At 50.9% G+C, this 281,934-nt stretch overlaps 3 protein-coding genes across 3 annotated transcripts; 2 read left to right on the top strand and 1 right to left on the bottom strand.

The window, feature by feature from the left end:
* Positions 1 to 69,731: 69,731 nt before the first annotated feature.
* On the top strand, positions 69,732 to 101,206 carry TMCC3 (transmembrane and coiled-coil domain family 3). The gene is made up of 4 exons (XM_054386399.1): positions 69,732 to 69,809; positions 91,023 to 91,921; positions 93,464 to 93,599; positions 95,500 to 101,206. The coding sequence occupies exons 1-4, from the start codon at positions 69,732 to 69,734 to the stop codon at positions 95,800 to 95,802; spliced, it is 1,416 nt and encodes a 471-aa protein (XP_054242374.1). The 3' UTR covers positions 95,803 to 101,206.
* A 9,490-nt stretch (positions 101,207 to 110,696) lies between these two features.
* On the top strand, positions 110,697 to 132,249 carry CEP83 (centrosomal protein 83). The gene is made up of 15 exons (XM_054386656.1): positions 110,697 to 110,845; positions 111,748 to 111,898; positions 113,624 to 113,716; positions 114,690 to 114,821; positions 116,417 to 116,668; positions 118,427 to 118,558; positions 122,984 to 123,098; positions 124,246 to 124,390; positions 124,520 to 124,669; positions 125,568 to 125,643; positions 126,751 to 126,908; positions 127,941 to 128,070; positions 128,882 to 128,985; positions 130,681 to 130,846; positions 132,043 to 132,249. Exons 1-15 carry the CDS (start codon positions 110,697 to 110,699, stop codon positions 132,226 to 132,228), a joined length of 2,139 nt encoding a protein of 712 aa, XP_054242631.1. The 3' UTR covers positions 132,229 to 132,249.
* Positions 132,250 to 136,495: 4,246 nt separating this feature from the next.
* On the bottom strand, positions 136,496 to 215,060 carry PLXNC1 (plexin C1). Its single transcript, XM_054386732.1, has 31 exons — positions 214,110 to 215,060; positions 202,443 to 202,565; positions 200,948 to 201,082; positions 198,666 to 198,766; positions 192,065 to 192,179; positions 190,722 to 190,866; positions 183,825 to 183,894; positions 181,006 to 181,081; positions 180,820 to 180,873; positions 176,212 to 176,351; positions 174,275 to 174,454; positions 172,606 to 172,693; positions 171,492 to 171,698; positions 171,146 to 171,337; positions 169,252 to 169,351; positions 168,445 to 168,546; positions 167,315 to 167,418; positions 163,679 to 163,720; positions 163,073 to 163,197; positions 161,885 to 162,083; positions 159,245 to 159,391; positions 149,231 to 149,408; positions 148,849 to 148,952; positions 145,937 to 145,991; positions 144,897 to 144,928; positions 144,703 to 144,810; positions 142,089 to 142,252; positions 140,989 to 141,136; positions 138,814 to 138,954; positions 138,648 to 138,722; positions 136,496 to 136,600 (listed from the first exon to the last, which is right to left on the bottom strand). The coding sequence occupies exons 1-31, from the start codon at positions 215,058 to 215,060 to the stop codon at positions 136,496 to 136,498; spliced, it is 4,506 nt and encodes a 1,501-aa protein (XP_054242707.1).
* Between the last annotated feature and the right edge of the window lie 66,874 nt (positions 215,061 to 281,934).

The raw sequence follows: 281,934 nt of genomic DNA on the forward strand, positions 1-281,934 counted from the left end.
TCTGTAGGGGACCTATTCTCACCTCCAGCATTGCTTGGAATTCCTCTTGGTTTGTTCCCCCAAAGCCGTGCCACAGTGGGTCAGGAAATGCACAAATGTCTTCTCTGCATTTGAGTGAAGCCTTTAAGAGCAGTGAGCTGCTTTCCTCTGCCTGTGCTGAGCTGTTCCACTTTCGCTGGGGAGCCTCATGCTGCTCAGAGCACTGCCACAACAGCTGCTGAGATCCAGGGGCAAACTCCTTCCCTGCAGCTTGGCTTCTCCCCAGCAGTTGGTCTGCCTTGACAGGGCTGATTGTAGCAGGCAGGGACAGGCAAACAGCTTTGGTGTCTGTAGTCACCTCTGAGAGGGAAGCAGGAGAAATTCTCTTGCAGGTAATAGTTTTGCTCCTCTTGACCCAGTCAGCAAGCTCATGTGCTCTTCTTTGGGATTGTATCCCTGCACCTTTCCAGCTTCTCTGCAGATTCCTGCATGTTTTTGGCCACCTTTCCTCCTGTTCAAGGCAACTCCTCTGCTGTGCTGCCTCATTTCAGAGGCCAGCTCTGCAGGTCTTTGTCCTGCCTCCTGTCCAGCTCCCCTCATCCACAGCCAAGGTGTTCTGTGCCACACCTGGTGTCAGACTCTGCCCTCTCTTCTCATGCTGGTAGCATTCTGCCTCTCCCCTTCCCTCTCCAGCCCTGCAAGGTTGCTCTTCTGAGTGTTAACCCTGTGCCCATCACTGGTGGATTGCATCAATCCCATCTTCAATCTAATTAAAGTTGGTCTCTCAGTTAGGATGCCTGGGGGGAGAAAATAATAGGGAAGGTACTAATAAATGTGAAGGAACTGAGCAAGAGCCTGCCCAGGATTTGCTGCCTGGCAAAGCATTTGTGCTCTGTAATCAAGCCACCAGGTCCCCTCTCGCTCTTCTTGTCGACAGGCTGAGCAGATGGAAGCCTCCAGCTCTCCATGACAGCACTTTTCCCTTTCTGCCCTCTCTGGTTTTCCATCAGCTCTCTCAGGAAGAGGGCTCCCAGCCATGCCACTCCTGTGGACACAGTGCAAACATCATCTTCCTCCTCCTGCTTATTCATAGCCCTCATGCCTGCAGCACCGAGGCAAGGACACACAAATCATTTCTGTGTGAAACGGGGAGTTGGGTTTAGCTCACTGAGGGTGCCCAGGTCCCTCCTGTGAAGCTTGGCTGTTGTTTGGCACTTTGCAGCAATCCCAGGTTCCTCCAGTTCACAGGGTCACAGATTGCATCTGAGATATGCAAACAATTATCTGGTTTGCTAGGAGAGGAGAAAAATCTTCCTGACTAAAGAAAGAAGCTCATCTTCTCTGTGCCATCTCCAGGGCATTCACAGAGCCACAGGTTGCAGCAGGGTGGAAGAGACCCTCCAAGGTCCTCTTGCCCAACTCCCTGCAGGCAGCAGGGACATCTCCAGCTGGAGCAGGCTGTCCAGGGACACATCCAGGCTGACCTCGAATGTCTGCAGGTATGGAGCCTCAACCACATCCCTGGGCAGCCGGTTCCAGGATTTCACCACTCTCATTGTGCAGAACTTGCAAATTCCAAGTGCTGCTCAGCCTGTGCTCCCAACCTGCCTTACCCTGCTGTTCCCACCTCTCCCAAGCCCTGCTGGGTGCAGCTCCAGCTCCTCTCTCAGGCACATCCCTCGAGTTTAAGAGCTGAATTATCTGATAGCAAACACTGAGAGGGAGGATAGGATGGGACACAGACTTGAGAGGTAGGGGCAAGAGCCAGATCACAAATCTGTGGCTGGGACCTGCTGAGTGAGGCAGTTCTTAACCCCCAGCAGCTGTTTGTCTGCCGAGGCACACTGCTGCCTTTTCATCAGGTTTTACAGGGTGCAGAATGAACCTGGGTGTGGTACAGCCCCCAGTTTACCTGTGCAAACCTGGCCCCTGGGATGATGATGATGATGAAATGAGGTTTCTTTGGCAAGGCTCAGAAAAATCACCACAGCTGGCACCTGGCAGTGCTGTGCCCCCTTGCTGTGCCTCCCAGGATGTGCTTTCCACACTCTGGTGCCTGCTGGGGTGCTTTTGTCTTAGGCAAGGCACTGCACCATTTGCTATGCTAGCACAGCAGAAGTGTTCTGCCAGCCTCCTGCAATTTCCCCACTGCCTTCAAAATCAAGGTCAGTGAACAAGAAGGAGGATCCTTAGCCAACTCTTCTACCACTCCTGAGGTGCTTGGCATCTAGCTGTGCCAGGTTAACAACTTCCATCCCACACATTCCCAGTTCCTGGCAATCCAAGCACTAGTTGTCTCTAATTGATAGGCATTGTAGGACTCCTGCTCTTTGTCTGCAGATACAAAACTTTTCATCTGTTCTGAATTGTCAGCACTTCCACCACCCAGCTCTGAACCCTCTGCTCTCCTGAGAGGTCTGGCTGTTCAGGTAGCCTGTATCGACCTCAGCCTGACAGCTGGCATGGAGACCTCCTCAGCAGGAGCTGCCTGGCCTCTGGAGGAGGTGGTGAGCAGATAATTGTTGGCACCCCTCTGCTTTCCTCTCAGGGGAGCCTGAGAACTGGGGAATCTGCAGGAGGGCTGGTGACAGCTGTGGGGGAGAGGCCAGGCAGCAGTTTGTTCCCCACCCATCTCTGCTAGCTGCTCATCGTTTAGCTGATGATAACCCAGCTGCCCACAAGCTAATGCAGCTTCTCAGTGATTTATGCCTCACTCTGCTCCCTCTGAGGAATGATTTTTCTCTGGGTAGGGATAGTCAGGGCAGGGCTTGGAAAGGAAAGGTAGAAACTCCTCTACTTCTAGTCTCCTGCTGTCCTGTATTATCTACACTGACATGGACTCAAGAGCTGTGCTCTGTGCTGGGACTGAGCTCCGTGGCCATCAGGGATGCTTGCCATCACCCTCAGCAGCAGTTTAAAACCACACAGCTCAATGGGAAACTAGTAATGAACTGAAAGAAACAAAACAGATCACCCTGAGGAACCTCATCAGAGTCTGCTTGCTGTGAAGCAGAGGTCAGATTGCCTCTAAAGAGAGGAGAGTTTACACCTCTGAGCTTTAAAGGGAGGTTGCCTGGCTGAAAGCCTTCCCAAGCCCGAGGGATTCCAGTGTTGTGTTGGCATCCCAGATGTCACCCTGGGATTTAATATTTTCTTTGGCTCTAATGGAGGGCAGACAAACTGTTTGGGCTGACCCTGTGAGCTGTGTGCTAAAGATCACTTCCCAAGCCTGTCAGAGGATGCCTGGCAGCTTCATTTGCACTTGGCAGCTGAGGGGCTGGACAGCAGTCCAAATGGCTCTGAAAAAGGCAAACTTTCTTTGCCAGATTTTTGCTTTTCACTCTTCCTACCCCTATAATTTCAAACAGTCTTTCATCTGCTCTGTAGGAAGCCACTTAGCTCCAGTCCTTGGGGGGGATGGGGTGCTGAATGGAGGGGATGCTCATACTCCCAATTCTCAATAAATTCACCTCATCTGTCCTGTCAGGAGCCTCCCTCTAGGCAAGACAGAGGAAAACAAGGTGCCACCAGCTGAGCTAGGAACTGAGCAGAGACCTCATGGTTCTTACCCCTTCCTGAAAGAAGGCTGCAGTGAGGTGGTGGTTGGGCTCTGCTCCCTAGCATCAGGTGATGGAACAAGAGGAACTGGCCTGAAGTTGTGCCAGGGGAGGGTTAGGTTGGAGAAGAGGAAAAATGTCTTTGCTACAAGAGTGGTCAGGGACTGGCACAGGCTGCCCAGGGAGGTGGTGGAGTCCCCAGCCCTGGAGGTGTTCCAGAACCCTGTGGCCATGGCACTTGGGGCCATGGTTTGGTGGCCATGGTGGTGCTGGGTTGCTGGTTGGACTGGATGAGCTCAGAGGGTTTTTCCAACCCAAACAACTCCCTGATTCCAGTCTGTGTGTGAATCCAAAAGCAACCCAAAGCCGAGCAATAATTTGACTTGATGTGGCCCTGAGAAGCCTGCTCCAGCTGGAGGTGTCCCTGGTGCCTGCACGGGGTTGGACAAGATGCCCTTGGAGGGTCCCTTCCAACCCAATGCAATCTGTGACTCTGTGATGCCATCAGGGTCATCATTTTGACCTCATGACTCGGGGCTGATGTTGCAGCAGTGACACAGAATGAATGTGTGATTGCTGCTCCTTGCCTGGTCTCTCCTGGGGAAAGTTAGCTTAGTATCAGCTCTCTTGACCTCCACCTGAGTTCTGTTTCTAAGATCTATCTGTCTGTCTAGGTAGCTATGGATCTGTCTGTCTGTCTCTGTCTATCTGTCTGTCTGCCTACCTACCTACCTGTCCATATCTGTTGCTCAAAATCCCACCCCCATGGCCAGTTGTTAAGCTGCCAACTTTCCACTCCTGTTGTTTCTCCTGCCAGGACTGCAGGTCTCTCTGATGCTTGCTCAGCAAACCCAATGTCTTTCATCTTGCATTGGATCAGGTGAAAATATCCCCATGCAAACCTTCCCACTGCCCATGGAAACAGAAGAGAAAAGGCAGTTCCAAAACCTCTGCTGGCCTGGAGCAGTTGGTAGGTGGCTGCTAGGAAGTTTGCTACCTCAGCTGCCTCAAAGAGGCAAGAGGGTGAGCAAGCAATGACGTGTTTCCAAGGGACCCATCTGGCAGGAGGTGAAGCAGCTTTAATGGGCAGCATGTTTACAGAGCACACTTCCTACCCAGCCTAGCCACTGGTGGCACTCAGGACACAGATGTCACAGGTTGTCTGTGAAGCAGGAGGAGCCAGAGGGCTGCATCTGCAAGGGGAGCTGGAGGATAATTTCTGCTGATGGATGGCTGCTGCTCAGGCCTCCCTCATTAGCTGAGGCAGCCTGCCTGGCACTGCTGGGACTGCTCTGCTCTCCCTGCTGCTGGCCATTTGCTCTCAGTTCAAAGGTGAATGAACACAAACATCTGTTTTCAGATGTCTGATGTGCTCTATGATGACTAAAGAATGCAGGAGGCATCTGTTGGGGAGATGTCAGAAGTCCTTTTGTGCAGAAGCTGGGAAGAGGATAAGAGAATATTTCATTTTGGTCCTTAGTCCAGAAAGGTTCAAATTTACTGTAAGAATGAGGTACACCTGGACCAGAATGTAAAGCCAGGGTGACCAGAGAAGGGCAGCACAGCTGGGGAAGGATCTGGAGAACAGGGCTGGGGAGGAGCAGCTGAGGGAGCTGGGGGTGTTCAGCCTGGAGAAGAGGAGGCTGAGGGAGACCTCATTGCTCTCTACAGCTCCCTGAGAGGAGGCTGCAGTGAGCTGGGGGTTGGGCTCTGCTCCCTAGTCTCAGGTGAAGCAGTTCTATGATGCTAACTCCTGAGTTGCTGCAATTTAGCTGTCACAGTCAGGATCATTAAGGAGCATTTCATGTTCTTGCTTTTCAGACAGCTACAGCTACTCCCTTTGCTCTGCTGCTCCTACTGCTCTGCCTAATTTCACACACTTACAGTCAAACCTTGCTGTGATTTCTGTACACGTTAGCACCGAAGGCAATCCAAAGTTCACAGCACCAAGACATTATGCTGACAGTGTTGGCTGTGGCAGATGAAAAGCTTTTCATGTTGGGAGTGAATTTAGGATCTTGCTAGACCCTGGAACATCTCAAGTCATTATGACATTGCCATATTTTTAACTGGAAACTTAATAGATTGAGCTTTCCTCTGCCTGCAGAGAATGAATCATAGAATCATAGAATTGTTTGGGTTGGAAGAGGCCTCTGAGCTCATCCACTTCAACCAGCAACCCAACACCACCATGGCCACTAAACCATGGCCCCAACACCTCCAGGATTGGGGACTCCACCACCTCCCTGGGCAGCCTGTGCCAATCCCTGACCGCTCTTGCAGCAAAGAAATTGTTCCTCCTCTCCAACCTAACCCTCCCCTGGCACAACTTCAGGCCAGTTCCTCTCTTTCTATCACCTGATGCTAGGGAGCAGAGCCCAACCCCCAGCTCACTGCAGCCTCCTCTCAGGGAGCAATGAGCTCTCCCCTCAGCCTCCTCTTCTCCACACTAAAGAACTGAAACAATTCTATGACTCCAAACCTGTATCACTAACAACTCTGCACCTAGAACCTGCAGTCTCACTCCAAGTAGCACTACATCTGACAGCACCCTGACTTGCATGAGAGACACCAAGGTGTGACCATGACTTGGTCTATCGCAGCTTTCCTGCTGTGAATCTCACTCCTCAGTCAGGTCCAGCTGATTTCCAAGAGCAATACTTCTGTCAGCCCTGAGTGTGGCTGCTCTGAAATTCAGTCATCTATGTCACTGTGGCTTCCTGTGCTGCTCAGCACTTCAGGGGTGGGTGTCAGGAGGACAGGAGCAGGCTGTGTTCAGTGGTGCCCACTGACAGGACCATGGGCACAAACTGGAGCATCAGAGTGCCACCAAAACATGAGGAGGAACTTCTTTAATTGAAGGCTGCTGGAGCCCTGGAGCAGGTTGCCCAGAAAGGTTGTGGAGTCTCCTTCCCTGGAGACTTTCCAGACCCAGGTGGATGTGTTCTGTGTGCCCTGCCCTGGGTGATGCTGCTCTGGCAGGGGGCTTGGACTGGCAGACCTGCCCTCCCATGCTCTGTGATCTGCTGTAGGAACCATAAGGCACAGAACATTCCTCTACATGCAGAGAACAACCAGGATGCTGTTCCTGTTTGGGTTGGCATTTGTGCACAGTGAGACTTTATTTTTGCCCTGGGACAGATGAGGAGGGAGCCACCTTCCTTTCTGCCTCTGAGCTTTGAACTGACATCTCCTGTGGGAGAGAGACGGCTTGTGACATGGGTGCAGAACCCAAGAGTGGTGAGGCTCTGCTGTCTTTCATTCCGATGCCTAGGCACGAGTGCAGATTGACAGCTCAGTCACTCATTAATGAAGGCTTCAATGGATTCCCATTCAGAAAACTGTTAGTCAAATGCTAAAACATTTTTAAAGGAGATTATTAATATTAGTAAAGTTTGATTAATGTTTTCCCCTCATATGACAGTGCAGAAAAATCTCTATTGAGAAAGAGAATTAGTCTGAAAAACTACCCCCAAACTGCTGATCTTCTGCTTTTTTTTTTTTTTTTGTTTTTTTTTTTTTTTTTTTTTTTTGTTTTTTTTTAATTCTGGGAGCTGGGGATGTGCAGCCTGGAGAGGAGAAGGCTCCAGGGGGACCTCAGAGCTGCCTGCCAGGACCTAAAGGGATCCTGCAGGAAGGCTGCAGAGGAACTTTTGCTGAAGGTGCCTAGAGACAGGCCAAGGGGGAATGGTTTGAAGCTGAGGCAGAGCAGGGTTAGAGTGGAGCTGAGGAAGAAGTTCTTGAATAGGAGGGTGGTGAGAGTCTGACACAGGCTGCCCAGGGAGGCTGTGGCTGCCTCCTGCCTGGGGGTGTTGAAGGCCAGGCTGGATGAGGCCCTGAGCAGCTGAGTCTAGCTAGGAGGTGTCCCTGTATCATCTGATGCTAGGGAGTGGAGCCCAACCCCCACCTCACTGCAGCCTCCTTTCAGGAAGGTGCAGAGGGCAATGAGGTCTCCCCTCAGCCTCCTCTTCCCCACACTGAACACCTCCCAGGTCCCTCAGGTGCTGTTACAACTCTTCCCCTTCCCAGTTCCTCGAGGGGCTCTTTACAGCTTTCTCTCCCAAAGCAAGAGGTGGTTAGATCTGAGCAGCTTCTCAGCTATTTCTTTTCTTGGTTCCAGTGCCAAAGGGGTTAGAGCCAGCAGTTTGCCTTCTTGTCTGCTCCTGTTCTCCAAGAAGGTGGCAGCCTCCCATCCCTGAACCACTCGCAGGGTGTTTGGGGCACGGAATGAGTCACATTTCCCCACTGTCTGGCTGTGCAAATGATTGCTCTGCGTCTTGTGGGGACTGGCTGGGGCGAAGAGCAGCCCCGATCTCGTTCTTTTGAAAGAAGAACTCCACCTCTTCCTTCTCTTTCTCCAGCCGGCTGGGTGGAGAGAGCTTCTGTTCCCATAGCAACGTTTCGCAGGAAGGAGGCTGGCTGGAGGCATCTCAAGCAGGCTGCGTTTAAAGGGCAGGTTGTGCTCTCCAGCGGGGCTTTCATTTTGGCATCTGACAGACTTCTTCACTAAACACCAGAGAAACAAACAGAAAACATCTTCACATCCCCAGATGTGTGAAACCAGAGCCTGCTGACACTGGGCATGCAGCAGAGCTTTGCTTGAGCATTGCTCTGTGGAACAAGCACAGGGAAGAAGCCTGAGCAGGCTGCCTGTTGTCTGACCACACTGCAGCTGTTAGCAAAACCCCAGTCCAAAGATCAGGTGGCACTTTTTGGTAAGAGTTCTACTCCTGCCTTCAGCAGACACCACCACACTGAGCAAGGTGTTCAGGGGGAACTGGCAAATGGTCTGAGGGAGAATGAAACCCACACAGGAGGTGTGGGCCAGCAAGAGAGTTGGATTTTTGCAGAAGTGGCAGAGAGGATGAAGGAGGGAAAAGTCTTTCCCAATACAAGGAGCTGCTGAAAGAAGATGACACTAGAGAAAAAAGGGAGGCCAAAAGCAACTTAGGTTCTGGGTTTTGCACTTCACACCATACAGGTTGATGATGGAAGCCCTGCAAGTGAGGAAAGGCTGAGAGAGCTGAGTTCGTTCAGCCTGGAGAAGAGGGAGAGCTTATCACCATGGAGGATGGAGACTCCCTTTGTACAAGGAGTCCCATGCAGAAGACAAGAGGTGATGGGGACAAGATACTGCTGGGGAGATTCCCATTGGACTCCAGAAGAAAATATTCCCCATGAGCACAGTCAGACACTGGAATCATCTCCCAAGGGCAGTGGTGGAGTCCCCTCCATTAGGCAGTTTGAAGGTTCAGCTTGACAGGGTGCTGGGCCAGCTCCTTTCAGCTACACCATCACCCAGAAAGGTTGGAGCAGATGATCCTTGGGGTCCCTTCTCACCTGGCACTCTGTGAGTCGATGATCCTGCAGCAGCAGAGGTAATTTTGTGGCTGAAGAAGAGAGAATTAAACTTCTTTGACAGAAGGACAAGGCAAGGAAGGTTTTTCACTTCAGGAGTTGTGGTTCATCTGTGAAATGCTGGGAAAGGAAGAGAGAGCAGAAGAAATTGGCAGTAATCTTGAAGGGAGATGACACAAACTGGCCCTTCCTCTTTGGCTGCCATCTGTTTGTGCTTCACCCTCTCACTCAGCACAAATCCTGTTCAGCAGCCTGGAAGATTCCACATAATTTATCCAGGATTTGACTCTGGGAGGGACACAGCTCGGTGGCACAGCACACACGTCAGAAGCACAGGAAAAAATGATGGCAGGTCCAGGAAAAAATGATGGCAAATCACCCAGGAAGACAGAACTGCAAGCACAACGTGCCCATAAAGCCAACATTCCAGCATTTAGGAATTACACATCATGTTAATATACACTGCAATGGCAAATGCAGTCACATTTTCCACATTTGCCTTTGGGCAGGGACAGGCAAAGTGATGACATTAAGAATGAAAAACCCTTGGTGTTGTGGGCAAGGGCCTCTGTGGGAACATGCTGAGAAAGAGCTGGGGAGTAGCCCCACTCAGCTGGGAGCCCAGGAGGAGCAGGCAGGAAATTGTCACCTCAAGATTTCTGGAGGGAAGGAAGTACAGGCAGGAAGGTTTCAGAAGTCCTGTGGAAGGAAGACATCTCACACCAAAAAAATATGAGTGAAGGACAGAGGAAACAGCAAGCAGGCATGGCCATGCTGAAAGCTTAATCCTGCCTACTTGTCCAAGCTTCACCTGAGCTGACCAGCATGGGCTGGAGCTCCCAGTCTGCATTCTTGCTTGGGAGTAAAGCTCTTTGAAGGCCAGCAGACTGAGATGGCTCTGTCAGAACAAGCTGGAAGGGCTGCATGTGATAGGGTGAGAGGGAATGGGTTTAAACTTGAGGAGGGTAGAATTAGACTGGAGGTTAGGAGGAAATCCTTGCCAGTGAGGGTAGGGAGACACTGGCAAAGGTTGCCCAGGGAGGCTGTGGATGTCTCCTCCCTGGAGGTGTTCAAGGCCAGGCTGGATGAGACCTTGAGCAACCTGGGCTGGTGGGAGGTGTCCCTGCCCATGGGCTGGACCTGGATGAGCTTTGAGGTCCCTTCCAACACAACCCATTCTGTGATTCTATGAACACTTGTCAGTCATCATTTTTATTAGAGGGGGTTTGCAGGAAGAAGCAAATCTGTGTACAGAGAAACTGATGGAGGGTCTGTTCCTGGAGATCAATCCCACCAAGCCATGCATTGCTTCATGGCCAGACTTCCTCTGGAGATGCCTGAAATTCCTAAAGCATGGTAAGTGGAAAAGTGGAAGCATGATAGGAAAAAAGGGACACACCAGGTGGGGTGAGAGTGAGTGTACATGGGCAGAGGTTATGGCACCAGAAGGGCAGGAGAAAGGGTGGTGCCAAGAGCCAGGGGCTGGCAAAGATCACAAAACCCCCCAGTAGTGATGGGATGGAAGAGTGGCAGCAGGAGCAATCTTGTCTCAAGACAAGTCAGCAAAGTTAACTGTTGCTGTTTGGCCAGGTGGGCCTGGAATTTTATCCAAGACCCCTGGCCACCACATTTCTTGCTAGGTCTGGATCCCAACTTCCCAGCCTCCTTCAGACGTTTGCATTTCCCAAGCAGCATGTTGTATACTGGGCAGCAGTGGCTGCAGCAGGGAGTGTTCTTGGGAACACCACTGGCTTCTCTGGGTGGCCATCTGCAGTGGCCATGGAAACATCACAGCATAGCTGTAGCACAGAAACTTTGGCAAAAGAAGGGTTCTTCATTTTCAGGGGAAAGGGGAGAGGCAAACTGGAGCGAGTGAACCAAAGTGTGGCTGAAGCCTGCATGATCAGACCTGAGAGGGGAGAACTGGCTAACAACCAGCAGCACGAGACACAGGGTGCCAGCAGGAGCCCAGCAAATCTGAGCCTAGTAACTGCCACCAGCAATGTGACAACCACTGATGAACCACAACCAACATCAGGCAAGCTGCTCCTGCAGGCTGCACTTGAGGGACCCCTCTGCATCTGAGCACCTTGTTGCTGAGCAGTGATTGCAGCAGCAGCACCTCAAATGTGATGGCCAAGTCCTGGGCTGTGGCTTCCTGGTCTCCATGGCAGAAGGTTATGAGCCTGCCAGCTAATATTCAGTTGGTTCAGCTCCTGTCACACTAATGCCAAGTGTAATTGTGCTGACAGTTAGCTCTGCTCTGCCCTGGTGAGGCCTCATCTGGAGCATTGTGTCCAGTCCTGGGCTCCACAGTGTAAGAGAGACAGAGAACTGATGGAGAGGGTCCAGCAGAGGCTAGAAGGAGGGTTAAAGGAACAGAAAAACTCTCTTACAAAAGGCTGGGAGCCCTGGGGTTGTTTAGCCTGAAGAAGAGAAGGCTGAGAGGGAAACGGATCAATGTTTACAAACACCTGAAGGGGGTTTGCCAAGAAGAAGGGGCCAAGCTCTCTTCACTGGTGCCCAGCAACAGGATGAGGGGCAAGAGACAGAAATCAGAACACAGAAAGTTCTGCCTCAACATGAAGAGAAAGTTCTTTGGTGTGAGGGTGCTGGAGCCCTGGAGCAGGCTGCCCAGAGAGGTTGTGGAGTCTCCTTCTCTGGAGACTTTCCAGCCCCACCTGGATGTGTTCCTGTGTGACCTGCCCTGGGTGCTCCTGCTCTGGCAGAGGGTTGGACTCCATCTCCAGGGGTGCCTTCCAACCCCTAGTGCTCTGTGATTCTGTGTGATTCTAACTTCTTTGTCTGCTTTTGACTTTCTAACTGGCTCGCTGGATACAAATTTAATGGTTGCTGTACACTCACAGGGCTTGAGCTTCATGAAAAGTGACTTGAGAACATGCCAGGAGAGAAGGAAAGCTTGAAATAAAGGATTGCCCTGAGCTAAGCCAGGAAATGTGGTCCTCTCCTCAACCTGCTCTGTGGCGCAGGTTTGGCTGCTGGGCACATGGGAGGGGTGTGTGGATGTGCCACACCAAGCAGTACTTCATCTCCAGCCCCTGGACAGCAGGAGCCCTGAGCGCTGGCGTTTAGCACCAACACAGACAGTGAATTATAATTAGCACTAAATACCTTTCAGAGCTGGGTTCCATTTTAGCTTGAGAACAGCTTGTAGGGGGAAAAGTAAATTGCTCCTGGAGCAGGTGTAATTTGCTGTGGGTGAGACGCACTTCATTTTCACGCAGAATCCCAGAGAATTGAAAGGGGTTGGAAGGGGCCTCTGGAGATCACCGAGTCCAACGCCCCTGCTAAAGCAGCACCACCTGGAAACCGGAGCGCGATGACCGCCTACCGAGGGTTTAAACGCCGCAGCAGCGCGGTCCAAACCGCTTTCCACGGCGTCTCCCTCCTTCCCTCCCTGCCAGCAGCTGTGCCGCCCTTCAGCCGGGGCGCTGCGGCGGGGAGGCAGCCCCACACCCCGCTTCGCCTGGGGGGTCACCGGCCGGAGCCAGGCGCCCGGCCGAGGCCACCCCTTCAGAGCCGGTGCAGGCGAGGGCGGGGAGGGGGCTGCGTGCGGGGGCGGGGGCTGGGCCCGGCCCCCCTGGCGTCCGCGCTGCCTCGTGGCGGGCGGCAGCCGTCGCCTCGCCGCTCAGTGTGGGCAGGCGAGCGGCGCGCGCGGAGGGCGGCCGCGCCCGCGGGCTCTGGGCACTGAGCCGCCGTGCCGTGCTGTGCCGTGCCCTGCCCTGCCGTGCACCCCGGGCGGCCGCCACAGCCGTGCCGCCCCCCTGCATGGCCGCGCCGTGAGAGGCGGGGAGCCCCCGGCGCTGTCTGCCCAGCATGCTGCGGAAGGTAAGGACCCCGAGGGGCCAGGAGCGCGGGGCCGCCGCCGAGACCCGGGTGCCGCGACCGGGAGCCCAGGCGAGAGGAGCGGTTGGCGGCGTGTCCACCGGGGCTCCGCCAGAGGGCGCCCCGGCAGGGGGAGGGGGTCCCCGAGGCAGGGTGGCATCGCCGGGCAGGGCGGTGAGAGGTCGGCAGGGGCAGAGCGGCGGCGCCTTGCGATCGGGCGGGCTCCGGGCGCTGTCCATGGTGCGGCCGTGGAGGCGACTGAGAGCGGGGCGAGCCCGGGCAAAGGCAAACTTTGCCGTCCGCGGCCGGCGGCTCCCCTAGAGTGCCGGTTCGCATCTGGAGCCGCCATGGATGCCTTTCGGTCCGGGCAGCGCGGGGAGAGGAGGCACCGGGGTGCAGGGCTGTTCCCGCAGGCCGCCGCCAACCCGGCCGCGGAGTGAGAGCCGAGCGGCCGGAGCCGCCCAGGGCTGCCACCGCGAGCTGCGCAGCGGCCGTGGAGAGGGAGTAGCGGTCCGGGTCTCGTCTTCTCTGTCCGCCGCTCCATCGTGCCCAGCACGGCGGCAGGCGGTCCCTTGGCTGTTAAACCTCGGGCAGGGAGAGGCTCGGGCGGATGGAGCAGCTCCTGGGTGCCTGTTCTGCGTGAAGGCGAGACCCTGCCGAGCGGGGAAGGCACAGCCGAGAGCTTCAGGAGCATCCCCGAAGGTGTGAGGTGCGGGCAGCGTGGCCGCTCGGCAGCACAGACCCACGTCAGACATTCAGCCAAGAGCTGCTCAAGTCCGTGCGGAATCCTTTCCCGCACATGGGAGGGTGTGCACGCAGACCTTTCGGCTCCTACCCCAGTTCTCAGCACTCCTTCCAAAAGGCAAGTTTTCCTTCTGGGTGGACCTGGTCTGCTTCCCATCGTTGGTAGAAACAGGTTGTAACAGGAAAGTGCCAGCCTAGAAGGAGTGTTGTGAGAAGAAGGAATCACCAACTTCTCAGGCTTCCTGTCCCAAAGGTGTTCCTGTCTTGCTCTCATTCTGTGTTCCTTTCCCAAATTTTACTGTTACACCACCACTAGCCTAAGTGGCCAGCAGCTCAGGTAACTCAAGCAGCAGGATCTCCCCTGAAGTTTGTGACCAGAGGCATGGGAGATCTCCAGCCTCGCTGTGTGGTGAGTGAGGTAGCTGGAGCCTTCAGAGCTTCTGAGACACCCACCTGGGCTCCACCAGCGGCACCTGGTTCAGCACAGCCTGAGCAATGCAGAACAAACAAGGTGCTTTAGGATTTCCCTTTGTTCTGGAGAGGAGCCCTCCACACTTAGCCAGGCTCCTAAAGCCTGCTGTCACTAATCTCTTCTCACAGATACTCCCAGAGCAGTATTTTATGCTGTTAGTGGTAATTATTGTATAGTTATGACACAGTTTGGACAGCCTGGGTAAGAGAAAGCTGATTAATTCTACCCTGGCATTGTGAATGATGTGGAACAAATGCCTCATGTGAATTTCCCCTTCATCCACCACCTGTCATACTCCTTTGCTGACAAGGAGGGGGAGTGCAGAGATGGTCAGGATTTGAAATCAAGGGTTTGTTAAAGGTCAGGATGACCTTGGGGACTGTGCACACGAGGTTTTCAAGCTTTGTTTCTTTTTCATACTGAGTTCTGGACTGCTCAAGTGCTGAACTGGGACTTGAGGGTTGGTTGGTCTCCCCTCAGCCTCCTCCATGCTAATCAATCCCAGTTCCCTCAGCTGCCCTTCTCCAGCCCTGCTCTGGACCTGCTCCAGCCCCTCAGTGTCTTTCCTATAGTGAAAGGCAGGGACACCTTGGCAGGTGCAGGGCAGTTGCTGTGCCTTGCTTTCAATTTTATTGACAGATGTTTGAGCAGAAGGAAAGTTTCACTTTTAACCAGCTTGTCAGCATCTGTTCTTTGCAGCTTGCTGGACAGCACTGGGTGTCCTGGGACAGTCTGGGGCTAAAGGGAATATGTGGCACCATAGCCCTGCTGGGGGGGGAAAGTGGTCTTTTTGTTATTTTTTGGTTGCTCTGAGATTGTCTTCAAGGAGTATACAGCACTGTGAGACAAAGACTACATTCCAGCATTCACCTAATAGTGAGATTTTCCTTATTCAGCTCTTTCAGAGGCTCTACTATTTTGGCTGCCCTCAGGGAGTATAAAATGTGTTAGCAGTTTAATCTCTGACAACAGATAACTTACTTAGAGCTTTAGATGGAGCTCAGCTAGCTTGCAGGTGATTTAACTGGGTGAGACACAGACCACGCTGCCAGGAGGGAGCACTGCAGAAATCCTTACCCCAAACACAGCAGGGGAAGGTTTTGAATTGGGTCTCTGGCCTTGGAGAGAAACAGCAGCACTTGGACATTGGGGAAGGTTTTGAATTGGGTCTCTGGCCTTGGAGAGAAACAGCAGCACTTGGACATTGGGGAAGGTTTTGAATTGGGTCTCTGGCCTTGGAGAGAAACAGCAGCACTTGGACATTCCTGCTGCAGCTTGGGCAGGCTGTGAATGGGGTGGGTTCAAGGGGAGGTTAGTGGATTTTTAGTGAATTTAAGTGTCTGGAAGCATTTAAGTGCCTAAAAGATTATGTGAGGATTTCAGTGGGACATCAGCATCAGTTTTGAAGGACTAAAAGTCCTTGGGAAGGGTCTTTTGACAAGGGCTTGGAGTGATAGGGTGAGGGGCAATTGATTGAACAGGGAAGATTCAGACTGGAGATGAGGAAGAAATTTTTTGCAGTGAGGGTGGTGAGACACTGGCACAGGTTGCCCAGGGAGGTTGCCCACTGGCACAGGTTGCCCTTGTTGGAGGTGTTCAAGGCCAGGCTGGATGAGGCCTTGAGCAACCTGGGCTGGTGGGAGGTGTCCCTGCCCATGGCAGGGGGGTGGAACTGGATGAGCTTTGAGGTCCCTTCCAACCCAAACCATGTGTGACTATTTTTTTCCTGTCAGCCCTTACAAATTAGTGGAAGAATGGATTTCTTCAATCTGCTGCTTCACCATGGAGCAGAGGTAGGTTTAGAAGCTGACCTGGATGGTTTGTGTTTGGTGTCCATGGCCACCTGCTTCCTCTGAGAGAAAACATCAAGTCCTGCTGGGGTGAGGATGCAGCCCCTGTGCCTGCCCAGCTCAGCAGGCAGCAGCTCCAAACAGCTCAGCTGAGACTGAGCTAACCTGGAGAGCTGGGCAGAGGGGAACTTCATGAAGCTCAGCAAGGACAAGTGTAGGGCCCTGCAGCTGGGGAGGAACTTCCCTGTGTACCAGGACAAGTTAGGGGCTGACCTGCTGGAAAGCAGCTCTGTGGAGAAGGACCTGGGAGTGCTGGTGGACAAGTCACCATGAGCCAGCAATGTGCCCTTGTGGCCAAGAAAGCCAACAGTGTTCTGGGGTACCTTGAGAAAAGTGTGGCCAGCAGGTTGAGGGAGGTTCTCCTTCCCCTCTGCTCTGCCCTGGTGAGGCCTCATCTGGAGTATTGTGTCCAGTTCTGGGCTCCCCAGGTCAAGTGGGACAGGGAACTACTGGAGAGAGTCCAACAGAGGCCCATGGAGATGATTCGGGGACTGGAGCGTCTCTTTTACCAGGAGAAGCTGAGACACCTGGAGCTCTTTAGCCTGGAAAAGAGCAGACTGAGAGGATCCTGTAAATGCATAAAAATATCTGAAGAGTGGAGGTCATGAGGCTGGGGCTGAGCTCTTTTCTGTGGTCACCAGTGACAGGACAAGGGACAGTGGGTACAAACTCGAATGCAGGAGGTTTCACTTTGTCACTTTGAGGGTGCTGGAGCCCTGGGCCTGGCTTCCCAGAGAGGTGTGGAGTCTCCTCTGGAGATTTTCAAAAGCCTCCTGGACATGGTCCTGTGCAACCTGATCTAGGTGAACCTGCTGGGGGGCTGGACTCAATGATCTCCAGAGGTCCCTTCCAGCAATGGTTAGACATTTCTGATCTGTGCACCACTTCCTGAGGCCCCAGTGATGGCTTGCAACCAGCACCAAGCATTCAATGCACCTCCTCTATGCTGCCTGAGGAGGAAATTCCATCTTCAGAGGCTAAGTGGCACCAACCTGTGGCTCTTGGGATGATGTTGCCTCCCTTGAAACAGGGCTTGTGGCTGAGTGCCTGGAGCTTTGGGTTTGGCTGAACAGGTTTGCTGTTTTCATGAGGCTTTTGGCCTCAGGAGGGATTTTTTTTCTTTTTAGTGTAGTTTGTTCTATTTTTTTTTTCTTCCACCCTCTGGCTTGGGCATGTTCTTAGCAAAGAAACTTTTTCTCTTTTTGAAGAGTAAGTAAGGCTTCAAAAAACCCTTTGACAGCCTTCAGTTGCAGGGTGCAGAGTGGCTGGGGCTCACCTTTTGTGCCCTGCTACAACATATGTGCACACCCTGACAGATCTCCTGTGGCTTCAGGGCCTGTGAAATGAGGGCAGTGGATCTTTGGGCACTGGTTTGCTGCTCCTGAGCAATTGCTCTTGAGCTGTGCTGTTGAATATAGCAGAGTCTGACCTCAACCACCTGAAACAAAAGGAGTTGCTTTCTTTTCCCATATGATTTTTTGTCAAAGAAGAAAATAAGGTTTTAATAAAAAAAAAAAACCACAACCACACACAACAAAACACCAGAGAAAATATTTTTTCTGCTGAAAATATTGATTTTTTTTTTTCCCCTGAAAAACTAACCTCTAAGTGGGGAAAAAAAAATAGATGATAATGGCTTAAAGCTCTTTGTTCTCAATGGGAAATCAAAATCCTTTCCAGAAGAGGAAAATATCTATTTTTCTCCCCACAGCTATGCAGTGCTGATTCTTGCTACTTTGATTCAGATATTCTGCTCTCTCTTTTTTGGGGTAAATGAGTTAATATTTAGATATGTTTGTTCTTTATTGCTCACCTAGGACATTTGCTAGCACATAGTTATTCATATCACTAACTGAATCTGTAGCCCTCCCAGTAGCTCTCCATCCTTTGCAGCCACACTGTAACTTTTCTATGCCATGTTATTTTTTTTTCCCCTGCTTGTTTCTGGGCAGGTGAAATAAATAATCCTTTGAAATGCACTTCCCTTGTCTTGCTTTTGGCAAGGATAGATTTTCAGGTGACACAATTCATTAAAACTCCATTAAAGTGTTTCCAAAGGGACGTCCCCCCTAGTGACAAGCCTTTAGGAGTGGCCTACTTGAGTGAATGAGTGCAAAGAGGTGTCTGGAAGATTGGCTTGCTCAGAAAGAAGCAAGGGCTTCAGCCTTTTGCTTGGGTTTGATAGATAAATGAAGCCTGAAGAGAGACTTTGCATTGCTTTGTAGTGCTCAGGCTCAGTCTGAGTCTTTGAGAGTTAGGTTGCAGGGCTCTTCTCCTCTTCCCTCCCCTGCTCCCCCTCCCCTGCTCCCCCTCCCCTCCTCCCTCCCCTCCCCCCTCCCCTCCCCTGCTCCCCCTTCCCTTCCCTTTGTTTGGGTTTGGTTTGTTTGTTTGTTTTTTTTATCCAAGAGTATTCTTTAACTCATCCCTACAACAGGTGACTTCTTTCAGCTACTGTTTTCAGATCCCAGAAAGCAGAAGAGCAGCTTTGGAGTGAAGAATGTGCATCTGCCTCTGGAATTCACACCTGTTGGGATCAAGCCCAGAGGCTGACATCCTGATAGCCTAATCCTAATTCCTAGCAGTGGCAGTGGGTAGCCAAAGACTTTCGTGCTTCTCCCCTCTGCTGCCAGACTCCACAGAAGCTGGAGTAATCCAAGGCAAATCTGAAGCTACTTCTGATCCCTGTGTCTATTCCAGAGGTAGGGCACTGGTGGAGGATGAAGACTTTGCCAGTGACTGGCAGAGGATGGCAATGCCATGTACCCCGCGGGATGGTTAGACGAATGTGCTCTGGGCACCGTGCCCAGAGTAGGATGGAGGGGGAAGGGCTGGGGAGGGATGAATCAGCTCTGATGTTTTGCCAGATCCTGCCTCCTAGTTCAATATTGTCTTGTTTTCCTTGCCTGGATTTATTCCTGACAGGTGGTGACAGAATGTTTTTATTAAAGAGAGGCAGATAGCTTGTGAGCAGTGCAGCAGTGCCGGGCAGACTGCTGTGGCACAGCACTGCTTACCCTCACCACAGCACAGAGTCACTTACTGGGGTTTGCCAGTTTGTTCAGAGGTCTGAAATTCCTCATTGCTAATGCCCCTTTTACTCTGGGCCCCATCATCCAGCAGCACAAAGATGACAGCACACAAGGCTCTTGTTGCAGATTGCATCGGCTTGGGAGGGACCCTCAAAGGTCTTCTTCTCCAACCCCCTGCAGGCAGCAGGGACTCCTCCAACCAGAGCAGGCTGCCCAGGGACACATCAAGTCTGATCTTGGATGTCTCCAGGGATGGAGCCTCCACCACATCCCTGGGCAGGCTGTTCCAGTGTCTCACCACCTTCATGGTGCAGGACTTCCTCCTGATGTCCAACCTAACTCTGCCCTGCTCCAGTTTCAAACCATTGCCCCGGTCCTATCCCCACAGCCCCTTCTGACCAGCCCCCCAGAGCTGGTGAAGGGTCTTGAACACAAATCTTCTGAGGAGCAGCTGAGGAACCCGGAGTTGTTTGGCCTGGAGAAGAGGAGGCTGAGGGGAGACCTCATTTCCCTCTACAGCTCCATGAAAGGAAGTTGGAGGGAGGTGGAGGGTGGCTTCTTCTCCCAGGTAACAAGTGACAGAAGGAGAGGAAATGGCCTCAAGTTGTACCAGGAGAGCTTTAAGATTGGATATTAGGAAGCTTTTCTTCATCCAAAGGGTCATTGGGCACTGTCCCAGGGAAGTGGTGGAATCACCATCCCTGGAAGTGTTTAAAAGATGTTTGGATGAGGAGCTTAGGGATGAGGTTCAAGAGTTGTGTACAGGGAGAGGTTAGGTACAGGAGAGGGCAAGAGAGAAAATGCTCTCCTGTCAGGTTTGCCATAGAAGCTGAGGGCAAGCCCAGCAGCTTTAAATGACTCTTGGCCACACAGCTGGGACTGGTCTGAGTCACTGCCTTGTCAGAGGGCACAGGGTGCAGTGCCTGCTAGAGGTGACAGCAGGGTGGGCACAGGGAGCAGTGCCTGTTAGAGGTGACACCAGGGTGGGCACAGGGAGCAGTGCCTCCTGGAGCACCCACCAGTGTGGGCACAGGGAGCAGTGCCTGCTAGAGGAGACACCAGGGTGGGCACAGGGAGCAGTGCCTCCTGGGCAAAGCCCTGCTCCTCAAGTGGTGCTTGGGAAGCCAGCACAGCTGGGGAGCAGCTGACAGACTCTGCAGGGAAGAGCTCTCCGGTTTTGAGATCTGTAGCTAAGCTTTCTGAGGCTTTTCATGCTGCTAGGGCTTGGGGGTAGAGCTTGTTGTGCAATTTCAGACTTTTCCTTCCCCATGCCTCCGTTTGAAAAGGAGGGGGGAGGGGAGGGAAGGGGACAGCACCTCCAGGCTATGCACTCCAGGGGTGCTCCGGTGCCTGGGCAGCAGATGGGAAGAGGGAGAGGAGAGCTGCCCAGGGCTGAGGACACCTGACTGGGCTGTGGCCATGAAACTCCAGCTAAGGAAGGAGCCATCGCTGGGGCTTCAGGGGCTCTGCTGCTGGTTCTGCTGGGCTGGAGCATCCTTGGCTGGGCTCTGTAGGTTCCAGGCTTTGTCAGCTGCTGCCTATTGTTATCCTTTCGTAGCCAAAGCCTTTTCAGCATGGTTCCACCTCCTCCCTTCTGTATTTGTTCTCTGTTCCTAGCAGCTCCTTGGCAACCTGCTGCACGAGATACAATCACTTAAAGAGTGCCTCTGACCTCTTCTGTGCTGCAGACTACTTCTGCTTCCCAGGGCTTTACCCTGCCAAGAGCTAAACTCAGACTAGGCACCCTTGGCTGAGCCTGCCTCCCTGCAGGGGGATCTGTGCTTATGAGCAGCACACGTGGAAGGAAAGCAACCACTGCAGGCTAGAAATCAGTAGGAGAGATGAAAATTTTCAAGTGAAGTCTGTAAAGGAATTCTAGCTGTACAAAACCACTTTTTTTTTGTGGGGGTGGGGAGGGGGATGAGAATCTTTCTTTCATGAATGAGAAGCTAAGGTAAAATGAGAGCCTCCTCAGTGTTATTGATCTTAACCCCCTGTGTGGAGTTTCTTTTGCAGCAGTATTCCTTTCACAGCACTGATGGTTTCTGCTCAGTGGTCACCCAACTGCATGCAAGATTCATTCTGCATATAGGTTGCATAAATCTGGAGATGCCTTGGGAGTAGTATCTTGTAAGGTGAAGAACTAGGACACAGGTGATGATGTTTCCAATCAAATTAAGTTTCTGCACACTGAAATATCCATGGAACAACCCTTGAGAGGCATTTCAAATGGCATAAACCTCACCAGCTGTATCCCTGCTGATGCTAATGCCCATGGCAGTCTGTGTGCTCTGAGCTGCACAGCCTGACCCTGTGACATGGTCACAGAAAGGCTGCTTGGGTTCCTTTGCTCTCAGGATCATCACACTTTTTTTCTGAGCCTGGGACTGCTCCATCATAACCTCTTTATTTTCTGCAGGCACTTCTCTTTCTGATCTGCCTGAAAAGGAGGCACTCCCACAAACTCAGCCTCCCACCTGTGATCCTCCTGGGATCCATCCCCCAGTGCCATGACATAGAATCACAGAACTGTCAGGGTTGGAAGGGACCTCAAGGACCATCCAGTTCCAACCCCCCTGCCATGGGCAGGGACACCTCACACCAGAGCAGGTTGCTCAGAGCCACATCCAGCCTGGCCTTAAAAACCTCCAGGGATGAGGCTTCCACCACCTCCCTGGGCAACCTGTGCCAGTCTCTCACCACCCTCATGGGGAAGAATTTCTTCCTAACATCCAATCTGAATCTCCTCATTTCTAGTTTTGCTCCTTTCAGCCTTCCCCACCAAGTGCTGCAGCTCTGCCTCACCTTAGCTCTGCTCCCTGTCCCCTGCTGTGCTGTTTGTGTAGCTCTTCCCAGCTCCCTCACAGCTACTCTGCTGTCCCCTTCCCTGACTCTTGGTGCAGCTCTCTCTTCCCTGCAGTCAGTGGGCTGAGGCAGGTGCCAGACATTTTCTTCCCCTTCTCCTTGTTCCCTGGGAGCCCCTCAGTGTGGCCTTGCCCTGTGCCCAGGACTTGTGCCCAGCAGATGTCTCTCAGCTCCCTTGCACTGCTGGGATGCTTTTCAGATGAGGAGATGTGAGAGTGTGGCACAGTTTGCCCAAGGAGCTGCCTTAGTTTCGTGTCTCACCTGTGAACCTGTCCTCCTGAGCATACAGCAGAAGCTGATGGCCCAATTTTCACTAAGGCTATATTTGGAGACTTTCTCTGTTAGCTGATGTGGACCTGCTGCTGCCTGGGACCCAGGCTCCTGTGGTGCTTTGGCAGTTGTGAACCTTCCTACGGATCCACAAAGATGGGCTGCCTGATTTGTGAGCTTCAGTCTGCCCCTGGACTCTGACTGCAAGACTTGTGGGGTCTGTTTCCTACTTTCAGAGCTCTAGGCAGGTACTAGGTGGTGATTAGTGGGCCTGAAGATGAGCCAGCTATGTGCTCAGATAGCCAAGAAGCTACCAGCATCCTGGCATGGATCAGGAGTAATGTGGCCAACAGGAGTAAGGCAGGGATGGTACCCATGTGCTGGGCATTGCTGAGGCTGCACCTTCAGCACTGGGCTCAGTTTTGGGCCCCTGACTGCAAGAAGGATATTGAGGGGCAGGAGCAGGTCCAGAGGTGAGGTCTGGGGAGGAGCAGCTGATTGTTCAGCCTGGAGAAGAGGAGTCTGAAGGGAGATCTCATTGTTCTCCACAGCTCCCTGCAAGGAGGCTGCAGTGAGTTGGGGGCTGGGCTCTGCTCCCTAGTTTCAGGTGCTAGGAGAGGAAATGGCCTGGAATTGTGCCAGGGGAGGATTAGGCTGGAAATAAGGAAAAATTTCTTTGCTGCAAGAGTAGTCAGGGATTAGCCCAGGCTGCCCAGGGAGGTGGTGGATCCCCATCCCTGGAGGTGTTCAAGAAACCTGTGGCCATGGCACTTGGGGCCATGGTTTGGTGTCCATGGTGGTGTTGGGTTGCTGGTAGGACTGGATGGTCTCAGAGGGCTTTTCCAACCCAAACAGTTCTGTGATTCTCTGCTGGCTCTGTACTGTTGTGTACTTCAGTGCCTGAGGTAGACCCATGGGAGTTACTTCATGCTGAGCTCTGTGCAGTCTGTTCCCAGTGTGTAAAAAAGGAGTCTGTGAACTCCCAGGCTGGGCTCTCCCTGCACTGCTCCAGCAGCCTGAGGATGGGTATCTGTGTGCCACATTCCTGTAGTACTCATTGGAACTAATTGAGCTGTGTGTGGTTTGCCTTCTGGACTCCCACTCCTACTAGGAGCAATGCTGAGCAGTACTGGTGTGAGTTAGAGAGGAGCTGAGCAGCCTGAGCAACACATCCAGCAGTGCCATTCTGCATGCCTGGGCAGGCTGTAGACACCCAGCCTCCTCCCAGAGCTGCTGCCCTGCCCCTCCAGGCTCTGGGTTTGCAGCAATTTCAGATTTGCAGCTGAGTTTCCCTTTGTAAGTAGCATCATAACCCTGTCCAGGCAGCAGCATGGCAGCTGCACACCTGGCACTCAGGACCTGCCCTGGTGGCTCTGTTCAGCCAGGTACAGAACCTGGTTTGCATGATGTGTAAAGCTCAATGCCACGAGGGACAGAGGAGTGGTTTGGTGCCCAAGCTGTCAGCAGCTGGCAGGGATACTCAACATGAGAAGCAGTGAGAATTGCGTCCTCATCTGGGAGAACTCAAGGGTTGGGGAATTGGAGAGCTCCTGTGCTGCATTCAAGGAGCAGTGCTTCAAGGAGCAGGGATCCAGGTCAGGAGCTGCTCTCAGTACCTGTCTCAAACAGCTCTGTAAGAGCTAAATAGGTCTAAGTGCTTCTCACTGCCACTGGTAGACTTCAGTTCCCTGTTGTTTGGGACAGAAAAGGAGAATTTGCTGACCTGCTTCTGAAAGAGAGGCCCTGAGCCCTCTTGCACAGTGTGTTTGCTGACTCAGAAATCAAAGTAGTGAGCTTAATTCTCTCCAAAAGTTGTATTTTGAAGAGAAATCCTCTTCTTTTTGTTAAGGTTTGGAGCTCAGAATGGTTGGGAATATTTGCCTTGCTGATTTAGAGTAAGTCTGGTTTCATTTGAATTAATTACTGCTCCTATGGTGATATTTGATAGAGAGACAGTCTTGGATGCTCAGAAGAGGAGGGAAAAAAAAAAGATTAAAACTCATCATCTGAGTCTTACTGATGGAATCTTATTAACTCTGCATGCTAATTCTTCTACCCTTCTGCTCCCACCATTTCTGCCTTTGGGGTTTTAAATGCATGGAGGGGTTTTCAGCCAGCTCCAGCAGAAGCAAGCTCCACATGACATTAGCAGAGTGGTGGGGACCAACTTCACAGCTGTCCCTGCGCTCTGAAGAGCTCTGTGTTTAAATTCTTGATAGGACTTAGCATTAGGTGGAAATGCCAGGCAGGATACAGTGAATGAGGCCATCCTCATCTGGCTGTAGCTGGGCTCTTGTGTTGGCTCCCAGCTGCTGTACCTGACTGCATTCTGCCAGGCTGGGCAGGGCTCTGTCTTCTGCTCCCCTGGGCAGAAGGAGCAGATGAACCCAAGCAGGCAGCTGCAAGAGTGGCTGCATGTTGGTGGCTGGTAAGGGTGGCAGAGCCCTGGAGCAGGCTGCCCAGAGAGGTGGTGGAGTCTCCTTCTCTGCAGACTTTCTAACCCCCCTGGATGTGTTCCTGTGTGACCTGCCCTGAGTGCTCCTGCTCTGGCAGGGGGGTTGGACTGGGTGATCTCCCTTCCAACCCCTCCCATTCTGTGGTTACAGAGTCATAGAATCCTAGAATCAGTCAGGGTTGGAACGGACCACAAGGATCCTCTAGTTCCAACCCCCCTGCCATGGGCAGGGACACCTCACGCTAGATCAGGCTGGCCAGAGCCTCATCCAGCCTGGCCTTAAACACCTCCAGGGATGGGGCCCCAACCACCTCCCTGGACAACCCATTCCAGGCTCTCACCACTCTCATGGGGAAGAACTTCTTCCTCACATCCAGTCTGAATTTCCCCACTTCCAGCTTTATTCCATTCCCCCCAGTCCTATCACTCCCTGATATCCTAAAAAGTCCCTCCCCAGCTTTCTTGGAGCCCCCTTCAGATACTGGAAGGCTGCAAGAAGGTCGCCTCAGAGCCTTCTCCTCTCCAGACTGAACAGCCCCAACTCTTTCAGTCTGTCCTCATAGGAGAGGTGCTCCAGCCCTCTGCTAATCCTGGTGGCCTTCTCTGGACATGCTCCAACATGTCCATATCCCTCTTGTAACAGAGGCTCCAGAACTGGATGCAGCACTCCAGGTGGGGTCTCACCAGAGGGGGAGAATCACCTCCCTTGACCTGCTGGCCACACTTCTCCTGATGCAGCCCAGGCTCTGGTTGGCTTTCTGGGCTGGAAGTGCACATTGACAACTCATGTTGAGCTTCTCATCCACCAGCACCCCCAAGTCCCTCTCCTGAGGGCTGCTCTCCAGCCAGTCCCTGCTCAGCCTGGATTTGTGCTTGGGATTGCCTTGACCCAGATGCAGGACCTTGCCCTTGGTCTTGTTGAACCTCATGAGGCTGGCTTGTGCCCACCTCTACAGCCTGTCAAGATCCCTTGCTCTGTCTAGCAAGTGCCAGGGACAAGGTTTGGCAGTAATGTTTCCAAGCAGTGCCACCTTATGGTGTGCTCCAGAACAGGAGTGCCTGGCCTGGCACTCATGCACAGCATCACAGAGTGCCTTAGCTTGCAAGGGACCCCAGAGCTCATCACCTCTCAGCTAGACTCAGCTGCTCAAGGCCTCATCCAGCCTGGCCTTGAACACCTCCAGGGATGAGGCTTCCACCACCTCCCTGGGCAACCTCTGCCAGTCTCTCACCACTCTCTTGGGGAAGAATTTCTTCCTAACATCCTCCCCAGCTTTCTTGTAGCCCCCTGCAGATACTGGAAGGCCACAAGAAGGTCTCCTGGGAGCCTTCTCCTCTCCAGACTGCACAACCCCAACTCTCTCAGTCTGTCCCCATAGCAGAGCAGCTCCAGCCCTCTGCTCCTCCTCGTGGCCCTTCTCTGGACACCTTCCAGCACATCCTTAAAGACCCTACAGCAATAGGAGAGGATCTGTTTACATGAAGCTAAGACTGAATGTAGTCAGCTGGGTTTCACTCTGGTGAGGCAGAATTCCAGGTCTGAAGGCAGCCTGTAGTAACTCTCCCAGCATCACCCATTGCAGGTTCCTGCCCTACTGAACTGCAGACGTCTTGTGCGAGGGTTGTTGCTTGGTGCTGGTTCTGAAACAGTTTCTCCCAGGCTGGGGATCTAATTGCACTTTAAGATCATAAGGATAAATAATTCTTCACACCTGCTCCTGCAGTTCAAAGAAGCTGCTTCACAGGTGCTGTTTGATCTGCTTTCAAGGTCTGCCACAACACAAGCAGAGTTATTTCTGCTGTGCCTCTGCCAGTGGGTTTGTTTCCAGCTACTGTTTCATCATTTGAACAAAATAATAACAAAACCTTGAGGTCCTGCATTCCTTCCTGAGAAGCTGTTCAAAGGCTAGAAAGTTATCAATTAAATCAGCACTTAGTAACAGATGGCTCAGGGTAGGTATGGCTGTGATGTGCCTCAGCAGTAAACAGCTCAGGGGATACAGAAACTGCCAGACAGTTTTCTTTTCCCCTGCACTCCAGGATGGCAGTGCCAGCTTGGGATCTGAGCCTCTGGAGTTTGTTTGAGTCACAGATGGGCAGCACTTTTCCTTCCAGCCTATTCCTGTCTGTAGCTAGCAAGGTTTCTGCAGGATCTGGCAAGAGGAGGAGCCTGCTGAAGGGAGCTCTGGGGCTGTGGTGGCATCAGCAAGTCCCAGACAGAGCTGGCTGGGGCCAGGGGACAGGCTCTGGTTGTGAGGGCAAAAGGGCAGAGAATAAAAGTTTTAGGCTGAATAAAGTCATAATGGACTGGTCTGAAACTAGGATAACAAGAATGGAAGGGCCTCAAGGCTGAAGGATTGGGATGAGCTCGAAGGTTAAAACAGTCATAGAGTTGTGGTGTGCAACACAGGTGTGCGCAACCCTGGCCTGTGTTTCCCTTGAAGTTTGTGTCTTCAGGATGCTGACTGCCATGAGGTTTTGGTCTTCAGTTCTAATTAAGAAGAAAGAATGGAATGAACAGCACTGTCATCCCTCACAGGCACAGACAATGGAGTAAGGTAGCTTTTGGTTGCAAGAGTTAGGGCTGCTCAGCCTGGACATGAGAGGGCTCCAAGGAGACTCAGAGCAGCCTTCAAGTACCTGAGGGGATCCAGGAGAGCTGGGGAAGGACTCATGACAAGGGCAGGGAGTGACAGAATAAGGGGCAATGGCTTTTAGCTGGGAGAGGGGAGACTGAGACTGGAGATGGGGAAGAAATTCTTTAGCGTGAGGGTGGGGAGAGACTGGAAGGCTGCTCTAAGGTCTCCCTGGAGCCTTCTCTTCTCCAGGCTGCACAGACACAACTCCCTCAGCCTGTCCTTGCAGGAGAGCTGCTCCAGCCCTCTGATCATTGTTGTGATCTCCTCTGGATCCTCTGCAACAGATCCAGGTCCTTCTTGTGCTGGGGGCTCCAGAGCTGGAGGCAGTACTCCAGGTGGGCTCTCAGCAGAGCAGAGGGGCAGGATCCCTCCCTCGCCCTGCTGGCCGCGCATCTTTTGGTGCAGTCCTGCAGGGCTCCCGGGCTCTGCTGCTCCACAGGCAGCACCCTGGTCACTCTTAACCTGCAGCAGCAGACACTGAAGGCTTGCCTGGGTGGTGTGATTGAAGCTGGAGGAGTGAAAGCCTCTGGCTGTCGTCTCCCTTAGCTGCAAGAAGGTGGCAGCGTACTTCAGGACATCACTGCAGCTGAGGCCGGCCGCCCCTGAGCTGCCTTCTCCCTGGGACCCCTCGGGGTGTACCCAGACCCTGCATCTGCTCTGCTGCAGGGGCAGCCCTAGGCATGCACCAGTCATGAGAGATGTTGTGGTGAGGCTGCACATCCAGTACTGCCTTCACTTTGGGGCCACTCACTACAAGAAGGTCGTTGAGGGGCTGGAGTAAAGCAACAGAGCTGGGGAAGGGTCTGGAGAAGAGGGCTGGGGAGGAGCAGCTGAGGGAGCTGGGGGTGTGCAGTGTGGAGAAGAGAAGGCTGAGGGAGACCTCATTGCTCTCTACAGCTCCCTGAGAGGAGGTTACAATGAGGTGGGGGTTGGGCTCTGCTCCCTAGCATCAGGTGACAGAAGGAGAGGCAATGGCCTGAACTGTGCCAGGGGAGATTTAGGTTGGAGATGAGGAAAAATTTCTTTGCTCCAAGAGTGATCAGAGATTGGCACAGGCTGCCCAGGGAGGTGGTGGAGTCCCCATCCCTGTGGCCATGGCACCTGGGGCCATGGTTTGGTGTCCATGGTGGTGCTGGGTTAGTGGTTGGACTGGATGAGCTCAGGGGGCTTTTCCAACCCAAACACTTCTGTGTTTCTTATGTGAGGTAGTTTTGCCTTCAAACTTCTTCTCAGGGTGGGCACAGCCACTTTCCACTGCAGTGAGATGGTTGTGGTGCTTTCCAGAGTGGTTTTGTGCTTGGACTGAATCTGCTGTTCTCTGGCAGTCTAAACAAGAATGTGTTCCTTCAGCTTTATCTGCTTCAGAGGGTGGTTTGTTCCCCAGGACAGCACGTGGGCAGACACAAGCTTCCTTCAAGCCCTTCTGGAATGAAGCACGCTCAGAGCAGTGACTCAGTCACACAGCTTTTGTGGATATTTGTAGAGCTCTTTCCCCTTAACAAGTGGTCAGAGGCTTCAGAGGATTACAGAATTGGATGCAGGCTTGGATTCGGGGCAGGTTCATCACAAGATTATGAGCAGCTGCTGCTGCTGCTTGCAGAGCTTGCCATGGAACTTTAGGATTGGGTCATAAAGGGGAAAATTTCCTCTGTAGAGCTGCCTGAAGGAGACAGCTCTGGCTGGGAGAAGGGTGAGGCTGGAGCAGGTAGGGTGGGTGGTGGCTACTTGAATTGTTTAGCAGTTCACTCTGAAGGAGTGCAGAGCAGAGCTCTGAAGGTGTCTGTCCTGGGTTACCACAGCCTGCTCTGCCCAGCTCCTCCCCACACACAGGTGGGAGGGAAAGCAACACAAAACCCCCTCTGGGGTGAGAGAAAGAGTTGAGTATCCGCTGCAGATCCACCTCGACCCCTGGCAGTGTCCTCACTCCCCTGGGAAGAGGGCAAAAATGCTGACTGATTTGTGCCAAGAGGTTTTGGTGAGTAATGATGCACTCTGCAGTGTTTCTCTTCAAGTCTGACTTCAGGTTTTTGTTTCTCCTCAATTCTGACTTTCAGGTTTTTGTTTCTCCTCAATTCTGACTTTCAGGTTTGTTTTTTTTTCCTCTTCAATTCTGATTTCAGGATTTTCAGACTAGGGGTTAAAAAAATTGGCTGTGGTAGTTGCTAGGAATATGGAATCCTTGGCTGGAATGAGTACCTGTGGTCTGGTGGGGAAGAGGGAGAAATCAATCACTAACAAGTCCCAGGACATGTATTTGGTAACTGCAGATCTGGTTGGGGAGGATGAGAAATGCATCACTCTGTGACAAGCTCTGGGCCATGCATTTGGTTGTTGGAGAGAATGTGTTTCACTTCTCTGAACTCCTTGCATGACACCAGAGGATACAGATCTGGCTTCAGGGTTTGAAGTGTTTGCTCTGTGAAAATCTTCTGGGTCCAATCTCTTTGAGATATTTATGACCAAAGGAGAATTAAACCTTAGCAGAAGGTTTCTGGAGCATGACCACACTGGGAAGCAGATGCAGAGGCTTGGCTGTGCACATCTGCACACTCTGCAGTCCTGGTGTCCTACAGGGAGGGGAACCCCCCAGTGACTGGCTTGCAATTGGGCAACTCACTCAAGTTACTGAAAATAATGAGGGCAGTGTCTGTGGCTTCTGGAGGAGCCATGAAGATGGCCCTGTGGTTTCTCTTGAGAAGCCTAACTCCTTCCAAGGTCAGCTGTGTAAAGTGATTCTCTCCTTTCCTTGCTCTCCTGGGACTATGGACTGAAGAACCTGCTTGAGCTGGAGCTGCAACTGCTCCACACTCTGGCAATGGTTCAGAAAGGATTTGCCAAGTAGCCCTTTGGGTGGCATCTCAGCTTGAGTCTGTTGGCATCTCAGCTGCTTTAGACATCATTTAGACAGATGGAGAGAGTTGGGGTTGTTCAGTCTGGAGAGGAGAAGGCTCTGAGGGAGACGACCTTGTGGCCTTCCAGTATCTGCAGGGGGCTATGAGGAATCTGGGGAGGGACTTGTTAGGGTGTTAGGGAGAGATAGGACTGGGGGGGGATGGAGCAAAACTAGAAATTAGTAGATTCAGATTGGATGTTAGGAAGAAGTTCTTCCCTATGAGAGACACAGGCACAGGTTGCCCAGGGAGGTGGTGGAAGCCTCAGCCCTGGAGGTTTTCAAGGCCAGGCTGGAGGTGGCTGTGAGCAACCTGATCTGGTGTGAGGTGTCCCTGCCCATGGCAGAGGGGTTGGAACTGAATGGTCCTTGAGGTCCCCCAGTGCCCTGACAATTCTATGATCCTATCATGTACAGCTGTGAAAGGGGTTGGGGGTGGCACACTTTGCTCCCAGGGTGTGGAGGGGTTGCTAGCACACAGCTGTCTTTTCAAGGCTGTTTGAGTGCTTTTTTCAGAGGGAGAATGGAATCCTCTGGGGCAGTTTCTCCTCCTGGGAATGTCTAGGGCTGGCATTATGCTTCTCTCCTTTTCCACTTGTGTGTGGGGGTGTGGGATTAATGACATCTGGGGAAGGAATCGCAGTTTTCAAAGGTTTTCTTTTAGCAGTTTTTAATAACAGTTTTCAGCTTTTTTTTTTTTTTTTTTCTTTTTCTGGCCTGCTGTGGTGGGGGTTGGGTCTCTCCTCCCTAGGAGAGGAAATGGCCTGAGACTGTGCCAGGGGAGGGTTAGGTTGGAGATGAGAAAAAATTCCTTTGCTGTAGGAGTGGCCAGGGATTGGCACAGGCTGCCCAGGGAGGTGGTGGAGTCCCCAGCCCTGGGGGTGTTCCAGAAACCTGTGGCCATGGCACTTGGGGACAGGGTTCAGTGGCCGTGGTGGTGTTGGGTTGAAGGTTGCCCTGGATGATCTCAAAGGTCTCTTCCAACCCAAACAATTCTGTGATCCTAAGATAAACTGTCCTGGAAAGCAAGCAAGCAAGGCTGGGAGCACTGTTTTGAGCTCAGTTCGTAGCAGGTCCTGTGTAGCAGACAAGAATGTGACTGGGCTAATCCTGCTGGAGTCATCTCAAACATGCAGCTGATGAGGACACCTGTGGCTAGAGTCCCAGCTTCATGCCTGTAACAGTGTGAGAGCTGAGATCCCCCCACTGGCAGTGACCAGGCTGGCTCAGTCTGGAAGCAAATGCAAGCTGTATTTACAGCAAATCTACAGTCTCTGATGCAATGCACTGAATCTGTACAAACAGACACTACTCACAACATTCACAAATAGGTACAGTCAACAGAAAAGCACAACCAAGCCCCCTTGGCTGCCCCCAAGAGGCCTCCCCCCAGCCAGAAGGAATCCCCCCAGACCTCCTGGCAGAAGGCAGAGAGGCTGTTGGCTTGTCAAGGTCAGTGTGTTGTCTTCAGCCAGAAAGGAAGAAACAGCAGCCAGGCAGAAGCCCAGCAAGCAAGCTGAGACTGCCCAACTCCCCAACCTTGTTTTGAGTAAAGATTCTTAAACATTTCTACCTCTCCACTGGAAGTGTTTAGAACAATCACTATTTTGCTTTCTCACACCCAGTAGTGACTTATTTACATTCTTTCACTTTCTCTGCTTGAACCTTGTGAAGAAAAGTTAAAAAGAGAGTCTTAAAACCATCACAATGCTCCAAGTGAAGAGAAGCCAAGAAATGTGACATTCTGTTCTCCCCTGCTGTATACAGACCTCAGCTTCAATTGACATAAAGCACAGGCTGTGGAGTGCTGTGCTGCTGCCTCTGCTTAGCATCCTCTGTGTTTGCTTCTGCATGGCAGCACTGGGAGGGATTTGCTCCTTCTGAGGCATGCTGAAGGAGGCAATACAAGAGTTTATTATTAACAGGTTTAACAACAAACAAGTTAGATATGAGTTTGACTTCTCCCCATGAAAACCATCCTCTTGCAAGTGGAAAACAACTCCATTGTTTAGTTAATGCTCCATTTGTTAGCCACAGCTTTGTTAGCTGTGTGAAAACTAAAGAAAGAGAACTTATGATCATCTCCAGCTTTGAAAGTAGGCAGCATTAAACCATGGACAGTAAATGAAGAGTCCTCTCCCTGAAATACTTCATTTGCAGTGTTAATGTGCACAGCTGAGGGGATTGGTCCTGTGATGGGTGATTGATTTGGTGCTTCTGGTGCAGACAGGGCTCTGATCCTAATGACTTTCAAACAAGGGAAGCAATGAGTTGTGCTCCTCTGCAGGAGCCAGAGGAACTTGCCTGCATCTATCCAATGCTGCCTTCAGCTGAGAGCACTGATGGGAGGTAGCAGCACAGCATCTCCTTCCGGGGGGCTGTGTGCCCCCAGCAGCTTGTCACTGCCTCTCTCTTCAGACCTGTGGGCTTTGTCCTTTCATTTTGCTCTTTGGTAGTCTCCTGAGCTGTCCTTCCCAAACCTGGGTCACCTCTGCAGGTGCTGAATGGTCTCTGATTAATTGCTGACTGGTGGAGAGTTGCAGAATGGCTCTCACAGATGGAGACTGGAGCTGAGGAAGAAGTTCTTGAGTAGGAGGGTGGTGAGACTCTGGCACAGGGAGGCTGTGGCTGCCTCCTGCCTGGGGGTGTTGAAGGCTAGGCTGGATGAGGCCTTGAGCAGCTGAGTCTAGCTGAGAGGTGTCCCTGCCTGTGGTGGGGAGGTTGGAGAGACGAGCTCTGAGGTCCCTTCCAACCTATGACCTTTAAGGTCCCTTCCAACTGAAGCCATTCTAGGATTCTATAAGAAAATGTCCCAAAGGGAGGGAGACTATTTGATTACAGCTCCTGCAGATGCCAGAGGAGTGGGCATGGCTTGATTAGGGACATGGCTCAATTGTTGGGGAGGAGAGATGGAGAGAAAAGGGACACAAAACTTTGTGGTCTTCCCCTCTCTCCCATGTGCTGTGGAGCAAATACTCAGCTTGTATCCACAACAGCTTCACCTGGTTGTGCATTATGGACCACTGGAAGTAAAGTTGGTTTGATTTTGTTTGGGTCCCTTTTAAAATGTTGCTTCAACCCCTACTTTGTCTGTAGAAGGCTCCTGCAAATAGAAAACCAGCAATGAATTAGTTTTGTGTAGGTGACCAGAGGTTTCCTGCTGAGAGCCACATACTCAATGTGCTGCTTTTTGAGGGAAGTTGAAAGCCTTTCCCTTGGTCCCCAGGCAAGTGCAGGAGAGCTGGGTTGTGTCTGTGAGGACCGGCGCTGGGGATGCAGTAATGAGCACAGCCCCTGCTGCAGGCTGAGGAGGCTCTGCTGGTCTGAAGCAAACAAAGCAGGGCTTGTGAGCCAGCAGATATCTTGTGTGACATCTCTTCATGCAGCAGTGGCTGTGACCTCTGGGCTACCTCTGCTTATGTAAGGGACAGCAGAGCAGGAGGAGGGGGGCTGCAGCCTGGGCAGGGCAGCCTGGGCAGGCACAGGGAGCTGGGCTGGCAGCAGTGGCTGGCCTTTGGGGAGTGAGGAGCTGCAGAGCTGGGGGGCTGGGTCTGGAGCTTTGCCTTGCCATGTCCCTGCCCTCGGGTGGGAGCTCAGCCAGCCCTGCTGTGAGCTGAGGCAGGAGGGCAGCTGCAGTTACTTTCATTTGGAGGGCTTCAAGCCTCTTTCTTACAATAGGATCTGCCTGTGGTGGTCTGTCAGTGACTGTTCTGCACTACAGCAGAGCAGCAGCTAGGGAAACTTTTAGCTCTTCTTGACTTTCCTCAAGATTTTCAGCTGAAGATTTCTTCCACATCTTAACTCTACTCAATCTAACTTCCTTTGACTGCCACCTTCATCATTTTTCACATGAACAGCTTGCACAGCTTCAGTTTGTTAGTTCTAGGGGAGAGATGAATTGGGTATGTTGGAGAGGACCTCTGCTTGCCTTGATTTCCACTTCTTGCTCTAGGAAAACCTGAGACCCATAAAGCAGAAAGCAAAAACTTTAGAAGTGTGCAATCTAACCTCTTCTGGTTGTTTACTTAAAACAAAGTCTTCAATCTTAGGGACTCTGAGTATTTTAAAATGCTGATGCCCTGCTTTGCTCAGCCTTACTCTGCAGCCTTTTATTGCCTGGAGTCACTGAAACCAGCCTCAGTGTGGGGCTCCAAACTCCTATATTAATACCACTGATGAACTTCTGGCAGGCTGAGATGGCAATGAGAGTACAAAAATCATTTTTCATTTGGTGTCCCTGCTTTGCTTGATTGTTTGGATGCCATTAGGCCACTTACTGATAGCAAAGCACAAGCAGTGTGAGCAGTGCAGCTCAGAGAATTGTTAGGGTTGGAAGGGACCTCAAGGCTCATCCAGTCCCAACCCCCCTGCCATGGGCAGGGACATCTCACACCAGATCAGGTTGCTCAGAGCCACCTCCAGCCTGACCTTAAAAACCTCCAGGGCTGAGGCTTCTACCACCTCCCTGGGTAACCAATGCCAGTGTCCCCACCCTCACAGTAGGAAGCTTCTTGCTGATATCCAGTCTGAATCTCCCCTGGTTTCCTGTGTCCCCTCCTGGAGGTGTCAGCCCTGCAGTGATCACTTCTAAGCCATTCCATCATGAACCACAGGGCAGCAGCTCTGGTTTTGCTGCTGGGCTTCTCTGTGGGCCTTGCTGCTTTAATTTCTTGTGGCACAGACGATATTGAAGAGCTTGGGAATATTTTTTGCTGCTCCAATGAGTCCCTCTTGCTCTGCCAGAGCAGTGGCACTGTTCCCTCTGAGGCTTTTCAGTTCAGTTTTGGTTCTCCATCATGGCCACAGAAGGGTGACTGTTCAGATGTGTTAATGGAAGTGGGTGCACAAATGCTGCTGAGATGGCTCAGTGTCTGCTGTGGCTGTAACCTGACTCCCCTCCAACAAGCCAGCATGGGGTTGTTTTTTTCCAACTACAAGATATGAAACCAAATGAAAAGAGAGGAAGTGGTGCTATATGGTGTTCACATTCCACAAATCACATTTCCTACTCCACTAGCTCTGAGTCCCCTCCTGTGCCTGGGAGATGATTTCTCCAGGCAGTTCTGGATGGGATGTGCAGGCAGGATATGGCCCAAGTCCTGTCACCAGCTGAGGCAAGGTCACAGCCTCTTCCAGCACTGCATCTGGCACACACTTAAAACGCCCATGGTGTTCCTTTTCTTCCTATCATTTCAGCAATATCACCACTGCTAGGAGGAAGGCTTAGGAAGGTGGTTGGTGGCAGGGTATGAGCACAAATCCAGAAGCAATGAAATTGCTTTCTCTTGAGTCATTCCTGCTCATCAGCTCAGCCTGAGGAGCTGCTCTTGTGCTGGGAGCAGCCTGCCAGGAGTGGTGGCAACCAGAGGGCAGTGACTGCTGTAATTCATGCCAGGATCCACCTGAACCCTGAGGATGGGGGAGCTGAAAGGCAGCTGCACCTTCTTGCAGGTTTTCCACCTTCTGTCAGTGGTAGGCAGAGCTCATGGTGAGTGACTGTGCTTGGACACCATCAGTGAGACTTCTCAAACCACCCTGAAAGAGGACATAGAAAATAAACCAATCATGCTGAGATTCAACAGAGATGAGTTAGAATCAAGGAGATCCAAATTTTTTTTTTTTAGGCCTAAACCTATCTGATTTCAAAAATCAACTGAAGTAAACCAAACTTAAAAGATGTTTGCATGAGTAGCTCAGGGACATGGCCTAACAGCTGTGTACAGGGAGATCACAGAATCAGGGAATGGGTTGGGTTGGAAGTGATCTCCAAACCTCATCCAGCCCAACTCCCCTGCACTCAGCAGGGACATCCTCCACCAGATCAGGTTGCCCAGAGTCTTGTCCAGCCTCACCTTGAATATCTGCAGGCATGGAGCCTCAACCACCTCCCTGGGCAACCTGTTGCAGTGTTCCAGCAGCCTCCTGGTGCAGAACTTGGGTTATGGTAGGACTTGATAATCTTAAAGTCTTTTCCAACCAGGAATTCTATGACAGTGTGTAAGTAACTTCTACTGCTGAGAATCACCAGGCTGAATTCATGCCAATGAGCTCACAGAGGTGCAGCACATTGCTCAAAACCCCAATGGCTCTGACTCTGATCAAAAGGTGCAAACATCCTACCTGGTAACCAAAGATGTCTTTAACTGAAGGCTGGCTGGCACTGGCACCTGGTTTTGTTTTCAAGGTCTGCTTTGGGCTCCATGGTGGGACAAAAATTTTCCATGAGCAGAATTCAGCTGTGCTGCTGCACATTCATGTAGTGGAAAAAAAGGCCTCTGAAATATAAAAAGAAAGGAGCAGTAGACAGATTTCAAATGATAGAGGCGTAAAATTAGCATTTATTCATTATTTATCTAGCCTCCACCATTTCTGCCTGGCTGCAATTGTACTCTTTCCTTTTTTTTTATTATTTTTGCAGAGTTCCAGCAGAGTTGGGTTCTGTAGAAGTGGTGTTTGGGGGCACAGAGCAGAACTGCTGACAGTGAGTGTTGGGAAACTGAGACCAAAGAAACCCCACAGACAAAACCCCCAACCTTTCTTCATTCTTTTTGTGATTCCTGAGCAGCCTTCAGCTGCACTGAGAGCCCTCCCCTCATTTTCTCTAGGAGACCTAGAGAACTCTGGCATTGTTGTTCCCCCCCTGGCAGGGGATGTGTGCATCTGCTGATGCCACTCCAGACACAGGGTCCTTGGGCACTGCTGTGGGATTCACCATCCCTGAATGTGTCCAGCCTTGGTGCTGAGAGGAGGTGGTGTGGTAGCGGCCCTGGCAGAGTTAGATAAAGGTTGGACTCAATGACCTTGGAGGCGTTTTCCAACCATGGTGGTGCTGTGTGTGAGAGCTGCAGGCAGTGTTGGAAGCTCGCATTCCTGTGGCAGTAGTTTTGCAGTCCATCAGGAGTCTGAGCAGAGATGCTGTTGCTGCACATCTGGCTTGGGCTGAATTCTCTGGCTAGAGTTTGGGGGAGAGGGGAAGGGATTCATCCATTCTGAGGGCAAGATTAAAGAAAATAGAATCATGGAACTGTAGAGGTTGGAAGTGACCTTTGAGCTCACCAAGTCCAGCCCCTCACCCAGAGCTCACAGTCTCCCCACTGCTGCTGAGCCACTGCCACTAACCCACATCCACCTGGCTTTTAAACACCTCCAGCCATGGGGACTCTACCACCTCCCTGGGCAGCCTCTGCCAATCCCTGACCACTCTTGCAGCCAAGAAATTTTTCCTCCTCTCCAACCTAGACTTCCCCTGGCACAATTCCTCTCCTTGTATCACCTGATCCTATGGAGGTATCACCAACCCCCAGCTCACTGCAGCCTCCTCTCAGGGAGCTGAAGAGGGCACTGAGCTCTCCCCTCAGCTTCCTCTTCCCCAGGCTGAACACCCCCAGCTCCCTCAGGTGCTCCTCCCCAGCCCTGTGTGGAAGGCCCTTCCCCAGCTCACAAACACCAAAGCTTCCCAGCTCTAACACATGAGAGCTCAGGCAGCCAGACCTTCCACCAGCTCCTCTGAGAATTTTTTGTCTCTTTAGAAAATTTGTGTAGAAGAGCTGAGTGGTCCAGCTGGGAAGCAGATTAATTAGAGAGGCACTCTGAGAGGATTATGTGCTGCAAAAGTGCAAAGTTCTGGGGAGAATCAAACCCAGAAGAGTGGCTATTAGGGCACTGCTGTTTCTGTGTCTCATTCCCCCTGTCAGGCTGTGCTCTGGAATTTTCTGATGCATTTAAGATAACTCTGGACAAGTTTGAGCCCTCGGTGAGGCTGCTGGTCCCACAGCAGGGCCCTCGGTGGAGTTCAGAATGAGTAACATTGTATAAGACAAGAAACACCCAGCTGGGCTGGGATGTGGAGACCAAGGGCCCTGCTGCCACTCAGGTCAGTCCTTTTCAGAGAATCACAGAATGGTGCTCTTGGAGGGGACCTCTGGAGATCACCCAGTCCAACATCACCCAGGGCAGGGCACACAGAACACATCCAGAGGGGTTTGGCAAGTCTGCAGAGAAGGAGATTCCACAACCTCTTTGGGCTCTACCACCCTCACAGCAGAGAAGTTTCTCCTCGTGTTGAGGTGGAACCTCCTGGGTTCCAGTTTGTGTTTGTTGCCCCTGATCCTGTCCCAGGGCCATGTAACCACTGTGTCACCACTGCCCTTTTCTGCATACCCTTCAGTGCCAGGCAGAAGTGCTGCTGCTGTGTCTGACCAAGTTCCCTGCAAGGAGGGCAAGCAGAAGTCCAGGGCATGTTTTGCAGTGCTGGGAAGCAAGGCAGAGCATGGCAGGGTCCTGCTCACCTATGCCTGTGGCTTTCCAACACAGGCTTTACCCTGCTGCTTGTGAGTGTGGGAGTGAGAGACAAGGGCAGGCTGCAAGCTCTGTGTGCTAAGCTGTGCTGCTTCCCGGGCCAGCCACGGTGTGCCTGCTCCCCTGCAGGGCTGGGGCTGCTCCAGCTGCAGCACAGACCCTTGTGGCTGGCTGGGATGTGCTTCTTCCCGGGACAGCCACGGTGTGCCTGCTCCCCTGCAGGGCTGGGGCTGCTCCAGCTGCAGCACAGACCCTTGTGGCTGGCTGGGATGTGCTTCTTCCCGGGACAGCCACTGTGTGCCTGCTCCCCTGCAGGGCTGGGGCTGCTCCAGCTGCTGTGCCCTGCCTTGTGCCTTAGTTTACCAGCACTGTAGAAGCTCTTCCTCGTCTCAGGGCATGATTCCTCACTTGCTGCTTACCCAGCCTTTGATTTCCCTCCTCCCCTGAGAGGGCTGATGATTCTCTTGTGTTCCAGGAGCACCTCCTTGCCAAAGAGTCCTAGCAAGCTTTTCCATTCTCTCCCATCTTGGACTGCCCTTGCTCTACTCCAGCCTCCCTTTTCACTTCCAGTCCTCCCTTGCAGGTTTCCTGCCTGCACAGGGCCCTCTCAGCTCTCTTCCCTTTGTCTCCTGTGCAAGGAGTGCTAAAGGGCACTTGTACCCTTCCTCTGCCTTCTCCCTACACCACAAATCAGTGGATGGTGATGTGCCAGGGGTCACACTGACCTGTGCTTGCTGAAGCTCCAGTGGTGGTGAATGGGTGGCTCTGGGAGGCTGATGCCAGTCGTGGCAGGTGAAGCTGGGGAGGAAGGTGCACCCTTCATTAGCAATGGTGCCTCTGTTGTAGGCTGCCTACTCCTGCAAGTGGAGGTCTGGTGCTGTGCAGCCCTTGCTGAACCCTGAAGATGACTTGGTAGGACTTTGGCAGCAGTGTCCATATCAAGAGCTGTTCAAAACAAGGAGGTGCTGCAGCTTTAGCAGTGCTTGAAGAGGTCCTGCTTGCATCTCAATGCATTTGCAAGATGCCATTCCACAGTGGGGCTTTGTCTTGCTGAGTACATCTTGTCCTGGCTTGCTTCAGATCCCTGCTCTCAGTCTGCAGTTGTTGGCCTGTAATTAGCAGCAGTGTTACACTGCCCTGGCTGCACTGCTCTCAGCTGTGGCTATTTTGGGATGTGACATTGCTCAGGTTCTTGTGTCTAGCTTCTTTCTCTCAGCATGAGTCAGCAGGCCATGGAGGGTAAGCGAGTGCTCCTTGTAGAGCAGTGCAGCCTTGTGAAGGCTGCAGTCAGCTACTCTTTACACAGATGCAGCTTCAGGTGGAGACTGTGCTCCAGTCCCAGGCTGTGGGACTGACTGTGGTCAGTGTCCTCTTGCGGTGGTGGAAATATGAGCACTTGCCTTGCTCATGGGCCAGGTAGCTGAATGGGTTTCACAGACTCCCAGCACTGCTGAGGTTGGAAAAGACCTTTGTGATCACCCAGCCCAGCTGCTCACCTAGAGCTCCCAGTCCTACCATCCATCAACACTCCCAGGTCCTCCTCTGCCAAGCAGCTCCCCAGCCACTCTCCTCTGATCTATTCCCAGATGATCTGAGGTACAGCCAGCTCAGCATGCACACAGATCCTGCAGGTACCATTCACTACAGCTGCACCTGAGAACTGTTTGTCAAGCAGCTCAAAAGTGTGGGTGCTCTGCTGAGAAGGAGCCAGGCTTGCCTTGAGGGAGGCTGAGACCAGGACTACTGGCTGCCAGAGAGTCACAGGTTGCGTTGGCTTGGAAGGGACCCTCAAAAGTCATCTTGCCCAACCCCCTGCAGACAGCAGGGACAGCTCCAACCAGAGCAGGCTGCCCAAGGACACATCCAGGCTGATCTTGAATGTCTGCAGGGATGGGGTCTCAACCCCCTCCCTGGGCAACCTGTTCCAGTGTCTCCCCACCCTCACTGTGCAGAACTCCCTCCTGATGTCCAACCTAACTCTGCCCTGCTCCAGTTCCAAACCATTGCCCCTGGTCCTAACCCCCACAGCCCCTTCTGAACAGTCCCTCCCCAGCCTTTCCTGTAGCTCCCCTTCAGATACTGAGATGCTTCTCTCTATTTTGTGAAGGCTGGGGTCAAAACTAGCTGTGGGGTTCAGGCACAGCAGGTGTCCTAATGTCTGAGTTCTCTCAACTTGCATCTTCCCTACCAATAGTAAAATGTTAGCCTGCTGATGGCCCTGGGTTCCTTGAGTGCCAGCTGGTATTAGTCAGAGGTGCTGCAGCTTCTGTGGCTAAGTGGCAGCTTCATGTGGTTATGGAGATGTTCTTTGAGTGCCCTTAGGTTTCATTCCCAGATGAAGAGAACTTGCTCTCTGTTACACCTCTAAACCAAGACTGAAACACTCAGCATGGGGAAGGGAAAAAGCCATGCAGCTACTGAAGGCACAGTCCTTGATTCTGCAGGAGAAACCTGCAAGACTTTCCTATCCCAAAGAGCAGGCTGGTCTAGGTAGGCTCAGGCTGAGAGAGGTAATGAAAGCTAAATTAGAAACAGGGCAGTTTCCATCTGTGATCTTAGACTCCTAGAAAATGCTTCCATTAGAAAGGAAGGCATCAGAGCACAGAGCTGGAAAAACAGAAGACAGGAGGCTACCTACCTGCAGCAGGGAGAGAGGCACAGAGTTGTTTGGGTGGGAAAAGGCCTCCAAGTTCATCCAGTCCAACCAGCAACCCAACACCACCATGGCCACAGGGTTCCGGAACCCCTCCAGGGATGGGGACTCCACCACCTCCCTGGGCAGCCTGTGCCAATCCCTGACCACTCTTACACAAAAGACGTTTTTCCTCCTCTCCAACCTAACCCTCCCCTGGCACAATTCCAGGTCATTACCTCTCCTTCTTTCACCTGATCCTAGGGAGCAGAGCCCAATCTCACCTCAGTGCAGCCTCCTCTCAGGGAGCTGCAGAGAGCACTGAGGTCTCCCTCAGCCTCCCCACACTAACCACCCCCAGAACACTCAGGACACTCTGAGCACCTCCAGCTACAGCCACCACAGCCTCATTCTCTGGCTGTGAGCCTAAGCCTTCTCCATAGGTCAGTGCAAGAAATTCCCAGCAGTGATGAAAGTGTCTTGTGGACACTGAAGCAGAAGCAGGAAAGGTTCTTGTGGCTGTTCAGCAGAAGGAAGGACTGCTTCATGTCACCCAGGGACTGCAGCTAGCAGAGCAGAAATCTTTCTCAGGCCATTTTACTGAGCACTCTGCCCTCCACAGAAAAGCAGAAGAGAAACCCTTGTGAAATACTTTGCTTACCAACTAAATGGAAATGAAGGAGCTTCTTAAAAAGTGATTTGTTTCCAGTTCTGGAAATAACCTCCTCTTCTCTTCTAGGGAAATAAATGAACCTTTATTGACCTCCTTAGGAAGTGGTGTGGAAGGTCATCAGCTGTTTCTAGCAGGGCACTGCTAAAGGCATAGGTCTGAAATGTGTAAGCCTGACTGAGCTTTCTCAGGGATGAATATGACCCAGCTTGCCCCCTGCACAGCCTGCTGCTTGTGTGAGCTGAATTCTGCAGCCTCCTGGGGGTCACCTACCCAGCCAGCTCTCAGGGCTACCTCATCCCAGACTTGACTTACAGCTGCTTAGGGCCTTCACTTAGTGCCTTTCTTCCTCCTCACCTCCTTGCATGTGTGCGTTTGGGAGGGCAGGAGGACTCCATGGGCATGTTGAGTGCATCTCCTCCTGCCTGTCATCCCCCAGCTTTCTGTTGCTGCCCCATGGCCTGTGCTGCAGCTCCTGGCCTCCTGGGCTTCTGTCTGAGGAGGCTGCCACACACTTCTTAGAATGGAGAGTTGTTTGGGTTGGAAAAGCCTTCTAGGATCATCCAGTGCAACCTTCAGCCCAGCACCACCAAGGCCATCAAACCCTGGCCCCAAGTGCCATGGCCACAGGTTTCTGGAACACCTCCAGGGCTGGGGACTCCACCACCTCCCTGGGCAGCCTGTGCCAGTGCCTGACCTCAGCCTCTTTCTTCCTACTCCCTTCTATGCTCAAAGCTGCTTATGGCAGACACTCCTCCTGCCCCATTCCTGTGTGGTTCTGCCTTGAGAAGTCCACTTTGGTGCCCTGTGTTGGCTTGGGAGTTTTGGCTTTCTTGGCTGTTGCAAACCCGGAGGCAGGGGTGGAGTGTGGGGAGAGTGAGGCTCTCACAGAGGATTCCCCTTGGGGTGCTCCAGGCTGGGATGCTGGGCATTGCCAATCAGTCTGCCTTTGTTCTGGGACAAAACACAGCTTGGAGACTGCTGTGGTGCTGGGAGACACCTCCAGCTGCTTCTCAGCTCCTTGCTAGGAGCCCATTTGTCCAGCTGCCAGGTTGTGATAGCCTTGGACTGCTGCTTGCCTTGACTCACTGCTGCCTTTCCATTATCCATATGCTGGTTCCAGTGCATGGAGCTGCCTTTCATGTGGCCCCTCCTGAGGGGTTATTGATGTTCCTGTGAAGCATGAGAAATGGATGAGGCTCTTTCAAGCACCCTCTCCTCTGATCTGTGAAGAGATCCTGAGGAGGAAACTGGGAAATTGCTTCCCTTGCCTTGCAGTGGTTTGTGCTTTGTGCTCAGGAGTTCTCTCTAGATCTGCTTTTGTTTCTCTTTTGATTTCTTCATTTGGGCTAGGTGCTCTCCAGAGGTCCCCCCCAAGCCCTGCCATTCTTTGGTTATGAGGTGTGTCCTGCATGCCTTCTCCCTGCTGCTTGTGGCTAATATGCAGCTGAGCAGGTTTCAGTGTCATGTCAAGACTGGAAAGAGAGGAGAGTGAGCTGGCTGGGGCTCAGGGCAGATGGAAAGGGCTTGGCTGGAACACCCTGGCTGTGCCTGGAACACCCTGGCTGTGCCTGGAACACCCTGGCTGTGCCTGGAACACCCTGGCTGTGCCTGGAACACCCTGGCTGTGCCTGGAACACCCTGGCTGTGCCTGACCTCTTTACTCCAAGGCAGTGCTTGGCCACTGAAGGCCTGTTGGGCTCCCAGCTATGGCCAAGAGCAGGACTTTCTGTACAGAAAGGGAAAGAAGATTAACCTCAGCTCAGTGTGGCAGAAGTGGAACCATCCACTGAACCTGGGGTCTGCAGGATGTTGGCTTTGAATATTTATTCCTTCTTAAATACATGAAGTGGAGGCACTGGCACAGGCTTCCCAGGGAGGCTGTGGCTGCCTCCTCCCTGGAGGCGTTCAAGGCCAGGCTGGATGAGGCCTTGAGCAGCCTGGGCTGGTGGGAGGTGTCCCTGCCCATGGGAGGGGGCTGGAGCTGGATGGTCTTTAAGGTCCCTTCCAACCTAACCCATTCCATGATCAAAGATGCATCTCTCTGCCCTCAGAACATGCACGAAGCTCCTGGAGAGAGTCCAGCAGAGGGCCATGAGGAGGATGAGGGGCCTGGAGCATCTCTCTTATGAGGAGAGGCTGGGACACCTGGGGCTCTTTAGCCTGGAGAGAAGCCTGAGAGAGGATCCTATAAATGCTCATAAACATCTAGAAGGTGGAGGTCATGAGGATGGGGCTGGGGGGTTGAAACTGGATGATCTTCCAGGTCCCTTCCAGCCTAACCATTTCTATGAACCTCTGAGAATGCACTAACTTGTAGGCAGCATTTCCTGGCCAGCATGGTCTCCCCTTGCTGCAGTGGTGACTCCCTGGGAGCCAGGTGTGAGCCAGGCATGAGCCAGGTGTGAGCCAGGCATGAGCCAGGTGCTCACAGGAGGCTGGTGGCATTGCACAGCAGCCAGGACAACTCAGCAGCACTTGAAGGAGCTTGATCTCATCCAGAGCACTCAACAGATAGGCTGTGAGCTCCATTTCTCCAGCTCTCAGGTCTCTTTACACAGATGTCAAGGGGTGACAGCAATGTGTTGAGAGATGCTGACACAGGAGGCAGCTCTGCAGGAGGGGAGCCTGGCCACATCCTAGAGGCTGTGCACTTAAACCGGTCCAGCTGGGGGAAAAGGAAAGCCCAATGCACTGGAATCAGGGATTTTGGTGCATTCTTGTCCACAGAATTGCATCAACAGCCCTGTGGCTTGAGTGCCAGAGGAGTCAGTCAGCAACAAAGGTGCAGAGTCCTCACTCGCATCCCCAGTGCTCAGGACAGGGCAGCACCCCAAGGCTTGCTCTGAAAGCTGCTGCAGTCCCCTCCTGCTGCACTTGCTCAGCCATGCTTGAAGTTTCTGCTGCTGCCAGCCATCTCCCCAGGCTCCTCACACTGAGCTCTCACTCACAGAAGCATGTCTGGCCAAAGCTGTTCTCTGCAGAGATTCAGTATTCAAGGTTCAGCAGCCTTTGACCTTCCTCTGGTTTGGGAGGCAAGGAGCAGGAATTCAACTGTCTGTCAACAAAGACCTGTCAGGGACTCTTTGGTTAGCTGGTCAAAAGGCTGCTCCCTGGCTCTTTAGCTCCTTCAGGATTTTTTTTTTTTTTTGAGGTTTCTTTGAATTTGGGACTTTCTAGATTTTGTTTTAATTCTTTTAGGAGACCTCACCTACAACCCTGCCTCCAGTTCTGATGTCCACAGAAGGAGAAGGGCACAGAGATGTTGGAGAGAGTCCAGAGGAGGCCCCAGAGATGATCCAAGGGCTGGAGCAGCTCTGCTGTGAGCACAGGCTGAGGGAGCTGGGGGTGTGCAGCCTGGAGAGGAGAAGGCTCCAGGGGCACCTCAGAGCTGCCTGCCAGGACCTGAAGGGATCCTACAGGAAGGCTGCAGAGGAACTTTTGCTGAGGGTGTCTAGAGCCAGGCCAAGGGGGAATGGTTTGAAGCTGAGGCAGAGCAGGGTTAGAGTGGAGCTGAGGAAGAAGTTCTTGAGTAGGAGGGTGGTGAGACTCTGGCACAGGCTGCCCAGGGAGGCTGTGGCTGCCTCCTGCCTGGGGGTGTTGAAGGTCAGGCTGGATGAGGCCCTGAGCAGCTGAGTCTAGCTGAGAGGTGTCCCTGCCTGTGGTGGGAGGTTGGAGCAGATGATCTTTAAAGTCCCTTCCTACCCAACCCATTCTGTGACTCTCTGCTTCCCCAGGCAGGTGCAGCCTGTGGGTCAGTCCCTGCAGAAGTATTTTACACTAGAACTGTAGCTTATGATGTCTTAAAGAACTGCTTTGGTTGTGTCTTTTCTTTCATATATATGCAGCAAAAGTTGTTTTCTGGTGTCTCTGTTGGAGCTACCAAACCAACCATTCCTGTTTCAACAGCCTTAAAGGAGGCAGTTTGAATCAGGACTGAAGAGCAGCAAACCCAAACCAAGTGCTGCTACTACATTTCAAGCACCTGGTTAGATCTGGCCTCTTTTAATTAGAAGCTTAACCCTGAGTTGTTTGATTGCCACAATTAACTTGCCCTGTTCCTAATGAGTTTTCTGAATCCCTTTCTGTGCAAGTTGGTAGTTCTCAGCTGCTGGAGGGGAGGGAGTGCTGGGGAGCTGTGTGAGCAGTTGCAATGATTGCAACTGGGGCTAATTGCTTCCCAGGGCTTGGCCTTTCTAGTGCCTGGGTTGTCACCAGCTTCAGTGGTTTGCTTTTCACAGCACCAGAGTAAGAAAATGTGAAAGCAATGGAAAGGGTTTGCTGTGGAAGAGCATCAGCTGCTGCTTGTTCTCAGGGGTGCCAAGGCCATGGCATCTTTGGGCTGCTGCAGGGGGAGCCCAGCTCCTGGCTTGGCTGAACCTCATGACCGGAGTCAGTTGTTTCTGCCAAGCCACTCAGGACTGTTGTTAATTTGGAGCCACAGCAAAGCCTGGGGGCAGGATGCACAAGTTCTTAGTTTAGGGGTGTTACTGCCCCTCTGCCAACTCCTGTGCCTAGCAGCCCTGAGTCAGAGCTCCCCAAGCCATGAGATGAAGACCAGGGACTTCTGCTGTGTGCCAGCTGGATTCTGAGCCATCAGGTGACAGTGCTGACAGGTTTGTAGCTGTGCTTTGTAATCACAGATTTTCACTCCCAGGAAATACGAAAGCTGAGAATACCTCTGCCTCTCCAACCCCCCTGCCAGAGCAGAATCACCCAGGGCAGCTCACACAGGAACACAGGCAGTTCAGGAGGGACAGGGAGCTGCTGGAGAGAGCCCAAGGGAGGGCTACAAGGATGCTGAAGGGTCTGGAGCACTGCCTGGGGAGGAGAGGCTGAGAGCCCTGGGGGTGGTTAGTCTGGAGAGGAGAAGGCTGAGAGGGATCTGATCAATGTCTATCAATGTCTGAGGGCTGGGGGTCAAGAGGGAGGGGACAGGCTCTACTCAGCTGCACCCTGTGATAGGCCAAGAGGCAATGGATATAAACTCCCACACAGGAGGTTCCACCTCAGCATGAGGAGGAACTTCTGCACTGTGAGGGTCACAGAGCACTGGAGCTGCCCAGAGAGGTTGTGGAGTCTCCTTCTCTGCAGACTGTCAAGCCCCATCTGGATGTGTTCCTGTGTGACCTGTGCTGGATTCTATGGCCCTGCTCTGGCAGGGAGGTTGGACTTTGAGGATCTCCTGAGGTCCCTTCTAACCTCTATCATCCTGTGAGGCTGGGATCCTGAGTGTAGCCAGCAGGTAGGAAAGGGATGGCACAGGTTGGCTGCTTGGGCAGTAGGTGACTGATTGGAGGTAGCACAAAGCCACAGAGAGCCTTTCTCCAGGGCAGGCAGCAGCTTTGTCAGCTCAGGTGTACCCCACACGGGCACAGGCTTCTTCTCTGCTCACAGGCAGGGCTTTGTGTCTCCTTGTTGCCTTTGGCTGCTGCCAGGTTCCCTGTTCATCTGCTCAGAAGTGTCAGAGCAGGCTGTGGGGAGCAGCACAGAGCTGGGGGTCATTGTCTGTAATCCCCTGGGATATTCCTGACAGAAGTGATTTCCCTGGTGAGGCAGTTTCATGCCTTGCAGATTGCTTAAGGCACCTCATCTGCTAAAGGACCATTTCAGACGAGATTTCCCCCAGAGCTTTTGCAGTACTCAGGTTGGCACATAGTCACTGTGCTCCAGTGGGAGTGTCACTGGCCTTCAGAATCTGTAGATCCTCTGGGTCTGCTTCTCACCTTCATTTCTTGGAGCACTCGGTTTCTCAGAGCAACACAAAGTCATAGATTCACAGAAGTGGTTCAGCTGGAAGGGACCTGTAAGGGCATTAAGATCATGGCAGCTGGGGTAGGGTTGGACTTGATGATCTTAAAGATCTTTGCCAGCTATGATGATTCTGTGACTGAGTCCAACCAGCAACCCAACACCTCCATGGCCACCAAACCCTGGCCCCAAGTGCCATGGCCACAGGTTTCTGGAACACCTCCAGGGCTGGGGACTCCACCACCTCCCTGGGAAGCCTCTGCCAGTCCCTGACCACTCGTGCAGCAAAGACATTTTTCCTCCTCTCCAACCTAAGCCTCCCCTGGCACAACTTCAGGCCATGTGATGGATGATACTTCTGCAGCCTGGGAGAATCCACTTAATTGGTTCAGCCAAAGTTCACTCTTTGAGGGCTCAGAGTGGAAACACTTGATCAGCAGAGAACCACAGAGCTGCTGAGGCTGGGAGAGACTCATCTGGAGCTCACAGTCCCATGGCTACTGCTGAAACAGCACCACTGGCAGGGTGGTGACAGAACCATGTCCCTCAGCACCACATCCACAGGTCTTTGAAATACCTCTGGGGATGATGACTCCGCCACCCTTGGAAGTAGTTGTTGGCAGATTTCCATTTCCTCCTTACATGTCCTTTGTTGTTTCAGCTGCAAGTCCAGTCCTTGCTAGCTCCATTCCTGCTCTGGATGCTGCGTTCTCATTTACACCCTTCCAGGTGTTTGTGACTGAATTTGCCTTCTAAGCAAGGAAGCAGAGGCTTGACCTAGAGCCCTTTGAAATCAGCCTTTCTGTTTACTCTTGTTAGGCTCTACACTGAGTTACCAGCACACTGCGAAGCAGCACAAACCTTTCCCCAACTTTCCCTGCCCAAAGCCTGGCACAGAGCAGGTGTTAGACTTCCTTTCATCCTTCTGCCAGTTTTGGTTTTTCCCAGCTCCTCCTGCCTTGTATGTGTGTCAGGGGATGGATGTTGTAGAGCAAACAAGGTTTGGTTTCATTTCTCCATGACAAATTGCCAGTAAAAAAAACAAAAAAGGCAAACAAAACCCCCACCAAAACCCCCCACCAAACCACAGCCATAACTGGTGCTTGAAGAAGCCAATTGCACTTAGTCATTCTACAATGCTCCAGTTGCTGAGCCTTGTTTCAGAGCTGGGGGCATGCCTGAGCCCCCTGCTCTGATCTCATGTTTGCAGTGGCTGTTTGCAGTGAGGGCAGCTGGCAATGGGCACCTGTTCTGCCAGGGCCAGCAGGGAGCTGCCACTGAGAGCTGCCCTGCAGAGAAGGACTTGGTGGTGCTGGCTGAGGAGGCACTAGGCATGGACCCTGTCCTGGGCTGCAGCAAAAGATGTGTGGCCAGCAGGGGATTCTGCTCTGCTCTCCTCAGACCCCACCTGGAGCACCTCATCCAACTCTGGAGCCTCCAGCACAAGAAGGACCTGGGGCTGCTGGAGAGGGTCCAGAGGAAGCCTCCAAGATGATCCAAGGGCTGGAGCAGCTCTGCTGTGGGGACAGGCTGGGAGAGTTGGGGCTGTTCAGCCTGCAGAAGAGAAGGCTCCAGGCAGACCTCAGAGCAGCCTCCCAGTACCTGAAGGGCTCCAGGAGGGCTGGGGAGGGACTGTTTAGAAGGGCCTGTGGTGACAGGACAGGGGCAGGGGCTCTAGACTACAGCAAGGCAGATTTAGAGTCAATATTAGGAAGAAGTTCTTGGAATGGTCTGCCCAGGGCAGTGGTGGAGTCACCATCCCTGGGGGTGTTCAGGAGCTGTGTGGACCTGGCACTTAGGATCACAGTTTGGTGTTGACCCTTCAGGGGTGGCTTGAGGGTTGGACTGGGTAAGCTCTGAGGGATCTTCTGACCAGGTCTATTCTGTGATTCTGTGACTGTGAGAGTGGCACTTGGGGCCATGGTTTGGTGGCCATGGTGGTGTTGGTTGCTGGTTGGACTGGATGAGCTCAGAGGGATTTTCCAACCCAAACAATTCTGTGATTCTATAAAAGAACTTCAGTGCCCACAGCTGAAGCTGTGTCAATCCTCTCAGCCCTCCCTGCCCAGCCTGGACTGCTGTTGAGGAGGAAGAGTGACAGGACTGGGGGAGTGGAGCAAAACTAGAAGTGGGGAGAGTCAGATTGGATGTTAGGAAGAAGTTCTTCCCTATGGGAGACACTGGCACAGGTTGCCCAGGGAGGTGGTGGAAGCCTCATCCCTGGAGGTTTTTAAGGCCAGGCTGGAGGTGGCTCTGAGCAACCTGATCTGGTGTGAGGTGTCCCTGCCCATGGCAGGGGGGTTGGAACTGGATGGTCCTTGAGGTCCCTTCCAACCCTGACAGTTCTGTGATTCTGTAAGTGGAAAAGGACCCTGCTGGATGTGCCAGGTGCACATGATCATTTGCCACCTCAGGCAGTGGCTGTATTGTGTCTCCCTGATGAATCCAGGGAGACCTGTCTCAACACCCTACTGCCTCTCCTGATGCCAGTCTGCACAGTGCCATGCACTTGCCAGGCTGCTGGACCAAAACCTTGATGACCTCTTCCCTCCTGGCATTAAACCCAGGTTGATCTTGCAGCTGAGTTGTGAAGGAATCTGCCAGCAGCTTAGCAATTAATGAGCATAATGAGCTGCTGGTGAACAAACAATGGGGATTTCAGCATCCAGGTCCTGTCTGTGCTTACCACCCAGACACAGAGAGCCACTTCATTAGCTGTGTTTTGTGTTCCTGTGCCTGAGGGCTACAGCAGCTGCCCCACCAGAAGCTGAGCTGGTTCTGTAAGGATGGAGAGGGACGACTGAAGTGGGCAGACTGCTGGGGCAGAAAATCCTTCTAAGCTTTCCTAAGCCCCTCTCTATCTCCTAATGAGTCAGAGCTTTAATTCTCAGTGAATTAAACAGATCAGCTCAGGGAGAGTTTTGAGCTTGAGCATTTAAGAATCCAGCCCTCACATTCTGAAGTTGTTTCATCCTGGAGAAGAGAAGGCTCCAGGGAGACCCCAGAGTTTCATTTCAGTATCTGCAGGGGAGCTACAGGCAGGCTGGGGAGGGGCTGCTCAGAAGGGGCTGTGGAGATAGGGGGAGAGGCAATGGCTTGGAACTGGAGCAGGGAAGGTTCAGGCTGGACATCAGGAGGAAGTTCTGCACCATGAGAGTAGTGAGACACTGGAACAGGCTGCCCAGGGAGGTGGTGGAGGCTCCATGCCTGCAGACACTCAAGCCAGGCTTAATGTGTCCCTGGGCAGCCTGCTCTAGCTGGAGGTGTCCCTGCTGCCTGCAGGGGGGTTGCACAAGAGGACCTTTGGGGGTCCCTTCCAAGCTGATGTAATCTGAATGTTGATGGTAGGACTAAAGCTCCTAAATCTCTGTGACTCTGCAGTGTTGAAACTAAACCACTCAAATTCCATTTAAAAATTAATACAACTCAGACACCATCTGTAAAAAAAAAAAAAAAGTTCTCAATCACCCAAAGCTCTGAGTGATTGGAGTGGTTCTGGTTGTGTCCTTAGGAAGGGTTTATGGTGCAAGTTGATTGTGTTGCAGTCTGGGCACACACATGGAAGTGAAACTGTGCTGTGTTGTAGCAGCACTTCTGCTTTCGTGTCGACACAAACCACCTTGGTGAGATTTTATCTGCAGGGAAGATGTGAAGCATCCCTCTTAGGATGAAGGTTGGACTCACTGGTCTTAGAGGTCTCTTCCAAACGAAACTGTTCTCTAACTCTGTGCTTTTGTTGCAGTGCCAGGGAGGATGGCTGAAAGCTTAGCTGAAGTCACAGACAAAACTCCCTTAGTTCAGTGAGATCCAGGGTTTCCTACTGTGTTGTGAACACAAACTTCCCTCACTTGAGGGCAGTGGATGCCACCCAGAAAGATCTTGACAGGATAGAGAAGTGGGCAAGTGCCAGCTGCATGAGGTTCAGGAAATGCAAGGTCCTGCAGCTGGGTCAGGACAACCCCAGACACCAATCCAGACTGGGTGCAGGGTGGGTTGAGAGCAGCCCTGAAGAAAGAGCCTTGGGGGTGTTGGGTACTGAGCAACAGGAGCCAGCAGTGCCCTCCTGCAGCCCTCCTGCAGCTGTGTGCTGGTCTGCAGCCAGAGCAGTGTGGGCAGAGGGCAGGAGAGGGGATTCTGCCCCTGGGATCTGCTCTGCTCAGACCTCACCTGCCATCCTGCCTCCAGTTCTGGTGTCCCCAGCAGGAGAAGGACTCAGAGCTGCTGGAGAGAGTCCAGAGAAGGCCACAAAGATGATCCAAGGGCTGGAGCAGCTCTGCTGTGAGCACAGGCTGAGGGAGCTGGGGGTGTGCAGCCTGGAGAGGAGAAGGCTCCAGGGGGACCTCAGAGCTGCCTGCCAGGACCTGAAGGGATCCTGCAGGAAGGCTGCAGAGAGACTTTTGCTGAGGGTGTCTAGAGCCAGGCCAAGGGGGAATGCTTTGAAGCTGAGGCAGAGCAGGGTTAGAGTGGAGCTGAGGAAGAAGTTCTTGAGTAGGAGGGTGGTGAGAGTCTGGCACAGGCTGCCCAGGGAGGCTGTGGCTGCCTCCTGCCTGGGGGTGTTGAAGGCCAGGCTGGATGAAGCCCTGAGCAGCTGAGTCTAGCTGAGAGGTGTCCCTGCCTGTGGTGGGAGGTTGGAGGAGATGAGCTCTGAGGTCCCTTCCAGCCTGAGCCATTCAGTGGTTCTAGCAGCTCTTAGCTCTTTGGACCAAATCTTGTTCTTTCCCTTAGAATAAAACACCAGAACCTGCAAAGTGTGAGAGCAAAGAGTCACTGCACTGGCACACAGCTCTGAGCACCCCTGGAGACATCAGTGCTTGAGCAGTGAGGTTTGCTTTGCTTTTCCTCAGCATGTGAAGCTGAACCTGTTGTGTCTCCTGTGTGCTCATATCAAAGCCAGAACTTGGCTTTGTCACATCCCTGTGTGGGAGTCCTGTGGAGCTCCCAGGCACTGGGATACGAGTCCCAGCTTCATCCTGCGCTCCAAGAGGGCACATCAAAAGGTCTTTTTCATTTGGTTTTGAAGCACAGAGCTTCTCCTGACTCTCCCCAGAGCTACCAAGCCAGTGGCATTGTCAGTGTGGCTGTCAACTCCCAGCACTGCTCTCCTCATCCCTCACTCCTGCTGCCTGGATGCCAGCTGCCCCTCCTCTGGCACACAGTGCCTTTCCTGCTCAGGGCCTTCATGCCAGGGCAGGAAGATCTACTCTCATTGCCCAGCAGAAAAGGAACTAGGGGTGGTGGCTGACAGCAGCTGGAGGTGAGCCAGCAGTGTGCCCAGGTGGCCAGGAGGGCCACCAGCAGCCTGGCCTGGATCAGCAGTGGGGTGGGCAGCAGGAGCAGGGCAGGGATGGTGCCCCTGGGCTGGGCACTGCTCAGGCTGCACCTTCAGTGCTGGGTTCAGTTCTGGGCCCCTCATTGTAAGAAGGACATTGAGGGCTGGGGCAGGTCTAGGGAAGAGCAACCAAACTGGTGAGGGGGTCTAGGGAAGCAGTCTGTGAGGAGCAGCTGAGGGAACTGGGATGGTCTGGTCTGAGGGCAGACCTCATTGCTCTGTACAGCTCCCTGAGAGGAGGCTGCAGTGAGCTGGGGGCTGGGCTCTGCTCCCTCGTGCCAGGTGATAGAAAGAGAGGAACTGGCCTGAAATTGTGCCAAGGGAGGGTTAGGTTGGAGAGGAGGAACAATTTCTTCATTGCAAGAGTGGTCAGGGACTGGCACAGGCTGCCCAGGGAGGTGGTGGAGTCCCCATCCCTGGAGGGGTTCCAGAACCCTGTGGCCATGGCACCTGGGGACAGGGTTCAGTGGCCGTGGTGGTGTTGAGTTGCTGGCTGGACTGGATGGCCTGGGAGGACTTTTCCGACTCAAACAATGCTGTGATTCTCTGACTAACTGAACAGAGCAATCTGAGCTCTATTTTAGGCCCATTCTTAGTGGTGGCATTTTTATTGAACTGCCCTCATGTGACAGACCCTGAGAGCTCTGCTTGCCACCAGAGGAACTCCTTGCCCAGACTGTGATTTTCTGGGGGATGCATTCTAAGATGATGTTACCTGCCCCTGGGGTTGGAACTGGATGATCTTTAAGGTCCCTTCCAACTCAAACCATTCAATGGCTCTGTGGTAACTGCAAGTTCCAAACAGCTCTGTGAAACCCAGATGAGAGAGGGCAAAGCTGCTGAGGCTCTGGGAGCAGCAGCTGAGGTGCTCACTCCGTGACCTACTTTGCTGCTCTGATTTATTGCTGTTTGTCAACCTTGCAGCCAGAAGTCAAAATTGCATTTCTGTTGATGTTGTCACTCAGATAATTGTAAAAGAAAGTCCTTGGTGGTGGTTTCAGCCCTGCCTCTGCTTTCTCTCTCTGTGATTCACTGCACCTGACTGGACTTGTTGCCCTAGGAGGTCAGCTTGTTGTTCCCCTTCACATCTTTTATGCCTCTTTTTTTTTTCCTTTCTTTTTTTTTTTTTTTTCGGTTCTTTTTGCTCTGCAGCTTCAAATAGTCCAGACCTTTGGGAAAACTTTCATAGTGTTGGAATTCAGCAGGCAAATATAAAAAAGATAAAATAAAAAACAGCTAAGACACACACCACCCCCACTCCCCCCCCCCCCCCAGCAGGAGAAGGACTCAGAGCTGCTGGAGAGAGTCCAGAGGAGGCCCCAAAGATGATCCAAGGGCTGGAACAGCTCTGCTGTGAGCACAGGCTGAGGGAGCTGGGGGTGTGCAGCCTGGAGAGGAGAAGACTCCAGGGGGACCTCAGAGCTGCCTGCCAGGACCTGAAGGGATCCTGCAGGAAGGCTGCAGAGGAACTTTTGCTGAGGGTGTCTGAGACAGGCCAAGGGGGAATGGTTTGAAGCTGAGGCAGGGCAGGGTTAGAGTGGAGCTGAGGAAGAAGTTCTTGAGTAGGAGGGTGGTGAGAGTCTGGCACAGGCTGCCCAGGGAGGCTGTGGCTGCCTCCTGCCTGGGGGTGTTGAAGGCCAGGCTGGATGAGGCCCTGAGCAGCTGAGTCTAGCTGAGAGGTGTCCCTGGGCATGGTGGGAGGTTGGAGGAGATGAGCTCTGAGGTCCCTTCCATCCTGAGCCATTCTATGACTCTAAGCTTGCAACTGGTGCATTCAGCTCTTGGCTTGATCACAGAGGTTACTCACTGATGATGAACCTGGGGCCACCCAACCCATGGTAACTCTGTTGGGCAATCCAGATTAATGGTTTACAGAGCAGCAGTCATCTTCTGAAAATTCATTGCACCTCCTCAGCTTTACAGCCTGGGCAGGTCCTGCACATCAGATACAAGGTTCACAGGGAGAACAAAATAGCTTTCAGAGTTGCAGACCAGACTGTGGCTGTGCTGCCTTAGCATCACAGAGTGGGCTGGGCTGGGAGGGGCCTTAAAGATCATCCAGTGCCAACCCCTCTGCCATGGCAATTCAGGAAAGATGTTGAGATGCTGTAAGGTGTCCAGAGAAGGGCAACAAGGCTGGGGAGGGGTCTGGAGCACAGCCCTGTGAGGAGAGGCTGAGGGAGCTGGGGGTGTTTAGCCTGGAGAATGGAGGCTCAGGCCAGACCTCATTGCTCTCTACAGCTCCCTGAAGGGAGGTTGTGTGGGGGTTGGTCTCTTCTCCCAGGCAATCAGCCACAGAACAAGAGGACACAGTCTCAAGCTGTGCAGGGGAAGTTTAGGCTTGAGCTTAGAAAGAAGTTCTTCCCAGAAAGAGAGCTTGCCCATGGGAATGTGCTGCCCAGGGAGCTGTGGGGTCCCTGGAGGTGTTTAAGAAGAGCCTGGATGAGGCTCTTAGTGCCATGGTCTGGCTGATTAGATAGGGTTGGGTGATTGGTTGGACTTGGTGACCTTGGAGGCCTCTTCCAAGCTGGCTGCTGCTGTGATCCTGTGACACCTCCCACCAGCCCAGGTTGCTCAAGGCCTCCAAGCCACCTGAGCTGTTCCCTGCCCTGCCCCTGCCCTGGCCAGTATGAGGCTGATGCAGCCCCTGCATGCCCTCCAGAGGCTGAGGGCTTTGCAGGTCAGAGGGAAGCCAGGCTTGACACTGCTCAGAGTGCCATGCTGTGTGTGGCAGGTGGTGCTGCCATGTCTCACTGCCTCCTTTCAGCAGCTGCCATCTTCCCTGGGGACCTTCAAGCAGTGATGATGGTGTCCTGAGACCCACCCTGCTTGTTGCTTTACAGGATGCAAGCACATGGCCACTGCTGCTGTCTCCCCTGTCTCCTCCCTTGCACCTCCCCAGGCTGCTGCTTCCTCCCAAGTGCTGTTCCAGGTGCTGTCCCTTTCTCCTCCCTGTACACCCAGGAGATGGCACAAAGCATGGTTTAGTCCTTGGGCTGAGAAGCATCTTTACAGCAGCAGACAAGGGAAGCCCAAATCAATAAGAATGGTTTCCTGGCTCACACTTTCATTAATGTCTTCAGCTTTAAAGGGATCTGAGGTTTTTGTGAGGCAAATGACCCACTGCAGGCTGTTCAAGCTGCATGCAAATCTAAAGGTGTGGTGCACCTTCTGCTCCTGGGGAGGTGAAAGGCTGATGTTGATTTCATTTCCTGTGAAACTGGAGCAGGGCAGGGTTAGGTTGGACATCAGGAGGAAGTTCTGCACCATGAGGGTGGTGAGACACTGGAACAGGCTGCCCAGGAGTGTGGTTGAGGCTCCATCCCTGGAGCCATTCAAGATCAGCCTGGATGTGTCCCTGGGCAGCCTGCTCTAGCTGGAGCTGTCCCTGCTGCCTGCAGGGGGTTGGACAAGATGCCCTTGGAGGGTCCCTTCCAACCTGCTGCCATCTGTGAAGCTGTGAATGCCCTGGAGATGGCACAGAGCAGATGAGCATCTTTCTGCTGGGTCACTTGTTCTAGTCAGAGAGATTTTTTTTCTCCCTTTTCTAGCAAAGCAGGTAACTGTTTGCCTCTCCCAGATGCTTTCTCTCCACAGATGTTCTAATGCCATGCTTGCATCAGTCTTGGTCCTTCAGGCTGCCCTGGTAGTTTTCATCTTCCCTCATCAGTACTTCAGCAGCTGGGATGGTGACACTCAGACAGAATTGCCAACCTCAGCTTCACCAGGAGATTCACTCTGAGGCTTCCTGATGCTTTTTGCTTGGATCAAGCTGGTTATTATTTTCCCAAGGCCTGGCTGCCTCAGACTGTTGCTGAAGTTCTGTTAGCAAATGAGAGCAGAGTTAATTTCCAAGGCTCAAGAGCTGGTTTTGGGGTGCCCATGCTTCCACACATCTCCTGTGAGGTTTGATGGCTGAACAGTTATTTGTCATTGTCTTCCCTCCAGAGCTTTGATAAGCATAATTAAGCTCTGCAAAGGTCTGCATTCTATTGATGTTATAAGCCCTTGGATCCCTAGGGATGCACCCAATGTGCTGTGACACAATGAAACCCTTGGCAGCTAATAATGTGACTTCATGACCAGCTTTAGTCCTGGCTTTTGACTTCTACTAGGTTCTGCCTTCTGCTCTCAAGCACAATTCCCTGCCCACTGCTCCAGGTCAGCAGCAGGGCTGAGGAGCCAGGCAGAGGAGGGAGCTGATGGAACTCATGGCTGTCTCTTTTCACAGCCCCAGAACTGATCTGGTTTTGACAGAGGTGGTTTCCACCTGGATCACCTCTCTGAGCAGCTCGCTGCGGTTGCATCCAAAGTACAACCCAGCCTCAAGGACACCAAACCAAACACAGGCATGGCACTGAGTCTGGAGATGAGGAAGGAATCCTGTAGAGTGAGGGTGGGGAGACACTGGCACAGGTTGCCCAGGGAGGCTGTGGCTGCCTCCTCTCTGGAGGTGTTCAAGGCCAGGCTGGACGAGGTCTTGAGCAGCCTGGGCTGGTGGGAGGTGTCCCTGACCATGGCAGGGGGCTGGAACTGGATGAGCCTTGAGATCCCTTCCAACCCAACCCATTCTATGATCAAAGATGCACCTCTCTGCCCTCAGAACAGGCACAAAGCTCCTGGAGAGAGTCCAGCAGAGGGCCATGAGGAGGATGAGGGAACTGGAGGATGAGGAGAGGCTGGGACACCTGGGGCTCTTTAGCCTGGAGAGAAGCCTGAGAGAGGATCCTATAAATGCACACAAACACCTAGAAGGTGGAGGTCATGAGGATGGGGCTGGGCTCTTTCCAGTGGTGGCCAGTGACAGGATGTGGAGCAATGGGCACAAAACACAGGAGGTTTCACTTGAACTTAAGGAGAAACTTCTTTACTGTGATGGTGGCAGGGCCCTGGAGCAGGCTGCCCAGAGAGGTTGTGGAGTCTCCCTCTCTGGAGGCTTTCAGAAGCTGCCTGGATGTGTTCCTGTGTGACCTGATGTAGGTGAAGCTGTGTTAGCAGTGGGGTTGGACCAGATGAGGTCCTCCTTCCAAGTCCTACCACTCTCTGATTCCATGAAACCATGCATGGCAGCCCTGGCTTCTCCACACCAGCTTCCAAACACTCACTGGGTTGGTGGCAGCTCCAGTCCAAAGTCCAAGCCCTCCCCTGCCCACAGTACTGCCTGTGGGCAGCCTGCAGTGGCCACCTCCAGCTTGCTATCAGTAAATCCTCGTTGCTTTTATGGTCAGTGATACCTTCCCATGCCCTTGGGTTCAGGGCAGCTGGTGCCAGCCAGGGGCTGTGCTTTCAGGAGGCCCCACCTGCAGCTGGCATCACTCTTAATCTGTACAGCAGGGCACAGAGAGCAGCTGCTGGGAGTTACTCTCTGTGCTGCCACAGCAGAGCTCCAGGTAGGTAACCAGAGTGACTTTGCTCACCAAGCCAAGGCTGGGCTCTGCCTTGCAGCTTCAGCAAATCCCTAAACCCTGCCTAGAGCTTCAGCAGAGCAAAACCTGGGGCTTGAAAGGGGGGGTTGGAGAAGATGACTCTGGAGGGTGTCTTCCAGCCTGGTGCATTCTGTGCTCATGAGAAGAGAACTGCTGGGACATGGTAGGTGTGATAAATGCAGCTTCATTTGCTTCCAGCTGAGCTGCTCTGGCAGCTTAATCTTGGGGGGAATTTTCAACCCACCACATGAGGTGGCTTGCATGAAAACCTGTGGCAGATATGGAAAATAAGAGAAATGGAGGGGGGAGGAGCATGGAGGGAAAAAAGCAATGAAAGCTTTTGCTGAAAGAAATGCAAGGCTTGGGTGAGTGCCAGGGAGGAATCTGCTTTGCTGTTCCTTAGCTGCATCAGAGCTGTGTGTTTGAGGGGCTGAAGTTGGTGAGCACCAGAGGCAGCTGTTAGGCTGGCACTGTCCCTTCCCAGTGGTCCCACTTGCTGCTGAAGGCTTTGATGTGTGCCCAGGAGTTCTGCTCAGCTCTGTCACTGTGGTGTAGCTTCTGTATTAATCAAGAGCAGTCATTGTTTCTGCTGTGTGCCATGTGGCTTGGAGAGCATTGCTGTTCCTGATGGAGATTCTGTATTGCTCCAAGGAGTTCTACTGAGGCTCCTAGTTACAAATGCTTCCAAACCTACATCTAATAATTACTGCTCATTAGCAGGATAGGAAAGCTGGAACACTCAATGTCTCCCCTCACAATGCCTGAAATAAAATAGTTTCTGAGGGCTGTGTGTCTGTGTGAGAGACACAGACAAGCAATTAGGTTTAAGGGAACATTGTAAATCAACAATTTTTTTGGTAAGCCTGTAAATTAGTTTATTTTCCCTCTGTTTTGATATGTAAACATGTGCCTGGGACATTCTTGTTGTGATAATGCCAGGCCGTTAAACTGGGCTGGAAAAATCTGACAGCTGTGAAATTGTTGGCCTGAGGTGGTTACAAATGGAAGAGGGGAGCTGCTTTGTATCTCCAGCAGAGGCAAGTTCTTACCAGCCTTCCAGAACTACAGGAGCTTTAGGCTGGAGGAGGGACAGCTTCACCTCCCCTTCATCATCTGATGGTTGGACTTAGATGTTAGAGGTCTTTGCTTAGACCTTAGAGGTCTTTTCTTAGAGGTCTTTTCATAGCTCTAGAGATCTTTTCCAGCCACAGAATCAGAGCTTCACAGAATGGCTCAGGCTGGAAGGGACCTCAGAGCTCATCTGCTCCAACCTCCCCACCATGCCCAGGGACACCTCTCAGCTAGACTCAGCTGCTCAGGGTCTCATCCAGCCTGGTCCTGAGCACCCCCAGCTCCCTCAGCCTGTGCTCACAGCAGAGGCTTTCAGTCTCTTCAGCCACAGCTTTCCAGCTGCTGCAGGTTGTCTCCTGCAGTGCTCTCAGGCATCAGTGGACACTGAGCTGCTCTACACTTCTGCTGCCTTGGGACTGCTTTCCGTGGAAATGCTTCATCAGCACAGCTGTGCTGGTGCTTGAGCAAGGAAAGCTCAGTTCCAACCATGCTGGGGAGCAAAGGGATTGATTTGGTTCCAGAAGATGATATTCCTGTGGAGCAGGATAGGAACTTTCACTGGCAGCAGAGCTGGAGTGGGAATCTTGCTGCACCTTACCTCTTGTCTCCATGGCCAGCAAGGCACAGTCACTGAATCTGAAATCCTCTCCAGATCTCAGTCCAGGAGTCACAATCATTGAGTCCTGATGCAGGAACGTGTGCAGAGAGATGCTGGGGGTTGATGTTCATGGAATCATAGACCAGAGAGATCATCCAGTCCAACCAGCAACCCAACACCACCATGGACACTGAACCCTGGCCCCAAGTGCCATGGCCACAGGGTTCTGGAACACCTCCAGGGATGGGGACTCCACCACCTCCCTGGGCAGCCTGTGCCAATCCCTGACCACTCTTGCAGCAAAGAAATTTTTCCTCCTCTCCAACCTAACCCTCCCTTGGCACAATTTCAGGCCAGTTCCTCTCCTTCTATCACCTGAGACTAGGGAGCAGAGCCCAGCCCCCACCTGGCTCCAACCTCTTTTCAGGGAGCTGTCAGGAGCAATGAGGTCTGCCCTCAGCCTCCTTCTCCAGGCTGAACAATCCCAGTTCCCTCAACTGCTCCTCACCAGACCCTTCCCCAGCTCTGTTGCCCTTCTCTGGACCTGCTCCAGCCCTCAATGTCCTTCTGGGAGTGAGGAGCCCAGAACTGAACCCAGCACTGAAGGTGCAGCCTCAGCAGTGCCTATCCAGGGGCACCATCCCTGCCCTGCTCCTGCTGCCCACCCCACTGCTGATCCAGGCCAGGCTGCTGGTGGCCTTCTTGCCCACCTGGGCACTGCTGGTTCATGTTCAGCTGCTGCCAACCAGCATCTCCAGATCCTTTTCTGCCAGGCAACTTTCCAACCTCTCTGCCCCATGCCTGTAGCATTGCCTGGGGTTGGTGTGACTCAGTTGCAGCATCCTGCGCTTGGCCTTGTTGAACCTCACACAGCTGACCTCAGCCCATGGATGTTGTTAAGAATGAGGTTAGGAAATCCTGCCCTTATCTCTGGGACATGAGTAAGGAGTGAATTTGCTGTGGAATATTCAGGAATAGGTGAAAAAGGCAGCTGGCAAAACTTTCAGCAACGGACCTGTATTTCTTCCATGGAAAATGGAAGAAATTAAAAATGAAAGTCAAGTGAAGAATTCCTGTTAGCAGTGCAGCCAAGATGCAAATACAGCAAAGGCTTCATTCACTGAACAGTCTCCTGTAGAATTCAGATGATAATAACCCAGAAGTAGCTGCTGGGTAGATTTCTGTGTTTAGGTGAGTCAAGGGAGGTGCTGCTGGACACAGATTTGCTAAGCAGGATGCAAAGGGCCCTGCCATGCTGGAGGGGGTTTGTTTCTTTCTTTCTTTGTCATTTGTTGCCTTGAAAATATTTGTTGTGAGAATCAGGCACTTGGAACCTTTCTGCCAGTGGAACATCCTGTGGCACTGGAGCTTTCCTGCTTAGCTGCTGGTAGTCTTTCAAGTCCCTGTCCCCCAAATCAGAGCTGAGTGTTTAGCTCTGGCAGATTGACAAGTAAACTGGAAGGAGCTTTCTGTTCTTGTTCTGCTCATCTGAGAAGTTTTTTTTAACCCTATTTATCTGGTAATGCTCAGCTAAGCCACCAGATAACCAACTAACACACCTGCACTTTGCCCTGCTGCTCCAGGAAAGCTTTCACATTGCTTTGAAGCAGCTGGAGCAGATCCACAGCTATGCAGATCAGTTGGAGGTGGTCAGCTTTGAGGCTGCTGAGGAAACCTGAGCTTCACCTCCCTGTGACTTGCAGCTCTGTAGAAGCCCCAAGGGCTGCAGCAGGAAGAGCTGTGGGCTTGCTTCTATCTATCACCTGCCTTCTTGTGCTCTCTCATAACCCATCTGTGTTTTCTGCTTGGCTGGTAAAGAAATCCTAACCCTGCACTGGACATTGCCTCTTGAGATGGAAATAATGGATGGCACATACTTAGCCTGGCATAGCTTAGCCAGAGCCACAGCCATCCCCTGCACCCCACAGACAAGAACTGACAGCTCCCAGTGCAGTCTGCAACCTCTCTGTGCAACCATCAGCCCCAGGCCGAGCTGGGATACCTGTGAAGCTCCAGCCCTGAAGCAGGAGGCTGCAAGCTGAGGTGTATTGACTTACAGAGCTTTCAGGAGCTCAGCTGTCAGCTCCCTGGCTGCACACTGCTCCAGAGGGGGGCTCTGTGCCCTTGCCTGAGCCCTGAGCAGAGGTGACACATCCTCAGAGCAATTCTTGCCCTCGTGGGCTGTGTCTAGTCTGAGGTTTGGGTTTGTGTGCTTTCATTTGGGATGAAAGATCCCCCTGATGTAACCCCCAGGCTATGCATAACAGGAGATGCAGGCTGGCTGCAGTCTGCAGGGTTTGAATGCGAGCCCACAGCTGTGTTTTGGAATGGGTAGAGGTTGGTGCACCAAGAGGCTGCAGCTGTTGGTCCTGCATGCCTCAGAGCAATGGGGAAGAGGCTGCTCTGGACAGGCAGGCTGCACACACTGCTTCCCAGAAGGGCCCCCAGGCACACACTGTGAGGCAGAAGGAACTTCATGAGCTAATGAGCAGCAGCCATCCACACTGCCCCAGGGACTGTTCTGTGCTTGCCTTTGCCACACAGCTCAGCTGTCATAGCCACAGGTGGGCTCCAGGTAAGTTCTGCAGCAAAACGCTGCTACCATCCTCTAGGGACTGCTTGCATTGTTGCTGTCCCTCAGCAGCAGCAGTGAAGAATTAGGTAGCAGGAAATCTCCTCAGCTGTACAGGAAAGGGCTTCAGATTGCCTCTCATCATACAGCAAGGGACACAGGGCAGAGCAGGTGACAGGAAGATGAAGGAGAACTTCTGTTACCCTTAACTGGAATTTTTTTCTTCCTTCCCTATCCTTCAGCCCATAGCAATGCATCTCAGTAGCACATGATGGCAGTTCAGGCTGGGAGAGTTGGAGATGCTCAGTTTGGAGAAGAGAAGGCTCCAGGGAGACCTTAGAGCTGCATTTCAGTATCTGAAGGGGCTCCAGGAGAGCTGGGGAGGGACTTTGGACAAGGGCTGGGAGTGACAGGATGAGGGACAATGGCTTTGAGCTGGGAGAGGGGAGATTGAGACTGGAGACTGTACAGGGAGGGTGGGGAGAGACTGCACAGGTTGCCCAGGGAGGCTGTGGATGTCCCCTCCCTTAGATGCTCAGGGCCAGGCTGGATGAGGCAACCTGGGCTGGTGGGAAGTGTCCCTGCCCATGGCAGGGGGTTTGAACTGAATATGTTCTTTAAGGTCCTTTCTGACCCACACCATGATTCTATGACAGTCCCAGTTTGGGAGTTCCTCCCTATGTTGAGCATGGGTTCTCCCAGAGTGCCCATGGCTGCTGGATCCTGAAAGAGGATAAAACACTTCTTAATGAGGAGAGGGGAGGGGAGGAAGGAGAGGGGAAGGGAGGAAGGAGAGGGGAAGGGAGGAAGGAGAGGGGAAGGGAGGAAGGAGAGGGGAAGGGAGGAAGGAGAGGGGAAGGGAGGAAGGAGAGGGGAAGGGAGGGAGGAGAGAAGAAGGGGGGAGGACAGAAGGAGGGAGGAGAGGAGAAGGGAGGGAGGAGAGGGGAGGAGAAGGGAGGGAGGAGAGGGGAGGAGAAGGGAGGGAGGAGAGGGGAGGAGAAGGGGGGGAGGAGAGGGGAGGAGAAGGGGGGGAGGAGAGGGGAGGAGAAGGGGGGGAGGAGAAGGGAGGAGAAGGGAGGAGAAGGGAGGGAGGAGAGGGGAGGAGAAGGGAGGGAGGAGAGGGAGGGGAGGGAGAGGGGAGGGGAGGGAGGAGAGGGGAGGAGAAGGGAGGGAGGAGAGGGAAGGGAGGGAGGGGAAGGGAGGAGGAGAGGGGAAGGGAGGGAGGGGAGGAGAGGGGAGGGGGGAGGGAGGGGGGGGAGGGAGAGGGGAGGGAGGGGAGGGGAGGGAAGGGAGGGAGGGGAGGGGGGGAGAGGGGGAGGGGGGGGAGGGGGAGGAGGGGAGGGAGGGGGGGGAGGGGGGAGGGGGAGGGAGAGGGAGGGGGGAGGGAGGGGAGGGAGGGGGGAGGGAGGGGGAGGGGAGGGAGGGAGGGGAGGGGGGGAGGAGGGAGGGGAGGGAGGGGGGAGGGGAGGGGAGGGGAGGGGGAGGGAGGGAGGGGGAGGAGAGGGGGAGGGAGGGGAGGGGGGAGGGGGGGAGGAGAGGGGAGGGGGGAGGGAGGGAGGGGGGGAGGGGGAGGAGGGGGAGGGAGGGGGAGGGAGGGGAGGAGGGGGAGGGGGAGGGGGGAGGAGGGAGGGGGGAGGGGGAGGGAGGGGAGGGGAGAGGGGGGAGGGGGGGAGGGGAGGGAGGGGAGGAGAAGGGAGGGAGGAGAGGGGAGGAGAAGGGAGGGAGGAGAGGGGAGGAGAAGGGAGGGAGGAGAAGGGAGGGAGGAGAAGGGGGGGAGGAGAGGGGAGGAGAAGGGGGGGAGGAGAGGGGAGGAGAAGGGGGGGAGGAGAGGGGAGGGAGGAGAGGAGCTGAGCCGATTCCTCAGCCTGTTCTGAATGGACGTCAGAGTTTGGCAGTGCAGTCTGTCAGCCTCAGTGTAATCCCTGGGCAGGTTGTGCTGGGGACAGACCAAGCAGAGTCTCTGCTTCCTTGTGGGTGTGCAAGGCTGCAGCCCTGGCAGATAAGCTGAGGAGTGTGGCAGTGTGCTCACAGATGAAGTGCAGGAGCAGTGTCACTCAGCTCTCTGCTTCTTGCCCTCAGCCCTGGCACTGCCAGTCTGTCACCATGCAGACCTTCTCCCTGCATTGCTCCAGGCTTTTGGCAAACAGATTTGGAGGACAATCCCTTGTAAGGAGCCCCAGCATCCTGTTTAGAGTATAGATGTCACCACTGTGGGAAGGGGACCTTCACCTTCTTCCTAGCTGTACCTTTGCCAGTGCTCCTGACATCATTGTGTTTAATTTCTCCCAGCACACATCAGAGCACAGAGCATCAGAGCACAGCACTTATTGACAGCATCTGTAATGCTGGAGAGCTCAAGGCTCTCTGCAGAAGGCTTGTGCTCTCTGGTCCTGCTCTGGCAGGGGGCTTGGACTTGATGATCTTCAGAGGTCCCTTCCAACCCCTCTCATCCTGTGATCCTGTGCTGCTTTACCAATGCAGCAGTGGAAGTCCAGAGAAGTAAACTGACAAGATCCAGATTCGTGACAGAACTGAGAACAGGGCCAAGGCTCAGGGCAGCTCCTCCCCTTCCCATGCCTTCTGCCCCCACGAGGGCTCCTGTCCTCCTGTCCTGTCCTGTGGTGCTGCCTGGTGTGTGTGCCAGACCCCACACAGGGGGTCACATTGTGTGGGGCTGGGTTGTGCTAAGTGATGCCACTGCTGCTGCTTCTCCCCCCATGGCCTGTGCCTGAGGCAGGTCATGGCTCACAGCTGTGAGGCAGCAGGAAATGGATGGCAAAGGTGCAGCTTTTGCATGGGAATGGGAGGCAGGAGCTGTGTAAAAAGCTCAGGCTCCACCTGAGCTCTGCTTTGGGTTTGCCTCTGCTGTTCTCCAGAGATTTGCTTTTCCTAAAGCAGAGCAATGCAGCCAAATCCAGCTCCCATGTCTGTGCCTCTGACAGCCCAGCCATGGAATGGTTTGGGTTGGAAGGGACCTTACAGATCATCTGGTTCCACCCCTTCTGCCATGGGCAGGGACACGCCTGCTGGCCCAGGTTGCTCAAGGACCCATCCAGCCTGGCTTCAAACACTTCCAGGGTTGGAGCCTCCACAGCTTCTCTGGGCAACCTGTTCCAGCGCCTCACCAGCCTCATGGGGAAGAATTCCTTCCTAAAGTCTCATCTAATCCATCTTCTTCCATGCTGCAGCCAGTCCCCCTTGTCCCATCACTGCATGCCTTTGTCAGGAGTCCCTCTCCAGTCAGTGCTGTCCACCCATCTGCAGTCATCCTAAGCCTGATCAGACCTTCCAGCCCTAATGTGCATTATTTCTCAAAAGGTCACTTGAAAAAGGAAAGCAGAAGAGTGTAAATATCAAGAGTTGAGCACTGCAGGTCGTGCCAGAGTGCTGAAGTGAGGGAAAGCTCTGGAAAAGGGCTTGAAATAATTCTGTGCCTGTCAGGACAGCTGGGCAGCCAGTGAGGGATTTGGAAATGCCTGAACTTTCCAAGTGGCACATGGCTGGCTGGGATGAGACAGCACTCTAGTCATTAATTTAAAACACAGAAATGAATTTTGAAAATACTGTGTGAGAACAAAGGATGAGAAAAGTAATCTCTGGGCTTCCACTTCTCTCTCTCTGGCCATGAGTCCAGCCTCATTTTCCTGCCAGTATCTGGAAGGATTTGCTTCAGTGGGTTGAAAGTTCCAGCTGGGGATAGGTGCAGTGTGTGAAGAGCATTTATGGGAACTCCATGGGCTTTGGAAAACAGCAGAGGGAGAAGTGCCTGGGGAGGCTGGCAGAGGAGCAGTGCCCAGCCCTGAGTGCAGGAGCAGGGGGAGCTGCACAGCCCAGTCCTGAGTGCAGGAGCAGGGGAAGCTGCACAGCCCAGTCCTGAGTGCAGGAGCAGAATGGGTTGGGTTGGAAGGGACCTCAAAGCTCCTCCAGCTCCAACTCCCTGCCATGGGCAGGGCACCTCCCACCAGTCCAGATTGCTCAAGGCCTCATCCAGCCTGGTCCTGAACGACTCCAGGGAGGAGGCATCCACAACCTCCCTGGGCAACCTGTGCCAGAGTCTCCTCATTCTCACTGCCAAGAATTTCTTCCTAATCTCCAGTCTCAGTCTACTCTCCTCAAGCTTCAATCCATTGCCTGTCACTCCCAGCCCTTGTCCAAAGTCCCTCCCCAGCTCTCCTGGAGCCCTTTCAGGTACTGTAAGGCTGCTCTAAGATCTCCCTGGAGCCATCTCTTCTCCAGGCTGAACAGCCCCAACTCTCCCAGCCTGTCCTCATGGTGGAGGTTCTCCAGCCCTCTGCTCATCTTCATGGCCTCCTCTGGACCCTCTCCAACAGTTCCATGTCCTTGTGGTGGGGGCCCCAGGCCTGGACTCAGTGTCCTGGTGGAGTCTCACAGGCTGTTTGGAAGATGTGACTAAAGCAAGACTGAGGTCTGCCAAGATCTGCCTTATTATCCTCTCTCCTTAAAGCTCCCTCAGGCCAGAGTGCTTCCTCTGTACAGGTGCAAGGCTGTGCAATAGCAGTGCTGAGCCCAGCCACAGCTGGTACATCCCTGCCTCTTTCAGCCTAGAGGGTCATCATTTTGTGGCTAGGCTGCTGGTCTTATTTCAATGAAGCTGATGTAATTTAAGTAAAACTCCTAAACTTGTGAATAAACCATATTTATACTAAGCCTTGGATCACTAAAGGGCCAAGCAGGTGAAGACTTTCCTGTGCTCCCTTCCCAGCTGCTTACCCTCTCTAGGCTTTGATCATCTACATCTGGTAAGGCTTGAAAAACCCCTCAGAAGCTTCTCAGGAAATCAGGAGGCTTCATCCTAGGTGCCAGAAGCTGCACAATCCCTTTTGGAAATGTGCAGCTCTGACTTCAGAGGAAACCCCAAACCCACAATATTTGCCTCCCTAATTTCTTACTGACCTTCCCTTCCAGAGCTCCCCCACCCTCTGGCACATTTTCAGTCAGGAATTAACTTTCATGTCTGAGCTGCAGGACTGCAGAAATTCAGTTCCCATCCTAAAGCCTTTTCCTGGGAGACTTTCACCTTCAGCTGTCTCCTTCAGCTGCATCAGAAGTATAGGAAGGATAACAAGGCACTGCCTTGTGCAGCTCTCCTCTGGTACTTTGGTCACTTGGTAGGGGTTGGAAGGGACCTCTGGAAATCAGCCAGTCCAAGCCCCTGCCAGAGCAGGGTCAGCCAGGGCAGGTCACACAGGAATGCATGCAGATGGGTCTTGAAAATCTCCAGAGTAGGAGACTCCACAACCTCTCTGGGCAGCCTGCTCCAGGGCTCCAGCACCCTCACACCAAAGAAGTTTCTTCTCACATTGAGGTAGAACCTCCTGGGTTCCAGCTTGTACCTGTTGGTCCTTGTCCTACCTCTGGACACCCCAAATAGAGCCTGGCCCTTTCCTCTTGGCACCCAGCCCTCAGCTCTTGATAGACATTGCTCACATCCCCTCTCAGCCTTCCCCAGGGCTCTCAGCCTTTCCTCACAGCAGAGCTGTTGCAGTCCCTTCAACAGCCTCCACTGGACTCTCCCCAGCAGGTCTCTGTCTCTCCTGAACTGGGGAGCCCAGAACTGGACTCAGCATGGCAGGGGTGGTCTCAGCAGGGCAGAACAGAGTGGGAGGAGACCCTCCCTAGCCCTGCTGGCTGTGCTTTTCTTGATGCTCCCAGGATGCCACTGGCCCTCCTGGCCCCAAGGGCACATTGCTGTCCCATGGACAACTTGCTGCCCACCAGAACTCCAAGGTCCTTCTCCATGGAGCTGCTTTCCATCAGGATGACTCCTGGTCTGTCCTGGGTTGTTCCTCCCCAGGGGCAGGGCTCTGCACCTGTCCTTGCTGAGCTTCATGAGGTTATGCTTCCCTTGGTAAACCTTCTCACTACTTAACTTGGGACAACTTCATTCAAACTGGTGTCAGAGTTGAAGGAGAAACACCTGCCAAGAAGGTGAGGTCTAGGATTGAATTTTACTTTGGAATTCCAGGCCTTTCAGTTTGTAAAGACAAGGAGGCCCTGTGTCAGATGATTAACCTCTGGTAGTGGTGACACTTCTGGAGTTAAGATTCCAATAGAACATGTGGAAGAGAGACTAAGGCTGGTTGGCTTGGAGCAGAGGAGGCTGAGGAGGGTGTCAGGAAGGTGTGGCCAGACTTCTCTCAGTGGACAAGAGGTAATGAGGAACATAGGAAGCTCCATCTAAACAGCAGGAGGAATTTCTTGACTTTGAGGGTGGCAGAGCCCTGGAGCAGGCTGCCCAGAGAGGTGGTGGAGTCTCTGTCTCTGGAGACTTTCAGATCTATCTGGATGTGTTCCTGTGTGCCCTGCCCTGGGTGATCCTGCTCTGGCAGGGGGCTTGGACTGGGTGATCTCTGGTGGTCCCTTCCAACCCCTACCCTTCTGTGCTTTCCTGTACAACTCAATGAGTGCTTACAGAGCCAGTCCTCTGCTCTGGCAATTCAGCAGCTCAAAATGTGCTCAGTGTTACTGCTTTAAATGCATTCTGAAGGCACATGAAAAATCAGTCAGGAGCTCCACTCCACTCCTAGGAATTTCAGTGCATTGGACACACATGCACCTGGAAATGTGTTGGCCTTGGCTCTTCACAGGTATGGTTTGAAGCTCCCCCCTGCTGCAAACACTTCAGGATTTATCTCCTGTGCACAAATAGCCACTGGCTTGTTTGCTGTGCTCCACTGACTGCTCTGGCAAGGTCAGGCTCTGATTATTTAGTTGGACAGAATTTTTCTAACGTGTTTATTTGGGGGAAGCTTTGATGGTCAAGGGCTTTCCAGCAGCAGCACTCAGCCGTGTCCCAGGGTGCTTTATACTGCTGCAAACAGATTGAGCCTGCCCCCAGCATGACGATGGACTTCTCTACTGTTTCTGGGTTCGTTTTTTTGTTCCCACTTCGGAGGCTGCAGTGAAGGGAGGGTTGGTCTCTTCTCCCTAGCATCAGGTGATAAAAGGAGACGAAATGGCCTGAAAGCATGCCAGGGGCGGGTTCGGTTGGATTGAAAAATTTCTTTGCTCAAGGCTTTGGCACAAGGCTGCCCAGGGAGGTGGTGGAGTCCCCATCCCTGGAGGGTGTTCCAGCAACGCGTGGCCATGGCACTCGGGGACAGGGTTTCGTGGTCGGACTCGATGAGCTCGGATGTCTTTTCCAACCCCAAACAATTACCACGCTTCTGAAAAAAAAAACTTCCTCACAACCCTCCCGTTAGGCAGAGTGCGGAGGGGTTAAACCGGGTGCGGTTAAACCGAGCGGCTGCCGCCGAGCTGCCGGGAGGGAGGGGAACTCCCCTGCGGGCGTTCCCCTCCCTCCCGGCAGCTCGACGGCAGCTCTAAGCCCCCTCAGTAGCTGCTGGGTGGCCGTCGGTGGGGTTCCTACCTGCTGAGGAGGAGGAGGCAGCAGCAGCCGTGGGGCAGCGATGCCAGGCAGCGACACGGCGCTGGCCGTGGACCGAACCTACTCGGACCCGGAGCGGCACCGGCGCCGCAAGACGCGGGTAAGGAGAAGGGTGATAAGGGTATGGGTGCCACCGACCTGCGGCGTGTTCCTCGGCCCTTGTCAGGTTGTCAGGCTCAAAGGAAGTTTGTTTTGCCTGCGCTGCTTTGGTGTTCCTGCTCCGAATACCCTTCGGTATAGGAAAACGGAGCGAAACTGGTTGTTGACATAACAGAAACCGGCGTGGAAGGTAATACCCGCAATAGAAACTAGTTGGAGGTGGGGGGGGGGAGTCATAAAGGAACTTACTCACCAAAGTCAACAGTGCTGATGGGTTGATGAGGTGAGTCTATGTCTCATCCCAGGGAAGCCTTGGGTTTGGTCTTAGTTCTCAGGATCTGCTTAGCAAACTGTGGATCAAGTGTTGGGATCCGGTGTCAGAGGCTGATTCCAGCTCCCAGTCTGGAGTTCCTTACAAGAAGGATGGGGCAGGGATGGAGATGGACAGAAAAGGTGTGTCTGGCTGGGGTTGAAGTAAGAATGCAGCCACGACAAAGGGCTTTATGGGGTAGTTTTCTTACGGTCTGCTGGCAAGTTCATCTTTCTTCATCTTTATTTTGCTGTTTTTAGTTTACATAATACCTGCTTAGCAACATGTAGGCAACGCTCCCCATCCTCCCATACACCGAGTGGCCTCCTGAGGCAGTTTGTTTTCTAATTCATGCACAGACTTCAAGTTCTTACTTGAATGCTCAGCTGAAGCAGGTGTAAAACTGCCTTTTTTCTTCCCATGCACTGCAAAATAATGCAAAAACCAAACAAAAAAACCCCAACAGATTGTTTTGGCCCACCCGGGATAGCAGCAGAAATTCTGTTTGCTGTTGTGTGCTGAGATCCCCTCAAATAAGCTTTACAGCTGGAAGTGCAAAGCTGAGCTGTTTGTGAAGGAAGATTTGGCTTGGGGGTTTTGAGGGGTAAGTGTTCTTGGGTGGTGTTTTTTGAGGGGGTTTTGGTTTGTTTTGTTGTTTTATGGTGTTTGTTGGTTTGATTTCTCTGGTTTCGCCCCCTTGCCCTGCACATCAGCAGTCCTTTCCCTCCCTCCACTCCGTTCCAAGAGTGCTGGGAAGGAGCCTGGTGTGCTTCAGATTGTTGCTGCATAATGAAATGTTTTAAAAATAGGTAACCCTGTGCAGTGTAGCTTTGCTATTGGAGTCTGCAGTGCTCTTCACATGTGCTGGGCATACCCCAGTTACAAATTGCGTGTGTTTGCTGTGGCTTTCTCTTGGAAAGCTGAACTGCTCAGTTGTTCGTGCTGTAGGAATAATATTGTGCTACCTGCCTTGCTGTGGCTGTGGAAGAAAGTTGCATACCTTCAAGGATGATTTCTTTGGGGCATGTTTGAGTTAAACCTGAGATCCCCTGAGCTCAGAGTCCTGAACTCTGTCATCTAGCTGGTCTGCTTAAGAGCACACAGTCTCAGGGCTAACATTAAATGTTATGTGTTGAAAAAGAAAATCCCTTGTGCTTAAGACAATTTCATGAAGTCATTGATTTGGGGCTTCTCTGATTTTTGGGGGGGGTTTCTTTTAATCAGAATTAGCCTCCCTTCCCCTTCCTGTGACCATGAGAACTGGAAATAAAACCGTGTAACAAGTTTGCAGGGCTGTGAGTTAATTGCTTTGCTCCAGGCTTTGGGCTTTACAGGTTGTGTCAGGTATCACAGAACTTGCCAGAGAATGCTAGAGGTGGCAGCAGCAGGTTGTGTGTTCCAGGTGATGGCAAGAGCTTGCATTAAACCCAACTTGTGCTTGTTTGGGACCAATTGGATTTTTTTCCTGGGTAAGTTCAACATTCCTCATGCTGCTTTAACCAGGGGGACGGGAATGGTCAGGCAGTGGAGCAGCTACAGCTGGTGATACCATGTAGGCAGCAGCAAGAAAGCAGCATGGTGAGGTTCTTTTGGAACCTGAATACAAAGCATCAGAGCAGCTGGAGTTAAAACTGCTGTTCCCAAATATTCATGGAGAAACACAGAGCATGAGCACACCAGTACAGAGCTGGTGGGAGAGTGCTCAGAGAACCTGGACCAACTAGGGAGACTTTGCTTGTGTGAAGGAAGGCTTGAAGCTGGCTTTGCCAGCAGGAAAAATCCAGTGAGTAGTAGTAGGGTGAGATCCATTTAATAAAGCCTGAGCTAAAGAGATAGTTGCTAGGTCTCACAGGTTACTGAGTCCAGCTTTCAGGTGGGCAGGTTTGGAAGGACTTCTCCAGCCTTTTCTAGAACCATTAAGGTTAGAAAAGACCTCTAAGATCAAGTCCAGCCTTCAGAGGTTACTGCCTGTGCCTTTCAAGCCCATCTAAATAGTTTTCTTAAGAGAAGGTGAAGGCTCCTGTATGGGCAGGCAAGAAGATGGTTCCAAAGCTGCAGCTGTGTGTAATGTAGGAAGGAACCATCCAAGTGAGTTTGCAGAAGTGCTGGAACAACTCTCTCTGATTATAGCCTTCTGAGTCTGTAAGCAGCAGAGTCTGAAGGGAAAAGGATTTTAAAAGTTCTTGCTGCAGCTAAAGAGCTCTTGCAGGGTAAGGTAACAGCTCTGCTACCTTAGCCTGGGCTCTAACAGCTCTGCAATGAGTCCTGTGTCACTGAGAAATGCTTCAGTGACCAACAGCTGAGCCATTGTAACATGGGGGAGTCACTGCTGCACACAGGGGCCAAGTACCTCGAGGGAGAGGTTGGGTTCCTCCTGCCTTGGCAAGGAGAGTCAAGGTGTACCATGCAGGGCAGCACAGGGGGGTATGATCTGCTCTTGCCTGTGGTCAGTGCCCTGCAGGTTTGCTTTTATTTGGGAGGTACAGATTTACAGTCCCATGGCAACCTTGGTTGGATAAATCATCCATCCCCAGCTGTGATGAGGGTACTCTTCCAGGAGGCTTCCTGCCTCCTCTGGCAGCAGGATCTGGTTCCTGTAGTGTGGATTACTGCAGCTTGCTGAGGTGGAATCCATGTGGACAGCTGAGCTGTGGGAAACGCTGGAGTTCACTTCTGCTAATGCCAGCTTGTTGCTGCAGCTTCACTGAGCTTCACATTCACTACTAGCTGATTCCTGCAACACTGTGGAAAGCTAAGCCAAGCTTTTCAGAGTCAGGACCTAAGTGCTGAAGGACAGGACTGATGAGCAAGGGTTGCAGCTGTAGCTGTCGTGCACTGAGTGCTGCTCTTGCCCGAGTGCAGGTGCAGGGCAGCTAGGGACTGCCACAATGCTTGCTGGAGAGATTTGCCTTTGCAGTGAGCATTGTGGGGGACTGGAGGTGCTCAGCCCCTGGCTATACCACCCTCCTTGGCTGGTAAGTCTATGCAGAAGTCTGTACAACTGCAACAGTGACGATCCTGATGCTCAGCCTAGCTTGGCTGTGCTAATTTATGCCTCGTACTAGAGCACTGGCAGGACTGCATCCTATCAGAAGTTTATGCAGGGCTATGTCCTGCCTGTAACAAGTCCCAGATGCTTTAGAGAGAGAGGCAGGAGCTCCTAATTATGTAATACCTTGCACATTGAAGCCTGTTCAGTGCTTTCTCTTCACTACTGTTCGTTAGGCATTTGAAATGGGAAGAATTCTGCCTTTATTAAAAACCAAACCCACCTTGCCTGGAACAGCTGTGGCTTAGTAACAAATAGAGAATCTCAAGTTCAGACTTTGTGTGTTTTCAGCCTTAGGGAGAGTAATAACAAAATCAGTGTTTGGAGGTGAACTGAGTCTTACATGGTCCCCCTCTGCTCTGCCCTGCTGAGGCCACGTCTGGAATATTGTGCCCAGTCCTGGGCCCTCAGCTCAAGAAGGACCTCAGGGAAGTGCTTGAGAGAGTCCAAGCCAGAGCCACAGGCAGTGGAACAGGCTGCAGGCAGTGGAACATCTCCCTGTGAGCACAGCCTGAGGGAGCTAGGTCTTGGAGCAGAGGAGCCTGAGGGCTGCCCTCATTGCTGGGGATAAAGATGTGCAAGGCTGGAGCCAGGCTCTGCTCAGGGATGTCCAAGGACAGGCCAAGGGGCACTGGGTGCCAGCTGGAGCAGAGGAGGTGCCAGGGGAACAGAAGGGAAAACTTTGTCCCTGTGAGGGTGGCAGAGCCCTGGAGCAGGCTGCCAGAGAGGTTGTGGAGTCTCCTGCTCTGGGACACTCAAAAGCTGCCTGGATGTGTTCTGCCCTGGGTGCTCCTGCTCTGGCAGGGGGCTTGGGCTGGATGATCTGCAGAGGTCCTTTCTAACCCTTCCCATTCTGTGGTGCTGTGATTTTCACACACTAAAAAGCATACATTAAAAAAATACTACAGGAATCCATTTGCTCTCAGAGGTGAAAACCCAGGGGGTGTGAGCTGTGGAATGCCTCTTGTCATTCTCCATGTCTCTCTTGTGATCACTGCTGATCATCTTGTCTGGAAGCCAGGCAGTCTTGTTCACAATCTGTCCTCATATGGAAGCCTTTCTAAGCCTCTAATCACTTTCCTCATCTGTCCTTGAATTCCCTTTATTTCTTAAAACCTTGAGAGGAAATAAAGGGACCAGGAAGGATTCAAAACGTTAAAAATCTCCAAACAGAAAGCTCAAACCAACCAGCCACCAACAAAAAAAACTTCAACCCAACCCCAAACCCCACCCACAGTTTTAGGAGAGAGGGAGATTTAATCTCCTGGTGCTCCTTGAAATGCAAAGATGGCTGCAGAAGAAATGCCTTCTTCTGGGCTTTTGTGGCTTGGAAGCCATCCTCCAGATATTTTGGGCTCAAAGAACAACTTCTGCACACTTTTCTTCCTGCTCCTTGGTGTTTTGACAGCAGATGAGGCAGGGGATTGTTAAGAGCTCCAAGCACAGGCTTTAAATCTAGAGCTGTGTGAGCCCTGTCAGAGTAGGCTGTGCAGGGTATGGGAGGTAAGGGAGGGGAGGGCACCACGGAGCTGTCACTGCCATGGGGAGCCAAGCAGCCAGGGGAGCTGCTTGGAGCTGCAGCGGAGCCTGCTTCATTCACTTACAGCAGTGCTCAGCCCTTAATTGCTTCTTTCATGGTAGAACTTCCTTGGAAAACTGAACTTCATTTTCTCGCCAGTGCCAGGGAGGAATCTTAGGAAGTTGATGGAGTTGGCTTTTATTTTTTTTTTCTGGTATGCATTGAGTTTTGGGGTGAAGTACAACTAAGAGCTGAAGGCAGTGGTAGGTGTAACTTGTTGCTGCTGGATGAAATAAAGAGGGAAGTGGTTGTTGCACATTGCTGTGCTCCCCTGCTCCTGCAAGGTGAACTTCTTTGGTTGATGGCACTTGGGGCCAGGGTTCAGCGTCCATGGTGGTGTTGGGTTGCTGGTTGGACTGGATAATCTCAGAGAGATCTATGGTCTATGATTCCATGAACATCAACCCCCAGCATCTCTCTGCACACGTTCCTGCATCAGGACTCAATGATTGTGACTCCTGGACTGAGATCTGGAGAGGATTTCAGATTCAGTGACTGTGCCTTGCTGGCCATGGAGACAAGAGGTAAGGTGCAGCAAGATTCCCACTCCAGCTCTGCTGCCAGTGAAAGTTCCTATCCTGCTCCACAGGAATATCATCTTCTGGAACCAAATCAATCCCTTTGCTCCCCAGCATGGTTGGAACTGAGCTTTCCTTGCTCAAGCACCAGCACAGCTGTGCTGATGAAGCATTTCCACGGAAAGCAGTCCCAAGGCAGCAGAAGTGTAGAGCAGCTCAGTGTCCACTGATGCCTGAGAGCACTGCAGGAGACAACCTGCAGCAGCTGGAAAGCTGTGGCTGAAGAGACTGAAAGCCTCTGCTGTGAGCACAGGCTGAGGGAGCTGGGGGTGCTCAGGACCAGGCTGGATGAGACCCTGAGCAGCTGAGTCTAGCTGAGAGGTGTCCCTGGGCATGGTGGGGAGGTTGGAGGAGATGAGCTCTGAGGTCCCTTCCAGCCTGAGCCATTCTGTGAACTCTAAGCCATAAAGGTTCTATTTTCACCCAATCCATCTTCTCCCTTCCAACCCAAGCAGAGAGCTTTCACCAGTGAGTAGTGGGAGTTCATCTTCTCAAGGTTTAAGCTGGGGTTTAGGTTTGGAAGTTTTATACTTAGACCTTTCACATTTTTTTGGTCTCCACCCAGAAAATTCATGGCTCTGAAGACTGCACAGTGCCTCCTTTCCTGTACTGTGCTTTTGATTCACCTTTTTGCAGTGGATGGTGTTGCTTGCAGGACTGGCTCCTCTCTTACCACCTTTGCAATGTGAGGTATATTAAACAAAAAAATACATCACTGATGGAAACTTGGCAAGCTTCTGGTTTGCTCCCTTTTGGAAGGAGGTGTAATTGTCCTTCTGTCAGGCTGCCAGGGCTGGTATCAGTAGGGGGCTGCCACCAGCTCTTGATCCCTGGCTTGCTTATTGTCATCATCTCCATAGGTAAGGCTTCAACCAGACAGCAGAGGCTGTGCACAGGCTGAACCTTTGAGGTTTTTGGCTGCATTTGATGTCTGACATTTTCCTGGGTAAGAAGGTTGCCACTGCCCATTGCCCAGCTGGAGTTCTTTTGGCACCATCAGCAGCTCTGCAGCTTTCATCTTCACCCCTGCAGTGAGTGCGGCTTTGGGAGAGACCTGTGTGGGAGATGAGTTCCTCTGTAGTGCTGGGGGAGTGGTAAAACACAATTCTGACTTTTTATTCATGTCTCCAGGCAGAGAAAACACTCTGACTACCATTGGCACCCTTACTGATAGGGCTTGGGAGCATCTTTACCATTGAAGGTTTTCTGCTCTTCCCTTATCCTGCAAGAGGAGGGGAGGGCTCCTATGTGAAGCCCAAAACAAGCCTGCAGCTCTACAGTCCTGACATGTGGGACCTGGTATGCAGCTGGGGTGGCTGCTAGCTGTGCATCTAACCTTTGCCAGGCACCCAGCAAGTGAGGAGCTCTCTGAGGCAGACATTTATATCATCACAGCCAACCTGGGGGTTCATTCAGGGACAAGGGTAGCAGTGGAAGGCTGTCTCTGCTAGCTGGGGTATGAAGAATATCCACAGACTGTGAGCTGGAGAAAGCTGAAAGGAGACTCTTGGTATCTAAAAAGATTCCAGGAAAGCTTAATCATGTTGAGAGTTGGCCCACTGCAGGATTTTCCTGTTTGGGGGTTGCAGCTGGATACAATTCCAGAGGGCAAAACTTCAGGACACTACTTCTACAATTAATTAATTAAATTACTGCTGTATTGAACACAGAAACACATCCAGATGGGTCTTGAAAGCCTCCAGAGAAGGAGACTTGCCCCATGGGCAGTTTGTTTGTTTGTTTAGGGGTTTGGGCATTGAAGCAAGTGTGAACAGTGTGGGATTTTTGGGTTAGAATCAGGCTAAACATTTATTCCAAAGGCCAAGAGTCCTTTGCGCTCCCCACAGATGACTTGAAAACAAAATGCTTCAATGCTTGGTCTTGCTCCAGTTATTGATGCAAGTGAATAATGGGGGTGGGGGTGAGCTCTTGCTGTGTTAAGAATCTTTGTTTTGTTGGAGGTTTTGGCAGGAATAACACAACTCTGTGTCATGGTTGTCCCTGACATTTTTTGCCAGCTTGGCAGAGTATCTCTTCACCTCATCCAGTTTCTAGTCTTTCTTGCTCCTTGTCTGCCATGTCCAGAAAATTGCTTATCTTGGGTCATTTCCCCATCCTTCCATACCTTCAGGAAGAAATCTGGCTATATCTTGTCACCTGGGACCAGTAAAAAAAAAAACAAGCGTTTCATTCTCATGAATGAAAGAAGGTTGACAGCCTGCTCCCCAGAGGAGCTGAAGGAATGTTCTTGGGAGTCTCTTTGAAGGCCAGGTGCTAACTGGCAGCAGACTGATTCAGTAGGTGCCAGGCTCCTGCTGTGCTAAAATGGGTCCAGAAGGCTGACAGTGAGTTTGCCAAACTCTGGAGTTGTTGTCCTGCTCAGCTTTTCTTGAGGGTCTCTGTGGTGGGATTCCTTCTTCACACATGGGTCCATGCAAGGGTCACACTCAGCCTTTTGGTGCACAGCACCATCATAAGCAGGAGCTGCAGGTCCTCCTGAGGGCCTGTGGTCTCCATGGGAATTACTCTCCTCCTGGCCTGTGCAAGTGGATTGGATTTGGTACTTTCTGTACCAGAGGCATGGGAAGGCTGGGGGGGTGAGAGAGAGAATCATAATGAGACCTGAGGGAGGTTGAGGAAAAGGAGGAGTGAAGACAATGGGAAGATCATTGACAGGGAGAGCATCTCCTCTGTCTGCCAGCAGGTATCTGAAGCAATCCTGGGTCCTTGTTTGCACATGTTTGGTTCCCATGAACAAAGTTCACTACAATCAGAGAATTGTTTGGGTTGGAAGAGCCCTCCAAGATCATCCACTCCAACCAGCAACCCAACACCACCATGAACACTGAACCATGGGCACAGGTTTCTCAAACACCTCCAGGGCTGGGTACTCCACCACCTCCCTGGGCAGCCTGTGCCAATTCCTGACCACTCTTGCAGCAAAGAAATTGTTCCTCATCTCTGACCTAACCTTCTCCTGGCACAATTCCATGCCGGTTCCTCTCCTTCTATCTCCTGGTACCAGGTAGCTGCAGGGGTACAGCTCTTGCAGATGGCTTTTCTGATCTCTGTTGATTTGATGCTTCAACTAAATCACACAAAGGTGAGCATCTGAAGCTGGGTGAGGCTGAATCCATTCCAAATAGCTGGGTGATAGTGGATTTTACTTTCTTTTTTTTCGCAAGCATGCATAAAAGATGGGAGTTTCAGCATAAAAATGCAAGTTTCACCATTTTTGATCATTGTAGAGCCAGATGTGTGCACTGAAGACTGAGGAGTCTGTGCCAAAGCAGCTTTAACTCTTGAGTGAGACCAGAAAGTTCTTTGTGTTAGCAGAGAAGCAGAAGGCTTTGCTGGCTCTGCCTCTTGCTCAGAGCAGTTTTAATACTGCTGAATCTTCACTTATGCAGAACTGTAATGTTTCAGGAAAACTTTTATATATATAAATATATCAAGTCAGGGGTTTGCCAGCTTTGCCATTATGCACAGAAACCATTGGGCTCTGGCTGCTCAGGAATCTGGCAGGACAAGATGTTACCTTTCCTTTCCCCTCTTATCTCTGCTTTGGCTCTAGGATTATTTAAAAGCACTCCTCCTGGGAGTACTGCACAGGAATGCGTTCTTTGTGTGGGTAAGCCAGAAATAACCTGGAAAGGTTACTTTATTTAAAATAATAATGAAAAAAAAAGGAAGAAAGGTGAAAAAGTCCAAATGTATGACTTGAGGGGAAAAAAATTGATTTTAAGTTTACGTTATTCCTGCTGCAAGAAAAATAAAGGAATGCTTCTGGAAGTACTGCTGGTGGCAGCAGCCTGTGCTTCTGGTGGTTTGTACTTGGTTAGTGCAGCATTGGGCTGGAATCAGACAGATGCTGACTTCCAGCTGTGGTCTGGTGGCAGGCTTGAGGCTGTAGGCAGAGGAGACCCACTACCAGGGCATTCACAGATGGCACTGGGTTGGAAGGGACCCTCAAAGGGTATCTTGTCCACCCCCCCTGCAGGCAGCAGGGACCCCTCCAACCAGAGCAGGCTGCCCAGGGACACATCAAGGCTGATCTTGAATGTCTCCAGGGATGGGGCCTCAGCCACATGCTTGCAAAAATACACTGCCACACTGCTATTTAGCATGGACTTAGCCTCACCCAGCTTCAGATGCTCACCTTTGTGTGATTCGGTTTAAGCTTCAAATCAACAGAGATCAGTCAAGTCACCTGCAAGGGCTGTACCCCTGCAGCTGCAGAAGGTGCCCAGCTCAACTGCCTGCTCCCTCGGGTCAGGTGATAGGAGGAGAGGAACTGGCCTGAAATTGTGCCAGGGGAGGATTAGGTTGGAGATGAGGAACAATTTCTGTGCTGCAAGAGTGGTCAGGGATTGGCACAGACTGCCCAGGGAGGTGGTGGAGTCTCCTTCTCTGGAGACATTCAAGCCCACCTGGACGTTGTGATCTTGGGCAACCTGATCTAGATGTAGATTCTTTAGCAGGGGCTTGGGCTAGATGAACCTCTAAAGGTCCCTCCCAACCCAGTGGACTCTAATTCACTCTGTGATTCCAGCTACCAGGTAAGGGGCAGGGCATTGCTGTGTATTTTCCTGGCCAACATGTGGAGCCATGTCTTTGTTTCCTGTAGTATTTGTTCTTTGCTAAATTTGGAGGAGCTTTAATTTTAGAAGGGTATTGCCTGGCTGTCTCCAGCAGCTCTGCTGTTACCATGCTGGGAGGCTCAGCTGGAAGTGCTCCGAGACCCTGGTGCTAGAACTGCGTCACTCCTGCAGCGTCTTCCCCTCCTGGGGCAGCCAAGCCTCTTGCTGTCCTTATCTTTGCAACAGCAATGAGATCTAGGAGACAGTCATGTTAACAGCAAAGGTACAAAATGTCCTCCATTCAGCAGCTCATGTCCAAACACAAAACCCCCTCAGCACTCTCACAGCAGCTGTGCTGAATGTGGAATGCTCAGAAGCCTTCCTGAGGCTAAGGGAGTGCTCAGCCTGCTTCTGCCTGAGCAGGCTTTGGGGGCTGGCTTTAGCCCTTTGATAGAGGGGAGAATGACTACAGATGATGCCCAGATAGGATTTGAAATTGTAACTCTGTTGTATATTCTGCATCAGAGAGTCACAGACTGCCAGGGGTTGGAAGGCATCTCCAGAGATTGAGTCCAAGACCCCTGCCGGAGCAGGGCCACCCAGGACAGGTCACACAGGAACATATCCAGGTGGTGTTGGAAGGTCTCCAGGGAAGGAGTCTCCACAACCTCTCTGGACAGCCTGCTCCAGGGCTCCAGCACCCTCACAACAAAGAACTTTCTCCTCATGTTGAGGTGGAACCTGCTGGGTTCCAGCTTGTACCTGTTGGTCCCTGTCCTGTCACTGGGCACCACCAAACAGAGCCTGGCACCTTCACCCTGACACCCACCCCTCAGATATTTATAACATTGCTCAGATGCCCTCTCAGCCTTCTCTTCTCTGGGCTAAACACCCCCAGGGCTTTCCTCATCACAGAGATGTTCCAGTTCTTCATCATCCTCCTAGCCTCTGCTGGACTCTCTCCAGTAGATCCCTGTCCCTCTTGAGAGCCACCTAGGCACCAATAATGAGCCACAGGTGAAGATGACCTGGGTGCGGAAGAGCAAGATCTAACTGCAAGTACAGGGTGTGAACCAAGATGGAATGTTTCATTTGTGGGAATAATGATGTTCTGGAGTTTCTTCTTTCCAGACTGGAGTAGCAGGAAAGACCTCACTCCTTTGGAAAGGAAGCCTGACAAGTTTATGAATGTTAGGAGCCAGGAATTTCCTTTGAAAGTTCTTTGTTTCTGTCCTGGAAATTATTTTGCATGTTTCCTGAGGCTTTTGCATCATTCAGCTTCATTGAAGTGAATCTGTTCTGCCTAGTAAGGGTGACAGGAGGCCAGAGGCTTCAAAGGCAATGAGGGCTTGGAGGACCTCCCCTATGGGGACAGGCTGAGACAGCTGCAGCTGATCAGCATGGAGAGGAGAAGGCTCTGGGGAGACCTTAGAGCAGCCTTCCAGTACCTGAAGGGAGCTACAGGAGAGCTGGGGAGGGACTTGTGACAAGGGCTGGGAGTGCCAGGATGAGGTGCAAAGGATTGAAGCTGGAAGAGGGGAGATTGGTGATTAGGAAGAAATTCTTGGCAGTGAGGGTGAGGAGACCCTGGAACAGGTTGCCCAGGATGTCCCCTCCCTGGAGATGTTCAAGGGCAGGCTGGATGAGGCCTTGAGCAACCTGGGCTGGTGGGAGGTGTTCCTGCCCATGGCAGGGGATTGGAACTGGATGATCTTGAAGGTCCCTTCAACTCAGACCATTCTAGGACTGTGTCAATCTGTTCTTGCCCATTGTGCTCCCTGGCTCAAGCCTGAGGCTGCAGACTGACAGATAAATGCTGTAGGGGCATCCCAATCTGTATCAGAGCTGGGCTGGCTGGACTCTGTGCATGTGTGGGTTCTAGCAGTGACTTGGAGATGCACCTTGGAGAATTGAATACAACTCATCAGAGTGATTGGTGCCTGTCTGTCACTGATCTGTGGCAAGGCACTTGGGCTGTCAGTGTCTTCAGAGCGTTACTGACAGCTGGGTTTGAGCTGCAGAACTGTGGACACCTTACTTAACATGCAGGCTGCCCTCGGGTGTGAGGTTTCCTACTGAGCCGCCTCAGTTTCCTTAGAAGCAGCAGCTCAGTCCGGCGCCGCTCAGCCCTGCCCGGCCCCGCTCCGCTCCGCTCGGCCCCGTGCCGCTCTCTCTGAGCTGCTCAGCAGTTTGCACGCAACCAGCCCTACAAAAGAATTCTCTCACCCCGCCACTCCCTCCAGTTTTTCACCTGTGCTCTCCTTTGTGTTGTGCTGCTGAGGATCAGGGCACCCTTCAGCAGGAGCATGGCGTTCATGTGGGATCAGTTTATCCCCCTGCTGGGTAACTGGTGCCTAGGCAGGTGTGGCACAGAATCACAGAGTGGTAGGGGTTGAGAGGAACCTCTGGAGATTGAGTCCAACCCCCCTGCCAGGGCAGATTCACCTGGAGAAGACTGCACAGAATGATGCCCAAGGGGATTTTGAATGCCTCCAAAGATGGAGGCTCCACCATCTCTGTGGGCACTGCTCCACCACCCTCAACATTAGAAGTTCCTCCTCATGTTTAGATGGAACTTCTTCTGCTCAAGCCTGTGTCTGTTTGCCCCTGTCCTGTGTGCCCTCTGATGGTGTCTGTGCTGGCAGCACGGAGCTGTGCCACACAAGGCAGCTCTCTGCTGTAACCTGAAGGAAGTTTTCATATTCTCAGGGTGGTGGTGAGCTGACAAAAGTGTGTTAATAGTGAAAGCTCAAGCTGTAATCAAGAGCTTGGGGTTCTGAAGTGGTGGAATGTGCTCAGAGAAGTCTCAGCAGTGAGGAGCTTTCCTTGGCTGCATTCCCAACCTCTCCTCAGTGGTGAATTATTTAGGTGTGTAAGGGGGTGTCAGCCTGCTGTGGCTTTAGGGGCTGCTGGGTGGCACTGCCTGTGTTTTGCACTTACTGGAGAGGGGAGGACAGTGCCTGGAGACCAGGTTCTCTCTGCAGACACCACCATGCTTGAAGTTCTTGCTGTCAGCATGGAGTGGTGATGGATGTGTGCTTTGGTAAGCTCTGCTCAGTTTCTGGCTGGTGGGGAACAGTATTCCTGTAGTGGGAGAGAGGCTTGGCTCAGGCCCTGCTGATTAATAATGTACTGCGGGGGGATGTCCAAAATGTGCTTTTACAAGAATAGGATAAGAAGTAGACTCCTTGTGCTCCATGGAAGCTGCTGCTGAGCTAAGGGAAGGAGATTGTGGACACCTTGGCTATCCCCTCCCATCTTGTTTGAGCTGCTTTTGGAGCCTGAGATGTGCAACTTGGTGGAGACCTCCGTGCCTCCTGAGAACTGTCAGGAGAATTCTGCCCTTGCTGGGGGTGTCCTCACTGCCCTGCTGCCTGGTGGGATCTCTCCATAAATCTCACCAGCTGCTGGCCACAGGAAGGCAGAGGAATGCAGCTGGCTTAAGTGTCAGCATGGTGACTGAGGTGGCTCCCTTGCAGCTGGCAGTTTCATAGGGTCAGAATTGTTTGGGTTGGAAAAGATCTCTGAGGCCAGCCATTGACCTAACACCACCATGGCCATTACCCCATGTCCTAGAGAGCCACTTCCTCACCTTTTTTGAACACCTCCAAGCACAGTGACTCCTCTACCTCTCCAATGCCTGACCAAAGATGTCTTCAGCTGAAGAGAGCCCGCAACCCAGCCTGGATCCTTGATGAACAATCTCAACTGCTGAGCAAGGCTGGAGGTCTTCCCTGTCCCCGTGCCTGCTGCTGAATGCACACACAACCAAACTCATGATTCATCCTTGGGCTGCTGCTTTCCCACTGACTCGTGCACTGAAGTCATGATGCCTTTTGTGCCTCAAATGATTGCCCTGCCAGCAGACTCTGACATCAGCTCCCCTCTTAGTGGACTGTTATGAATTCATCACAAAGAAATCCCTGGAGAATGAGGGAATGAAGTCCTTAGGAGAAGAGATTCTTTTTTTTAAAGCCTGAGAAATAACAGGAAAAAGCATGCAGGAAGTGCCTGGCTAAGTGCATCTCCCCTGGAGCAGTGACATTTGTCTGCAGCCTACCTACCTTGGTTCTTTTGTTGGTTGTTTAGGAGCACTGCTCACTTTCAGGCAGCTAAAATTGCTTTTGAACTGTTATTTACCAGCCTTCCCTCGTTTGTTGGTTGAGTGGCAGAAGAGAGAGACAGAAAGAGGCTGGGAATTCTTTTTGTTGTGCAGATCCCACAGAGCTTTTATTTACACCACTAATTGTTGTATTAAAAAAAGGAGAGTAAATGTGTTTTATAGGGCAGTTGCAGTCATCCTCCCCTCATGCAGTATCATAGAATCACAGAATTGTTTGGGTTGGAAAAAGGCCTCTCAAAAATATTTACAGAGAGTTGGAAAAGGGCTGAGCAGAAGTTCAGAATCCATGAAAAGTTGTTCAACCACTAAGCTTGGATCTGAAGCAAAGTCCTTGTATGTGGCATCCTCCAGGAAGGAGCAGACCAGGCCCTGTAGTGTCCACCCTGAGCTCAACCCTTAAAAAGCTTCCAGGCTTTCCTGTTTCTTGTTGAGCTTCCACCTGCCCAGGTGGCTGCCATCATCCTGCCAGGCCATGGGTGAGATCAAGTGGAGCTGTAGGAGCCTGGGTCATGATTTGCAGGTAGCAGAATGCCCAGGTTCAAGGTGTCAGGTGCCTGTGGTATCAGGCAAAGGATGAAATTGCAGCTGAGGTGGCTGCAGGAGCAATGTGGCATCTAACTGTGGGCACAGATCAAGTGTCTGAGCACACTTTGTTTAACTTGCCTTGAGAGGAGTCCCTGAATGTTCCCACAGTGAAAGCAGCTCTGACACTTGATCTGCGGTTAGGAGATCATCAAAACATCTTCAGTTTATGACTACCTGCAGAGCAGGTTCAGGAGGCAGCATTGACTAAAAGGGAAGTAAACCCCAACCCCACTATGGCCCCAAGTGCCATGGCCACAGGTTTCTGAACATCTCCAGGGATGGGGACTCCACCACCTCCCTGGGCAGCCTGTGTCAATCCCTGACCACTATTGCAGCGAAGAAATGTTTCCTCCTTTCCAACCTAACCCTTCCCTGGCACAATTTCAGGTCATCTCTCATCCTAGGGAGAAGACACTGACCCCCATCTCCACTCCAGAAGGCAGTGAGGTCTCCCCTCAGCCTCCTCTTGTCCCCTTAACTTTTGGAATGACTCCCTGATCTTTTCAAGTGAGTGCTGTGCCTTGGCTTTTGTTCTGCCTTTCCACTCTGAAAGGCAGGAGGCCTCCTGTGCTGAATGTTGGGCCACTTCCTGCAGGCTGCCCTGGCCACTGGCAGGCAGAGCTCCCTGCTCAGGTGCAGAGTTCTGGCTGGGTGCAGTGCACAAGACAGCACAGCTCTTGCCTGCTTCCTTTGAGCTCAGCTTTGTTCCTTGCTGCTGTGCTGTTGCTATGATTGACTGTGTTGTTGTTTATAAATCTTTAACACCTAAGCCAGCCCTGTGCTCAAGAATATCCTTGTAGAGGGGCTGAATAGAAACCTGAGAGAGAGGGGAGTTGGGGGGGGAATGAATCTGTTGGGAAAGCTCAAAGCCAGAGGGAGGCTAGGAATGGAATATTGACTGCAGCCTCGTTTCTGATCAAGCCATATTGATGAATGGGCTGCTAACATCTGCACAGCTCTAAAAATAGAAGACTCTAATAGGAGTTTAATAGGTAGGAAATAGCGTGGAAAGAGAATTGGCAGCTAGCAGCCCTGCCTCTGTGCTTTTGAGAAACCCAATCTGTTTAGCTTGGACGTGAGCTGAACACATGGTATTTTCTCTTGCTCACTTCTGTTTTTAAAAGACTCTGAATTAAGATTACAAACTGCCATAAAAAGACCATCAGGCTCAGGGCAGTATTTTATGGTGTAATAAAGTTATATGGGGAAGGGAGGGAGGGAAATCTCTGCCTGAATTTCTGATCTAAATCTGCCAGAGGAGGAGAGGCTGAGAGAGAGCTGGGGTTGTTCAGCCTGGAGTAGAGAAGGCTCAGGTGAGATCTTACTGCCAAGGACCAGCACATAAAGGGTGGCTCCCAGCAGGATAGAGACTCCCTTTGTACAGACAAGGAGTGATAGGGACAAGTTCCTGCTGGGGAGGTTCTGGTGGGTGTGAATTGAGAGCTTTGCTTGTTTTGTCTTCAGAGTCTCAGTTATGGTTAGAGTAGCATCTGGCCATATAAACACCTTAGTAAAGCAAACCTCTCTGCACTTAAACAAATAGAGGAGTTGTGTCCTTACCTGAGAGACACTACCCCAGAACAAAGCAGCCTTGTTAGCATTGCACTCTTCCAGGTAAACAAATAAGCCCTTGGACACTGTTGTGTCCTTGGGAGAGCCAGGACAAAACACCCAAGGAGTCCCGAATGGTGCTGAGATCCAAATTAGGTTGTGACTGAAAATATAAACCATCCTCTGTCCTTCTAGGGAGAGTTCTTAAAAACATAGATTCCTGAAAGGCTTGGGGATGAATGACACAGGTCTGTGACATGGAGCTGTTGGAGAGAGTCCAGAGGAGGCCACAAAGGGCTGGAGCAGCTCTGCTGTGAGCACAGGCTGAGGGAGCTGGGGGTGTGCAGCCTGGAGAGGAGAAGGCTCCAGGGGGACCTCAGAGCTGCCTGCCAGGACCTGAAGGGATCCTGCAGGAAGGCTGCAGAGGAACTTTTGCTGAGGGTGTCTAGAGACAGGCCAAGAGGGAATGGTTTGAAGCTGAGGCAGAGCAGGGTTAGAGTGGAGCTGAGGAAGAAGTTCTTGAGTAGGAGGGTGGTGAGACTCTGGCACAGGCTGCCCAGGGAGGCTGTGGCTGCCTCCTGCCTGGGGGTGTTGAAGACCAGGCTGGGTGAGGGCTGGGCTAGTGGAAGGTGTCCCTGCAGGGGGGTTGGAACTGGCTGATCTTTAAGACCCTTCCAACCCAAGCCATGCTGTGAAGAATGAAGTGAAGCAGACCTTAGCTGTTGGTTAGAGCCCCTAGCAAGAGGTGATCTAAAGGTCCCATGCAGTAGGACAGAGCTGCTGGCGTAAGAGAAACTGTTTGTGAGAGTCTGTCTTTATCAGCCTGGTGTGGACAGAAGAAGGGTGGGGGGGAAGTGGAGCAGCAAACAGGCTCCTTTGAGCTGGTGACTCAGTTGGTGTCCAGGACAAGCTGTGATTGTTGATGTGCCACTGCAGTAAGGGAAGGGACCATGTGCATGGTGAGGCTGCTGTCCTCTTGCCTGCAAGGGGAATGTCTGCAGTGGCTAAACAGACAAAAACCAACCAGCCTGGAGTCTTCTGCCTGTGAGGGCCACTCTGCATCTGGATTGATTTATCTCTGACTGGCAGTACCTCCACAATTCCCTTCTGCTGTAAATTTGTTGTGTTCTTGCTACAAAATAGGCTTTCTGTGAGAGCAACCAACATATCATCTATTAGACTTTGAAAAACCACTCCTGGGCTGCAGGCTTGAGGCTTTGGGTAGGTCACACTGAATGTTTTCCTTAGCATTGTGTTTTGGGGGGGCAAGCAGCACCTATCTGGTGCTTGACTGGGTATGAAGTTAGATGTGGGAGCTGCTGCTGTGCAACTTGAGGGCAAGAAGCTTAGTAATGCTCCCTGGAAGTCTCTTGGAGGCTTCCAGGAGCTGGGATTTCAGGAAGTGCTTGGAACAATCTGAACAGCAATGACATGAAAAGAGTTGACTGTGAAATAGAACTGGTTGGAGGCAGCAGGTGAGCAACAGGCTTGGGAGGGTGATGAGATGGAGGTGGTGGTGGGGGAGAAGCTGGACAGGAGCCAGCAATGGGCACTGGCAGCCCAGAAGGCCAATGGCAGCCTGGGGCCCATTGCCAGAGATGGAGAGAGGGGATCCTGCCCCTCTGCTCTGGGGAGACCTCACCTGCAGTGCTGTGTCCAGCTCTGGGGACTGAAAGTCTTGCATCCCTCTTCCAAAACAAGCCATCCCCATGCTGGTTCCTGGTGGCTGTGTTTGATCTGGAGGGGTTTAGTGGCAGGGGGAAAAGCCCTCAGTGCCTTTCAGAGGGATTGCTCATAAGCACTCCTCGATGGAAGCACCCTGGGGCTCCCAAGTGCTTCTTGTATTACTATGGAAACCTGAAACAGAAGGAACCTTGCACAGAAAAGTGGCATTTAGTTTGATTTAAGAAGTTGGGAGAGAGTGTTTTAATGAGTCCTGTCATTAACTGGGGTTGTTCAGCCTGGAGAAGAGGAGGGTGAGGGGAGACCTTGTTGCTCTCTACAGCTCCCTGAGAGGAGGCTGCAGTGAGGTTGGGGTTGGTCTCTTCTCCCTAGTCTCAGGTGACAGAAGGAGAGGAAATGGCCTGAAATTGTGCCAGGGGAGGGCTAGGTTGGAGAGGAGGAAACATTTCTTTGGTGTAAGAGTAATCATGGATTGGCACAGGGAGGTGGTGGAGTCCCCATCCTTGGAGGTGTTCCAGCACCCTGTGGCCATGGCACTTGGGGCCAGGGTTTGGTGGCCATGGTGGTGTTGGGTTGCTGGTTGGACTGGATGGTCTTGGAGGGCTCTTCCAACCCAGACAATTATGTGATTCCACCAAGGAGCAGTTCACTTTGTGCTTCATGGTTTGCTTCTCCTTGTGAGGCAGCCCAAAGATGTGCACTTCCTGGAGCCTGATGCCTGGGTGCAGCTGGTGACTCTGTCCTGCAAATGCTTTTTCTCTGTGCTTCTTTCAGCCACTTCTTACAAGAGTGTAAAAAAACCTGTGAAAGAAAGAGTTCAGTTTGACACCTAAACATAAGTGGATGAGCTCTCACTTGATGGTGGAGAGCTACTGACACAGTCAGTGGAACTGAGGAAGTGATTCATCTGTGGGTGCTGGAGGGTGAGCTGCCCCAGGGCTGTGTGCTGGCAGTGCTCTGTCACCACAAAGCTAGGCACAGATGCAGGGAAACAACCCAGAAGTGGATTACATCAGTGGCTTTCAAGAGCCTCTGGTGCTTGACCCAGGCTTGCAGCTCATGGCAGGAGCACTCCTGCTCTTTTGGCAAAACACAGCCAGAGGACTGTGTTGGGTGTGACTCCCCCCTTGATGAGCTCTCTAAACCTCCCCCATTCCAAGAAGTGCTTTGGGAGCTCAGATACACTGACTTTGAACTGATCCTGGGCCCACACAGCAGCACAGAGTGCTAGGTGGGAAGGGACCCCAAGGATCATCTGCTCCAACCTTGCCAGGTGATGGTGTAGTTGAAAGGAGCTGGCCCAGCACCCTGCCAAGCTGAACCTTCAAACTGCCCAATGGAGGGGACTCCACCACTGCCCTTGGGAGATGATTCCAGTGTCTGACTGTGCTTATGGGAAACATTTTCTTCTGCAGTCCAATGGGAATCTCCCCAGCAGTACCTTGTCCCCATCACCTCTTGTCTTCTGCATGGGACTCCTGCTAAAATGGGAGTCTCCATGCTCCTGGGAGCCACCCTTGATGTGCTGCTCCATGGTGATAAGGTCTCCTTAAGCCTTCTCTCCCAGGTTGAACCACCTCAGCTCTCTCAGCCTCTGCTTGTGTGACTGCTTTTACTCATTCCAGAAGCAGATTTGCCACATGCTAACTGTTTCCTCAGCTCCAAAGGCAAGGCAGCTTTCTGCAGACCTATCCCCTCAAAGCCATTGTTCTTTTCATCTCTACTGCTGTTGTGACCTTGACGTTCCAGGAAGGCATGGGGTGCATGGTGGTGATAAGACCTTGCTGACCACGAGAGACTGCAGTCAGGGGGAGGACATCAGAGAGAAGGGATCTGCTTTGGGCTCCCATCCAGTTCATTACAATATATTTTTAGGCTATTTTGTACTGAGGAAGTAAACACTTAGTGCTGTGTAAAGGTCAGAGCCAGACCCACCCTTTCTTGGAAACATGCACAGCGTGTCCTGAGTACCACCAGTGCTGGATCTGTCTTTGTGTGTGTATGCAAGCCCCTGATTAATCACAGCAGTCTCCTGTGCCAGAGCTGATTCAGGAATGTCTTGGGTTGATTCAGGAAACTATTGTTTTCTCCTGAGCTCTTTCTCTTTACTGAGTTCATCCAGACCTAGGAAATCCATGTACAGAAATATTTGCAGTATGGGATACAAATTCTTTGCTCATATTCAAGGCATATTTTGCTGCCACAAGAGTATTCAGAGAATGGCTTAGGTTGGAAGAGACCTCAGAGATCATCTGCTCCAATATTAGCACCCTGAAAAGTTGTCTGTAAAAGCTTTTTTTCCTTAGTTATATTTCTAAGACTTGTTAAATTCAAACTAATAAATCCATACAAATGGGAGCTAGTTTTGACACTTGTGATTTTTGTCACTTTTAAATTAGATATTGGCCTGAGTAGAGAACTGCCAGCCACGTGTGTCTGATCTGTGCAAATGCTAACAGGAGAGGTCAGCACAGAATCACAGCATGGCTCAGCTTGGGAGGGGCCTCAGAGCTCATCTCCTCCAACCTCCCAACCATGCCCAGGGACACCTCTCAGCTAGGCTCAGCTGCTCAAGGTCTCATCCAGCCTGGTCTTGAACACCCCCAGGCAGGAGGCAGCCACAGCCTCCCTGGGCAGCCTGTGCCAGAGTCTCATCACCTCCTACTCAAGAACTTCTTCCTCAGCTCCACTCTAACCCTGCTCTGCCTCAGCTTCAAACCATTCCCCCTTGGCCTGTCTCAGACACCCTCAGGAAAAGTTCCTCTGCAGCCTTCCTGCAGGATCCCTTCAGGTCCTGGCAGGCAGCTCTGAGGTCCCCCTGGAGCCTTCTCCTCTCCAAGCTGCACACCCCCAGCTCCCTCAGCCTGTGCTCACAGCAGAGCTGTTCCAGCCCTTGGATCATCTTTGTGGCCTCTTCTGGACTCTCTCCAGCAGCTCTGTGTCCTCTTTCTGCTGGGGACACCAGACCTGGAGGCAGGATTGGAGGCGAGGTCTGACCAGAGCCAAGGGGGAAAAATTGCTTCTTAATATTTCCAAAACCTCCTTTTGTTTTGCTGCTATAAGCTACTTTATATTGTGTGCTGAATAACTACATGTGGGAAAGGAACCTGAGGGTTGGATTTAAAAAAGAAAAATCAATGGAATTTGAATTTTACTTCTCTTTTGTCCCCTCTCAGGTGGAGAGACATGACATGAACACCCTAAGCTTACCGCTCAGCATTCGCCGGGGAGGCTCCGACACCAACCTCAACTTTGATGTACCGGACGGGATCCTGGAGTTCCACAAGGTCAAGCTCAGTGCAGACAGCCTGAAGCAGAAAATCCTCAAGGTGACAGAGCAAATCAAAGTGGAACAAACAGCTCGAGATGGGAACGTGGCTGAGTACCTGAAGCTGGTGAACAGCGCGGACAAGCAGCAGGCAGGGCGCATCAAGCAGGTCTTTGAGAAGAAGAACCAGAAATCTGCACACTCCATCGCCCAGCTCCAGAAGAAACTGGAACAGTACCACAGGAAGCTCAAGGATATCGAACAGAACGGAGCTTCCAGGGCTACCAAGGAGACTTCCAAAGATAACCTTAAGGATATTCAGCATGGAAAGCCTCGGGGCTCTGGGCACGGGCCAGAGAGCGGCAAGTCGGGCGTGCCAGGGGTCTCTCTGACACCACCTGTCTTTGTCTTCAGCAAGTCCAGGGAGTTTGCAAACCTAATCCGAAACAAGTTTGGCAGTGCAGACAACATTGCTCACCTCAAGAGCACCTTGGATGAGTTTCGACCAGAAGCAGGTTCTAGGACCTATGGGGGCAGTGCCACCATTGTTGCCAAACCCAAGTACATCAGCGATGACGAATGCTCCAGTGGGACCTCTGGCTCGGCAGACAGCAATGGCAACACCTCCTTTGGTCCTGCTGGGGCAAGCACTCTGGGCAGCCAAGGAAAACTCTCCATGATTCTGGAGGAGCTGAGGGAAATCAAGGAGACGCAGTCCCAGCTAGCTGACGATATTGAGAGTTTAAAATCCCAGTTTAAAAGAGACTATGGCTTTATTTCCCAGATGTTGCAAGAGGAGAGATATAGGTATTTGGGGATTTCTCCTCTCTTTCTCACACTGGTCTCTTGGAATGCTTTTGGAATGGGTGTGGGAAGTGGAAACATGGATGTGTGCCTCTGTGTGTCATAGTCATAGAATTGTCAGGGTTGGAAGGGGCCAGGGGCCTCAAGGATCATCCAGCTCTAGCCCCCCCTGCCATGGGCAGGGACACCTCACACTAGATCAGAATACTTCAGAAGCAAGGGGGAAAAATTAATTCCAGTCAGTATCCAGTACCAAAAAGCAGAGTGTTCCACTCCTTCCTATCACTGCAAAGGTGTGGGCCAGGAATGGTTCCCATCAAATGCTGTGGTAGCTTTTTGTCTCCTGTGGAAGGCTTGCCAGAAAAATCTTCTCCTCTGACAGGATAAGTGACCACTGTCTGTAGGAGATGCCAGCTGGTTTGTAACTGGGGAAGGTTTCTGCTCTGTTGTGACCTGGCAGTGCTGCTCAGTCTGTGGTGCAGCCACCCTGACTTTCAGCTGCTAAAGCAAACTTGTAGTCCTGAGGGCCCTGCCCACAAACTTCTCAGGCACTTTGCTATCTGCAGTGTCACTTATTCCCCCGCTGGAACACATGGCTGTCAAGTGTCATTTTAAGTGTTGGAGCACCACTTCCTCTTGCATTTGTTCCTTGGCAACTAAGTCCTTTATGCTCCCCTGTGGGAAGTGAGAGATGCTCTGCAGAGGGCTTGCACCCTGCTGTACCTGTGTCCATTGCTTTGTTCAAGTGTTGATCCTCAAAGCTAGCCCTATGCTAATGGGCAAAACCTCCATGTGAGATGCAATATTGCTTACAGCCCTTGCAGTGCAAGGGAAGGCTGCATATCAGGTGGTGCCATGGGGCAGGGGAGCACAGAGCCCCCCAGACTCAGGGCTTGCTTTCAGGAGAAGGCAGAGCAGCCTTTTCCAACAGCTGGCTGCCATTAAGCTCCCAATCCTCCTGCCATTATTTCTACAGCCAGGCAACTGCTGCCTTCACCACTGGCAAGCTAACTGCACCCTTTGCCTGTATTAAATCAAGTCACAACTTGCCAATCCCCCCTCTGGTTTCCTGAAGGTATAGCTGAGCTGGTTTATTGTGCAGAGGCAGGCAGGAGCAGGCTGAATGTGAATGGCAGGACCTTGTACTTGTGTTGGAGAGGAGATCCAGGGAGCAACATGTTTTTCCTTCCACTACAGGCAAGCCAGGCTTAGGAAACCCTAACTGCTGGTCTGAATGAGGAGTGAGGACTGGGGGAACATGAGCTGTATGCCCTTAGGCACCGTTTATAGGTTGCAGAATTTGCCAATGATGTACAAATATTTGCTTTTTAACACCCACTGCCAGCAGGAAACACTCCAAAGAGGCTTTCCACTTGCTGAACAAGTGCTTCTGGAGGGCTTCCAAAGCAGTTAGTGAGCTGTGATGCCAGTCAGAGGGATCCCAACCCATGGCATGCTGAGATCACCTTCCAGCAGTGCCACTGCTTTGTTGTTGAGCATTACCTGGACAGAAGGCACTGAATGTAAACCTTTTTCCCTCCTAAGATACGAGAGATTGGAGGACCAGTTGAATGACCTCACTGACCTTCATCAGCACGAGACAGCAAACCTGAAGCAGGAGCTGGCCAGCATAGAGGAGAAAGTTGCCTACCAGGCCTACGAGCGCTCACGAGACGTTCAGGTACCTCTTCTCCCCTGGGTGCTTTTTCTGATCATGGATTCAGAGAATCCCAGCTTGCAAGATCCCACCTGGAGCTCTGTGTCCAGCTCTGGAGCCTCTATTACAGGAAGGATTTGGAGGTGCTGGAAGGTGTCCAGAGAAGGGCCACGAGGAGGAGCAGAGGGCTGGAGCTGCTCTGCTATGGGGACAGACTGAGAGAGTTGGGGTTGTGCAGTGTGGAGAAGAGAAGGCTTCAAGGAGACCTTCTTGTGGCCTTCCAGGATCTGCAGGGGGCTACAAGAAAGCTGGGGAGGGACTTTTAAGGGTGTCAGGGAGTGATAGGACTGGGGGGAATGGAGCAAAACTAGAAATGGGGAGATTCAGATTGGATGTTAGGAAGAAATTCTTCGCCATGAAGGTGGTGAGACCCTGGCACAGGTTGCCCAGGGAGGTGGTGGAAGCCTCATCCCTGGAGGTTTTTGCAGCCAGGCTGGATGTGGCTCTGAGCAACCTGCTCTGGTGTGAGGTGTCCCTGCCCATGGCAGGGGGGTTGGAACTGGATGAGCCTTGAGGTCCCTTCCAACCCTGACAGTTCTGTGATTCTATCATCATCTAGTGCCAATCTTTCAAGGTAAGAATACAGTTAAATGAGCTGGCCCAGCACCCTGTCAAGCTGCAGCTTCACTGAGCTTCACATCCACTACTAGTTGATTCTTGCAACACTGTGGAAAGCTAAGCCAAGTTTTTCAGAGCCAGGACCCAAGTGCTGAAGGACAGGACTGGTGAGCAAGGGCTGCAGCTGTAGCTGTCGTGCACCGAGTGCTGCTCTTGCCGGAGTGCAGGTGCAGGGCAGCTAGGGACTTGATCTTAGAGGTGTTTTCCAGCCCAAAGAATTCCCTGATTGTATGAACTGCCAGAGATGCAAAGGAGATTGAATTAGCATCAGAGCAGGTTTGTACTGCCCTCATGTTTCTAGAGTCTGTACAAATAACTCTCTGTGGAGCTGTTTCGAGGCACTGGGAGTTGCTATGGCAACAGCTCCCTCAGCACCTTACCTCATGAGTACTGCAGGAGACGTTGTCTGTCATGAACATCAGAGTTAGGACACTTGCTCTCAAGCATGAAAATGTAAAAGCTGTGTTTTGGACAGTGTCAGATGGGGAATGGCTGAGCAGGCAGCAATGCACACATGCAGATACCAACAGCTTCACAGATTGCTTTGGGCTGGAAGGGACCCTCCAAGGGCATCTCACCCAACCCCCTACAGCCAGCAGGGGCATCTCCAGCTAGAGCAGGCTGCTCAGGGACATATCCAGGCTGACTTTGAACATCTCCAGGGATGGAGCCTCAACCACATCTCTGGGCAGCCTGTTCCAGTGTCTCACCACCTTCACTGTGCAGAACTTCCTCCTGAAGTTCAATCTGAATCTGCCCTGCTCCAGTTCCAAACCACTGCCCCTCGTCACCAGCCTTCCTGGAGGTCCCCTTCTGATATTGAAATGCAGCTCTAAGGTCTCTCTGGAGCCCCTCCAGGCTGAATAACCCTAACTCTCTGAGCCTGTTTTCCTAGTAGAGCTTCACCAGCTCTCTGATCATCTCTGTGGCCTCCTCTGGATCCCCTCCAGCAGGTTCATGTCTCCTGTGTTGGGGGTCCCCTCCCAGCACTGCAGGTGAGGTCTGACCAGAGCATAGGGGCAGAATCCCCTCTCTGCACTTCTGGCCAGGCTGCCTTGCATGCAGCCCAGGCTGCATGCATGCATTTGGTTTTGTTTTTTTTTCCAAACCCTGGTAGTTCATTCAGATTCTAGGAACCTGTAACAAATTATTCTCCAGCTCTGCCTGGTGGAGGGCTGTGCAGCTGAAAGAGGAGTCAGTGGTGGAGGGAAGCACAGCTGCCCTAATTCTTGCTTTCTGCCTGCAGGAAGCCTTGGAATCCTGCCAGACCCGGGTTTCCAAGCTGGAGCTCCATCAGCAGGAGCAGCAGGCACAGCAGTCGGAGACAGTGAACGCCAAGGTGCTGCTGGGGAAATGCATCAACGTGGTGCTGGCCTTCATGACTGTCATCCTGGTCTGTGTGTCCACCCTTGCCAGGTTCATTGCTCCCCTGATGAGGAGTCGCTGCCATATCGTCTGCACTTTCTTCGCGGTGACGCTGCTGGCGATCTTCTGTAAGAACTGGGATCACATCGTCTGTGCCCTCGAGAGGATGATCATACCCAGATGAAGCTGCTGGGTTGCCTGATGATTTATTAGGGTTTTCTTTTCCTCCCCCTCCTTCTCCTTTTTTCTTGCCCTCCCTGTTTTGTAAGTGCTGTGTGTGTACCAATCATTCTTTGTCACTTTAAGTGTGCAGACTGGCTGGGGAAGGCCAGAAGGACTCTTGGACGTGGAGGTGTAAATACCCAAAGGTGTGGGCAGCCAGCTGCCTGCCCAGCTTGCTGCTGTCCAAGGGGCTGTCTCTCCTGATCAGCTGCTTGCTTCTGTCAGTCTCCTGCCTTAAAATCCCACTGCACAAACCCACACCACAAAAGATGATGTGATGCTCTGGGAGGGATCCAAGCCACTGCAAGTGTCAGGTGTGCTTTTTGCTAGCCTGCAGTGCAAAGAGTGTGACCAGGAGGGAGTGGGCTATGATGGCTATCAGCCCTGTGAAACTGAGACCAGTTTCTCTCTGAATCCAGCTGGAATGATGTGCCAGATTAGGTAGTCATGGGTTATTAGTTCTTGATTCTAAATTAATGTCTTTCTAAATAAGGGGGTTCTAGGTTTCAGGACCAGCACAACTTGATGCTTCTGCTAGTAACCCTTTGCACAGAGTTTTTTGCTTGTAACTTAAAGCAGGGAGGACTGTTGAGTAGTTCACATTTGGCAAGTACAGTACTGTGGTGTAAGACTTCCAAATCTGAGCTGAATTGCCTGACAAAGGTCTCCAGGCCACTATGTAAAGGAGTCAAGAAGCAAGTAACCAGTGGGTAAGTTGTGATGCAGACCAAAGCACTCACTTGCTTCAAGCCCTGCAACCTGGGACACTCTGCTGAGCCTTTGCCAGCACTGTTGGGGGGCTCTAACTGGATGCAAAAGAGATCTGGTGGGACTCTGGGTACAGTGGAGTTTGTTCTTGAGTCAGATTAAGGACTGTGGAAGAAGCACAAGGGAACAGCTTTGGAGGGGAGCAGGGAGTTAAACTTCTGTAAATAGGCAAACACTGTGCAGCCTCCTTTGAGAGACATTCCTGGAAGTTCTCTGTTAGCTTACAGCCCCACTGCTGGGGGACAGCCTTGGTTTCCTTTCCTTACTGCAAGTTCTTTTGCTTGATCTAAGAACTATTGAAGAAAAATTCCCTGCCACCTGCTTGGCTTTTCAGCCATGATGTAAAACAAGATCTATAATAACAATAATAACTAAAGAACCCCACAAAACAGCACAAAATAAATCCACCCCACCCAGGACTCTTCTCCACTCTGCGTTAAATGACAAGATGAAGAGTGAATACCATTAGCTTTTGTGGCTTCAGGGCCTGAAGGAAGGATGGAATTAACTGCATAAAGAATGCTGCAGCAGCTCAGCATTTAGAAAATTCAGTTCAGATGCTGTGAAATTAATTGAGGATTTTTTTTAATGTGCTACATCTTGGAACAGAGACTTTGAGAGGGGACTGTGCTGGCTTGCAGGCACCAGGAATGCATCAGATGAGGCACACCCATGTCCTAACCTCAGCTTCAGGGGAAGGTGAAGGAGAAAGCAAAAGTCCTGCTGAGTGGGATGTGACTTTATGAAGCCCAAGCTGACCAACTGGTTTATCCCTGGCTGTGTCAGGAAGCAGTTTTTCATAGTTATATCCTTCTTCTCCTCAATATTTTGGGTTTTTTTTCCCCATTTACTGCTGCATTGCTGCTCCCTCCTGCAGAAGGAAAGCGGAGTGGTGTGAAACTTTGCTGTCATCCCTGCTGCAGGTGCTGCTGCTGGGCTCACGGACACCTTCCTTCTCGCTTCTCTCAACCCATTCTGGCACTCTGCATTGCCACAGGCCTTCAGCCCCACCTTCCAAGTGCCTGCCCTTAGCCTTCTCTTACAGCCAGCTCCCATCCTGAGGAGGTGGCTTGCACGATGCAGCTATAAACCAATCTGCACAGGAAAGTTCCTCCCACAGCGTTAGGAAGATCTCAGGAGCTCTTTCCTGGCTTTTTCACACCACAGGAAAGGGTTTGGGTTTATGCCCTTTGGATGTGTCCTGAGATTCTCTTGGTCTTTCCCACTGTTTTCATAGAATTTGTTCCTATCTTCATTTTTTGTCAAAGGCTTATAATGTCTCTTAATATCTGTACTTTCCATGTCCTTAGCCAGTGAGTCTGCTTCCACTCAGAGTCCTTCCTGAAGTCTCTTCCTGAATTCCACCACCCATTTTATCAATCAGCTTTATGACTTTTCCCCTGCCCTGTCATTTCCCTGGGCCACAAGATCATACACCCATTAGGGAAAAACAAGAGCCCTGGCACTGTGGCTCTTCACAGTCTATTCTTTGCCATCTTTATTGTCATCTCCATTCTTCTGTTCCATTTGCACAGCTATCTTCTGGTGGAGGAAGCAGTTTGCTTAGCACTTTGTTAAATGGCTTCAGGAGGGTACAAGGAAACAATACCTCGTGGTGGTCATTTTATGTAAGAAAAATTCCTTTTGCCTCTTGCTTGGCCGTTGATTTAAAGATCTAAACCTCCCAGGAACTAAAATGTAATGCCAGGTAGTCTCAAGGGCATGTAAGAAAAAGGTTAGGAGTTCTTCTTTATCATTAAGGTATGACCTGGGGAGGTGAAGGCTGCTCCTGCTCCAAGAGCATCCTCTTAAATCCTGGAAGATGACCTCAGTGCAAAATGAGAGCAGGACATAAAATCAATGGGCCTGTGAAAGATTGCTGGCTGTCCTGATGAAATCTGACCAGGTCCAAATTGGAAACAGATGGGTCCTGTGCTTCCATATTGGATTTCTAGCTGGCAGAGGATGTGGAGCTGTAAAGGCTGCACAATGTTACTCATGCAAATTAAAATGACCCTAATTGGTAAATGGGCACAGCACTTCTCCAGGTTCTTTTCTCTGCCCTGGATCTAAATCGTTGGAGGATGTGGCACATGAAGAAATTAACAACAGAAAGGAAGATGTAAAGTGCAGAGAGCAGCTTTTGGGTGAAACAGCTGTTGGTGTGCACACAGCAAGGCTGCTGGGCCACAAGCTTAGCCAACTGCAAGGCCACCCAAGGAGGAGGGAGCTTTCCGCTCCTTCTCTCACCCTCATTTCGTCTCTTGTGCTGATGCTGGGGTGTGGTGCAGTCTCCTGCATGCCATCTTAGCTCACTAGGCTGGAGGAAAACCCTAGTGAGAGGTGGATGGAGCTCCACAGCTAGAGGCTGAAGTGGCTGACGGAAGGGTCTCCGAGTGCAGAGCAGAGACAAACCAGGAACTGAGGCTGTTCCTGGCTGCGAGGAGGCTGCCCAAAGGGCAGTGCCAGGGACTCCATGTACAGCATCAGGGCAGAAAGGTTCCTCCTGGAATTTGCCTGCAGGGCACAGATAGAAACAGCAGCAGGCTGTGTTTGCACAGGTGCTGTGCCCACCCCAAGGGCAGGCTGTGGCACAGCCCTCAGGATCAGCCTTGCTTCCTCACTTAGGCTAGGCTTGTAGCAGTGCCCAGCTCTGACCTGCTTGCTGTGGACGTGTGCCTGGGCTGCCCTGCAGCTCTCTGCAGAAGAACTTTGTGCAGCTGCTTTCTCTCAGGATATTGTTGGCTTTTATCTTCTCAGCCAACACCTCAGACTCTCTTGGTGTACTCCTCACACCCGCTCATCAGGAGCCTGTAGAGCACTCCCACTCAACCAGAAGCTGCCAGACAGTCTCCCTTCTGCTTGCTGCTGCCTGGTGCTTAGTGATTTGGCTTCACTTCAAGGGTGGCTCTCCAGCTGAGAAGTCCTTCAGATCAACACCTGCTCTGTAGGCTTGTGGCTGCGTTTTTTTCTGGGGCTTTAGTTAGCTCAGTTTCCCTGATCTCTCCCATTTCAGCATTTGGGTCTAAATTAGGTTTCCTCTAAAACCTCTGTAATGGATTCCTCCTGGCTTCAACTATACCTCCATGGTCATTGAACATCCCATTGGTCACTAGCAGTACTGGATGAGACCAAATTTAAATTCCTTCTCCTTACTGCTTTGATTCTGTGTGTCTGCACAACTTCTCCTTGCACTGCACTCCTTTGGAGTCTCCTTGTTCTGAATTCTTGGAGGGGCACTGTCCAGGATGGCTGCTTTCCAGTTTAATATCCTAATGCTTGTGCCAGGCAGTGCCTCTGGTGCAGGACTATCACCTGTAGGTCTGATTTCTGCACTGTGTGACATTCTGCCTATGACTTTGATTGAACAAATCATGAGGGGGGAATAGAAATTCACTAGGAGGAGGCAACTTGCTGTAGGGAAGATATGTGATCCACTGGCTACAAGTTGAAGCTACATCAATCCAGTGCAAGCATTAGCTTCAGTTTTGCAATTAGGGTTGCAAGCTAATTATTAGCTGCTGAACAACATAAACAGGGAAGTTGAATGCTGCTGTTCAGAGCAATCAGTTCAGGGTTATGCTTGATACCAAGTCAACTGCACAGTCACAGGTAATGCTTTCTAGAGTTAAAATCGATCAACAAGAGGTTGTTTGGAGAAAAGAACCCCCACAAAACAACCCCCAGAAGCCTGTGATCCATGGGGGTGGTATGGAAACCAGGTCTGGAAAGCAAGCTCCTTTCCACTATGAGGTAGATGTTTTGCTTCTGGACTCAGTGGTACAACAGAAGGTAAACAGAGATTAATGTAATTAAACACTGCAGTTTGGACAACAGAATTAAATCCGCCTAGGAACAGCAAGCAGGCAAATTTATTCTCTTAGTTCTTTTTTTTAATCCAGCAAGTACTTATCTGCTTTTTCCATTTACCATCATGCCAGGATGTGGCCTTCAATCAATTCATTAACTACTTCTATTGCTCCCCTTTAAAGTGCAAGAGATGATAAAAGCCTTGTGTTCAGTTCCAGTTTGAATGAATGGTCTCTTCAGGTGCTGAGTAGAAGCCAAGCAGACAGAGCCAGATTTTAATTAATTAATTACCTCCCCTTTAAAGTGCAAGAGATGATAAAAGCCTTGTGTTCAGTTCCAGTTTGAGTGAATGGTCTCCTTGATGCTGAGCAGATTCCAGCAGACAGACCCAGCCAATTTTACATCAGTGAAACACTAAGAAAAGTTGAATTTTTAATTACCAGCATTCTTGCTTTTCCCTGCAAAAGCAACCTGAGCTGCTGCTGTATATAAGGACTCCATGAGGACAAGTCAGAGTCTCCTCCCCTGGGGGTTACTTGCTGTATGTTTAGCCTGTGAAGTTGTGCTGTGGTTGGGAAGTTTTGCACAAAGCCACCTTTTGTTTGGGCCCAGGGCAGATGGCTCTGGCAGTCTCCAGGTGTCCCAGAAGAAGTGTCCAGGTGCAATGTCTCAGTGTGTGGTTCCCTGTGTCTCCCAGCCCTTCTGCTGGGGTGCAGCACTGTGGGAAGATGCAATGACGACGATGTGGTTTTTGTATATTTTGTTGTGTACTCATCACTGTCTCTGAGGTGCCATTGACGTTTTTTTTAATATATATATATAAAAATAAAAATCTTTACATTTCTTTGATGATTAAAGTTGCTGCTTCAGCTTACTGCCTGGTCACTCAAACCCCTAATCATTATTTTTTCTTCAGCAGTGACAAAGTTTTTTTCAACTGCATGGAGCTGTGCTTGGGGATTGCCCTTACCCAGGTGCAGGACCTTCATGAGGTTGACCACATGCCCACCTCTCCAGCCTGGCAAGGCCCCTCTGGGCGGCATCCCATCCCTCCAGCACATCAGCTTGGTGCTGTCAGCAAATAAGGTGTCTAAAATATATCCCTTCCCTAGCTACACTGCCAAGAGCTTGGCCTTGCTTCATTTTAGAGCTAAGTTGTGCTTGTGCTCAGTATCTCTGCAGGAAATGAAATGCCAACGGTATTCAATCTCTACCTCTACTGCTACAAGCAACATTACAACAAACTAAAAGCTGACCTTTCAAAATGGACTAAAATTGAATTTTGATGCAAGCCAGACTTTGATTAAGAAAACCCCAAAACTGTAGTTCTACACAGCTGTTTTACACTGCAAAAGAAAAAATGGTACTCTGAAGCTGCAAGTCTGACCCTTTGTTTTCTCTATCACGTTGGCTCATCATAAATTCTTTTCTTCACTGCCAGCTCCACAGATATTAATGCTGAAGTTGGACAGAAGTCTTCCTCCCTTGGAGAGCTCCCTGAACCATGGCCCTGGATCCTTTTCTTGCTTCTGTTAGTGTCTGTTCACATCAGGATTACCCAGCTCTAACCTATTGAAAACCCAATTCATTTCCACGCTTAACATGAGGTCAAGAATCTACATCACTCAGGCTGAGCTGTGCAGAGGATATAACTAAAAAAAAAAAGGAATCTAAAATTATTTAGGCAGCTAACCTCAACAGCCAGGGGTGGGTGTCCCCTGCCAGCTGATTTGTGATAATGGTGCCATTTTCCTGTAATCATTCCCAAAGTGGAATCTTCTTCCAAGGAGATGACTCAGGATGGTGGAAATTGCCTCACTTTAGTTTTGCCTCCATGTTTTTCACATGGATCACAAAAATGGTTTGCCCCTGAGGCCCTCTGAGTCAGGTAGTTCCAGTGAATCACCTAATGGCATCTTGGAATAAGGGTGGTAATGATGCTCCTCTTCCTCACAGCGACCATCTCGCTCCATGGAGCAGTGCTGAAAACCTGCCCCTGCCTTGGGTTGCTTTAAAAATAGAGCTGCTGTGGTGACTCAGAGGGGCTGGACCTGGCAGTCTTGTAGAGTACAAGCAAAGGGAGATGGAGTTCAAGAGAGGAGATGCAGTACAGAGGCACAAGGAAGAGATGGCTGAAGGAAGGAGGGAGAGAAAGCAGAGCCTGGGGCTTATGGACACAGCTGAGTGAGAAGAGGGTCAGTCAAGAGATGAGCCTAGAGCACAAGAGGGAGAAATAGCTAGAAAATGGAGACTATAAATATTACAAGATGAAAAAAAAAAAAGAAAAATAGGAGAGGACATCAATATGAAAAGAATCCATGCTCTTGAAGGGGAGGGGAAACACATTGGCCTTGCTTCTTTGTTTTCTCTTTGTCTATGTCAATTTGCTCTTCTAATTAAATCATCACTTGGAGGAAGCAAGTTTAATACCTTCACAACGAGTTGGATTATTCCAACAGGGGCAAATCCCCCTTTTTGGAACACTCCCAAAACACAGCAATACAAATTCATGCAGCTACACATCCCAGCAGTTTACAAATAAGTAAAGAGATTTCGTGGCCTCAAGGTGGTTGTTTTGTTTTGTTTTGTTTTGTTTTTGGTTGAGAGTATTAGAGATTATTTATGGCTCTTTAAATGTCATCTTACATTAGTTCTGGGCCCATCAGCATTTCAGAGAGCAGCAAGGTTTGTCTTCACACAAAGCAAGCAAGGCACAAAGAGCTGTGAAATATGTGGAGAAGCCCAGGGAAACACCTCAAGAGGTATGGTCAGAAAATGTCCTGATGAGTCTGAAAGCTCCCTTGCTGCCTCTGTTTGAGCAAGCTGAAAATAGTGGCTAGCTTAGATAAATCCTCAAGCTGCTGTAGCCTAGTGGTGTATCTTTAGAGAGGGTTTTCCTGCTATGCACACATGCTGCTGCTCATACCTGTACTCTAATCCATGCTTAGTTTATGTCACCTTGACCTGAATCCAACCTAGCAGGATAGAGGCCAAGGGAGGAATTTATGTGGGGAGCACAAGCTCTGCTCAGCCTCCCAGTCAGCAGGAAAGGGTGCAGATAGATTCAGCATCTCCTACAACTGCAGCAGAGGTGTCTGCCATCAAGCAGTGCCCTGTTTGTGGTGGAGAGTTAAAAGCAAACCTTGCTGTGTGCAGCTTGCCTGAGGAAAGTTGTGTATTTCTGGCACTGCAGAATCAACTGCTTCCAACCACCAAAGTGCTGTGATAAGAGGGTTCCCTGGGTAAACTCAAGAGGGGATTTTACTGCTGAGCTCAGTAGGGCTAGGATTAAATTCTTAGCAGACCGGACATCAGTAGCCAAAGAGCGTGGGGCAGATTATGAAGCCATTACTCAGGGAAATGTGTGGTGTGGGGCTACTGATCACACAGCTGTGGTGGTCTCTGCTTTTCTGTTCGGCACGGGCGTGCAGAATCTCCTGGTCATGAACACTGATCACAGCAGCAGTTTTAGTTGGAAGAGACCTCTAAGATCATCCAGTCCAACCAGCAACCCAGCACCACCATGGCCACTAAACCATAATCCCAGGTGCCATGGCCACAGGGTTCTGGAACACCTCCAGGGCTGGGGACTCCACCACCTCCCTGGGCAGCCTGTGCCAATCTCTGAGCACTCTCGCAGGGAAGGATTGAGAGGAGCGCTGCAGCGCGTGTTGGGGGGTGGACTTGAACCTAAGTTCTATTTAAATACGAGGAGCAACTTGAATAATTCAAGGATGAGTGAGCCCTGGAGCAGGCTGCCCAGAGAGGTGCTGAATCTCCATCTCCGGAGACATTCAAAACCCGCCTGGACGCGTTCCTGTGTCACCCTGCCTTGGCAGGGGGGTTGGACCGGATGATCTCCAGAGGTCTAACCCTTACCACTCTGTGGCCAGAGGTTAAACGCCCCCCGCTCAGCCCATGCCCAGCGGGCAGCCCATGCCCAGCGGGCAGCCCATGCCCAGCGGGCAGCCCGCACGGCCCCGACACCCCAACCCCGCGGCGACAGGAAGCGCCGCGCACGCGCGGCCGGGCGGGGCCAGAGACGGCGCGCGCCCGTTGCCCCGGCAACGGCGCCCTCCCTCTCCCGCCCGCCCCGCCGCGCTCCCAGCATGCTCCGCGCCCCGCGGGGCCCGGGCGGGCGGAGGCGCCGGCGGGAGGTGAGCGCCATTTTTAAATTCCTCCAGTCGCGGGCGGCTGCTGCAGGCCGAGGGGTCGGGGGGGTAGGGTACCGCTGAGGGGAGGCCGGGCGGATTTCGGGGCTTCCTCCTTGGGGTTTCATCTGACGACTGTACGATCTTGAGAGGCCCTTCGGCCTTTGCTTTGGTCCCGCTCGTCTTCCCCCACGCCCCCGGCCGCTAGTTACCGAGCAGAGAGACGCAGAGCTGGGTAAAGAGGTCCGCAGCTCGTTCTGGAGCGCGATCGTCTTTTCTTTTGTGTCTTCTGTGGTGGTAACAGCCTGCTGTGGGCTGCATTTCAGTATCTGAAGAAGACCTACAGGAAGGCTAGGGAAAGACTAATTAGAAGGGCCCGTGGGGGTAGGACCGGAGGCAGTGCTTCGAAACTGGAGCAGGGCAGACTTAGGTTGGAGATCAGGAGGGAGCTCTGCACAATGAGGTTGGGGAGACACTGGAACAGGTTGCCCAGAGATATGCTTGAGGCCCTGTCCCTGGAGACGCTCAAGATCAGACTTGCTGTGGCCGTAGGCAGCCTGCTCTAGCTGGAGCTGTCCCTGCTGCGTGCAGGGGGGTTGGACAAGACGCCCTTGGAGGGTTCCTTCCAACCCGGTTCAATCTGTGAATCTGTGTGTTTGAAAGTCCCTTGTCGTGAAGAAACAGTGCAAAACATACAGGACAAAAGCAGACTTAGCTGTTGTTGAGCACAGCTAGATTTACCAGCTGCAGCACCCATACAAAAATGTCAGTTTGATCAGTAGCTTCTGGCAGTCTGACTTAGTAGTGTATGACTAAAGCAAAGACAAATAAGCCTGAATTGAGACATAACCTTGTTTGGTGCTTTTCACCTAATGACTAACCTTATCTCTAGTATGAGACAGCAGTTGAAAGTGTGATACTGAATGGATGCTGAAATAATGTTTCTTTAATAGTTTTGATCTGTGGTGTGGAGGAAACAATAGTAGTTTGAATAAGATCGATCATTAAGGTTGGAAAAGACCTCTAAGATCTTCTGCCCCACACTTCCATGACCACTAGGCCATGTCCCAAAGTGCCACATCTACTCATTCATTAAACAGCTGCAGGGATGGTGACTCCACCACCTCCTTTTGCAGCCTGTTCCAATGTCTCAACCATATGCAGAAGTCATACAGATGTGCTCCAAACTTTCTGTGCTTAGGCATTCATGTATTTGTTTTCACTGGATTCTCTGCAGGGATACCTGAGCAGAACTTCCTATAATAAAGGTTTTCATGCTTCTTTTTAATTATTTTTTCTCCTCCCCTAATATATAAGCATTTAAGGTATTGCTTTGGCTATTACAAGCTGATGATAGTGAATTAGTAGATTATGGACTATTAGAATAAGAAGTATGCTGTCATATTTCTCAAATTATATCTAATTTTTTTTTAATTCTCTTAATTTTCCTGGGAAGTCTGATATTGTGAGTGTGTTGCACAGTCATTTAATGTTTCACTTCACTTTGTCTGCCTAAAAGCCAGGTGTCTAAATCCAAGGCTGTGACTTTGTGAATGTCTGAGCTCATGATGTGACAACTCTCTGCTCCTGAAAGCAGAAAGCCTTGCTCCTCCTCCTGCTTGTTTACTTGACTCTTTGTTCCTTTCTCCTAGCCAGTACCAGCTGCCTGCTTCCACTGATGATGTAGCTTGTTGGGTTTTTCCATGAGCTGGTGTGACTCACTGACCCCACAGAAAAACCATTGAGTCTCTCCAGCTTAAAGTGTCTTGGGTTCTTGAGTTCAGTCAGTTCATGGAAGGGGCTGATGAATGATAAATGCAGGAATGGGGATGAAGAAGGGAGGAGTGGAACCTCCCATCCCTGGTGACAGTAAGCTCTGGTATTGGATCACACTTTGCCATTAGTCCATTATCTTAGTCTTACTGTAGACTCTCAAGCAGGGATGAGAAGGGGTAGTGTTTGGAGAGCCACTTTTGTGAGGCTGTGCTTTTGCCTGTCTCATTCTTTCAGGCAAACAGTTTATTGTTTCATAAGATCTTGGCTGATTCAATCAGAGAAAAAAAAAAGAGTTAAAAAAAAAAGAACATATAAAGAGGTCTAGAGCCTGACAGAAGCAGGCAAATGGATTCAACCATGCATTGTGTGAAACAGCTGTTTGGCTTTCCACAGACTGTACTGACAACTTTAGTGCTTGAACAAAACATGGCAGAAGGCTAAATACCGTTAAATTTTTCATCAGTAGTTGTAAAACTACCTTCATTCTATCATCTGTTAAAAACTTGTTCAAGTATATGATTGTTTTATGTGTTGTAAGTGTGGCTGTGGTATGTAAAGCAAAGCCTTGAGTGAGTTATGGATGTCACCCTGGTGAATTACCAATACATGCAGAAGTCTTGTGATTTGGGTGTGCCAGGAAGGCTGTTGCAAATTAAAAATTAAAAAATGTAATACAAATAAAGACAATAAAGACAATTATGTTGATGTATCTGCATTGTCTCTAATTGCAAATATTCTTAACATTAAAAAACCAAAACAAAACAAGACCAAAACAACAAACAAATGAAAATAATACAGCTGAAAAATCTTGTGAAAGGAAGAAAGCTCTTTGGTGATGTTTAGTTATAAGGAAGAGAGAGGTGTGAAGGAGGTTTTTGGGCAATGTTCCTTGCTGCCTGAAAATAAACAGTTGGAGAAGAAAAGCAAACCAAAGGTGATTCTTGGAAATGTCACTGAGTTACTCCACTTATCTGGCTACACTATAATAAATATTGCAATTTCACCTCCTGAGCGTGCATTTCCCAGGCTCCAGCACTCTGCAGCAATACCTCTGTGTGTGTATACTTGCACAACAGCATGTTAACATTTCATAGGATGAATTTGGGGCATATGGCAGAAGTCTGCAGTTCTGTAAGGTGATAAAATCTGTGGTTCTATGATTCTAAGTGTGTTGGTGGAGAAGCAGTTCTGCATGGGATGTACTTTTGTTTCTTTAAAGCAGTAGAGGAAAAACTTGGAGCTAGTGTTCTTTTAAAGCGTTTATCAAACATTGTGGTTATGCTCTTGTGTAATTTTGAAGATTATTTAAGGTCTGTTCATTGACTCTGAGCAAGTACTGTAAGCCATTAGCACAGAATAAATTCTTCTTACTAGTATACTTAAAATAGTTGTAGCCTTAAATGATGTTGAGTAATGAGAGATGACTGCAAGCAATTATTTTGATTTGAAAGGAAAAAAAAAACACACCGTTTTTTATTCGTAGAATGTGAGTAGGTCAAATGTTACTAGTTACTATGAGTGATTTCAAGGAAAGAGCTCTTGGGAAGTAAAGAATTCTCAATCTTTATTGTAGTGCCTTTGGGAGCTGTCGCCAGGCATGCCATTCACAATAGCTGCCACTAGATGTCGCTGCAAGCCAGAAGAATTTCGTTTCCTGACCTGCCAACCGTTGAGTTTTGCAGCCTGAAACTATTGTTTTGGAGCTGTATTTCCCCCACCCTGTTCTTTCCTTTTTCCTTTTCCATGATATCTCCATGCAGACGAATGGAATGTCTTGCTGTATGATTTGTATACTAAGAGTTACGGGGAGAGAATATTCATGCAGCAACTTGGAAAACAAAGGGGTGTGTTTCTATTTGTCTTTCCCGTTAGGTTGATATTCTCCCAGAAAATGCTGTATTTTTGGGGTGTTTTTGACTTTAGATCTGTTATGCCACTTCAGAAATGCTTCTTATTCAAGTGAGCTGTAGGAATCAGACCTGACATTAAATCCTGTGTTCCTAATTATGAGCTTTGGCTTACAGTTTGATAGTTACATTTGGTGTCTTGTTGAAGCAGAGGCCTGAGACAGAGAAAAGAACCAACCAGCTGGTGGCTGTTTTTTTCGTGGTGTTGTTGAGATTTTGTCAGTTCTCATACAGATGTTGATTTAACAATTGAAAATGTCTTTATATTTGGAAATTGCTGTTGTCCATTGTGTCTCAATAACCAACAAAATGCAGCAATGAAAAATAGATACTGTATTGATCAGAAGGTTCTTCAGAACCTGTGCTGTTACTGCTTGAAATTGTGCATACAAGACAGCCACTGGGGAGAACATTCTCCACTTTCATGTCTTTCCCCGTATTCTCAGCAAATTTAGGTAAAACCAAATACAAAGTTGCTGTTATCGCTTTGCCTGTACTAGTGTTCTAATTCTGGGAGATTTTTCTCCACCCATTCCCAGCTTTAGTGATGGAGGAAGGAAAAATGGGAAAGAGAACTTAAACCTGGGACTAGAGAGGTGATTCTGCCACTCTGCTAAGACCTCTTGTGGAGTCTTGTGTCCAGCTCCTGTGCCCTCAGCACAGAAAGGACATGGACCTGATGGAGCGAGTCCGGAGGAGGCCACAAAGATGATAGGGGGACTGGAGCAGCTCTGCTGCGGGCACAGGCTGAGGGAGCTGGGGGTGTGCAGCCTGGAGAGGAGAAGCTCTGGGGAGACCTAACAGCAGCCTTCCAGTACTTGAAGGGACTACAAGAAGTCTGCAGAGGGATTGTTCCCAAAGGCCTGCAGTGACAGGACCAGGGGCAATGGCTTGAAATGAAAGCAAAGCAGATTTAGATTGGATGTTAGGAACAAGTTCTGCACTGTGAGGGTGGTGGAACACTGCAACAGGTTGCCCAGGGAGGTGGTTGAAGCTCCATCCCTGGAGATATTCAAGGTGAGGCTCAACAGGGCTCAGGGCAATCTGATCTAGTTGGGGATGTCCCTGCTGACTGTAGAGGGGTTGGACTGGATGACCTTTGGAGATCCCTTCCAACCCAGCCCATTCAACAATTCTATGACTTTTTTTGACGTTATTATGTCATAGTGAAATGGGCTGACATACAACATTTATTTTCCTATATGGAAGGCATATTTTCATCTTGCTGATAGGTCAGGGGTTTATAAAATCAAATGCTAAGTGTTTAAGATAGATCCATGAAAAATGATGTTTAAGATTGATGGTTTAAAGAGCGCAGTAGTAGAAAGCGTTCTGTATTCAGCTGCATAGGCAAAGGAGGTGAGGTATTTGCAGTGATGGTGGAGATTCAACCTTTGAGCTTTAGGTTTAATTTGTGCCATGTTACACTTTGCACATTGCAGCTGTAGAGTTCTCAGCTATCCCTCCAGCTATGCCAAAAGCTGAAATAAGTTGTTTTGAAGCTTTGGAACTTCCCTAAAATTTAGACAGTCCACCCTCCCCCTGATGCTTTAAAGCTGTCATGTTTTGTGATGTAATGATCAGCCTAATAATCTTGCTTCTGATACCAAGAAGAACTAACGAGGCGTGTTGGAGCACTTCCTCATCTCTCAGCATCTGCTGATTTGCAGCTTTCTCACACCAATCTGATGTTGTCACATTTAGCAAAAGCCTTTCTGGAAAGGTCACAAGAAACTGTGAGATAAGATTTGAAAAGGAGGAAGTGATAAATTTCAGGGCTGAACTGTGAGTGGATATCTTCCAGGCCGTCCATGAAATTTTAACTCTCCTCCAGTGAGGCCTTACTAGGAATTCAAAAGGGAGAATTATCTGCTCTTCTTCCAGCTGGAATGATGGTGTGTTGAGCAACATATCTTGCTAGGCTAGTGTGACAGAGTGTGACTGTGATGAGGAGTAAAAGCTCTGCATGCCTGATGTCTGTGGCCTCTGCTTGACCTCTGGTTATTGAGCCATAATTAGGGCATTACTACTTTGATTCTCAGTCTGCAGCATAAGTAAGAATAACTTTTCATGTAATCATCTCCCAGAAAGGTGTGCCTGTGCTTTTTTTGGGTTTATATTGGCTCAAATCATCTCCATGTTAAAGTTTAGTCTGTGCCCCTGGAAGGGCTGCTGCTAACAAGCAGAGAAGAGTTGTCCTTTCAGTGGAGGTTTCTGTTCTAACCTGATGTACAGCAGAGCCAGGAGTCTTCTGTAGTAAAGGCAAAAGCAGTGTGTGAAGTCTTTCAACTATGAATGTGCTTGATTGCTCATTCCATGTCCTTGTCTTTGCTCAGCTGACGTGGTCTTCTGGGACATCAGCAGAAGTGGATGGCACTGGAGATTAGTTAGAAGTTCATCTTGATGTTGTCCTCTCTGTACACCTCGTGAACAGTTGTTGTAAAATGCAGGCTTCTGGCACCCTCCTTCCTCCTGTGGTTGGGAATTATGATCCAGCCAACTCCCAAGAGCTGCAGAAGCTCCTGGCTGATGAGAAGATGCGATGTGATACCCATAAAGCAAACTATCAGACTGTGAAGGCTCAACTTCTAAGGTAGGCTCAGTTAAACAGGTTTCTTCATTTGAGCTGCTCAAAGGTGAAGCTAAATGTTAGGTGGAAGAGATCTGTGTGTGTGAGAGAGAGAGAGAGAGCTATTTCTGTAGTTAAGGACAGATTTGAGCACTGTTCATATCAGGAAAGAAACCATTCCAAAGGAAACAATTCCAAATACCTGAAGGCTTGACAGAAGGAGTTGCAGCCCATGCAACATCAGTGCCACAGTAGTGCTGGTACTTCAGTAAACCTCATTCCAACCTCATTCTTCAGCACCCTCAGTGCATGGGGCACTGATTGGTGAGTAGAGGAAGAAGAGATTTCTCCTTAACAGCCCTCTGAAGAGAGGCTGCTTTGGCTCCCCTCTCTAAGGATCATCTTTCAGAGACCCCTTCACCCTTTCAGGTGGAGAGGATGGCATGGGGTGGCAATCACACCAGTGATGGGCAAGGATGGCTGTGCCAGACCAGCAGCTGCCTGGACAAGAGGAAGTGGCCTCAAGTTGTGCTAGGAGAGGTTTAGGTTGGACACTAGGAAAAATTTCTCCCCTGCTGCCCACAGAAATGGTGGAGTCACCATCCCTGAAGAGAATTCCAAGCCATGTAGATGTGCTAAAGGACATGGTTTAGTGGTGACCTGGCAGTGCTGGGTTAATGGCTGGACTGGATGATCTTAAACCTTGGTTGGTCTCTTCCAACCAAAATGATTTCATGATTATGTTGCAGGTATTCCTGCAATTCTCTTTATGTCTGTAAACAGGAGAACACTTCGCAGAATATTACAGGCAGAGGATGTTAGTTACTTGGTATTTGTATGTTTGCTGCTGCATGTTGAGTTTTTTGAGCTCTGAGGTTGGATTTGAGAGGGTAAGTATAAACTGAGTGTGGATTTTTATCTTGCAGTTTGCAGGATGAGTATAGAAGATCCCAAGATGAGCTGGAGAGGCTGGTGGCTGAAAGGCAGACTGAACGTGACAACTTCCAGTTACTCCTCGCTGACTGTCAGGAGAAATTGCTGGGTAAAACACAGGAGGTGGAAAAACTCAAGATGCAGGTGGGATAGTTACTGGCAACACTTCATCTGGATTTTAATCTATGCATGTATTTCTGTTTATGTACCATGTAAATACCAAGTTAGAATCACAGAACTGTCAGGGTTGGGAGGGACCTCAAGGATCATCTTGCTGTGGGCAGGGACATCTCACACTAGATCAGGTTGCTCAGAGCCACATCCAGCCTGGCCTTAAAAGCCTCCAGGGCTGAGGCTTCCACCACCTCCCTGAGCAACCTGTGCCAGTGCCTCACCACCCTCATGGTGAAGAAATTCCTAACATCCAATCTGAATCTACTAATTTCTAGTTTTGCTCCATTCCCCCCAGTCCTATCACTCCCTGACACCCTAAATAGTCCCTCCCCAGCTTTCTTGTAGCCCCCTGCAGATACTGGAAGGCCACAAGAAGGTCTCCTTGGAGCCTTCTCCTCTCCAGACTGAACACCCCCAACTCTCTCAGTCTGTCTCCATAGCAGAGCAGCTCCAGTCATCTGCTCATCCTCGTGGCTCTTCCCTGGATACCTTCCATCACCTCCAGATATTGTAGTAGGGGCTCCAGAACTGGACACAGTGTTCCAGGTGGGGTCTGGAGTTCTTTAAGGCCCCTTCCAGCCAAACCATTCTATCAATCTATGAATATATTCCAGATCTCTTGAAATTCAGCCAACCCGAATAATGCTGCTGCTTTAGAGTGCCTTTGGGTTGCAGTGGCTGTTTTCTTGTTTAAAGGAATCTTTCAAATCCTCTTGTTTTCTTCTGTGTTAATTGTAAGATCCCCTACCCAAACTCTGTCTCTGCACATCTTCCTCTTTTTTATAGGGAGGATCATCTGCCCTGGAGGACAACTTAAATCCCTAGACTTGTTAGGATAAGTGACTGGAAAATAGTTGTTTCTCTGCATGATGACAGCTTGCTTCATCTTAAAAAGACCTTACACAGACGCAAAAAACCCACCCCAATAAATGAAGATAAATTGGATGACACTTTCTATAACTGCTTGTTTCCTTAAACTAATGCAGGAAATGTTCTTAGGAAACAAATGCAGCATCTAACAAAGGCTCCCAGACTCCAAATGGAGGACATATACCTTGGTACCCTAACTAGAATTAGTTTTCAGGGACTTCAGGGTACAGAAAACCAGTATCAATTCAAATATGTCACAGGATGTGGATGGCATTTTTATTATCTTGCTTTATTGACCATACCCAGGAAAAGATAACAAAATAGCATGCAGCATGGAGCTTAAAGCAGGGATCTTAGTTTTATTTCACACATGTATCTGTTAAAGAGCATCTTTCTGATGTGTTTTACAAAGCATGGCTTTGGTGTTGCTTGTTTTGGTTCTTTGGGGTCAGTTCACCTAATATTTAATTTTTTTCCAAGCTCTTGATTCTTCGTCTTTTATGTAAGACCACTTCCCTCCCCACACCCCCCCGCAAAGAGATACATCTCTTGGCAATTCAGCTTGACATTTCCATTTCTTCTACCAGTAAATACTGACATTTCAAATGCTGGTATCTGCCCAGAATATTATCTGATCATTACTAGAATGGAGGTTTTGGGGTGGTTTTGCTTCTGTGACTACTATTAAAAATTGTTTAGAAAAACATAGAAAATGAAGCAGAATTCCTAAATCATGAAGGAAATAATTGATTCCTGGTTGTTTTTCCTAGCACAGTATAAATAAATGTATGTGACTAATTGTTTATGATACCTTTTTGTCTTAAGGTGATAACTCCTCAAAAATTAGAGCTGTTAAAAGCACAAATACAGCAGGAATTGGAATCTCCTATGACAGAACGTTACCGGAAGCTAGAAAATGTAAGTGATTAGTATTGAAAGTCTCTGTCTGTAGAGTAGTGATTACCACTTTATAGTTATTACCAAAGCCTTGGGAAATTACAACTGAAAAGGGAGCAAATCATAGCATTGTCAGGGTTGGAAGGGACCTCAAGGATTATCTAGGTGCAGCCCCCCTGCCATGGGCAGGGACACCTCACACTAGATCAGGTTGCTCAGAGCCACATCCAACCTGACCTTAAAAGCCTCCAGGGCTGAGGCTTCCACCACCTCCCTGGGCAACCTGTGCCAGTGCCTCACCACTCTCTTCCTAGACTCCAATCTGAATCTCCCTATTTCTAGCTTTGTTCCATTCCCCCCAGTCCTCTCACTCCCTGACACCCTCAAAAGTCCCTCCCCAGCTTTCTTGTAGCCTCCTTCAGATCCTGGAAGGCCACAAGAAGGTCTCCTTGGAGCCTTCTCCTCTCCAGACTGCACAACCCCAACTCTCTCAGTCTGTCTCCATAGCAGAGCAGCTCCAGCCCTCTGCTCATCCTCTTGGCCCTTCTCTGGACACATTCCAACATGTCCAGATTTTTCTTGTATCAGAGGCTCCAGAACTGGACACAGAGCTCCAGCTGTGGTCTGAGCAGAGTGGAGCAGAGGGGGAGAATCCCCTCCCTGACCCTACTGGCCACACTTCTCTTGCTGCAGCCCAGGCTCTGCTTGGCTCTCTGGGCTGCAGGTGCACACTGGTGGCTCCTGCTGAGCTTCTCATCCAGCAGCACCCCCAAGTCCTTTTCTTGAGGGCTGCTCTCAAGCCACAAAGAACGATCACATTCTTTGTCTGGTACTGTTGGCCTGGGCAGTGAATGTTGAAGGGGGAAAAAGAGATATTCAGTTTGATAAACGTAATTTGTGAACTGCTAGGAACCTTGCCTGAAGGAAATAAATCTGAGAACCCTGTGATTGATATTTTTGGTTGGGTTTGTTTGTTTGTTTGTTTCTGACTTAGGAAGTGGAAAAATACAGGACAGAATATAACAAACTTCGTTATGAGCACACTTTCCTGAAGTCAGAGTTTACACATCAGAGCGAGGAACATGCGCGGGTCTTAGAGGAGAAGAAAATCAAATACGAGGCTGAGGTACACATATTGTTAAAATGGCTCTGGTGCCAGAGCTGCTTGAGCATTGTGCAGATGTGGTACTGGATGGGTTGTCAGTTTGACACCCTTCCATAGTGGGGTGTTTGTTTCCCTTCTCTTCATTCTCAAAACACTTTGATGCCTTAGCCTCAGGCTGTCTCTGTGGGTTTGTTCAGTGATGTGTTGCAATACCATTTTCTCAGTAAGAATAGACTTGCCTTCTGACAAATGACAGCCAGCCTCTAGCTTCACTTGATGCTTTGAATCACAGCTGTGATGGAATTTGGGACATTAAGCTAATCTGAAATTAATAAGTTATCTGAGCAACTGATGTAAATTTAGGTTCTAAATGACTCCTCTGACAATTAATCTAAGAAGAAGACAGCAAAAGATGTTGCTGATACCAGGCAAGGGTAGGTTTTGCAACTAAGTTGGATTGTGACAGAGATGGTCGAAAGGATACTGAAACCTTTGCTAACTTTATTGCAGTTGCATTAACTCTTCAATAAACCATTCATGAATCTTCTGTTTCCGAATTGGACTTTGAAAGTACAGCTAAATAAATTGCCAGCCTTCTCTTTTGAGCAGATGCAGCAGTGTCAATGGCTGCTGCATGTGCCATTTGCATATTCAGTTAAGTATTTGCCTGGGAGCATATATCCTAAGATGTCAGGCTTGAATATATTAGGTCAAACTTGAGATACAAATCAAGCAAGCATCCTGTTCAAAATCAATCCAAATCTGCAAGTGTGTTACATTCAAACCAGAACAGTTGTCCTTCCTGGAGCTAAAGCCACATGCTGATTTACAGCCTGCCTCTCCTGTGGCCTCCTTGACTTTGTGCTAGTCCTGCAGCTAATCAGCACAGTTCCAGAGAATGAAAATACCTTGGGCCCAGGGCACACTATGATCTAGTTTCTCCCTCTTCTTACAGCTTTTTCAACCTTCTGTGCTATTTGGCACAGGAAGGCTACAAAAACATCCTAATTCTTCAGTGATGGCTTGAGCATGTCATGCAATAAGTGTTTGAATATCCTCATAAAAGGGATGTGAAGGGCTTTTCTGCAGAAATTGACTACTTCCTCAGCTCCAGTGTAACCCTGCTCTGCCTCAGCTTCAAACCATTCCCCTTTGGCCTGTCTCTAGACACCTTCAGGAAAAGTCCCTCTGCAGCCTTCCTGTAGGTTCCCCTCAGGAGCTGGAAGGCAGCTCTGAGGTTCCCCAGGGTCTTCTCTAGGCTGCACACCCCCAGCTCCCTCAGCCTGTCCTCACAGCAGAGCTGCTCCAGCCCTTGGATCATTTTTGTGGCCCCCTTTGGACTTTCTCCAACAGCTCTGTGCCCTCCTTATGCTGGGGCACCAGAACTGGAGGCAGGATTGGAGGTGGGGGTCTCACAACTGAAGCAAAAAACTACATTGAAATCTGGAAGAAGAATGGTCTGGTGATTTTCCTGCTCTAATAAAATAAATGTAAATGTAATTTCTTAATATCTTAGATGCACACTGCTATTTCCTGAGTTGTCAAGTGCTGTGTGTGTTGCTGCCTGCCAGCTGCCCAGTGTAAATGCTTTTCTTTTTCTGATGAACAACTCCCAGATTGCAAGGCTGGATAAAGATAAAGAAGAACTCCATAATCAGCTGCTTAGTGTTGATGCCACGAGGGACAGTAAACGTGTGGAGGCACTCTCCAGAGAAAAGGCACAGCTCTATCAGAAACTGAAGGGCTTAGAAGCAGAAGTGGCAGAGCTGAGAGCAGAACGAGACAACTGTGGTGTGCAAGCAGAAAATGTTCAAAGAGTGCAAGTTCGGCAGCTAGCTGAGGTGCAGGCTGTGGCAAGGTCTCTAGAGGTAAGAATTAGCATTATTTCGTTTTTTTTTGCTTTGAATTTGCCTCTCTCCAGAGCATGGTGAGAATAATGCTTGGCCTGATAAAACTGTCACTGAAGTCCCTGATCATTTTGCCATTGACTCCACAAATTGTTTTTTAAATCTGGGAAGTACAACTCCAAATCTGCAAGCTGGCTGTCGTGTCCTGGCAGCTGAGCTTCAGGAAGATGCAGAGCTCAACTCAAGGGTCTGTTGCATGGTCTCCTTTCCAAACATATGAGTGACATCCCTGTTTGCAGCCAGAGGGTAGTCATGGCAGCACTTACCATTTGGAATTAGGTTATTGACATATTGTCAGCAGAAAACTTACAGAAAACTTTAAATTCTTTTCCAAAATGGCATAAAATGCTCCCCAATTTCTTTACAGAATCACAGAATGGTCTGGCTTGGAAGGAACCTCCAAAGGTCATCTAGTCCAACCCCCTCTGCAGGTAGCAGGGGCATCCTGAACTAGTCACTTAATCCTTTCCTTGTCTGTCATCTTTCTTGCTTACCTGTCTGCTTTCTCCAACACTTTCAACACGTTGCTGCAATTGTTTAGTTCTTGGCCGTTGCTCTCCTTTAAAGAACCTTTGGTATCTGTGGCCTGTTGTGGGTTTCCCAGGGCTCCACTGTATTCCTGACCCATGGTCTTCAGTCCTGCTGTCCATTCCTGCTGTCTCTCTAGGTATAAAGAATCTTTTCATGTAGGTTTCTCACACGGTTGCAGCACACAGACAGAGCTCATTTTCCTTTCTGCTGTTATGGTTGCTGCATGGCTTTGTTACAGAATGCTCTGATCACAACTTGCAAAGAGAAGTTCTGTCAGATCCTTAATTTAGAAAAAAAATAAGCTGTCCTGATGAGAACAGATCAGTTCAGAAAGAGGAAAGTGAAATTGTAGGTTAGAATATCTTTTCGATACTCAATAAAGCTCAGGCTCTTGAATCTGTAACACTTACAATAATTGCATTGTGTTTCCTCTCCATGATGTTAATTCTTCAGTTAGTGTCAACACCTGAGTAACATCTACAGTCACACAGGTGTTTACAGCAGTAATTTACTGGTAGCAACATCCCCTAGCCAAGGCAGATTACCTTTGCCTCTTGTGAAGTGTGATTCTGTGCAGGCAGGTTAGTAAAACCCTTAGTTCAAAGCCCTTGTTGTATTGGAGCACATTGCTGAGTAAAGATAAACATTTATGTGTTGTGTAAGATGGTCAAGGGGAGAAGATAAGCTGAGAGCTTTGGGCTTCTTCAGCCTGAAGAAGACAAGGCTCCAGGGAGACCTTAGAGCAGCCTTCTGTACTTAAAGGGGGCCTGCAGGAGGGATGGGGAGGGGCTCTATCAGGGGGTGTAGTGGGTAATGGTTTCAAACAGCAAGAGGGTTGATTTAGATTAGATATGAGGAGGAATTTCTTTAATATGGGGGTGGTGAGACACTGCAGCAGGTTGTCCAGAGAAATTGTGGATTCCTCATCCCTGGAAGTGGTCAAAGCCAGGTTAGTTGAAGCTTTGAGCAGTGAGGTCTAAGTGGGAGGAGTCCCTGCTCATGGTAGGGAGGGTTGGATTAGATAATCTTTAAGGTCCCCTCCAACCCAAACTATTCTCTGATTCTATGGTATTATTATATAGCATAAAGAGTCAGTAACACCTGAAAACTCAGATCAATTGAACCTTTCAAGTGAATAGCAAGAGACAGCCTTGTCTAACACTCTTACCCACATTTCCTTCATTAAAGGCAGAAAAGAGGTCTGCTGAACTCCAGATTGATCGGCTTGAGAAAGAGCTGCAGATAAGCCACGAGCAAAACATTCTCCTAACAAGCAAACTTCACAAATCTGAGCGAGAAGTCAATGCCTTAGCTGCTCAAGTAAGTGCTTTCATCCCATCTGAAACACAGCTTTCTTACCCTGGTGTGTTTCACTTTGTCTGTTTATCCTTAATGTCAAATAAAAAGCAAAAGCTCTTCTGTTGTGACTTAGATTTGGATTTTTCTTCCCTCATTTTCAGTTGGAAGATACAGAATATGTGACTTTTAGGGTGTGTGTGGGGTGTTCTTCCTGTAAAGTATCTTTAAACATTGAGGTTATGCTCTCTTGATTTCATTTTCTTTCCTTTGACTTCTAAGCAGGGCTTGAAGCAGTCTCATGTTTTCAGTGCTCATGAAAACAGCCAACCTTATTTGACGGAAACAGGCATTGCTTTATTAAAAAAGTGTGTAAAGGGCAATATGGCTTTCCATGGAAATCTAAATTCAAATTTTATTTTATTTTGTTGCTGTTTAATGGAGTTGTGGCTTTTGGAGATCTTTAAACTGTCCTATGAATGGGCTGTGTTGGCCATGGGAAGCAAGCTGCATGGAGTCACCTGTGAGGATCTAGGTTCCATTAGAAGCAGGTCACATTAGCATAGCATTTGTCTTGGGCTGGTGCCAGCACAGCGTACACAGAGACATCTCTGTGCAGCACTGCAGCTGCCATGAGAGGTTCAGTAAGTCCAAGCGCAAGGTCCTTGCATCTGGGTCAGGCCAACCTCAGGCACCAATCCAGGCTGGCTGCAGGGTGGGTTGAGAGCAGCCCTGAAGAAAGAGCCTTGGGGGTGTTGGGTGCTGAACAGCTCCCCAGGAGCCAGCAGTGCCCTCCTGCAGCCCTCCTGCAGCTGTGTGCTGGGCTGCAGCCAGAGCAGTGTGGGCAGAGGGCAGGAGAGGGGATTCTGCCCCTTGGCTCTGCTGTGCTCAGACCTCACCTCCAATCCTGCCTCCAGTTCTGGAGTTCCCCATCAGGAGAAGGACTCAGAGCTGCTGGAGAGAGTCCAGAGGAGGCCACAAAGATGATCCAAGGGCTGGAGCAGCTCTGCTGTGAGCACAGGCTGAGGGAGCTGGGGGTGTGCAGCCTGGAGAGGAGAAGGCTCCAGGGGGACCTCAGAGCTGCCTGCCAGGACCTGAAGGGACCCTGCAGGAAGGCTGCAGAGGAACTTCTCCTGAGGGTGTCTAGAGACAGGACAGGTTGGAGGAGAAGAGCTCTGAGGTCCCTTCCAGCCTGAGCCATTCTGTGATTCTATGATCATTTTAAGTAGATCATGGTCTTGCCATGTGTTTGAGTATCTTACTTGTTGGGTTGGCACCAGATCTTAGAGGTTTTCTTCTGTGTATCTTCTTTTATTTTATATTAGATCTTAATTTCTAGAAAAATTCTGAAGAAACAAGATCAGAAGGTTGCAAATTCAGAGAAAACCTGGAAGTGCTTAAGAAACTTGACAGCACTGCTTAGGATTTCAGCAGCATTAAGTTAGTGTAGATGCAGAGTTTGCAGGGACTCCTCAGCTCCACAAAGCTGGCAGATCCTTTGTGCAACTTTATGGATGATCATTTGAATAAACAAACACAAGAATGAAACACCAGGAAACTCTTTTATCTTCCACTATTGCAGAGTGCTACATTGCCTTATGCAAATTGGAGTCAGAATCCTAGTCCTAATGAAATAGTTACTTGGGTAAATATTACCTTTCTGCTATCTCTTACTTCCTTCCTTCTGGAGAGAATATTGGGTAATAAAATTTAAATTTGCTGCCAGAGGTGATAAATCTCCTATGTTTTCTTACCTTAAGAGGCTTAAGTTCTGAACTGACTGTAGAGCCCCAGTAACCTTGGTCTTGTTTGTCTAGCTGAGTGCAGAATTACTTTAAGCTCTCTATTTACTTAAAGCTATCCTGCATTTCTCAGTTTCCTTTCCAAAACAACCTTGGCACCTGGTTTGTGTGTGCACAGCTCTTTATATTGTCATAGTATGTGTGAAGAAAGATACAATACAAGAAGAAAACTTCTAACTTCTACCATGCTTGCTGTTTAGCAATCTCAAACTGAGTTCCAAACAGGCTTGACAGTGCATGTTACTGAGTGGGAAGTATTTAATTTTGGTCCTTAATCCAAAAAAGTTCAAATGTACTGTAAGGGATAGACCTTGACCAGTATTTAAAGCCACAGTGTCCAGAGAAGGGCAACAAAGGTGGGGAAGGGTCTGGAGAACAGGGCTGGGGAGGAGCAGCTGAGGGACCTGGGGGTATTTAGCCTGGAGAAGAGGAGGCTGAGGGAGACCTCATTGCTCTTGACAGCTCCCTGAGAGGAGGCTGCAGTGAGCTGGGGGTTGGGCTCTGCTCCCTGGTCTCGGGTGATAGAAGGAGAGGAAATGCTCTAAAATTGTGCCAGGAAAGGGTTAGGTTGGAGATGAGGAAGAATTTGTTTGCTGCAAGAGTGGTCAGGGATTGGCACAGGCTGCCCAGGGAGGTGGTGGAGTTCCCATCCCTGGGGGTGTTCCAGAAACCTGTGGCCATGGCACTCGGGGCCAGGGTTTAGTGTCCATGGTGGTGTTGGCTTGCTGGTTGGACTGGATGATCTTAGGTCTTAGAGGCCTTTTCCAGTCCAAACAATTCTATGATGCTTTCATTCTATACTTCACTCCCATGAATAATAAACAGCAGGAGACAACTTCTGTTAAGTATTTTTGAATCAATTATCTATCAGAATCTATAGAAGATTGTTACACTCCTTACTTTTTGTATCAAGTGCTGTGCTCTGGTCTCCTCTAAGGTAGGAGGAGATGAAAACGTTCAGTGGTGTTTCTTGAAGAGAGGAAAGCAGAAACTCATTCCTGTACTAACCTCCCCCTCTTCTGCACCCACTCAAACTCACCCCTGAGCACAGGTGCTTGCACTTCTGGATTTTGTGCCTGAAAAGAGCCACCTTAAATCTTTGCTTGTTGCTCTGAAACGTTCTCAGCTGAGGATTTAAGGAACCAAATCCACCGTGTACTGCCTCAATAAGATACTATGTCATTCTTAACCTTTAGCACTTGTATATGCTAGCAGGTTGTAATTACATTTGGCATTGTGAATGGATTTTCATTCTGAGCTCTTTCCTCCAGATATTTAATTCTCATTGACCATGTAATTACTGCATACCAATGCCTAAACTAGAGAAAGTTTCCAGACAAGCAGCAATTGTCTTGGATTTGATGGTCTTAAACTCCCTCTTTTACGAGAACATTTGATGCTTGTATCACAGCTGCAGAGAAAGATTTAAGATGCACTTTAGAACTAGGAAGACTTGAATTTTGAAGAAGTAGTGTAGCACTCCAGGAGTAATTCAATTGGATAACTACTTAGAGCCCCCCTGACCAGTCCAGGAGGTCAGGGGGGCTATAAGTAGTTCATAGGTACACCTCCCACCAGCCCAGGTTGCCAAGTCCACACCTTCAGTGAGGGGGCATCCACAACCTCCCTGGCCACCAAGTGGAAATTGTGTGGAGAAGCAATTGAAGATCTGGGTTTGCAGAGCACTGTTTTGTTTTCCTTAGGGAGATGAAGTTTGTTTTGACTTGACTTGGAGGGGCTCTTTAGTCAGAAGTGAAGCATGTGTAAAGTGAGGTGCTAATGCTCGAGTTAGCAAGGCATCAGTGTCCTTTGCAGCTTGGATCAGTGTCAAAGCAAGCTCTCTCCAATTAGTCTGTTCAGAAACACCCCAATATTTGGAGGCCAGCTTGCAAAATGTGTAATATTTACTCAGAAACCAAGTTTTCACACACAACCCCTTGCATCTCTGCATATATCACCAAGACTTCTTAAAAGAGCAATAGTTCTGCACTGCAGCTTGTAATGACTGCCCAGTTAAAGGTGAAATGAGGGGAGACTGAGACTGGAGATTAGGAAGAAATTCTGTACAGTGGGGGTGGGGAGACCACTGGAACAGGTTGCTCAGGGAGGCTGTGGATGCTTCCTCCCTGGAGGTGTTCAAGGCCAGGCTGGATGAGGCCTTGAGCAAGCTGGGCTGGTGGGAGGTGTCCCTGCCCATGGCATGGGATTAGACCTGGTTGATCTTTAAGGTTCCAACCCAAGCTTTTCTGTGATTGCATGAAGTGCATGGCAGTGGTGAGACAGCTCCTGCAAGAAATATCTAAACCCTGAATTTCAAGGTGACTGAAAATTCATTCAACAACTGTCATTTTCAGTGTGTGACTTGAGGAGTTAATGAAAATCCCTAACAGCACTGATAGGATGTGGGGAATCAGCTCAGGTCAATAACTTTAGCGTTACAGTATCTGTGTAAAGCCCATTCCAAATTATCTCCAAGAGTGGATATTCAGGGAAGCAGTGGAGAAAAAAAATATTTAAAGTGTGTTTAAAGTAAGCACAGTCTGTGATTATTTGGCAGATTTTCTTGTTTGCAAAGCATCACTTGAAGAACTGTGAATATTTATGTATCTATTTCAGTTGATTTGGATTTTTTTTCCCTCATTCATAGGTAGAGGAGCTTAAACATTCACATAAATTGGAAGTAACAAATGTCAAACTGGAGGCAGCAAGAACAAAGAGCGAGATAGAAAGAGAGAGAAACAAGATTCAGAGTGAAATGGATGGTAAAATGTGCAATTAATTTCAAATTATTTCTTTTGTAACTTCTAATTAGACTGCCACAATTATTTTTCCTTCAGGCATTTCCCCAGCAACCTTCAGCTTCTTCCTCTGGTGTAGGTCACAGATGTGACAGTTCATTTTGTAGCTGAAATGAGTGTGTTGTTTCCCTTGGTCTGCCAGGTTAGGGAGAACAGTTACAGAGCAGTTTTGCATTTATGCAAATTAGTGATTTTGTGACACAGGCTGAGCATAATCTGCCTCAGATTGTTTGCTTCCTATGCTTGTTTTGTCTGAGGTTGTCAAATTCCAGAGTCCTTCACTTGAGTGAAAGTCTTTCAGGTCTCTCACTTGAAATGTGAAGGTGCTCAGACAGGACAGGGAACTACTGCAGAGTCCAGCACAGGGCTGCTAAGGTGCTGAGGGGGCTGAAACCTCTCTCATGTGAGGAGAGGCTGGGAGAGCTGGGGCTGGTTAGCCTGGAGCAGAGGAAGCTGAGGGGGATCTGATCAGTGCTTACAAATATCTAAGGGTGTCAGGAAGATGGGGCCAGACTCTTAGTGCTTCCCTCTTCCCTTCTTTTTTTCTTTCCTTCCTTTCCTTCCTTTCCTTCCTTTCCTTCCTTTCCTTCCTTTCCTTCCTTTCCTTCCTTTCCTTCCTTTCCTTCCTTTCCTTCCTTTCCTTCCTTTCCTTCCTTTCCTTCCTTTCCTTCCTTCCCTTCCTTCCCTTCCTTCCCTTCCTTCCCTTCCTTCCCTTCCTTCCCTTCCTTCCCTTCCTTCCCTTCCTTCCCTTCCTTCCCTTCCTTCCCTTCCTTCCCTTCCTTCCCTTCCTTCCCTTCCTTCCCTGTCTTTCCTTCCCTTCCTTCTCTTTCCTTCCTTCCCTTCCTTCCCTGTCTTTCCTTCCTTTCCTTCCTTTCCTTCCTTCCCTTCCTTCCCTGTCTTTCCTTCCCTTCCTTCTCTTTCCTTCCCTTCCTTCCCTGTCTTTCCTTCCCTTCCTTCCCTTCCTGTCTTTCCCTCCTTCTTTCTTTCTTTCTGTCTTCCTGTCTTTCCCCTGCATGTTAATTTCCAGTCTCCCTGTTGCCCGTGTCTCAGGGCCTGTTAACTCTTCCTTCACCAGGCTGCTCTCACTGTACCTTTGCTCCCTGTCCTGCAGGGCTGCTGTCAGACAAGGAGATTCTGAAGGCAGCAGTGGAACGCCACAAGGTGCTGTTAGTAGAAAAGGACCGGGAGCTAATTCGCAAAATGCAGGCTGCCAAGGAGGAAGCTTTTGGCCAGCTTGCAGCCCTGCAGGATGAAAAGTATGTTTGTTGCTTTCCTGGTCACCTGCAAAAAGCTGAGTGCTTTGAGGCACTCTTGAATTGCCACTTCACAACGACTCGCTGGTGGCATTTTGTCATGTCTTGTGTGCATGTTGACTGATGTCCCAGGCTGGAACTGGAGAAGAAATTGGCTGACCTAGAGAAGATAAGACTGGAACAAGACAGCTGGAGACAATCTGAGAAGGATCAGTATGAGGAGAAGCTCCGAGCTGTGCAGGCAGCAGAAGACTCCAGCAGGAAGGAGCTCCAGCGCCTGCGGTACTGTGGCTTTGCTGACCTTCACACCTTTCTCACTCCCACCCTCCCCCAGTTTCCTCACTGCAGTCACTGTAAAAGTTCACTGTTCACAGATACACAAATCTTCATTGTGGGCAATTAAACAGAATCAAGTTTGACCTTGAATGTCTACAGCAGTGGGGTGTCAACCACATCCCTGGGCAACCTCTTGCAGTATTTCATTCTGAAGAACTTCCCTCTAATGTCCAACCTAAAACTGCCTTACTCCAGTTTCAAACCATTGTCCCTCATCCTGTCACCACAAGCCCTTCTTAACAGGCCCTCCCCAGTGAGTCCAGAGGAGGCCCCAAAGATGATCCAAGGGCTGGAGCAGCTCTGCTGTGAGCACAGGCTGAGGGAGCTGGGGGTGTGCAGCCTGGAGAGGAGAAGGCTCCAGGGGCACCTCAGAGCTGCCTGCCAGGACCTGAAGGGATCCTGCAGGAAGGCTGCAGAGGAACTTTTCCTGAGGGTGTCTGGAAACAGAACAGAGGAGGAAATGGTTTGAAGCTGAGACAGAGCAAGGTTAGAGGAAGAAGTTCTTGAGTAGGAGGTGATGAGACTCTGGCACAGGCTGCCCAGGGAGGCTGTGGCTGCCTCCTGCCTGGGGGTGTTCAAGACCAGGCTGGATGAATCCTTGAGCAGCTGAGTCTAGCTGAGAGGTGTCCCTGGCCATGGTGGGGAGGTTGGAGCAGATGATGTCTCAGGTCCTTTCCAATCTGAGCCATTCTGTGATTCTATGCATAACAAAATACTTTTAAACTATTGTTTAGCAAAGTACTTACTGACCTTTCACATGATGCAGTGTTCTGGTGTCAGACTGATTGCTCCTAACATCTGTATTTTAATGAGATAAAAATAAGGACTCCTTCTACAATTTTAGATCAAAAATTCAACAACAAACTATTCAGACAGAGGAGCTGGAAGAAAAGAAACATGAAAATGCTGATCTGAAGCAGGTAAGGTTTGACTGCATTGTAACATTGCCAGTTACCAGGGGCAGTTACTGAAGATTAGATTGAAATTTTCAGGCTTTTTTTCCCCCTTTCCCTGAGGGACAAAATGCATACCTACAACAGCTATTTAAAAGCTAAACTGTTTCGAAATCACTTATGCTTTCCTGGACCTTGTATAAATGGATTACAGCTCTTTGCTTCATGTGTTTTGTGGCTACCAGGAATTTCCAAGCTGGATGTTTATAGACTGCTATATTGAACATGGTTCTGCACTATTTAACTGGAGATTCAGTTTCCATGGAGACTTATAAATTGTTTCTAGGTAGTGCTTTGCATGTACACTGCACCTCTCTGCTGAGGTTCTTCAAGTGCTTAACAGATGTTTCATAAATGAATAAACTGGTTTAAAGAGGTGTATTTCTATTGAAGAGTGAATTGATGGCAGGCTTGAAAATAAAACCTAATTCTTTTAACTCCTGCTCAGCCATGGTGGGCTTTAGTGAGTAAGAACATAGCTGTGCATCAAAGCAGGCTGCAAGCTCTGTGGTCAAGGGACTTTATTTGGGGCTTTTTCCCTCCATAAGTCAGAAATTGGGGTGTCTTGAGTTGAGGGAGGAAGAGGAAAGGGAAATCAGCCTTGTAATGTGTTGGCTGCAGAGGCTGGACTTGCCACGCTCTGTCCTTGGAGTGAGCTGGCTGGTACAGGCATTGCTGGCTGGTACAGGCACTGCTGGCTGGAATGCATTGTGTGCTAGGGCAGAGAAGAGTCTGGGTAGCTCCACAGCCCTGTTGCTCAGTTGTCTGGTGCTCTACTTTTGTTCAGCCCTCAGGCTTAATGTTGCATTGCTTAAGCTCTGGGGGACTCTTCAATGACTGCAGCCTCCTGCCTCTCTTTCTCTCATTTTAACTACAATAGCAAACCTTTGTCTAGTAGTGATCTACTGCAGAGCTTCTGGAGAAGCTATTGAGTAAGGAGAAGAGGAAGAAATAAGGGTTTAGGAAAAGCTGCTGCAGCCAGTTGGTGCCTGCATTTTGCTCTCCCTCAGTATCAGAATTGATTGTGAGTTATTTGCATGCTTTCTCAAATGGAATACCATGGTTTTCTTGCAGCAAATTCACGACATGCAGCTCCAGCTTGCCTCACTTTCTCAGGCAGAAAATGATTTGTTGGAGTCTAATCAGAAGCTGAAGGAAACAATAGAGAGACTGAGACAAGAATGTCAACATGCAAGGACTCAGGCAGAAAAAGCTCAAGTGGAAACAGAGAAGTACAGTTTTGGTTTTTCTTCCTTCTGGCTTTCCTTTTTGTTTCCATGCTGCTTGTAAGCCTTTCATATGGATTATTTAACCATGGGTTGTAGATTCTGAGTGAAGTCAGAGATTCAAAATGAGCAGGAAATAATTGGACAGTGATAAACAATTGGACAATTCTAACAACCTTCTGTTCTGCAGTATGGAGAAGAGCTTGGCTTGTGGTAACTTCAAAAGCAGGAGTTTGTTTGCATTGATGGCTGGTCCAGTTAATTACTGATTAGTGAAATGCCCTATTGGGAAATCCTCTTTGTACTGAAGTGATGTCAAACTTGTATTAGCTTATCTTTTAGCAGTGTTTAAGCATTAAGGGTGACAAATAAAACATTTAAGCATTGATTTATGCTTGGTAAGGTGTCAGGGACCCTGTATATAATGAAGAGATCCTTTCCCCTCCCTCCCCCACCTGTTTCCCCCTGGATCCTTCAGCAGATACAAGGCAAATAAAAGTTGACTGGCTATCTTCTAGTTATCAGAATTAAAACCAATTCCTTCTCTTTTAGCAGAAGATTGACCACATACCATCAAAATATGTTAATAAGGAAAATTCATCTTGTTCAGATTACATACAGCAAACACCACTCCTTTGCTTGTCCAGATTGCTCTTGGATGAGGCCTTGAGCACCCTGGTCTGGAGGGAGGTGTCCCACAGAGAAGGGTGTGTGGCAGAGATGTTTACTGTTGTGTTCCAGTCTGAATGTGGACATTTTCCATGGGATTGGGTGGATTTGGCATCCTGCCAGGCCAGTGCAGCAAGCAGCGAGGGATTAACCAGTTTATTGGAATCAGTTCTCAATCTGCCTCCTAGCTGGGCAAGAGCTGGGCTAGAAGATTGTTAGTCACAAGGAGGTCGTTAGCACAGGCAAATTGAAACCAGATCCTTTGAGTATAGAAAGGTAGGAGCACTGGTTTGGAGAGCCTTGAGGCACTAACCAAGTGCAGAGCTGTGTCTGTGCAGCCTGTGAATGCTGTGAGCTGCTTGTTGGCAGGACCGTGGAGCAGCAGCGCCTGGAGTGGCTGGGGGAGAAGCACCTGCTGGCACAGCGCCTGGCAGAGCAGCAGCAGAGCTACAGCCAGCTGAGGAACAAGCTGTGTCGGGCTGCTCTGGCTCAGAAAAAGGCAGGTTGACTCTTCTACCTATTCTGTCTTCCCTCTCTCCTCTGCCCTGGTGAGCCCAGTTCTGGTTCCCTGGTTCTAGAAGGACAGGGACTTGCCAGAGAGGGTACAGCAGGGGGCTGCAGAGATGCTGAGGGGACTGGAACAGCTCTGTGAGGGGGAAGGCTGAGAGCATTGGGGCTGCTTAGTCTGGAGAAGGGCAGCCTGAGGGGGTCTTAATGATGAAAAATACTTCAAGGGTAGTGTCAGGAGGATGGGGCCAGGCTTTGCTCAGGTGCCCAGTGACAGGACAAGGGGTAACAGGCACAGACTGGAACATCAGAAGTTCCATCTGAGCATGAGGAGGAACTTCTGTAATTTAGGGGTGCTGCAGCCCTGGAGCAGGCTGCCCAGAGAGGCTGTGGAGTCTCCATCTCCAGAGACGTTCCAGACTCATCTGGATGTGTTCCTGTGTGACCTTCTCTAGATGAAACTGCCTTGGTGGGGGGGTTGGACTGGATGATCTCCCTTCCACCCCCTGACATTCTATGACTCTGTTTCAGCTACTTTGGCCAGCTGGAATTGGGTTTAATAGTAAGAGCTTATTTGCAGTCTGCTGTCTGGGATGACAAAAAATGTATCAGGTTCTTCAGGATTAGCATAGAGAGAGGTTGAAGAGACATGCAAGAGAACCTCAACTAGCACAGCACCTCTCCTTACAGGAGGAAAATCCTAAAGGCTGTCAGAGCTTGCAACTAAACCAGGGTAGATGAGATTTGTCCAGGATCTCATCTAGCAAGGGTTGCTCAAGCTGTTGGAAATGTTTGCTTGGCAGAGGAAGACTCTCAATGATAACAAACAGAGGAGGATGCAAGAGAAGCTGGAGCTTTTGGAAGCCAAGGTGGAAGAGCTAGAAAAAGAAAACCAAGTGTTGAACAGGTAAGAAACTTTGTTTTCCTTAGCTTGACAGGTGGTACAATGTCCAAGAACTGACTTAGCAATAGGAAGTGTTTTGGAAGCCACTTGACTCTTGGTAACTGGAGCCCTGTCTAATGGCATTTCCAGCACTGGAATCCTTTAGTGGAGTCTGTTTAGGCTGGGCAGTGAAAGCTTCTAAGGCAATTGCAGGGTTGTCTCATCAGGAAGAAACAGAGGAAGAGTATCTGATAGATGTACTTGCAGGAATCCCTTCAAAAGCAGGAAGGGAAAGAGAATTGCAAGAGAAGCAGACTTAGCATCCACTTTGAAAGACAAACTCCTGACTTTTTTCTCTTCATTGGGCACCTGTGGAGGGCTGGATTCAAATCATTAATGAAGTGTGGCTCCTGTGGCTCACTGCTGTGAGTGCCAGTAAGAGACTCATTTGTTCCATGTAAATTCTGGTCTGTAATACACCACAGAATGGTAGGGGTTGGAAGGGACCTCTGGAGATCATCCAGTCCAACCCCCTTGCCAAGGCAGAGTCAACCCAGAGAAGGTCACACAGAAAGACGTCCAAGCAGGTTTGGAATGTCTCCAGAGATGGAGACTCTACCATCTCTCTGGGCAGCCTATTCCAGTGCTCCCTCACCCTTAAGGTAAAGAAGTTCTATCCTCATGCTTATATGGAACTTCTGATGTTCCTTTTTGTGCCCATTAGCTCTTGTCCTGTCTCTGGACAGCACTGAACAAAGCCTGGCCCCATCCTCCTGACACCTGCCCTTGAAGTATTGATCATCATTGATGATCCCCCCTCAGGCTGCCCTTCTCCAGAATAAACAGCCCCAACTCTCTCATCTTTCCTCACAAGAGAGATGTTCCACTCCCCTCAGCATCTCTGTAGCAGATAGCTTAGTATGTATAGGGACTTCTAGATGGACACGGAGGCAGAACAACATCCACAGGTCTTGTGGTATGGAATTTTCCTTCATAGGGATAGTAAACAGCAGAGTTCTCATGGGGGGAAGTTAAGATTGGATATTAAGAATAATTTCTTTGCTGCAAGAGTGGTCAGGGATTGGCACAGGCTGCCCAGGGAGGTGGTGGAGTCCCCAGCCCTGGAGGTGTTCCAAGAAACCTGTGGCCATGGCACTTGGGGCCATGGTTTGGTGGCCATGGTGGTGTTGGGTTGAAGGCTGGACTGGATGAGCTTAGAGGACTTGTCCAGAAAAGGGCAACAAAGCTGGGGAGGGGTCTGGAGCACAGCCCTGTGAGGAGAGGCTGAGGGAGCTGGGGGTGTTTAGCCTGGAGAATGGAGGCTCAGGCCAGACCTCATTGCTCTCTACAGCTCCCTGAAGGGAGGTTGTGTGGGGGTTGGTCTCTTCTCCCAGGCAATCAGCCACAGAACAAGAGGACACAGTCTCAAGCTGTGCAGGGGAAGTTTAGGCTTGAGCTTAGAAAGAAGTTCTTCCCAGAAAGAGAGCTTGCCCATGGGAATGTGCTGCCCAGGGAGCTGTGGGGTCCCTGGAGGTGTTTAAGAGCCTGGATGAGGCTCTTAGTGCCATGGTCTGGCTGATTAGATAGGGTTGGGTGATTGGTTGGACTTGGTGACCTTGGAGGCCTCTTCCAAGCTGGCTGATGCTGTGACCCTGTGAATCTGTGAGAGTGTGTGGGGCAGTGCAGGGCTGAAGCAGTAAGCAGTGTCTCCCTTGGCAGGCAGAACGTGCCCTACGAGGAGCATCGGCGGCTGCAGAGGCGGCTGAGGGAGCTGCGCCGCCAGCAAGACAACTTCCGCAGCCTCATCCTCAACCCCAGCCTGGCACCCCCCATGCCAGCCTCCACCCTGCCTCCTGGGCCTTCTCTCTCCTTCCCCCTCCTTCAGGTGGGGATCTGTTGTGAGTCCTGAAGATTGCACAGCAGAAGGACACCGCAGGTCCTTCATCACAGACCTTAGGTGTAAGGGAGGGAGTCTGTGCAGAGGAGGGAAACTGAGGAACGCTTCTAGTGATGCTCCCTTCCTTGCAAGAGGATGGAGGTCTTCAAGGACAGCCAATACACTACAGGGTATAAGTACCAGGCTGTAGTAGCCATGTTTTCCATATTGCATACTTGGGCCTTCTCCTGAGAGGCACAAAATACCAGAATGGTATTCTGACACCATGGATTCATTATTGAGCAGCAGCATTCTTAGAATCACAGAATGGGTTGGGTTGGAAGAGACCTTCAAGGTCATCCAGTTCCAACCCCCTACTATGGGCAGGGACACCTCCACTAGACCAGGTTGCTCAAGGCCTCATCCACCCTGTTCCAGTGTCTCCCCACCCTCACTGCAAAGAATTTCTTCCTCATCTCCAGGCTAAATCTGCCCTCCTCAAGCTTCAATCCATCCAATCCAGTCCCATTGCTGCTTTTAGTTTGTGGTGTGGTTAAGAGAGTTACAAGTTGGTGAGCTTCTGAGGGTGAAAATCTCTCTGGCTGAAGCTGACTGAGCTGAACACACAGATTCTGAGTGACAGAGCTCAGGTCTGCAGGCCTTTTCAGCTGAGAGGAGGAACATCACACATTTCCTGCTGCTGCTGGTCATTGTCAGCATCGTTTCTTGTGAACTGGAAGAGCAGCAGCACCCAGTCTTCACTGGGCACCTGTGCCCTGCTTGATTCAAATGATGAAGCTGGAAGAGGGGAGACCTTGACTGGAGATTAGGAAGAAATTCTTTCCAGTGAGGGTGGGGAGACTCTGGAACAGGTTGCCCAGGGAGGCTGCGAATGGCTCCTCCCTGGGGGTGATCAAGGCCAGGATGGATGAGGCCTTGAGCAACCTGGTGGGAGGTGTCCCTGCCCATGGCAGAGGGATTACAACTGGATGATCTTTAAGGTCCCTTCCAACCCAACCCATTCCATGAATGTCAGAACAAAACCCTGAGGCACAAAATGTAACAAATAAGGAAGTTTTGGACTTGGCCATTTTTACTTGAAAAGCATTAACTGAAGCAAATGAAATTACTGCTCACCTCTGGTCCCTTGCAGGCAGTGTGCAAAATGTCACAGAGCCACTTTGTGTTCTTTGTTTCATTTCAAGGAGGAACAACATCAAAGAGAGCTCTCTCTCCTTCGCAAGAGGCTGGAGGAGCTGGAAACCACCCAGAGAAAGCAGCTGGAAGACCTGGGACCAGCCAGAGAGCCTGCAGCCATGGGTGCCTGCAGGGACGTGGCTAGAAAGCAGGGCAGCAGAGAAGGTGATACACAAAGTGAGGACTCCAAGTGAAATCTGCCAGCTCTCTGCTGTTGGGTTTCAGTGGTGATCCTCCCAAAGGTTGGCCAAAGCCATGCTCCTGTGTGCCTGAGCAGCAGAAACTGTCTGCTGCAGTTAGCTGGTGTTTAGTTTACATAGCCTGACAGAGATGATCAGGTCTGATGCTTCTGCACCAGACTTTGGAAGCTCAGCTACATTTCAAAATGGTTTTTATACAAATGATGGAGAATTATTTGGAAGTCAGGAAGGCATTAACTAATCTCCTCACACAAAACCTTAACAAACCTTTCTGAAGGTTGGGTTGTGCTGAGATTTAAAACAAAGCTTTCAATCCTTTTTTTTTTCTGTTGTTGGTTTTTTTTGTTTTTTTTTTTTTTTTAAATCTTTTAAAACTTATTTGGAGTCAGTGATCTCCAGAGGTGCCTTCCAAGCCCTACCACTCTGTGATATCTTCTTCCTCCTTCAGGGCAGGAGTTTCTCTATCACTGTGGAGCTTTGCTGGGCTGGGTTGTTAGCATTTGCATCACTTTGACAGCCCCATACAGACAGAGAGGATGGAAAAAGTGCTGAGAGCCTTTCTTTGCTACCCCTGGCAGTGTGCCTCGTGTTTTTGTCATGGGAATCAGCAATAATCAGGTTTTTTTTAATGCCATGAGGTGCAACAGATTGCCTTCACCTGGCACAACTGGGCAGCTGCATTTGCTGCTGCTGTTCAACCATAATAAAATTATTTATTCAAAGTGCTGTGTATTTATTGACAATCCCTTCCCACTGCCTCCCCCCAGCCTCCTCAGCTCCCACCAGTCAGGAGCTACAGTGAACTCCTCAGCTCACAGCAGCCAGGGTCCTACAGGAGCTGGGCACTGCTCTTTCCTGCTGTGCCTGCTCTCTGTTAAGCATTTCAAAGCCAACAAGCACCTGAACCTCCAACTGCTTTTTATTCTAGAGAAACCCATACAGACACCAACATGGATTTGCCATTTGCACTTTAACCACTCAGTTTAAACAACAGGTGAACTTCTGTACAACAGGAATTACTTTACACATCGTTAGTGAGAGTTGACTTTGACCCTAGATGGCTGCCCACTAATGCTCTGTAAGCTAGTGTTAGACAAGAGGCTGTTTGCCATAGCACTTTGCCTGTAAACATGTGGAAAGCAGTGACAGGGGAGGAGCCTGCTTTCACTGCTGAGGATGCTGTTGGAGTTGTTGTTGGGTTGCCATACTACAGCTTTACTCAGAGGTGGTTCTGTTGGTTTTTTTTTTTTTTTGTGTGTGTGTGTCCACCTAGCAGTAAGGGCGAGTTGCAGGTAGGGAAGGTGTGCCAATGTTTGGTGTGCTGACCCAAACCCACCAAAAGAGCCACAACCACTTCATGAGACTGCACAGCACTCGGTGAGAGCCACTCTGAGGGGTTACAAAGGGCCCAGCATGACTTTGAAATGGTTTACTAACAGTGACAGCGTTCAGGAGGCTGGAAGGAGAGGCAGGAATCCTAGTGCAGGACACAGGGCCTGCTGCAACACAAACTTTATCTCTAGAAACCATTAAAGCTATTGTAGCAAACAAGTAGTAGTACAAATACAGAACTGGACTGAGTTTGGTTTCCTCATCATATAAACACCACAGAAAAGTGAAGTTCACAGGATCAGACCCACGCAAAGAGATTCTATTTTACAGCTTTTTTTTTTCTCCATTTTTTTTTCTTTTTTTCTTTTTTCCCAAGCAGAAATGTTGGGTTTGGGGTTGGTTTTCTGCCTGTACAGAAGGTTACTGTTGAACAAAACTCTCACAGCTCATCCAAATGCGCTGCCAGCAAACACCTGGAGTGGAGCAGAGGTGCTGAGACCTCTAACTGCAGGCAGAACTCTGCTCCTGCCCTACCTCTCATTAATAATAATTACTGTGCTTTGTTTTTACTTGATACTGCTTTAAAAGGTTAAGAATGATAAAAATCAAGCCCTTAAGTACAGATACTCTAAGCTTAAGTGCTGCTCAAGCCAGGGGCCACTGCTTTAGGACAGAGAGCAAGGACAGGCTGGGGGTGTTTGTTGGTTTGTTGTGTTTGGGTTTTCTTCACTTCAAATCAAGCTTCCCACACTCTGTGGTGCCAGGTAGCAGTGTGGTGCAGGTTCCTGAAGCCATACATTCCATCAAGTATCAATTGTAAACCTAACAGCAAGTGTAAGACTTGAATTGGCTTTACAAAACAAAACAAAACAAAAAAGCCATCACAGTATGGGTTGGTAGCTGCCCTCTCTGATAGGCCAGAGGCTCCACTTGTGCAATCCCATGGTGGGGAGGGGGCAGGCCAGTAGGCAGCGTGTCTGTGTGTTTGCTTCTGCCCCGGGTGAGCAGGCAGCCTGGCTTCTGCTTGGCAAGTGCTGGTGCTTGTGCCCTGTGCCAGCTTCTGGCAGCCTTTGCAATGGAAGCAGCCACCAGCAGCACTGCTGTGCTGGGGGGAGCAGCCTCTGGGCTCCTCCAAGGCAGCAGCTCACAGTGGTGGTCAATGGTTTGGCTGCCTGAGAGCCCTGCACAGGCTGCTGCCTGCTCACCTTCACTGCTGCCAAGGCAGGGCACAGCTCTTCCCCCTCCTGGGGGTCTCTGTGCCGGTCTGCCAGCCTCCAGTGGTGCATGCTGCTGGAAAGCAGAGAGGTTGTGCAGTCTCCTTCTCTGGAGACTTTCAAGACTCACCTGGATGTGTTCTTGTCTGCCCTGCCCTAGGAGACCCTGCTCTGGCAGGGGGCTTGGACTGGAGGTTGAACTCCAGAGGTCCCTTCTAACCCCCTCCGCTCTGTGATTCTGTGATCTCAGCCTCGCCTCCCCTCCAAGGGCAGGAGGTACCTTAGCAAGTGCCCCTCTGTGGCTGAAGCAGAGCCCATGGCAAGAAACCATCTGAGCTCTCTAATGGAGGGCAAGGGGCTGCTGGTGCAGCAGCAGGGCCAAGGGCTGCTCCTCCACAGCTCTGCAGGGTGCCCCCAGCCCCAGCCTGGTCTCAGCAGCGTGGCCAAGCATCTGCTGTGCAGCTGGGCTGGCTTCTGCCATGGCTGCAGGGTGAGGGATGCCCTCCTGTGTGAGGGCCATGCCTCCAGGCTGGATGAGGCCTTGAGCAACCTGGGCTGGTGGGAGGTCTCCCTGCCCATGGCAAGGGGTTGGAACTGGATGAGCTTTGAGGTTCCTTCCAACCCAACCCATTCTATGACTCTAAACACTCCAGCAGGACTAAGGCAGACAGTGACCCACTCCCACCCACCCCTATCCCACTTAGCTCTCTTGTTTGTGGCAGTTTCTCAGTCACTGAGGTTACAGCAGCCCTCCTGTGCTCCTCCAGCACTAAGCTAACCCTCTTTTGACAAAACCTTTGTGTGAACAACCTGGAAACAAACAACAAAAAGCTGCCTTTGGGTTTGTGAGGCCCGTGAGGAGGGGCGGCAGGACCGGACACACTGTCAGCACTGCTGCACCTCAGCACAGGTTTGTGCACCAACCACAGCTGCAGCAGCTCCCAAGGGTGTGATGAGGAGGTACAGCTGAAGCTGCTCCCCAGTGCCTGACAGCTCCTGAGGGATGCAAAGGTAGAAATGTAAACACAGACTGGTGCTGGCCCAGCTCACAGCTCCCGAAGCCTCCCTGCCCTGCTCCTGGCTGCCTTCACCTTGCACCTGGAATCTCTCAGCTAAGGAGGATGAGCCCTGCCACATGGCAGTGGCCTTCAAAGCTCAAAGCCACCTTTCCTGCCAAACACACCTGTCCCAGGTGGCACTTTGGTGCTGTCTGGGTGTTGTTCCCAGCCAGGAGCCAGTGTCTGTTTGTGTGGAAGCAAGGACGCTGCTGCCGACCCGGAGCGCGGCCTCGCAGGTTGCCAAGGCTGCTGGAAGGCTGTGGCCAGGCATCAGCTTTCTCTCCAGAAAAGAAAAAAACAAAAGAGCCAAGCAAGTTAGAAGCTCACGTGGGCAGCCCTGAACTTGCAGTGTGCTTTGTGCATCTCCTGCAGGCTTGTTGTGAAGAAGGCTTCTGAGGCAGTGGCTGTGACCCACAGGGTATTGTGTCTCCAAGTACCTGTAAGTGCTGGCCCTGCCACCACTCAGGCTCAGTGTCCCACGCCCACGCTGGAACATCTGCCCCCTGCCCACACCTCCTTCCCCAAGGCAGATTCTGGAATGGTCAGAGAGGAGAAGAGTGTCCAAAGGTTCCCAACCCTGTACATACAGTCAGCCAAAGCGGGGTGGGGAGCGCTGCCCTGAGCGCCCCTGGGTGCCGCAGCCAGGCCGGGTTCTGCTCAGTGCCATTTGCATTTCTTCTTCTCATCAAAGAGAGCTTTCACTTGCTGCAGCTGCTTCTGGACTTCTTCAAACCCTCTCTCTCGCTCCAGTTTGCTGACAATCTGTTAACAATTAGCAGAAGTAAAACAAGAGAAGCTTTTTTCCCCCCCCACTGCCTATTTTCCTTGCTGTTCATTCACAGCCTGCTTCCCTGCATTCCAACAACTGCTGGCAGACAAAACCCCTCTGATAGCTGCCTCCCTGTAAGCATTCTTCTCTGCCTCTAACACTCCACTTTGGTAGTTTTTCTCCTTTCAAGTCACAATGATTACAGGATTTACAACACTCCCACAAAAGGCTGACAGTGCCAAGCCAAAAAAACCCCAAACCCACCCAAACAAATCCAGCACAGCTCATCTCCTGCAGCCTCAGGCCAGGCTCAGTGCTCCACGCTCTGCCTTGCACCACATCTGCTGCTATTTAGTCCCTCCCCCTTTGCCTTATAAACTGAGGGCAAGAAGCTGCCTCTCTTCCTCTAACCTGGCCCACTTGGCAGCAGCCCAGCTGATAGGAAGGAGCTCTGCTGCTGTCTGAAAGGTCGAGGCTGACAGCTCCACAGAGCCACCGAGGTCTCAGCAAACAAGGAGTGAGCTTGAGCTGCTCCCAGGAACAAGCCAGAGGTGGGAGAGCAGCAGGAGGGTTTCCCTCTAGGGATGGGCTAAGTTCAGCCAGGGCCAGCTCCAACAAAGGCAAAGCTGGGCACTGAGGTGAGAAAGCATCTGGAGCCTCCCCTGGCAGCAATGATGAGCATCAGCAGGTGCAGTGCCACTCAGCACCATCCTGAGCTGCTTCCATGCCGATCCCAGAGCACTGGAGGTGTCAGAGATCAGCAGGGACAAGCTGGCCAACAGGTGACAGAGCTGGATGATTACAGGCAGTGCTGATGCTGTGCTGCTGAGGATGAAAGAGGGAAGGTTTGGTTGCTGGGAGACAGCAGACAACCTGCTGCAAGTGGGGAGGAGCCCTCAGGCAGCAGAGCCCAGCTGGCTCTCACCCCATCCCTGCACCCTTAAGGATGCCCAGAGAATGCAGAAGCCTCTCATGCAAAAAGGGGGCACAGAGCTCCCTGCAGAGCAGCTCAGAGGTAGCCTGGCACTGGGTGCTCTCAGCTCAGAATCCATTTCTGTGTTAGGAACAGCAGGGCTGGCAGCTGCAGCTGCTGCTCTCCAGAGAAGGCCTGTGGGAGCAGTGCTGGTGATGGGAAAGGAGCAGACAGTTCCTGTTGCAAGGCTGAGAGTGCTCTGCTGAGGAGCCTGCACTGCCTGAGCCACTGAGAGCCCTGCCAGGCTCTGAGCCCATTCCTGAACCTGCAGGGGAAGGGCAGCTGAGACAGACACCAGCAGATACTCTGCAAACACAGGGAAACAGCAATCATAGAATCAGAGATTCACAGAATGAGTTGGGCTAGGAGGGACCTTAAGGGTCATCCAGTGCCAAGCCCCTGCCATGGGCAGGGACACCTCCCACCAACCCAGGTAGCTCAAGGCCTCATCCAGCCTAGCCTTGAACACCTCCAGGGAAGAGACATCCACAGACTCCCTGAGGAACCTGTTCACTGGAAAGAATTTCTTCCTTATCTCCAGTCTGTCTCCCCTCTTCCAGCTTCAATCTATTGTCCCTAATCCTATCACTCCAAGCCCCTAACAGAAGCTCTCCTGCAGCCCCTTCAGGTACTGGAAGGCTGCTCTAAGCTCTCCCTGGAGCCTTCTCCAGGCTGAACAACCCCAGTTCCCTCAGCATGTCCCTAACAGGGGAGGTTCTCCAGCCCTCTGATCACCTTCATGGCCTCCTCTGGACCCTCTCTAGCAGTTCCATGGTGCTGGGGGCCCCAGAGCTGGATGCAGTGCTCCAGGTAGCCTACAAGATATAGCTTGTAGGCTATATCAGCCTAAATATCAGCTTACTTGAAGCTGCAGGCAGGATGTTATTGCTTCTGTCTCTGTGAAGCAGAGGTGACAGCAAAGGAGCATTTACAAACCCTTGGGCTGTGACCCCCCTGAGCAGGGGCAGCTGCAGCCCTCCAGGAGCAGCCTGGGCTACAGCCCTGCCCCTGGGTGGCTCCCAGCAGGTCTCAGACATGGCCAAGCCAGCAGGGGCTGAGCTGCTTACCTCATCATAGTACTTCACTATGTATCTGTTGATTTCAAGCAAGGCCACTTTCTCATTGAATTCATTTTCATGTTTCTAGAAGAGGGAAAAACAGCTCTGGTCAGACAGCTGCTTGGGGACACAACCCCAGGAGGAAGCAGAGGGAGCTGCCACTTCTCAGCCCTACCATAGATTCCTGAGTTAGAAATTCTTCAACCTCTGAAGTGGTCAATGGAGGCAGATCCCTGATGGCTTTGTAGTAGGCTTTCACCTCCTTCTTGTAGAGTGGAATGTCCTTAGCATAGAGGAGTTTGTTTGTTGGTGCTTCCTTAAAAGAAACATTTGAAGCCTTGTCAGCTTTCACAGCACAGACTGGCTGAGCCTCCACCTCCACAGGGCTAATTGCAGCTAATTGTGGCTGTTCCCCCCTCTCTGACTCATTTCTCTCTGTGGTGATGACATGCAAGGGATGGAGGTTATGAAATGAAGAGGAAGAGCAGCCACAGGGCCTCAGAGCATTGTGCTCCCTGGCAGCTGCCATGCCATCCCTTCTGCTGGCATCAGGACTGATTGCCCCTCAGCTGTGGGGTTCCTTCTGCCTTCCTGCCCAGAGCTCCCCAGAGCTGAGGCTGTGGAAGGCTGAAGCAAAGGGCCTGAGGCTGACACCCTCCCTGCACAGGGAGTGCAGCACTGCTGTGGAAAGGCCTCCCCAGGGGAGCCCTGCCAGATCCTGTCCTGGCAGAGGTTCCCCTACAACTCTTGGGTCCTTACTACTCCTCCCACTTAGGAGTCTGAGGCCATGGGGAGCTGAGTGCCAGGCAGGCAGAGCCTAAGGGACTGATGCTGTTCCATAGTCACAGAACCACTGAGCTGCTGAGGTGGGAAGGGACCTTTGAGGGCATCAAGTCCAACCCTCACATAGAGCTCACAACCTCACCATGGTGCTGAGCCACTGACACCAAACCACAGCCCTCAGCACCACAGCCCTCAGCACCACAGCCACATGGCTTTGAACCACCTCCAGGGATGGGGACTCCACCACCTCCCTGGGCAGCCTGGGGCAGTACTTGAGAACCCTTTCTGGGAAGACATTTTTCTTAATCCCCAACCTAACCCTCTCCTGGCACAATTTCAGGCCAGTTCCTCTCCTTCTATCACCTGTGACCAGGAAGCAGAGCCCAAACCCAGCTCACTGCAGCCTCCTCTCAGGGAGCTGCAGAGAGCAATAAGGTCTCCCCCAGCCTCCTCTTCTCCACACTGAACACCCCCAGCTCCCTCAGCTGCCCCTCCCCAGCCCTGTTCTCAGACCCTTCCCCACCTTTGTTGCCCTTCTCTGGACCTGCTCCTGCTCCTCAATGTCCTTCTGGGAGTGAGGGACCCAAAACTGAACCCAGGATTTGAGGTGTGGCCTCATCAGTGCCAAGCAGAGGGGCACAATCCCTGCCCTGCTCCTGCTGCCCACACCACTGTTGCTCCAGGCCAGGATGCCATTGGCCTTCTTGCCCAGCTGGGCACTGCTGGCTCAGGGCTTCAACAACCCAGGTGAGCACTGACCCAGCAGGCAGCTGGAGACTCAGCTGGTGAAACAAATGCTGATGCTGCTTTGTGGCAGGAGCTGAGCCCCACCTGGCAGCCAGGTTCTCAGCATGCAGATGAGAAGGGGCTGGCAGCTGGCAGCTTCCTGCCCCTGCTGGAGCTGAGATCTGGGCAGTAAGTGACACCACCTGATGTCTTGTCACTGCTGTTTCCACTGGGTGAGGAAATGATTCAAGTGTTTGTTTTCTAAAGGGGCCAGAGAATGTTTAAAGGCCTTAAAGGTCATGACAGCAAACAGATTTGAGTTTTATCAGGGGGTTTTTATCAGCACTGCAAGTGGCTATTGGGAGCTGCTGTCCCCACAGCACTTGACCAGGGCTGCTGGGCCTGGGAAAGGATCAGACCCTGCTCATCTGGAGGCTCAGCCTGAATTCAGCAGAGGGATTGAAACAGACACCAAGTGCCAGAGAGAGAATGGTCTAGGTAAGAAGGGACCTCAGAGATCATCTCCTCCAACCTCCCCACCACAGGCAGGGACACCTCTCAACTAGGCTCATGAAAAACTCTCCTCCTCATCTCCAACCTAACCCTCCCCTGGCACAATTTCAGGCCAGCTCCTCTCCTTCTGTCACCTAAGCCTCTTGAGAAGAGCCCAACCCCCACCTGGCTCCAACCTCCTTTCAAGGCCACCAAGTCCAACCACTAACCTACCACCACCCAGCCTGCTGCCAGCTGTCCCTGAGCATCACACCTGGAACACCTCAGCAGCGGCAGGACTCCAGGGCTGCAGTGTCTGGGGGCAGAGGTGGAGGAGAGAGCACCTTACCTTGCCCAGGGTCTGCTCAGCAAGGGAAAAGGCATCCATGAAAGCCTGGGCAATGACAGACAGACAGCCATCGATGTGAGAGGTCTTCTTGATGTCAAAGACAAACTGGGGGTTCTTCAGGATGTTCACCCAGAAGCGCAGGGGAAGGCTGCAGCAGAGGACAAACAGCTGCAGGGCAGCCAGCCAGCAGCACAGCTGCCCCTCTGGGCTGGGGACACAGCAGCACACACATGGCAGGCAGCTGGCACTCAGCCACCCTGCCAGCTTCCAGCACTGCCCTCAACCTGCAGGCAGATCCTCCTGAGTGTGAAGCCAGCACACACTCAGATGTTGGGCTATGGACCAGAGTCCAACTCATCCTAGCACTGTGGAGGTTGGAAAGCCCTTCAGGCTCACCCAGCCCAACCATTCTCTAACCCAGCCAGGGCTGGGGCTGAGCCACAGCCCTCAGCACCACAGCTCTGCCTCTCTGAAACACCTCCAGCCACGGGGACTCCATCACCTCCCTGGGCAGCCTCTGCCAATCCCTGACCACTCTTGCACCAAAGAAATTTTTCCTCCTCTCCAACCTAACCCTCCCATGGCACAATTCCAGGTCAGTTCCTCTCCTCCTATCAGCTGATCCTAGGGAGCAGAGCCCAACCCCCACCTCACTGTAGCCTCCTCTCAGGGAGCTGTAGAGAACAATGAAGTCTCCCTCAGCTGCTCCTCCCCAGCCCTGCTCTCCAGACCCTTCCCCACCTTTGCTGCCCTTCTCTGGCCCTGCTCCAGACCCTCAGTGTCCTTTTTGGAGTGAGGAGCCCAAAACTGAACCCAGCACTGGAGGTGCCGCCTCAGCAGTGCTGGCTCCAGTGGCACAGTCACTTCCCTGCTCCTGCTGATCCAGGCCAGGCTGCTGTTGGCCTTCTTGGCCCCCTGAGCACCCTGCTGGCTCATGTTCACCCAACATCCCTGGGTCTTTCTCTGCCAGGCAGCTTTCCAGCTGCTCTTCCCTAACATACTAAAACTCCTGGGATCCAGACAGCTAAGCCACATCTTCACCCAGAAGTGCAAAACCTTCCTGGCCACCTCTGACTCCTGTGCAGGTCCTAGGAGCTCACCTGTTGGTTTTCCATATGTGGACCACATCAGGGTCTGTGATTTTCTTGCTCTCAGCTTGGGCATCCAGGAAGTCAAAGAAGTACTTGATGGCAACTGGTGCTTTGTTGTTGGGTAAGCTCCAGATGCTCCTGAAGAGCTTTTCCACAACAGAATGGATTGCAACCTGGAGAGGGGGACCAAGAGCAATGCTGCTGTTAGGCAGGAGTGGGATCTCCTGTCTCAGAGAGCTGAGGCAGCCACACACAGGAGCTACCACAGCCTTGTGGCAGGCACCTGGCCCACAGCTTAGTGGCAAACCAGAGCCAGAATGGAACTCCCAACAGCCCTCAGTGAGCTCCTCCCAGGGGTCCCATCCCAGCTCTTGGCTGAGACCAGAGCTGTGGTGATGAATTGCAGTGGGAAGGAACCATCTGCTCCAACTGAGACAATCACAACCCTCTGGATGCTGTGGGCACCATGGCTAAGAGCAGCTGGAATCTGAGTCACAGCAGGAGTTCAACCAGTTCTGGTGCCAGCTGTGACAGGTGCTGAGCAGCTGTGCTCAGCAACCCTCCACAGCCAAGGGACTGTGGCACCTGAGCTCATCCTAGGGTGATGATCCCTAGCTGTGGGTGGCACACAGAGGCATTAGCAGCAGAGAGAAGAACTGAGGGCTGGGGGTCTCTGAGCCAGAGGTGAAGCTGTTGGCTCCCCACAGCAGGGGCTGGCTTGCTGATGGACTCACTGACATCACCAAGGGGCACCCAGAAGCAGAGGCAAAGAAAGCCAAGCACTGCTTTCTGGGGTTCTCCCTCTTCGCATCTGCTCTGAGGCTCAGTTCATCCCCAGCTTCTCTCAACAAGCAGCATTTAGAAGTGTCCCTGAGCCTTGATGAGCTCCTGGCCACTAGTGAATCATGGAGTCACAGGCAGGCAGGGGCTGGAAGGGGCCTCTAGAGGGGACAGAGCAGGAGCACCCAGGGCAGGTCACACAGGAACACAGCCAGGTGGGGCTGGAAAGGCTCCAGAGCAGGAGGCTCCACAACCTCTCTGGGCAGCCTGCTCCAGGCCTCCAGCACCCTCACACTGATGAAGTTTCTCCTCATGCTGAGGTGGAACATCCTGGGCTCCAGTCTGTGTCCATTGCCTCTTGGCCTGTCACTGGGCACCAGGGAAAAGAGCCTGGCCCCTTCCTGACCCCCACCCCTCAGCTAGTGATGGACATTGCTCAGATCCCCCCTCAGCCTTCTCTCCTCCAGGCTGCACAGCTCCAGGGCTCTCAGCCTTTCCTCACCACACAGAGGTTCTCCAGCCCCTTCAGCATCCTCACAGCCTCCATTACCTCCCTGTCCCTCACCTCTGGGGAGCCCAGAACTGGACACAACACTGCAGGTGTGGCCTCAGCAAGGCAGAGCAGAGGGGCAGCAGAACCTCCCCAGCCCTGCTGGCCACACTCTTGTTAGTGCCCCCCAGGCCACCCTTGGCCTTCTTGGCCCCCAGGGCACATTGCTGTGCCATGGAGAACTGATTGTCCACCAGGCCTGCAGGGTCCTTATCCATGGAGCTGCTTTCCAGTAGGTCAGCCTGGGGCCTGGGGTTGTTCCTCCCCAGGTGCAGGACTCTATACTTACCCTTCTTGAACCTCCTGAGGGTCCCCTGTGCCCTCAGTGGATGGCAGCACAGCCTGAAGGTGCCCCAGCCATGGTGCCAGCAGGACACCTCTCACTGGTGTTCAGGGCACTCTCCTCTCTGGAGATGATTCCTGCACAGCCCTTTCACCAGGCTGCTCCTGACCAGCCTCATCTCCCCTCTGCCTTGCAGGCTTCCTTATCCCCAATCTAAATCACTTCATCCCATTACAAATCCTAAGGACCTTGTTTCTACCTTACTCTGGTTGCTTTGGGAGCTTCCTTTGAGGCCTTCAAAGATCATTTCATTTTCTGGACAACATTTTGTGAAGCTCCCAGCTTGGAAGTTGTCTCTAAGCTGGGTGAGCTCTAGTAGAGTGAAGAGATCAGTGAGTGAAAGCTGGCTCTTGTCCTCTGGGACTCAGCAGCACAACTCCCTTCCTACAACCTCAGTAACCACCTCTTTAACCAGGGAGAAGCTCTGCTCCTCCTTGTAGCCAGAGAGAAGCTCTGCTCCTTCCTGCAGACAGATAGAAGCAGTGCTCCTCCTTGTAGCCACAGAGAAGCTGTGCTCCTCCTTGTAGCCAGGGAGAAGCTACTTGTAGCCACTGCTCCCTGTCCTGTCACTGGGCACCACCAAACAGAGCCTGGCACCTTCATCCTGGCACCTCCACCCTGACCCCCAGCCCTCAGATATTGATAGACATTGCTCAGATCCCCTCTCAGCCTTCTCCTCTCCAGACTAAGCACCCCCAGGGCTCTCAGCCTCTCCTCACAGCAGAGATGTTGCAGTCCCTCCTGCATCCTCACAGCTCTCTGTTGGACTCTCTCCAGCAGATCCCTGTCCCTCCTGACCTGGGGAGCCCCCAACTGGACACAACACTTCAGGTGTGGCCTCACCAGGGCAGAGCAGAGAGGGCAATTTCTGCTTTAGTTTCTCCCTCTGTGGTACCACCTGAGCCAAGTTTGCCCTCAGCCCCCTGCCAAGCACAGCCTTTGCAGGTTACCTTGGTTGACAGCAGCTTTGTCAGATACATTTCCTTCACTTTGAATTTCTGCTTTCCTTTGTGACCTGCTCCTTTCACATCTTTGTTTGCTTCAGAGTCTGGTAAGATCTGTGGTGGGGAGATCAGAGAGGTTACCCAGAGGCAAGGGCAGCTCCCATGCCCATCCAGCACCCAGCAGGCAGGACTGAACTCACCAAGTGGCAGTGTTCATCTGAGTAGTCCACGTCTGCAGGAGGAAGCAGAGAGGCATTAATCAAACACCTGCAAGCTTGGCTCTTCTGCTGGCCCCGGGGCTGTGCAGCAGGATGTATGCCCAGGGTGCTGAGCAAGCAGGCTCAGTGTTACCCCTTCCTGCCTGCAGCACTGGGGAAGCCTCTGAGGAAGTGCACAGGTCCAGCCTCAGCTCCTCACTGCCAGCCTGCAGCTCTCACCACTGAGCCCTGGCACCACCACCATCACCATGTGCTGCTGGGGTAAGCTGGCAGCAGATCAGAGCTGCTCTGAAGGGGGAGCCCAGGCAGCACTGGGCCAGGCTGTCAGGGTGCTCAGTGCAGGCAGGCAGAGCTCAGCCTTGAGAGCAGCAGCTGAGAACAGCCTCCTGGTGCTGCTGAGGGAGGCAGCAATGCCACCCCTTGTCCTGCACCTCAGGCACACAAATAACTTCTGATGTGCCCCTGGCACTGAGCTCAGTCACACTCCAGGGCTGCTTCTGCCCAGGGACTGCAGGAAGTTCACTTCCCCTGGCCATGAGCTGGGCTGGGGGAGCTCAGCCACAGAGCCCTGGGTAAGCAGCCTCTGACTCCTGCCCTGCTGCTGGGACAACTTAAAGCTTCCAGAAACACAGCCAAGGGAAGAAGGAAAATGCCCCAGCTGTGTGTGCTGGCCCATGCTGCACAGCACCAGGCAGGGCACCTTCCCTGTACTGCCCTCAACAGGCAGGGCTCTGCCACCCTGGCCTCCCTGCCCTGCTTTCCTCTACCTGTCAGCAGTCAGGTCAGTAGCTGAGGGCTGGGAAGTCCTTCTGACCTTCTTTGCCTTCTGCCCTCCTCCTGGGCCCAAATGTGCCTGCCAAAGGCCTGGTGCCAGGGTACTGTGGCTCTCCTTTAGCTCAGCTGTGCCCAAGTGCCAACTTCCCATACCTGCTCTTGACCAAGACCCAGCTGTCCCAGCTCAGCTCTCGGCACCCCCAGCCCCTCCTCCCCAGAGGCTGGCCAGGCTGCAGCTCCTCTCTTACCTGCTCTGCAGGTTGCCTTCTTTTTGAACACTCTGATGGTCGCTCCATTTGAAATCTGAAAGCAAAACCAAAGGAGAGCAAAGTTTCATCTCCCCAGCCCCTAAGGTGCCAGCACATGAGGTGCCAGCACAGGAGGCTGCCAGCCTGCTCCCTTCTCACCAGGGCACTCCGTGGGCTCTAGGCACAGGCAGCAGCTGCAGTTTGTTAGCCTCCCCTGGCAAGGTGGCAGAGCAGCTCCTCTAAGCAACTCCTTGGAGACCTTTGACTTTGGTTTTCAGGCACAGCCACTCCCTGCTTGGACCTTTCATGTCCTGCTCTGTGCTGCTCACTGCTCCCAGCTTTTGCAGACTACCCCAGCTGGAATCTCTGGCTCCAGTCAACAGCATCTTGTGGGGAGAGGAGTCAGGGAAGGGAACACAAAGCTGATTTCTCTTCTGGGGCCCTTTGGGCCAGCTCAGTCCATTCCCCACCATGCCCTAGGGAGGGGGTACAGTGAGGGTCCAGCCTGTGGGGGAGGCACACAGTGAGGATGCAGCCTGTGGGGGGTGACAGTGAGGGTCCAGCCTCTGGGGGGTCAACACAGTGAGGGTCCAGCCTGGGGCTCCCCAGAACTATTCTCAAACTGAGCAAAATATTTAGGCCTCATTGAGCACAAGGTCAGGACCCCTGCCTAGAATCACAGAAAGGTTTTGGTTGGAAGAGCTCTCCAAGACCCTGGAGTCCAACCAGCAACACCACCATGGCCCCTACCCCATGTTCCCTGTTGCCACATCCTCCATGTCCTTTCTGAACACCTCCAGGGATGGGGACTCCACCACCTCCCTGGGCAGCCTCTGCCAGCCCCTGACCACTCTTTGCACCAAAGACATTTTTCCTCATCTCCAACCTAACCCTCCCCTGGCACAATTCCAGGCCATTGCCTCTCCTTCTATCAGCTGATGCTAGGGAGCAGAGCCCAACCCCCACCTCACTGCAGCTTCCTCTGAGGGAGCTGTAGAGAGCAATGAGGTCTCCCTCAGCCTCCTCTTCTCCACACCAAGCACACCCAGGTCCCTCAGCTGCTCCTCCCCAGCCCTGATCTCCAGACCCTCTGTTGCCTTTCTCTGGACATTCTCCAGTCCCTCAATGTACTTCTGGGAGTGAGGGCCCCAACATGAGCCCGGTCCCCAGGCTCCCTTATCTAGCTTGGAAAACCTGAGGCAGTGTTTCCCTGGGCTTGCAGTGCTGCTGGGATGGTTGCTGTTATCTTGCAGAGGAACTGCCAGGTCCTGCTTTTGTTGCCCAGGAGTAACTCAGGAGCAGCTCCCACTGAGAACCACAGCCCAGCTCTGCTCTCAGCTGCTGCCAAGTGCTGCTGCACTTCCCTCTCTAATCACAAGAACAAGTGGCCAGAGCTAGGGAGGGAGCTCTGCCAAAACAATGGAAGTGTTTTCTAAAGCCTGGCAGGCAGCCTGCTGTCAGGAACCAGTTCACACACCAAGATCCTCCATCAAAAGCTGTCTTGAGCCAGAGGAGCCTGCATTCAGGCTTGCTGCTGGGAAGCAGACACCAGCTAGGGCAGCAGCAGGAGCTTCTGCAGGCCTGCCATCCATCACACAGTGCTGCAAAGCACACACACAGCACTCTGAAACCAGTCCATGAGCTGAGCATGCTCTAAGGCTGGCCTGGGAGGTGACCCCAACACCCACAACCTCCTGCTCCTTGGCCACGAGGACAGACAGGCAGGACCAGGGCTACCAGCAGCAGCCTGGACAAAATGCTGCCTCCACTGCCACTCCAGGAAGCCTGCGTTAATCTACAGACAAGAGTCAAGAGGGACACAGGCAAAGCTGCATTTAAGACTCTGGATGGTGGCTGAGGACATCTGGGTTCACTGCTGCCTCTCCAGCAGGTGAGGAGATCAACAAATGCCTCCAGAAGTCTGTAAAGTGATTCCAAGTCAGCTTGTTCCACCTCTGAGCAACCTCAGGCTCTGCCCAGGCTACAACCAGTCCTGGCTGGCACTCCTTGTTCCTCTCTCTGGTGCCACTGTGGATGCCATGCAGACAGCAGCATGCTGAGGGCTGGCTCAGGTCTCCCAGCACCTCCTGACACAGACCTACCCTCACCAGCAAAGCTTCTCACCAACCAGAAACTGCTCCAAAAGGCAGAGTTGGGAATGCACCATTCAAGGCATGCTCAGCTCATTCCAGCATCGAGATGTGAGCTGCCAGAGCACCAAGGCCAATCCTCTGTGCTGCATTTCCGTGTGGCCTCTCCCCCTCTAACTCAGCTGGGGGCAGTGGAAGCTCTGCAGTGCTTCTGCCAGTGTGCCACAGCCAGCAGGGCCAGCCAGCCAGCCAGCCTCCTGGGGTGCTGCAGGAAGGGACAGATGCCTGCTTTCCAGGTGCAGCTGGAAGTGGAGGGGAAAAGCTCTGGGACAAGTGGTGACAGTGGATGGAAGCACAAGGAGACGGAAAGGGAAGGAGGCTGACAGAGGAGGTCTCCAGAGAAGAGCAAGCAGACTCATCCCTCCTCCCCATTCCAGCTCTCACTGAGCTTTCACAACTATCACCACCACCTGATAAGCACCAGGGGAGAGGAGAACATGCAAACAGCTGCTCATGGTGCAAGAAAACCCCAGCAGCAGAGGCCAGAAGCTGACTGAGGGTGCTGCTCACAGCTGGGCAGCAGATGTTGCTCTAACTGAGCTGCTCAGCAGAAGGAACACTTTGCCTGCTGGGCTGAACCAAGCAGCCCTGCCACAAGCACACCTCTGAAGAGCAGCCCAAAGCCTGCCTCACTGCCAGGCATCCTGCTGTCACACCTTGCTCCCCTTCTGCTGCTGCTGCCCAGCCAGCTCCCCAGCACGTGGAGCAGGCAGACAGCATTTGGGGCCAAAATGCTTCCCACCCCATGGCTTCCATGCTCACCTCATAGTGCCCAATGGTGTTCAGCTTCCTGATGCCATCCTCCAGCACCTCTGAGGAGCCATCCACGTCCAGCAGCTCCCTTGGCTGCTCCTCAGACACCAGCTCTGCAGTGTGACAGCAACAGAAATCAAGGACACCTCCCAGGCAAGGACTACACTGATCATCTGCTCTGATGCCTCTGCTAGCTGCTGCATGCCCCAACTGGTACATGTGCTGCTGCATGTTCTAAGCTGCTGTAGTACTTCCCCAGCAATGCCTTACAAGAGCCAAGTTCTGCCTAAATGCTAAAGAATTCCAAGCCACAGGCAGGAATTCCTGGCAGGGGAGCCCCAAGCCAGAGCAGTGAGCTCCATGAGAAGGTACCCCAGGGCCACTCTCTTACCAAGGCCAAGCTCATCCAGCTGAAGGCCATACAGGAAGCCATTCTTGTTTTGGAAAGCCTGGAGGCTCTTCTCCTTGGCTTGGCCTATGGTGTCACAGTCCAGGACGTTGACTGGGATGGTCTGGCAGGCATCCCCACTCTCGTTTTCTGGGATCTTTTCAAAGATAGCATTCACTGTCTGGGGAAAGAGACAGCTGTTAGCCTGGGGATGTGCCCTCCCAGCCAGCAGGGACAAGGGCAGCAGTAAGTGTGGCCAGCAGGTCCAGAGAGGTTCTCCTGTCCCTCTGCTCTGCTCTGCCCTGCTGAGACCACACCTGCAATACTGTGTCCAGATCTGGGTTTCCCAGTTCCAGAGGGACAGGGAACTGCTGGAGAGAGCCCAACAGAGAGCTATGAGGATGCTGAAGGGACTGGAACACCTCTGCTGTGAGAAGAGGCTGAGCACCTTGGGGCTGTTTAGTCTGGGGAAGAGAAGGCTGAGAGGGGATGTGAGCAATGTCTATCAGTATCAAGAAGGGGCCAGGCTCTTTTTAATGGTGCCCAGGGGTAGGACAAGGGGCAAGGGACAACCTGGAACCCAGGAGGTTCCACCTCAACATGAAGAAAAGCTTCTTTGGTGTGAGGATGCTGGAGCCCTGGAGCAGGCTGTCCAGAGAGGTTGTGGAGTCTCTTTCTCTGCAGACTTTCCAGCCCCTCCTGGCTGTGTTCCTGTGTGCCCTGCCCTGGGTGCCCTGCTCTGGCAGGGGGTTGGACTGGATGATCTCTGGAGGTCCCTTCCAACCTTTCCCATCCTGTGACTCTGTGCCTTTAGGGAACACCTGGCATGGGGAACCTGCAGACTCCTGCCAGCAAACCTCAGAGACTTCCAGCTTATTAAAACTGTTTCACACAAGAGATTATTGGAAGCAATTGGAATTCCTTGTGCCCAAAGAGTCAGACACAGAGTTACAGATGTGCAGAAGGGCATTTTGCATCCTGCTTTTGTGCAACTCTGTTTCAGTGAATCATCACAAAACAAAAAACCAGAGAGGAGGGTAGGAGACATGACAATGCATGGTCTAAAAAGCAAGAAAGGAGATCTTCTAGTGAAAATTAATGCCTGCAGAGCAGACCTGTGAGTGACTGAGACCTGGGAAGGTTGCTCAGTACGTGATAAGGATGATGGATGTGGAGGGGCTGGATCCTTACTCCAGCACCTTCTGCTGGGTGCTTTTTATTACACAGGAAAATCCTCCTGCCCTGCAGGCATCAGTGTCTGCCTGCACACAGCTGAGTCTCCAGAGGCAGCACTGGTGGAAAGGTAAAGCCTGCAGCAGTGGCAGGGCTCTGAGTGCTCCAGATCTGCAAAGAGAAGTGGGGTTCACTCTGTGGTTACTCCAGGTCAGACACCCAGACAGCTTGCCCAGTTCCAGCACCCCTGTCCTGCAGCTGCTCTGAGCTGGGACACAGCTGCACAGGTGAGTGTGGGCTGGAGGCACCTGGGGGAGCAGGGAATGGGTTCACTCAGGGCACATCAGCTGCCTAAAGGCAGGCAAAAAGAGGGGCTTGCAGAACTGCTGCTGGGAAAAAAAATTTCCTAATATCCAAACAGAACCTCCCCTGGCACAGCCTGAGGCTGTTTCCTCTTGTCCTGTCACTTGTTGCACTGAGAAGAGCCCAAGCCCCACCTCACTGCAGCTTCCCTGCAGGGAGCTGTGCACAGCAGAGAGGTCTCCCCTCAGCCTCCTCCTCTCCACACTCCACACCCCAGGTCCCTCAGCTGCTCCTCCCAGGACTTGTGTTCAAGGCCCTTCCCCAGCCTGGTTGCCCTTCTCTGGACACTCTCCAGCCCCTCAATGTCCTTCCTGGAGTGAGGGACCCAAAACTGAGACCAGAACTGGAGGGGTGGCCTCACCAGTGTGAGCAGACAGGGACAGTCACATCCCTGCTCACAGCACTCCACACCTGACCTTGCAGAGGGAGGACACCAAGATGCTTAACTGTGAAGAAAAGGAGTCCATGGAAGGGGAGGAGTTATGGGAGGGGTGCCTGCAGAAGGAGAAGCAGACTGGATTCCATGCCTCAGGTTGGGATGTCATGCAGAAAATTAGCAAAAGATCCATTGGCAGAGGGATGCTGCAGCCAGGCTTGGTGAGGCCTGCAGACCAGCTGAGCAGGCAGCAGTCCTGGCCTTGACTGACTGCCCTGAGGTCAGGGTCTGGCAGGGTGAAAGCACACACAAGGACTAACTGCATCTTGTCTTGGGAAAACTCATTTAACTCAGAGCCTTTGCCTCTTCCAGTCCCTTTGCTGATCTTCCTGCAGTTCAGAGACTCACAGCATGGGTTGGGTTGGAAGGGACCTGCAAGATCATCCAGCTCCCACCCCCTGCATGGGCAGGGACACCTCCCACCAGCCCAGGTCACTGAAGGGCTCTCACACTGAACTGATGCTGCCTTGTCACCACTGCTTCCTTCACTGGTCCTCTCCTCCTAAGGATACTTCTGTGCTGCAATATTGCTGTTCCTCCTCCTTCCTTTCCCCTGGTCTTCAGGCTCTAAGGCTCTCTCCTTGCCTCTTTCTCTGCTCTTTCCTCTTCAGCACATGCTCTCACACACTGCACACCAATCACAGCAGCAGGGAATCACAGCCTGGGCTGGGTTGGAAGGGACCTCCACAGCTCATCCAGTCCAAACCCCTCTGCACTCAGCAGGGACATCCTCCTCTTGATCAGGTTGCCCTGAGCCCCGCCCAGCCTCACCTTGAGTATCTCCAGGGATGGAGCCCCAGCCTCCTCCCTGGGCACCTGCTGTAGTAGGCTCAGGGGGCAGGACTTGTTCTAAGTAAATGTGCAGCATCCTCAGCTCTTGGCATGTCAGAGGCCTCCCAGCCCTGCTCAGCTCCTTGCAGGAGGACAGGGCTGTGACAGGACAGCAGCAGCCCTGGATGGAGGGGGACTAGGAGTACCTTATGGACTCCTAAGCTGAAAGCCTCCAGAATGAGAGGATACTAACAACACTTTGCAACCCAGAGAAAGGATCAGATGAGAAGAAGTATTTCAATGCCCAGAAGTCTCTAAGCCAAGACAGGCAGAGAGGTTTGCTGATCTGACTTCCTGCAGAAGTTAATCTCAAGTGATGAAGCAATTGATGGGGAGCTAGGAAAGCCAATTATTATTGTCTTCACCTTCCAGCTGAAGTTTGCATAAATCAGGTTCAAGCTGTCTGACAGCACCAGCCCTGGCTTCAGAAACCATTCATCAGAAGCTGACAGTCACAATCACTCCATTTAGTGGAGGACTGACTGGAAAGAGAATCAGGAATGGCTATAAAGGTATAAAAATCCTTTTATGATCAGCTCTGAAGGTCAGAGACATTGAAGAGAAGTCACAGGAGGACACATGGAGGTGACAAGGAAACATCATCACAGAATGGTTTGGGTTGGAAGGGACATTCAAGGTCACCTAGTCCAACCCCCCTGCCATGGGCAGGGCCACCTCCCACCAGCCCAGGTTGCTCCAAGCCTCATCCAGCCTGGCCTTGAACATTTCCAAGGTTGGAGCCTCCACAAGTTCTTAAATATCATCTGTGATATGAATGGGGTGAAGGATGCTGAGGGCCTCCTGTGGTGCCTTGTCTGAGAAAGAGGGAAAAAAAAAAAACAACCAAAATGTCAATTTCTGTGCCCTGAGGATGAGAATCAAAGAATCATTTTGGTTTAAAGAGACCTTGGCTTAAAGACACCTCTCAGATCATGGAGTCCAATCATTAGGTTGCCACTAAACTATGTCCCTCACCACCACCTCCTCAGGGCTTTGAAACCCCTCCAGGGAGGGATAGAGTTGATAGAGACCCTCATGAAAAGTCCCTCTGCAGCCTTCCTGCAGGATGCCTTCAGGTCCTGGCAGGCAGCTCTGAGGTCCCCCTGGAGCCTTCTCCTCTCCAGGCTGCACACCCCCAGCTCCCTCAGCCTGTGCTCACAGCAGAGCTGCTCCAGCCCTTGGATCATCTTTGTGGCCTCCTCTGGACTCTCTCCAGCAGCTCTGAGTCCTTCTCCTGCTGGGGACACCAGAACTGGAGGTAGGATTGGAGGTGAGGTCTGAGCAGAGCAGAGTCAAGAGGGATCAGCAACACAAAGTGGCAGAGCTCTCCAGCAGGGGCTGAGCACAGCCTGCAAGAATTGTTCGGGGCCACTCCAGGAGAACAAAGCAAGCGCCTGCCTGGGACCCAGCTAAGAGATGGGAACAGATTGCAGGAGCACTTTTTCCTCACTGCTGCAGTGCCAGCCTTTGCAGGCAGAGTTTACTGATGGCTTTGCAGCTTTCAGGTTGTCTTGAAATTGCTTTTCAAACAAGGGATTTTTTGGTGGAGCTATTAATAACCAGGGCAGATGATACACAAGGCAAGAAATGTGAGAACACCAGAGCTTCTCAGGAGCTTACTGCAGGGGGTTGGACCAGGTGACCTTTAAATGTCCCTTCCAACCCAATGCATCTATGATTCTGTGATTCAAGCACTCCTCTTCATTACCCAATTCTCTGTTCAGCTATGCATCTGAACCAAGCACAGCTCCATTTATCAGGCAGGAGCAAGAGAACAGGAGAACAATGGAGATTGGTAGAAGTTAGGAGCAGTTATGAGAAGAAGACCACAGCAGGCAGCATGATGAGACTGCCTTCAACCCACTGCCTTCAACCCACTCTCCTGCCTCCCAGACTGTGAAATACAATAAACAGGAAGAATCAGAATGATCATAGAAGTGTATGGGTTGGAAAAGCCCTCTGAGCTCATCCAGTCCAACCAGCAACCCAGCACCACCATGGCCATCAAACCATGGTCCCGAGTGCCATGGCCACAGGGTTCTGAACCCCTCCAGGGATGAGGACTCCTCCCTGGGCAGCCTGTGCCAGTCCCTGACCACTCTTGCAGCAAACAAATTTTTCCTCCTCTCCAATCTAGCCCTCCCCAGCACAATTTCAGGCCATTTCCTCTCCTTCTATCACCTGAGACTAGGGAGCAGACCCTGAGGAAGTTGTGTGTTACTCTACAGACAAGACTCAAGAGAGGAAAGTCCCTCTGCAGCCTTCCTGTGGGACCTCTTCACCTACTGGAAGGCAGCTCTGAAGCCCTCCTGGAATTTTCCCTTCTCCAGGCTGAACACGCACAGCTCCCTCAGCCTGTCCCCACAGCAGAGGTGTTGAGAAGACTCTTCCTGGAGCCAGCACCTGCTCCCTGCCTAGGGCAGGCTGCTGTGCCCTTCCCTGCTGACAGAAGTCCCCACGTGTCACATGCCTTGAACAGCTTCCTGCTCTCTCACAAACTCAACCTAATAATACCACAACCAAGACACCTCAGCAGCAGACAAGGTTCCCTGTCTCTGCTTTACTCCTTTCTAGCCCTCCCACTTCTTTTTAACATCCTCCTTTTAACTTCCAACACAGCTGAATGCTCAAAACAACTTCTCAGCACCTCACTTTGCTTCACTGGCAATAAAAGGCTGAATTAGACTAATTCCTCCTCATCTAAAAATGCAAACTCATTTCAGCAAGGAACTGAGCAGCCCCCATCCCTTCATCACAAATAAGCAGTGCGTGTTCAAAGGAATGCCAGAGCAGTGAGGCTGCCCCAGGGTTTTCCACAGGAGAGACTCCACCTGGAGCTTCTCCTGCACCAGGCTTGGCTCTGTGGTGGCTTTTCCATTTCAGATCAAACACTTCAGCAGCTCAGCTGTCCACTGAGCTCCTTCAGCACTCACTGAGCAAATGAGCCAGCTGCCTGCCTGGGAGAAAGCAGGTGTGCTTCCTCAGCCTGCACCACACATCCAAGCCTCTTTCCAGGCAGATTTATTTCCCAGTCCTCAGATGTAAGCACCACATGAAACTGTACAGCTCACCCTTGGCCCAGCGCTCACAGCAGCATCTCTGCTTCAGTTCCTCTGCTTATCTCCTGCAACAGCTCATCTCTCTTCAACACCTGACCCTTTTCAGCAGAGGGCTCACAGTGGGTGGCTGCCTGGTGCCAAGGTGCTTTTTAATAAAAACTGGCATGGGGGGGCAGGCAAGGCCGAGCTCTGGCACACTTCAAACCCAAGATGTTTCTGAGTCCTCTTTTCCTCCTGTTACAAAAGGCATGGATTTGAGAAAACCTCTCCCTCCCTTCCTTCTGTCTCCTGCTCCAAGAGTTTCTCTGTGTGGTGGTGTGCTTGGAAGAAGACCTAGAGAGCTCCCCCTGATTTTCAGGAGCATGTCTGTATCCTGCTTCTATTGCAGCCCTCACCTTGAAAGGGTAGATTTGCATGCAGGGTGCCTACAGCCTTCCTTGTGCCTTGCCACTGCCTTGAGAGCTGAGCTCCCTGCCAGACGCATCCCTGCACCTTCACCTGCCTACAGAGCTTGAAAGTCTGGACCCTGAGTGCCTGCACATACCCAGATGCATCCCTGCATCTTCATGTGCTTAAAAGTCTGGATGCTGAGCATCTGCAAATATGCTTCAGAGTCCCTCACCCTCTTTTTTGCTGTATCTTTATCCTCTGCTCTGGCCAGGCAGGGTTTAAGGTACTGTTCCTGTGCAGCTATGGAAAGGAGCAAACTGAAAGACCAGCCACAAGACTCAGAGTGTAAGTGCAGTGAGCAGATGTGCAGAGGCCTTTCTAAGCTCAGCTCAGAATTTAAGCTGTTTAGGAAACAAAACCTGCAATCCTTTGGGCAGAAACTGGAGGAGAAAATCCTTGGGTCCCTGCCTGGCCACTGGCAGGTCCTGCCCTGTTACTGCAGTGCATGCCAAGGGATGCTGACTCCTTCCCCTTCAGCACCCTGCTCCATGCTGTCCTTGAGAAGCAAATGTGCACAGCTGGCCTGCTGCCCCAGGACACAGTCTCCCTGTGCCACCTCTTTCACAGCACAGTTTTGAGTTGCCAATGCAAGCCTTAGACAACACCAAACCAAACTGTTTGAGTGTCAGGCCAGAACTAGAGTCCTTGGGCTGAATCTCTGCACCTCTGCTGCAGGATCCTCTCATCTTTTCCCACAGTTTGAAAGGGAACATTCAGCCACTTCCCAGCCCAGTCCAATCAACTGAGCAGTGAGCTGGGGGTTGGCCTCTTCTCCTTAGAACAATGAGAGGAAATGGCCTGAAATTGTGCCAGGGAAGGCCTAGGTTGGAGAGGAGGAAAAATTTCTTTGCTGCAAGAGTCGTCAGGGGCTGGAACAGGCTGCCTAGGGAGGTGGCAGAATCCCCATGCCTGAAGGTGTCCAAGAAACCTGTGGCCATGGCACCTGGGGACATGGTTTGGTGGCCTTGGTGGGGTTGGGTTGGTGGGTGGGTCTTAGAAATCTCTTCCAACCAAAATAATTCCTTAATTCTATGAAACTGCTGGACCTTAGCAGGAAAGTCAGACTCAGGAACTCTTAGCAGTCAAACTCAGGAACTCTTAGCAGTCAGACTTCCTAACTCTGTCCCAGTGTCACTCTCTCCTCTTTAGAAGCAGGAATGCAAGGTCCAAAGGAGCAAAGCACATTTGAGGAAGGCTATCTCCTCTCTCACTTCCTCACCCACCCCCAGCCAGCCTTCCTCACTGATACCAAATGCTTCAGACCACTTCCCCTCTCTCCTCCTGACTGCAGGCTGCCCACAAGACCTTATCAAGGACTGCATGCACAGAAGGAGCTGCAGGAGAAGCATTTCAGGCAGTTTCAGAGGCAGCTCTGCCCCCAGGGTGCTCTCAGTTTGAATTTGTACTATAAATAAGAGAAGTCGATCAATTCCACAGGACCAGATGTCCCTTGCTAGTAGTAACAAGCACATGGAGCTTGCTTGAGAAGTGCTGCTCTGCATAACCCCTGGTATTTGTATCCCATGGTTATCTGGAGCAGAATGCCTAAGCTTACCCTGGATCCCAGGTGCAGCCCAGAGTGCACAGCTCAGACAAACCAAAGCTAGGATATTATGACTTTACTTTTCAGCCACAACCTTCCTTGACGTACCTCCAAATGAAGCTTCCAACACCAGCTTTGGAAAAAGTTATAAGAAGACTTGACTATCAGTTTGTCAGTCCAAGAGCCTGCAGCAGAAAAGGTTACACCAGATGATCCCTGGGGTCCCTTCCATGGGGTCCCTTCCTCCCTTGCATTCTGGGATTCAGTGAAAATAACAACTGAAACTACCAGCTTTGGCAGAAAGGTTGTCACTGCAGTGAGCTTCCTATGTGCCCCCAGCAGGAGAAGGACTCAGAGCTGTTGGAGAGAGCCCAGAGGAGGCCCCAAAGATGATCCAAGGGCTGGAGCAGCTCTGCTGTGAGCACAGGCTGAGGGAGCTGGGGGTGTGCAGCCTGGAGAGGAGAAGGCTCCAGGGGGACCTCAGAGCTGCCTGCCAGGACCTGAAGGGATCCTACAGGAAGGCTGCAGAGGAACTTTTGCTGAGGGTGTCTAGAGCCAGGCCAAGGGGGAATGGTTTGAAGCTGAGGCAGAGCAGGGTTAGAGTGGAGCTGAGGAAGAAGTTCTTGAGTAGGAGGGTGGTGAGACTCTGGCACAGGCTGCCCAGGGAGGCTGTGGCTGCCTCCTGCCTGGGGGTGTTGAAGGCCAGGCTGGATGAGGCCCTGAGCAGCTGAGTCTAGCTGAGAGGTGTCCCTGGGCATGGTGGGAGGTTGGAGGAGATGAGCTCTGAGGTCCCTTCCACCCTGAGCCACTCTGTGATTCTGTGACCCAGTGAGCCATGCCCCACAGATTGCTGACCAGTCCAAACTCCCAGCTGACCAGTCCACTCCAGCTTCTTGCTGCAGAAACCAAGAATGGGCAGCCCTGGAAGCTGCAGCCCTCCCTGAGGCTCACAGCACAGGCTCTGAAAGGGGCTGAGCTCTCCCCCTGAGCCACAGCACTTGCAGTGTCCCTGCAGTTTCTGCACCCAAGCTCTGAAGCCCTCTGTGCAGCTGCACTTCTCACACTCAAAAGTTTGTCTTTAACTCCACCAGGAAGACAGCAGCTAAGAAACAAGCAAGCTATGGAAATGAATGGAAATGCAGATTCTGGGGTTCTCAGATCCAAACCTACTTGGAAATTCTGGGGAAAAAAGAGCTCTGGATATTCTTCAAACCTTTTTCAGCCCTTCTGCTCAAGAAGTCACCATTTTCACAAGCTCCGAAGTGCAGCCATCCTCACCCTCAGAGTCAGAATGACAATCAGTGAGGGAATTCCAGAGTCAAACAGTCCTGGCTCTAACTATCAAATAGGAAGGACTCTGCAGTAGCTATGGCAAAGTCCAGCATCAGAGCTGGGCTTCCCAGACACCTTGCTTTTAACCAAGCAGCTAATGGAACCCCACCACCCTGTGACCCTGTGACCTTGCTAATTTCGAGCTAATACTACGGAAAGCCACAGCAAATTGCTGCTGCCTGCAGACCAGCCCAAAGTAAACACAACAGCAGAAGAAAGCCTCTGCATTCCATTCTTTGACTCACTGGGGAAGTGGGATCCAGCTCCAACTGGAAGCATATGCTGAGATTTCTGTAGTGCACTTTAAAGTAGGAAGGAAACGTAATGCCCTGAGACTTCATTAAAGCCAACCTTGAGTGATTAAGGCATGCTGTGAAGCGAGGAGTGAGTGCTCCTTGTGAAGTGTCTGTTGGGCAAACACCACCTAGGTAACCTCTGCTGGGTTTTGAAACTGTCACTAGCAACAATTTGATGACCTGGGCACTTAACCATCACCTCAGTGTCTCAGAGTCTTAACTCAGCTTCCTAGAAAGAGAGAAAACATTGTCCATGGTGTCTATGAACTCAACTTGTGTCAGGGGAGGGCTAGGTTGGAGAGGAGGAAAAATTTCTTTGCTGCAAGAGTGGTCAGGGACTGGCACAGGCTGCCCAGGTTGGTGGTAGAATCCCCATCCCTGGAGGTGTTCCAGAAACCTGTGGCGATGGCACCTGGGGACAGGATTTGGTGGCCACGGTGGTGCTAGGTTGGAGGTTGGACTGGATGATCTGAGAGGTGTTTTCCAGTGACTGTCTGACTGTGTGGTTGGAGGGAACACCAGCAGCACACATACCACTGTTCTGAACTCAGACACTTGCCACAGCAGCCAGTCCTCGTTGAGGGTGTAGAGAGCTTTGCCAGTGATGGCATCCACAGGTCCTTTGTTTATCCTCTGTTTGAGGGTTGTCACCAGCAAATAGAAAGGTTCACCAATTGTTTCCTACAGCAAGACACAAAGACAAGGAACATGTTTAGCTTTGTGCTCATGGCTAACCAGAACAAAGTGTAACAACTGATGTCTTTTGTCACTAGCTCATGGATTCATAGGAACAGACTCACAGAATGGCTTGGGTTGGAAAGGACCTTCAAGATCATCCAGATCCAATCCCCTGCCATAGGCAGGGACACCTCCCACCAGCCCAGCTTGCTCAAGGCCTCACCAGCCTGGCCTTGAACACCCCCAGGGAAGAGACATCCACAGCCTCCCTGGGCAACCTGTGCCAGTCTCTCCCCACCCTCTCTCTAAAGAATTTCTTCCTCATCTCCAGTCTGAATCTCCCCTCTCCCAGCTCAAAGCCATTGTCCCTGGTCCTGGCATTCCCAGAGCTTGTCCAGAGTCCCTCCCCAGCTCTTCTAAAGCCCTTTCAGGTACTAGAAGGCTGCTCTAAGGTCTCCCTGGAGCCTTCTCTTCTTCAGGCTGAACAGCCCCAACTCACCCAGCATGTCCCCTCAGAGGAGATTCTCCAGCCCTCTGACTGGACCTGCTCCAACAGCTCCAGGTCCTTCTTGTGCTGGGGGCCCCAGAACTGGAGGCAGTGCTGCAGGTGTGGAGTCACCAGAGCATAGCAGGGTGGCAGAACACTTCCCCAGCTTCTTTTCTAGCAATTAGGGAAGCAAACTCCTCCAAGCAGATTTATGTAGTTGTTTGTTTAACCCCCAGCCTTTGCTTTTTGTCTGCATAAGTCTCATGCAAATAAGCAGGGGACAGCTGGAGTGTATGGCAAGAGAGCTCCCAGCCCCTTGCTGTGCACCAGCACACTACAGACAAGCTGCTCCTACTCCACCTGCCAGACGCTTCCCAGTCACAGCCCAGAGCGGGTGGGGAGAGACCTGCTCACAGGCAAGCTTCAGCTGCTCCTTCCTCTGTCAGTGCTGGGAGAAAACAATCTGACAAACAGGAGCCTTTTCCACTGGCATCCCCACTGCTACCTGAAAACAGCCCTGGGAGCAGGGTGCTGGGACATGCACTGCTGCACCAAGCAAAGGGGCCCGCAAGAAAGCTGAGGAGGGATTTGTCACAAGGGCTTGGAGGGGTAGGGTGAGAGAATGGATTGAAGCTGGAAGAGGGCAGATTGAGACTGGAGATTAGGAAGAAATGCTTGGCAGTGAGGGTGGGGAGACACTGGCACAGGTTGCCCAGGGAGGCTGTGGATGTTCCTTCCCTGGAGGTGTTCAAGGCCAGGTTGGATGAGACCTTGAGCAACCTGGGCTGGTGGAGGTGTCCCTGCCCATGGCAGGGGATTGGCACTGGATGAGCTTTGAGGTCCCTTCCAACCCAACCCATTCTGGGAATCTATGAAAGAGAGAACAGAATTGGGGCTTTCTTCTCCTGACTGACCCCCAGACTTCAGGAAAGAGTGGTCAGGCAGTTGCCCAGGGAGGTGGTGGAGTCCCCATCCCTGGAGGTGTTCAAGAAACCTGTGGCCATGGTTTAGTGTCCATGGTGGTGCTGTGTTGCTAGTTGGACTGGATGAGCTTAGAGCTCTTTTCCAACCCAAACAATTCTATGAGAGCACCTGAGAAAGGAAGGATGGCTCATAGAATCAGAATTGTCAGGGTTGGAAGGGACCTCAAGGATCATCACCCAGTTCCAACCCCCCTGCCATGGGCAGGGACACCTCCCACTAGATCTAGGTTTCAATGTGACATCACTCCTGCAGCCTGGCATCTCCCTAGCACAGCTCTATAATGCTGACTGGCAGATCAAGAACAGATCTCTGACAGCTCCTTGGCTCTCTCTTGGGTCTTTCAGGAACCCAGTGTGAGCCTCAAACACTTCTGCTGCTCTGCTGCTGCAAGCACTGATCTAGGTAAACCCAAGTGATGCACCACCACCACTGGAAGCAAAAGCAGGCACTGAAACCGAGAACTAAGTGCTACCCAGGGGGCTAAAAGAAACAAACAGCAAAATGGAAGGGAATGACTGAAGTCATTTAGTTCTTGAAATCTGCTGTTTGGAGGTTAAAAATTCAGGAAAGCAGCTCAGTTTGCCAGAGGTTGGTATTCCTTAACTGCCCATCATGGGTTGGCTTCCCAAGAGCAAGCCTGCATGGAGGCCTTTTCTGAGATTCAAGGTGCAGCTGCATTTTGCAAGTGTGTCAACTTTTTGGTATGACCACAACTCATCTCATGGAGCAGAAACAATGTCTGCCACGAGGAAAGGACATTACAATTAGGAAATGATCCTAATCAGCCATGACAATTGGAAAAGTATCCCAGTTTCAGCCACATAAAGGACATGGCCATGGCTCCTGCCCCACACCCCCTGACGACAGCTAGCTCAGTCACCTGAAGCAGCAGAGCCACCCATTCATGACGTCAAATGGTGGAGAGAATGCTTTGAGCTGAATCCTTCCAGCAATTCTGCTGGCAGCAGCCAGTCCAAGAGAGCCCTGTGGCACAGCAGGGGTGGGTGGAAGAGCTGCACACCTACCCGCAGGAAGCCCGAGAGGCAGACAGACATCCAGTTGGTCAGCAGCTTCTCCACCACAGACTCAGTCCTTCTGAGCAGCAGCTTGGGCTGCACGTTGCTAGATTGTTCCATCAAGTCCTTTGTCAACACTTCCAGAATGTGGGTTAGGTAAACCAGCTTAGTTTGTAGGGCAATAGTCAGGAAGGATGCAAACAAGCACCTGTTAAAAACAAGGGGAAAAGGAAAACAAAGCAAGCTGTAACGTTTGGATGTTCTCTACCCAAACCCCTTCCATACATGGAACTCTTTAGGGCAGTTCATAGCCTAGGTTTTCCCTCTCAGGCACAGGAACTGCCCACTGATCTCCACAGAACTCTGACACATGCAAGCCCACCTGCTCTTGCTGCTGTTCTGCCACACAGAATGTGTCTGTTTCATAGGATGATCACAGGATGGCAGGGGTTGGAAGAGACCTCTGGAGATCTTCCAGTCCAACCCCCCTGCCAGAGCAGGGTCACCCAGGAACACATCCAGACAGGGCTTGAAAGTCTCCAGAGAAGGAGACTCCACAACCTCTCTGGGCAGCCTGCCCCAGGGCTCTGTCACCCTTACAGTAAAGTTCTTCCTTGTGTTGAGGTGGAACCTCCTGTGCTGCAGTTTCCATCCACTGCTCCTTGCCCTATCCCAGGGCATAAGTGAGCAGAGCCTGTCCCTGTCCCTTCCTGACCCCCAGGCCTCAGATATTGATAGGCATTACTCAGATGCCCTCTCAGCCTTCTCCTCTCCAGACTGCACAGCCCCATGGCTCTCAGCCTTTCCTCTCACTCTGCAGCACCACCCCTGCTCCAGTGACAGAAGATTCCTACACTGCACAACTGCTGAGCTACCTGCAGGCAGTGTTCAGTTTTGAGGGGAGTCTGCCTGCTCCTTTGCCTCTCTGTTTACAAGCACAAGCACTCTTGACTTCTTTTAATGCCTTGTTTAATGGCAATGGCTTTGAGGTTTTTTTTATTCTTCAGTGTGCACAGATGGAAAGAAGATGGAAAAATGCTCTGGAGTAATGCAGGCTTGGTTTGCAAGGAGTAGGAATTACATTTGCGTGCTACAATCCACATTGGGTTTGGGGTTTTTGTTGTTGCTTTTTTTTTTTTACTCTTTTCCCCTTGCTAATTCTTTGTCTTGAAGATGAAAAGCATAATCATACTGTACCTGTCCTTCACAGAGAAATTTTTCTGCTTTTCAAGGGTGTGAATGAGAGTAACAAGAAAGTTCTTGTTACAAATTAAAGCATGCAACATGTTGAAGCTTTCATCCTTGCTGGTTTGGTCTCTGCTCTGGAATAGTTAAACAAAAAATAAGCAGACTGTAGTTTGGCTGTGATGGATTCTTCATGCTCAGAAAAAAAATAAAAAAGAATTAAAATAAAATAAAATGGGAAGCAACACATGGGGTAAGATCCTGGCCTCATTCAAATCAGTGGGGAACTTGCAATTTATTTCCTCAGGATTTTTACCAGAGATGCCTTTCTGGTTTGTGTAACACCACAGAGCACACCTTTGCTGTCAGTGATGCCAGCCAGGAGGCTTCCCTGCCACTTCCCAACACCAAATTCTCTTGCTCTCAGCTCAGGAAGGCACAGTACACAGCATCTTACAAATGCTTTTTAGGGATAAATCCATATAAGCTCCTCATGGGAGGAAAGGAACAGAGTGAAAAGGCAAACTGCTGTGTTCTGGGGCAGCACTGAGATAAAGGACACAACCACTCTGGACAAATCATCTATTAACTAAGGCACATCACACCACAACCACTTACCTGGGGCATGTCTTCACTGAAGATGGATGCATAGCCTCCTGACTGAAACATAAGACAGGGGACATTTGTCACTCTTAGGTATACCTAAGAGCTCTAACACACAGATTCAGATTCACAGAAGGGGATGGGTTGGAAGGGACCTCAAAGCTCACCCAATTCCAACCCCCTGCCATGGGCAGGGACACCTCCCACCAGCCCAGGTTGCCCAAAGTCTCACCCAAACTGCCCTTGAGCACCTCCAGGGAGGGGGCAACCACAGCCCCCCTGGGCAACCTGTCCCAGTGTCTCCCAACCCTCACTCTAAAGAATTTCCTCCCAATCTCCAGTCTCAATCTGCCCTCTCCCAGCTCAAAGCCATTGTCCCTTGTCCTGTCACTTCAAGCCCACTGGCCCAGGTTGCTCAAACTCTCACCCAGCCTGGCCTTGAACACCTCCAGGGAGGGGGCAACCACAACATCCCTGGGCAACCTGTGCCAGTGTCTGGAATAAATAAACCTGAAAGAAAACAATGGGAATGCTGAATTCTCATGCAGCTGTGATATCAAAACTCTGCACAAGGACTTCTGCAAAGGTGCTGTCAAGGTTCACTGGAAAACCAACTCTCCAAGATGCCCTGACATGGACTTCAGTGTTCCTCTGTGTGCTCCTCTGTGCTGCTGAGCTGCCCTAGCCCAGCAGCCAGCTGAAGCTCTGCAGGAGAAGCTGTTCATCACCCTCATCTACAAATGTACTGCTGTGCTGCAGCCTTCCTGGATGGCAGTGCCAGCCTTTGGTGCCCAGGGTTCCTGCCACAGAGTGGCACTTGAGTTCATCTGCCCCCATTCAGCTCCAGGCACTCCATCAACCTTCACTAATGATCTCCCCAGGAGGTCCATGCTGTCAGCCTCCAGAGAGGCACAGCTGCCACACACATCTCCTCCTAGCAAAAGCTCTCACAACCAAGGGCAGTCCTCAGCTTCTCAAATACCTTCTCAGTGCCTCTTGTCTGATTCTTACAGCCTCAAAGGTCCCAACACAGCTGCATGTTCTGGAAGCAGCACCCATGAGTGACAAACTCAAATGCTAACATTTACTGCCAGCTGCTCTATCTGTGCTGCTGGTAGCCTCTGGCTTCCTCAGAGAGCCACAGAATGCTTTAGCTGGGATGGGATCTTCAATCTTCAGCTCCCTGCCACGGGCAGGGACATCCTCCACTGGATCCACTGCTTATAGTCCTGCCCAGCCTGGCCTTGAACACTTGCAGGGAGGAGGCATCCACAACTTCTCTGGCTGACCATACAGAATTGCTTCCCAATGTCCAATTCTACTCTCTTTCAGTTTAAAACCATTTGCCCTCATCCTGTCACTGCAGGCCCTGGCAAAAAGTCCCTCTCAGTCTCTTATAAGCCTCCCCTACAGTGCAAGGCTACTCCAAGGTGGTTGGAGCCCTCTTTTCTCCAGGCTTACCAACCCCAACTCACTCAGCCTTTCTCCACAGGCTGTTCCTCCCCTCCAACCCTTTTTGTGGCCCTTCCCTGGGCCTCTCTGACAGGTCCCTGTACCTGGTTTGCTGGGGACCCCAGAACCAAACTCAGGACTGCAGTGGGGTCTCAGATAGCAGAGTAGAGGCAGGGAATCAGCTCCTTTGAGCTGCTGGCCAGGCTTTCTGTGTGTAGCCCAGGATGTGATGTGTTTCCTGGGTTGCAAGCACACCTTGCCATTCATAGCTAATTTCTTGTCTGATTTGGCATCTACCCCATTTTCCTAATGCCTCCTCTTCTCTTCTTCCCTTCCAGCCTTCCCTTCTCACTCTTCCTCCACTAGGTATTGCCATTTTTTCCCAGGAATTCTTCAGCACCCCTATTGCTACCCACCAGTGGAAGGCAGAGACACAGAGACTGGCCCAACCAGCAGGTTAAAAATGCTTGTGGCCTGTGAGCAAGCAGGGCAGCACTAAACCAAGCAGTGTGGGAAATTGAAGGAAAACAGAAACATTAATCCAAACTTAACAAAGAAAGCCAAAACCAGGTTGAGCATAAGGAAGATTTTAATAATAGATGCAATGTCCTTTAAAGACCTACAAGCATTAAGCATAAACCAAAAACTCTCAAGCCAGATGAGACTCAGAAAATTGAAGCAGCAGGAAGCTGGAAGCTCAAGATGAAGATGGAAGCCCTCACTCTTAATTTTAGCTATCTGACTCCCTCCTCCAGCAGCTCATCCCATCCTGAGACAGATGCCTCAGACAAGTGGAATACATCACTTTCCTGAGCTGCCGGTCCCTGCACTGGCTAAGGGAGCTGCAGAGTGAAGAGCTTTGCTGTCCTTGCTCCAACAGCTTAGAGGAGATGAGACACAGGCCATCAAACACAGCAGAAGGCAGGAAGAGCAGAGCACAGCCATGGTGCTTTGTCATCTCAGCCCTCCTGTCAGCCCTTCTGACACTCAGTGGCAATCTACTCCCTGATTGCCTTCTCTGTTCATCTTCAGTGTTTGTTTAGTGGAGCACTGCTCTGCTCCCACGTCCTTACAGCACAAGGCATGTTTGAACACCCCTGCAATGCCAACAGCTAAGCACTCAGCAGGAGAAATTGGCACACACGAAGAGAAATTACTTCCCTGACACCACATGTCAGCAGAGAGCTGACAGTGCTGAGCTGACCCTTGTGCCATCAATATTTCAGACAAAACCTAATGGAATAATTTTCAGGAGGAGCAGTGGCAGGAGACTCACCAAGGCAAAACTGACCTCACACACTGCAGCAGAGAGTGGCAGACTTTGTGCCTTTTTATTCTTTGCTTTGCATCAAGCAAAGCATCCCCATCCAGGCAGCTTCTACAGACTGGGGCCTAGCACTGGGAAAAGATCAGTCCCTCAAAATGAAGGCACTGCTTTCATGCTAATATGCCTAGCAACAAAACAACCTGAGAGGAAAGAGATGCATCAAGTGCGGATTCCTTGATCCATTTTCTTCAACCCTCCCTTAGAGGCCTCACACAAATCAGACTGGGGGCAGCCCAGGGGTAGCAGAGGAGATGTTCCCAGCGTCCTGTAGTGTGAGAACTAGAGTAGAAAGGTCCTGCATGTGTCATTCACACAATCACAGGGTGATAGGGGTTGCTCCAAAGAACAAGGACCTGTAAGCTGGGCAGCACTTCAGTGACTCTGACCTGCACTCCTCTCAATTTAGGTTCTAGTTTGGAGTGTTAAGTCAGTAGGACCTCAGAGCCACTTCTGCATCCCACAAGCCTGATTAGGAGGTGTCATGATGCCAGCTAGCATGTCAGCCAGCCTGACTGCTACTTCATGAGGCCACAGCACAGAGTGAGAGCATGATGCCACAAAGAGCAATGAGTAAATTACAGCTTAGCTGCAGTGGCCTGGAAGGCTTAGTGGGGCTGGGCAAAATCCAAACGGATGCACACACAGCCCTTGAGAATTCAGCAAGGATGCTGCACCTACAGCTTGTAGGCTTGGTTAAAACCAGAGATGCACAGCCTTGAGTCTTCTTTGCCAATTCTTGACTTAAGAAAAGTTTCTTGTGTAAGCAATGTGTCACTGCTGCACAGCACTGACTTCATTTCTCTGATCCTGACCTTCCTAGAGCTTCCATAGTAGGCAGGACTGCCAATTGAAAAGAGTTGCTAAGTATTTACCTCTGGGAAGAAAGTTCTAAGAGCAAAGTGTTTGTAGTCAAGGAAGGGAACGGTCCCAAAACTATCCACCACGTCCAGTTCATCCATCTGCAGCTCAGCAAATCCTGGAAAAGCAGCCCCCCTCCCCACCCAGAGAGTTAATTGAGGTCACACAACATCAGCTTCACAATTGTAACTTTGCCCCCACAGATCACAGAATCATAGAAACAGAGTCAGAGAATGGCTTCAGCTGGAACGGTCCTCAAAGATCAGAGAGTCATAGAATGGCTCAAGGTCAGAAATGAGTTCAGAGCTCATCTGCTCCAACCTCCCATCATGCCCAGGGACACCTCTCAGCTAGACTCAGCTGCTCAAGGCCTCATCCAGCCTGGCCTTCAACACCCCCAGGCAGGAGGCAGCCACAGCCTCCCTGGGCAGCCTGTGCCAGACTCTCACCACCCTCCTACTCAAGAACTTCTTCCTCAGCTCCCCTCTAACCCTGCTCTGCCTCAGCTTCAAGCCATTCCCCCTTGGCCTCTCTCAGACACCCTCAGCAAAAGTCCCTCTGCAGCCTTCCTGCAGGATCCCTTCAGGTCCTGGCAGGCAGCTCTGAGGTGCCCCTGGAGCCTTCTCCTCTCCAGGCTGCACACCCCCAGCTCCCTCAGCCTGTGCTCACAGCAGAGCTGCTCCAGCCCTTTGTGGCCTCCTCTGGACTCTCCCCAGCAGCTCAGCCTGCTGAAACATCATGCTGTGGAGGCTGAGCTGCCCAGTGAGCAGGCCCTTGGCTGACTGCTTTCTCACACAAAGCTTTGCTGATGCAGAGCCCCCAGTTCCAACCCCCTGCCATGGACAGGGCCACCTCCCACCAGCCCAGGCTGCTCAAAGCCTCAGGATGTTCCACTTCTCAGGTAAGAAGGGGCTGCTTCCCCAGCTGGAACTCCTAGGAGCGGGAAAGCATCAATCCACTTTGCTGAAGACAACACTACCTGCAAGCCTATCAGCGCAGCGCTATCTGCCACTGCAGTGCACACCGGCACTGAAGGGGATCTCTAACAGGGGGGAAATCGCAAGGTTCCTGTGATGTGGGCTCCCTGGCAGCCTCAGTTCAGAAATGCTGCTGCCCCTGAGCTCTGGAAGCTCTCCAGACCTACCCTCACGGATTTCCTTCCGAATCTCATACTCCAGCAGCTCAAGTTGCTGACTCTGCTTGCGAGTTAGTTCTTTGGATTTGTACCTGGTGACAATGAATGCCACTGAAAGGGAAGGAAAAACAACACTCTAAGCACAGAAACTGCAGAACAGGCAATCCCTGTGCATGCCATGGGAAGAAACAGCAAGCCTGACCCAGCCTGCACTCCCCAGGAGCCTTGGTGTCAGTGACCCTCCAGTTTCCTGCATCCAAGCCCACATTTAATCAAAGCCTTTCTTACAAGCAGGCCTTGGACCTGTTAGTCCAACTGTATTTGATAGTGCAGCACACCCTGCTGCATACAACCTGCACAGTGGGACACAATCTTGCAACCACTTCCAGCTACCTGCTTGAAGCAGAACCATGGAACAGAGTGTGCAGGACTGGGTCACAGAGTAATAGATAATTCAGATACACACCAGCTGCAGCCTAAAGCACCACAGCACTAACCAAGGGTTTCATAGAACTGTTCTTGTAGGAAAAGACCTCTAAGATGCCTCCTCCAGGGAGCTCTGAGAGTTGGAAGAGGCCAAGCTGCAACACAAGGGTGCTTAAACGGTGGTGGGCAATCCCAGCAGAGGAGCCAGAACTCCTGCAGTCTGAGAGGGTGGCCTTCACCACCAGACCAGACTTCAGTGTCCCTTCTTATCATGAGCAGGGGAAAACCAGCAGACTGTTGGTGCCAGTCCCCAGCCTGTGTCTGTGTGCTTGTGTGCCATGGCCTTACCCTTCAGCAAAGCAAATGCTGAGGAGATGTTGTTATACTCACCTATAATGACACCCACCACAATAGGCATCAAGATGAGGACATACAAATAGATGTGTGAGGAGGTTGGTTTGACTTCATGCTCAAAGTTTCCTAATTTGACCTGAAGAAAAAAAAAAACAAACCAAACCCAAACAACATCTGTGTTAGTAGAGAACATGTAGCAGAGCAGTGCTTAAGATGAGATTCAATGGATAGATGTTAACAAAAAAATGTAGTTGCACAAAGGTTCTCCAGATTGCTGGCAAGCCAGCAGCAAGACAGCAAAACCTGGGGACCAACACAAATCTAACTTTCACTGCATTTGGTATTTAAGCAGGGTAATACAGCAGTGAGAAGAGAAAAGTTTGGAGTCCTCAGGAAGCACCAAACTTTGCCACTGCTCTCACTGTGAAGAGCAGGATCTGGGCTGCAGCTGGCCAGGAGGCTCCTCTCCTGCTCCTCTGAGCTGCTGCTGAGTGGTCTGGCAGTCTGGAGTGGCAGGATCTAACCTGCAGCTGGCCAGGAGGCTCCTGCACCTCTGAGCTGTTGCTGAGTGGTCTGGCAGTTTGCAGTGAGGAAGGTACCTGCTGATAGTTCCAACCATCCCCTGGCACTCAGAGTGTTACTCTGCTGAGCAGAAAAGCAAGGCAAGACTGAAGGTGGTGATGAGGGAAGTAACATTTTGGCAGATGCCTGGCCTGCAGCCCTCTTCCCTATTTGCAGAAGTTTCAACCTCTTTCTGCAGGGTGTAGGTGCTCCTGAAGGTCTGCTGAGGAACAGATACCACATCACAGGCACAACATCCCTCAGCAGGCACTGGGCTTGTCAAAGGCAGGAACACCAAAGTGCTGAAGCCTGCCAGATGCACTCCCCAGTGATAATTATGGCAGGAGACATTTCACAAAGAGGAGCACAGGAACACATAACTAAAGGGTAGCTAAGCCTATAAACAGACTAGAAGTGAAAACATGCTTTGACACAGAAGAAGGATCCCACCAAATGCCAGGGATAGAAACCAGCCTGAGATAATTGATAAGGAGAGCTGGGCTGAAATTATTTTGGGCTACAGCAGGGGAGGCAGAGATCTGGTGACTACAGTCACTGGCTTGGTACAGGGGATGAGCAGTCAGGGCAGCTGGGAGCTGTGGATGCTCACACTGCAGCTACACAGACATCAGCAAGCTAAGAAACCTCTGAGGGCTGGAAAGGACACAGCCTTGGTGCACCTGGGGCTGCAAAGAGCAGGAGCAAAGGCAGAGCTCTTTCTTCCAGCCAGTGTTGTTTTCCCATACCTTGTCTGTATCTTTTCACAGCTCCTGCACAAGGAAATTTTGCTCTCTGAGGGAGTTGGGGGTGTGCAGCCTGGAGAAGAGAAGGCTCCAGGGGGACCTCAGAGCTGCCTTCCAAAACCTGAAGGGATCCTGCAGGAAGGCTGCAGAGGGACTTTTGCTGAGGGTGTCTAGAGCCAGGCCAAGGGGGAATGGTTTGAAGCTGAGGCAGAGCAGGGTTAGAGTGGAGCTGAGGAAGAAGTTCTTGAGTAGGAGGGTGGTGAGACTCTGGCACAGGCTGCCCAGGGAGGCTGTGGCTGCCTCCTGCCTGGGGGTGTTGAAGGCCAGGCTGGATGAGGCCCTGAGCAGCTGAGTCTAGCCAATGGCAGGAGGTTGGAGGAGATGAGCTCTGAGGTTCCTTCCAACCTGGGCCATTTTATGATTCTAAATAACTCAATAACCTAAGCCAGTCAGGTATGCTCAGGTAAGAGGAAGATAATTGTGCCACCAAGCACAAGAGCAGAAAATGCATCTGGTTCCTCCCTCTGTAAAGAGCATTGATGGTGAGAGCATTACTGCTACATTTGACTGCACTTCTGTAAACATCCAAACACTGCTGAGTGGCAACCAAAGGGAATTCTACTCACAAAAACTTTGACTGTGGAGAAGTCAATCCTGTCTGTTCCTTCTCTTTTGAATTTGCAGAGGATAGTGCTGCGGTCTGGCTTCTTGGTAATGTTTTGGACACTGAACCAGATCTTCTTGGTCTGTGCACCATTCAGGTATGACAGATAAACCTCTACCTCAGTTTTAGAAATATTCAAGTTGTCATTTTCTTTCTAGAAGGACAACAAAAAAAAAAAAAAAAAAAAAAAAAAAGAAAAGGAAAAAAAAAGACAATAAAGAGTCACTAAATATAGAGTAAGGAATAAACTAATCCCCCCAGACCAATTTTTTAAGTAAGGAATTGCAATCCATTCCTTTCTAACTCACATATATTTTTAATTCCAGGTCAGGATCCAGCTCAGTGTGCAGCTGGTAGTTAATGAAGACTGGGTCAGGGTGATAGTGCAGTTTGACACATGGTATGAAGGTAGTTTCCACTTTCAACATCATCTCAACAACTTTGCCCTCTGTCGCGTGGCTCAGGCTGGGTGTTAAATAATGATACTTAGACTCATTGCCAGGACACCTGGAAACCTGAAATGCAACAGCAAAAAGTCGTTAAAAACCCCACAGAGGGCACAGCTAGAAACAGAGGCACTCAGAATCATCTCAATGACTTCCTCACTTCACACAGGTTTCTGCTGCACCTCTTCCCTGCCACCAGGACTGCATGCAGCACACCTGGGACAATTTGTGGGGAGCCTCTGTCTCCCCTGAAGCACATTTCTCACACCCTCTGCACGCTGCTTTAGGGCTGACTGCACATTGCTAAGGCAGCTATTTCCTGCAGTGAGACAGGAACAATTACAGTGATTTCTCCTTCCTTCCTTCCTTCCTTCCTGCCCCTCAATGCAGGGGAGCAGGACAAGCTCTCCAGCACCCCTGGGCACTGCCTCTCCTCAGCTTACCTCCTGAAAGAGGGTTTGCTACACTCACCCCAGATTTCATTCCATAGGGTGGTGCTGCTTTCTGGTCTCTGTGCTGCAGGCTCAGGAGTCAACAGGATGCCTACCTCCTCAGAGCCTCAGAGCAAGGCTTTTGTCCCAGCATCACCTCCACTCTGCTACCCCTTGCTGAGGCAGTGGCACCCTCTGGGTGGGTTCTTGACACAAAGCCAGAGAGGAACACACCTCCCACTCCTCCTCCTCCAAAAGAGCCATGTACAGAGGGTGGGGAGACTCAGAAAGGACAGATTTGGAACAGGTGTCTGGAGCACAGAGAAAAGGCTCAGGGAGTTATGCAGGAAAGTAGCTGATAGGTATCCATGAGCTTGTAGTGAGAATGGGCAAGGGCAGTCCTACAAGTGGTCATACTGCAGTGGGGTGAGGGATGTGTGCCTCAAAGTGTCTGCAAAACACTGAGATCCTCCTGAAACCTTAGGAACCAAACCTAGCCCCCAGGGAGCCCTCAATTTGGTGCTGCAAATGAGATGAAGACTTACAGTGAGGTTTGCTCTCTGGTCATCTGAAATGATCACACTGTCCACCACGTTGAAATTTCTACCAATGGTAGTAATTCTGCGGCCACCACTGCAAGAAACACAATCAGACCACCAGGGAAGGGAAAAGAGGTGAATATTATCTCTTTTCCCACTGACAAGTCCTGCATTAATGCTTCAGCCATGAATAAACTCCTCCTGTCCATTTTGCTTTGGCAGCAGCCAAGATAATGCAGTCGAATTGCAGGAGAAGATGATCTGAGCTGAAGTGCACTTCCACTCCCTCCTCACAATGCAATGGTAAATCCTCTTGCTACCACCAGGACTCGGTGGCACACACAGCCACACTCCTTTTCAGGTACCCTCCACTCTGTTTGCTATTCATGCAGCCCAAGAACTAGACAGAGACTTAATGTTCTGGCTTGGAGGAAGAGCAAGGTGGTGTTTCACTGCCCAAGAGCAGCCCTGCCTGTGCCTAATTCCTGCCTGCTTCAGGAGGAGCTTGGTGGTGCCAAGCACCTGGCAGGAAGCCTTCTCAGCAGTGCTCAGCCCATCTGTCTCAGCACACACAAGGGTGTTTGTGTCTGAAGGCTCTGGCTCACAATTTCTGCTGCACACAGTTGGAGTGTTTTAAGGTATTATTAATTTCCAGCTGCCTGAGCTGCCTCTCACCTGGAGATGAGGCCATGCATCCCAGCTGCTCAGCTGCTGCAGCTGGCAGCCCACCTCATTCCCTCAAACCCATGCTTGCCGATGCCTGCTGCCAAGAGAGCAGCTTAAGAAGGTGACAGTGGGTAAAAATCTGAGCAGGCAGAGGTAGAAAGCTCTGCCTGACAGTGTACTGAAGCAGCAGAGGCTTGAAAAGGCTTCTTCTGGCTTTAGGGAACCCTGCTTTGGCAAGGGAGGGTTGGACTAGATGATCTCTGGAGGTCCCTTCCAGCCCCTAACATTCTGTGAAGCCAGTCCCAAACAAGTCTGCAGTATTGCTGCTCTGGTGGTGATTTTCACTTCATTTCCAAGTCACTGCCACTTCACACCCCTCTGAGGTGAAGAGCTTATTAGTATCAAAGTGAATTGGAGTTTGAATATGTGTGAGCTACTCAGGATTTAGCTTTAGTATCAAGAGACTATTTTTGACTTCTGCTAAGGAGGTGAGCAGGAATGAGCTGGGGAAGGACTGTTCAGAAGAGCCTGTAGTGATAGGAGGAGGGGCAATGGTTTGAAACTGGAGCAGGGCAGAGTTAGGTTGGACATCAGGAGGAAGTTCTGCACATTGAGGGCGGTGAAACACTGGAGCTGAGTCTCCATCCCTGGAGACACTCAAGATCAGACCTGATGTGTCTCTGGGCAGCCTGCTCTAGATGGAGCTGTCCCTGCTGCCTGCAAGGGGATGGACTTTTGAGGGTCCCTTCCAACCTGATGCAATCTGTGAAGCTGTAAGTTTACAGACTGCTGCAGAACAGAGAATCTACCTTGCAGCTCCCACACCCCTCCCTGTGTGGTCAGTGGGCATCAGTCCATCAGTGTGCATGAGTCCATCAGTGTGCATGTACTACAGCAGCCCTCCAAAAATGTGCTGCAGCCTGGCCAGGGAAGGAGGTTCATGGAGGTTCATGGTTCAGTGGGACTCCAGCTGAATAAACACCTAAGAGGCACAGCAAGGCAAATTTACCTGATCCAGGAGGTATTTGGTGTGATCCCAACACAGGATGGCAGTGACACATAGTGCAGGGTCATTGGTGGGGAACATCTCTTCCCTGCAGCCTGCACACAGATACTTTTGGCCTCTTTCCGTGTCGGTGGGAGAGCAAATGTCATCTGTGTGTCATTTAGCACATTTCTCACTTTAATGCTGGAGGAGAAAGAAAACAGGCAAGAAGCTGCAGCACAGCTGCCACTATGCCACTCCTTGGTGTTACTACACAAAGCCTGTAACCTAGAGCTAAGGATGAGCAGGAAAAACAAATGAATCTCTCTTCGAGCTGCCAGATGGAGGTGGAAAGACAGAGCAGGGAGTTGAAAGGACAAAGCAGGGCAGCTCTTGAATGAAGCTGCTACATGTCACAATAATCACACCAGACAGGACAGTCCTATGGCCTTGGGAGGAGGCTTTGTCATGCAATGTGTGATTTTGCTCTGTACTGCTCTCTCCTACCAGCATGGGCCAGGAGCTAGGCAAGAATGAGAATCTGCAGCTTCCTTTTCTCTCTTTTCTCTTTCCCCCCTCTCTTTTCTCCCTCCTCTTTCTGTCTACTTCTCTCTCCCTCCTTCTCTCCTTTCCCTCCCTCCTTCCTCCCTTTTACTCCCTCTTCTTTCTACTTCTCTCTCCCTCTCTTCTCCCTCCTTTCTCCCTTTTCCTCCCTCCTTTTTCTCTCTACTTCTCTCTACCTCATCTCCTCTTTCCTCCCTTCTTCCTCCCTTATACTTCCTCCTCTTTGTCTCTACTTCTCTTTCCCTCCTTCTCTCCTTTCTCCTCCCTCCTTCCTCCATTTTCCTCCCTCCTCTTTCTCCTTCTCCTTCTCCTCTCTCCCTCCTCCTCTCCATTTGTTTTCTGTGGTCCTCAGAGTATTTGTGGTTGAAGTAAAAATTGAGCAGCACTGTACGAGTGCTGAAGATGTAAAATGGGCTTGGAAATCACAGGCAGCCATTGCAGCTGCACCTGAAAATTACTGTTTCAGAATAAAATGGCCTAATTATCTAGGGGGCTACAGTGTGCAATCATCAACAGAGAAAAGTACAAGCCATTGCCTGAGAGATTCCCTGCCCTGGCAGGGTGTTTGTGCTTTCATAAGCAGAACCCTGGAATATATGGGAAATATTGTGAACCAGAGGAAAGCTAAACAAAAGCTGAGACTCTCTCCTGGAATCTAACTTCTTGTTGCCTGCTGGAAGGCACAGAGGGCCACAGGCACAGAACTGTCCTGCTACTGCTGAGAGAAGTGCCCATCCACCCAGCCATTCCTGATTCATCTCCATCCCTCAAGAATCTGAAGGGGCAACAACTGAGGGAGCACAGAGCATCCCCTGCTCTGCCCAGGAGAGTTGTCTGTGACAACTGTTCACACAACTGCACTGCCCAGGCTATGTGGGCAGGATTTTGGGACAGGGATCTGCTGGAGAGACTCCAAGGGAGTGCTATGAGGATGGTGAAGGGACTGGAGCACTGCCTTGTGAGGAGAGGCTGAGAGCCCTGGGGCTGTTTAGACTGGAGAGGAAAAGACTGAGAGGGGATCTGATCAATGTCTATCAATAGCTGAGGGGTGGGGGTCAAGAAGGAGGGGACAGGCTCTGCTCAGCTGCACCCTGGGATAGGCCAAGAGGCAATGGATATAAACTCCAGCACAGGAGGTTCCACCTCAGCATGAGGAGGAACTTCTGCACTGTGAGGGTCCCAGAGCACTGGAACAGGCTGCCCAGAGGGGTTGTGGAGTCTCCTCTGGAGCCTTTCCATCCCTGTCTGGATGTGCTCCTGTGCAACCTGTGCTGGATTCTATGGTCCTGCTCTGTCAGGGTCTCCTAAGGTCCCTTCCAACCCCTAACCCCCTGTGAGCCTGGGATTTTCAGCATGCAAAGTACACAAGCAGTGCTCTTTTCCAGAGCTGGACTCACATGTCTGTTTTGCAGCCAGTGATGCCAGCCAGGACCAGCTTGATGCCTGAGGCACGTGTGAAGTTTTCTCCTTTCACTGTGATCTCACTTTTGCCCAAGGTAGAGATCCACAAGGGTTCAATGGAACGAACGCTGATGTGCTGTTACAAAACAAAGCAACCCCAAGAACTAATTAGGAGAAAAGGAAAAAAAAAATAGGCTAAGCAGTTAAACTGCAAAAACCAAGCAAGCAGTCAGGAACATGGGACTCAGGCCACTGGGATGCATTTTCTTATTCAATTTAAAGCTTGGGAAGCTTGATCCTGGGAAGCACTGCCGGTGACAACTTCTTTCATAAGCCAACTCTTTGTACTCCAGATTTCATACTCCAATTTATCTCACCACAAAGTTCCCCCCAGAGGAATCACAATCTGGGAAGTATCATAAAAACCCAGCTTGAAATGCTCCATTTGCTGTGACCCTTGAAGAGCTGAGGAGCAAGACAAGACAAAACCCATGTTGCTGTCACTACCAGAGACCAGAGGAACAAACAAAGGCATCTCCTGTGACCTGTAAAGGGGAAATAGGGTCACAGCCTAGAATGAAGAGCTGAGAGAGAGCCCCAGAATTAGCTTTACTAGAAAGCCTGGTGGCTTTAGGGGCTTTTGGCTATCCCATTTTGATGCTAAGAAGTTTACAAATCTCTGTTTTCAGCAGTTCAGAACAATCCTGGTTTGCTGTGGTGCTGGCAGAGTCTGGCAGAACCGTGGCCAATTTGGAAATCTGCTTTTCTGAGTGGATCTTTGATTATTTTAACTCACCAAAAGTACTGAGCAAGAAGAATCTTTGGTGGTTTATTGTTTTTTTTTTTTTTCCCTAATGCATTTACTTGATGCATTTCACAGCATCTCATGTTTAATCAGTTTTTCTGCTTGCCCAGTTTCACAACCACACAGACACTTTCCTCTCTGGCTGTCTTTCAGACAACAAACTGAACATGTCTGGAAAAAAAAAAAAAAAAAAAAATCAACCCACCAAACAGAAAATTCTGCAATGAAACGACAAACTGCCTGGGACCTTCTCAGGCAGAAAATGGTTTCTAGCTGCCTTTTAGGTTGCCCACAATCCCAGTTTAAAGTCAGTTTTCAGAGGGTTGTGACCATCCTGATGTCTGCTATGGACACATCCACTGAGCACTGCAGCCTTCCTGACCCTGAGATGGCTGCTGGTGCAAAACCTCTAGGAAAATTCTTCCCACAGGGATTTTCTCCCCACCAATCTTTTCATGCACCCAGAGCAGCACCAGGATTTGGGGCTGGCAGCCTGAGGGGAGCACTGGGGTCACATTGCCATGCTCTGCAAACACAGCATCTGCCCATGTCAGGAGAGTCCCCAGTGGGCTGTCACAGCTCACTGAACACCAGAGTGCTCCGGAGCTAATGTGAGACCTGTCACAACTGATTGAAGGCTGCCACTTGCGCCTCAGGAAAGGGCAGGAGAGTGCAAAGGCTGGGGCCAGAGGGCCTGCAAAAGGACCTCCAAGATGACCTCTGGTATGGATAATGAAGGAGGGCAAAAGAAACCCATGACAAGCAGCCTGAGGGAGAAAATTCACTCCCATTCTGCTCTGGGGATCAGTTTAACCCTCAGAATGCAAACAGGAGATCTGAAGCAGAAATCTGAGGGATTAAAGCCAGTGAAGCACCAAAGCTTTTCTGCATCTGTGTCCCATCCCTCTGCTTGTGCACAAGGGGAGTCAAATATCCTCACACAAATGTAGAAGCCAGATACCACCCAAAGGAGTAAAAGACTGCTGCAGGGTTCTGGGTGGTGAGCAGAAGGGAGCCCTGAAGCACAGGAATAACACAGCAGCATCAAACACAGGATGAGCCTCCAAAGCTGTAAGCCCTCGTGAGGGAAATGCCAGGACCCCCCTCTGCCCAGGGGTGTGGCAGGACACTGAAGCTCTTCAGGGGTCCAACTGGTTATCTGTGCCAGGCACCACACACCACAGGCTGTCTCACCTTAGCTTCCCTTGTTTCTCTTCTTCCAGCAAGAAGAAATGGTGGGAAGAATGGTTCCGTCTGGAAGTTTGGATGCCCCCTGAAATGATGCCTTCCCCAGCCTCGCTCACCATGCCCTGCCTTGCCCTGAGCACAGTCACTGGCAGCACTGAGGCAAGCAGGTCTGGGCTACCCAAGAGCCTGCTGCCCACCTTGACCAATATGGTCCACCACACTTCCTTCAGCAGTAAAAGAAACCAGGAATCTCCTCCCTGAATGCAGGAGGGACCAAAGGCCCTCCCTGTGGTGCCTGTGCCTGTGACCCTCCCCTCCCCAGCACCAGAGCTCTGCTGCCTCTCCAGCTGTGCCTGGCAGGGGCAGAGATGCCCAGCAGCAAGAGGGAAGGGCTTGTGAGGCATTGATGAGAACTGTGCAAACACACAGGGACACACAGCAAGCTTGTGCCAGGTCCTCAGGTGATGTAAATCAGCACAGCCTTGTCAGCTTCATTAGAGCTCCACATGGCTGAGCTCAGCCCCCACTCCCGGGCAGCCTTCCCCCAGGCTGTGCAAACAGTGCCAGTCACATCCTCAGAGGTGTGCTTAGCATGGCTGCAGGTCCCAGCAAGAGATCCATCAGCAGCCCAGCTTCAGCAGCCTGTGGCACCCCAGGGTGCTCAACTCTCCCTCCTGATGTGCTGCTAGCAGGGGGCCCCCGAGGCCAGGCAAAGAATTGCAGTGGGGCAGTGGCCCAGCTGAGAAATGACCTGCTGAAAGACAAGGCTTGCTGCCAGCCAGAGCAGGGCCCCAGCCAAGAGTGCTCCTGCAACCACTCCAACTGCTGCTCAGCCACTGGGAGGGGGAAACTGCATGCATGGAAACCAGCAGCTGCAGTCAGGAGGAGGGCTGGGGCTGCTACTGGGGGGGAAAAAAGGTATCTTAATCTAACTGCTCAGCTGGGGGTGTGAGGAAACACAAATCCTCTTTCTCAGCTCTCCAGTCTCCTTAAAGCACTGCAGTCAAAGGAGAGCAGGATTTCAGATGCAGTTTCCAGCCCTCTGAATGGATCAATCACTTCTAAACAAACATCTGCCTTTGGATTGGCTCTAGTGCCTTTGCTGCCTTGTCCATCACTGTCTCTCCAAGATAAGGCAACTGGAAGAAAGCCATCACCCAGGCAATTCCAGCTCTCTACCAGCGTCAAATTAATGCACTTGGAAGCAGAGCAAAGAGGAATTCTCTCTGTTCTTTCACTAGCTGCAATGCTTTCCATGCAGACCAAACCCAGCATATGAATGCTCAGAAGCAGGAGCACCACAGCCCCACTCGGCATGGAAAGAAAGCTGGGGAGGGGCTTTTTAGGGGGTCAGGTAATGACAGGACTAAGGGGAATGGAACAAAACTAGAAATGGGCAGATTCAGATTGAATGTTAGGAAGAAATTCTTCCCCATGAGGGTGGTGAGACACTGGCACAGGTTGCCCAGGGATGTGACAGAAATTCCATACCTAGAGGTTTTTGCAGCCAGGCTGGATGTGGCTCTGAACACCCTGATGTAGCGTGAGGTGTCCCTGCCCATGGCAGGGGGGTTGGAACTGGATGAGCCTTGAGGTCCCTTCCAGCCCTGACAATTCTATGATTCTGTGATTTTGCTCAAGAAACCTCAGCCTGAACAGCTGAATTGAAGAGGTAATTCCTGCCTTTACAGTTGAAAGTTCTGCCAGTTTTAATCTTCAGAGCTAAGAAGCCAGCAGCTATTTATACCACCCATGGCATTACTCACAGAACAACAGCAAGCAAGAAGTGTAGGCAGCAAACCTCTACGTCCTTACTCATCAGTCAAATTTCTCCTCACCACTCACTTCTTCCCTAACACTTGCATGTCACAGGCAACCACTGGTGACAAGATTGCTCAGCTTGATGAGAAAACAAAACCATCTGGGCACCACAAAGGGATAACCTCCTGGGTGAAGGGCTGGCCTGGGGAGCAAACTGGCCTCTCTGCACTCTAGGTAATCCCAAGAGTGAACTCCACAGCCAGACTCAGAAGGTACTCTGGCACCAGCAACACTTCTTCCTCTGCAGTGATGGAGAACAGCTCCAGCCCCAGTTTTGCCTACAGCCTGGAAGCCAGGAAGATTTGTCTGTGTGGCCCAGGGATTTACAAACACCCAGAGATTCCAGCCCCTCGAGGTATCCTCTAGCCCCTTGTCTGTCATGCAGAAACCGGGTGTCACATCCTCCCCTTCCTCCTGCTCCTCTGGCAGCTATGTCTCAGGAGAAGCTGTGACAAAGGCCCCCAGCTCCTTTGATTTTGGCAGTGAGTGCAGCAGGGTGTGGAGAGCAACCAAGCTGGCTGCTCACCAGTCTTATGAGGAACAGCTGAGGGACCTGGGTTTGTTCAGCCTTCAGGAGAGAAGGCTGAGAGGAGACCTCATTGCCCTCTACAGCTCCCTGAAAAGAGGCTGCAGTGAGGTGGGGGCTGGGCTTTAAATAAATCTACTTTAAATCAATCTATTTTAAGTAAGTCTGTTTTAACTAAATCTCTTTTCCATCAGTCTGCCTGCTTTAACCAACCCTCTCCCCCAACCCCCAGCACCTCAGTAATGCTGATGCTCAACTGCTCACCTCTGTTTCCTGCACAGCAGGGATCCTCTTGGAAGCAGCTGCATCGCAACTATCCTGGAAAGAAAAAACAACACCCCCCAAACAATCAGCATTTAAGGGCAAGGAAGAGAGAGATTGCTGCTCAGGAGTAGAAAAGAGAAGGCAGAGGCACCCCAGGGGATTCCAGCCCTCCCCAGCAAGCTTCACCTGGCAGGTGGTGGCAGGCGAGACGGGCGTCCATCTGCAGCTGGCACACTCACCCTGGTGCACACACCGTGAGCAGCTGGCAAAACACAAGCACAAGAGGCTCTGTGAGACACTCAACCCCACCCCAGAGGCAGCCACCAGCGTGGAATTCCAAGTGACACAGAGAAGCACAGAACCCAAGAGAACAACCTGGCAGACAAATGTGTACAACCCATAACCTGCATCTACCCTCCAAGCCTGCTGCTCCGTTCTGCTGCTTCTAGGGGCAAGCTGGGGATGAAATAAAACCTGTGCTGAGGTGCTGAGGCAGAAATTCCCAAAAAGCATGAAGCAGGCAAAACACTTTTGGCCTTCACTTTGCTGTGCTTTTCTGCAGTACACAAGTGGCCAGATTGTACATTTTAACCAGAAAAGGGAAAAAAAAAAAAAAAAAAACATCACTGATGCTTTCACAGCTTGTCTGAACCTCTGGGGGGGGTGTGGTGCTGGTGAGCATTGCTAGCTTGCTGCTGCCTTCCCTTGCCACAAAATTGTGCCTGCTGGGGATTAGTTTGTCCCTAGCTTGCCTTGCAATGCATCTAGCAGCATGGAGGAGAGCCAAGAGCAGCACAGGCCCTTGCTAGGCATGCTGAGAAATGCCCTGGTTGGGAGAAGGACAGCTCCTTCCTCGTGCTGTCCCAGGGGCAGGGAAGTGATGTGCCACTTCCCAACAAGCAGGGGCTCAGTTTTAGCCCACATGCCCAAAATTAGCCTCTTTGGATGGGGGAGGAGCATTCTGAAGCACAGAATGCTTTGGGTTGGAAAAGTCCTCTGAGATCATCCAGTCCAACCAGCAACCTAACACCACCATGGCCACCAAACCATGGCCACAGGTTTATGGAACACCTCCACGGATGGGGACTCTGCCACCTCCCTGGGCAACCTATTCAGGAGCAGAAATTCTGTAGCCTACCTACAGCCTGTGTTAGCCAGAGCTCTCCAAGCTCTGCCATATATCACAAAGGGCTGGGCATGTGGCCATGGGGAGGCCACAGCTTGAGCACTGGGTTGAGTTCTGGATGCCACAGCATAGGAAAGACACTGAGGTGCTAGGGGCTGTCCAGAGAAGAGCAAGGAGGCCAGGTAGGGGTTTGGAGGGCATGGCATACAAGGAGCATCTGAGGGGGCTGGGGTTGCTTAGTCTGCAGAAGAGGAGGCTGAGGGGAGACCTCACACTGCTCTCTACAAGAAGCCTCACTACAAGGTTGTAGACAAGCTGGTTTTAGTCTCCTCTCCCAAGTAACCAGTGACAGGATCAGAGGCAATGGGTTTAAGTTGTGCCAGGGGAGGGCTAGGTTGGAGATGAAAAATTTCTTTGCTGCAAGAGTGGTCAGGGACTGGAATAGGCTGCCCAGGGAGGTGGTGGAGTCCCCATCCCTGGAGGGGTTCAAAAAGCTGCAGATGTGGTGCTTCAGGAGATAGTTCAGTGGTCATGGGAGGTAGGTTATGGTTGGACTGGATGATCTTAAAGGTCTTTTCCAACCTTAATGAGTCTAGGTACTGGGGACAAACGCTTTCCACTGCCACCCCTCAGCAAAGAGAGTGGCTCTGAAAAAGGGTGGGTACAGAGCCATGGACATGCCTGATTCCTCTTGGCAGCTCAGATGCTCCTTCCTGGTTTGACTGCATTCATGTTACCCACTGGTCAGATTGAAATTGCATCTAGCTCTATGAAAAACCAGCTCCATAAAGGGACTTCTACAGAATTTCTGGACTCCTCTGATCCAGGTCTTATGCTGAGTCCCAAGGCCCCCCTTCTTCACAAGGACAAAAAGGATTTTAATATCATTGTGACATCCTTTATTATCTCTTCAGGCACGTGTCATAAATTCAGTCACTGTAATGACTCTCCTTCAGCTAGCTGCCAGGGTTCCATTAAATAAGAGTCATCAGAAGAAGCAGCTCTCTAAGGGCAATAAAAAAAAAGAAAGAGGAGAAGGAGGAAATGGAGCAAGGAAAGGGATGTGACTATCTTTAGCAAAATCTATTTCCTTAATAAATACCAGAAAGAAAAAAACTCTCAGCTGGGTGAAGGGGAACCTCTGTAGAGTCCTGCACCTGGGGAGGAACTGTACCAGGCACCAGGACAGACCAGAGGTCATCCTGCTGGAAAGCAGCTCCATGGGGAAGGACCTTGGAGTCCTGGTGGGGAGCAAGTTCTGCATGGGACAGCACTGTGCCCTTGGGGCCAGCAGGGCTAGGGAGGTTCTCCTGCCCCTCTGCTCTGCCCTGGTGAGACCACCCCTGCAATACTGTGTCCAGTTCTGGGCTCCCCAGTTCAAGAGAGACAGAGACCTGCTGGAGAGGGTCCAATGGAGGCTGTGAGGATGACTGGGAGACTGGAACATCTCTGGTGTGAAGAAAGACTGAGAGCCCTGGGGCTGCTTACCCTGGAGAAGTCTGAGAGGGGATCTGAGCAAAGTCTATCAATATCTGAGGGGTGGGGGTCAGGGTGAAGGTGCCAGGCTCTGTTTGGTGGTGCCCAGTGACAGGACAGGAAACAACAGGTACAAGCTGGAACCCAGCAGGTTCCACCTCAATGTGAGGAGCAACTTCTTTGGTGTGAGGGTGCTAGAGCCCAGGAGCAGGCTGCCCAGAGAGGTTGTGGAGTCTCCTTGGAGACTTTCCAAACCTGCCCTGGGTGATCCTGCTCTGGCAGAGGGGTTGGACTGGATGATCTCTAGAGGTGCCTTCCAAATCCTACCATTCTGTGATTCAACCCCCTCCCTGCACACACACCCAAACCCCACAATGAACTTCAAGAGAAACCAGGCTCTTACTTTTTCAGCTGAAATGTTTGTGTGACTTTCCAAGAGCTTGAGGCCAGTGATGCTTCCAGAACCAGGCAATCTGCAAGAATGGACATTACAAGAAATAACTCTAGAACAATAAACCAGAGTAACCTGAAAGCTGATGTGCCTTCAGCTCCCTGCACCTTCTCTCATCCATTCATTTTTCTGACTGACAAAAACAACCAGCTTTTGTCTTTCCAGAACACTCTTCAGCTGAGTTACTCCACACTGTCATTAACTAAGCTTGATGCCACCACTGCATGACATGCCAGATGATGTTATTGTCAGGATACTGATAAGGAAATGCTACCAAAGAGCAGAGAGATGGCAAATCAGCTCCCAAAGAGCACAGAGTGGCACAGCCAGAGCCTGAGTTCAAGCCTCCTAACACAGCAAACTCTCCTCATGAGAGACCCCCACACACCGTATTCCTCTCTGTCTCACAGACTTGGTTGCAGAGTCTTCTCTTGTAATCTATGCAGTAGCAATTTTCATCCTATTTAAATCTTTTATGATTGCATGAGTCAATTTGCCATTATTTCAGCTAGCAATTACTATCCCAACAATTCCCTGGCAGCTGTGGAATGAAAGAGTATCTTCTCCTCTGAGCAGAGCACCACAGTGAAGAGCAGAGTTAGCTACAGACCACTTCAGCCATAGCCCCTTTCATCTGTGTGCCTGGGAAATGACTGCCTGCCTGAGATCAGATGAAAGCCATCTGTGCTGACTTTTCTGGATTCTCTCTGCTAGGAAGTGGAGAGCTTTCTAACCCAGGAAAGTTTCCCAGATTTGAAGCACACCTACCTTGCAAAGGCAGAGGAAGCTCTGCCTGCATCCCAGGCTGGCTGGCTGAGCTGCAGCCCAGCTTTGGCTGCACACAGCTTGCTCAGTCAGAACTATCTCTTAACCTCACATCTCTGCAAGCTGCTTGGGTGCTCACTGCCAAGGTCACCTGCACTGCTTCTCAGCCCTTTGGACTGTTCACACACTTCAGCACCTTACTGGGTAGCAAAGAGCCTGATTTGTAAAGTCTTTGAGTGCTGGAAGATGTGGACAAGCACTCACAGACACTGGCCAAGCACCTATTTGCTTCTCCAGGAATCTATGTATCTGCACACACTGATAAAGTGCCTGGAGACATCCAAGACCAGACTTGATGTGGCCCTGGGCAGCCTGCTCTAGTTGGAGGTGTCCCTGCTGCCTGTAGGGGGTTGGACAAGAGGACCTTGTAGGGTCCCTTCCAACCCAATGCATTCTGTGAAAACTGCACAAAAATTGCCTGAATCACTTGCTGAGGTCTCAAGCTCTGAACTTGAGGATATGAGAAGGATCTCAGGCCATGAGCTACTGAAAAGTAGCATTTGACTACAAGCAGCAAGTAGAAATAAGGACTTTATTTGCTTCTGACAGAGTTTGTCTTCCAAGTTTGACTAAATCCTTTAAACAGAAGCCTGTCAAATATGGTTCCCTGGCTGTGCTGAAATGAATGGCACCTGTTCCTCTCTGCATGGCCTGGGCTGTCCTTTCACAAGGCACCAGGCTGCACTGGTGGCAGTTATTTTCAGAACCTCTGTTTTTTCTATTTCCAGAAATAAGTTTTGCAAGTGCATCTTCCTGAGAAACTGAGGGCACTTCAGCCCAGGTACCAGGAATAGTCCCCATCTGCATTATCCACCAATGCAGCTCAGCCTGCAGGAGTATGTGAGGGGCAGTGATGCTGGTGGGTACAAGCTCAGCTCACAATCTCCTGGTCAGCACCATCCAGGGGCTCACTTTGGCACACAGCATGGGCAAGGTGAGCTGGCTTCATAGCTCCCTGCTCGGAAAACGTGCTCATGGTGTAAGAGAAAAGCCTCAGGGTGAGGAAACAGAGAATCAAAAGAATGTGCTCCACAAGTGTAAGGCTTTGGGGACTGGCTCAACAAAGGACATTCTCTTCTCTCTTGCATTTGTCCTTCTTGTAAAACCACTAAAATGTTTACTAAAGACAGAGCAGGATACTGATGGATATCAGCCTCCTTTGTCACCTGCTAGTGACAAAATCTTTTCTCCCCAGTTACCAAATCAGTACTGGACAGGAACTTGACACAGCACTTGTATGATGCCAGAGAAGCTTTTGTCATACCAAGGCCATAGGATGAGCTCCTGAGAACCTCCTTCAGGGCCAAGGGACCCCAAGAGAGAGAGCTGTTGCAGTACTGAGCTCTTCAGAACAACAGGGTTTTGGAAGTTCTCTTGAACACTTCATGCCTTTTTCTACACAAAGCAATGGTAAGAGATTCAGATTCATGCAGAGGATTATGTCTTTTGGGCTACCTTACGTAGGAAAAGACAAAGGCAGGCATTTATCTGAATTTTCTGCCTCTTCTTAAGGTCACTTCAAGAGTACCTGGTATCTTTGAACTTGCTAGCTTGGCCCCTCTGCTGAGAATAAAACTCTCTTTTTGTATCCTTACACAAGCAACTCAAAAAAGGCACAAGATCAATCTGTATTAAAAATGTTTTGTGTTTCTACTGCAGACTCTTGAAGCAATGCAAGAAGGAAGCTTTCCTCCTATGACTCAAATAAGGCTCTACAGCAAAGGATAATCATCTGCCCTTTGAGACCACAGCCCAGGGAACAGCCCCAATGTCTAGACACTGGGTGGTAACCTACCACTTCCAGTCTGAAACCTGTAGCTGCCCACACCATGCACAAAACAGATCACAAGCTCCATGTGTCCAATACACAGATGGCTCACAACTCTGAGCTCAGAACTGGGGAATAAAGCAGCATAAGGATCAATGCAGAAAGATTCACCCAAGCATTCAGAAAGACTCAGGAAATCCAGGCAAAAGGATGTCCCTGAACCATGTGGGCTTTGGCTAATGCTCTACATGGGACAACCACTTCCTTCCAAGTGTCTCAAGTTCTGCTGAACCAGTGACTAGAATGTTAAGGTTATTTATTGCACAGATATTCACAGCCAGATCTTTGTGTTTATGCCAGAACAGCTTCTTGCAACAAAACCAAATTCTGTTTGCAGGTGAGGGAAGGGATAAGAGAGGTTTATTTGTCAAGGCAGAGCAGTGGACAATCACTGCTTCCACAGCTCCAGCCAGCTTGGTTGTCATTGCAGCTATCTTAGTTTCCTCAGACAGTGATTAATGGCACCATGCTAACACACTCCTGATGCTAAAGCACTGCACTGCTTAGGCTGAACTGAGAAAAGCTGCTGCTAAGTCCTAGGTAACAGATTTTACTACCTGTAAAAAGGATTCCATATTAACAAATCTTAATTATTGGTAGAGGCCCCATCCCTGCAGATACTCAAGGTGAGGGTGGACAGGGCTCTGGCCAACCTGCTGTAGTGGAGGATGTCCCTGCTGAGTGCAGAGGGGGTTGGACTGGATGAGCTTTGAAGGTCCCTTCCAACCCAGACCATTCTGTGATTCTATGATCAAAAACAGTGCTGAGTGCCCTCAAGTGAAGAAATTGAAAAGAGCAGCACCAGGAAGATTAAAAAGGAATTTAAGGCCCTTGGGAAATCGATTGACGGGGCAGGAGCTCAAGTGGTGTTCTGCTCAGTTCCCTCAGCAGCTGTGGTGTACACTGAGAGGAACAGGAAAACCCACACCATCAACAGCTGGCTTAGGAGATGGTGCCAGCAGCGGAATTTTGGCTTCTTTGATCACGGGGCAACTCTTACTGCACCTGACCTGCTGGAGCAAGATGGGTTGAATCTATCTAGAAAGGGTAAGAGGGTGCTGGCACTGGGGTTGGCAGGACTCATTGGGAGGGCTTTAAACTAGGTCTGAAGGGGGTGGGTGAGGATACCAGTCTCCCTGGAGAGGAGGGAGGACCACACAAACTGGTGAAACCAGCAGCCCAGCTGAAGTGCATGTACACCAATGCACGCAGTATGGGCAACAAACAAGAGGAACTGGAACTCTTGGTTCACCAGGAGAACTATGATGTAGTTGCCATCACAGAAACATGGTGGGACGATTCTCACAATTGGAGTACCACACTGGGGGGTTATAAGCTCTTTAGGAGAGACAGGCAAGGGAGAAGAGGAGGAGGGGTGGCCCTGTATATTAGGGAATCCTTTGATGCCTCAGAACTTGAGGTTGCAGATGAAAGGGTTGAATGCTTGTGGGTTAAAATCAGAGGGAGGCCACACAAAACTGACATCCTGGTTGGAGTCTGTTATAGACCACCCAACCAGGACGAGGAGGCCGATGAGATATTCTATAAGCAGCTGGAAGCTGTCTCAAGATCATCAGACCTTGTCCTTGTGGGGGACTTTAACCTACCAGACATCTGCTGGGAACTTAATTCAGCAGAGAGGAGACAGTCCAGAAGGTTCCTAGAGTGCATGGATGACAACTTCCTGATGCAGCTCTTAGGTGAACCTACCAGGGGCAAGGCTCTGCTTGATCTGCTGTTCTCAAATAGAGAAGGGCTGGTGGGAGATGTGATGGTTGGAGGCTGTCTAGGGTGCAGCGACCATGAGATAGTGGAGTTTTCAATATGCAGGGAAATAGGGAGGAGCAGTAACAGAACCCTCACTTTGGACTTCCGGAGGGCAAACTTCAGGTTGTTCAGGCAACTTATTCAGAAAGTTCCCTGGGTAACAGCCCTTAAGAACAAAGGGGTCCAGGATGGTTGGACCTACTTCAAACAGGAGCTCCTAAAGGCACAGGAACTGGCAGTTCCCACATGCCGTAAGACGAGCCGGCGGGGAAGACGACCGGCCTGGATGAGCAAGCAGCTCCTGAAGGATTTAAGGGAAAAAAAGAGGGTTTATCGCCTTTGGAAAGGGGGGGAGGCAACTAGTGATATGTTTAAGGATGTTGTTAGATCATGTAGGAGAAAAATTAGAGAGGCAAAAGCACAGTTAGAAATTAAACTGGCCACTCCCGTGAAGGACAACAAAAAGCATTTTTATAAATATATTAATGCTAAAAAGAGGGGCAAGAGGAGCCTCCACTCTTTATTGGACGTGGAGGGTAACATTGTAACTAAGGATGAGGAGAAGGCTGAGATTCTAAATACCTTCTTTGCCTCCATTTTCAACAGTAAGGCAGGAGGACTTCAGGATAACTGGCCTCCTGAGCTGGTTGATGGGGTCAAGGAGCAGTGCTGTACTCCTGAAATCCATGTGGAATTAGTTCGAGACTTGTTGAGTCACTTGGATATTCACAAGTCCATGGGACCTGATGGGATTCATCCTAGGGTGCTGAAAGAGCTGGCAGATGAGCTGGCCAAGCCTCTCTCCATCATTTTCCACCAGTCCTGGCTCACTGGAGAGGTCCCAGAAGACTGGAAACTGGCCAATGTGACGCCCATCCACAAGAAGGGACGGACAGAAGAACCTGGGAACTACAGGCCTGTCAGCCTGACCTCAGTGCCAGGGAAAATCATGGAGCAGATTGTCTTGGGGGCAATCACTGTGCACCTGAAGGATGGCCAAGGAATCAGGCCCAGCCAACATGGATTTAGGAAGGGCAGGTCCTGCCTCACCAACCTGATCTCCTTCTATGACCAGGTGACCGCCTGGTGGACGTGGGGCAAGGCTGTGGATGTAGTCTACCTGGACTTCAGCAAGGCCTTTGACACTGTCCCCCACAGCAAACTCCTGGCCAAGCTGTCAGCCTGTGGCTTGGACAGCAGCACTCTGTGCTGGGTTAGGAACTGGCTGGAGGGCCGAGCCCAGAGAGTGGTGGTGAATGGTGCCACATCCAGCTGGCAGCCTGTCACTAGTGGTGTCCCCCAGGGATCAGTGCTGGGCCCCATCCTGTTCAATATCTTTATTGATGATCTGGATGAGGGGATTGAGTCCATCATCAGTAAATTTGCAGATGACACCAAGCTGGGAGCAGGTGTTGATCTGTTAGAAGGTAGAAGGGCTCTGCAGAGGGACCTTGACAGGCTGGACAGATGGGCAGAGTCCAACAGGATGGCATTCAACAAGTCCAAGTGCCAGGTGCTGCACTTTGGCCACAACAACCCCATGCAGAGCTACAGGCTGGGGTCAGAGTGGCTGGAGAGCAGCCAGGTGGAAAGGGACCTGGGGGTACTGGTTGACAGGCGCCTGAACATGAGCCAGCAGTGTGCCCAGGTGGCCAAGAGAGCCAATGGCATCCTGGCCTGCATCAGGCATAGTGTGGCCAGCAGGAGCAGGGAGGTCATTGTACCCCTGTACACAGCACTGGTTAGGCCACACCTTGAGTACTGTGTCCAGTTCTGGGCCCCTCAGTTTAGGAAAGATGTTGAATTGCTGGAGCATGTCCAGAGAAGGGCAACGAGGCTGGGGAGAGGCCTTGAGCACAAGCCCTATGAGGAGAGGCTGAGGGAGCTGGGACTGTTTAGCCTGGAGAAGAGGAGGCTCAGGGGAGACCTCATTGCTGTCTACAACTACCTGAAGGGAGGTTGTAGCCAGGAGGGGTTTGGTCTCTTCTCCCAGGCAACCAGCACCAGAACAAGAGGACACAGTCTCAAGCTGCACCAGGGGAGGTTTAGGCTGGAGGTGAGGAGAAAGTTCTTCCCAGAGAGAGTGGTTGGCCATTGGAATGTGCTGCCCATGGAGGTGGTGGAGTCACCATCCCTGGAGGTGTTCAAGAGGGGATTGGACGTGGCACTTGGTGCCATGGTTTAGATAGGCATGAGGTGTAGGGTGACAGGTTGGGCTCGATGATCCTTGAGGTCTCTTCCAACCTTCTTGATTCTATGATTCTAAGTCACTCAACAAAACATGAATTATGTTCATCAAAAATGGACACATTTCTCTCAAGGGCATTTGATAAAAAGCCTCACCTGCTCTCACAGCTCCTGGAGGCAGCCTTCATGCTCAGTTCTCCTCAGTAAGAGGCATTACAAACACATGCAACAGGCAGACCTACCATTGTCAGCTATCCCTGGGCTGGTCAGGTTGCAGAGACAGGAGGAGTTGGTCAGCACCACGTTCTCATAGAAGATTTCAAGAGGTGTCACAATTTTGATCATGCAGGAAGTAAGGGGTTTGCTTCTGCTTGCAGCCACAGCAACCTGGGAAACAACAAACCCCAGAACACAACAGAGGAGTTCTCTTATTTGCTGTCACCTTCTCCTTTCAGAAAACTACAAACAGGCCTTGAGCAGCTGAGTCTAGCTGAGAGGTGTCCCTGCCTATGAGAGGTGGGGGGGGTTGGAAGAGATGAGCTCTGAGGTCCCTTCCAACCTGAACCATTCTGTGATTCTCTGATTCAAGACTGACTCTGTGATTCTGAGATTCTGTGGTTTATGATTCTGCAATTCTGTGATAAAAGGTACAAAGGATTTTTTTTGTGTGGTGAAAGCAGACAGTTCAGTAGGTAGCCTCTCAAAGGAGAAGGCCTCTCCCAGCTGAAGAAGCACCAAAAGGAGCAGCATTGCTTACTTCCAGAGATGAAATGGATCTGTAAGGGATGCTAGGGAAGCAACCTACAATAATTTGGGATTTTAAAGCCAGACTTTGGAATTACATGCTGTTACAGAGTCACAGAATGGTTTGGGTTAGAGGGGACCTTAAAGATCATCCAGTTCCAACCCTCCTGCCATGGACAGGGACACCTCTCCCTAGCCCAGGCTGCTCAAGAGCAGTTTGGTCCCTTAAAACCATTCCATCAAGAACACACAAACCCTCCCAGAGAGAAACATTTGCACCCCCAAGCAAAGTGCACTTCATTATGAAACAGGATTTGTCTTGTCAGGAGCTATCCTGTGTTTCTGGCTGAGAAAGCTTTACAAGCAGGATCCCATCCCTGCACTCCATCAGCAAGCCCCAAACAGCAGTGTGCAGACGAAGTGGCCAGTCACAAGAGCTGATAATCAAACAGCCAAGGCTGGCTGTGCTGTGAGCACTGACATCCACCACTTCAAGAGGCATTTCTCTGAGCATCTGTGTCCCATGAATGCTCTGGAACTCGTCACAAAGCTCAGAACTTCACTGATGCCCTGGAAATATTCCAAGAGCTCATCAAGTGACAGAGCAGAAACGTTGCCTGTGTCAGCACAGGGAGTTTTGACTCAATGAGAGGAGGAATAGCTTCAGGCTAACATTTGCTGGGAGAGGAAGGCAGCATCTCTCTGACTGATAGATGAGATTTCCAGTTCCCAATTGCTGAGGTAAGAGGGACATTCACAGGGGATGTGGTGAGAAAAGGAAGCTGCAGTAAGTGATAAAATGACACAGCCACCAGACACGCACAGACCTGGGGGCTCATACCTGGTTCTTGGCAGGAAACCTTAGCAGGATTCTCACATCTTCATCAGCTGCATGGGAAATGTTAACCCAACCCTTGATGCTGCTGGAGTGGGTACAGTTCTCTTTTAATGTGCACCTAGAAGTAGACAGAAAATTACAGCAGGCTCCTTCTTGTGGCTTTGGCTTCAGACACTCTGCTTCAACTGATTCCATGCCATTGATTTTTCACAGGAACAGGATTGATTTTTCACAGGGATATGGTTATGGCTGCAGAAAGCTTCAGGAAAACAATCAGCAAAATATTCTGCTTATCCAAATAAATTAGAATGCATTGATATATGATCCAGGGGCCTCAGCAAGTCAATGGGATTCAAGCAAACATTAGATGCTTGGCCAGGAACCAGTGGACTTTGGTAGACTGGGATGGAATTCATCATCTCAGGCCAACCCTCAACATCAATCCAGCCTGGGGGATGATGAGACCAAGAGCAGCCCTGCAGAAAAGGACTTGGAGGTACTCATGGACAAGAAGCTGGCATGAGCCAGCAATGGGCACTGGCAGCCCAGGAAGCCAATGGCAGCCTGGGCTGCATCCAAAGCAGCATGGCCAGAGGAGGAGAGACAAGATCCTGCCCCTCTGCTGTGGGGAAACCTCACCTGCAGGGCTGTGTCCAGATATGGGACCCCAACACAAGAGAGACATGGACCTGATGGAGAGGGTCCAGAGGAGACCACCAAGATGATCAGAGGAATGGAGCAGCTCTGCTATGGGGATAGGCTGAGAGAGTTGGGGCTGTTCAGCCTGGAGAAGAGAAGGTTTCAGGGAGACCTCAGAGCTGCATGTCAATATCTGAAAGGGACCTCCAGGCAGGCTGGGGAGGGACTGTTCAGAAGGGACTGTGGGGATAGGACCAGTGGCAATGGCTTGAAACTGGAGCAGAGTTAGGTTGGACATCAGGAGGAAGTTCTGCACAGTGAGAGTGGTGAGACACTGGAACAGGCTGCCCAGGGAGGTGGTTGAGGCTCCATCCCTGGAGACAAGATCAGACTTGATGCAGCCCTGGGCAGCCTGCTCTGGTTGGAGGTGTCCCTGCTGAGTGCAGGGGGGTTGGACAAGATGACCTTTGGGGGTCCCTTCCAACCCAATGCAACCTGTGGCTCTGTAAATCTCCAACTTGATTGCTCCATGGCACAGCTCTAGATATGACACCTCCACTTACCTCTAGCCTCAGGGGGGTGAAATGTGCCTTTCAGGGCCTTGGAACTCCCCCAGGCAGGAGGCAGCCACAGCCTCCCTGGGCAGCCTGTGCCAGAGTCTCACCACCCTCCTACTCAAGAACTTCTTCCTCAGCTCCACTCTAACCCTGCTCTGCCTCAGCTTCAAACCATTCTCCCTTGGCCTGGCTCTAGACACCCTCAGCAAAAGTTCCTCTGCAGCCTTCCTGCAGGATCCCTTCAGCTATTGGAAGTCTCCTCCTTGGGCAGCCTGTTCCAGGGTGGTGAGAAACTGGCATAGGTTGCCCAGGGAGGTGGTGGAAGCCTCATCCCTGGAGGTTTTTAAGGCCAGGCTGGATGTGGCTCTGAGCAACCTGATCTGGTGTGAGGTGTCCCTGCCCATGGCAGGGAGGTTGGAACTGGATGGTCCTTGATGTCCCTTCCAACCCTAACAATTCTATGATTCTAAGGCAGCTCTGAGGTCCCCCTGGAGCCTTCTCTTCTCCAGGCTGAACACCCCCAGCTCCCTCAGCCTGTGCTCACAGCAGAAATGAGGACCTGCTTGCAAAGCATGGCTCTCTTCCACAGGGAGCTCACTGTGTAAATGTGTTTCCCAAACAATGTGCACAAGAGTGACTTTCAAGAACAATATTCACCTCTCTCTCTGAAATGCCCAAAATAACCCTACCAACCAGAGAAACCACACCACCTTCTTCTCTGTAGGTCAAGATGTTGGCAACTGGAATGCAGTTAAGCACAAGGTCATTTCCTTTGTGGTTTAACTCAGGAAACAGTTCCTGCTGCACAAGAACCTGCTGGGGCCTTGCATCTGAATACATTCAGCTCATAACTACACTGTAAAAAGCTTGGGCTGTGCCTGACAGATTTCAAACTGTCTTGAATTGTGTCCAGTTCTGGTGCCCCCAGCCTAGAAGGATCATGGAGCTGCTGGAGCAGGTCCAGAGGAGGCCACAACGATGATCAGAGGGCTGGAGCATCTCCTCTGTGGGGACAGGTTGAGAGAGTTGGGGCTTTCCAGCCTGGAGAAGAGAAGGCTCCAGGGAGAGCTTAGAGCAGCCTTCCAGTACCTGAAGGGACTCCAGGAGAGCTGGGGAGGGACCCTTGACAAGGGCTGGGAGTGATAGGATGAGAGTCAATGGATTGAAGGTGGAAGAGGGGAGAATGAGACTGGAGATTAGGAAGAAATTCTTTCCAGTGAGGGTGGGGAGACACTGGTGGGGTTGCCCAGGGAGGCTGTGGATGTCCTCTCCCTGGAGGTGTTTCAAGGCCAGGCTGGAACTAGATGATCTTCAAGGTCCCTTCCAACCCAAACCATTATGTGAACCTATCAAGTAAGACCAATTTCAGCCTCACTTCTATCCCTCTTCAATCATGAAGCTCCATTAGCAACAGAGGCTTGGAACCACAGAGGATGGGATCTGTCTTCACCAGATGTGCCTAAGGCAGATGCTGAGATAAGCAGGGGGTAGATAACCCTCCTGGGCCCTGATGCATGGGGCAGAGATGTTCTGTGGTTTCTGACAGGCTGAGCCTCATGATGGTGAAGATGCAAGGCAACACATTTGCAGTCCTTGGCACCAAGAAAGTGTGTGCCCTTCAGTGGCACTAACATTAAGGATTAGAAAAGCTGTTGATGAAGCTGAATATTTAAACAGGCCAAGGAAACTGGGATTTGCCCTCTCAGGCTGCCTGAGCAACACAAGCACTGAGCTTGTTTCCCTCAGCTACATAAAGAATCTTAAAGAGTTTAATGGAAAAAAAAAATAAGTAATGCTAGCCAGGAGCCAGGGCTGTGCTTGTCTTCATGCCAGGACAAATGTGTCTGTTGTTGCTCTAAAAGCTGCCCTTTACCACTCACACAATGTGCTCTGGAGGGCAGGCACAAAGGGGGCAGGAGGGCATCTGAATCTCCTCAGCACAAATCCTCACCCTTGCCCTGCACAGCCCAAGAACAACCTGAACTGCACTCACTTGAAGATCAGATTACTTTGCTATGTCTCTATTTATAGACAACTGCTATTGTTTGCAAGCACCCTGGGGTGAAGGTAACAGGTAAATATGATTTGTGAACTGCATGGTTCTGCAAATCCCCAGAGAATGAGACAAGGACTAGGTCTGGCTGCCAGAGGCACAGAATGCATCAGGTTAGAAGGGACCCTCAAAGGCCATCTTGTCCAAGCCCCTGCACTCAGCAGGGACATCTCCAATTACAGCAGGCTGCCCAGGGACACAGCAAGTTGGACTCTGAATGTCTCCAGGGATGGGACCTCCACCACCTCCCTGGGCAGCCTGTGCCAGTGTCTCACCACTCTCACTGTGCAGAACTTCCTCCTGATGTCCAACATCTCTCTGCCCTGCTCCACTTTCAAACCACTGCCCCTCAGCCTATCCCCACAGCCCCTTCTGAACAGTCCCTCCTGGAGGTCCTGTTCAAGCAGTTTGTTTTCACTTCCAACAGGCAGTGCAGATTTGTTTCATCCAAGTACAAGATGTGAGCTCACAGTGGCTTTAAAAAGCAGCACTGCTGTACTTGGACACATGCAAGACAAACTTTCTTCCCCACCAACAGTGTAAAACATACCATTGAGCTCTGATTACTAGGGAATATATTGTTTTAGTGGACACAGAGTCATGGAATGCCTTAGGTTGGAAGGGACCTCAGAGCTCATCTCCTCCAACCTCCCACCATGCCCAGGGACACCTCTCAGCTAGACTCAGCTGCTCAGGGCCTCATCCAGCCTGGCCTTCAACACCCCCAGGCAGGAGGCAGCCACAGCCTCCCTGGGCAGCCTGTGCCAGAGTCTCACCACCCTCCTACTCAAGAACTTCTTCCTCAGCTCCACTCTAACCCTGCTCTGCCTCAGCTTCAAACCATTCCCCCTTGGCCTGGCTCTAGACACCCTCAGCAAAAGTTCCTCTGCAGCCTTCCTGCAGGATCCCTTCAGGTCCTGGCAGGCAGCTCTGAGGTGCCCCTGGAGCCTTCTCCTCTCCAGGCTGCACACCCCCAGCTCCCTCAGCCTGTGCTCACAGCAGAGCTGCTCCAGCCCTTGGATCATCCCTGTGGCCATTTTCTTAGACACAGAGCTGCTGGAGTGAGTTTTCTCATGGACTTTGGTTACAGCCCTGGCTAAGACCACAGCTTCCTCTTGCTAGAACCCTTCACTCAGAACCCTCTCTTCAGAAAACTAAATATTTAATGATGCTGAGTGCTCAAGAGTGACAAATTCTGTGGGTGTTCAAAGGAATTCATATTATAGCAATTCATTTTTTTTCCTCTAAAAGAGGAAATTCTTTCTGTTTCACTCAGATGGAAACTTTGGGTGATTCCCTCATAAAGAGAGGATTTACTGACTAATAACTGTAATTCACAAACTCCTCAGGAGGTAACTAAGAGCCTGAAAAGCTCAGCACTCTACTACAGAGTTTCTAACAAGGTACCAAGAAGGAAACACATCACAGTAAACACCAGCTCCCTCCTATCAACCACCTCTGCAAACACCAAGTAGAAAAATCATTACCATGGAACCAACCCCAAACCCTCTAAAACAAGGCTGTGATTGGGAGAACTTCAAGACCAGCCTGAATCACTGAAAACCTGGCAGAGAAGAAGGTTTACACTGCTGACACCTGCTGAGGACACAAAGTTGGGAGGATTACCATGCAGAGGAAGATGAGAGCATCACACAGGAAGACTTGACAGAGATCCTTTGATATCACCAAGTCCAACAGCTCACCCAGAGCTCACAGTGCCACCCCTGCTGCTGGGCCACTGCCACTGAACCACAGCCTCCAGCACCACAGCCAGGTGGCTTTTAAACCCCTCCATGGATGGGGACTCCACCACCTCCCTGGGCAGCCTGGGACAGTGCCTGAGAACCCTTGCTGGGAAGAAATTTTTCCTAATATCCAACCTAACCCTCCCCTGGCACAACTTGAGGCTGTTTCCTCTTGCCCTGTCACTTGGTGTATGTGAGATGTGGTTAACCCCCACCTGGCTCCAGCCTCCTCTCAGGGAGCTGTAGAGAGCAACGAGGTCTCCCACAGCCTCCTTTTCTCCACACTAAACACCTCCAGCTCCCTCAGCTGCTCCTCCCCAGCCCTGCTTTTTCCAGACCCTTCCCCAGCTTTATTGCCCTTCTCTGGACACACACCAGCTCCTCAATGTCCTTCTTGGAGGGAGGGGCTCAAAACTGAACCCAGGATTCAAGGTGTGACTTCACCCATGCCAAGTAGAGAGGGACAATCATGGCCCTGGGCCTGCTGGCCACAGGAGCAGAGGAGGTTCCACATGAACATAAGGAGAAACTTTTTCCCTGTGAGGGTGCTGGAGCCCTGGAGCAGGCTGCCCAGAGAGGTTGTGGAGTCTCCTTCTCTGAAGACATTCAAAACCCACCTGGATGTGTTCTTGTGTGACCTGCCCTGGGTGACCCTGCTCTGGCAGGGGGTTTGGACTCAATGATCTCTAGAGGACCCTTCCCACCCCTACCATTCTGTGATTCTGTGAGAAGTGTAAGGGAGAGGGGAAAAATCTATTTAAGCCAAGGTTATATGAGCAGCAGAAAAAAATAGCAACCTGCCCATGAACACACAAGTGATGAAAAACGAGCAGGGATTTTAACCAGCAGAAAAATGAGACTGGCAGGTAGCCACACAAGCAGGGCAGGACAAAAAGCCTCTCCACATTTAGGATGGTCCTTGATTAGTCTATGTGCAGGTTTCATGATGTGGTTGCTTGCAGTGGCCAAGACTAGGCTTGATGACCTAGGAAATTCCTCCAGTCCAGGTCAAAGAGAGAAAATAGCTTTAAGGAGGGCTTCAGTGAAAGCAGCAAAACTCAAGTGTGAAGAAAGACATCTGAGCAACCTGGGCTGGTGGGAGGTGTCCATGCTCATGGCAGGGGGGTTGGCACCAGATGATCTTTAAAGTTCCTTCCAAGCCAAACCATTCTGTGCTTCTGTGAATCTCTCCTCCTCCTCTGGCCTAAACCAAAGACAGTGGTTCCAAAGCAAGTAATGATGAACACCAAGGAGAACTCAGCACACTCTTTCCCCATGATATCTGAAGCTCTGAAGATGTCTTAAGCACAAGCACACAATATTATCTCTCAATCAATCTCTTCAGCAAAATCATGCTCTAAATCCAAAAGGAATCCTCCTTAGCTCAGTATATATTTTAGGGGTAGATCTCAAAAACCTGAGGCTCAACATCATTTTTATATGGTGCAGATCTCCCTTTCCCACCACATTAAAGCCCGAAATGGGTTTCTGCTTCCACCAAAATGTAGTAGGCACAATCTTGATGCTGCTGAGCAGCCCCCAGGCAGTCAGGATGTAGACTGCCTAATACTGTCCTGCTTTGATATGAAACCTAAACTACCACCAAATACCTTTGCCTCAAGGAGCACCACCCACAGTAGGGATCCTTTGCAGACAAGCATTCAGGCTGGGAAGTGTATCTGCTGCAATTTGCAACTGGTATTCTTCTCACCTAAAAGCAAAGAAGGCAATAACAGACTGGATTAAAACAGCTTCCAGAGGCAGGGAAACAGAAGGGTTACCACTAAAGAGCTGACAGCAACCAAGCACAATCCCTTTGGGGGGCATTTCCTTAGGGACCCCCCTCTGCCAGAACACCTTTGGATAGAATTATGCAGCCTGTTTCACACACACTGTGCTCTGCCATCAGCAAATGACAGTTGGGTTCGAATACTCCAAGGCCAGCACAGACAAATTAATGCAAGGGAGGCTGATTAGCATAGGAAATTAAGAGATAACAATAAAATGGAGGTATTCTATTTTCCAAGCAATGCTCTGCTTCACAGAACACCCATTCCCTCTCCTCAGAATGGAGGGCTTTGGGTTTGTTTTTTTTTTGCTCCCCCTCCTCACCCAAATGACTGATGAAGGTGCATCCAAAAATTGCATGCACAAAACAAAATGCATCTGTGTTGGCATCACCAGGTGGGGCTGCTGCATGTGCACACTAGAAACAAACACATGCAACTACTCAGCATGCATGAAAAATGCCATTTTCAAGAAGGAAATGGAGAGAATTGTGGCTATGTCTTGGGTAGCTGTACTTGTACACTCAGCTTGAATATCCTAGCCAGCCATTTTCAGAAAAGGGAAGGGAAAAAAAGGAGAAAAAAAAAAACCACAAAACAACAAAAAGAGAAAGCTGATTACAAACACTGAATACAAATTAATATTTAGAACAATGTTAATCAATAACCTTGCTAAGAAAGATATTCCTCCTTCAAACCACTGATATATTTATTTTTTTAGTGGATTTGCAAGAATTTGAAGTTCTTCTCTTTTGTCAACAGAAAGAAGGAGATCTGGCCTTGGCAAAATTATGTTTAGTGGTTTGGGGTTGGTTTGTTTGTTTTTTTTTCCAGTCCTAGCCTGAAAAATGCAGGTCCTCTGAAGGTGTGTGAGATCATCAGCCAACAGCATTGACTGCTACTTAAAAAACACAGTGCAGGAGCCTTATTTAAGCTCCCAGAGATGATCAGAGAGAAGTATTTACTCCTAAAGGTTGTTGTTCCTCTGGGAACAACTTGCACTTTTTCCAAAGCCACAGAAAATTCCAGGCTTGGATTATCCACCTGTATTTCTGACTGAAATTTCCATTCCTTCTACATTTGTGATGCTTTGTGTCAGTCAGGAGGTCTCCTATCAACTTACCCCTTTTAAATGGCAGGCTAAAATGCTATCGTCACTGCTGGAAAAGGGATTTTACTGTAAATGGAAGTAATCAAGTGCTGGGTGAGATCCTGTCCAGCTAAGATGGGCAGCCAGCCCTTCTGTTTTCAGCCATCTACCCTGCTGCTGGTCAGACAAAAGAATCTGCTCAGCTGATGCTCAGCAGCCCTGCTGTGGGATGTACTGCAACAACTGCACCAGCTCCGGAGCTGCTTTCTGCTTCACAAGCAGCTCTGAGACGTCTGCTCACGTGCAGGAGCTCCCAGTGGCTGCTGAACTCCTTGGCCTTGCTAACCAGACACGTCAGTCACTTCTGAGGGTGGTTTTGGGTTGCTTTGGGGTGTTTTTATGTCTTTGCCTAACTGAAGACAAGGTGGATTTATCACTGATTAAAACTTCAAAGCCATCTCTCAAATTCAGAGATTTCTCTACATCAGAAGCTGCAAAACTGACTAACAAACCCTGATCTACCAATACCTGGACTGCTACATTCAGAGCAACTCCATCTCCAAACAGCCTACAAGTTTTGTTGGCTGCCTCCAAGCTTGGTTGTTCAGGATACCCCCCAGGGAAAGAAGAAATAAAGACTCACTCAAGAGAATGACATAAATTAAGCATGGGATAAGGCTGCTGCTGGAGCATAGCAACAGTGGGCAGCACTGTGACAGCTGAAGCTCTTCTGAGCTCTGCAGAAATGCAGTCAAACACAGACAACATAAATGTAAATATAGATGTAAAGTTGGCAACTGCAGCCTGGGTAATTCAGGTCTAACTCTGCCCCAGCCTGATGCTTCAAGCACAGGTCTGTGTTTGACTGCAAAGCAGGTATTGGATGTAAGGCTGGGAAGTGCAGCTTGGATAATCAAGGTCTAACTCCGCCCCAGCCTGATGCTTCACCCCTTAAAGTGGCAGAAATGCTTAAAGCCATAGTTTGACTTTCTATTGCCTTCAGCATTGTGCTTACCTTGTTGGCAGAGGACACATAGATGTAGTTATTGTCCACCGGATCAAGTCGAAGTTTGGGGAAAATGGAGGTTTCTTCCTTAATTTCATATAAAACCTCTGGGCAATTGGATTCCATATCCTCATTAAGAACAGCCTACAACACATGAAATCAGACTATTCACAAGCTCTTTCATTAAGCAGTCAGCATTTTATACAACAGCCTAATTTCAGCTACACCAGAGCTTTCAAGATTATTTACTCTGCCCTGATTTAATTCACCTTCTGCTCTGGGCACCTCCACACTGCAGAAAGGAGAGAGGAAAAGACCACCAGAACAGAACTGCAACAAAATCCATTTCACACTGAATCTGGCACTGACTTAGTGCATGAAACATCCCTCACACCAAACATGCTCCTGATTGATGCAGAAACTGAATGTGGAAGAGATGCCTCCATCCCAAGTCATAATGCATTAAGTACACCTACCACTGGAGAAGAAAGAATCAGCCTTCAGAAAACAAATTACCAACCAGACACTCAGAGTGTAAAAAGGAACCTACACAAGTTACTGACAACTGTCTTCAAGACAGAAGTTTCTCTGTGGCCTCTGTGAGCACAGATCTGAGGGGATCTCTTTCTTCCCTTGCCCAGCTCTACAGTTTGCCACCACCCTTCACATGGAATGGAAGGGAACCAGAGACCACAAAAATTAATTGTGCAAGTTGATAGGCACACCAACATTAAGATGAGTTATTACTCATGGCTGTTCTAAGGAGACATAGAAGACTTTGGTTTCATGTTTTGTTATCATAAGCACAGTGAAATCAAATGGGCAAAAGCTTTAAAAGCTCTCTACTACAGTCTTCTCCTACTGTCTGCTTATTAAAACAAAAAGTGAGAGGCAGGGCAGACAGGAAATGCACATTCTTGCAGGACCCAGAGAAAAATGGAACTATAAAACACAGTTGATTGGCTGGGTGAGAAGTTTGATAAGAAGATAAGCTGACTTTCACTTCCAGGTGACTGATTGAAGCTAGGAGAGGTCAACTCTTCAGAAGCTAAGGCAAAATGCATCTTGACTTTTCTCTCTAACAGACAGCTATTCACATCACACAAATGGGCTGACAAACAGGGAAATATGCTGCCAATACCTAACAATATTTAATATTTCTACTGGAAAAATCAAAGAAAGGAGGAAAGGAGAAAAAAAAAAGAACTGAGAACTCCTCAGTCCCTAAATGGATCCTGTGTGCATTAGCAGTAACTGTTTTGGGAAGTTACCTTGCCCACCAAGGAACAACACAGCAGTGACTTCTCAAACAAACAAACAAACAAAGATTAAGAGATCCAGGATATTGATCCAACCGAACAATAACTGAGATCCACGGTACTGACCCAACCAAACAACAAAAGAGATCTGTTTAAAATCCAGTGCCTAAACCAGGAAACATTGAGCCACTGGGAGAGAGAGCAGCAGCTGATGGAGAAGGGAAGGAATGCTCCACTCTGCTTACCTTCAGTAACTGTCCATCATCAGTTCCCAAGAAGAGAACTATCTGATTCAGCACCACTGTGCCATACACAGCCACTAAGCCAGAGTGAACCAAGGTAGGTAACTTCTTGATTGATCTTGCACCCTGAAAATCAGATGTGAGAGAGCTGTTACAAAAGCATTCACCTGTACTGCAAAGCCTTCAGAACAAGAATAGAGAAGAATCCCTGGAAAGTTCTGAGAGAACCCAACCTGAGACAAGACTTTGGGTGACATTTGAATCCTGACAACAATGTCAGAGCAACACATCAGTGGAAATGACACAAGAAGCATGAAAGCACTCACACATGGCAAATGGTTCCCTCTCTGCTCAATGACATCCACAGCAGCTAAACCACTGACCTCAGTGGGACCCAGCCTTGGCCTGAGAGCAGCACAGTTGCTTTGCAACCAAATTTCTCTTTTTTGGGTCATAACGCCCTGGGGCTTATTGTGAATTGTCAGTTCTTCTCAGAAAAGAATGCTGAGCCCTAACCTGGCTGCACCGACTGTAGAATCCTGGAATCACAGAATAGTTTGAGTTGGAAGGGACCCTAAAGCTCATCCAGTTCCAACCCCCTGCCATGGACAGGGACACCTCCCACCAGCCCAGCTTGCTCAAGGCCCCATCCAGCCTGGCCTTGAACACCTCCAGGGAGAGGACATCCACAGCCTCCCTGAGCAACCTGTGCCAGTGCCTCACCACCCTCACTGGAAAGAATTTCCTTTTCATCTCCAGTCTCAGACTCCCCTCTTCCAGCTTCAATCCATTGCCTCTCATCCTGACATTCCCAGCCCTTGTCACAAGTCCCTCCCCAGCTCTCCTGCAGCCCCCTTCAGCTACTGGAAGGCTGCTCTAAGGTCTTCCCAGAGCCTTCTCTTCTCCAGGCTGGACAGCCCACCCAGGAAGGCTATAGGTAAAAAGAGCAGCCACTTCTAAAGGCCTGCTAATATTCTGTAGGCAGGTAGGAGGCACCTCATGGGTTCTTATTTTTATGTGTTTGTGTCGAAAAACACAGAGCTTCATCCTCCCCTTTTTGGTTTCCTGCTTCACACTAAAGGAAGTTCAGCTTCTGTTTTAGAGAAATACAAAAGTGAAATACATCAGAAGAAGGTTGATGCCAGGGAGAACATCAATGTGCCTGTCTGACCCTGAAAGTCAACACACTGCCTCCAACTCTATGCCCAAGCTGGATGAACTCAAGTGACAAACACTTGCAAGCAGCTCGGGGAAGAAAGCATCCTGCAGAAAATCCTCTGTCTCGTGAAAGCACAAACCAAACCCAACACACGGAAAAGCCCAACCAAAGAACCCAGACTGCAGGCAAGCCAACTGCTGCAGTGGCTCCAGAGGAGGCCAGGAAGGTGATCAGAGGGCTGGAGAACCTCTGCTATGGGGACAGGCTGAGAGAGTTGGGGCTGTGCAGCCTGGAGAAGAGAAGGCTCCAGGGAGACCTCAGAGCAGCCTTCCAGTACCTGAAGGGGCTCCAGGAGAGCTGGGGAGGGACTTTGGACAAGGTCTGGGGGTGACAGGATGAGAGGCAATGTCTTTGAGCTGGGAGAGGGAAGATTGAGACTGGAGGTGAAGAAGAAATTCTTTCCAGTGAGGGTGGGGAGACACTGGCACAGGTTGCCCAGGGAGGCTGTGGATGTCTCCTTCCCGGAGGTGTTCAAGGCCAGGCTGGATGAGACCCTGAGCAACCTGGGCTGGTGGGAGGTGTTGGAAGTGGATGAGCTTTAAGGTCCCTTCCAACCCAACCCATTCTATGAAAGGAACCCTGATGGGGGAGAATGAAGTCATTCACCAGGGGATGGTCTCTGCCCCAAGTGGTATCTCCCCCCAGCCCAGGGTATCTCCCTAGTGAGCAGGAACTCAGCTTTGCCATCCTGTAATCACTTCAAGTCAATCAAAGGTGTGATCCCCTCTGCTCTCTAATCAGGTTTAGTCCCAGCCAAGCTCCACTTCCCCTTCTACTCTATAGTCTAAAGCTTTCCAGTGAGCTTAGTTAAGGAAATGATGTGCCCAGAAAAGGCTCTGCAAATCCCTCCACTACTTTAATGTTCATCTGAGTGCTTCTCACCATACAAACACGTGGCTGCATGGACATCAGTGCTGGCACAAAGAAGTGACAGGCATGGGGAGGAGGGGAGAGGAGCTCAGGTGGGACTTGTAAGTCATCTTACAGAGTCCAGCATCTCAGCCTCAAGGACCCATCCTTCAACCTTCAGAACCCCTCTGAATGCAAGGAGCTCTTTTGCTTTACTGCAGAAGTCAAGGTGCGAGGAGGAGGCATTCCAAGTGACATTCTGCAGAGAGGTGAAGACATTTCTCAAAGTTACGAAGCGAATCCACAGCACAGGAACAGCTAAATTCAGCTCTTGCACACCAGCTTGCTGCTTTAACCCCCACCAGTCCTTCCACACAAAAATCATTGCTCTTCTGAACTGCAGCCCTCAGTCAATTAAAACCTTTTTTCAGTCATCTGAATTATTTTAATTAGCTCACAAGAACAGCCACTTAGAATAAAAGGAAACTTGATTAACTTTCATATTTAAAGATCACAGAATCATAGAATGGCTCAGGCTGGAAGGGACCTCAGAACTCATCTCCTCCAACCTCCCACCATGCCCAGGGACACCTCTCAGCTAGACTCAGCTGCTCAGGGCCTCATCCAGCCTGGCCTTCAACACCCCCAGGCAGGAGGCAGCCACAGCCTCCCTGGGCAGCCTGTGCCAGACTCTCACCACCCTCCTACTCAAGAACTTCTTCCTCAGCTCCACTCTAACCCTGCTCTGCCTCAGCTTCAAACCATTCCCCCTTGGCCTGGCTCTACACACCCTCAGCAAAAGTTCCTCTGCAGCCTTCCTGCAGGATCCCTTCAGGTCCTGGCAGGCAGCTCTGAGGTGCCCCTGGAGCCTTCTCCTCTCCAGGCTGCACACCCCCAGCTCCCTCAGCCTGTGCTCACAGCAGAGCTGCTCCAGCCCTTGGATCATCTTTGGGGCCTCCTCTGGACTCTCTCCAGCAGCTCTGAGTCCTTCTCCTGCTGGGGACAGCAGAACTGGAGGCAGAATTGGAGGTGAGGTCATAGCAGAGCAAATCCCAGGGGCAGAATCCCCTCTCCTGCCCTCTGCCCACACTGCTCTGGCTGCAGCCCAGCACACAGCTGCCTGAGGGCTGCAGGAGGGCACTACTGGCTCCTGGGGAGCTGCTCAGCATCCAACACCCCCAAGGCTCTTTCTTCAGGGCTGCTCTCAACCCACTCTGCACCCAGGCTGGAGTTGTGCCTGAGATTTGCTTTTCTTGCAGCAGGAAGACACAGAACTGCCAGGCACTGCCACAGAGCTTCAGTGAAGCTGACCTAGGCATGAGACTTCAGTACCATGGAAGTCTCCTTCAGATGTGGAGGGGAAAATAAATGATTACAAGCACTCTAAAGTAGAAAAGGTTAACTCACTTTTTAAATGGAAGGCTCAGTGTCTGCCCCAGTGCTGGGGGTAACAAAACTCCATCCGTGGTGCACAGTGAGCCTTCCCTCAGGCTGAGGAGCATGGAGATGAAGCTTCCAGGCTTTCATTTCCACCAGCATTAGGATCTTTTTCTTTTCCTGCAGTGCACCATACAGTGGTGTGAGGAAATCAAACCACCTCCCAGCCTCTGTACAACAAGATCAGAGAGGAGGAGAGGACTCACCCAGTCTCTACAAAGCTTTGCTGCCAGATTTTGTTTTGACCCACATAGCAGTGAAATAACCAGTGTCATATCAGAGCATCCTCCTCAGCTGACTGAGGAACCAATGCTGACAAGTGTGGAAGCCTCCTCCCCTCCCTCTGCATGCTGGAGGGAGGGTCAACATGACATTGAGCTAATGCAGAGGAGGGGACACTTAGATGCTGGGCAGCCACAACAAAAATTGCTGTCTCTCTTTAGCAGCCTATTTCTCCAGTTTGTCTGCCCCCTCTGAGGTGCAGCTGCTGCTTTCACCCTTCTAGCACCCCTTTCCCATCTGCATGGATTTTTTTTAACAAGCCCTTTTACCTTTCCCACTGTGACTAATGGGGTTACAGCACCCTAGGGCCTGCCCAAGCTTTCCATTTCACAGCTAAAACCAGCCTTTAAATGCACTTAAAGGCTAAACTTCCTTTACACTTGAAGAGTCACTCATGCCTACAATCATCCATTTGCCTGTCCTGTTACATTTTCAGGGGCATACAAAACTAAGACAAGCAAAAGAAGACAATGCAGCTCTAGAAGACCTTTTTCTGAAGTTGTCAGTTCCCCCCTCCTCTCCCTCTCCTCTTCCCTTTCTTCCCCTTCTCTCCCTCTCCTCTTTCCTATCTTCTTTTTCTCTCCTCTCTTCTCTTCTCTTCCCTTACCTCTTCTCTCCTCTCTTCTCCCCTCTCTTCTCTTCCTTCCCTTCCCTTCTTTTCCATTCCCTTCTCTTTCTGTTGTCTCTTACAACCTTCACATGCAGAGGTGAGCCTAGAGATCTCTCCTGAATTAAGTTACGTTTTGTTTTTCAGTTCCCCCTGCCCCGTGCTGTTTGGTTACTGGCAGGGAAGGTATTTACACTAAGTTTCTCTTTTGCATCCCATTTTGTAGATTGATCTCCCTATGATTCCAGCTGCAGCAACCACACTCACACTGCTACCTTCTGTCTTGACTTCCTCCTGATGATTTCACACTGTGTGCCTCAGAGGGGCTGGCAGCATTTTTAGCTCACGCAGCACTCAACGTACTACAGCTGGCCAAAAAGCCAAAATAAAGGGTTTGAGCAGCAGAGTGAATGAACAGATGCAGCTACACAAAAGGACACCACACTTGTGATCAGTCTGCAGCAACAGTCAGCACTGGAACAATACAGAGATGTTTATTCTAGAGGGGAAAAAACATCTGGAACCTCACTCCTCTTTCTTCATTTCACCACCCTCCAACCTCCTGCATCGATTTTTCTTGTATCAGAGGGTCACAAACTTAAAATACTGGTGCATGCAGCAAGCCTTCATTCAGGCTGAGGAACAAGGAGATGAACTGTTCCAGTTCAGTCTTCACTTCTGAACATTGGGGAGCTGGAGCATGCCCAGAGAAGGGCAACAGCTGGCAAAGGGCACTCCTGGATGGGTCAGCAGGCTCAGGGGGTCTTGGTTACTGGTTTTCCTCTACCTGGACACTGGCTACAGATGGAATTCCTCAGGGAACCTATCCTGGAACATGTCCTGCTCCCTGTCTTTACCAAGGACCTGGAGGAAGACACTTCTGGGTTAAGCTTGCAGATGACATTGCCATGCTGGAGTGCAGGGCTGCCATTCAGAGAGAGCTCGATGGGCTGTGGGAATGGCCCCCCAGGAACCTCCAGAAATTCAGCAAGAAGCCCTGCAGCTGGGATGAGCTGACCCCTGTGATGCTGAGAAGGACACAAAGGGTCCTGGAGGGCAGCAGGCTCAGTGGTGTGCCCAGCCAGCAGTGAGGGCTGGCAGCATCCTGGTCTGTAAGAAGAGGAGCACAGAGAGCAAGTGAGGAGGGAAATCATTCTCCTTTGCCTGGCACATGCTCAGTTGTGCCTAGGACATCATGCCCAGTTCTGGAATCCTCACCATGGCACTGATCCTGATAGATCAGAGTGAGCTCACTATCAGAGCCTGGAGCACCTGCTGCAGAGGAAAGGCTGAGCTGGGTCAGCCTGCAGGAGAGGCACTTTCAGAGGGACCAGAGAAAACAAAGCCAGGCTCTTGACTGGGGTCTATGCAGGACAACAGAAGATAATGACCCCGAGTGAAACAGTGCAGGGTTCTAGTGCACAAGAGATTAAACCATGAGGACAATGAAGCAGAACAGGTTGTCCAGAGATGTTATAGTCTACATTCCTGGAGGTTTCAAGATGTGACAGGACAAAGCCCAGGGCAACCTTGTCTGATCTCAGATCTGACCCTGCTGCGAGCAGGGAGCTGGACAGGAGACCTCCTCTGAGGTTCCACCCAACCTGAACGTCTCTGTAATCCCAAGGAAGCAAATCCTCTGTTCAGGAGCCCCCAAGGCTCTCCCAAGTTTCCACTAAGAACACCTGGTGAAGCCAGATGACTAAAAGCAGCTCTGCCCCTTCCTGACAACCCCAGAGTTTACAAGTCTCCTGTGGTTTGCTTTCCACACCAGACTGGGATGAACTGAAAATTGATCCTAACTGGACAGAAATATTCCCTCTGGAAATGTTAACTCTAGAAGGCTGTCAAACATCAGACGAAACCCTGGCAGCCTGCTAATACACAGGAGATGACTCTGCTCCCAGGCAATTAATTACAGGATCAAATTTGATACCAAATGATATCTAGGAGTCTGCCATTCTTCCCTTAACTAAAAGCCCATGAATCATTTTGGAATTAGCTACCAGCCCAATCCAAACAGCATTCCTGTCAATTAATGGTTGTGATCAAACTGATGGCAATGCTGACTTCAAGCACCTCCCTTCAATAGATCTTAGAGCAGCTGATTTCTCCTAGGATTCCAAACTCTGCTTGGTATATTAAGGGCCATAAAGCAACCCACATATGTATCACCCACTGAAAAATGCAAAAGCTGACAGAACAGACTGACATGGAGCTTTACTCGCAGTAAATAGCAGATGAAAATTCAACCATGACAGCCTTCCATGCAGTAGCTCTCACACCTACTTAGCACAGCATCCTGGCCTGGACCAGCAATGCTGTGGTCAGCTGGAGCAGGGAAGTGATTGTCCTCTTGCACTCAGCACTGCTCAGCCTGCACTTTGAATCCAGGGTTCAGTTTTGGGCTCCCCACTACAAGAAGGACATTGAGGGGCTAGAACTGGTCCAAAGAAGGGCAACAAAGCTGGGGAAGAGTCTAGAGAACAGGGCTGGGGACGAGCAGCTGAGGAACCTGGGGGTGTTTAGTGTGCAGAAGAGGAGGCTGAGGGCAGACTTCATTGCTCTCTACGGCTCCCTGAGAGGAGGCTGGAGCCAGGTGGAGGTTGGTCTCTTCCTCCTAGCATCAGGGGATAAAAGGAGAGGAAATGGCCTGGAATTGTGCCAGGGGAGACTTAGGTTGGAGAGGAGGAAAAATTTCTTTGCTGCAAGAGTGGTCAGGGATTGGCACAGGCTGCCCAGGGAGGTGGTGGAGCCCCCAACACTGGAAGTGTTCAGAAACCTGTGGCCATGGCACTTGGGAGACAGGGTTTGGTGGCCACAGTGGTGCTGGGTTGATTTTGGACTTGATCTTAGAAGTCTTCTCCAACCAAAACTATTCTATGATTCTCAATGTCCTTCTTGCAGTGAGAGGCCCCAAACTGAACCCAATATTTGAAGTGAGCTCACCAGTGCTGAGCTCAGAGGCACAACCACTTCCCTGCCCCTGCAGATGCAGGCTGTGCTGCCAAGTCCTCACCACACACTCCTCCACAATTGTAAGCAGATATCATCCAAACTAGGAGATGTGGATCAGAGGAAAATTAGCTCAACATAAAACTGCAAGATGTTTGCAGAGGCACTTCACCTGAGACATCACTTGCCTCCTGCTACTGAGGGATCATGCCTCTGGGATTCCACTATCAGAGATGTCCATAATTAACACCTCCAGCTATGGGAAAAGGCTTTGTGCACTCCACTGCAGAAAACAACCCCAGCATGAGGCAGGTCTCACAAACAGCAATTCCACAGAATTTGTAGCTGTCACACACTGATAAAGCTGGATCTCAAACATGACTCATTTTCAAGGACAGCCTCAAAACCAGCATTAAAACTTGATGCAAATGCCAGCCTTGGCCCAAGCAGCAATGCAAAGCTAAAGATTACACACTTGCTATGAGGATGAACAACAATTTGGTTGCAATCCAGTGAAGTACTCAAGTTCATGCTTAGCTTTAAATGCATGGGCATGAAGATGATGGAGCTACTTACATGCTTAGTGTTAAATATGCCCTTAAGTGCTTTACTGGGTTAGGGCCAGCAAGCTCAGGACCTCACAGGAACGCAGCAGGAGAACAGCAGAGAATTCAGGACCATAGATACTTAGGCCTAAGTTCCTCTTGCAGTGCACTACTGAGCAGTGATATCAACACACAGGGCAAACACAAGCAGCTGCATGAGTGCAGACAGGCAAGAGGATGTCTTGCCTAAAGGTAATCAGAGTAATTGCAGAGATCTGGGGAATGACAAGCTCAGAAGGAAAACAAACTGCAACTACTTCCTAATGTATGCTCCAACAATTGTGTTCCTGCTGGGAAAAAACCCTGCTCTTTTCAATTCCTGCATAAGCTGAGAGCCCAGGTCCGTGATCTGAGTACCACATTGCAGCTCAGCTCCAAGCTCAAGCTACCCAGCCAAGAAGAAGACTAAAAGCCACAGGACCACACAACACCTGGCATCTGCAATGCAAAATGCAGACTGATGTTCATCAGGGTCCACCTGCCACAAACATCACAGGGGTCTGCACTCCCAGCAAACACAATCATAGACTCATGGAATTGTTTTGGTTGGAAAAGTCCTCTGAGCTCATCCAGTCCAACTAGCAACCCAACACCACCATGGACACTAAACCCTGGCCCCAAGTGCCATGGCCACAGGGTTCTGGAACACCTCCAAGGATGGGGACTCCACCACCTCCCTGGGCAGCCTGTGCCAATCCCTGACCACTCGTGCAGCAAAGAAACTTTTCCTCATCTCCAACCTTAGCCTCCCCTGGCACAATTTCAGGCCATTTCCTCTCATTCTATTGCCTCATACTAGGGAGAAGAGACCAACCCCCACCTGGCTCCTGGCTCCAGCCTCCTTTCAGGGAGTTGCAGAGAGCAGTGAGGTCTCCCCTCAGCCTCCTCTTCTCCACACTAAACACCCCCAGCTGCTCCTCATAGACCTTGTACTCCAGACCTCTTCCCAGCTTTGTTGCCCTTCTCAAAACCTGCTCCAGCCACTCAATGTCCTTCTTGTACTGAGGGGCCCAAAACTGAACCCAGCAGTCAAGCTGTGGCCTCACAATTGCCTAGGACAGGGGCACCATCACTTCCCTTACATGCTGCCAACCCCTGCTCAGCACCAAGACTGGTTTCAAAGGATTGCATGTTAGAGCACACACTAAGGACTGCTGCTTGCTGCCATGCCTACACCTCACAGTACAACGTGTTCCTGCCTTGCTACCAGGCAGCCCCCACTGGCCACAGCCAGCACTCCCTGCTGCACACACTTCCCCAGGCTGCACACCACCTTCCTGCCAGCTCTGAAGCCCGCGCAATCTGAGCCCAACCAGAGCACGTTCCACGTTTGCAGGGACTCCCACCATGGTATGGTGAGAGACAGGAGAAGGATCTGGTCTAAAACAACCAGAAGCAGCAGCATATGGGGCTGTCATCTTCCAACTTACTCTGCGGTAGCCCAGCCTAACCTTCTGTAGTACAAAAAACATATTAAAGCTGAACTGCATGCGTTTGCTGCTGTTTATACACCACCAGCACACACAATTAGCATTAAAAGGGAGCTTAATTAGCCATGTAATGTTGTGGGTCATATCACACATCCCCCCCCAAGATGTCCTATCTCACCAAACATTAAAACACCACTTGATCATGTTGGAAGCAAACTGGGTATATTACTCCAAAATACAATGATTAAGAACATCACCACACTCGGGGGCACAGTGTTAAGCAAACAATCCTCTCCATCATTTTTATGCTGAGGTTCTTCAGCAGTGTACACAAAGATAATCTATGTTTCCAGGAGGGACAAAGCCCTCTGGGACATGAAAGTAACTCTGGAGTCACAGGTCTGCAACCTGGCATTAGCACAGGCTGCCCAGGGAGGTGGTGGAGTCCCCATGCCTGGAGGTGTTCCAGAAACCTGTGGCCATGGCACTTGGGGCCATGGTGGTGCTGGGTTGAAGGTTGAACTGGGTGATCTTAGAAGGCTTTTCCAAGCCAAACAATTCTATGGTTCTATGATCTGAATCAGACCAATCCTTAGACAAGTGGATTGCTGAGTTGCTGTATTCAGGCACTGAGAGGCAATGGGGATGGGAGGCTGAGAGGAACAGAAGTCAGAAATACCTGTTTCACCACCCCTGCATCATGTTACTCCATGAAATCCATGAGACTCTCCTGGAATTTATAGCATGGGGCTTTGGATAAATGGTTATAAAGAACCTGCTGCTCAGGGAGGTGTTTGCTTTGTTTTGGTTTTGCAGCCTCAACAAGAAAATCCACAAATAATTAGGAGCTAAGAACACAAATTAAGAATCCAACTAGCAAATCACTAACTACTTTGAGATGAGGATGAGGCTTCAAATTCATGCAGTTCCCCTTGTCAGAACAGAGAAATCATGCAGGAAGTTGTAAACTGGCACTGGAAAGGAAAGGATTGGCTTGGACTCTGTTGTGAGACTTTCACTATTTACTTCAGCAGTCGTTTCACCCACATATGGGCTTCTCATTCATAACTGCATTCTCTAGCACTGGCAGCAGTCTCACAGCTCAGTAGGAAGATGAGCAGTGATTCACACAAGCCCTCCGGTGCTTTGTGTTTGGAAGGAGCTCAGCACTGTGCTCTGCTCTGGGCTAGCTTTGGGAAGCCAAGAAGCGACAGTCATCCACTGTACAAACTCTTTCAAGGAGTTTCCAACAGCTCCCATCCAAGCACAGCAAGGCATCAGGGGGGTCCTGATTAAGGATGCAAGAGGCCAGGGCTTGCTTTACGCTGCCTTGCTTTACCATGCCTGACTTTATCTCTTCTGCTTCTCCCTCACACTTTTCAGTGTTCCTTTTGTCAAAGCTCTGAAGAGTTCCAAGTGTGACTTCAAAGCCTTGCCAAAGCACCTTCTTCACCCCAATTACTATTTTTAGTTTTAATTTTAATTAATTCCTTCCCTAGCTACCAAAACCACAGCAAAGCCAGTAACCCTGCCCATCCTGTCCCCCAGCTCCCCAGCTCACCCTCAAAAAGCAGCAGCAGCTGAAGAGAGAATGTTAGGGAGAGAGGTGATCTCCATGGGATACCACTGCCTCTGAAAACATAACCAGTGCAACAGCAAAGATGTGTTGCTTACTGCTGCCTGCTGCACAGATGGGTTTAGGAGGGTGGTCGTGAGCCCCCTCCAGCAAGGCTAATCCTGGGAGGTCTGGGAGACACCTACCAGGGAACAAGCAACCACAAATAAGCAGTGAGCAATGGGGCTAGCAAGGCACACAGCCCAGTGCACAGGAGTCAGTTGGATTGGTTTTTTCTCCTTCCTGATATAGCTGCAGTGACATGAGATGTGAATGCACACAACAAGGTAGGAGATGCTTTAGCTAGGCTGGACAGAAAATACAATGAAGTGCAACTAATCCTTGGAGAAAAAAAAAAAAAAAAAAAAAAAAAGCTTGTTGAGTGAGGAGCTAGAGACTCAGCCCTGACCCAGGAAGCCCTCAGACATGAAGGTGGGAATGATGCTCTAAACCTGGTAAGGGGTCAACTTCTCAGAAGGTGTTGGAGAAATCATGAAGGCTGATGAAGCCAGGGCTGATGCGCAGAGCCTGGCACAGCTCTGAAGTTCCCTGCTAACTTCATGAGCCTTCAGTTCGGGGACACTCCACAAGTCACACACAGCAACACAAACACAACACCATCAAGGAGGGCGTGCGGGATGCAGGCTCAGCAAAGCCATGCCCAGACTTACACAGCTCTTCCCGTTCATGATGAAGTCTGTGGACCCACAGGCTTGCTCCTTCACCTCCTCCATCCCGAAGATGCAGACGGCGGTGGTGTTCCAGGCCTTGGCATCGTGGTTGTGGTGGAAAACACCCACCCACCAGCCCCGCCGGCTCTGTCGGATGAGGCTGGAGGAAACGATGAGGCTCCTGCACCCGCAGTCCAAAGCCACATGGCCCTGCAAAGTGAGGCCACCTTCCGAGGGGCGCAGCTGGCGCAGGACAGCCATGCTGGGTGGCTCCACGTACCCACCCCGCCTGACCTTCAACTTGTAGTAGGGAAAGAAGAGATGATCCCCCCACTGCAGCGCGTCAACGAAGTGCAAAGGTTCCTTCCTGCGCTTGATGATGCCCAGCTCCTCCTTGGACTCCAGGTTGTCCATGCCGCGCATCGTGATGACGGTCGCCTCGTCCGACTGGGAGGGCTCGCAGCCCAGACGGCTCTCGGAGTCGCCAGTCGAGTAGGTGGCCGCCACGGCCAGGTACCAGGCACCGGACAGCTGGAAGACAACGCCGGCGGTGGAGCCGTCGGGCAGGCAGCTGACCACCTCGCTGCGGTTCAGGCGCTGCCGGTAGGCCGGCAGCTCCCACACCTCGCAGGTGCCGTCCTTCTGTGTCCAGCCGGCCAGCAGGACGCCCACCCCTCCGGCCTCCTCGTAGGGCAGCAGCAGGTTGCTGCGCATGCCGGGGGGCTCCTGGCAGCCCTGCCCGGCGGCCGCCGGCACTAGGCGGCGGCGGGGCCGCAGCTCGGGCCACAGCTCGTACAGGCAGCTGCCGCCCGCCACCAGCACGCCGCCGCCGCTCACCTCGACGTTGTCGATGCGGGCCCCCGGCAGCTCGAAGCTCTGGGGGCCGCTGGCGCCCGCCAGCGCCGCCAGCAGGGGCAGCGCCCAGCTGAGGGCGGGCGGCGGCGCCGCCATGGGCGCGGGCTCGGCTCGGCGCCGCGGGGCGCCTCAGGCGGCGGCGGGCGGCGGGCGCCGCTGCGCCATGGTGCGCGGAGGGGCCGGGCGCTGCCGCTGCCGCCGCCGCCGCTTCTCTCTCAGCCGCGGCCGGGCTGTGCGCGGGCGGGGAGTTCCTCTTTCGGGGCGGGGAGGAGAGGAGAGGAGGGGGTGCCTGTACGGGAGAGGTGGGCCGGGCTCCTCCGGGAGAGCTGCCCAGCCACCTCGCCGCCGTGCGCCGCCGTTCCCCCTCCGCCCCCTGGCCCCGCCAGCCCAGCCCGCCTCGCCGCGGACGGGGGGCGGCGGCAGCGCGGGAATCCACCTCGACCGCCGGGCTCTGGCGAGCCGGAGCGGGGGGCGGCCGTTTCCCCCCGGCGCGGCGGGACGGGACGCGGAGCGGGACGAGACTCGCCTCGCCTCGGGCGGGCTACTTCGCTTGGCCATCGGCCCCGGAGGGTAGCGGCCCCCTCCGCACCTTATCCGGCGGCTCAGGACGCTGGTCCCTCGCGGCGATCCCTCCGGGGCAAGGTGGTCCCCCGCGCACCCCGCTCTGCATCTCTCCCTGCCCGGCTGCAGCCTCCCTGTTGGGCACCGGGCTCTGCACGCTGCCGGCTTGGCAGCCCGGCTGACACCCGTTAAAACACCGCAGAAACGCCTGGATAAACAGCACCTGCGTAGCCCACTCCGTGGCTGCCGCCCTGAGCAGCTGGATTGAGGTGTGGGGTCTCACGGGCTTGCCTGAGGGAGAACAAAGGCTCCAGGCTTCCTCCCGAGTTCAGCGGGGTAGGCAGAAAGCTGTGTCCTCTCCAGCCCTGCTGCTGCGAGACTGACACCCATCCAATGCGGACAGGAGAACGGGATGGAAGACTTTGAATGCTGCAGCTGATGGCAATCCAGGCTAGGTCTGATGAGATTGAGAGCAGCCCTGCAGAAAAGGACTTGGGGTTTCTGGGGGGTGAGAAGCTGGGCAGGAACCAGCAGTGGGCACGAGCCAGCAGTGGGCACTGGCAGCCCAGAAGGCCAATGGCAACTGGGGCTGCATGTAAAGCAGCATGGCCAGAGGTGGAGAGAGGAGATCCTGCCCCTCTCTTCTGCTCTGGAGAGACCTCACCTGCAGTGCTGTGTCCAGCCATGGGACCCCAACATGAGAGGCATGGACCTAATGGAGAGGGTCCACAGATAACCACAATGATAATCAGAGGGCTGGAGAACCTCTGCTGTGGGGATAGGCTGGGAGAATTGTTCAGCCTGGAGAAGAGAAGGCTCCACGGAAACCTCAGAGTTGCATTTCAGTATCTGAAGGGGACCTACAGGAAAGGCTGGGGAGGGACTGTTCAGAAGGGCCTGTGGGGATAGGATGAGGGGCAATGGTTTGAAACTGGAGCAGGGCAGAGTTAGGTTGGACATCAGGAGGAAGTTCTGGACAATGAGAGTGGTGAAATACTGGAACAGGTTGCCCAGGTATGTGCTTAAGGTCCCATCCCTGGAGACATTGAGGATCAGACTTCATGTGTCCCTGAGCAGCCTGATCTAGCTGGAGGTGTCCCTGCTGAGTGCAGGGGGATTAGACAAGATGAGCCTTGAGAGATCCTTCCAACCCAGTGCATTCTGTGATTCTTAAGGTTCTATTTCCCACTGGGTCATTGCTGGTAGAGGATCAGCAGAATGAGGAGAGGCTGCGTGCTCAGCTGACAGTAAAAGACCATTTTGCTGAATTATAAATGAAAAACTGGGTTTATGAAAGGTAACAAAGACACATTTCAGTGTTCTCTCTTGGGTGTCTTTGGAAACTCTGGGTGAGGGCAAACGTGGGACCCATTGCTACTCTTACTGAGAAGAGGACATAATGTTCAGAATCAGGAGGCCATCTGACACTTCATTTACATTGCTTTTATCTTAAATTAGCTCTGCAGCAGGCGTAAGTGGGATTCTAAAAACTAGAACAGAAGTAACCTCTGTCTAAATGAGTCAAGTGCAATATTTTCAAGGAGGAAGTGCCATGCAGTTAGCAAATTTTTATTATCTTTTTCCATTACTGTACCCAGCAGCAGCAGTGATTGTGCAAGAATTGTTGTTGCTCTGGTCAGCAAAAGAAAAATTTGACCATCTTGCAGCAATCCAAACGTTACCCTGAAATTCAGAGCCCTTTACAACTGATCTGCTGATCTCTTATACAGCCACTCCAAAAATCTGCAAAATGTAGCAAAGGAAGTGGAACAGAATCATTGCACAATTACTACTCTTGTCACATGAGCAGAGATGCTCTAGGTACTAGCAAACGTTGACTGCAGCTCTCTGTGCAGGACTTAACTTCTAGTCGCCATGTAAGCAAAAAAAAAAAAAATCAAAAGAGCACCAAAATGGGTTGTGTACAGAAATGCAGCTTAGGAAGTTGTGCCAGGGAAGCTGAAGGTGTCACACTGGGGTGCATCACCCCCTGCCTGGCCTTCTATTGCCTTTTCTCTGCAAAGATAAAGCCCTTCAGCTATTTATGCGTTGCTCACAACTTCAGAGGCACACCCATCTCCCATCTGCAAGACATCTTTGATCCTGGCCACAGACCACGGCCAGCAATAGGTCGTCTTCTGCAGACATCCCTCCCTTTGCCAAACCCCCAGGCTCTGCATTTGTTGGCTTTCAGGGCTGACCAAACAGCCTGTTCCTCAGGCTTTGTGTTTAAAATAAGCCACATTCTTCACCAAATGATTGGTTTGGTTAAATGGGCGAGGCCAGGCCTATTCTTGGCTTAGAGAGCAGCGAGGTGACAGCTCCTAAGGCTGCAGGCTTCTCCAACTGCCAAAACAGCAGTCTGCTGCTTCAGGTTTTCCTTGGGCTGGGACCTGGAAAAGCTGCCCTGCAAAGGCTGCTGTCACAAGGGGAGGGAGATGAGAGGAGAGGGAGAGGAGGATGAGAGGGAGATGGAGGGGAGAGGAGAGAGGATGGGAGGGGAGAGGAGAGGAGGGGAGAGGAGAGAAGAGGGGAGGGGAGAGGAGAGGAGAGAAGAGGGGAGGGGAGAGGAGAGGAGAGAAGAGGGGCGGGGAGAGGAGAGGAGAGAAGAGGGAAGGGGAGAGGAGAGGAGAGAAGAGGGGAGGGGAGAGGAGAGAAGAGGGGAGGGGAGAGGAGAGAAGAGGGGAGAGGAGAGAAGAGAAGAGGGGAGAGGAGAGAAGAGGGGAGAGGAGAGGAGAGAAGAGGGGAGAGGAGAGGAGAGGAGAGAGGGAGAGGAGGAGAGGAGAGGAGAGAAGAGGGGAGAGGAGAGGAGAGAGAGGGGAGGGGAGAGGAGAGGAGAGAAGGGAGGGGAGAGGAGAGGAGAGAAGGGAGGGGAGAGGAGAGGAGAGAAGGGAGGGGAGAGGAGAGGGAGGGGAGAGGAGAGAAGAGGGGAGGGGAGAGGAGAGGGGAGGGGAGAGGAGAGGAGAGAAGAGGGGAGGGGAGAGGAGAGAAGAGGGGAGAGGAGAGGAGAGAAGAGGGGAGAGGAGAGGAGAGAAGAGGGGAGGGGAGAGGAGAGAAGAGGGGAGAGGAGAGAAGAGGGGAGAGGAGAGAAGAGGGGAGAGGAGAGGAGAGGGGAGAGGAGAGGAGAGAAGAGGGGAGGAGAGGAGAGAAGAGGGGAGAGGAGAGGGAGGGGAGGGGAGAGGAGAGGAGAGGGGAGAGGAGAGGAGAGAAGAGGGGAGGGGAGAGGAGAGGAGAGAAGAGGGGAGGGGAGAGGAGAGAAGAGGGGAGAGGAGAGAAGAGGGGAGAGGAGAGGAGAGAAGAGGGGAGGGGAGAGGAGAGAGAGGGGAGGGGAGGAGAGGAGGAGGGGAGAGGAGAGAAGAGGGGAGGGGAGAGGAGAGAAGAGGGGGGAGAGGGAGAGGAGGGAGAGGAGAGGGAGAAGAGGGGAGAGGAGAGAAGAGGGGAGGGGAGAGGAGAGAAGAGGGGAGGGGAGAGGAGAGAAGAGGGGAGAGGAGAGGAGAGGGAGGGGAGAGGAGAGGGAGGGGAGAGGAGAGGGGAGAGGAGAGGAGAGGAGAGGGGAGAGGAGAGGAGAGAAGAGGGGAGAGGAGGAGAGAGAGGGGAGAGGAGAGAAGAGGGGAGAGGAGAGGAGAGGGGAGGGGAGAGGAGAGAAGAGGGGAGAGGAGAGAAGAGGGGAGGGGAGAGGAGAGAAGAGGGGAGAGGAGAGGAGAGAAGAGGGGAGAGGAGAGAAGAGGGGAGAGGAGAGGAGAGAAAAGGGGAGAGGAGAGGAGAGAAGAGGGGAGAGGAGAGAAGAGGGGAGAGGAGAGGAGAGAAGAGGGGAGAGGAGAGGAGAGAAGAGGGGAGGGGAGAGGAGAGAAGAGGGGAGAGGAGAGAAGAGGGGAGAGGAGAGGAGAGGGGAGAGGAGAGGAGAGAAGAGGGGAGAGGAGAGAAGAGGGGAGAGGAGGCTGTACTCCATCTGTCCCGGTGACATCCATATAAGCCCATTTCTAGAGACTCTTCCTTACCTCTACCACTCTTCTGTTGCTGTTATTTCCTCCCTCTTCCCAAGGAAGCAGTGGCTTGGACCAAAGCCTGGTCTTGCAGTGTTTAATTCTGCATACAGTTCTGAGAGCCACTGAAGCAGCTTTGTGCTGAGAATTAGTGCATGAATTCGTTTTGCTCATGAGTGGCCCAATTCCTGAAGTGGCAAAGTATTCCCAATTCCTTTCAAAGCCCCCAAAGTAAATAGGAGCTCCTGTCCTCAACCCATTCTTCCAGAGACACCCTTCAGGATGCCAACAGAGTTGAGCTTCTACTGATGTTATGGAAATAGAAAGGGAGGCTGCAGATTTGACTGGTGGTGCTGCAGGGTATAATATTTGTTATTAATAACAGCAGACTTCCCTCCCTGAGGGTGTTCAAGGCTGGGCTGGATGAGGCCTTGGGCACCCTGGTCTGGTGGGAGGTGTCCCTGCCCATGGCAGAGGGTTGGAACTGGGTGATCTTGAAGGTCCCTTCCAACCCAACCCATTCTGTGCAAAGAGTGCAAGCACTTCACAACTGAGCTGATCCCAACTGATGTTCATGTTGCAACTAGATGCTTTTTAAAGGTCCCTTCCAACCCCAACCATTCTGTGATACTTCAATAAAAGCTAAGAAGACAACAGCAAATCCTCTTGCTGCATGGTTTTCTGGGGGCTGTCAGTTCCACTGTTGGTGCTTTTATCTGGTTGTTGCTCTCTGTTTCATCTTTAGGCACTGAGGGCAGAGCAAAGAAGGGCCTCTGCCTGTTAAGGTTAGGCTGTACAGATTCTTGCTGCCTGAACTCTGGCACTGCAGCTGAAATGTGTGCAGACGCCAGGGAACCAAACTGAGCTTCCCTCAGTATCCTCAGCAGGCTTTATATATTTCAGTGGGGCGTAGGAGATCTGAAGCTGGAGAGTGAATCACACCAGGGCTGGGTTCCACATGTACCATTTAAAGAGCCTCTCCTCTGGATCCTCATCAGTGCTAGGCAGAACACATCTTGAATTAACTTACAATTGCTTCCCCACTGCCTACTTCCCTCCTCCTTATTTCTCATCTGCATGCTAAATTTATCTGAGTTTATGACTCCATGGAGAACCTGACAAAGTATTGCTCAGTGAATGAGATTTAGTTTCTGGCATTTAATTTATTTAGCTTAACTTGTATATTTTCCCCCCTTGTTTGGAAGCTCCAAGCCCAATTAAGGTTTGATTTAATTTGTTTATTTAATGCATGTGTTTACCTCACTCAGCTCTGTAGTGTTGTTTTTCTTTTCCCAAGGGGTAAATAAGCTTCCATTTGCAAAGTAACAATAGGTAGCATTAATACTAACATGCACTTTATCCTTAGGGTAATGCTTTTAATGACTCCTTTTCTCATTACATGGCTAAGTCAGTGTGGTACTGTGACTGAATTTCAAAAAACTCAGAAAGAAATGTTGGGCAGATTTTTCAGAATCATAGAATGGGTTGGGTTGGAAGGGACCTTAAAGCTCATCCACTTCCAACCCCCCTGCCATGGGCAGGGACACCTCCCACCAGCCCAGGTTGCTCGAGACCTCGTCCAGCCTGGTCTTGAACACCTCCAGGGACGAAGCATTCACAGCCTCCCTGGGCAACCTGTGCCAGAGTCTCACCGCCCTTACTGCCAAGAATTTCTTCCTAATCTTCAGTCTCAATCTGCCCTATTCCAGCTTCAATCCCTTCCTATCACTCCAAGGTCTTGTCAAAAGTCCCTCAGAGCACCTTCCTCAGGTGGCAGGCATGCAGCAAGAGCCCTTTAGTACCGTTTATCCTAGAGGAAAGTCAAGCGAAAAGGCCACAAAAATTTCCTACAGCTTTGTGGGTGAAATAATAATGTTCTCATTGTGCAAGTCTTCTTTGCAGCAGGTCACTGGTTTTGATGGTTTAATCTGCAACTGTCCTCTAAATAGATCCTTGCACAACACTGTTGATGTTGCTGTGAGGGGACCTTTGCTTTTGACAAAAGTGTTTCTTGGAATGTGAGGAGGAAATAGAGACTGTGCTTAGAAGTATGGATATATCCTGCTGAGCTGGCTGAAAATGGAGAAGGGAAATGAGAAACAAGCCCTGGGAGTCCAGGTATTCACACACACAAACATTCAGGTTGGAAGCCCCTCAGGATCACCAAGTCCAACTATGAACCCTATTCTACAAGGGTCACCCCTAAACCATAGCCCCAAGCACCACATCCAAACCACCTTTGTACACATCCAGGGCTGGGGACACCACCACCTTCCTGGGCAGCAATGAGGTCTCCCCTCAGCCTCCTCTTTTCCAAACTAAACAGCTCCAGCTCCTTCTGTCACTCCTTCAGTATTGCTTGCAGCTGATTTCTTAACCTATTTCTGAGAAAGGACATGCCCTTTTTTTTTTTCCAGTGAAAACTGCTCTTTGGGCAACAACTTCAGTTTGCTTGTTGGCTAAGACCAAATATGTCACTTGCAAGGGTGCTCACTAATTGCATCACAGTGAGATGAAAATAAGATCCCAGCTAAGTTAAGTGCATTTGAATACTGAAGCAGAGTCTGCAGGTTTGGCTTTTTAGTTCTGCTTTCCACTTCAGTTTCCATGCATCATTTCATCTAAAAGCTGCTGACCTTCTGCATTGTTTTGGGTGGGCTTCACTCTGAGGAAATGGCAGATTCAAGAGCAGGCACCTTTGTGACCCTGGAGAGGAAATTCCAGTTGCTACTGCAAAATAATTGGAAAAAAAAAAGAGCAATTAACTATACAAAAGGGCTGAAAATAATGCAGCTGAAGGTAGAGGACATGGACATTACTTCCCAGATGTCCTGGGCACTTTCTTGTTTCCATTAAGCTATTCACAAGTGTTAGTGGTTTCTGTATGATGAGGGGGAGAGAAAATCATAGAACTGTCAGGGTTGGAAGGGACCTCAAGGCTCATCCAGTTCCAACCCCCTGCCATGGACAGGGACACCTCACCGCAGTTCAGGTTGCTCAGAGCCACCTCCAGCCTGGCCTTAAAAACCTACACGGATGAAGCTTCTACCTCCTCCCTGGGAGGGAGGAAGAAAGGAAGAAGGTTTTAATCCTATCTCCAATTAAACTGCTATAAAATTTGGGGGAAGGAATCAGAAAACCATCATTCTATATGTAAAACACTTCTCTCTTCCCCCCCCCCCTCCCAGTCTCATTATGCTTCCTCTCTTTTCAAATGTGGTGTTTTGGGGACGTGGTAGCTACATGACAGAAGAGGAACTGAAGGATAGACACAAAGGAAACCCAGAGGTTGCCTTTCTGTGCATTGAAAAGTGGTGATAATGTAAGTTAAAGCAGTGGTGCAAAGGCTGGGAGCAGGAAAGCAGGAAACCTGGGCTCTGGATGTGCCACAGTGTCCATGTAGAATGTTGGACAAGACAAATCCCTCTCTGAGCCTCCTGGTTGTCTCCCCTGCTTGTGAAATAAAATTCTTTACCTGTCAAGGAGGCTCTGGGAATCCACATCAGTAAAGGCATTATCTACATGGGAAATAAACTTGCAGGGCTGCAGGGAGGTACAGAATCCAGACAGGTAACATCATAACTGAAGGTAATAGGGTTTCAGCCTCACTTTATCTGAGCTTCCAGAGCAGAGACAGATCAACAGCTGTGTTTACCTAGGATGTGCTTCCTTTTATTGTATTTATTATAAAAGTTTGTACCACTGAAATGGACCTGCTGGAACAGCTCTAGATGAGGGCCACAAAGACAATCAAGAGAGCTGGAGCATATCTCCTGTGGGGACAGTTGAGACAGTTGGGACAGCTGAGACAGTTGGGGTTGTTCAGCCTGGAGAAGAGAAGGCTCCAGGGAGACCTTAGAGCAGCCTTCCAGCCCCTGAAGGGGCTCCAGGAGAGCTGGGGAGGGACTTTGGACAAGGGACATGGTTTTAAATGAGAGTAGAGTAGCTTTAGAGTGGACATGAGGAAGAAGTTCTTAGTGTAAGGGTGGTGAGACACTGGAACAGGTTGCCCAGGGAGGTTGTGAGCACCTCATCCCTGAAAGTGTTGAAGGCCAGGTTGAATGAAGCTTTGAGCAACCTGGGCTGGTGGGAAGTGTCCCTGTCCATGGCAGAGGGTTGGAACTGCATGAGCTTTGAGGTCCCTTCCAACCCAACCCATTCTGTGATTCTTTCCCTGGCAGTCACTATGTGAGCTGTTACTTTTGTGTGCCACTAGACCCACTTACATCAGCTGGCTCTAACTCAGGTAATATGCCAAGTCCACCCCTCTGCCCTGTGACACTGGTGCTGCATCCTTCACTTTCCAGTGTGTGGACCAGGAGATGCCAGCACATACCAAACCTGGTTCACCAGGACACCTTGGGAAGAGCATCCTCCACAATCTCTCCTGTGCCACAAATTCCAGTTCCTTCCATGCACTATTCCTCCTTCAGACAGGGAGTCCTAATATTCTACAATGCTAAAATCTAGAGCCCAGACACTGACTGTGGGAGAGATCCAGCCTGAAACACCAACCCTGGCATCCAGTTGTTACCAATCCACCACATGCCCAGGTCAACAAAGGAGACCTGCAGAAAAGAAGGGTCAAACACACCTGGAGAAGAGCATCTTGGATTCTTCCTTTGCAAGTAAAGGTTTAAACAACACCCTGGTGCTGGCTAGGTTAATACAGAGAAGTGCATGGAATTAAAATTGATTTGGGGATAGGAAAAAAAAAAAAGAAATTGGTTTTCCAATTTCCATTTAAGGGGCTCTGACTCTGCACCTGTTTGTGTCTAATTCTCCTTTAAGCACCTATTTGTGTCTAATTCTCCTTGCATTCCCATAATTTGGAGTACTGTGGATGAGAAAAAACAGAATAAATCTCTTCTTTCCCAAAGCTGAAGATCCCTGCAGTTGTGGTGTGCAATTTATAGTTTATCAGGAAATAAGCCCTTAGCAGTGAGCCGTTCATAGGAAGACAAGGAAAGATCTTAACTCCACTTGGGGGTAACCTGAAGACTGCTCTGCCTCTTCAGACTAGGCTTGACCTCTCCCTGCTGCTGCTTGACCTTGTTCTCCTCTCTGATTCCACAGCTGCTTTCCATAAGCAGGTCTTCAAAGAAAGTTAAAAGCTGACCCAAGTTTAACTCCTTATTTGTCATTCTGGGAGTTGGTTTTGGTGCCTCTGTCAAACTTCCTCATTTTTGTTTCTGCTGAGGAGACTTCTGCATGGAAAGAGGACATTAGGGGCTGAGAAAGCAGCTCAGTGCTGCAGGGGATTCAGTGCCTACAGGCTGCAAGCTGATTTTTTTTTTCCTCTTCTTCTAGAGTCATCTGAGAGGAATCAAAAAGACAAAGGAGTGAAAGCCAGGGTTGGCACATTAAAAAACCCCAACGATTTCTATAGAGAATAGTTTTCAAAGTCGTCTGGGTAAGACCAATCTCTTAATGAGTTTTTTTTTTTTAGGCCATTATCTACACAAAAGCTGTGCTTAGTTGGTTTTGTCATTGCTTTCAATGGAAGTGTGATTAATTAGGTTAGCCAAATTAATTAAGCTAATGACATTAGGCAAGAGAACTTTCAGTTTGTGTCCAGAGGCTACAAAGATGGTTTTTGTCAGATCATCTGCTCAGTGTTCACACTCTTGAGCTAACACAGAGACCCAAGATGTACTCTACCTTTGCCACCAGAGAGCAGTGGGAGTGTTTTAATTACAACAATAATTGGGTTTAATTAGCAGCATGCACTGAATGCAAGAGCTTGCCTTCCCCTGAATGCTGCTGAATGCAGGTGTCTCGGAAGGATGGAGGGACAAACATTTCAGTCTGATAGGAATTGACTGGAACAGTTTCTGTCTGCCCTAATCCTTCCCCTAACTGTGTTCATTCTGAGAAGGAGCAGGTTGCAGTTACCCAGGGAAGCTCCTCAGCGGGTGCTGATTCTTGTGTGCTCCTTGGTCTGCTCTTTGAGCCACTCTCTGGCCCTGCACACACTTGTGTAACACATCTTGTTCTTCACCTCTCTTTTGAAATCCAAGCCCAACAGCATCTAGGGTTATTCATACTTTTTTGTTTTATAATTTTGTTTAAAGACAATCAGAGAATCACAGAATGGGCTGGGCTGGAATGGACCTCCAGAGGTCATCCAGTCCAACCCCTCTGCACTCAGCAGGCACATCCTGCACTGGATCAGGTTGCCCTGAGCCCTGTTGAGCCTCACCTTGAATATCTCCAGGGATGGAGCCTCAACCACCTCCCTGGGCAACCTGTTGCAGTGTTCCAGCAGCCTCCTGGTGCAGAACTTGTTTCTCACATCCAATCTCAATCTGCTCTGCTCTCATTTCAAACCATTGTCCCTGGTCCTGTCCCTGCAGGCCTTTGCAAACAGTCTCTCTGCAACCTTCCTGTAGCCCCCTTCAGGTAATGGCAGGCTGCTATTAGGTCTGCCTGGAGCCTTCTCTTCCCCAGGCTGAACACCCCCAGCTCCCTCAGCCTGTGCTCACAGCAGAGCTGCTCCAACCCCCTGAGCATTGTCCTGGCCTCCTCTGGACCTGCTCCATCAGGTCGCTGTCCTACCTGTGTCGAGGGCTCCAGAGCTGGACACAGCACTGCAGGGGAGGTCTCAGCAGAGCAGAGGGGCAGAACTCCTCTCTCCATCTGCTGACAACTCTGCTTTGCATGAAGCCCAAAATGCCATTTGCCTTCTGAGCCTTTTTACACAGGAAAGAGATGCAAGAAACACAACCTTTGCAGGACTGTTCTGGATGGACACAGTTTGCCAGCCCAGATGTCTCTTCCTTTAGAAAGAGTTAGTTAAATGAAGTCCCTCCCTTTTCAAGGCACTTAAAGTTGTCTAATACAAGCTGAGGAAAATGCTTTCCAAAAGTGACCCACAGGTGATGCAGCTCAGCAAAAGGTTAACAATTAACAGCTGTTCTCAGAAGTCTCCTGGGATAATTGTTTGCCATGAGTTTTGGCAGCCACCAGGCTGGGAAGGGCTTCAAACATTTTGGAGGACAAGATTATAATTCCCAATGATCTTTAAAATTTGAAGGAGCAGCCTGGGGGAGGTGGGGGGTGGAAGAGAATGAAATTCAATAGAGAAAAACTCCCATAATTTGTTTGGCTGTAAAAGCCATGGCTTCAGAAGGACACAGAGCTGCTGGAGGAGGAGGCCACAAAGATGATCCAAGGGCTGGAGCAGCTCTGCTGTGAGCACAGGCTGAGGGAGCTGGGGGTGTGCAGCCTGGAGAGGAGAAGGCTCCAGGGGCACCTCAGAGCTGCCTGCCAGGACCTGAAGGGATCCTGCAGGAAGGCTGCAGAGAGACTTTTGCTGAGGGTGTCTGAGACAGGCCAAGGGGGAATGGTTTGAAGCTGAGGCAGAGCAGGGTTAGAGTGGAGCTGAGGAAGAAGTTCTTGAGTGAGACTCTGGCACAGGCTGCCCAGGGAGGCTGTGGCTGCCTCCTGCCTGGGGGTGTTGAAGGGCAGGCTGGGTGAGACCTTGAGAGGCTGATGGAGACAATCTCTGAGGTCCCTCCCAACCTCAGCCAGTCTATGATTCTATGAAAGAGGATGCAAGGTTCTTGAAAGGAGAAGATTCCCCATGAGACTGAAACCTGTGCTGCAGGCACAAATTGAGAGCAAAAAGGTAACCCATGGGATTACAGGAAAGGATCCCTGGGGTCTGCTGTCACAGGAGGGAGTGTGAGTCAGCAGCAGCATGCTTTGTGCAAAGTCACTTGGGGCTGAAACTTGAGCGTAAGCAGAAATGTTGTCTGCAAGGGCATGAGGCAACCCTTCTGCTCTGCTCAGCAGAGGCAAGGCTGCAGCTGAGGTTTTGCCTCTGGGCTCTTTTGGGCATCTCCCCTCAAAGAGGAGGAGAACCAGTGGAGAGCAGCAAAAGCTCAAATGGGCCCTTGAAGACAAAGTGGATTAATTAGGACTGTTTGAATTTATTGTTCTGCAGGGGAAAAGAGAAAAGGGTAAAGGGAGAAGGGCTGTGATGGTCTTCAGCTATGCAACAGGAAAGGAAACCATTTGTTCCCCTTGCCTGTGGTTGATTGCATGACAGGAAGGCTGCAGTGAGCAAAGTTCAGATTTGACATCAGAAAATGTCAGGAAAGCAAAGTCTTAAAGGGTTGAGTGCTGGGCAGCATTCCTTGGTCAGGAACAAGAGGCAGAGCTGATCTTGCCTGAATGGTCCCACAGAGTCCCACTTCAGCTGATCTTCTGGCTCTGTCCGGGTGCAAAACCTTGGGCCTGAGCAGAAATGAACAGGTGGCAGAGGGAGCTGGGGGGGGGGGGGATGGCAGCCTTTGCTGGGAGGATGTGTTGTGCATTCCTGGTATGTACCTTACATGAGGTGTGGAGGTGGTGCTGAGGGATGTGGTTTAGTGGTGGTGGCTCATCAGCAGTGGTTAAGACTGTAAGCCCCAGGTGAGCGGTTGGACTTGGTGGCCTCAAAGGTCTCTTCCAACCTCAGCAGTTCTGCGACTCTGATCTTTATCCCGAACTCAGGTCAGTAACATTCTGGATGCTGACAGGATGCCCTTTGCTTCTAGCTCTCATTCTTCATCAGTCCCCTGTGTTGGTCATTCCTTTTCCCCCTTCAAGCTGCCTTTTTGACTAGGGAGAGAGTGGACAAAGGGGTTCTCACTCTCCCATCCTCCTGCATTTTACAGGGATCAGGAGCAAGCTCTTGCAAACCCACACAGGGCTGCTGACCTCTCTGTTACCACTGTGATAAAAGGGAAGGTCCCTCCTTGTGTGCCAGCTGCTGAGGACACCGAGTCTGAGCAAGGCAAAATAAGGTCAAGATTTTGCAGGCAGAACATTCTGAAGGTGCTGCCTGGGACAGTTGCTGAGAAAATGTCTCCCTACTTCATGTTTATCAAATGTAGAAGAATTAAATAGGAAAGGCAACACATTCTGAAACACAAAGAAGGGATCCTCCTCTTAAGAACAATTTTAAGTGCAACACAAACTTCCTCTCCTGTGTTCATCTGTACTTTTAAAATTTACTCCAACTCCTCAGCAAATATTTTTGTGCCTTTAATGGACTTAAAACTGAATAAGACTTGATATTTACTGCACAGAAACATCACAGGTTTGGGTGTATTGATGGGGTTTTTCTTGTCCTTGCTGGGGCTTTTTGGTGGTGTGGTTGTAATCAGTGTAAAAAGTTCCTTGGTGTCAGTCAGTGATCTGTGGAGACTGAACATTTCATCCACAACCAGAAATCACATAAAATGGGGCTGAGCAGTGCCTTAAGAGGCCCTCTGGTCCATCCTGCCTCTCATATGGGGGAACAGCTACAAGTAAGTAACTCTCAAGAGATTTTTGTCTCTCCTGTTTTTGAGAGACATCAGTGGTGGAGAGTCCTTTCCCTCCCTTCCTGTGCTTCACTAAGAGCCTGAATGGGTAAGCTGGACCAGGTCTTCTCTGGCTGTCTAGAGAACTGTCACTAAAGGACTCTTGCCCCATGCTGCTGAGGTGTCTGCCTGGCAGCTGAGAAGTCCAAATGGAGAAAGCTGTGTTGCACTGAGCTCAGGATCCAGCCTGTGGCAGCACCTACCACACTGTGGCCGAGATGCTTCTGCTGTGGGTAGAGGACACCCTGGGAGAAAGGCAGGAGTTAGAGGTGGGGATGTCTCCAGCTGTTTGCTTCTCCTGAGCTCCAACACCATCCTCTCAGAAATGAGCCTTCCTCTGATGGGACATCCTCTCAGCCAGCAGTTCCCACAGGAGGAGCAGCTCACCAAAAGTGAGGATCCCATCTGTAATGAGCTGAGCAGTTTCTCTCCAGTGCTTAAAGTCTGGCATGGTTGGATGTGACTTACAACCAGGAGAAACAACTAGTAGAGAACCAGTTTGGAAACTGTCCCCTTGGTGTAGAGGGGACAGAAAATTGTGGCACCTGCTGGTGCATGGGTTTAGAGCTCCTTATGAGGAGTGTCCTTGGCAGCTTGCCTTTGAGCTTCACCACTGTGCAGTGGTGGTCTACAGTGACAACCACAAGCCCTCAGGCAAGGGCTGAGCTGTGGTAATCCCTCTGAGCAGATTTCCCTTTCTTGAGCAGCTCATGGTACACCCTGCTGCTCCTTTCCTGCCTTGCACACACCAGAGGGTCTCTCTCAGCTACCACAGATGTAACCTCCTGCACGTCACACCAGCTGTGTTCCCAAGTGACCTCCTGGGAAAGGGCTGTTCTGCCTTTCTTATCAGTGCTGATCTCTTCTTTTACTTGTACATGGGGCACTAAGAGCTTTGGTTGGGTATGTAGGAATGCATTCATTATCAGAGCAAGGTGTCTCCAGCTACTACTGTCCCTTCCATGGACAAGCACTCCCAGGAGCATCACAGAGTTCAGCCTTGAGGGTTCCTGAAAGGGTCCTGGGGCTCAGCCTGGACAGCCAAGGCCCTGCAGTGTCTCAGGAATGTCCATGAGAGTGTTGCCAGCATCAGGTGAAATAGGGCAGCAGAAACCTCCCTGCACACACCAAAGGGAGGCTTAGCACATCCCCATTAGAAGGGCAACGAAGCTGGGGAAGGGTCTGGAGAAAAAAATCTTGTGAGGAAGGGCTGAGGGGACTGGGGTTGGTTAGGCTGGAGAAGAGAAGGCTGAGGGGAGACCTCATTGCTGTCTACAACTGCCTGAAAGGAGGCTGTGGAGAGGCTGATCAGCCCCAGCTCCTTCAGTTGCTCTTCATAAGGTTTATTCTCATAAGATCCCACAGCTCCCAGCTCTTTCAGTTAGAATCATAGACTTGTTTTGGTTGGAAAAGCCCTGTAAGATCATCCAGTCCAACCCCTCTCTAACTCTACCAAGGCTGGTGCTAAACCATGGCCCCCAGCACCACATCTCTGCCTCCTGGAAACACCTCCAGGGATGGGCACTCGACCATCTCCCTGAGGAACCTGTTCCAGGGCTTGACAACCCTTCCAGCCTGTTCCCAAGCAGAGAACAAAATCACTTCACAGTCGTTGGTCTCCTTTAGAGGGTGTGTTGAGATATTCCTTAGGAGCTCCTGTTGCTTTCTGCAGATCTGATTGAAAGTGGATGAAGTGGAAGGGGCAGGCTGGTTAGAAGTAACCAAGACAAGAGAAAAGGAGCATTGCATTTTTAGAGGTGTAAATTGCAAGCCAGGTCCTCATGGGAGAGACTGGGAAGAATTTCCTCTTGCTAGGATTTCCCTGAGCCAAACGGGAAGGTTTTCATCTGGTGGAGAGGAGCTGGATGGTGTTGAGAGAGCTCTGGGCCGGCAAACTTTGCAGTCTTGGTTTTAGCCACTGGGTGCCGCTCCCAATTCAAGAGAAATCGAATCCGGCAGCAGCTCTGAGTCTGAAAACCCACAGCGGTGCCTAACCCAGCCTGGGACAGCAGCTTTGGAGGGCTGACTGCTGTCTGAAGGGTCCTGCAATAACCGTTTTCTCTGTCAGTCACCAACGGGCTTCAGATCAGCTGCAGTCAAGATGTGTGTTCAGAAGAAGGGCTTCTCATGAAAGTGCACAGGTGAAAGGGGAGTGCAGTTAATGAAAAGAGCCCAAAGAGAACAGTTAGAGGTGTTTCATAAACATCTCATGGCTGCAGGGGGTTAAAACCCCTGATTCTTATGATATGCTTGGAGACAAAGCTGAAGATAAGCTGTGAGTCTCTCCTGCTATACAAAAAGCATAACAAGTAGTTATGAAACCTGGGGGTCACTTAATCATGAAACTTGATGGTCACTTAATCCTGTCCTAGGCTGCCAACATCTCATGGAATCATAGAACAGTTCAGGTTGGAAGGGACCTCAGAGCTCATCTCCTCCAACCTCCCCACCATGAGACTCAGCTGCTCAAGGCAGGAGGCAGCCACAGCCTCCCTGGGCAGCCTGTGCCAGAGTCTCATCATCCTCCTCAAGAACTTCTTCCTCAGTGCCACTCTAACCCTGCTCTGCCTCAGCTTCAAACCATTCCCCCTTGGCCTGTCCCCCAGATGCCCTGTTGAAGCACTCACCTGGGTCTCCTCTGAGAGGCAGTGCTGAAAGGAAAGGAGACCATGGTTGGAATCCTGTGTTGGGGAGCCAGGGAAGGAGAGGGGAGTGGTGGCAGCAGCAGCACACTAAGGAGAAGTGGCAGGAGGAAGAGGGGCAGGATTTGGGGGCTGAAGGGAAAGGCATATAATAGTATCCAATTTTTTTTCAGTGAGCCTTTCCTACAAAACAACTGGGAGCCACTAACCTACAGCTGATGATTCTGCAAGTGATGTGGATGATGCTCTCATCCCAGAAACCATCCCTTTTTTTTTCCTGGAAATCAGAACTTCTCCAATGTGCTGGGGTCAGGACAAGTCAGCTATCATTTCCCTGACCCTCTCCCTGAAGTCAGTTGATGACAGTGCAGCATGGTTAGAGCCTGACAAATGACCTCATGGAGCTGTTGTTGACTGGGGAGGAGATTTCTCATCTTAAACTGAAATTTGCCTTTATTTATAGCCAGTTGCTTTTGCTTGCCTGATATTAGCTCATGCAACAGTGAGTTTCAGGCATGCATTTCAATGCCAAGCCTTTGAAAAGAACTCCACATTCATTTTTTTTTCCTGTTAGTTATATATCACCTTGTTTGACTCTCCTGTATTCTGCAAGATCCTGGATTTTCAAAAGTAAATACAAGAAATTAAGGGCAGCTTCATGCCATTTCCGTGCAAGGCACAGGGCTGATGTTCCCACAGGAAAACAGTCTGCTCAATTCCCTAAATGTGAGCTCCAGAAAAATCCCCAGGTTCTCATTAAAGGGCTGGAATGTGTCAGGCTGTAGAAATCAAAACACTCTGCTGAAATCATTTAGAGAAAGCTCTGGCAGCCTCCTGCCTGGTGTGTGTGAGTGCACACATGGACAGAGACACCTCCGTGCTCCTGCCCTGCTCTGTGGCAGCTCAGCTGCTGGAGGGCCTTTGCTGTTCAATCCACTGCTCCATGGCTCTTACCTCATGGGTTATTAGAATGGGTTGGGTTGGAAAAGACCTTAAAGATCATCCAGTTCCAACTACCCTGCCATGGGCAGGGACACCTCTCACTCAACCAGGTTAAGGACTCATCCAACCTGGCTTTGAACACCTCCAGGGAGGGGACATCCACAACCTCCCTGGGCAACCTTCTTGCAGAGAACATGAAGCAGTTTGATATCTGCTCCCTGACAGGAGGAAAACCCCTTCCAAAATGCCCAAACCATCTTCTAAACAAATTCATCTTGTTTTGGCAAGTCCAACCACTATTTTAAATCACCTTTTTCCCTAGAGAGGTGCTGGGATGGGGGTCTGTTTGCATGAGCTGTTTACTCACATAGCCACAGGAAGTCATTGTTGCTGTCCAGGAATTTGGACATGGAACTGCTGAGGCTGGAAGAGAGCTTTGAGATCACCAAGTCCAACCACTCCTCTGGAACTCACAACCCCACCCCTGCTGTTAAACCACTGCCACTGAACCATGTCTCTCAGCAGCACAGCCAACCAGCCCCCAACACCTCACCTCTTGGAGCAAGCAGCTGCTTTTCAAGCTCTCATGGCTGCTCCAGGGCTCTGCATCCTCTTCCTTCTCCCTTGTGAGGACTTTGGTGCAAGGAAGCATTTCTGGTGGCAGCCAGGATAGCAGCTGGGGGAGCACTGGATGTTAGTGGCCAAGGAGAAGAGGCATTCAGCTCCATTTGCAAATCTAATTGGTGCTGCTTTTTCCTAGGCTGGCAGCCACATCCCCTTCACCTTCCCAAAGATCCCTCTGCTTCCATAGCTGCTTGCAGCAGGTTCAGGGCAGGCTGGGCCAGGCCCTTCAGCTTTCACAGGTCCTAGGACGTGGGCTCAAGTTGGCAACTGCATTTACAAGGGTGAGAAAGAGCAATATTTATTGAAAGAACTGAGATAATGAAGAATATGACAGAAGGATGGGGGAATGAGGGAGTAACAACCCAGGAGCTGTAGATAAACCTTCACACTAATTAATTCTTGTCCTTCAGTGTCTTGCAGGAGTCAAACTCAGCTGTGCTTTTAAAAAGAGATCTGAGAGGAGCAAAAGTGCAAATGCATGGAAGGAGACTGACTAAGGCAGTCCCTTTTTTATTGATGCCCCACACAGGCAAGCTGGCAGGAGCAGGAATGTAATATTTCAGGGGAGAAAAAAAAAGCAGAATTTAAAAAAAAAGGCAGTGTAATCTTCTTTAGCAAAGAGTGGAGAACACAGCAGTGAGAGGTGTACTGAAGTCCTCAGCAGGGGGAAGAGCCTGCCCACCTTTACGTGCACAGCTGAACAAATACTCTGCCTTTGCTGTGCTCCAGCCACACAGTGCCTGAGCCTCCTGCCCTCTATTAGCTTTCTAAACACGGAGCAGCCACAGCAGGCTCCAGCTGGAGCTTCCACAGCTCTTCCAAAAGCTCAGAGCTGTTGCTCCTTGGCTCGGACTGGCTTGGATATTCCTGAAATGCGTTGCAGGGATAGTCACAGCCTCAGCACCTTCTGCAGATCTTGTTCTGACTCGAAACCAAGCACAGCTTCAGCCTGCAGGGTAATCCAAACGCTCCTGTCAGCTCCCTTTACCTCATAGGGGTGGTCCCAAAAGTTGGGCTCTGAACGTAGCTGCCACTGCAATTAGTGGCTTCCAGGGAACAAAGAAGGGGCTCTGTTACACTACAGTGAGGCTGGTAAGATGATCTCTTCCCCAGCCCTAAGCTCCCACTGGTCCAATAACAACCAATAACTGGGATTTCCATCACTTGCCTCCTCTGGGAGACGCTTCCCTCCTGCTGGTTCGTGCTGCGAGCTCCCTCCTCGGGCGAGTGCCCTGCCCTGAGCCTGGCAAATCACAGAGCGCTGACAGCTGGCGGAGGGGAGGGAGCCTGAGCAGGGCTGGGCAGGAATGTTCCAACAAAACAACGTGTCGACACCAGGGCCTTCAAAGCAACCAAGAGGAGTCCCAGGGAGGAAGGTAGCTCAGAGAAGGATCTGCAGGCGATGGGTGCCTCACAGGGAAGGACGCTGGCTGGCAGGCAGGAGGCTGCCGCTCGCCCGGGTCGTGCCTGGGTGTCTCAGCAGGGCTGACGCCAGCAGCAGAAACTGTGGGCACCCTCCCTTCAAAGCCAATATGCCAGATGGCATCCTCCCTTCCCAAATTAGAGATGAAGCCTGTTGGCAGGAACTCCTTGGGAAGCAGGAAATGCCTGCACAATGCTTCCTGCTCCCTTCCCAGCAGAGCCCCTCTCTGCCTCAGGGCTGCCTGAGCCAGCAGCTCCCAGCTCCCATCGCTGGCAGAACCCAGAGCTCCTGAGGCTCCTGAAGTGGCAGAAGCAACTCTGTAACTGAGCCTTCTCTTCACACCATCTTCCTTCCAGTGCTTCAGACAAAGCTGGGCAAGGGTCTAGAGAAGAGGTCTTGTGAGGAACAGCTATGGGGGTGTTTAGTCTGGAGAGGAGGAGGCTGAAGGGAGACCTAACCTCTCTCTACAATTCCTTGAAAGCAGGCTGGCTGCAGGTGGGGGTTGGTCTCTTCTCCCTAGTATCAAGTGACAGTAGGAGAGGAAATGACCTGAAATTGTGCCAGGGGAGCGTTAGGTTGGAGAGGAGGAAAAATTTCTTTGCTGCAAGAGTGGTCAGGGATTGGCACAGGCTGCCCAGGGAGGTGATGGAGTCCCCATCCCTGGAGATGTTCAGGAAACCTGTGGCCGTGGCACTGGATCCATGGTTTTATGGCCACGGTGGTGCTGGGTTGAAGGTTGGACTGGATTTCAGAGGTCTTTCCCAACTGAAACAGTTCTGTGATCCCGTAGGTGCTATGAGGGATGTGTTAATTCTGCAGGTCCAATTTGATATGATCACACACTCACAGGATGGGAGGGTTGGAAGGGACCTCTGCAGAACATCCAGTCCAGCCCCACTGCCAAATCAGGATCAACCAGGGCAGGTCAGGTGAGTTTGGAAAGTCTCCAGAGAAGGAGACTCCACAACCTCTCTGGGCAGCCTGCTCCAGGGCTCCAGCACCCTCACATCAAAGAATTTTCTCCTCATGTTGAGGTGGAACCTCCTGGGTTCCAGTTTGTGTCCATTGCTCCTCATCCTATCACAGGACACCACTGACAAGAGCCTGGCCTCTTCTTCTTGGCCCCCACCCCTCAGACATTTATAGACATTGCTCGGATCCCCTCTCAGCCTTCTCTTCTCCAGGGTAAGCAGACCCAGGGCTCTCAGCCTTTCTTCATGGGACACAGTTGAATTCTTAAACCAGACTATTTTCATACTACCTAAATGCAAATAAAACCAAAAACCTTTCTCCTCTTAGAACATTCTTGTAATAAACAACTAATTTGTGAATTATTTGAGATATTTGGGAAAAGGAGGCTATGTGTGGCAAAAAAATAGGAGCTGAAGAATCACAGAATTATCAGGGTTGGAAGGGACCTCAGAGCTCATTTACTTCCAACCCCCCTGCCATGGGCAGGGACACCTCACACCAGAGCAGGTTGCTCAGAGCCACATCCAGCCTGGCCTTAAAAACCTCCAGGGATGAGGCTTCCACCACCTCCCTGGGCAACCTGTGCCAGTCTCTCACCACCCTCATGGGGAAGAATTTCTTCCTAACATCCAATCTGAATCTACCCACTTCTAGATTTGCTCCATCCCCCCCAGTCCTATCACTCCCTAACACCCTAAAAAGTCCCTCCCCAGCTTTCTTGTAGTCCTCTTCTGAATCTACAAGGCCATAAGAAGGTCTCCTGGGAGCCTTTTCCTCTCCAGACTGCACAACCCCAACTCTCTCAGTCTGTCTCCAGAGCAGAGCAGCTCCAGCCCTCTGCTCATCCTCATGGCCCTTCTCTGGACACCTTCTAGCCCCCCCAGAGCCTTCCTGGAACAGAGGCTCCAGAACTGGACACAGAGCTCCAGGTGTGGTCTCAGCAGAGTGGAGCAGAGGGGGAGAATCCCCTCCCTGCCCTGCTGGCCACACTTCTCTTGCTGCAGCCCAGGCTCTGCTTGGCTCTCTGGGCTGCAAGTGCTCACTGCTGGCTCCTGCTGAGCTTCTCATCTCCCAGCACCCCCAAGTCCTTTTCTTCAGGGCTGCTCTCAAGCACCTTGGTGCTGTGGCAGGGACACTGTAATTGTGCTTTGAGCCCAGAGCTGCTCTTCTGCTCTCCACAGGCACTGTTGCAGAGGCAGGGCTGCTGCGTTCCTTGGTGGAAAGCCCAACTTCCCTTTGTTAACCACAGCACTTGCAACAGGTGTAAACAGCTTCCCATTAGAGGTGAAGTTCCTGCTGCATTAGACAACATCACACTCCAACCTTCCAAGGGCTAATTTAATTCCCAGGATCAATAGCTCACGTTACCAAGACGCTTTGCCAAAGCCCTGGGATCATGTCCTACATATTACAGTAATTCTTTCCAGAAGAATTTCAATTTGTAAATAATGAAGAGCTCGTAGAGCTCCTTCTGTTAGCAGTGCTGCTGGGCCTCCTGCCAGTTTGTAAGCTGAAGAATTTTTGGTGTTTAGTGCTCCCATCTGTTCAGAAAGCCTGGGGGTGAGCACTTATCAAAAGCAATATGTGGGCTGCTTTTTTTTTTTTTCCTCTTCCATGTCTGAGATTTTTATGGCATGCTTTGTCACACAACAGGCCACTGGGGAGAAGAGATTTCCCTCCTCCTGAGTCTTGCTGCCTGGGGAACCTCTGATGTGCCACAGACTTGATCACAAGATGCTAGGGGCTGGAAGGGACCTCTGGAGAGCCTCGAGTCCAACTCCCTGCCAGAGCAGACCATAGAACCCAGCACAGGTCACACAGGAACACAGCCAGATGGGGCTTGACAGTCTGCAGAGAAGGAGACTTCACAACCTCTCTGGGCAGCTCCAGTGCTCTGTGACCCTCAGAGTGAAGAAGTTCCTCCTTATGATTTTTGCCCAGTCTTGATCTAACCAGACCAAAACTCACACAAATACCTAAACAATTCCCATCCTGCTGCCTCAGACAGAAACAGGACCAAGTGCTTCACAGTGAAGAAAGAAGTGAAATCTCAGGCATGTGAATATGTGGAATATGTGATGTGGAGTCTCCCTCTCTGGCTAGGACAAGGGCCAATGGAGATAAACTACAGCACAGGAGGTTCCACCTTAGCACTTGCATTGCATCTCCTGGAAGCTCTGTCTGTAAAGCTTGCACAAAACTAGAGGTTGTCATTGTCTTACTCCTGCTGGTGTCACAGGAGGGGGTACCTACATCACTGGGGCAGCTCCAGGGCTGCTGGCACCCACTGCAGAAAGCAGGGGTGGGAAATGGCAGTGCTTAGAAAGCTCTTTGTGGCTCATCAAAAGAAGTTACCCCACCCAGGGACCCTGTGCTCAGCTGTGATGCCAAGATACAGGCAGAGTAATTCCTCCCTCTGCTTTTTATTTCTTCAGGAAGGCTGAAGTGGCCTAAAATTAGGCAAAAGAAAAGCAGAGGGGCCTTGGGTGAGAAGCAGATGGCTAACTGTTGTTTAAAGCCTGCAGTTTGTGGGCACCCTCTTCTTTGGGGTTTGCTCTTGACTTGCTTTAAGTCAGAAGAGTGACTCTCAAGGATCCTAAATGCTGACTGAAGCTTTTTGATCTGTTTCCTGTAAATGTTGATAGTCTTTGTTAGGTTCCTTCCCTGACAAGCTGGTGGTGCCATGTAGCTGTGTTTGGCAGACAAGATCCACATGAACTCTACTGCAGAAATTGAAAGCAGTGCTAAGAGCTCTCAGAATTCAGATAAAGTCTGCATTTGGAGAAGCCTGGCATGGCAGACACAAGGTGAAAAAGAAATGTCAAAACACAAGCCTGAGAAGGAGCTCCAAGCAACTGGAGGGTTTCTTTCCCCACACTCTTTTGTCTCCCTATCAGCCAATTTCCATATTCATCAGACACAGCCTGGAAGGGTGACTCCACAGTCACTCAGAGCACCACAGCTGCCTGGCTTCACATTGCTGTGCCTACATCTCCTTTGCAATATCAGTTATGAAGCAACCTCCACTCAACCCTACACGAGCCCAGGCCAGCAAGTCCCATTAAAAACCCCTCACCGGTTACAAATGTCAGAGCTCTGCTTCTGCTCAGTCACAATGCATTCCAGTCCTGTCCAACCTGCCTCAGCAAGAGCTTTGTTGCCCTTCTGCTGGGTTAGGAAACAGCAGGAGTCTTCCCTGTCCATGCAGGTCATCCAAAACCTGTTCTGCTTTGTCCTTGTTATCATAGATTCTAAAGCACCACAGCTAATTAGGTCTTTCCCTTCCAGACCCCAATTCAATGTCTGCAGAAGAAGAGGCTGAGAGGAGACCTCATTGCTCTCCACAGCAACCTGAGAGGAGGCTGCAGTGAGGTGGGGGCTGGGCTCTGCTCCCTAGGATCAGGAAAGGAAATGTCCTGAAATTGTGCCAGAGGAGGGCTAGGATGGAGATGAGGAAAAATTTCTTTGCTGCGCAGGCTGCCCAGGGAGGTGGTGGAGTCCCCACCCCTGGAGGTGTTCCAGAACCCTGTGGCCATGGCACTTGGGGCCATGGTTTAGTGTCCATGGTGGTGTTGGGTTGGTGGTTGGACTGGATGAGCTCAGAGAGCTTTTCCAACCAAAACAATTGTATGATCCTACTCTTCCTGCTGTCCTTTAGTTCCACTTTTAGTTGGCATATGCATGTGCAGCTGAGCAAGCCTGGAGCCGTTCACAGAATCACAGAAACAGGTTGGAAAAGCCCCTCAGGATCACCAAGTCCAACCCTGAACCCTACACTACAAAGCTCACCCTAAACCGTATCTCCAAGCACCACATCCAAACCACCTTTAAACACATCCAGGGTTGGGAACTCCAAAACCTCCCTGGGCAGCACATTCCAATTCCTGAACACTCTTCCAGTGGAAAAGTGTTTCCTACTGCCCAGTCTGAACCTTCCCAGTGGCATCTTGAGGCCATTCCCTCTTGTTCCATCACTAATTCCCTGTGAGAAGAGACCAGCAGCAACCTCTCCACAACCTCCTTTCAGGTAGTTATAGACAGCAATGAGGTCTCCCCTCAGCCTCCTCTGTTTCACACTAACCATCCCCAGCTCCTTCAGTTGCTCTTCATCAGATTTATTCTCCAGGCCCTTCCTTGCCCTCCTCTGCCCTGGCTCCAGCACCTCCACATCTCTCTGGCATTGAGGTGCCCCAAACTGGACACAACACTCAAGGTGTGCCCTCCCCAGAGCTGAGTCCCAGGGCACAATTCCCTCCCTGCTCCTGCTGGACACAGCATTGCTAATCCCAGCCAGGATGCCTTTGGCTTTCTTGCCCACCTGGGCACACTGCTGGCTCCTCTTCAGCTGCTTCTCCCTTAGTCCCCCCAGGTCCCTTTCTGCCAGCAGCTTTCCAGCCACACTGCCCCAAGCCTGTAGCATTGCTGGGGGTTATTATGCCCCAAGTGCAGGACCTGGCACCTGGCCTTGTTGAAGCTCATCCTGGAAATGCTGGCCCATGGCTGGATCTCCATCACTAACTGTCTTCCCAGGTTGCTGGGACACCCTCAGCTGACTTACCTTGCTTGGTGAATGCCCTTGCTCCGTGTGCAGGAGTCACAGACCCCAATGAGCCACAAACAGCTGGGGCACCCCCAGTCACTGTTTGATCACCCAGTGCTGTCGCTGCTTTAGGCGATAAGAAGCCTAATCAAGGATGGGCAGGACGGGCTCCGCCCAGGGGGGTGGGCGGTGGGCAGTGCTGCTCTCTGCAGCAAGTGTCCCTTTGCTGTGCTAATGCCTGGGTCAGATTTGCAGGGAGGTGCTGGTCCTGCCCAGGGGGTGGGTGGTGGTCGGTGGGCAGTGGGCAGTGCTGCTCTCTGCAGCAGGTGTCCCTTTGCTGTGCTGATGCCCGGGTCAGATTTGCAGGGAGGTGCTGGTTCCACCCACCCTAGCTCAGCAGCCTGCCCACAAGCTGCCAGCCTCCAGCACTGTCAAGCTGTTTTTTCCATCTTCAAAAAGCCCTAAAAAGAGCTTTTGGATGGCTCTTTTGGCTACAGATCCTTTGCTCAGCACAGCCTTACCTGCACTGAAGCTGATCTCTGCACCAGCTTCAGAGGGATGGTTAGGGGAGTGGGGAGAGGAGTCTAAAACCAGTACCTGGTAGAGCTTTGGGCATTTATTCCTCTTTTTCATTTAAATGAGAGGCACACATTCGAAATATCCTTGAAAGTCAAGGCCTTAAGGGAGAGGAAATTGTATATTTAGGGGTTTATCCTCAAGCTGGTAGAAATCATCATCACTCCAGCCAGCCGTGTGGCTGGACTAATGAGCAACACCACTGCCAGCAGCTGGTGGCCAAGCCATCCCCAGGCAGGAGAAGCTGTCCAAAGGGCAGTGCTCAACAGGGCTGGGGAGCCCAAGCTCTGCCCATTCTGTGTGTTCAAGATGCTTGCAACCACTGGGGACAGGTGAGGAGCAGTCAAGCTCATCCCGCTCTGTGCAGTCTGGCAGTCATGGAATCACAGAAGGCGTTGGGCTGGAAGGGATCCAAGCCCACTGCAGTGAGCAGGGGCATCTTTAACTAGATCATACTGCTCAGAGCTCCATCAGGTTTGGCCTTGATTGTCACCTTTTCCCCCTGTACTCAGCACTGGGGAGGTTCAGGTTTGGGCCTCTCACTCCAAGAAGGACAATTGAGGAGATGGAGAATGTCCAGAGAAGGGCAACAAAGCTGGGGAAGGGTCTGGAGAACAGGGCTGGGAAGGAGCAGTTGAGGGAGCTGGGGGTGTTTAATGTGGAGAAAAGGAACCTGAGGGGGACCTCATTGCTCTCCACAGCTCCCTGAGAGGAGGCTGCAGTGAGGTGGGGGCTGGGGTCTGCTCCCTAGAATCAAGTGACAGAATGAGAGGAGCTTGCTGTGTCCCACAGGCAAGGGCAGAGCTGTGGAGCTGCAGCTGAAGGCAGTGGAAGGATCTCTTTCAGCAGCCAAGCATTAAGCTTCTATCTCCAGTTGTATAGTTTAGAAAGTTGAACTTCCTGGAAATGAACTGGGTGCTTCTTTTCCAAGTACAAGCACAGCCCACCCTCCCCCAGGATGCAGCAGATGAATTCTTGCTGTTGCATGTTTTGCAGCATGGTGCTTGCCATTTGTGACACTTGGACAGGAATCCTCCATGGGGCTCCCTGACATTCAGAAAAATGAACTTTTCAGAGTGGTTTCTTTCCATCTGAAGATGAGCTGCAGGAACTCCAATCTTATTTAGCTGAATACTAAATTAAATGCACATGATTGGTTTGCCTTCAGAGCCTAATATATCAGCTTGAAACTTTCTAGTTACCAGCCACAGGGAAGCATGAAGCTGGAGTTTGTATTTCCCAGCCACTGCCCAGACAGCTGCAAGCTCAAGCTCTGGGCTATCTGTCCAAGAATTTCCTTGAAATCTTGAGAACTGGCCTGATAGTTTCATCTTAAATGGATACTGAGCCATGGTGGAGCATGTAAAGGTCACAGGGAGCTCACACAGGGGACAGCAGAGTTCTCAGGGGTCTCAGAGGTGGGCGTTCCACCTGCTAAGGTGGATGTGTGCTACAAAAGGTCCTATTGCACAATCACAGAGTGCATCAGGTTGGAAGCTTTTCTTCACGTTGAGGTGTAATTTCCTGCGTTCCAGTTTGTGCCCACTGCCCCTCATCCTGTGAAAAGGCACCAGTGAAAAGAGCCTGGCCCCTTGTTCTTGACACCCACCCTTCAGGTATTTGTAAGCATTAATAGAATCCCCCCCTAAGCCTTCTCTTCCCCAGGCTGCACAGCTCCAGGGCTCAGCCTTCCTCATCACACAGCTGTTCCAGTCCCTTCAGCATCCTCTGAGCCTTCTGTTGAACTCTCTGTAGGAGTTCCTTGTTTCTCTTGATCTGAGGAGCCCAGAACTGGACACAACACTGCAGATGTGGCCTTGCTGGAGCAGAGTAGAGGGGCAGGAGAACCTCCCTGGACCTGCTGGCCAAACTCTTCTTGATGCACCTCAGATCCATGTACGTGCAGGTTTGGCAACTGTCCCTTTAAGGTGCCAGCAATGAGGCAGCTGGAGTTCAGTTTAGGCAATGTAGTAAGCTATGTGTAGGCAACCTAGCTATGGGAAGCAACCTAGAATGTGACTCCTGGCTCAGCTTTGATGTCATCTCCCTGAAGTTGAAGGAGTCGCTCTGGATTCACACTGCCGTTCGTGAGCATGGCGCTTGGCGCAGGGCCCCTGGCTCAGCCTCTCTAACCCATATAAAATCATCTAATGGTGCTTGCTCCTACAAGATTAACCCAGCTGGAGAGACTCCTGCATGTAACTAGCTGTGGAATACATTGTGTAATCCCCGTGATTGATGTTCCTGAACACGTTGTGGGCAGCAGATCCCTTACCCACCCGAGGGCTGACACTGCCAGCACCGCTTCTTCCCAGCCTCTCCTGCAAACCCAGCCAGAAGCAACCACTTCAAAGCAAGGGTTTTGTGGCAGGCAGAGATGTCTGACTCACTCTCCCCTGAGGGAGAAGGTGTGATGCTGGCATGCGTGTGGCTCTTCTCCCACGTGCCTTCCCCTCCCCACCTTTCATTGATAGCTTCACAAGCTCCCTGTTACGGGGCAGGGGTTTGTTTGCCTTACTGGACGAGTTCCACAGCTCGCCCTGCTTGTTCCTCAAGCCCCTGGGAAGGCTCCGGGGAACACCCCAGCTACTTGCTGCGAAGGAGATCAAAGATAAGGCTGACACCCGCCAAGATTTATGGCCAAGGCAGCAATGGGTGGTTTCAATAGAAGGGTTTATTGTGATTTTAATCTGTTTCTCATGAAGCCCCCAGCTCGTGTCAGCTCGGAAAGCAGAGCTGAAGGAAAGGTCACCTCAGACTATGCTCTTCTCCCTTCTTGACAGCCTCTTTTATCTAGAAAACCATAGAAAGCATGCAAACAGCCCAGAGCACAGGAGCCTGTGATGAAAGCTGGGTTTATGAGACAAACCCAGCCACAGGTGAGCTCTGGAGCAAGCTTGGCTAGAACACTTGAATCTAATTAAGCAGCAGCTGAACAAAGACAAATAACTCAGCTTTGTACTCGCAGTGCTCTGCTGACACAGAGTGAAGAATCCACCCAGCTCCTAGCAAAATTAAAGACATATTTATAAAGAGAATTGTTTCTAACAAGAAGACAAATCTCATCTTTGTATAACTGTCCCGAGGTCAGTGGAGAACCCCAAAGGATTAATTAGAATCAGAATGTTCATAAAAGTCTTCTGTGATGTGCCAGCTGCTCTTAAACAGGGAAGCACATTAATGATTACTCAACAAACATGTTGCAAGATTAGCTTCTTTTATTCAACAATTCTGCTGTTTGAAAACTCTTTTTAATTTTTCCCCCCTCACAGAAACAAACAAACAAACAATTTCAATTATTTTTCCCCCAGTAGTGCAGGGAAAGAAAATAAAGAGAATTTAAAACTACTGCTGTTTAGGTAGACTCTAAATCTCTAATCTGTTCTGGAAGCTCTGGAATCTATTTTCTTTTTTCTTTTCCCTCCTAGTTTTTATTATAATTTGCAGAACAATCCTTGATCTGTAGAAAATGATAAGGGTGCTGAAGTCATTGATTAAAAAGGTTCACTGTTTTGGTTAACTGTGCCTGCATAAAAAGTCAGAAGGAAAATGTAGTCTTAGTCACAACTCACTTGGTCCTTTGAACTGCTTGCTGCTGGAGCTCATCTTTATGCATTTCCAATCCCTTGGGAAAATGGTTCTCAGTTTCAATGGAAATGGCCATTTCTTTTAATCTTACACAGGAAAGTATTCATAAAACCTACAGGAGTCACAGAATGGCTCAGGTTGGAAGGGACCTCAGAGCTCATCTCCTCCAACCTCCCACCATGGGCAGGGACACCTCTCAGCTAGACTCAGCTGCTCAGGGCCTCATCCAGCCTGACCTTCAACACCCCCAGGCAGGAGGCAGCCACAGCTTCCCTGGGCAGCCTGTGCCAGACTCTCACCACCCTCCTACTCAAGAACTTCTTCCTCAGCTCCACTCTAACCCTGCTCTGCCTCAGCTTCAAACCATTCCCCCTTGGCCTGGCTCTAGACACCCTCAGCAAAAGTTCCTCTGCAGCCTTCCTGCAGGATCCCTTCAGGTCCTGGCAGGCAGCTCTGAGGTGCCCCTGGAGCCTTCTCTTCTCCAGGCTGCACACCCCCAGCTCCCTCAGCCTGTGCTCACAGCAGAGCTGCTCCAGCCCTTGAACCATCTTTGTGGCCTTCTCTGGACTCTCTCCAGCAGCTCTGAGTCCTTCTTATACACAATAACCTGAAATTCAGTCATTTGAAGGACTGTTCTCACTCTTGAAGGATTCTTCCCGTGTTGGTTTCAGCAGCTTTAAGCCCTAGCTGATTATAAAGCTGTTGTGTATCATAATCCTGCTCCAGATGTGCTTTTCCTTCCAATTTTCTTTACTTTTCTAATAAATGGACTTTGCCTAAGAGAACCTCCCAGGTTTTTGACCTTTTTTTTCCATTTCAATATAGAATCACAGGATGGCAGGGGTTGGAAGGGGCCTCTGGAGATCACCCAGTCCAACCTCCCTGCCAAAGCAGCGTCACCTGGGGCAGGAATATTACAGCAGTTTGCTATTTCTGTTAAATCTGAGTGGCAGGTATTTAATTAATATTTTCTGACAATCTCTCATTCCTAAATCTCAGATTCTTTTTTTTTCCCCAAGTCAAAGTAGAATGTGCAGATAAAATAGAGTGAAGCTGCACATCCAGGAGCAAAAGGCAGGGCTGGATGGGATACGAATTTCCGTGTAAGGAAACAAAAGCAGCAGTTGCAGAGCTGAGATTTTCCTCCTCTGCAAAATGAGAAATTCAACTTCTTTTCCCATCTCTCCCCTCAATCTGTTTGGGAGGCCCAAAGGCATCTTTGGACAAGACAATGAGGTGCAGCCATGGCCGGGTTGCATGAGGCAGCACTGCAGTGTGTGACAGAAGATATGAGAAGGACTGGAGAGGAGGGGACACCCTGCTGTACACTTTTGTGGACCTATTTTGTGGCACAACAAAAGCTCTCTATAGAAACATTCCATCCTCCAGCACAGTTCCTGGAAGTTCAAGAACTGGCTGCAAACCCTCCTAGCTGCTTTCTTACGTAAAATCCTAATGACTTACCACTTACAACTATTGTCAGCTCTAAGAAGCTCTGTTTGAGGAATGTCTTGAGTGGGCTTCCAGGGGCTTGTTTGTGCAGACAGAGAGCAAGCTTGTTAACTTTGGCCAAATCCAGAACCATCTTAGGCTCTATAAAGGCTTCAAGCCTTGCTCCTCACAGCTGAGAAGTCTCCATGTGAAACCTTTTCAATGTGTTGGTGGTGGTTTCCTTCCTGCAGGCTTGATACAACCAGCAGCTCGTTTGCCTCCAGGCAAAGCCCATCCACACAGAGCTGCTGGAGCATGTCCAGAGGAGGCCACAGAGATGAGCCAAGGGCTGGAGCACCTCTGCTATGAGGACAGGCTGAGGGAGCTGGGGGTGTGCAGCCTGGAGAAGAGAAGGCTCCAGGGGGACCTTAGAGCTCATCCCATGAGCTTCCAGCATGATTCTACCTAGCACACCCATCAGAATTATCCCAGGAGAACTAGGGAGTTCAGAGTGGGATAACTCAGACCACATGTCCCAATAGGAAGGGAAAAAAGGCAGTCCCACAGGTGTCCTATAGGAATGCTTCTCATCCATAGCTTTCCCCTACAATTAAGTTCCAGCTGAGGAGGAATGCTATCCACAGAAAGTTTGGATCCCAAAGTCCTTTTGCATAAGTGTCTAAAGAATGCTTTGAAGCTGTTTCACTTTTAAACATGGAAAAGCTCTTAAGAGAGGCTTATGTTGAGCATGGAAGCAAAGTGCTTTAATGTCATTGCTCTCTACGGCACCCTGGAAGGGGGTTGCAGTGAGCTGAGGCTGGGCTCTTCTCCATAGTCTCAGGTGATAGAAGGAGAGGAACTGGCCTGAAATTGTGCCAGGGGAGGGTTAGGTTGGAAATAAGGAAAAATTTCTTTGGTGCAAGAGTGGTCAGGGATTGGCACAGGCTGCCCAAGGAGTGGTGGAGTCCCCATCCCTGGAGGTGTTCAAGAAAGCTGGCACTTGGGGCCATGGTTTTATGTCCATGGTGGTGTTGGGTTGGGAGTTGGACTGGATGGTCTCAGAGGGCTTCTTCAACCCAACCAATTCTCTGATTCTATGATTTAAGAGAAGTGTTCTTACAGTAAAGGGATAGGTACCTGGTGAAGTGCTCAACACTAAGCCCTGAATCCTAATTTTTCTGTACCTGAAACGAGTGTGTAGAATATTTAACCCCCAACTATTTCTAACCTAAACAGAACAAACAGGAAGCAGAAGAATTAACCCAAGCTCCATACAGGTGTTAGAAGCCATGGGTTGTTGAAAGCTCTGTAAATAACAAGGTGGGAGGGTTGGATGCTCAGTTAAAGGTTAACCTGGCACTGGTATGGTTTGTGTAAAACACAATTGTGGCAGCCCAGAAAGCAGGAGTAGGAGTCTTGCAACTTTCATTGGCTACACCTGGTACCATCAACCTCTTAAATCTCTGTGATGAGCAGCAGGCTTTTCATTACAGTCAGATTTAAGCACCACTTTTTCAAGTGTTGCTGCTTCATGCAGCTCTCCACTTGCAGCAGCTAAAGACACCAACCACAGTCCCTTTTTTCCTACTCACTGCCCCTGATTTCCTGGCTGGCTTTGTCATTTCCTTTGTGTGGTTTATAAAATATCATTATTTGACATGGAAAAGGGAGAACCTCTGCTGCAGACAGCTTCTGCTTCATATTTATTTGGTTCACCAGCCTCTGACATCAAGGAAGATGTCCTGGCTTGCAGAGGGAATAAAAATGCTAGAGCTGTGAGAAACACAAGCAAGAAACAGTGCAGCACATATTGCCAAGTCACTCATTATTCCATTTATACAGTTCCTCTAGTGGAAAACCAAACCAGAGATGAAGCCATCACTTGCAAAATGCATCAATGACCTTTGGGTGCGCAGGGACCCAGCACGGCATTTATGCTCCTTTTAAAGCAGCCACTTGGAGAAGCAAGGGTTTAACCATCCAGCTTTCACAGCATCACAGCAAAGGGCTCTGGATCCCAAGGGATTCCAGGGGCAATCAGACCACAGAATCGCAGAAACACTCAGGTTGGAAAAGCCCCTCAGGATCACCAAGTCTAACCATGAACCCTGCTCTACAAGGGTCACCCCTAAACCATAGTCCCAAGCACCACATCCAAACCACCTTTGAACACATCCAGGGCTGCTGACTCCACCACCTCCCTGGGCAGCACGTTCCAATCCCTGCTGGGAAAAAAAAAATTTCCTCATGTCCAGTCTAAACGTCCCCAGTTGCAGCTCGAGGCCGTTCCCTCTTACTGTATCACTAATTACCTGTGAGAAGAGACCAGCAGCAGCCTCTCCACGCCCTCCTCTCAGGCAGTTGTAGAGAGCAATGAGGTCTCCCCTCAGCCTCTTCTTTTTCAGGCTAAATAGCTCCACCTCCCTCATCAGATTTCTTCTCCACTCCTTGGAGTGCTTTGTTTGCTTTGCAGGTTATTTAACCCCAGTTTTCCTGGGGTAAAATGCAAACAGCTTTGCAGTGAGGATTCCAGGTGGTTTTAATTGAAAATGCTGAAAGGAGCCTACCCCCACTGCCAGGGTCAGAGTTTTCTGTGTCATTCCTGTCCCAGGAGCAGAAGTCATCCTGCTGCCCAAAGCCCAGCTTGCAGGGTGACTCAAGCTCATTTGCATTGTTGCACAGGCTAATCATTAGGCCACTCAAGTGCCTTTTATTTGCCAGCACTTAATTAGAAGGGAGATGCCTCTGAACCTGAGTTACTACATCTTCATTCTCCTCTTGACGAAGTACTTCAGCAGCAACATCAAACAAGCAGGGGGAGGAGGATGAGAGGAGAAATGGTCCCTGGATTTGTTTGGAAGATGGGCACCAGGGAGCAGCAGTTCCCAGGAGTTGGAGAGCTGTCAGCCGGCAAAGAGCTCCCGCTGAGGTCAGCGTTTGTCGTGGGCAACGATGCTGCAGTTTGCATCCTTAAAGCCAGCTCTTTTCGGTCCCAAGTGAGATATTTCTTGTCACTAACAGCGCCCCTGACCATTTTACAGAGCCACATCTTTAATGTGTACCAGAGCCAGCTCACTGCACCCTTCCCTCCTTCCTGTTGTAGGGATTTCTGAGTCTGTGAAGCTTCAGTGTTTGAGGGGAAAGTGCTGGCCCATAGCCTAGAGTCACAGACTGTTGAGGGCTGGAAGGGGCCTCAGAAGATCATCTAGTCCTTCTCTGGAGGCTTTCAGGGACCTGGCTGGATGCATTCCTGTGTGACCTGCCCTAGGTGATGCTGCTTTGGCAGGGAGTTGAACTTGATGATCTCCAGAGGTCCCTTCCAACCCCTACCATTCTCTGATTCTAATGCACAGGGGAAATCCCAAAGTGCCTTCTGAGTGGCCCTTGGCATTTAGGCTTTAATGCCCTCAGAGCTTCATCAGTAACATCTCAGGCTTGCAGTGTTAATTTTCCTCCTTCCAATTCCACCACACTCAGCTGTGCCAGCACTGGCAGCAGAACACAGCTCTCTCTTAGTCCATCCCTAATGCTGTTCACTTTTGAACAATCAGGAGGTGTCTGGACAGGGCTGTCCTAAGTTCTGCCTTGTCTCCAAAACAAAACCAACTAAATTATCTACCAGGGCATCCAGGGTGGCTCCCAGGAGGATGGAGACTCCCTTTTCATAGGGGGTCCCACAGAGAAGACAAGAGGTGATGGGGACAAGTTACTGCTTGGGAGATTCCCATTGGACTCCAGAAGAAAATGTTCCCCATGAGCACAGTCAGACATTGGGATCATCTCCCAGGGGCAGTGGTGGAGTCCCCTCCACTGGGCAGTTTGAGGACTCAGCTTGACAGGGTGCTGGGCCAGCTCCTTTCAGCTACACCATCACCCAGAAAGGTTGGAGCAGATGATCCTTGGGGTCCCTTCCCACCTGGCATGCTGGGATTGTATGAAGTTTGGATCTGTTGATTGCCTGAGTGCCCTCAGGGCTGTGTCCCCCCAGTGTGCTGCTTTGTATTTATCAAGGGTGGATTTGATTTTCCATTCCATTACTCAGCACAAGGCAAACTTTAAAATCCTCCAGTCTGCTTTGGTTTGGTTTGTTCTGACCACTTCCAGAACACCCCCAAACTCTGTCCTCTTGCTGTTCTTCAGCTTTTCTAAGTGATTTGTGGCCATTCCTAGCCACATCCCCCCTGGGATCCCCCCAGTAACTGCTCCAGGAAGAACGGTGACCATTTATTCCTGGCTGCTGTTCCATCTCCTCCCAGCAGTTACTAATGCACAGCGATCACCCCCTGACGTTTGCTTTCTGGGAGATTGTTTGGGAAGGGATATTAGAGAAAGGTTTAGAAATCCAGAGGTGATTTTTTTGGGGGCTGAAGCTGCCCTTCTCCAGGAGAGCAATGAGCCTTTGAAAGGATCCTGCCCAGGATTTGCAAGCCATGATTTCTTTATTTATGAGCCCTGCTAACTATCTGCAGTGAGCTGTATATATTCATGTCTACTAATTCTTGCTCATTATTATCACTTCCATCAGTCTGCCCCAGCAGGAAGGCAGATTTACAATTCTCTGGTTTCCTGGCTCCCCTCCGGAGGTTATTGTAAAAATTGAGGCCACGTTTGCCACCTTCCCCTGCTCTGGATCTGGGGCCAAAGCAAGCAATAGCTCACACACAGATGAGGGCAGCTCAGCACTTCCATATCTGACTCCCCTCAGCCCCCCACAGTGATCCTTACCTGCCCCTGTCAACCTGGTGCTGCTCACTTGATTGGTTTGCTCTGAAACCTCTCTACTGAGAGTTGTTTGACACAAGCCCTGTAAATAAAGACTTTGTTGTGCAAAATTCCTTAAGCAGCTCTCTGCTGGAATCCTGGCACAAATAATCTTTCTGGGTTTCCTTCTTTTCTTTTCCCCTTCCCTTCCCTTCCCTTCCCTTCCCTTCCCTTCCCTTCCCTTCCCTTCCCTTCCCTTCCCTTCCCTTCCCTTCCCTTCCCTTCCCTTCCCTTCCCTTCCCTTCCCTTCCCTTCCCTTCCCTTCCCTTCCCTTCCCTTCCCTTCCCTTCCTCTATTCCACCTTTCTTTTCACCTTTGTATAACCTTCTAAAGTGAGGTTTCCTAAGCTCATTTTCACTTGCAAAACCACACAGAGGATGACATTAGGCTGATTCCAAGGAGACTTCACCAATCAGTTCAATTGAAGGCAGGAACTGTGTTCTCTGATCCACTACCCTGGTTCTTTCCTGATGTATTTGATTGCTAGGACTAATCCTGTAACAATCCCAATGTTCTCCATGACCACTGCATGACCTTATTTAATAAAATCTGAACTGCTTAACCCAATTAGCAGCAGTAGCAGAGCACAGCTCAGTGGGATGCAGGCATCTGTAGGAAATGAGGAAAGAGCAAGAGAAGCACACCAGGAGTGATGCAGGCTGGAGGAAACTGCACCTGGGAGCACATTCACTTGGACATTTCTGCACCCAGAGGAGTGTGGCCAGCAGGGCAAGAGAGGGAATTCTGCCCCTTGACTGTGATCTGCTGAGACCCCACTTCCAATCCTGCCTCCAGTTCTGGTGTCTCCTCCTGCTAGAGGATCATGGAATCATGGAATCATAGAATCAAAGAATCATGGAATCAAAGAATGTTGAAATCATAGAATCAAAGAACTATAGGGTCAAAGAATGATGGAATCACAGAATCAAAGAATGATGGAGCTGGGGTGTGCAGCCTGGAGAGGAGAAGGCTCCAGGGGGACCTCAGAGCTGCCTGCCAGGACCTGAAGGGATAAATAATAAGAACATAGAATAAAAAGAGAAATAAACTTTTTTTCAGGCACTGAGTTCGTAATGGAGCACAGCAGGAGGAGGTAAAGTGCAGCAATGATATCAGAACAACATCAGTAAAGCCAGTAATCAAACCTGTGAAATGTGATGGGAACAATTAATCACACAGAGCTAAATAATGCTGCAAAACCAGAATCTTTCCTTGCTTCATGCTGATAAAAAGTCTTCAGATGTCAGTTTTTTAACAGCAAGCCATTGAATCCATTCCTGGATTTCACTTTTTTGCTGTTCTTGCACCAATTGTGTGTGTGTCTGCTTGTGCACATCTCTCCAGTCTCAAAAAGGAAATAACCATTTAATACTGCTGCCACTGCTGGGGCCCCAGCACAAGGACATGGAACTGCTGGAGCAGGTCCAGAGGAGGCCAGGAAGGTGATCAGAGGGCTGGAGAACCTCTGCTGTGGGGACAGGCTGAGAGAGTTGGGGCTGTGCCGCCTGGACAAAAGGAGACTCCAGGGAAACCTTAGAGTAGCCTTCCAGTACTTGAAGGGGCTCCGGGAGAAGTGGGGAGGGACTTGTGACAAGGGCTGGGGGTGACAGGATGACAGGCAATGGATTTAATCTTGAGGAGGGCAGATTTAGACTGGAAATTAGGAAGAAATTCTTCACTATGAGGGTGGTGAAACACTGGAGCAGGCTGCCCAGAGAACTTGTGGACATCCCATTCCTGGAAGTGTTTCAGACCAGGCTGGATGAGGCCTTCATCAACCTGCTCTGGTGGGAAGTGTCCCTGCCCATTCCAGGGGGGTTAGAACTGGATAATCTTGAAGGTCCAACTCAAGCCATTCCCTGATTTTTTGATTCTACAGTTCCCTGATTCTGTGTTTCTGTAATACTTTGATTCAGTGATTCCATGATTCCATGATTCTTTGATTGGATGATTGATTCCATCATTCTTTGATTCTATGGTTCCCTGATTTATGTTTCTATAATTTTTTGATTCTATGATTCTATCATTCTTTGATTCTATGGTTCTTTAATTCTATGATTCCACCATTCTATGATTCTATGATTCCATCTGTGATGGTTTGAAACTGTCTTTTTAATTTTTCCTTGCAAAGTTCAGAACAGAGAAAGTGAAAGAATGTAAATAAGTCACTATTGGGTGTAAGAAAGCAAAATAACGATTGTTCTAAACACTTCCATTGGATAGATAGAAATGTTTAAGAACTATTACCCAAAACAAAGTAGGCACTCTGCACATTCTGCGTTCGGCAGTGGGGGCAGTTGCTGGGCTGTCTGGCTGCTGTTTCTTCTTCTCTTCTGGCTGAAGATAACACGTACTGACCTTGGCAGCTAAGTTAACAACTTTCTGCTTAACTAACTCTGCTTCTCTGTCCAGGGGGGTCTGGGGGGGAAGCTCCTGGGAGAGAGAGAGGCCCCTTTGGGAGGGTCCCCTTGGGGGGAAGCAAAGGGAGATCGGTTGTGCTTTTCTGTTGATTGTATATATTTGTGAATGTTGTGAATTGTGTCTATTTGTACACATTCATTGCATTTCATCATAGATTGTAGATTTGCTTGTAAATACAGCCTTCATTTGCTTCCAGACTGGGCTAGCCTGGTTATTGTCGGGGGGGGGGGGGGGAATTTCAGCTCACACTGACACACCATCATTCTTTTATTCTGATTTCATCACTCTTTGATTCCATCATTCTTTGATTCTATGGTTCCCTGATTTATGTTTCTATAATTTTTTGATTCTATGATTCCATCATTCTTTGATTCTATGGTTCTTTAATTCTATGATTCCATCATTCTACGATTCTATGATTCCATCATTCTTTGATTCTGATTTCATCATTCTTTGATTCCATCATTCTTTGATTCTATGATTCCATCATTCTTTGATTCTATGATTTCATCGTTCTTTGATTCTGATTTCATCATTCTTTGATTCTATGATTCCATCATTCTTTGATTCTATGATTTCATCGTTCTTTGATTCTGATTTCATCATTCTTTGATTCTTTGATTCCATCATTCTTTGATTCTATGATTTCATCATTCTTTGATTCTATGTTTTTTTTATTCTATGATTCCATCATTCTGATTCCATAATTCTTTGATTCTGATTTCATCATTCTTTGATTCTATTATTCCATCATTCTATGATTCTATGATTCCATCATTCTTTGATCCTGTAGTTCTTTGATTCTATGATGTCATCATTCTTTGATTCCATCATTCTTTGATTCCATCATTCTTTGATTCTACAACTCCATCATTCTTGTCAGTAACAGGTAGCTAAAAAGCTTCTCAAAGTCCCAAGAGCCTTTTGACTATGGCAGCAGGCAATAAGCTGAGAAAAATCTAAATAAAAACTACCAAGAAAATAGTTATTTTGCTTATGAAAAATAACTGTATTTTAATGGGTTTAGTTTGGGTGCATTTGAAGAATCATCATGGTCTGGATCTTCATGATCTGTACCTCCTGTATCATCCTGCCCTCATGCTGTTAAAACCCTTTGGGTTATCTCCTTGGCCAGTGCACATTTGTTTGAATGAAATGTATGTAGAAGTCAATTTCCTCATAAAATCAGTAGCTGAACTCTGGAAACAGTTTGCTAAGGCATTATGTTTCTCTTTTTGGCAATTTGTAGCCTCCTCTGCTGGAAGGATATTTTCTTCCTATCAGATGTGTTCCATTCAAGAATTACTCTGATCATGGAATAGAATTTGAGAAACCAGCTGGGACTTGGGAAAAAAAAAATCAGGGAAAAAAATAAATCCAGGCTTCCTCTTGCAATCTAGCTCTAAAAATGAAGTGTGAGAAGGTGACATTTATGAGCCCTGAAACACTGCAGAACATGCTGATCACAAACCAGCAGGACAATTAATTTTCTATAAATAACACTTCCTTTGTCTCAGATCTTCAGAGGTCCCTTCCAGCCCCTGCCATTCTGTGAGAAGGTTTTATGGCAGATGCAGAGCAGGTTCCAATTAAAACCTGATCGTTCTGCCCAGGAATTGTGCTTCTAGGCTATGTGTTTCATGTGTGTAGAGGATAGCACCTTGGCTATCAGAAAGGAAACAGCAACAGTTGTAGTGCTGGGGCAGGGACTGGCTGGAGAGCAGCCCTGAAGAAAAGGCCTTGGGGTGCTGGGGGATGAGAAGCTCAGCAGGAGCCAGCAGTGAGCACTTGCAGCCCAGAGAGCCAAGCAGAGCCTGGGCTGCAGCAAGAGAAGTGTGGCCAGCAGGGCCAGGGAGGGGATTCTCCCCCTCTGCTCCACTCTGCTGAGACCACACCTGGAGCTCTGTGTCCAGTTCTGGAGCCTCTGTTCCAGGAAGGCTCTGGAGGTGCTGGAAGGTGTCCAGAGAAGGGCTGAGAGGGAAACAGGCTGGACACTGGCTATGGAGATGCTATTTAGGGACAGGATATAGTCCTCAGTGCTCTGTTTTCTGCTCCTTCCCTCATCCCCACTGTTACACCAGTGGTGAGACCCTGGCACAGGTTGCCCAGGGAGGTGGTGGAAGCCTCATCCCTGGAGGTTTTCAAGGCCAGGCTGGATGTGGCTCTGAGCAACCTGCTCTGGTGTGAGGTGTCCCTGCCCATGGCAGGGGGGTTGGAACTGGATGAGCCTTGAGGTCCCTTCCAACCCTGACAGTTCTGTGATTCTACTACAGGGTACCTCCCTACCTATTGCCTTTAGTGTTGCTTTGTGCCTGCACCATGAACCACTTCCACCATTTCAGCTGCCCTGTTCTGGCTCCAGTCTATCCTTCTGCCTGGGGAATGGTCTCAGATCTATGAGGAAGGAAGGTGTCTCAGCACAACTTCCATTGACATCTGCCATGGACATTTTTAGTTTTTCTTATGGGTGGCTAATTGCCTGAAAATTAACAGAGTGCTCTTTCTGCCATGCACTTGCAAATTACAGATTTCCCTGCAGCACCTTCTTGACTCTAGCCAAGTCTATAATCTTATCTACAATATTGATTTTGGTAGCATCCCTGAGTAGAGTGTGTCCAAACTCAGCAGAGGGGTAGCAGCACACAGAGCACTCTGTCAGCAGTGAGTCACCAAGTAAAAACTTCTCCTGCATTAAAGGCACTGACAGTTCTGCCTTGTTCAAGAGCAGGATGCAGAAATCTACCTTCTTCTTAATTACTCAGAATCCAGGACAATGTATCAGTGCCACTTGGATGGGGAGGCTGGCCAGTGCTCGGGGGTTGCAAAGGAGAATTGATTACAACATCAATCAGCAGCTCTCTGGGATGGCAGTGATTATGGACACAGAACACAACACAAAAGCTGTTCCTGTGAATGCACCACCAGCAGGTACCTGGCAGCTGCCTTGCTCATCATTTCCAAGACCACTTTTCCAGGCAGTACACTTCCTGCCTCTGCTTCCTGCTCAGGAACAGTGTGGCCAGCAGCTCTAGGAGTAGTTTGTCCCCCTCCACTCAGCACTGGAGAGTCCTGGGGTCAGTTTGGCTCTCTCACTCCCAGGAGGACATTGAGGAGCTGGAGCAGGTCCAGAGAAGGGCAACCAAGCTGGGGAAGGGTCTGAGAACAGGGCTGGGGAGGAGCAGCTGAGGGAGCTGGGGATGTTCAGCCTGGAGAGGAGGAGGCTGAGGGAGACCTCATTGCTCTCTACAACTCCTGAGAGGAGGCTGCAGTGAGCTGGGGGTTGGGCTCTTCCCACATGTGACAAGGGGAAATGGCCTCAAGTTGTGCCAGGGCAGGCTCAGGCTGGATATTGGGAAAACCTTTTTCCCAGCAAGGGTTCTCAGGCACTGGCACAGGCTGCCCAGAATGGTGCTGGAGTCACCACTCCTGGAGGTGTTTTGAAGAGGTGTGGATGTGGTGCTGAGGGAGGGGGGTTAGTGGCAGTGGCTTAGCAGCAGTGGTGGATTGTGAGCTCTCTGTGAAGGACTTGATGATCTCAAAGGTCTCTTCCAGCCTCAACAGTGGCATGACAACATCAGTCCTAGTTTGCTGCCTTTCTCTTGCTTGCTGTGACTGTGACTTACTGCTTTGGACACAGCTCTGATGCATCCTGGGCTTGCAAGCGGTTTGCAGAGAATCTCTGAAACTTTGGTGATGTCTTTGCTGCTTCTGCAGCTTTGCATTCCCTTGGGCAATGGCTTCAGCTAGCTTTACCTCAGAAGATAAACATTTAACCATTCCTAATACCCAACCTAAACCTCCCCTGGTGCAATTCCAGGCTGTTTCCTTGTTGTTTAACTCTAGGAAGAGCCAATGGAGAAAAAGCCCCTGTGGGGGTCCTGTCTGGCTGCTCCTCTTGCTGCTGAAGGGCTCCTCTTCATCTCTTGGCTGGCTGCTGCTCCTGTCCAGAGGAAGAGAGGAGAAAAAGAAACCTCAAAAGCAAGGAGGAGGAGAGCAGCTCCAGCCAGCCCTGGCCTCAGCACCAGGATGTGGTGTCCTGTTGGCAGCCTCTGGCAGGACCATGGCTGCAGGTGGAGAAGCCATTCCCATGGGAGAGGACTGATCCTGCCTGCTGATTTCTCCAAGCCTCCTAAGCCCAGGCAGCAGGAGCTTTACTCCTCTCACACCCTGAGTGCTGGTGTTCCTCTCACTGGTGCTCCTCTCAAGCACAAAGGGATTCTTAGGTGTTCAGTGTGGGAGAGGGAGAGGATGGTGTGGGCAGTGGTGAAGGACCATGCCCCTGGGGTGGCCTTGCAGCAGTGAGGAGGGGGAGTGAGGACATCCAAGGGGAGCTGCTGGGTCTGCTTGTGCCCAAAGCCATCCCTTGAGGGACAGCCACCACCAGCAGGCTCCAGCAGCAGCCTTTGGTGGTTCTGCTACCCGAGGCGAGGAGCAGCTCTCTCAGGACGTCCTGCCAGCTTCCCAGGATGGTGCCACATGCCACCACGAATGCCCTGGGACAGGACACCATCACCCTGCTCTGAGTTAATGGGAACTGATATTTGAATAAGGGCCACTCCCTTCCTCACCCCTCTGCCCCCTTTGCTGTTTCATTCCAACACTCACAGCTAAAATTAGGCCTTTGACAGCACTGCATGGCAGGGCTTGGAAGCAGTGCATTGGCCTAAGCCTGCTGCTCTCCAGCCTCATGTTGCCTTCTGATGGCTCCTGGCCAGCACTGCAGCTGCACAGGTTTAGGACAGGAGGGCTCAGAGATACACCAGGTTTAAGACAGGAGGGCTCAGTGATACACCCTGGCTTCAGCTAACAGAGGAGCTGAACAAATTCCTTCCAAGCATGTCAGGTTCATTTAAATGAAGAGCACTGATTTGGAACCCTTAGACTTGTGACAGTCACAGAATCACAGAGCCACAGGATGGGAGGGGTTGGAAGGGACCTCTGAGGATCATCCAGTCCTCCCCCCCTGCCAAAGCAGCATCACCCAGGGCAGGCTGCACAAAACAGAATCCAGGAGGGTTTTCAGTGACTCCAGAGGTGGAGGCTCCACCACCTCTCTGGGCAGCCTGCTCCAGTGCTCTGCCACCCTCCACGTAAAGAAGTTCCTCCTCAGGTTTAGAAGCTGAGGCAGAGCAGGGTTAGAGTGGAGCTGAGGAAGAAGCTCTTGAGTAGGAGGGTGGTGAGACTCTGGCACAGGCTGCCCAGGGAGGCTGTGGCTGCCTCCTGCCTGGGGGTGTTGAAGGCCAGGCTGGATGAGACCCTGAGCAGCTGAGTCTAGCTGAGAGGTGTCCCTGGGCATGGTGGGAGGTTGGAGGAGATGAGCTCTGAGGTCCTGTCCAACCTAAGCCATTTTATGTTTCTGTGATCCTATTGTTGTCATGAGTTTTCTAATCTGAGTCCCCACTACAGCCTGCAGGACCCTTGTGCATTTTGGGGAAGAGAGGAGCTAGTAACAGAAGCTGAGGTCCTCCCATGCCATCTGCCTCTTCTGATAAGGACCTTGTTTACTCCTTCCTTTACTTGAAGGAGGCAGGAATGAGGATACTGTGGGTGAACACAAAGGGCAGCAGCACTCCCTGCTTGGCCAGGCATCCTGTGGGTATCTAAAATACACAGCCCCATTGTGCTGGTTTGAGGCCAGCCAGAACATCTCTTGCCCCGAAAGGGACAAAAGAATGACACTCACACAAATGGATTGGAGAGTGATGGAAAGTTTAAATGGAAAAGCAATTGGTGAAGCTACAGAGAACTACACAGAATAGTGGCAAAGAGCATCCCAAAGCATACAGAGTCCCTTACATAGTACCCAGAGGTTTCCCAATCCTTCCCTCCTCCCACCTGAGGGTCTACCCAAACCCCCAGGGCTCTTTCTTCCCCCTCCCACTGCTAGGCAAGTCTCAGGCTGGCCAGGTCCGAGACTGCCCCCCCCTCCATTCTCCTCCTGGCATTAGGCCTAGTCAGGCCTAAGAGGCCTTGAGGATACTCCCCCGGCATTACCCGATAAGAGAGGACATCTCCCATGGGAGCAGAGAGGGAAGAAAGAGCAAGAGAATGACTCTGCAGATGGCTTTATAGGGCGCAGGATTTATGGGTAGAAATACGCCGTTTCTGTGTCCACCCCTATTGGGCGGGCACCCGGGACATGAGAGACGTATCTCATGCAGCAGTGGCAGGGGGCACCCAGCCCAAACTGCCACACCCATGCAGTTCATTCTGCTCTGTGGCAGCAGAGTGCCACAAAGTGTGACGAGACACCTGCAGTGAGGAGCAGGGCTGAGATCCCCTCACTGCCTGGGACTCTCACCTCTCCTTCACCCCACTTTTCTCCTGACCCCCAGGTGATACCACTGTCATTTAATCTCTCCCCTCTGTGGCACACAACAACGTCCTGTGAGTTGCTATATTAGCTCCTTCCAAGCCTGCTTCTGAGCTGCTCTTTGTAGTGGCACCATTCTTGCCATTCCCTCTGATATTTTTGTCTTTGAGTTTCTCCACATCCTGTCATTAAGTGATTTTCTCTCCACCCCTGCTATTTCCCTGCCCTCCAAGCCCTTGCCTCTTGCCCATCAGCTCAGCTGAGAAAAAACAGCAGAATGGTTTGGTGTTTACAACAGCTCAAAGAAGGGAGGACCACAGAGGCTTTGGGCTTACCACTGCCACCCTCTCCCTAGGGGCCAAGCCATGGATGGCAGCAGCATGGCTCAAAGGACCAGGGCTGAGCTGCCCACCAAGAGCTGCAGAGGGGCTGTGCCCCACTTCTGCAGCAGTGACTTGTCACAGCTCCTGTCCCAGCCAGGAGGGTTGGTCTGGGCTGCATTTGCCACCTGCAGTGCCTGTGACACAGGGGACCCCAAGGCTGCTCCACAGACTGGGCTGGGGGACAGGGCAGGCTGCTGGGATCCTTCCTCTGCCTTGGGTACATCCAGCATGCTGCATGTGCAGTGAAGGAGGGCTCCGCTCTGACTGGGCTGTTTGACAGCTGGCCAGATCTCTCTCCCCATCTGGACAGGATTCCAGGCAGATGAAAAGGCTGTTCCATGGACACTCCTGGTGCAGAGGCAGTGCTGGGTGAGGGAATGGCCCTCGTGGGTGTTGGAGAATGGCTTGAATCTAAAGGACATGGATCTATGGAACAACTGTTTGAGCAAAATATGTAGGCCACACTCCATCTTGTTGCTTACTGCTCACAGATAGCTTTTAGGCTGATGTGTTGCAGCTGTGTTACCGAACTACAGGATGTGCCAAGGTTACTATGGCCTTGTGGTTGTCCTTGCAGCTGTGTTTAACAGGATGAAAACAAGGAGCTAATGAGAAAGAAGTTTGTGGAACTGTACGTAGAATTAATTGCAAGTAGGCGTGACATTATAATCAAGCTTTTACCCTAAACCAATTAAATGATGACACTTGTGCATATTTAGCTAAGATGTACCAATAGAATTATGCCACTTGTGCATATTTAGCCAAAGATGCTATATAAGCTGTGCTTTTGAACAATAAAGTTGAGACTTGCTTATCAATCATATTGATCGTGCGGGTCTTCCCTCGCCGTCCTCACCGTGGGCTCTCCCTGACAAGTTCCCCAACAGTGGGCTTGCAAGGAGAAGTGCCAGGAGAGGGGAGTGGGCACACACCATCTGTCAGGGTGAGCAGGAGACTGAAGGAGACTCTGCAGAACCGCTGCAGAGCCAGGAGCCCAAACCCTGTGCCTGAGAAGAAGAGCTGGAGACAACCCAAGGAGGGCTGCTGGGTGGAAGCCCAGGAGGTGGAGAGGGCTTGCCCCATTTCAGACACCCTGTGCAAGGCTCCTCTTTGGCTGTGGCTCTGCAGCTGTATTGCCTTGGCACCAGGGGCAGATGACCTTCTTTCAGGGAGGGCTCAGGGCTGGCTGGCACTCAGCCAAGAAGCTGTATGGAGAGGAACTGGAGATCAATAGCTGCTGGAGACACCCTGCTGTAGGAGACAGAAGTCTCTGCCTGCCAACCTAACCTGCACTTGGGTCAAGGAGACTGCAGAGATGCCCAAGGGCTGTCTGCCTCAGCCTAGTGCCCCAGCTGCTCTTCCCCATCAGCACCAGTATCACTGCCAGGGACCTCAGGAGAATCAGGAGAGACTACATGGACTTAGGGGGGGCTGGGAAAGGGCATGGGAGTCCAGAGTGTGATCCCTCCATGTGGCTGGTGAGGAGGAACTACAAAATTATTGGAGTAATCAGGACTTGTGGAGACAGCTCACACATCTAGAGGGCTGTGATGGGTAGGGATCAGGTGTTCAGGAAAGACAGGCAGGGAAACAAGGGAGGTGGAGGTGTGGCTGTGGTGGAGCAGCTCTGTGGTGGAGGTTTTTAAGGCCAGGCTGGATGTGGCTCTGAGAAACCTGACCTAGTGTGATGTGTCCCTGCTCATGGCAGGGGGGTTGGAACTGGATGAGCCTTGAGGTCCCTTCCAACCCTGACAATTCTGTGGTTCTAAGACAACATCATACAGAAGAGAAGGAGCCAAACTAACAGCAGTGGAAGCGTGAGGTTACCCTTGCTTAAGGGACAAGAGGAAGAGGACAAAATCCAAGCTGAGCATGACTTGCTTCCATCCTTCTATCACAGAACCATGGGGGCTGGAAAATTACTGTCCCCTCTGTGTCAGAGCCCAGCTGTTCTTTTTCCAGGAATGGCCCTTCGTGGAGAGCTGAGCACTGTTTGTTTTCCAGGGATGCTGGAGCAAAGCTTTCTATCAGCCCAATCTTTTCAATATTTGGAGACCAGCTTATCTTATGGGGCAGGCTGCCAGGGGTGCTGCAGGAACTCTGCATTTGAGCAGAGGCTTTGTCAGATCACTCACAGCTGGGAAAGGGCCAAGCAAAACAGTGCCTGGACACAGAGTGGAAACCCTGCCTCAAAAACAGGAGGAGAAGCTGCGGATGAATTATTTAAGAGCAAGGTGAGCTTACCTGGAGGTCTGCCAGGTGGCCAAAACTGCCATCTGAAGAAGTTATTACCCACAGCCAGGGCAGATGTGGCTGAGTCAGCCATCCCACCAGGCACAACTGCACATTTCCCATCCTCAGAGCTCTTCTGCCACGTGCAGCTCACAGGAACCACAGAATCCTTTACGCTGGGAAAGACCTTCAAGATCATCAAGTCCAACCATTAGCCCTAGCAAGCCCAAGACTAAGCCACATCCCCAAGCACCACATCTACACAGCTCCTGAACTCCCCAGGGGTGGTGGCTTCACCACCTGCCTGGGCAGCCTGGTCCAGTCCCTGACAACCCTTTCAGTGAATTTTTTTTTCTTAATGTTCATTCCTGCTTGCTGTGCCAGCCCTGGGAGAGCACAGCCCAAGGGCAGTGCCAGTTCCTCCTCTCTGTTAACCCTTGGTAGCACTCCCTCAGAGACAAGCCCTCAGCAGCAGATGCAGCTCCCCAGTGTGGAGTGATGTTTGTGTAAGGAAAGCATCCATTGCATGCATCCACAGGCATGAGTCCATAGGATCACAGAATGGGTTGGGTCAGAAGGGACCTCAAAGACCATGCAGCTCCAACCCCCTGCCCTGGGCAGGGACACCTCCCACCAGCCCAGGGTGCTCCAAGCCTCATCCAGCCTGGCCTTGAACACCTCCAGGGAGGAAGCATCCACAGGCTCCCTGGGCAGCCTGAATCACAGAATCAACCAGGCTGGAAAAGACCTTCAAGATCACCAAGTCCAACCTATCACCCAACACCCTGTAATCAACTAACCCATGGCACTAAGTGCCTCATCCAGTCTTATTTTAACAGTTCCAGGGATGGTGACTCTACCACTTCTGTGGACAGCCTATGCCAAAGGGAAATCTCTCTTCCTGGGAAGAATTTCTTTCTAAGACCAAGCCTAAACTTCCCCTGCACAGCTTGAGACTGTGTCTTCTTGTTCTGTGGCTGGTAGCCTGGGAGAAGAGACCAAGCCCCACCTGGCTACAGCCTCCCTTCAGAGAATTGTAGACAGCAGTGAGGTCTCTGCATCCACTTCCTCCATCAGCATGTGCCCACCACAGCCTGTGACTGCAAAAGTAGTTTCTCAAGCACTGCTGAAGGGTCTTTTTCCACCACCATGAGAAAGGAAGGAAGAGGATACAAGACCTTTTCCATCCCAGTTGTGTTCCTCAAAGCAGCTGTCCACAGTCAGAAGCATCAGGCACCCAGAACACCTGGGGGTCTTCCAAGGGACATGGGTGACAGGTGGCTGGGGAGGAGAGGCTTGTGAGCAGCACTGCCAGGAGGACTGGGGGAGCCCCGTCTGAAGGGAGCATGAGAGCACTGCTCCAGCTTGCCTCTTCCTGCTGCTCCAGGAGGAAGTCACACCAGCCAGAACTCCTCCAAGCACTCACGAGCTGCAAGGGCTGTAAAAAGAACCACGTTGGGTGGTCAGGCCACAGTCTGCATCTGCAGAGCAAGCTGCTGTTTGCACATGGGTAAACTCAGGACCTCTCTTCCCTCTGCTCGTGTCCATGCAGCCTGTGAGCTCACAGAGTGAGCCCTCAGTGCAGATGAGGCTGCAAAGATTGTCTGCTGAGCTCACACTCCTCTTTTCTTGATTGCTTCTGGAGTGTGCTGCCTGCAGTGAGGAGTTTACCAGTGCCAGGCTTTCAATTTGTTTTGCCTGCATCACAGATCATAAGTTAGAGATGGGAGGGGTTATCTGATTTATCCATCAGGGTGAAGCTTCACCCAGAGAGAGCATAGAGGCTGCTTGGCAGTTGCTGCTTCACTTAGAGAAAGACTATTTGCCATAGGCAAAAATCAAATCAAATCTTTGACATTTGGGTGGCAGCTGAGCTCCTGCAGATGGTGGTGGGAGTGTGCACACCTCATGTGTGTGAGAGAGAGCATCAGGAGGGACAACCAATGAGTGGGAGAGAACCAAATGCAGTCTTTTATGTGCTGAAGGCAGGTCCATGCAGATGGATGCAGACAGAGGAGGTCTTCTCTGCAGGGCAGAGGGGTCTGGAGCACAGCCCTGTGAGGAGAGGCTGAGGGAGCTGGGGGTGTTTAGCCTGGAGAAGAGGAGGCTCAGGGCAGACCTCATTGCTCTCTACAGCTCCCTGAAGGGAGGTTGTGTGGGGGTTGGTCTCTTCTCCCAGGCAATCAGCCACAGAACAAGAGGACACAGTCTCAAGCTGTGCAGGGGAAGTTTAGGCTTGAGCTTAGAAAGAAGTTCTTCCCAGAAAGAGAGCTTGCCCATGGGAATGTGCTGCCCAGGGAGCTGTGGGGTCCCTGGAGGTGTTTAAGAGCCTGGATGAGGCTCTTAGTGCCATGGTCTGGCTGATTAGATAGGGTTGGGTGATTGGTTGGACTTGGTGACCTTGGAGGCCTCTTCCAAGCTGGCTGCTGCTGTGATCCTGTGGCATGCTGGCTGGGGCACAGAGATGCAGGGCAAGGGCTTGATGGTTTCCAGGCCAGAAGCAGCTCCCATTCAACCAGAGCATGGCAGAGGAGCATACTTGCCTGGGCCCATCCAAGGAGGCATGCCCACACTCACCTCCACACTTTCAAAATATCCCTGGAATGAAAAGGAGCTTTTCCAGTTAGGACTTCCAGTAAACATTTCCTGGGCTAACAGTGCATGCTTGATAAAGCTTTTGAAGTGGGGAAAGACAGAATGACAGCAGAGACCAAAATTAGATGATGAAGAAACAGGTTGTGTACATAGGGCTCCCCTGCCATCAAATCATGGCACAGCTCCAGCCCAGGGCCAGCTGGGGTTTTGGTTTTTACCAAAAGTGAAGAGGGACACAAAATACAAAGAGTGAAATCTGGCAGAGTTCAAAGGAGAAGAGTGCAAGAGGAGGTATAAAGGCAGAAAGCAGTTTCCTTCACGAGGCTCACAGACTGAGCTTTCCTTTGGGTGCCACTGGCAGTGCTTCTCCCTGACTTCTGGAGGGAAAAAATTGTGAAGCCCTCATGGCCACTGGCATGGTCATTGACATCAAGTTTACCTTGAGCCACCTGATCAAAACCATGGCTCTGCAGTCTGCCAGGGAAAAGGGCAAGTCCCTTCCAGAGGCTGCACTGAGAGCCTTAAGGAAGGGGATGCAGAGCAAGCGATGTGAGTTGCACTCTGGGCTCGGGGGCTCTCTCCTCCTGCTGACTGCAGCAGATGTAGCTTCATCTAAATCATCTGAAGGGATGGCAGATCCATCTCAACCTAAAGGGAGCAACAGAGAGGAGAAAAGGGAATAATGTCCACAGAGGACTGCACACACTGGGTCCACCTGTGTGGAGTATCTCCAAGAGCAAGGAGGGTCAACCCCAGCTAGAGGAAAGGCTTTCAATGAATGTCCTCAACTAAAGCAGGAGCTGGAGGCAGTGCTGGCAGAAGAGGCAGACTCCTCCTCTTGCAGCCCACATTCCCTCTCCAAAGCAGCATCTTGGTCTCCTGAGGACTTCAAAGGCCTCATGCCTTTTTGTGTAGGTGCTAAGGCTCAGAGGCTTGGTAGAAAATTGCAACTTGCAGCATGTGGTCCCTCTGCTCACACAGATACTGTCAGGTCAGGTTACCAACAAAAAGCTCCACCTCTCTTCTTCCTTCATGAGAGTCTTAATTTAGGCTTTTTCCATCACCCAGTTCAGCAGTGGTTAAAGGTCAGATTCACCTCCCAGGCTTCCTCCAACAACCACAACCTGCCCGTGATGTAGTCCCAGATGCTGGTGTGCCTCACACAGGGCTTTAAGAATCCCTTGGTAAACAAAAGCAACCCTTGCTGGCTCTCCAGTTCTCATCACCCACTTGGCCAGCTCTGGCTGAAGAGAGTGGCAGAGGCAGCAGCATCTTGGACCATCCCTATGAAGACTCTAAGCTAGGGCTGGACTGAGAAATGTTTAGCCTGGAGAAGAGAAGGCTGAGGGGGGATCTGAGCAATGTCTATCAATATCTGAGGGGTGGGTGTCAAGAAGGGGCCAGGCTCTGTTTGTTGATGTCCTGTGATAGGACAAGGAACAACAGGCACAAGGAGACTGGCTTGGTGAAAAGGCTGGTGTGGAAAGGAAGAAATTTGCTGTCTTCATGAAAATCTGGAAAGTGTTAGAATACCTGGCTGGGAAAGCTGATGGAGCACAACAAGCCTCAGAAAGGGAAGCCACATCTCCAGCAGCTGCCTGTAACCACCTGAAGGCATCACTGTGCCATGGGGATGCAGTAGGGCTTGGTGTGTGTGTGATCAGTAAAGACTGACCATGGCTGATCCTGCTCCTTAGCCACTGCTTCCTGACTGAGATCCCTCACAGTGCCCTTGGAGAAGGAAGCAAAAGTTCATCATAGAATCAGCCAGGTTGGAAGGGACCTCCAAGATCATCCAGTCCAACCTAGCACCCAGCCCTAAGCAATCAACCAAACCATGGCACCAAGTGCCTCATCCAGTCTCCTCTTGAACCTCTCCAGGGATGGTGACTCCACCACCCCCCTGGGCAGCACATTCCAATGGCCAACCACTCTCTCTGTGAAGAACTTTCTCCTCACCTCCAGCCTAAACCTCCCCTGGCGCAGCTTGAGACTGTGTCCTCTTGTTCTGGTGCTGGTTGCCTGGGAGAAGAGACCAAACCCCTCCTGGCTACAACCTCCCTTCAGGGAGTTGTAGACAGCAATGAGGTCTCCCCTGAGCCTCCTCTTCTCCAGGCTGAACAGCCCCAGCTCCCTCAGCCTCTCCTCACAGGGTTTGTGTTCCATGACCCTCACCAGCTTTGTTGCCCTTCTCTGGGCACATTCCAGTACCTCAACATCTCCCTTGAATTGAGGAGCCCAGGAACCACCTCTCCACAGCAGGACTCAGTGGCTCCTCAGCCTCATTTCCAGAGCCATCTCAAAGGCACTGGGATGGAGTGCCCAGGGAGGTGGTGGAGTCACCATCAGTGGAGGTCTTCAACAAAAGCTTGGATGTGGCATTCCATGGCATGGCTTAGCTGATGTGGTGGTGCCAGGTCATAAGCTGGGCTTGATGACCCCAGAGGTCTCTTCCAGCCTCAGTAGTTCTGTGATGATTCTGTGAAAGAGAGGAGATGGAGGCACTGGCAGCACTCTAGCTGGAGAGCAGCTGTGCAGGGGGATGGCTCTGAGCTGCAGTTCTGCAGAGTAGCTAACAGCCCATGGTGATGTGCTGCACTTGGGCTGCACCACCCACACCAGGCATCACCACTGCTTAAAACAAACTCCAAATGAGAGGCCTGCAGCAGTTGTGTTGCTGCAGGAGGTGTTTTAAATGAGTGTTTCATTGATAAAGTCCAGACCTGCACACTTTGCACAGCCACAAGCTGTGAGGCTCATCTCAAACTGATCCAAAAGTGGCATTTTTCCATCGGGTTCAGTGCTCAGCTGAGCATCCAAACATCTGGTCCAACCTCAGGGTGATGTTAATCTCCTCTCTGCACAACAGCTGAAGCACTGCCAGGGGCTGAACTTCCTCAGCAAGAGTCTTCCTCAAGCTGCAAACCCTCCTGGCCTGTGCCCAGAGGGAAAGATGTAAATCAGCATAGTGGAAAGAGGGCAAAAAGGATTTTCTCTCTAAATGAGGGCAGTCTGAACTTGGGAGACCAATCAGACTCCTTCCTAGGAACACCTTCATCTCCCAGAAAATCAGTCTGGAAATTAATCAGCTGCTTCACATTTTTTTCCCCAGTAATTACCTGGGAGATTTATCTTCGTTACCACTGGAGGTGTTTCTAAGTCAGGAAAATTCTCTTCCTCAATAACAGAGCAAAAGCATTTTTAATGTATTGGAAGCTTCCTTTCTCTAAGTTATTTCCTACTTAATCCCACTGGAGCAGGCTGCCCAGAGAGGTTGTGGAGTCTCCTCTGGAGACTTTCCAGACCCACCTGGCTGTGTTCCTGTGTGACCTGCCCTGGGTGCTCCTGCTCTGGCAGGATGGTCTGGATGATCTCTGGAGGTCTTTTCCAACCTCTAACACTCTGTAATTCCATCCTTTTCCTGAAAGCAAACTGTTAGTCCACACAGAGGTGGTCCTGGGGAGGGAGCAGAGCAAAGGGCACTTGCCCCCACAGCCAGCATTGCCCAGATAAAGGAGCTGGACCCAGTCCTGCAGATATGAGGCACTTGCTGTGAGACAAAAAGCCTTGTTTTTAATTAAAGAAGAAAAGCTGAAGAGCCTACTGAGAGCAGTTCTGGCATCTGGATCATTCACTTGCAAACTTAATAAATTCCCCTTTACTTGCACTGCTTTTTGTGTGTGTTTTGTGTGCTCCTTGCACTACAGCACTGTGGCAGTTTGGGCTGGGTGCCCCCTGCCACTGCTGCATGAGATACACCTCTGGTGTCCTGGGTGCCCACCCAATAGGGGTGGACACAGGACACGGCGTATTTCTACCCATAAGTCCTGCACCCTATAAGGCCATCTGCAGAGTCATCCTCTTCCTCTTTCTTCCCTCTCTGCTCCCTCTCTTATTGGGTAATGCCGGGGGAGTATCCTCAAGGCCTCTTAGGCCTGTCTAGGCCTAATGCCAGGAGGAGAATGGAGGGGGGGGGGGCAGTCTCGGACCTGGCCAGCCTGAGACTTGCCTAGCAGTGGGAGGGGGGAAGGAAGAGCCCTGGGGGTTTGGGTAGACCCTCAGGTGGGAGAAGGGAAGGATTGGGAAACCTCTGGGTACTATGTAAGGGACTCTGTATGCTTTAGGATGTTCTTTGCCACTATGCTGTGTAGTTTTTCTGTAGCTTCACCAATCGCTTTTCCATTCAAACTTTCCATCACTCTCCAATCCGTTTGCGTGTGTCATTCTTTTGTCCCTTTCGGAGCAAGAGATGTTCTGGCTGGCCTCAAACCAGCACAAGCACCATTCCCAATAAACCACAGAAGGGGTTGGGTTGGAAGGGATCTTAAAGCTCACCCAGTTCCAACCCCCTGCCAGGGGTTCCTCTAGCTCAGGTTGCTGAAGGCCTCCTCCAGCCTGGCCTTGAATGCTTCCAGGGATGAGAAAGTTCTCTGGGCAACCCTTTCCAGTGTCTCACCACCCTCATAGTGGAAGTTTAACTGTCCCTGCCCTCACCCTGCTCCTTCATGCCCTGCAACCTTCTCTAATAAAACAATCTAGGAAAATAACTGGGGGAAATCCAGGAAAATCCCAGTTTCCCCTGGTACAGAGCTCTTCACTTCTTGAAACCTGAGACCTGCCAGGAACGAGTTCTGTCACTCCTGGCACGATGGATACCAAAATGGAGTTGGACCCTTTGGGAGCACACCCTGGGGAATGTGGGGCTGGGGCAATGGCCATCTGGAGGGACTCTGACAGTTCAGTATGGTCTTCACAGAGTTTGGGGGGTGGGGGAAATGGGGGTGCCTCAAGCAGGCAGAAATGAAGGAAGCATGGCAGCACCTGCAGGGTGGAGGTGTGGGAAAGGAGCAGATGGAGAGCTGGGGAGAGGGAAGGGATGGGAGCAGCAGGGTGAAGTAAGAGTGCAGGGAAGCTGTGGATGTGGAGGGAGGGAATGTGGGCAGCACATGATGCCACAAAGCAACAGCTTCCACAGAAGGACTCCCAGGTCTGGCAGGGAGAACAGAGGAGCGACATGGGAAGTGGGAGTGCGAGTGGAAAAGGTCTGGAAACTGCTACCAAAGAGTTATGGAAGTCTAGGAACAGAAGAGCAGCCTCTGCTCTGCTTCAGTCTGGAAACCTTTGTCACATCCCCCAAAAGCCCTGGCAGCAAATGCTTCAGAGGAAGGTGTGGGAGCTGTGAGTGGGCACAGAGGTACAGGCAGCTGTGCCTGGGCTGGGAGGAAGAGCCTGGCTGCAGGGACATGCCCCACGTGGCACAGCTGATCTGAGGGGCTCAGAAAGCTTCCTCAGCTCCCCCATGAACAATGCCCACTTTGGAAAGGCAAAGCCACCTTAGCATCTCACAGGGCACCCTGGCACTTCGTTGGTAGAGACTGGCATGAGTTCTGGACAACAAGGTTTGAGCTCTTCCTTCCACACTGTTTTCAGGACACATGCTCCCTGGAGATGCCCTCTGGCAACCCATCCACCTGGCTTGTGGAGTACTACATCTCAGCTCAAAAGTGTTCCCATGGCAATGAGTAGCCTGGGGAAGAAAAAGCTTCCTTTTATGCATCACTAATTTCTTGCTTTTTTTTTCACATCAGTGACCTGCAGTCAGAAGGCAGAAAGCACTACCCACACCTTCCACCTTCCATAAACAGCTCAGCTCTCCATTGTGCTTTCCCACCCATCAAGTCACAGAGTAAATAGAAGAGGTGGAGATTTCCACAGGCTTGAGCACAGCAGGGTTTGGCAACAACAGGAAGATCAGCTGAATGTGACTTTTTCTTAGCAACTGACAGAACCACCCAAAACACCAGAGCTGGTACTGATCAGATTAACTCCTACACAGGGACTTGCTAGCAGACAAAACCTGCAGCACAGAGCCAGTCCCAGGAGCCTGGGATATGTCATCAGTGTTGGTAATGCACAGGGTGGAGAAGACACCTGGAGGAGAGGAGCTTCCTCATTTGCTTCTACCTGAGAACATGGAAGGGAAGGGGATCTGTGCAAGTGTGGCCAGGGCATGGCACATCCTGTGGAAAGCAGGGAGAGAAAGGATGAAAAGAAAGAATGGATCTAAGAAAGCAGTCCTCAAAATAGTCAGAGGTCTAACAGGCAAGGTTGAGACACTGGCACAGGTTGCCCAGGGAGGTGGTGGAAGCCTCATCCCTGGAGGGTTTTAAGGCCAGGCTGGATGTGGCTGTGAGCAACCTGATCTGGTGTGAGGTGTCCCTGCCCATGGCAGGGGGGTTGGAACTGGATGGTCCTTGAGGTCCCTTCCAACCCTGCAGTTCTGTGATTCTATGATACAGGAAGCCAATGGAGGAGAGAGGATTGAGAGAGGATGGAGAACATCACAGTAAGGTCAAAAGTGTGACTTGGTCTGGTGTCTCCAACTACAGTCTGGGTAAATCATGAGCTTAAAAAGAGGTCAGCACAGTTCTCACTGTTACAAGGGAACAGGGGAATGCCAAGATAATTAACTAAGGGAACAGGGGAAAGCCAAGATCATTAACTTTGCTTCAGTTCACAGAAAAATGCTGGCACAACAGAGCAGAGAATCAGAGGCAACTGGAAGATAAAATCCAGGTAAATGACACCCAGCAGGGACCTGTTTGGTCAGAAGGAGGAAGATCATGGTACAGACCTGTAGCCTATTAAGGCTTTCAGCATGCTTGGAGTGGCATTCCCAGAAATGCACACTGGAAAAAGCAGGAGAAAAAGTGTGAGGAAAGACCACAAATGGTTAAAATTATGCACAGAGAGAGCAGTGCTCAACAGCTTGTTCTCACCTCTGCAGGTTCAGCAGTGCCTGTACTGTGTCCAGCACTACCCAAGAGTGTCAACAGCCACAGCAGAGAGCAGGTGCAGGCTGCTTAATTACAGGAATGACTAAACTGGGAGAAGCTGCAGTGATTAGGAGGACAACCAGCACAGAATCTGAGAATCCTAGAATGGCTCAGGCTGTAAGGGACCTCAGACATCATCTACTCCAACCTCTCAGCTAGGCTCAGCTGCTCAAGGTCTCATCCAGCCTGGCCTTCAACACCCCCAGGCAGGAGGCAGCCACAGCCTCCCTGGGCAGCCTGTGCCAGAGTCTCACCACCCTCCTACTCAAGAACTTCTTCCTCAGCTCCACTCTAACCCTGCTCTGCCTCAGCTTCAAACCATTCCCCCTTGGCCTGTCTCTAGACACCCTCAGCAAAAGTTCCTCTGCAGCCTTCCTGCAGGATCCCTTCAGGTCCTGGCAGGCAGCTCTGAGGTGCCCCTGGAGCCTTCTCCTCTCCAGGCTGCACACCCCCAGCTCCCTCAGCCTGTGCTCACAGCAGAGCTGCTCCAGCCCTTGGAGCACCTCTGGGGCCTCCTCTGGACTCTCTCCAGCAGCTCTGAGTCCTTTTCCTGATGGGGACACCAGAACTGGAGGCAGGATTGGAGGTGAGGTCTGAGCAGAGCAGATCCCAGGGGCAGAATCCCCTCTCCTGCCCTCTGCCCACACTGCTCTGGCTGCAGCCCAGCACACAGCTGCAGGAGGGCACTGCTGGCTCCTGGGGAGCTGCTCAGCACCCAGCACCCCCAAGGCTCTTTCTTCAGGGCTGCTCTCAACCCACTCTGCACCCAGCCTGGGTTTGTGCCCTGGGCTGGCCCTAGCCAGCTGCAGGACCTTGCACAGGATGGGAAGGCAAAGTGAGCTACACAAGCGGAAGAAATGGCTTGGAAGAAATAGGCTGCAACTGAAAAAAAAAAAGGGGGGGGGGGGGATAAATGAAAGGCTTTAATAATTAAATGGGAAATAAAAACTTCAGAAACATAGGAGAGGAATGGTTAATGCAGGGTAGTGCATCTGGGGGGGGGTTAGTAGCCTGCAAAAATTCACTGCTAGTCAGGAACTCAGGCACAAAAGAGGCAGCAGCTGTGTTATGATGAATAAGAACGAGCAGCTCATGAAATATGATGTCATTTTTTTGCTCTATGTGGTGCTGGTAAGGTTGAGTCCCCTTTAAATCACAGGGATTCAAGAAGGATTTGTCCTCTAGGAGCTGGGAGTGAGAAGGGTTGGAGGAATCTGGCTCAGCATGGAAGAGACTCCAGTGAGGGATGATGAGCTCTGAAACTTCTCCTGATGAGTCCTCAGGCTCACATAAGTCACTAAATCGAAAAGTGATTCTTTACATATGCAAAAGGTAAGTCTTAGGAAAGGAAGGAACTCTTCCCAGTGTGTGCTGGGAGCTGGACAAAGAGGAGCAACAGGCAGTGCAGCAAGGGAGGAGAGCTGCTCACCAGCAAATCTCTGCAGCAGTCAGCACCCTGCACCACTGGAGCAGGCTGCCAAGGGGGGCAGGGAAGGCTCCCCCACTGAAGCTTTAAAAAAGGATTGGGCAAGCATCTGCCAGGACTGGAATGTGCTCAATTAATCCTTCTCTACTTCCCTCTTTGGACCACCTGTGGTTTTGTTCCTTCACAACCCAGCCAGCTTCCAAAGTACTGAGAAACATAGTGAGGAACAGAGGTACCAGCAGAGGATCTTCTGCACCTCAACTTCATCTTGTAATGAAGAGAAACCTTTGGTCCTACCCACTCCTTTCTGCCCTCCGCACAGGCTTTGGCTCTTGATACTGCTCTGACTGTCACTGTTTAGCTGCTAGGAGATAACCTGACTGGAGCCCTGCAAAATGCAGACAACTTACTCTGCTTCCAGACATTCTCTTTTTCTGGTTTCAGGGATAGCTTTGAGCAGTTCTGAGGTACAAATGCAGCACTGTGTTCATCAGAAGGCTTTTGCTTGTGCATGGGAAAACACAGGATCAGCTTCTTGCTTCCAGCCCCTCAGCCTGCTTGAAGAGGGCAATGCCCTCCCAGCCTTGCACACAGAGTGACTGTAGTGACCTGCAGCTCTTTCAGCCTGCCCCAGCATCTCAGCTGCGCAATTTCCTCAGCAGGTTCATCACATCCTTAAGGACAGGGCAGAGGATCACAGAATGCATCAGGTTGTGGTAGGGACCCTCAAGGCTTGTCTTGTCCAACCCCCTGCACTCAGCAGGGACATCTCCAACCAGAGCAGGCTGCCCAGGGACACATCAAGTCTGATCTTGAATGTCACCAGGGATGGAGCCTCAACCATCTCCCTGGGCAGCCTGTTCCAGTGTCTCCCCACCCTCACTGTGCAGAACTCCCTCCTGATGTCCAACCTAACTCTGCCCTGCTCCAGTTCCAAACCATTGCCCCTGGTCCTAACCCCCACAGGCCCTTCTGAACAGTCCCTCCCCAGCCTGCCTGTAGCTCCCCTGCAGATATTGAAAGGCAGCTCTAAGGTCTCCCTGGAGTCTTCCCCAGGCTGCACAACCCCAACTCTCTCAGCCTGTCCTTTTGTTAGAGAGGTTCTCCAGCCCTCTGATCATCTTTGTGGTCTCCTCTGGACCACCTCCATGTCTTTCTTGTGTTGGGACCCCAACATCACCAGTGGCAAAGACTTATACCCAAAGACAACTTTACCTCCAACCCCCGCCTGCCATCCTTCAGCTGCTTCCCACAGTCCCTGATGCTCCCACAGCCTGTGGGCTCTTCCCTGTGACCATCATTTCTGACAGCCTTAAAATCCATCTTTTTAACTGGACTCTTTCCACCCCCCCACCCCCCCCAGCTATGTCCTTTCGAAGCCTGTGTTGCTCCTTCTGCTTTCCTGCCAGTTTGTCACCTACCATAATTTATAATTGTGTTTATTGCCCTCAGCAGGCTCAGATTTCTGACTGGTGAAGAAGTGGCTCTCATTACCTCCTCAGTCTTGCCACTTGGCATTGCTCTGCCAGGGCTGGTTCCCTTTTCTTCAGCCCCAGGAGTATCTTCTTACACCACACAACTGCTTTGAGCAGGCAACTTTCTAGGGATTTTGGGTTTATTTTCATTTAAAAGCCCTTTTAAACCAACTCCTTCTTTGTTTTTTTAATGCTTACCATCTCACTTTCTGCTGTCTTAGGTTTCCTTTCTGAGTCTAATTAAATGCTTATCTCTAATTATTTAATATTCAGCTGCTGGCATTGTCTTTGAATTAACTCTTGTGTGTTAATTAAGATGGAGGCAGAGTTTTATTTCCGATGTGTCAGAATCATAGAATCAAAGAATCACAGAATGGGTTGGAAGGGATCTTAACCATCACCAAGTTCAAAGCCCCCTGCCATGGGCAGGGACACCTCAGCACAAGAAACAATCAGTTGCCAGATTTGTGGAAATGCTTTGGCTTTGCCTGAGGAGTCCAGAAAAATCCAGGGAAGAAAAGGTGCTGAAAGGAGGGGAAATGAAATGGGAAGAGTGCTTTAAGGAAAAAAACAACCAACCAACCAACACCCATAAGGCAGGAAGGGAAATGGGCAAGGAGAAGGAAATAGCCTCAAAGACAGGATTGCCAACCCCTCAGTTAGTTTCTGACAGCAGGCAGAAGAGATGTCTGGAGGGTTTCTACAGTGAGTAACAGCTGTAGTGCAGGCACTGGGGACAGAAAGACCACAGCCTGCCTCTGGCCCTAATGGGCTCCCTTCCAGAAGTGGTGGTGCCCTCCAGAGCAGCCAGCTCCTGAAGCCCACATTGAGCCCCAAACAGCACATCCCAGAGGGGGTTTCCCTGCAGGCATGCCAGCCAGAGAGCCCTGAGCTGCCTACCACCACCTCTCCTGCTCTGCAGCACTCTAGCACAGGCTCCATCCCTGGCCAAGTGCTGCTCAGCCCCACAGCCTCCTCCCACAACCTCCTGCATGGCCAAGGTTGTGGAGCAGCAGATAGAGCAAGGGAGCAAAGGAGATGGACTTGGGCAGAAGTCTGTGTGCCAAGCCATGGCACAAGCCATTGGAGACCCAGCTCCACCAAACATGACCACCAGCAGAAAGAGCTCCTCTCAAAACTGGCAAGGAGCCTGAAATTCAGACAGCAGGGGCCCTGGGCTCCAGGAGAAAGCATGGGGAGGCAGAGCACCAGAAATGCCACATCTTCATCTCTAATAAGCAATGCATGGGGTTTGTTATCTGCAGTAAATCATAAGCCCTGTGCTAGCTTCCAGAGCTGCTGCAGCCTGAGGAAGGCAGCACTGCAGATAAAACTGAGACAAGGGGAAATGCATTGGTGCTGAGGTTCATAGGGTCATGGAATCACAGAACTGTCAGGCTTGGAAGGGACCTCAAGGACCATCCAGTTCCAACCCCCCTGCCATGGGCAGTGACACCTCACACCAGAGCAGGTTGCTCAGAGCCACCTCCAGCCTGGCCTTAAAAACCTCCAGGGATGAGGCTTCCACCACCTCCCTGGGCAACCTGTGCCAGTGTCTCACCACCCTCATGGGGAAGAACTTCTTACTAACATCCAATCTGAATCCACTCATTTCTAGATTTGCTCCATTCCCCCCAGTCCTATCACTCCCTAACACCCTAAAAAGTCCCTCCCCAGCTTTTCTTGTAGCCCCCTGCAGATACTGGAAGGCCACAAGAAGGTCTCCTCAGAGCCCTCTCTTCTCTAGACTGAATAGCCCCAGCCTGGCCAGTCACACCCCATTGCTGCTGGTTGGAAACTGTTTGGAAACCTCATTGCTCTCTACAGCTCCCTGAGAGGAGGCTGCAGGGAGCTGGGGGCTGGGCTCTGCTCCCTAGACTCAGGTGATAGGAGGACAGGAAACTGCCTGAAATTGTGTCAGGGGAGGGTTAGGTTGGAGAGGAGGAAACATTTCTTTGGTGCAAGAGTGGTCAGGGATTGGCACAGGCTGCCCAGCGAGGTGGTGGAGTCTCCATCCCTGGAGGGGTTCCAGAAACCTGTGGCCATGGCACCTGGGGCCAGGGTTTAGTGTCCACGGTGGTGTTGGGTTGCTGGTTGGACTGGATGGCCTTAGAGGCTTCTTCCAACCCAACCAATTCTGTGTGGTTTGCCCTGCTTGACACAGGGGCAGGGGAGCTCTGCATGCAGCTTTGAGATCAGAATGTCCTGCAGGAAGCAGGTGAGATGCAGAGAAACAAACAGAGGTGCTCCTGCTCTCAGCTTTTGCTTTGCAGCTCCTGCTTCCCAGTGTGCACTTCTGACATTAGGTACAAGAGGAAATTCCTCACTGTGGGGGTGGTGGGGCAGGGGAGCAGGTTGCCCAGAGCAGCTGTGGATGCCTCCTCCCTGGAAGCATTCAAAAGGTACAAATCACTGGCACCTAATGCCAGGAAGAGAGCCTATGGCAGACTTCTGTGTTCTACAGAGTGAAAGAGAGAAAGCAGAGGTTCCCCAGAACTCCAAAGGAAATAAGGGATTATCCCAGTGTTTAGGAAACTTCCTTAGCTCCCTGGAAAGATTTCACAACTATAAACCTGAAGCCTTCTTCAGGTCTTGCAAAACTCCCAAGTCTTTCCTCCAGGCATGTTGAGCCCACTCCTCATTCTGCACCAGCCCAGCTTGCCAGGGGGAGAGACCTGCCCTACCTACCCTGCCAACAGCCCCAGAGCCCATGGAGTGCTGCCCAGCAGGACAGCCCAAAATTCCATGTTCTGGTGCCACCACACAGAGCCCAGTGGCACAGAGCTTTGTCCAGGCTCACACTGGCACTGAGGCTGCCCATGAGTGATGCCACCCAGCCTGCTCCTCCCCACGTGGGGCAATTTCATTGCTCTGCAGTGGGGCCAAGCACTGCCCACTCTGCACAGCAGCAATAGCAGCAAGTCCCTTCTCCAGCTGTTAACCCTTCCCTTGCCAGGGCCAGCAGCCTAGCACAGGGCTGGGTCTGGGCTAAGGTGCTGGACAAGTGCCTTGACACAGTTTAAAACACAACCCACACTTCTTTGGGTGCCTCAGAGCAGAATGCAGGAGCTGGAAGAGAGCTTTTGAGGCAGACCCAAGCTTTGCATTCAGTCTTTCCACCACTCATCTGGATTTTGCTAAATGCATTTTAAAGGGGATGCTAAATACTGTTAGTTTTCATCTTCTCCCAAGCACTGCAGACAGGCACAGCTGAGTACTGTTGACCTTTTTCCCTGTACACAGCCCAGAGATGATTAAAGCCTCATTAGGCTGCCTTTTGAAAGGCATTCTTCAGTTCTGCATCTTCCTAAAAATAAAACATTTACCCACAGCTGCTTGTAACCAAACCTGATTTGTGCACCTGGCTGCATGTGAAAAAAGCTTCCTGTAAATGGGATGGAGCTGTGAGGAGCAAATGGGCACTCACAGCTCCTCACCCTCCTGCATACACACAAACACGGAGCAAAGCCTCTGTTAAACAGCCTCTGAGAATCACAGAATGGGTTGGGTTGGAAGGGACCTTCGAGACCATCCAGTTCCAACCCCTTGCCATGAACAGGGATCCCTCTCACCAGCCCAGCTTGCTCAGGGTCTCATCCAGCCTGGCCTTGAGCACCTCCAGGGAGGGGACATCCACAACCTCCCTGGGCAACCTGTGCCAGAGTCTCAAACCCTCACTGGAAAGATTCCTTCCTGCTCTCCAGTCTCAATCTCCCCTCTTCCACCTTCAATCCATTCCCTGCTGTCCTATTGCTCCCAGCCCTTTTCACAAGTCCCTCCCCAGCTCTCCTGGAGCCCCTTCAGGTCCTGGCAGGCAGCTCTAAAGTCTCCCTGGCGCCTTCTCTTCTCCAGGCTGAACAGCCCCAGCTCCCTCAGCTTGTGCTCCCAGCAGAGGTTCTCCAGCCCTCTGATCATCTTTGCGGCCTCATCTAGACCTGCTCCAACATTTCAATGCCCTCCTTGTGCCCCAGAACTGGATGCAATGCTGCAGGGGAGGTCTCACAAGAGCAGAATGCTGCTAGGAATTCCATCAAGTGTTTGTAGAAGCAAAATTCAGACAAAAATGATGGTTGTGTGTCCCCATCCTCCCCTAACACACTCCCACTCCCAGAGCTAATAACATGTGGCATGGTTCCCCATCCCCTGTGCCTTGCACTCAAAGCAGATAGCTTTGGGATTGGGAGCACTGAGTGTGTTTGGCTGTCTGCTGCCACTTGCAGCAGCACTAATCCCAAATAATTCCATTACCTGCAGTTGTTCCATATTGGCTCCATAATGTAGGCATTAATTTTACCATCAAGGAACCTTACTCCTACTAGAATTTAATTGAGGTTAGCAGAGCTGTTAGTGCACAAGCCTCTGCCTCAGTGCAAGGAAGTAAAGTGATGGACTGCACACTGCAGAGGGCTGGGAACAGCACTCACAGAGCCAGAGAATCATGGAATTATTTTGGTTGGAAAAGACCTCTGAGATCTTTGAGTCCAACCATCAGAACCAAATAATCAAGAAGTGTCGAAACAACTCCTGGCACAAATTATCTGTCCTAAGGTTACTTTATCAGAGGAGAGTTCAGGGCCTTGGTGTGACTGCACACAGGTAAAGACTCTCTCAGGCATGGGCAAAGTCTGTGCTGTTCATCAGCCTCCTTCCACCTCCTCTTGCAATTGCCCTTCCTCTCCCTGGTGCCCTCCTGCCAGGCTCCTGCCTGCTGCTTTAACAACAAAACAATTCTGAGTCTTTCTTTTCATTTCCTTTCACTTACCTGGTGCCAGATGAGGCTCAGAATCCCTTCTTGTGCTTCACAGGACCTTTTGTAAGAGGATTAGCTGGGGCTGTGGTGACTGCAGGGCAATTCTGTTCCCAGCACACCTGTCCCAGTGCTTTGGCCCAGCTGGGGGGTGCTGCCCTTCCTGCCCCACTGCCTCCAGCCCATCAGTACCAGAGCCTCACAGCTTTGCTTCTCTGGGCTGCAGTGCTTCCACTCTCAGGCTGCACAAAACCTTTCAGTGTAGTTTCAAATCCACTGCTGAGCTTAAAGATTATTTTCAAACCTCACCTGAGCACCTGGAGAGCCGGGGACTGCCTGCCACCATGACTCTTGCTGTGTTCTTACTCATAGAGTCCTAGAATCACAGGCACCCAATCTCTGCTGAAACAAAGGAAAATTGAAGGTATTCAGATGCCTACCATTTGCAGATTTTGAAGGCTGTTAGATGCTTTCACACCTTTGAGGAGCTGCTTCTAGGATTGCTTCTGGGCTCTCCTTGCTTTCACTTCAAGCGAAAGGGACTGAAGTGGTGCTGAGGATTTGGGGTTGCCCTTTGCCTTGTCATGCAGGCAGGAGTGTCTCAGGAAAGGGCTCCTGGCCATGCCTGCTGCTGCTCTTGCTGGCTCAGGTGGGAGGTAGGCAAGCCTGGTCCTGAGAGCAGCCCCACAGCAGCTGGTGAGGACACAGCTATGATAGCCCAGGAAGGAGCAGCAGTGAGAAGTGTACTCTTTATCAGAAGCAAAGGAAAACTGCTCTGGTGTCCACAGAGGGTCTCTTTCAAGCAGGTAGACTGAGAGAACTTCATGAATGGCACAGTCTGAATGAAGAAGAGTCAACAACTATATTGTAGAATCCTAGGATCACAGAATGGCTCAGGTTGGAAGGGACCTTAGAGATCATCTGCTGCTACCCCTCACCACAAGCAGGGACACCTCTCAGCTGGACTTGCTTGCCCAGCATCCATCAGCTCCTTTCAGTTGTGACCTGGACAGAAGGCAGCATGTGCAATGCTGCAAAGGTCATGACTTTGGGTTTCCTTCCTCTCCCCACCCCAAGACTTGCAGGATCTTTGAGATTCCTCTCTCCCTGCCAAATATGATGAAATGTAGTCAGCATGACCAGATCTATAGAGAAGGGATGGGCAGACACACAAGGACAGCACAGGCTCACAAATGAAGTTACCATAGGAAATCAGTTTACAAAAGAGCTTCCTCCTAGACATAAAATCAAATCTAAGAGCTTGGTTTCACTTGAAAAGAATTTTCAGTCTGGTGTTTGTGGTTTTCTGCAGGGCAGGCTCTGATAAAGGTTTGAATTCCAGTCAGGGGTGTAGGCAGAGGGAAGGAATGAGTCTCCTCCTTTCAGTGGTGGGGGAAATCAAACTGCCCAGCCCAGCAGACCTGTACAGCAAAACAATCTTCATATCTGTGCTCAGAAGGAGTCACAGAATGGCTCAGGCTGGAAGGGACCTCAGAGCTCATCTCCTTCAACCTCCCACCATGCCCAGGGACACCTCTCAGCTGCTCAAGGTCTCATCCAGCCTGGACTTGACCACTCCCAGGCAGGAGGCAGCCACAGCCTCCCTGGGCAGCCTGTGCCAGAGTCTTACCACCCTCCTACTCAAGAACTTCTTCCTCAGCTCCACTCTAACCCTGCTCTGCCTCAGCTTCAAACCATTCCCCCTTGGCCTGGCTCTAGACACCCTCAGCAAAAGTCTCTCTGCAGCCTTCCTGCAGGATCCCTTCAGGTCCTGGCAGGCAGCTCTGAGGTCCCCCTGGAGCCTTCTCCTCTCCAGGCTGCACACCCCCAGCTCCCTCAGCCTGTGCTCACAGCAGAGCTGCTCCAGCCCTTGCATCATCTTTGTGGTATCCATGAGCTGAGGATCCCAAAGTGCTCTGGAGCTCACTGAGCACTGCTGCCTCCACTTCAGCCTTACCATCTCCAAGCCACACACAGCCAGAGCTGCACCAGAGCTGGCAGGGATGGTGGAAGACATCCATGTCTCATCCTTCCAGACTAGGGAGTGATCAATGTCACAGTATCACAGAACATTAGAGGTTGGAAGGCCCTCCAGAGATCATCCAACCCCCCTGCCAGAGCAGGATCACTTAGGGTAGTCTGCACAGGAATGGATCCAGGAGGGTTTTGAAAGTGTGCAGAGAAGGAGACTCCACAACTTCTCTGGGCAGCCTGCTCCAGGGCTCTGTCACCCTCACATTGCCAGGGGCAAGGTGGTGTGCAGCAAGGGTCACCCCTCCTGCCCTAGCTAGATGTGCCTACACCTTGTCCAGAGAGTGTACAGAGAGCAGTCCCCACGGTGCCAGGGAGGGCTTGGCAATGCCATGTCACCAGATGGCAGAACGGAGGACTGAAAGCCAGCATTTGGTGGTGGTGACCAAAAGTTTGTCTCCCAGGGTGGCTGTTTCACCACCCATGGGACACAAGCTGCTGATGTCAGTGCAGCTCCCAGAGAATAAGTGCTCAAGTTACCAAGGCTGTCGTCAAGGTCAGGAGGATTAGCTGCCCTGCTGGTTGCTTCAGAAATTAGCCCAAGGGTTGTCTCAAGCCTCTTCCCACTTACAATCCCATTGGCTCAAATCTAAGGCAGAGCAAAGCCTGGAGAGCCTTGGAGGGCAGATCCTCCTGTACCCTTAGGAAACAGCTGCTGAAAGGAGTGAGTAACAATTCACCACCAATGCTGGCTTTCTGCAGCCCAACCTCAGCCTGGCTCCAGCTGTATCTGAGCAGCCACAGCTCACGGTCCCTGTGTGCAGCTCTGTCAGATACCTCCTGCCTCACACTGCCCTGCTCAGAGACCCCTTGCACACGCCCAGGGCAGGACTTGGACCTGTGATGGGGATGGACACAGCCTCCTTCATCACTGCTACGCTGGAGACCTGCAGCAGCAAGACTGCCTCAGAGCCAGACCCATGCTCCAGCACAGTCCCCAGCCTTTAGGTGCATGCTCCATGCTCCATGCATCCTGCCCTCCATGCTCCAGCAGCCCATGTGCACCCAACAGCTGCCTACAGCATCTTTGGTGGTAGTGAAAGGGCTTGGGGGCAGTTCTAACCAGCACAGCCTCCTTAAAAACGGGCACAGGAGTCTCCATCCACTCCCTGGGT

Source organism: Indicator indicator, chromosome 14, assembly GCF_027791375.1.
Source record: "Indicator indicator isolate 239-I01 chromosome 14, UM_Iind_1.1, whole genome shotgun sequence".
NCBI classification, from domain to species: domain Eukaryota; kingdom Metazoa; phylum Chordata; class Aves; order Piciformes; family Indicatoridae; genus Indicator; species Indicator indicator.

Bases quoted from the DNA above. Each gene is read 5' to 3' on its own strand.
- PLXNC1 (XM_054386732.1), bottom strand. From the start codon at position 215,060: ATGGCGGCGCCGCCGCCCGCCCTCAGCTGGGCGCTGCCCCTGCTGGCG. The intron at 176,352-180,819 runs GTGAGCAGTTGA...GTTTTGTAACAG, and splicing joins CTGCTGTGCAGGAAACAGAG to CACATCAGCGTTCGTTCCAT. The intron at 163,721-167,314 runs GTAAATACTTAG...CTTATGTTTCAG, and splicing joins TTAGAACTTTCTTCCCAGAG to TCAGGAGGCTATGCATCCAT.
- TMCC3 (XM_054386399.1), top strand. From the start codon at position 69,732: ATGCCAGGCAGCGACACGGCGCTGGCCGTGGACCGAACCTACTCGGAC. The intron at 91,922-93,463 runs GTATTTGGGGAT...TTCCCTCCTAAG, and splicing joins TTGCAAGAGGAGAGATATAG to ATACGAGAGATTGGAGGACC. The intron at 93,600-95,499 runs GTACCTCTTCTC...TTCTGCCTGCAG, and splicing joins AGCGCTCACGAGACGTTCAG to GAAGCCTTGGAATCCTGCCA.
- CEP83 (XM_054386656.1), top strand. From the start codon at position 110,697: ATGCAGGCTTCTGGCACCCTCCTTCCTCCTGTGGTTGGGAATTATGAT. The intron at 110,846-111,747 runs GTAGGCTCAGTT...TTTATCTTGCAG, and splicing joins GTGAAGGCTCAACTTCTAAG to TTTGCAGGATGAGTATAGAA. The intron at 128,071-128,881 runs GCAGGTTGACTC...TTTGCTTGGCAG, and splicing joins CTGCTCTGGCTCAGAAAAAG to AGGAAGACTCTCAATGATAA.